Here is a 234,423-nt window from a genome sequence, read left to right as displayed (position 1 = left end):
GGCCAGCAGGAGCAGGGAGGTGATTGTTCCCCTGTACTCGACACTGGTGAGGCCGTACCTCGAGTCCTGTGTTCAGTTTTGGGCCCCTCACTACAGGAAAGACACCGAGGTGCTGGAGTGTGTCCAGAGAAGGGCAACCAAGTTGGTGAGGGGGCTGGAGCACAAGTCTTATGAGGAGCAGCTGAGGGAGCTGGGGCTGTTTAGTCTAGAAAAGAGGAGGCTGAGGGGAGACCTTATCGCTCTCTACAACTACCTGAAGGGGGGTTGTAGTGGGGTGGCTGGAAACAGGATGAGAGGAAATGGCCTCAAGTTACAGCAGGGGAGGTTTAGGTTGGATATTAGGAAAACTTTCTTTACTGAAAGGGTTGTCACATATTGGAACAGGCTGCCCAGGGAAGTGGTTGACTCACCATCCCTGGAGGTATTCAAAAAGCATGTACACAAGGCACTCCAGAACATGGTTTAATGGGCATGGTTGATGGTAGGACTTGATGATCTTGAAGGCCTTTCCCAACCTAAATGATTCTATGATTCCAAATCAAAAAGAATGGGAGAAAAAAAAAGGATATAGGGTAACAGAATAGATTTAGGATTGTATGTGGGAAACAATTATCAACAGGGTTGCAGATAACCTTGACAATAAGGGGAGGTAGAGCCATATAAAATTGCTGGATAGTAAAGATGGAGGCAATTCCTTCTGAACAGTCTAAAGGATGCATTTTTTCATATCCATCATGGAAGGAAAATATTTGCGATGATGCTCTTATTCAACAAAGAAAGAAAAATAAAAAGTGCAGAGTTCTATTTGAAAGGCTGAGCATTTTCCAGCAAATCTTTTGATACCAGAAGTTCAAAATACTATTTTTTAGCAGTAAGCAGGAAGCAGATTACATGGATCAAGCGGCATATAGAAAGACATGAAGTATCTCACTATGAAATGAGAAGCAGAGTTACAATTATGCCAACAGGCAGTTGGTAGGTAGGTGGTGGCAGGCAGAGGGCATTGGCCACATAGATGTGATATAGAGAATGAACTACTAATTGCTCAATGATTGTCTCTCTATAACTTTACATATGAGACAAAGACTGTTGTTTGTAAGAAGGAACCATGAACAATCACAAAATCTTGTCGAGAAGACACAAGTAGAGGCCTTGCTTGAATAGATAGGGCTAGCAAAGATACGAACTCCTGCCTTTGTTCTCGTAACCATATGATTCTTGTAACACTGCTTACCAAGGACTGGTGTCTGTCAGGGATTAAGCTTGTCAGGGACCAGTACTCGTCAAGGACGGATGCGTCAACCAAGGAAGTGATAATAAGAACTGAAACATAGGTCTAAGATAAGGTGTATGAGAAGCAACCATAAAACTGTTATAATTGCCTAGTAAGAAGAGAGCATGCGTGAATGACTAAAGTTCATCTAAAGGACAGAAGAGGAAGAAGAAGATAGAACCCCTGAAGAAGTAAACGACCACCAGAGACAAATCTGAGCATGCGCAATGATGACATATACATTTTAGAATTGCTGACACAAGCCTTTTTAATTACTCCACCTCACTTATGCATATGTATGTTTTTGTATTGAATAACCTTATGAATATGTATATTTACATTGTATAAATTTCTGGTAGATTGCGCAGCGGTGTGCACGATAGGTGGAGCGATCCCCCGTGCAACCAGCGCTGTCAATAAAGAATACCTACTTAATAGTTAATCAAACTATTGAGTTAATTTCTTTGAATCAGATGAACAAAACTTGTGGAAGACAACCAGGAAAACTTGCAGATGGCTGTGAGGGGGGTGAAGCTGTCATCCCAGGGTGCTGGAGACACCAAATTTCTGCCATCAGCCTTCAGATCAGTTCTGGGAGGTCAGACTGGACTACAACATCTGGCCTCTTATCTTTAATACTGCCCATCATGATGACGGCAGCTCCTGCACCCACCAGCCAGAGGGCCGTTTCTCATTGTTCATATGGTCTTGCCAGCTGGCCTTCCACGAGAAGCACTTGCTGGAAAAATACTTTTGGGGGGTGGAGGAGGGCGAAGGCGCGGGGTTGAAAGTAGTGAATTTCCCGGGGCTGCCTTTTGTCGTGGCGTTCAAGTACCGTACCGACCCGGTACACCGATAACCCACAGGTCTCACAGCGTAAATAGCACAGGGCACTAGCAAAGGGGCCTGTTCAGGAGCCGGCAACCGGTGGGGATTGATCTCTGGGCTGCAGCCCCAAACCCCAGCCCAGCACCGCATCTGTGCGCCGCCAAAAAGGGCCTCCGCGCGGGCGGCCCGGGGACGGATGGCAACGCGGAGCGGACCCAGCACAGGCGGGCAGCCCCTGAAGGGCGGGGGGTAAGGACGACGACGCAGGAGCCGAGGCCAGCCCTCAGCGGGGTGCGCAGACGGACCCAGCCACAGCTCCCCCCGCCAGCCAGGTCGTGGCTCGTCCAATCAGGAGGAACTTTATATCGGAGCCGAAGTGACCTCACTCCTCGAGACAGAGCCGGGGAGCCAGTCAGCCGTGGCCTTGCGGCGGCCAATCACGGCGCGCCTTGCGAGCAGCCAATCGGAGGGGCGGTGTCGCTTGTTGTTGCCCTGCGAGGCGGCTGTGCTGTGGGTGCCGGCCGCGATCCGGGGAGGATCCAGGCCTCGGTGCCCGCTCGCCTTTCGCTGCCCCCATCGGTCCCGCAGCCCCCGCGGAGGGCGGGGAGATGCAGCCCCCGGGCCCTCAGCAGCCGCCGCTCTATGCGCCCAGCAACGGGGACTTCACCTTTGTCTCCTCGGCAGACGCCGAAGGTGAGCGCGGGGCCGCGGTTGGGGCCGCTCCCGCCTTCCCGAGAGAAGGGCTCAGCGAGGCCCGCGGGGAGCGGGCGGCTGCCGTGCCGCTGAGGCAAGAGGTGCCTGCCTCGCCCTCCTCCTCCTCCTCCTCCCCCCCCGCCCCCGAGGTTGGTGGCGTGGCTGGAGGCGGAGCGGGGTGGCCGCTGCCCTCGGGCCGCTGCCCCGGGACTGCGGCGGGGTGCCGGGAGCGGCGCTTACGGCGGGTGCGAGCAGCCGCGTTACCCGCGCGGCAGAAGCACCGGCGTGGCAGGGCCGGCTGCGGTGCGCCGTTTCTCGGGTTCTCCGAAAGCCGTGTTCGAGTTTGTGCCCGGCGACCTGCCATAACCGTGGCAAGCGCTTCTCTTTCGCCACGTTGCTGGAGGCGCAGTTTGGTGTCTGCCGAGGGTTGTACCGTACGTTCACATTCGCTGTAATGCTGTGCCAAAGTCTCTGTACCGTGTCTCGTTTCAGCGCAGTAATGGAGGGGAGGGGGGGGGGGGGAGAAGCCCTGCGTGTAGTTTAGGGGGTGAAGTGTGGCCTGCTGCCTAACTGCTGCACAAAGAGCAGTAGTGTACCAGCATGCCGTGAAGATCTGCCTCGAGACTGTGAAAATGAACATACAGGAGTCAACGTTGTGCTAACTTTTGGTGCAGAATGGTCTTTTGGGCTCTACCCATTTAAACAACAAGCACTCTACTTTATGTATGTATTTAGTTACTGTTGTAATTGTGGACAGGGGTAGGGAATCGTGTAAATCCTGACTCGTGTGCCCCACCCTGGAAAAGAATTACTGAATTGGAACAACTACTGTAGAATACCTGTTCTTTGGTGAACTTCCCTGTCCTTCTGACAAGGAATACTAATCAACAGGTACAGTCTTGGCTGTGGCTTTTTGTTGGGTTGGGGGTTTTTTTTCCCCCTGTTTTGTTTTTCTTCTCTACCTTGGTCTGAAAAAGGATCCATGTACCTCTGAGTGGAAACTCTCTGGATTCCCTCTGGAAGCATTTGTTGAGCAATGCTGAACCTAATCCAATACAGCCACCTGTCTAGTAGGAGGTGTGGTATTGGACTCAGCTCTGTGTTCTTTATGAACACAAGCAAGGCAAGATCTCCTGCCTGTTCAAGTGTAGTCCTGTCTGCAGAGTGCTGCATAGAGGTACCCTAACAAACAAAAACATAAGCAAAGTTAAACAGCTTGATATTTTTAAATTAAAATACTACGTGTTGCACTCTAATTTCTATTTGTTTTCCAAATCTTAATCCGTATGAAATATAAAAGTACAAGCTGTTTTATTTTCCCATGTTATTTCCATGAGAGGAAGGAGTGCTGGAGAGGTGTTCTCAATTAGCTGGACAGATATGGTAGAAAGAACAGACTGTTTGGGATTATTTTTTTTTTTTGCCTCCTGTACTGCTTTTTCAAAATTGAGAGCAAAGACTGCCTTGAAAGCTGGTTTTCCACAATGCCTGGCTGAAATGAGGCATGTGAGGTACCTCAGTTTTGCTTCCGTGGTGTTCTGCCTGAGGCAGTAGCAGTGAAGGCACCCTAATTCTCACTAGCCAGCATCAGAACCATCAATTCTGGGCAGACTATTCAGTGCTTGGCTTACTGTTAACCATCTCATTCAAAGCAGTATATAGAAGATGAGGTGGCAGATTTTTTTCCTCGGTTTCTGCACCTTTATGTCCTCCTACCTGAGATGTCTTGCAAAATAGACTTTAAGATCATGTTAATAGGTTTCATGATTAAAAAGTGTGCTTGTAGGTATTCACCAATTGCCAACTGCTAAAAGGAGTCTTGCTAAGTAAGACTTGTGTAGAAGTTTCCCTGCTGCAGGATGGATTTTCAGTGGTCACTGAGAAGGGAGAAATAAATGACTGGTTGGACTGTTATATTTGCTTGTTTTGACAGCCACATTTGTGCACAAAGAGTAGCAAGAACCTCTCCTTGCAAAGAAGTGTTATTTTGTAGCATAAACAAATATGATAAAAGGGTCCCACTGACAATACAAAACTTCTGAGGCTTTCTCTACCTTGATGTCCAGGCATCAAGAATAGTTTTCTTTTTTCCTCCCTCTGTAAACAACAGAGGAAGGTTTTGCTTGTGCCTGTTGAGAACAGGGTATGTGTGCTGATACTGACACGAGCAAGGGAAATTTCTTCTTTAAGTTACAGTGATCTTTATAAGGATTCTGTGCAGATGGTGTTCCGTGAATCAAAGCAATGGATCATTAACTCTTGTGGTAATGAAATGGTTGAAAAGCGTTTATGGAGGAGCTTAAATTTGAGTGGCCTAGCAAGCTGATTTGGAAGCAGAATTCTGTTAAATTAATTGTAATACTGAGTGATCAGTGATCACTTCACTTATGCTGGCTAAAGACTGTGTGAGATTCTGTCACTGTACAAATTTTGTTTCTATAAAACTACATTGTGTTTTGATAGAAGATGTCACAAATGTAATCTACAAATATTGCCTGACTTGCCTCTGTGAGTATGTGTTTCAGAAATACTTGCTATAGCTAGGTGTTTTAGGAAATCTGTGCCTAGGAACTTTTTTGTATGAGGAACACACAACAATGGAAAGGCAAAATAAGATTTTCTTTGGTGAAGTGAAAAGTTGCTGGATGAGAAGATTTTTTTTTTTTTTTTTTGTCTCTCAATGTATTTGTAATAAGGTCTGTAGAAAAAATGTACATGTTCCTGTTTGCATTTTTCCTTTTTAGAAAACAATGGAAATCCATGATTCCCTAATGGAATAATTATTTCCCTCTTCTATATTTTTTTCTTTCTTCAAGTTGCTTCATATATTTTCAGTTACTATTTTGTATTTTCCACCTGTATATAACTGAATACAATGAGAGAATGAAATTAATATTTATTGCTGACTTTGACACAGCCAGAACATACATAAGTTGCTCTTTGTTTTGTTTAGTACTGTGGCAGAGCAAGATCCTAGTATATTGATGAGAACTCCTTGTGTCTCCTCTTATTGGCTGGAGCCTAAGGATCTCTGATAATATTTTTTTTTCTAACATTTTCACCTGTATTAAAGGCAGGCTACAAATGAAAACTTCTACAAATGTTTTCCTTTCATGAAAAATTGGACATAAAAGCAGAGAATGGTTTGGCTGAAACAATGCCACTGTGCAGAAATGGGCTCCAAAAGAGGTATAGTATGGCCAGCAAAAAAATGGTAAATAATCCACAACTTACAGTATGATGAGACTTTCATTAGTTAACTCCTTTTATGCCTTTAAATGCTTAATGATAAAGCACAAATTGAAGCCTTTCTGTCATACCATAACACTGTGTCATCCAAACAAGAGTTCCATCTAGAAGCTAAAACTTGGTAATTTGAGACCTAACCCAACATTGTTACTATTGCATTAAAACCAGACTATGTATTTGTTAAGGTGTAATTTTAACTTCGAGTATTTCATGGTGATGACCAGCACATGTAGCTTTGTATGTCTGTTATTTATCTTCCACTACTTTTGAAATCAAATGGCTTTTGACAAGACGTAAAAAGGTGTATTTTTATCTCCCTTTTTCTCTTAAGATCTTAGTGGCTCCATAACAACTCCAGATGTTAAGCTAAATCTTGGAGGAGAATTCATCAAAGAATCTACTGCTACTACATTCCTAAGACAGAGAGGGTATGGCTGGCTTCTAGAAGTGGAAGATGATGACCCAGAAGATAACAAGCCACTCCTGTATGTCCTAATTATTTTTGGTATCTATCTTTATTAGCTGTGTAGGACAAACAAACAAATTGTAGCCTCTCAAATTGTCCCACAGCCTTTTGCTCTGTGACTAGAATTCTGTTTGACAAATTACTTGACCAATGAGTGTTTTCTTTGGCAGGAATGAAAACATTTTTTGTCATTATGGGTTTTATTTTTAGCGTAAAAGAGAGGCTTGTTATTCACTGTAGGGGAGGAAGGAAGGAGGAGGTAAAATGCAATTTTATTAATCTCTATAAGTATAAAGCTTTTATGGCTTTTCTGCTCTTATCTGTTGATCTTGTAACGGTTTAAAAAATTAGATTGTATTCTTTCTATGTTTTGTGCTGATATTGTGAGTTTCTTAATGCTGTCAGAGAATTGGAGGCTAAGACAATCCTGTGGAAAGATTTGTTATGTAAATCTAAGTAAATTCTGTCAGTTACTTTGAAGTAAAAGCATTGTGAATCATGCTTATTACAGTAGGGATGCTAGAAGCAAGGTTGTACAAACTTTATTATTGTTGATGCTATCTTATATTATAAAGCTACATTAAAAGGGTGTTAGTGTTGAAAGACAAAAATGTCCTTAAAACTGAAAATCTCTACATACCTTGTTCTGTTCACAGAAACATAGTTGGCTGAAGAAGGTTTGTATCTTAAGGTTACTACACTGTGAGTCAGGCAGCCTGGGTTGTAGTCTTTGTTCTGCACCTAAGCAACTTCTCAGTGCCTCAGTGTTTTCAAGGGTGAATTAAAGATAAAGATGCTTTAAAAAAAATGGAGTGAGCAGGAGAGTACTCTGGAGAACTCAAATGAGAGTGTTGGGAGGGAACAGATGCCTGGAGAGCTTAATAATGAAACTGCTACTTGAAAAGTACTTTAAATTGACGTGTGCGGAAGTAGCTCCTTGTGGGAATATCTGTTCTGTAAACCTCTGACTTTTAATTAAGAAACAGAACGGTGTACTGAGGTGACAACATATAAATTCCCACTTCTGTGTAACTTTTTATACCACAAAACCCGTGTTTGTGATTCAAAGACAGCTAGGTGTTCTAAGCTGCTGATTGCTGGGAGCAAGGAGAACATGCCAGGAAAATTATCAGTTTGTGCAAACAGGATTAATATAATTGTCCTAACAGAGAAGACCTTGATCTGACTTTCATGTAGCAGTTTCTGTGCAGTTGTGATTATTCCCAGAACATGTGCTGTAATGCAGCCTTGTAGCCTGAATCCTACTAAGGATTTAAACAATAGCAGCCAGCTAAGGGAAGTTCACCAATGCAGTGCTACTGTGCAAGTGTTCAATAGAGTGAGATTTTTTTCTTTTTTTTTTTTCCCCTTTGTCATTGGGCAGCCTTACTCCAGACACTTCTTTCCCATTACAGCTACCATCACTTCTTAGGTGAGGTAGCTGTCAGCTTCATGCGAAAGACTGTTTATTCAAGTAAGAAACTGTCAGAAGCACTAGGTGGTGACAAAGAATTATTTCAAGACAGGAAATATTTGTGTTACACAGTTTTCAGAATAAAATGCAGGAATGCTACATCCTGTTTAGATAAACACAGGAAAATAGAGGCTTCTAATTTACTCCTTAGATTCAGGGATGTGTTAAAGAACAATTTTTGTTATTTAGTCACAGGTTAGTAATACCAGTTCTGAAATAGCTTCAGTAATAGCAATGCTGAAGTTGCCTTGAGAGACTCAAGGAGCAGTATTTAATTTTTTTTAAAAAGAGAAATTGCAGTGAATTAAGTCTTTGTGTTTATTTCTTGCTTCAACTTTTCTAAGGAAAAAAGCCATAAATCAAAGCCTTGTACAAAACTTTCATGAATGGACTTAGGATATAATTCTACATTTTTCTCCGTTGTGCTCTTAAATGTAGAGCAGAGGGGTATCTGCTGCGAAGTCTCTTGCAACTCTTCAGAGCTCCTCAGTCATGACTGCATAAGGAAAACATTAGTGTACAGTTCTGTCTTAAGGTTCCACGCTTAAACTTAAAGAAGTGGAATTGCCTGTTACTTGGGAAGTCCCTTCATGCTAGGATAATCAGGGCAAGATGTACCAGTGAAGAGTCAAGAGTCTCCTATCCAGAAGAGTCTTGTGGTCAATTTGTAGCTGCTTACAGATAGTTTGTAGCAGGGAGTAGAGAAGGCAATTGGAGAAGAGGAAGATCTGTTGACAGAATTTATCGCTAACTTAATTGATTTTTTTTTTTAACCCAGTAATTAAACAATTGGCATAAACTCGTCTGCAGAAGACTACTGTTGTTGAAGCAAGTTAAACCCCATTTTATTTTAAAAAATTGTTTTTACCTGATGTATTTTGAATGGTTTGGGATTAGTGAATGTAAGGGTATTCTTTCTTGCAGAATTTGAAGTAAAATGTTTCCATAATAAGTGTGCTCATGGCAAACTGCTCAGCACAGGAATACACAGACATCCTACTTCTGTGTATGCATGTCTTTGACTTTTAAGTAGTTACAAGGGTATGCATGTGTCATGTGTTCCTGCATGTCAGAAAATAGATCTACTGTTTTAATGTAAACTGCTAGGGTATGTTGTGTATGTTTTCTGTTCTCAGTCATGCAATTGATTTTTAAGTAACTAAATATATCTAACTGTGTCGCACCAGTTACTGAATGTGGGATGAAGGTATGGTGTTGCTTTGTTGTGGACGAACTGTTCTTTTGCTAGTTATGGCTCCAGAAAGCCTTACGGGTGACAGGAGACTTGCTCTATAAAACTACTGTTTGTCCCTGTGCTTATTTTTATGCTCCACTTCGTTACTGTGGTGTACAGTAATGCTCTCTTGCTTTACAATTTCAGGGAAGAACTTGACATTGATCTGAAGGATATTTACTACAAAATTCGATGTGTGTTGATGCCTATGCCATCCCTTGGGTTTAATAGGCAGGTAGTGAGAGACAATCCAGACTTTTGGGGTCCTCTGGCAGTTGTCCTCTTCTTCTCAATGATTTCATTATATGGACAATTTAAGGTAGGTGTAAGCCTTCTACCTAAAAAGAAATCTAAGCTAAATTTTGGGGCATGATTGCTATGTAATTTGCATTCCTACATAGGTAGAAAGTCTTTTCTTCACATACTAATGCAAAGCATTTCAAATGCTGTCTCTCAATTTAATATGTAGAAAGACAGCAGTAAGAAATGTAATAAATAGCCCACAGATATACATGTTAATCATGATGAAATGTCAGGTTTATTTTTATACAGTACAACAAAGGAAAGTTGTGGTTTCTAGAGGAAACAGATTGATACTAATGGGTTTGTAGTCATATTAGTGAATCTTTCCATTTTAATTGTGACCTTTTGTTAATGTGCTTTTTATTACTAAAAAATGTTACGGAATAACATTTGCTTGGATGCCATGAATTTTAATTTCCTGACAAATAAAGATACTTGTTTAATTCATACAATATCACTGCTGTTATCTGGTATATTAAATCTTCATTAGAGCCATTTGCTATTTTGTCTTCCCTGCTCAGTTACAATCAGATAATTTTCCTCTGGTCAATAGACTTTTTCCATAATTCCTTTTGAACTCTAGGGTGAATAGCTATTCGGAGGCATTGTGCAGATTTAATTGGCCTCCATAAACACCATTAGCTTTTTTTCTTTAAGTTCACATTGAAATAGAGAAGTGGTATTATTTATAGTCACAATTTGAATGTGAGCCTAGGTGTTCCTGCTTCAGAAATCTTTATGACTATATGTGTAGTTCCAGTTGTTTTAAATACAATGTAGTATAGCAATAAGCCATATGTAAAGTAGCAGAATGTGCTTATGCAAGGATTTTTGTGAATGGTGTGATAAAATCATTCCTTTTGCGACCTCTGGCTTCCATATGGTGTACCAAATGCTGACTGAGAACTCATTCTCAGTATCTTGTTTCTATAAGACTTGAAGTGAGTAGACTTAACCACTGTATTATTCAAGTCATCTTGGTGGACCACTTAGCTGTCTCCTAGGTAAAGCAAGGACCATTCCTTGATCCCATGACAGATAAACTACCTTCTGCAGTTCATCTATCTACTGTACCTGAAAAGTAGGCCTGATGTTTCTTAGGAACAGTGGATTTACTGTACCAATGCAACAGTGCTGTACATGTGTGAGAAGGGAAAGCTAGTAGCTAGCAACAGGATGACTGACAGCAGCTAGATGAACTGAATGGTGGGTTGTAAGCTGGAGAAAGATGAGCAGTCCAAGCTCTAAGACTTTAATCTGGTCCTCTTCTTTTAGACAGTGGAAGAAAGCAGGAAGTAAAAGGAGGCCATGTGCTATTTTCACAAATATCATAAAGCTCTTATATTTATGTATTCTTGTTAAGTTGTGCTGTGGTTTTTATCTGGTTTTCCCCTATTTGATTCTTCTGGGAATCTGGAACTTTTAATTAAGCAAAATATTATAGTGAGTACTAACTTCACTTCTAAGGTCAGCTATTGTACATTTGGAAATGCAGAGACTGGACTGATTCTTCTGTTTCCTTCTAAAAAGGTATTTCAAAAGGGAGAGCTTCACTTCTAATCCTCCCAGTGGCTCAACTCCAAGAATAGCTAAGTTGCTTTGAAGGTTCTGTTAAGCCAGAGAATGATTTTAAGATTTCTTCTTTAAGAAGAAGTTTAATAGCAGAGCAATGAAAGAAACAAGAAGAAAATAATGAAAGAAGCAAGAAAAAATGACAGACTTTTCTCCAGGAGTCTGGGGCTGTTCGTTAAGTTGTAATCATCAAGCTCTACTGAGAGTTAAAGTCCTACGTCATCTTCTGAGCATTCTCAGTTTGAGTAAAGAATAAAGTGGCGTCTTTATGAATGAAAGAAACAGAATTCCAACTCCTCATGTTGGTTGGCCTGACTTTTAAAAATTGTCTGAGCCCACATTTTGTAATAGGCAGGATGTGAAGACATTTAGCTAGGGTGGTCTTAGCCGTAGTTTTAACTAAATTCTTCCTACTCTGCTACAATATTACAATACTTTCATAAAACACTGCACATGCATTCCATGTTCACCAAACTTACCATTAATATGATTCTGTAAATGTAACCTCTGAATTGTATTCTCAAGTTGCATTGTGATACTAAGTAAAAACTATTCTTGCCGCAATTCAGAGTTCAGTTTTGCGTAATAAAATTGTTGACTGCAGTGAAAGTGATTAATACAAATGAGTTTTCCTTTCTCACAATGAAAATGATTAATATAAATGAATTGTTCTTTATCTCTTAAGGTTGTGTCTTGGATTATAACTATTTGGATATTTGGATCCTTGACAATTTTTTTATTGGCCAGGGTTCTTGGAGGAGAAGTAAGTACCCGTGTGCAAAAAGGACATGGGGGGAGGTAATATAAAGTCTCTTGGCTACTTTTTTCAGTAGTAGTTGGGTTTTCTTGGTGCTTGGCATTGGACCTTGTAGCCAGCTAAGAATGGATACAGTTGGTAAGTGTAATGTCTACATTTCAGGTTCCTGGCCTCCAAAATAAAATCTAAAATACAGACATGGTCAGCTAATCTTTCTGTGTGATGGATGGTGCACTGGATGTGATAAACAGTCTGGAAATTTGTACTATGAATCCCAGAAATTCTAACAGGTGCCTGTGATCCAGAACTGAAGTCCATTCTTGAGGGACAAGTGCTTTCAATTTTTCAGTCACTGAGCTAAATGGGACCCTTTCTCTTCCTTTGCACTGCTCTTGTGCTGCCCTTTATTTAAACTTTTTTTTTTTTTAATGGGGCTAGCTGCAGTTGTATAATGTCCTTGTGGGTAGAGCACCCACCAGTGTGTGTTTTCATCCTTGGCCTGATGCAGTTCAAACCCCTTAAAAGAGGAAAGTCAGCGCATGTTCTCTAACTGCAAAGCCAATTGGAAGTTCTGGCCTACATCGTTCCCTCCAGCTGCTTGCACCAGCAGGGTTGGAATAGCTGTTTGAGCTGTTTACAGATTGAGTCACTAAGTGATTCAAGGATAAACAACAAAAAATTACTTATAGCAAGGCCCACAGGCAGCTACAGTGGAACAGTCAGGAGGGTACAAACTTCTTAAAATGGATCTGCAGCATAAAATGCATTGAACTGTGTTCTGAAGAGCTAAATATTCAGTGATACTTGATTTTTGTATTTTTACTATGCATCTTGCATTAATGATGAACTGGTGTTGCAGACTTCCTATGTTATTTACATTTACTTTAATTTTTTTTAGATTTTCCTTTTAATCATAATTGCTAGCATCTTCTTGTGTGAACACTGTTTTGAAAGAAAAAGCTTTTATAAATGTGGTTGCATGGTATTTCTGCATAGCAGCATAATCCAGATGCCCTTAAATCAATCTGTTTTGTGGCTCAAAATGTGAAATTACCAGAATGTATAAACTGGGGAGAAAGTATAGGTCTTGCACAGTTCACTGTGAAGTATCAACAGCCACAAGAGATTGCTTGCAAGATGGTCACTTGTCTTGTCACTAGTTTTCCTGTTAAATCCAAGAAGCCTAGCTGGGCCCAGGAACATTTCAAACTGTAGTAGGGGAGAATCAGACATTTTAATCCCCATGAAGCTAAAACCAGCTATGGAAATACTTTGAATAAATCTGTTTAAGATAGTCATAATAAATTCAACTGGAAATGAGAAGATTTCTGTGCCTTAGAGGCATCAGGTTCTAGGTCTTCCACTGATGCTAAAAGCATTCATGTGCTTTATATATTTATTTATGTATCATGGATACGAGTATGTTAATGCAGAAAATTACATCTTTGCTGCTTATGACAGCCGGGACTACAGCTATTGACTGAGAGGTCTGTTCTAGTTCTCTGCTCCTGGGTATCATATGTACGTTCCATGGAGAGTGGCAGTTGAGAACCACTTAAGGCGGAACGTGAAAAATGTGAGGGGTGGGTGGAATTACATATTTTAACCTGTGTAAATACTTGCCTTGGAAGTGATAAAATTGTCATTTACAGTGTTTAAAAAAATGAAGGCAGCATTTCTAAGAGAACTGAATGATTAATTAAAAAATTCTAGGGGGTAGCATGCAAAAACAATTTTCATACTAGCAAGCTTCCTTTAGCTGAAATTTCATTAATACCTAACACATTATTATTGCTGTTAATACTGTTATAACAAGATAAAGTCTGTTTGGTCACAAAGATTGAGTACTAAAAACCTTGTTTTTATGTTCTTGAAAATTTCAGGTTGCTTATGGCCAGGTTCTTGGTGTGATAGGATATTCCCTACTTCCCCTCATTGTCATAGCACCTGTACTTCTGGTGGTTGGATCATTTGAAGTTGTTTCTACCCTAATAAAAGTAAGTTCAGTATTGTCTATTGAGAATTGTTTACAGTTACTTTTAGGTCACTTTCCTAACACTTCAAGTATTAATCTGTTCAGGACAATGTAACAATGTGTCAAAATATTCAGAACTACAATGCGAGATTTGTGATCCTTTTGATTAGCGTAGGGAACGTGACTGCTAAGTGAATTCTGTTTTACATGTTTCTTTTGAGTATTTGGGGATATACAGTGCTGTTGCTATAACAATACCTGTTGATATCAGGTTAGCTTCTATTTAATATTTTGCTGTGCTATAATAGCTGCATTAAAAATAAATAGGATTATCATTTTAAGAGGATGCATAAATAAACCTCAAAATGAAGAATCTGAAAATAAGCTGTTCTATCCCTTCCCCCATCATCCAGTTTATTTTTAGTTACTGCAGCATGAATATGACATTAGTCATTGTTCTGAGACCTTCCCATAGTGGTAGCAGTACAAAGCTCTCAATACGCTTTGCAGAGAAGGTAAGTATTGTTCTGATTTTACAGATGTGGAATGGAAGGCACAAAGCAAGAATAACTTGCCTGATACCACCTGTGGTTGGACACCTTTTATGAAACTAGTAATGTTCCCTGAAAGATCCCAGAAGTACATAACGTTCCTGAACACTTCCAGTACTTCTTAAAGCCCTTTTAGGTAGCCTTTGAAGTTATTGCTGAACTTTTGAAAAGGTTGACTGAGAAAATTCTGTTACTAGCTAAGCTGGATGCTTTTTGAGTTCTTGTTCTGTTGATTTGATGGATTTCTGTGCTTTTAACCTGCTGGTAAACAGTATAATTGAAGTACAACTGAGGTGTATAACAAAGAACAAAATTGCAAGTTAACAAATCACAAACATAGCAATTACTATTAAGTGGTACAGTGAGAAAGCAAATCATTAATTTGGCAGTTAACTAATAATATGACTTGAAAATAAATACATGTTAATGAAACCTTTGTTACTTGATTACTAGTAACAGTCTTACATTTACTTCAGGAGGATCTGTGCAAGGTTCTTACCTTTGCATCATTAGTGTGAAAATGCAGGACAAGCCCCATATGGCTAATACTACTTATGCTGTGACAAGTACTACTTCTTATGGCTTGAGAGCTCTGTGCTTGGGGAAGTATTTCTCAGTCCTAAAGTTGGGGAACTTACAGTGAAATAGTGAAATTCCAGTCAGTTCTTTTCCAGCTGCAATCAGCAAAGTAAACTACTCAAGTAATGCACCTCAATTGTTATAATTGCTGCAATTTTCCTAATGTATCTTAGGGAATTCAGTCATGATTTTGATTGTCCTTCTTGTCCATCTCTACTGTCCTGGGTTAGGCAGCAAGAACAGAAGTATGCAATCACATGCAAATTTTTTGTTGTTTTGTTTTGTGGTTTTTTTTTACAACAGCTGTTGAACTGGCCACATAATCCCTCAAGTGGCTTCAGCTACTCTGACAAAACTGTGGAAAAAGTTATTTGCTGGGGTCCTATTATGGCTGCCCTCTTTTGGTCTTCTGTTTTGCAGAAGATTACAGTGTTTTTGCATGCAAATCAGTTTTAAGTATTTTTCCATTTTTATTAATATTCAAGGTGCTGCTAAAGGATAATAATGTCTGATTACTTTTTGCTATAACCTTGTTAGCTTGAGGTTCGAGTCAAGTTCACTGACTTCAAGACTTTTTTTTTTTAAAAAGTATTCATGGTAACTTCATACAAAGTAGATCTTCATAGGTAATGTTACTTTCTACCAATCTTTTAAACTGGTTCTTTCTTAATTTAGTAAGCAATATAGTTTTTGGTACAGATTGTACTTCGGCAGTGTTCTCACTGCACCTGAAAGGAATAGGAATGTGAGGTTCAGTTACCTTGAAGGTGGAGGTACCATAATTAAAGAAAAGCTTATGAGCCAGATGAATCCTGAAATAAAAAATGGTAATTTAACCCTCTGGTATAAATTGTAGGAGGAACCGTCAAGTATAGTAACTCTTTTGCTTAAGAAAGAGAAGAGTTAATAGTTAGGGACAGTCAAGGTAGAAAGAAAAGTTATTAATCCAGTGAAGTTTCAAATTATCAGTATATGTAAGCTTACAGCTTGCTTTATGGTATCTATATGTCTTACATTAGAGAAAACTTACTGTAGATCCTTAGTTGCTCACTTGAATAAAAATGTCTCAAATGAAAATAACATGCCTCTCTTAAATATTTCTCTAAACTTAAATGAAAATGCTTAATGTATTTGTTTTATGTGTGTGTGGAGTTCTTCCCCCAAAAATTCTTTGAGGGGTTTCTTTTTAATTATATTGAGAGATGAACTGATATTTATCTTGGTATTTGGAGACATCTTCTTGTGGTCAGCTAAGACTGTTCATCTTCTTTTTCAGTTGTTTGGAGTCTTTTGGGCTGCATACAGTGCCGCATCATTATTAGTTGGAGAAGAATTCAAGACCAAGAAACCCCTTCTAATTTATCCAATCTTTTTATTATACATTTATTTTCTGTCCTTGTACACTGGGGTGTGATCTAGTGCAAGATGTGGCCAGAAACCATATTTTATTCATTTGCAGACTGATAATGCATAAAATTAAGGAGACTGGAGATAATACAAGTGACTGTTTTGTATCCAGTTGTCAAGATGTTTTAAGATCGAAGAGCATATTTGTGTATATTATTTAATGAAGCAATTGTAGCTATATAGATTTGTATCAAAGTTCTAAGTTTGTTTAAGACTCTTCAGATTTTAATGAACAAAATAAAAGAACCTTGTGTTTTATAAGAAAGTGTAGCAAAACCACAACTCAATACCTGTGCCAAAAGCACTAGGACCAGGTTACTATATTTGAGGAGAAAAATGAGAAGTTAACTGTAACAATCTCGAAGTGCAATTTTTCTTTTGAGCTTAAACACAGCTGGCTTTTTTTGGCACAGCAAATTCTGTAGATAATATATATTTATGAAACAGTCCTGATTGTTCACAGAATAGTCTGTATAATCAAGACATGAAGATACTACTTTTAATTTAGTGCCTCAATTACTTTGATTTGGCTATTGAGTTTTTATAAATCCCAATTTGTTTTCAGAACATGTATATACTGTGTATTTTGTATCTATGGCTTGTGTGTAGCGTAAATACTCCTTCGTTAAGGATGTATATTGGGTTTTTAAAAATTGAAGATAAAATTATTTGAAGTCTTCATTTACTATCTCTGACCAAAGGAGCAAGATATTTACTGTGTGACATAATTAATTAAAATGCATATTTAGAGAATCAAATTATTTTACTTAAAACTATGAATTTACAGAGAAATGGGTGAACACCTTTCTCAAATGTAGTACTGGCTTAATGTTGGAGAAAAAAAAGATGATTTATCAAATTTATGTGATCTTTAAACAATGTTATTTTATGATGACAAAATAAAAATAATGCTTCCCTAACTATGTTTTACAACATCTTCCTCTGTCTTGCTTTTAATAGCATGGTATTTAACATGCATCTATTTATTTTTTTTTTTCCCCAGTACTATTAATCCTTTTGTAAAGAGAAATAAAAAAGATTTGTAAGGCCAGATTCTCCCTCCACTAAATAAGGCAGAATTACAGCCTTAGTAACAATTACAGTCTTGCTAATTTTGGCTATCCAAGGATTATGTAATAACGTGATGACATGTTAAATATTTCCTGTGTACTGTGTTGATTGCTTATGTAATTGTCCTTATGGTAATGTTTCTTCACAAGGGAAGTCCGCTGAAGTTAATTTTGCATGGTACTAACTTAGGCATTTGCAATCTTCGGTATATAGTATTGCCAAATAGATCTCCAGTGGTTTTTTTGTTTGTTTGGTTTTTGGTAACAAAAAAAAAAGCATTCCCCATGCCTTTATTATTTGCAGCATTAAAAAAAATAAAATCAACCATGACAAGGTAATAGCAAGGGCTGTCTTTGATCCATGGTGGACATATTTCCTTATAAGAACTGTAGTTTTTCAGCTTTTTAGACTGTGTAACTTCCCATTTTGGTAATTTATTTTTACCACTCATTACTGATGCAAAATATGTATTTAAATTCCAACTCTACCACAAACCTTTAGCTTATTCAATCTGCTTTTCTGGTGGATGCTTGTGTTGGTTTTAAACAGAACTACTTACTGTTGATGCTGGACGTAAATTGTAATGTAATACTCTAGGTTGTAATACATTAAAGGAGAAAAACTGGTAGAGCAATTGACTTTTCACCTAATTTTTGACTTCTACAGAAGTTCTGGTGGAATTACTGCAGTTGTACTAAACCGATTATAACAGCAGCTTATTCTTATCTGCAAGTGTTTTGTGAGCATTCATTCTACATTCTAAAAAAAAAAAATATGCAAGTTACAGCGTATTAAAAAAAAGTGCATGTTAGCTTTGGAATCTTGCATGATAGTCTGGTCTTATCTCTTTTTTTTCATGACTTATATTTCTTTTTTCACAGGATTATCCAATTAGTATTAGAGGACTCAACCCAGACCCTGTGAATACATGTTTAACTAACTACCACAATCATGAAGGGCAAGGCCACTTTTAGGTTATGAGGCTGTCAGAGAGCTTTAAGCCTAGTTCATTTTTGCGTAGCTGGTCATTAGATGTCCATAATGGCTCCTGTGCATCTGGAGTGACTATGAATATTCAAAGGATGCAAGAATGTTCTATTTAATCTCCAAATAGCTTCATTTCCTCTATACTAATGTTCTGTGAAACTTATAGTTGCAGTTTTAACTTCCTTTCCACAGACTTGGCACATGTGTAATATGCAATGTAGATATGCACTTAACATAGTACATATTTTGTACACAATTGCAGATTTGCACCTTTTAATCTTAGTATCTCTAGGGTCACCTTTTGCATATGCTGTGCAAGAAATATGTACAGCAGCTCTCAAATGGTTCTGATAGTTTGTAATAACTTTGCATTCAACAAACTCATATTTCTAGATGAGGTATGTGTGTAAATACAAGATGTATTTTATAAAATTTTTGAATTAAACTTGTTTACAGATTGTATGAAGTTCATTTATATTTACTGAATTAAGACACATCTATATTCCTATACATCATCAATCAACCTTTGAGGCTGTGAGTTTTTGTGATTATATACTACTTCTGTCTGTCAAAACTGGAAACTTAGAGCACATCTGTCTAGCAAAAGTTCCCTTTCCAAGATGCAATGCCTCTTTTCATGGTAGACATGGGTATCGTACCTTAATGAGACATGCTCTTTGGATGATCTGTATAGAGCAGTTAGACATGTACACATGTACATGTCTTTCTCCCTCTCCTACTCATCAGATATACCCTGTTGTTTATCAGAAAAATTATACCTACTTGAAAAGTATATGAAATCAATTGCTTTGATATGGAGACAACATACAGCTTGAGATCTGCTTTAAGTTTTGTTGCTACCCTTATTGATCTTTGATGTTTTGCTTGAAGTAGTGAAGCAAGCTTAAAAGCTGCTTATTTTGCTCTCAGGACAATTTTTATTAGCCTGGGTGGCATATATACCCGTTTGGTTTTGTTCTTTTTTTTTTTTTCTTTTCTTTTTTTCTTCTTTTTCTTTACACAGACACTATTTCTTAGATCATTTCCCTGCTACAGCTGCCTAATAAAAATACTCTTCTGTATGAAACCACATTATATTTGAAACGTTATTATATTTAAGACTGTCACTAGCCTAAAAGCTTTCTCAAACATTTTAGAACATGTCACTTAAATAAAATAATGCCTACAGGTAGGCTTAGCTGTACAAACTGCATTGGTATTCCAGGGGGTGAAAAGGGAAAATATCAACAAAATACAAAAGGGTTTAGTGTGTCATTGTCGAAGCACAGTGAATACTGCTTCAGAACAAAATGCTTTCATGGGTACAATGACACCATCGCTACTTTTTTTTGGGGGGAGGGAGACCCCCGTTCTGGGACCATTGTATTTACACGCGGACACCCCCCTTCCCCCCCCCCGCAACAATCCCGCCCCCAGGAGTAGGCAGGAGCCTTCCCGCACCCCCCTCCGCCGCGGGCGGCCAGGGACCGCCTTCTCAAGGACCCAGTTTATTCTGAAAGGAAACTGGTAGACTCGCGCTTCGGCTTTTTCACATGGTACCAAAGCTGGAGGCAACTTAAACGGGGTCTCTCTCACATCGCTCTTCAAGTACAAAAAGAAAACCAGTCTCGGAGCCGGGGGACGAAAAATCCCCGCTCCGGTTTCCCCGAGGCGGAAGGCGGCAAACGCCCGCGCCCGCTTACGACCCAGTTTTTGTCTGAAGCGGCAACGGCACCGCAGCGACGAGGGCAGGGCCCGGGAAAGCCGACGGCCAGCTGACCGCGCTCAAGGCCTGGAGGAAACAGAGCCAGGACGGGGAATTTACGCCGACTCCTCACAAGAGAGCTACCCTCCACCCTGAGGCAGAAACCCTCCCCCCGCCGGCCCCGGGCCGGGGCTCGGCACCGACACCGGCCCCCTCCCGGCAGGGCCAAGGCCGCGCAGGCCAGCTCCAGCGCACCGCCGCACTCCTGGAGGCGGCCCGCTCAGGCCTCGCTTGCCGCCGCCGCCGCCGCCCGGGCCGGGCTGGGTTGGGCTGCCCGCCCGAAGCGAGGCGCCCAGGGCGGAAGAAAGGCTCCCCGCCCACCTGTCCGCCTCGCCCCGAGGCGCGCGCGCACGCGCACTATGCCCACGGCCACCGGGGAGGCGGGTGCTCTTTGCGCGGCCCCCATGGCGGCCGCGCGCGCCCGAAGGAGGGGCTGCGGCGGCGGAGGATGCGCAGGAGGATGCGCGCGCGCAGCGGAGCCCCGCCCCCTCGTTGCCCCTCCGTGACGAGCGGCTGCTAGCCCGCCCCCCCCCCCCCCTCAGTGTTAGGGCCGGCGGTCAGTTCCGCATCCGGCGCGGTTGTGTCACTTCCTGCTCACGCTGGCGCTCTCCCTTTCCCCCTCTCCCCGGACCCGGATGGTGACTGGCGGCGGCGGCAGCTCCTCCAGGGACTGTCAGTGAGCGGCTCCCCCCGGGCCTCTTGTCCTGAGGGCGGCGGCGGCAGCGGCCGGGAAGATGGCTGCGGCGGCCTCCTGCTCTTCGGCGGCGGCGGCGGTGCCGGCTGGGCCCGGCCCCGGGCCTGTGTCGGCCGGGCCGGGCTCCTGCGAGTGGCTGCTGCTGCGGGACGGCTGCCTGCGCTGCGACGCCGACGGTCTCTGCAGCCTCTGCTACCACCCGGCGCTCAACGCCATCCTGGCCGTGACCGCTCGCGGCGCCATCAAAGTCATCGACGGCACCTCGGGGGCCACGCTGCAGGCGTCGGCACTCAACGGTGAGCGCGGGGCCCCCGCGGCCTGCCGGGGCCCTGGGCCGCGGCCTGGGCGGGGGCGGGGGGTGGGGGGGCGGAGAGCGGGCCCTGGCAGCCCCCGGGGCAGCTGCGGGGCGCGATCGCGGTGCTGGGGAGTCGCGGGGGAGGCGGGCCCGAGGCTCGCCTGAAAACAGGTGTCGTGGCGGGCGAGGGGTTTCCGCGGGGGGAGAGGCCGGGCTGGGTTCAGGCCCTTGGTGCCGGGGTTTCCCCTGGCACTTTTTCACCCCTTCTTGTTTTTCAAACACGAACGGTTCCTACTCTTCGGGTCAGAGATACTCGTGTGGGCAGCACGCAGGCGTTTTTCTTCTGTAAAATGTATTGGCGTGGTTACTAAAGGATTAAACCGGGATGGAAGCCTGTGATATATAGGGCTGTATTTTTTATTTTAGTTTGTTAGGTGTGCTTGTGGATAACATAATGTCGAACCTTCCAAAGGTTAGGGGAAACATGTTATGTGGGATAGGTATACTTCTAGTTCTTATTGATAACTGATGCTGTAGTAATTTATTTCTTGAGCCTTAATCTGGGTTTGTTAAGAAGGCTTATTTCTTACAGGTGTCACTTGTTTCATAGCTCAGAATTATTTAAGATCAGAGCACTTCATAAAGTTATTTGAGGGTATGTTTTTATATATGTTTGCATAGTTCCTCAGGCTGCTGAGTATCTTGACTTTCTCTGGCACTAGTAACAGTATCTCTGGTATTGTGTCAAGGAGGCACGATTATGTACTGACTTCATGCAGACTAAGACTGTAGCATCTCCATAACCACAAAGCAACTTTATTCATTGTGCATTGATGTTTTTGTACTGTTTACAAGCTGGCTCTATAGCAAAAGATCTGTATGCCGTTAACAGCTTTTGTTCCTGGTTCATTAATGTCTCTGAAATTGTGGTACTTGTCAGAATATTGGCAGAGGCAGGGGGCTTATTTAGTGTGTTGTGAGACCAGCCCTAGAAAGATACAATTCTTCCTAGTTGTGTGTTTGCACATTCAGGCTCTCCTTAGAGTTGTATAGTTGGGCGCTACTAATAAGACCTAGCTTTGCTGAGTGGTGGTAGCCAAGGGTTGAAGTTTGCCACCTGAATGTGGCATAGTAATGTTAAGAATTGTATGGAGGTGCCATAGTCTAGGTAATGAGTGTAATTTCACCTTGAAAACCAGCACCTGTATTACAATGTAAAACGGAAGAGAACAGGACAAAAATCTGTGATTTCCTTTCATAAGTTAAAGATGGTCCATTGTAAAGTGTGAGGGTTAAGTGTTTGGGGCAATAAGAAAGTTTTGTGGAATTATTAAGAAGCTGTCAGTTGCTTTTGTTGTTGATTGCTTGTATTGAAAATGAGATTTTTGTGTGATGCTTCCTACTTTGTTCAGAATTCAGATCGCTCTGCTTCTGTAATTCTGTTTCTTGTACTGTGCTCTCTCCTAAAGTGCTTTTATTCTTAATAACTTCATTTTTTACTTTTCTTCAAGCTATTGCCAGAATTTGAGAATTGCTTTTAAGTTGTGGATGAAGAGGGCATAAATCAAGGACTTAAGCTGTAGTTGGTTGTCTATGTAGGAGATGTTCAATTCTCATGAACAGAAAAACAAGTGAACTGTAAATCAAAGCCTAAGCTGTTGTTTTACACTTCCCTGTGATAGAATCCTTGCAAGGCATTTGATTTAGTATTCAGAATGCTAATGGCAATTCTCCCCTAAATAGTGACTATTTAAAAAGAACTTACTGCTTTGCTTCTGTTACATACATTCAGTCTTGTATACTTCCTTTAGTGTCAGTCTTCTTTGTGACAGCATGACTGTAAAAGATGGATTCTACTCCACCTCACATGAAACAACAGATTTGCTTGCAATCTACCCAGATTTTATCTGTGCAGTATAGCTGATGATTACATTACTGGAAAAAAAAATTATAACCTTAGTTTAGTTTGAAGAAACTTTAAATGAATGTCCTTATAGATTCTGACCGGCATGCCTGTTGGAAATCTGGTTCATCTCAGCAGTTGGTGTCTGTTGGGGCTGTTAGCAACCGTGTTCACTCTTGTTCTCTCCCTCTTCAGCCCTTCTTTGGGAAGAGGAGGAAAATGGAATTCAACTGTTCTCTGATGTCTGTCACTCTGTACAGTGTGAGCTCTTTTCATGTAAGGTAGTAGTAGTTGGACACTCAGACCTGTGGACCAACTCTGTTGCTGCTCCCTCCCCTGCCAAAAATGACAGGTCAAAGGATATTGTTGCTTCAGGGACTTCTGTTGCTATAACTAAAAATAGAGTCCCTGGGAACTAAAACTGCTTCTCTTGGGAGACTGCTTGTCCTCCTTGGCAATTAGGGCTGCAGGTCTTTTGCCCGGCCAAAAGATTTATGTTGGATAGAAATGCTGTTGCTCATTACCTGAGGAAAACCAAAACATAGCAGGCCTTTCTTTCTAGAAAGCAGAGCAAGAAAAAGGATCCCCCATCAAGGGAGGGGCAGAGAAAAGGAACCACCACCAGGCCTCAGTGTTGCTTTTATTTGTAGTTGCAGCTCACTGCCGCAATACATTAAGGTTTGAGCTCATTCTCAGTGAAAAGACAGAACCTGTGGAATACTGAATCTGGTAGAGCAGTGGAGGTTGCCTTTGTTAGAACATAAATGCAGATTGCTCTCTTTTGTGTGTAAAAGAGCAAGACAGAAGATTCACAGCCAAAAGACAGTTCAGTTACAGATCAGGTCCAAGCATTAGGATGTAGTCTCTAGTCTGCATGCTTCAGTTTCTCATGTGAACATCATTGGTCTGATGTGTGTGATGATCCAGGGTTTGTTCTTCTCAGTCCAAACTGTAGGAATCCAATAAAGATTATGATTATTATTATACTACACTGAATCTTCATCAGATCTCTTAAAAGTGTGTGATCATCTTTAACTGTTTCTTGTACGGGCACTGGCCAGATGATCATTTGCAACAGTCCAGAGCATGGCAGTGAATAATAATACCATTGGTAAGGGGAAAATCAGGTGATCCTTTAACATTAATCTTTGTCTTAGCTGGTCACAAGGTTGTCCATTTTATTATACCAAGGCTGTTGCATGCACACTATGCATTTCAGAGAGTCAGACTGGGAGTGCAAGGACAATTCTTGTGATTACTGGATATTATGCATTTGCCTGTTTGCTAGTAGTGGTTAGTCAGGACTAGTTTTGAATCTGTGATGCAAGTCTATCAAGTACTTTATTTTCCCTCTTAGGCATTTAAATATTTGTGTGCTTTCAGTTTCACATTGAACACTAGTGGCCAAAGAGCATGGATGATCATTCTTCAAATACAGCACTAAGGATGAGCCTATTCCTCTGCCCCAAAAAACCAAACCAAAAAAGCCAGACAAACCCCCACTGAAGAATCAAAACAAACTTCCAGAATAATCTTGAGTGACTCTTTTAGTGTTCATAGAGATATTTGATATATCAGTTCCTTTTATTTACAAATAAAATTTGTAAATAAAATTTACAAATAAAATAAGAAAACTGCTTGAACTGGACAGTGCTGTAATTCCCAGAGAAGCTTGGCCAGGGACACAATAGAGTGTACTGTCAGATGGACAGTGACCATCTTGAATGTTTCTGTAGGTTTTTCTAGATTAATTTGACATAGCAATAGTTTCAGAGCCTTGTTCACTAAAATGCAGTGTTTCATAGCTAAAGCCTTCTAAATTACTATAGAGATCCTAACAGTAATCAAACTACAGACTTCTGAATCCATACAGGGAAAGGTCTGTTCATTGTACATATGTACCAGTTCCTTTAGGGGAAACTGAGTCTGCATTGTCACCAGAGGCCCTCAACCGCTGTTCCTCCAATAGAAGAATTTAGAATGAAATAGGTCCCAGCCCAGGAGGCTCACCTGTGGCAGCAAGTTCAACACCATTGTCTATCTGTCAGCATTCCCTTTTGGGAAGTCCTGTTTGTCTTCAGCTGGCTCACTTTGAATTATGGAGCCTAGGAAATCTATCAAGGGATACCCAGTTCTGTTTCTTTTTTGATTCCTTTCTATGTGATGCAGGAGGCAAAACAAGAAGAAAAGATTCTCTTTTGTGGCTTGGAAGTCATAGAGCGAATGTACGCTTCTTATAATCTCTAGGAAGAAACTGTTGGGATACTCTGCCATCCAGTTCTAGGCTTGAATTATTTGAAGACATCAGCAGCAGTTTCAACTGTTTCAAGCTCACTGTGGTAATACTGCTCAAGTTGTCTCCATCATTCCTCAAAATTGGGGCAAGTTTCTTCATCTTCTTGACTCTTATTTTCATTTGTTCAGTTATGAGGCAAATTAATAATGTGAAGGCTGTTGCAATTAATACAGAATTTTCTCCTTGTTTACTTTCTCATTGCATGGGGAGTGTTGTCAAATATCTAGTGATCTGCTACAGCCGACCTTGCGTTTGAGTATACTTGGATGACAATGCTAATCTGGGTAAAATGCTTCTCAAAGAGATCGTTCCATTGATTTATGTGATCTTAAGGTCATTCATGAAGAGCCTTAAGCACTTCAAAGAACAGAATAGGTGAATTGTTAGATTTCAGTTCAGTGTTTCATACCAGTAAAGATTCTAGACCGCTGTGGGCTCCATTTGTCTGCTAGCTTAATCAGAGTATGTCAGTTATCCCTTCTTACTTGCCATGCATCTTGCCAGACTGTCAAGATGCCATTAATTGATATCTCCAGGCTCTGTGGAAGCACATCTGTATTATCTTCTGCAGAACCTAAAATAGAGTAAAATTAGAGATCTCTTCTTTTCACATGCCTTTAAAGGGATGTTTGCATTACTATGTTTATTGCAGTGATCCAGAAGTAACAGCAGACAGCGATGCAGGCATATGTTATGTTGCCAGACAAGATAGCACAACATTTTTCATTTTATTGACAGATCATTCATATCTGGACTGATGGATTCGTGGCTGTCGTTGCAACAATGGCACTATATTATTAAGGGTGGCAGAATGCTTTGATGTCAGATAATCAGAAATTTCCTAGCCCTCTGCAAATGGACTTTAAAAAGGTCTTTTGCAGGAAGATGTATCTTGAAATACTTCTTACTGACCCAAAGAGGAAATACTGTGCTCTGTGTCAGGGATTTGAACTTTGACTTCCTGCCCCATTCCATCTCACAGATAGTTAAGGTATTTCTCATTGATATGAACAATCCTCGGAAAGATACTGATTTTCAGCCTCAGTGCTGATTGTGGCCCAGCTTTCGTCAAGACAGCTTTTAATATCAACTCAGCTCTCAGTCATATTGTATACTGTAATATACAAAATACAGAAAAAACTTGGCAGAAATATGTTCTGGCAGAGATAATTGATTAGTTCAAGTCCAGGACATTGTGAAAGGAAGCAGGAAAATCTCTATTGGACTGGAAGTAATGGGAATGTGGAGAAGGTTTTTGCTTTGGATTGCCCAGCCTAGTGATCTTTAGAAGCCCTGATCTTTTTACTATTCTGAACACCGTGGTGATCAGTGGTTTGGATCTAGTATACTCTCTTGTCCTGTAATTGGTCCTTTCTAGCAGCCCACCATAATGTTAGCTGGCTCAGTAGAACCCCTTTCTGAGTCTTTAGTTATATTGTTTATAACTATTTTTATGGTTACTATTGCATTGATATCCATAACTTGAGCTTGAGTGAAATGCAACACCTAGAGTTTTGTGAAACAGTATAAGAAAAGTCTGTCCTAGACTGAAGAATCACCTTAATTGTTTCTCTCAAGCTTTTAATAATGATTATGTCTGATTTTTTGGTATGGTGTTGATCTGTTATTTCAGGTTTTCTTTCCAAGTTACTTTCAAATCAGGAAACAAAGCTGTACATCCTTGCTGTTATGAGGATTCTTTAATTCTCCCTGAACAGTACGATGTCTTTAAAAAAATGCTTCTTAGGCTGTCTTGGAGATGGAGATAAGGCTTACAACCATGTGGACTCTAGGACAACTTTTGAGCATATCAGTCTGTCCTAGGTCATGCTATGAGATAGCTTGTTGCATGTTGTCTATTCCACTGGGATCAGTAGCTGCTCACCTTTTTTTATTTTTTTAAATAAAAAATTTACACATGGATCAGTTCACTTTCCTGATGGTTCTTAAGTGATGCCACAGTATCGTTTTCTGTTGTTAGAAAGCTGTCCTTTAAATAGTTAATGCTCTCTTAATTGCAATGACTGCTTACAGTCACCACATGAGTGCCTGTCACTGAGTGGACAGTTCAAGAAAGAACAGCTATTGCCCTCAGTTATTCTGTTTGTGAAGTACATGTGGATGCTAACACTTGGCAGCTTTTGGTTTCTGTGGAGTCAAATACTGGACTGTGTATTGGCCCAATTCCTTGCTGCCTTGTCTTTGGGAAGAGTATCAGGATTTGGTAAAGGACCCAGTACATACTGCTGGTCCAAAAATAGACAGGCAGTCTGGTATATGCAAAACATTAATTTGGAAGATTTGCATGTATGTTAGGGGAAAGAGCACTCCACAGATAAGGATGATGCACAAGAAGCAGGGGAGAAAGAACAGCTTTTGTTTTACAGCCTGGATTAAAAGTGTAAAATTGTGGAAATAACTCATCTGTCACATAAATACAAATGCTATTATGTTTAAAATTTTCTTGAGGTGTTTGCCAGGGCTGTTCAGTGAGTATTTTATTGTTAATTTTTTTGAATGTGTAACTTAAGTGAGGAGGGAATTTGCTTATCGTTTAAGTAGTCTTGAAAATTAGTAGCATTAGTGAAAACACATACCCAGTCTCAAGTGCTGGTTAGTGAAGGCTTGCACAGCATACAGTCTGTCGGCAGTTCTTCAGTCCCCTGTACAGTTCATGGAGGGAAAACTGTTTGATCCACTGCATGTCCTTGACCAGACTGAGTGTGAAGCAATCAGGATCTCGCCTAAGCATTTGGCAGCTATAGAAGAGTTTGATAAACTCTGTTTACTGGGCAGCAGGCTACCGAGACTATCATGCAAAACTCCTTATGGAAAGGAAGAGCTGGGAGGGTGAGGAATGGGACTGAGAACTGTAATGGAGTAGCTGGATTACAATGGGGAGAAGGTTAGAAAGGGTTAGAGAAGAAGGAAACTGGGCAGGTGGCAGTGAAGACTGGGAAGATACGGAGTGTTTTATTGGAGAGCAAGAAGGGGTTGTGGTTATTGTGGAGAAACACTGTGATAGACTTAGTTGACCTGTCTTCTATGGGATCCTAGATTCATATTGTGCTGTAAACGATGACATGCAACACTGCTCGATAGACTTTTTTAAATAATGGATTTTTTTTGTTCAGTTTCCTATAGCTTTTGTAAGTCAGAATTAACGAGATTAGTATTTTTCAACAAATAATCTTAGGTTGCCTCTCCATTCAGTACAGAGAAAGGAAAAGTCCTTACTCTGAACTTTTGGAGGAACCTGCTTCCTGTTACCTGTAGAAGGAACCTGGCAAGACCAGTCTTACAAGGCTTAACTTAGTTTTTTTGAATGTCCCCTTTTAGTGACAGAACTAAAGTTAAATTTACATAGTCACCATGTTCAAATATTCCTATGCTGCAAATAGGTGTCTTAAACATATAAGATCTTTCAATTTTGCCAGCTTATCTAAAGAATTTGAAAAGGCATCCTAAAGAATAGCTTCACTTTTAAATGTAACTTAAACATGAATGGATCTAGTCTGTTCTACTTCCCTATGTAGAAGCAGTTAGCGGGAGAATGTGAGAATGCGTTTAATTAATTTGAAGCACTCATAAGAATTTAGTGGAGTTGGAGCCTGGTATACTGGACTCTGAACTGACTCATAATACCAGAATGAGATCTTGGAGTTGTGCTAGAAATATGAAATAACAGCTAAATGCTCAGTAGTTACCATATAAGGAATTACTAGAGAAATTGTCAAGAACCCAACTGAGAATATAAGTCCATTTCAATGCCTTTATGTGTGCAATTTTGATATTTCTGTCTCAAAAAGAGTATAACAGAGCTAGAAACTTAAGGTGTGCGATGGCTTATGTATGTGAGACGGTATTTAACCTGAAAAAGGTGATGGTGGGGATGATTGGGAATGGGGAGGTAAGAGAGTGAGAGAGGTTTGCAAAATTCTGGATGTGTGAAAAATGTAAATTGGGAGTTGATTGTCTCTTCTAGTACAAGAGCTGAGGGCATCAAAAGGAGTAACTGAGAAATAGGAAAATATGGAGCTTCTGGCTACAGAGCATTGTGGATGCTGGATGTTTGTGGAATTACAACAGTGTTGGACAAACTGATAGAACGACTTATCGAAGGTCATTATATAAAAAAGAAACCACTTCTGGCTCAGAAGGTCCCTGAGTACAAATTAGCAGGGACTGCGAGTGTTACAGCAAAGTACCATTGTATACATACCCTTTCTTAAATTATTCACTAACCACTTGGTTTAGACCACTGTCTTGAACAAAATCTGAGGTTATTTGCATTTTCTTCTGATTCAGTATGGTTTCTTCTGTGTTCAGTGTTGTATTTCCTTAAAAGTAATGTCAAAAAGAGAAAGGTAGTAACTCAGCAGTCTAACAGAGCTGTTGAACTACTGATGTGGTAATGTTATATTTCCTCCTAAACCTTTTATCTGCAGACTAAACAAGCCCAATTATTTTAGTCTTTCTTCACGTGTTGTATGCTCCAGCCCTCTAACTGTCTTAGTACCCCTTCATGGGACTCTCACGTATGTGGTGATATCAACAATGGAGGACCGAAGCCGGACATGGTATTCTGGAAGTGGGCTCAGAATTGCTGAGTAGAGGAGACTAATCTTTTCCCTTGATCTACCTACCGCCTGTGTGATCCCCTGTGTGGTAACAGTTTGTTGCTGCAAGGATGCATTGGTGCCTCTTGTTCAGCCTGCCCATCAGGATCCCCAAGTTCCTTCTGTCGGGTTGCCACCTAGACAGTTGGTCCCCAGCTTCTGTTGATGTGTGGGGTTATAATCCATACCAGGTGTAAGACCTTGCATTTGTCTTTGTTGAACTTCAAGAGGTTTGTGTCAAGCCATTTCTGTGGCTTTTTGAGATCCTTTTAAAAGGCAGCCCTGCCATTTAATGCATCAGTTACCCTCAGTCGCCTCCCATTTGGTGTCATCCACAGTCTTGCTAAAGGTGCAGTCTGTCCCACCATCCAAGCCATTGATGAAGATAGTAAACCATACCAAGCTTTGCTGAATGCTACTCATAACTGGCTGCCAGGTAGGTGTTGAATCATTAACTACTAACTTTGCACATGACAGTCTAGCTGTTTTTTTCACTTGCCTTGTAGCCCACCCGTCTGCTTTTGAGAACTTGCTGCTTCTCTCAGTTTGGTATTTCGGCAGCCCCTTATAATGTTGGGGCTTGGGGGGTGGAATCTAAACCATTTCCTGCCAAGCAGTCTTGGGAGTTTAAAAAGTGCCGCAACTGGAGATGTTTTCTCCTGTTACGGAGGCTGCAGGATACATAAAGGGTGAACTCGGATGCTCTAGCCTCTTTAGTGACAAAAAGAAGAACTGGTGGTAAAATTTAATCTGGCAAAGGTTCTTTGTTATGAAATGCTGCAAAGGGAATTGCTCTTAAAGAATAGAAACTTGCTGTTACTGAGCGGTGAAGTCTTCCTTGCTTGTCTCTGGTTCTGGGTGTATGCTGTGTAATCTGTCTGTCTGTAGTTTGTGAAAGACAACTTTCCTGAAAATTTTTGATCATAGTTTTTCACTTTGAGAAAAATTTTGAAGAAGGCATTGTCTTCTGTGAGGTGTTTGCGGGAGAATTGCAGGGACTTAAATTTTCACAATTTACCTGAGTTTGCAGGAAGGATTGTAGAATACCTTGTGAAATCTTTCATAATTTGTTCTCGGAATAATGGTATAAAGCTTTGTGAGCAGTTGTTTCTGTATGGTGTATAAGGCAGCAGCCATGTTAGGTACATGGAGATCTGAAACAGCATAAAGAGCATGGGCACAAAGAGTTCACCAGTGTCTTCCTGCTGATTCAGTCTCGGTTTAAGTCTGCAGAGTGGAAGAGGACCCTATGCCTGCAAAGCTAGTGAAATATGAACTGCCTTGATCTCAGTGGGTTTTTGTTTATGTTCTGAAACCTTTAAAGTGTTAATGTTAGCAGCTGTTAGTAGTTTCTTGATTAGACACATCTAGTTAATATCCATGTGGCAGTCTCTAATGCTTTGGCCCAGATAACACATCTTCCTACTCTAATAAAGATTATTACAACCAGCTATCATATAATGAAACTGATACTGAAACAATTCTGTCCTGTTTGTTGCTAAAGAAAAAGATAAACTGTAGATCATGTGTCTTGTTCTTGATTAACTAAATCCAGTTTTGGCAAATAAGAGAGTTTGAAGGCACTTTGTGATTTTAAGCCGGGTATTTCTGCCTCCTTTGGCATTCTTGCTGTTCGGAGAACATTTTCAGAGTTGTTGTTTTTCCATGTTTCAGCTCTGAATGAGTTTTTGCTTTATTCAGTCATTTTGGACTGCTCTTCCAGCTGATGTGGCAGATGGAGGTGTGTGCATATAGTGAAATCTGAAAGAGAAAATGTTGCTTGTGTATAGCTGGTTTAAGCCCATCTACATCACTCGTCTAAAATAGCAACTTGAACTTGTTTTCATCCAATAGATTCCTTTCCATCCTTTGCTCAAGTCTGAGAATGCTTTTTTGGGGGGGGGAAGGAGGGACCCATGGAGTGTCTTTGCAGCAGAGTGCTTTGCTGAGGTGATGTTTAGAGCAAATAAGGGGCTAGGCCTGGACCTGGAAGATGAAACTGCACTGCTGAAGTTTCCACTGAAGATGTAGGTGAGGAGGAGAAGAGGAGGAACAAGAGAGAATCTATAACTGATAAATTCAGTAATGATGAGTAGTAATGGCCTGGTTTGGCCATGCCTTAGCCATCTTCTCATTACTGGGTTCCCAAATGTTCATAACCACCATGTCTTTGTTTTCTTTGGGAACCACTGATGTGAAACAATTTAGAGACAACTTTCTCCTTTTTAAACCAGACTTGCAGTGGTTTTCTTTTTGGGCTCTTTTTTTGTGTGAAAATGTTGCCCTTTGCAGCTAATCCTTAATTGTGATTTTACGTAGTATTAGTTCAAAATAGTTTCCTGCAAATATAGCGAGTTAAGACAGCAAGTTAAACTTTAAGACAGTTTTGGGTTTGGGTTTTATTTTTGTATGTAACTTCCTCAAACTGTAGGTGTTCTGATATGGTTATCTTGGCAAACTTGTTTTACATAGGTAGCGTACAATGAGATATTATACTTGCTAACTGGATTTTTCAGTTGGTTTTATGATTGTGTGACTTGGTAGCAATAGGAAAGGCACCTGCATCACAACATATGAGGATAACTGATACACATGGTTTTTTTAATTGCAGGTACATGTGAAAAATGTGTGAGAAGTAGCTGAGCAATGTTCTGGCATGAAGCATTTTGTCTCTAATGGAAAGGATAGTTTTGCTATCTGCTAACCTGGCTTCAGGAAGGAGAATTTCACACACCGTATTACTATGAGTGATATCTCGTAAACTTGAAGCTTTACACCCACACTTCACAATAGAAAGGGGAAAATTCAAATTTTATTTTTAATTCTAACAGTAAATTTTAAGGGCTTCTGCAGTTGTACCATTCTCTTCTCTTGAGTTTTTAGATTCTCTTGCCTTTAAATAGCTTGATGTTCAAAGCTAATGATACAAAGTTAAGAGGATAGATAGGGCTTTTGATCTCCTGAAACCTTATCCATTTAGCTTCCCCTGGTTTTGAAATGAGTACTGGGGTGTTGTTTGGATATTGTAGTTTAAATTAGAAGTGCAGAATCAGTGCACATAATGTGTGTGTTTTGCTGAGCTGATGGGATTTCTATTTCTGCAAAAATTTTCCTTCAATTCTTAATCTAAAGACCTAGCTGCATTCATAGATCAGTTATGGATGTTACTTCAGATATTTGATTGGTGTTGGATCTTAGCATTATGGAAGTAGTGCTATGATGCATATGTTTACCCCTCTGACTTTATAGCTGCAGATAAAAGTGTTAGTTTACTGTAATTTAGATACTATTTGGGTTTTTTGCATGCTGTTCATTGGGACCTTCTTGTCTAGTGAATTGCTGACTTCGTGGTATGCTTTACTGCCATTCCTGGCTAGCAGTTTTCAAGGTGAATTAACTTTTTTCAATATTAGATGAGATCAAAGATGTTACTATCAACATTAACCTACATCTGTTTATGATGGTGGCCTTGCATATTCAGGTGACAGACACTTTCTCTTAAGCTCTAAAGCTTTGAGGCTAAAGCTATCTGTAGCAGAGAAATGGAGACAAGTTTTTTCATTCTTCTACTTGAAACGCAAGGCCAATTCTCTGATTAGTTTGGTTCATCTTGATGCCTGCAGACAAGGGGGCATAACAGATGCTGCTTAGATTGTTATGTATTCTCCAAACAAGTCTTTTTTGTAATTTTTTTTGTAGGTCAGATTTTGATCACAGGAAATTGCTGATCTGAAACAAAGACGGCGGAGGGCGAATGTTCCTTTTCTCAAATTCTTCGTTTCTACAATCTGATGTTTATTTGCTTTTAAGTTTCAGGTTGCTAGATCTATAATGTAGTATGCTATTGGGCTTGCAGTTCTAGCATTCTAGCAGCCTGCCAGGTTTCCTTATAGGAACTGACAAAATGCTTAATGACTTCTTTGTGAGTTGTTTTGTTTTTAATCCTATACAGATAAGCAGGAGATCTTGGGAGAAGCTATGATCCACTTGTGCCAAGACTGAAAAGCAAAATTATTAAAAACTTTAAATGACTATTTCTCCTTCCACCACCCAAAATAAATTACAACTGAAAAAATTAGGGCTAAAATGAGAATAACAATTGGGTTTTAATGATCTGGCTTAAGACATTTAGTGAGTTTATGTGAAACTTTTGAACTGTGATTCATGAAGATGCAGATCACTACTTACTTCTAGTAAACTTAGCCAGGCTGGATGGGCAGGACATACTGTTGTAGTGCCACTAGTAGGTTTTTCAAAGGATATTGGTTGGAGGCCTTTGACACATTGTAAAATGTTGATCCTGAGTTAGAAAGGACCCTTCTGCTGATGCTTTGAGGGTGATTAAACTTTTCTAGGCATTTCTTCTACGGTGGTGACTTCTGAGTGGAGACTTCTAAATTCTTTAGTTTCCTGGTTCTCAACCTACTGTTTTAATCATATGGGCAGCCATATGTGAACTATGATATAGTTTGTGCCTAGTAGTAGAACCATCTTGAAATGTGTTTTCTGAACTTCAAAATTAAACTCCCAAGTTTTCAAAATAGTTTGTCAACAGTTCAGAGGCTATTCAAAGTGTAAACCAGTCAGTTGCAGAATGTGTTTCCCAGGGTGTTGGAAGGACACTAAATATCGAATCATTTACTTGAAGCTCCATTGACTTAGGCTAAGTGAGCTTGTTTAGGTTTTATGTGCTTTGAATAAAATACAACTGGCAATTGTAAATAACTTCCTAGAGATAGTTTGGTCGAAGTCTTTCTGTCAGTGTAACCAACCAAAATATTAACCAGCACAGTGAGAATCACAGTTGTTAGGCAATATATTTCTTGTGCTCTAGTCATAACTTTGTTTTGTTTCTTAACGGAGCAGAAATACTGTGTTGATTAGGCAAATTATCTACCTCATTAGTAATCTTCATTGACTTCTAAAATGGGGACTGCTTACACAGAGGATATTAGTTAGCTGTTTGGTGGTTTAGACATGAGATTTCATTAACTTCACTACAGAAATGATAAAATAAGAATGGTCTAGCCTGGAAAGCCACAAGGGCTGGGGCTCCTACAGACTGCTAAACTCATAGTCATAGGGCATGAGCGTACTCCTGTGCTTGACAGAAAATAAGAAAAGTGCAAGAGAAAGTGTTCATGGTGTTGGCACTGCCAGAAAAGGTGAGCTGCTTTCCCTGTTTTCTCTGGGAAGGAGGAGGAGAGAAGTGATGGGTTAAAGAGAGTGTCCTGTAGTGATCCATCACTTGGATCACACTGAATAGACTGCAAACACCATGTTAATCTGCTGAGGTTTCTAGTTTAGGGCATCAGATACCTTTTAGTGTATTTACATAATAGTTCCCAGTACATTGTTGAAACTAATACTTTTCAAGATGTTAAAACTTGTATTGGAATTTTTGTTGAAACCATTGTTTTTCTGTAGAATGATTTTCCTTCCTTCCTTGCCTGCAGCTGTGTTGTCTGTAGAAAGTCTTGTGTGAGGAGCTCCAGTGTATTGGCAAAAATACAGTTTGAAACTAATTGATTTGGCATTCAGAGGACCCTTTTTCGTTGAGCTAGGACTAACAACTTCACAACTATGAAGTGATTCCAGGGCTCTTGGAAGTGCTTCTGACTGTTACAGCAATGATTACAATTGTAGTATGCTTCATGCAGGCAAAGGCATATGTCCTACATTTTGAGAGTATATGAGTCATTGTTTCCAAAATTTTGGTGAGAAGGGCAGCTGACAACTGTTCTTGACCTGAGTTTTCAAGAGCGGATACCACAAATGCAACGTGATGGATTGATGTGCCCTATATTTGGAGAAGTTGTAATTTCCATTTAACTATATCAAATTGTGAAGAGGACGAAATTATGTAGCTGTCTTTATCTGTATTCTTTATCTGTATGCTAGCTACCTAAATGGTGATTTTTAATTGTACATAATAAAAAGAGCATCCACTGTCTGAGGAAAGAGGAGAACAGGGACAGGACTTGATTAATGCAAAATTTAATGAAACTCCTGTTACCGTGCAACAAGAAGAGATCTATGTTGACGATCCAGTAATTTCTGCTTTGCCCTTTGGATGATGTGTCCATATACTTATAACATACGTACAGTCTGCTTCTGTAGCAGCAGCAGCAGCTTACACTTTCTGTGAATTAAAGCAATTTGCCTTCTACACAGATAGTATATTACATGGGTTTAGTTTTATAATCCATCCAGTCTTAGACACGTAATAATGTCGAGTAACATTAAATGTTTCTGGGATAATTTCCATTGCTGCAGGCTTTCCTTATTTATCTGGTGACAGTCTTCGTCCACTCCCACCAAACTTCTCTAACCTGTTACTGACATCACTGCAGTGCTGAGCAGACATAAGCTACCTTAGTGTCTCAAGGAACACATGTAGCATTGGCACATGTTATATGCTGTACTTAGTTTTCAGAAGGTTGAGTGTTGTTTTGCTTGATGAAATGGTGTTAATCAGCCTTAATGGTAGTTTAGCAATTTTGACTTTCATGCTGATATGTACAATTTAATTCTTATTATTGATTGTCAGCTAACATCAAATACATCAGGCATCTACACTAGGCTTGAAAACACTAGTTTAGGCCTCCTGGTAGGGGGAAGACTTGAATGATGGCTTCTACTATAGGAATAAAATGGCTGTAGTTCTTGATGGGATGTATAGATTTCGGTTGTTTGTTTTTTAATGTAGGAAATATAAAAGTCTGCTGAAAGTTGTAGTAGCTAAAATGATCATTTCAAGAAGTAAAAGATTTTGCTGAAGTGTTACATTACTTTTGGGAACAGATATTAAAGGTCTTTTATAAAAGCTGTTTTCTAATTGGATCTTCCTTTTTGTCTTCCCCTTCATAGCTAAACCAGGTGGACGGGTGAAATGTCAGTATATTTCTGCTGTGGATAAAGTGATCTTTGTGGACGATTATGCAGTAGGATGTAGGAAAGATCTCAATGGCATCTTACTGTTAGACACAGCTCTGCAAACGCCTGTTTCAAAACAAGATGATGTGGTTCAGCTTGAATTGCCGGTTACGGAGGTAAGGGGGGGGTGGGGGTGGAGAGAGTATGTAAACAACTGTCAGAAATACTGAAACAAGGTGTTTGACCCTGAGTTTCTAGTATGATATTAACGACATGTAATGGAAAAGTTTCTTAGTTACTAGCTGTCATAGGGCAATAGCTTTTTGCAGTTATCTATATCTCAAGCAAACAAGAGCTTGCCTCATCAAGAGCACATTATTTCAAATGAAGGAACTTTTTAGTGACCAGAAGAAAGGACTCATTTACAGAGCTTTGTCAGTGCTTATGTATGGAATCTATATGCACTTCTAGAATTTAGTCTGGGCTGCTAGGCATTCTTGAATTTTTTTGTTTGGGCTTTCAGGGAAAAAAAGACAACTGAAATCAACTAATATGGTGTTGCTACATATGAAGAATTAGTGCTGGAATCTAACTTTTCTAGCTGGGTTAGCTCGCCTAACGAAGGGCTTTTCCCTGCCGACCTGGCTTCCCTTTTATGTTTGGACTATTGCAGCTGTAACAGGATTCCTCCTGGCTTGAGACAATATAACCAAACATTTAGTATCACTTTAAGGGAATCTAATGTATACATCTTTGCTTAAAGTGTAATGCTTAGGATCTTGTTGCATTGGTTTATCTTTAGCTAGCATAGCATTTATTAGGTGAGGTATCATGTACATTCTTATTTTTAAATATTGCCTAACACAAGATAGCTAACAATTGGCTCTATTTTAAGGCACTTGGTGGTGAGGAAAGTAGCTTTCACCTTTGTAGTGGTCATGAAGTAAGAGACCTGGGAAGTAAATCTGTACAGCAGTTTTGATTACAAGGGAGATTAGTTCTTTGGGAAAAGCATAAAGCATCTGCCAATGGTAATATTTAGAATAGTGCTTACAGTCAAAAAACCCCAAACTGGACTACTAGATCCAGATTCTGAATCCTTAAAGCACTCTGAGAAAAGAGCACTTCCCACTCATCTCTGTGGGACATAAATTTATACTGACTGATGCATCACCAACAAAAACTTATCCTGAGGATTGATTTAAAATATTCATGTGCTGTTGGAGTATTGAATAATAGGTGCTTGTTATGAATGAAGAATGTGTGTTATATGTGAGGTTTTTAACTACTTGAGTAGGAGTAAGAGCAATAAAATGTTGCTTCATAGAAGTCTCTGAAGAGAGCTTTCCAGGTTCCTCAGGCTTGCTGCCACTGGCATCATTTTTACACCCTTTGTGGGTAACTACAAAATCTTGGTATGTGTGGCTGAGTGTGAAGAGACCGACAGAGGTCATAATTTCCTTTCATAAGTTTTGCTGTCTCTGGTTTGCAGTCTCACATGGTTCAATACAACCTATAAGTTTGTGAAGAGTTTACAGACCCTTTCAAGGTTAAAATAGAGCACTTCTCTGTAAAGGTCCCTCCTGTAGAAAAAAAAATTGGAAAATATAGTTCAGTAGGAACAGATTTGGGGAATTCATGGCCAAGTCAGTGAGGTGGGAGCAAAAACATTAGCAGTCTTCAGTTCTTTTAATTTTAAAGAGGAGGTACTCAGACCTCAGAAAATTTTAGTAAATTTTAAGCAAATATCTTAGAAATGCATCAGTCCACCTCTTTCATCATAGGAAGGTCAAGAACCTTTATCCAAGCAAGAGCCTTGATGTTTTGTTATTTTCTAGAAGTTTTCTACAAATTTTTGCACTTAATTTAAGTAGTCTTTTTATATGATTGATCTACTGGCAATACAATGCATCTTCATGCATTTCTAATAGGCAGCATTGACAAGTTGTGATGCAGCTTCTATGCTGTTTTTACTTCCTTGATTTATGAACTTCCATAATCTATTGTTGTTCTTCTGTCACCTGCAAGAGAGTTGGGAAGTGTGAGATGCCACAAGAATTGTAATTGTCTTTTTATTGAAATCTGAGAAACAGATACAACCTTAGGTAGGGGACTGATTTGCCTCATTTCTGTCTGTCTTCCTCTGAACTTCCCAAGGTCGTAACAAAGTAGCCATGTGGCCCATTCTGTTTGGAGCAGTTTGTGGCTCTTTAAAGGACTGGCTGGCCCTTGCACTTGGGAAATATTTCCCTGTGTTTGTAACTTGAACAACACCACCTAACAACAGATAGAGAATTCTCTGTCCTTTGCACATAAAGCATACCTTTAAATCTTACCGGTCGACATGAAGTTAGCAGGCAGAGGGACAAGCTAGAAACAGATAGGACTTGGAAGAAAAAAAGTCTATAAATGGATGTTTATAGTGTTCTTTTCTAGATGCATTATTTCTGAGTTTTAAGAATTTCTAGATTCTAAACTAGCCTGGTTTTTTTCTGCCTCATTTTTCAGCTTCATTGTACTAGCACTGTAAGTAATTTATCTCTAGTTTTGTTGCAACGCTGTTTTCCTCATTTTTTAAGATACAAAGCTACTCAGGAAAATGTCAAGACTTTGTTCTTGGTCTTGCTTTTTGTCCCTAAAGCTGAATGAAGCCTTTTGAAGGGAAAGCTTTGGGTAATAGATGTCTCCTTTTTACTTGGCTTTGATATATGTACAGTTTTAAATGTTTATATGACTGACTTGTTTAACATTGCCCTTGAGGAAACTTGTAGTAATTACTGTCACAATTGCTGAAGTTTATCCATTGATTGGCCTACAAAGTAAAATTTGGAACTGCTTACTCAACTCTGGGTCTTTTATGGGAATTTTGCTGATATGATATATGATAAAATAGGATATGACAAATTACTTTTCCTGGAGTAATGAAACAGGTGTAATTCTTGTCTGTAGCTCTTTAACGTGGATGACAACTTTTCTTGCACATCTGCATTTTAGGCTCAGCAGCTGTTATCTGCTTGCATAGAAAAAGTAGATGTTTCTAGCACAGAGGGATATGACTTATTCATCACACAACTGAAGGATGGTTTAAAAAATACCTCACACGAAACAGCAGCAAATCATAAAGTTGCAAAGGTAAGAATTTGTATTGTCTAACATGGATTCCCAAGTCTAATTTGCTTGGCAGCAGTTATTGAAGCATACAAAATGCTTGACTTAGAGTGGTGGTTTTTGTTTGAAGAGGATGGAATATATTATGTGTTCCTTAATTCTTCTGTGTGAAGTTTCACTTATTAAGAGAACAAACAAGGTTAGTTTCTTGCTGATAAATCCAACTAATAAACCCCACTGAGCTTAAAATCTGAAGTTACTGACTTTCCTTGCATTATGTTCATGTTGCTTTTCTGTGTCTATTCTTGTATTATTTTTTGAAATCAAGAGAGGGTGCAAGATGTGCATTTGTTTCTGCTTTTGACACTTTTGTGATCTATTTGTTGTTTAGATGTTAAAATTTTAAAATATAAACTAGGCACTTTTTTCTTAATTTAGTGGGCAACGGTTACGTTCCACCTTCCTCATCATGTTTTGAAGTCTGTCGCCAGTGCCATTGTAAATGAACTCAAGAAGATAAATCAAAATATTGCTGCCTTACCTGTAGCATCCTCTGTGATGGATAGATTATCTTACCTCTTACCCAGCGCGCGACCAGAACTTGGTGTGGGACCTGGTCGATCTGTGGACAGGTATATTAAGACAAAATAAGTGATGAAGTTGACCCCTTAGTTATATCAGAATAAGCTTTTAGATGACTTTAATTTGCCAAAGGAATTAGTCCTATTCTATACTTTCTTGGTCTTATACATACTGTTAATTAAACTGTTTAATGCACTATGTGCAGTACATATTACTAAACTTAGAGAAACCTTTATGGGTGCCACAAGACTGTTTTTTTTGGATTCCGACTTTAATGCCAGGCAAATTGAATTCACTTTGCTCTTAATCCCAACATATACCTTCAGAAAGGTAACAATTGCAGCCTTAAATATAGGTCCCTAGGTGGTATTGTAACACATTAATATGATATGTTCACCTAGGCTTTACTCTTCATCATGTTTGCTTATGGGTTTTACCTGAACAGTCAGGTGTGTATGACTAGTTACTTAAGTTACTGGCTTTACTCAAACTATACTGAAACCTTACTGAGACTGCAGTGTTGAGATGTTCAGAAACTGCATAGCTCTAAGAGCATATGTATGCCTCTTCGGAATGCAAAGAGAGCACTCATTTGTCTACCAAAGTTAAAGTATACATACTCTGCTGCATCATGAAATCAATTCCTTTTCCTTCATACAAGAAAGAGTTAATGCCCATATTTTGTGTTTTAGGAGTTTAGGAAGTTGTTACGTTTGCAGAATGTATGCTGCTTCTGAACTCTCTAGTCATCTGCTATGTGTTTGGGATCAGAAAATTTTACCTGAGACTGTTGCTTCATCTCTTTCTGATCCAACCAATAATGTGTACACACGCGAGTAGCCCATTATTTTAGCCTTCATAAGCCCAGACTAGTTAGAATACTGGTAAATCTAAGTCTATAAATTCATTCCTTCTTGAAAGTTTCTATACAAATATCATTTTGCAAGCATATTATCATTTCTTGCAGCTCTAATGAAATTGATTTTGTCTCTTATTTCACCTGCCCAAGCCTCCAGGTCTATCTGTACCTCGCCATATTGTATTTTTGATTAGAGCTGTCCGAGATCTGTCTCTCAAGATTGTATAATGTCAAGTTAAGACAGCCCCTATATGGGTGTTGCAAGAATGTTTGCTTCCTTGGTAGGAAATGTTTAATATATGTTTTCTCTTTATAAGACAGCAAAAATCTCCTGAAACTCAGGGGCAGAAACAAGTGACGCACTTTTCTGTTTAGTAGCACTAGTTCTTGGGGTGATACTGGAGAAGAAAATTCTGTCAAGAAAAAAGAAAAGCTGATAGTTGTTTCTTATGTGCTATTTCAGATAAGGGACATGCACTGAATAAAGCTGGAAAAGAGAGGAGCTTCTTTTCTCTGTAGCTATTGAGTTGCAGAGGAGTTCATATTTTGTGACCTAGTAGCTTATAATTTTTAAGTATTATAGTATGCAGTGAGGGATGAATGTTGGGGGGTTTGTACCACATATTCAGTTATGCCTAAAATACTGCTTTGGAGTATTTTTAAATATGCATATTCATATCTGTTCAACTAATAAAGCCAATTTTTTGCAGTAGTCATGTTCAAAAAAATAATTCTCTAGCAGTTCTATTGGGCTAGATTCTGCATCTTCCTTAAATGCAGAGTGGTTTTGGATATCTGATGCTTTTCTGCAGTTAGACCAAATAGGCTACCTGGAAGCTTATTTTATTACTCTTGCTTTTAAGGCCTGTAGGTTGTTGTATTGCTTTTGGTCTTTTGCTGAGGATGTACTTCAGGCACCCAAGTGAGAGAACTTTGTAACTTTTCTGTAATTGTTAATGATGGTTATCTGTAACTTATACTTAAAACTATCTGTGGTATTTCTAATGGTTACTAAAGCATTGAAAATATCTCATGAATAGTTTACTTTTTTTATTCTAAGTGGCAGTTTTGATTAATGTAGAATTTTTCACCTTTGTAGGTCTTTGATGTATAGTGAAGCTAACAGACGGGAGACATTCACTTCATGGCCTCATGTGGGTTATAGGTGGGCACAGCCAGATCCTATGGCTCAAGCTGGGTTCTATCACCAGGTAAAAGGTTTACTTGTTCTTAGTATTTGTCCACTAGTTGAAGGTTTGGGGAGCAGGGGAAAAAAGTTTCATTATGTTTTTTGAATCATTGAAGGAATCCATTTAAAAAACTAAACTAAAACAAAAAAGTTTGTCATTCAGCTCTTTTCTTTCTTTTTTTTTTTTAAATTTTATGGTTTTTCCATGCCTTGAGGTTGCTTCTTTTTTTTGTACAGATCACAGAAAATACTGTTCTGAACTTCAGCATATAAAACACTTTTAAGTATCAAATTGATCCGAGTTAAACAGCAATAATAAAGATCAAGTTGGTTGTTACATAGAGTCTCTCTTTGTCCTTGTTAGATTGTTGAGTAAATATCCTTACTTTTTATATTATAAGTAAAGCAAAAGAAGCAATAAGCTTGACATTGATGTCTCTAACTATACTTTTCTTTAGTGGGACTTAAACTGTATTGTAACAAACAATGGTCCTAGATCACATTACTAAATTATTAAGCTTAGTGACTAAATACAACCTCAACATTTTATTCCCCTACTTTTGCTTATTTCCATTTTTCATTCTTTGAAATGATTTCTACCATAAAAAAATGATTTATGGTATGGATTTAGATAATGATGGCTAGGCAGTGCATGTCGTTTGACATCAATATTGTCCGTCTCATGTCACCTGCAAAGCCTGGCAGGTTCAAGTGAGTAAAGCTTTTGGAGGACTTAAGCTTGTTCAGGAGGAGAAATGCAGAGAATTCATATGTTAGAATTACATCTGCATATTCCCAAACATATCTTGGTGACTTGAAATGTGGTCATGAAAATGCAAAATTTTAAGAGAATGGAAATTTCCATTCTTTTTCCTCTGTCACTTCAGCTAGTAGTAAGTGTTCTTTGCAGAGGAGTGATATAGAATGCTTTATATTCCAGCAGACATAATTATATTCCTTCAGGCATAGTAAGAAATAGTTGTTTAACCTGTTTTTCCAAGCATGTACAGTTATTCTGCTGAGGTTCTAAATTTTTTGAACTTCATGAATGTTTTTTCTTTGGAAAAAGTCTTAGCAGAGATGCTGAGTTCTGTTCTGCGTCTATATGGTTTTTATCCAGTGACTTGCATAGGTGTTGGTTCTGAATCTCTTCTATAGTAATGTGGTGCATCCTTTTTTTTCAAATGTGAAATACTTCCACTTTATAGTATGTAATTTGTTGCCTTTTATACATTTGATGTGGTGCTTTGCTATGCCACTAGAAGCGGGAGAGGACTCGATCACCTAGTTAAAGTAGTGCATAGCTATATAAATTTCAAGTGTTTCTTATTTTTATAGCCTGCTTCATCAGGAGATGACAGAGCCATGTGCTTTACCTGTAGTGTGTGTTTGGTATGCTGGGAGCCTACAGATGAACCTTGGTAAGTGTAATGATGTTTGGAGTAGACTTAATTTTGTGCTAAAGAGGTTAGAAATCTTTGGAGGACAAAGATCAACATTATCTTGATGGGATTTCTGGTGAGTTTAGGGAGTGTCACTGACAAGAATGGATTTCCAGAATGATTCCATGGGACAAACCACAAAATAATTCCCTGTACTATGTCAAATTTCTGTATAATACTAAACCCAAGAAATTGTAGTCAGTTTTGTTTCTTAATTCTGATTTGCTATTTCATTGCAAATTGTTCCATGGCAAAGATGACAGCCAACATTTATTTGCAGGGATCTAAACTCAGTCTTCTGTATGATTGTGACCAGAACACATCTTTTTCTAAGTTCTTAAACTGCAATGGCCATGCAGTGCATATTTGTGTTTTTTTGTGAAGTTGCGAGATCCATTACTAGTTTCCTGGGTCAGCTAAAATTGTGCATAGTGACAGAAATGCAGGACCTTATATTGATTTTAAAAGAGTTCTTAATGTAATTTTTGTCTTGATTATTTGGTAACTTGTAATGTTATTAGAGCACATCAGATTCCTGGCTTGCTGGAAACTATACTTTGTAACATTATTTTCATAGTCCTTGTCTTCTCCTTTCCCTTGTTAGGTTCCAGACATTTTATAGTAGTGTAATTGCTCTTTGCCATGTCTCTGCCTTAGGTTTATATTGAAATTAGAAGGTTTTTTTCTTGGTCAATGTGTCATTCAGGACTCTCCAATTTTTATTTTTATAAGTGTGGGTGTAGAACTAAAGACAGGACATTGCTTCATCTTAAGGTTATTTATAATAATATATCTCATAACAGTGGAATCGTAATGTGCATTCTGTACAATTTAATCCGTACTTTTCTTCATGAGGACATGATGAGCTACTGCCTATAGGAGAATTATTTTTTTTAAATGGAGTAATTATATTAAGAGCACTGTGTAGATTCCTCCATTTGAATATGAATCTCCATTAAGTGATCAAAGGCTTTAATGCAGTCTGCTATTGAGAAACAGCAGGGAAGGCTGTGTTAGTAACTTCAGAACTCTCTTGCATGACTGACTGCAATGCAGTTCAAACAGTTCAGTTCCAGCTTTACTTCAAGGGCTGAGTTTGTATATGCTGTGTATGTTTTTCACAGTAAGAAATCAATGTTTCCTATGTTTGTTTTTAATATGAAAAGGTCTGAACATGAGAGACATTCCCCAAACTGCCCATTTGTCAAGGGTGAGCACACTCAGAATGTACCTCTTTCAGTCACACTGGCAACAAGTCCAGCACAATTTCCCTGCACAGATGGCACTGACAGAATAGCCTGCTTTGGATCTGGAAGTTGCCCTCATTTTCTAGCTGCTGCAACAAAACGAGGGAAGATCTGCATATGGGATGTTTCCAAACTTATGAAGGTATACAATATAAAAAATGAGTTTTTATTAACTAATTATTGATTAAGCCTATCTCGATTTAAATCAAAGGTATGTTCTGTTTTTTGTTATTTCTCAGGTCCACTTAAAATTTGAGATCAATGCATATGATCCAGCTATTGTGCAGCAACTTGTGTTATCAGGAGAACAGAGCTCAGGGGTTGACTCAAGGAGACCAACATTAGCATGGCTAGAAGATTCATCTAGTTGCTCAGATATACCAAAATTAGAAGGAGACAGGTATGTTGATCTATGAAATTAGAAATATGAAATGCTGCTGTGTAACTGGTAAATGCTGTTTAGTTAAGTCATGCTTTGTGAAACATAAGATTGGTAAGTTTTTTTTTCACAGAGATAATTTTTTTAATTAGTGTGTATCTGTACACAATTCAACACTTAAAAACCAATAATCTAGATTTCTATCTTTAAAGCCAGTTCCATTTTATTCCTGCTGTTTCAGTTTTTATACTCCACTAACAGAGAGATACCAGATCTCTTTGCTGCCCTGATGTCCCAGAGGCAGAGAAAAAAGAGAAAGGGATATAAGTTTTGGAACAGCTTTTCATTTTAGTTATGGATTATGCATTTCAGGTTTTGAAAGTAAAGGCTATTTGTGGACTTCTGGAACATGCTTTTCTCTGATTGCTTCTCCATAATTTCTGGTTATGTCATTCTGAAAATAAATGACGTGGATGTGCTAGGAATTGCTTTCATTTTGTACCTTTAATACATGCATACAGACTCTAAATAATCAGACAGTCCTGTCACAAGCTTTTAGATAAGCTAGAGGGTATGCCAGTGCTTAGAAAGTGTCGTGTGAGAAAAAGCAGTATTCTTTCATTTATGCTTCTTACAGTCTATACTGAAAACTCCTTTTTCATATTACCAAAACTCAAACAAAAGAGTGAATAATTGTTGGGAAACTTAGGACAAAAGGTGTTCAGGGAGTCTTGCTAGTTTTCTGATTGTTTATTCTTAAACTTCAGCATCATGGAAAGTAACAGCACTGCTACATGCACAGGAAAGTAAATCTTTGGTTTTAAGTTTGGTGTGATTCCTGTAGTACTGCATAGCAAATATGAAGCTTGCCCTCCTGAAGAGGGTATGTAGAAACATGGGCAACATCAGTGTGGGGCCTAACAACGGCTGGGGCCTAGACTTGTACTGTAGTTTAGGGCTGTAAACTCCTTGGGAGTCAAAGAAGTAAGCCAATTTTAAGAGCTGGTTAAAGGGTAATACAATCATACCGCTCAGAACTAAGCATCTTTCACTTAATCTCTATGACATTTACTATCACTTTCCCACTCAAGGGGAGGCTGGATGAGAATTGAAGTATTGAATTGTCACTGTCTTGTTATGAAGTGAAGGTTGATCAGGTTTGAGCCAAAAAAGATCTATTTCTTGGGCATGAGGAGGAAGCATCCAGTTTGTTGAAATTTGGGGATCCCTCTTGGTACTGTGAGTAGTTACACCTGAGGCTGCAAAGGCATTACTACTGTTCTTCTGTGTAAAGAGCCTGTAATAGGAAATTCTTTCTTCTATTGGAAAAGTGAGATGTGTAAAATCTTCCTGTATTCTTAGAACTACTGAAGGGCCTATTTCTCTTGAAGAGGTATCTTGAACAGAATCTGCTTTTATGAAAAAGAAAAAAAAAAAAAAGATTAATCTGTTAGTATTTTTAAAAAGCAACACATTGTTCATACACCCTTTCTGTACTAGCTACAGAATTGCTTTGGTAGAATTAAAGACCAGTCTGGCAGCTCCACCTTTCAGAGACTATTTTGAGGAACTTTGAAGAAGGTGCCATCAGTTCTTAGAGGTTTTGATTGTTTGGTTTTGTTTTTCTTGGAAAGATTCCTGAGAACAGGCTTTCATTTTAATTCCAGTTATGTCTGGATTGTTGGGAATACAATAATAGAATGAGGCAAATGGAAAGCTGGTCTACTGGTTTGATGACAGAGGGAAAAGAATCTTTATATTGTTAGTGTCAGTGACCAACTCATTAATGAATGTACGGTGCTGACCAAAAGAAGTGCCAGGTTATAATACACTTGTAATTTTTACTAAATTTTTAAAAAAATTTAATTAAAAATAAGAATGCAGCTACAGTGTACATGGTGTCACTCATACTTTTTTTTTCTCAGTGATGACCTACTGGAGGATTCAGATAGTGAAGAGCATTCCAGATCGGAATCTGTGACAGGTACGTTATGTCTGATCCATGTAATAGTTTAAAGGTCGGGAGGGAAATAGTTCTTCCCAGGCTTTTGAAAAAGCCCTGTCAAAACCAATGATATTATATTCACTGTATTAGAAAAAAAGAAAAAAGATTGACCTTGAAAGCAATGCTAATATTAAGTCACTGTTTGTATGGTAGAGAGATTACATACAGGAAAAAAGAAAAACCCTACTTTGTTGGTTAATAAATGTCTTATTTGACAGCAAGCATTGCTTATCTTTGGTGTCAATAAAACACAAAAACCAAGTTAAAAGAATTTACTTAGAACGGGAACAAGTTACAGCTCTACAAAACCCTTTAAATTCAGGGGATTGTCGGAGAGAGTTCCTGTATCTTTTTTGTTTCCCTGTGGGTATGCACTTTGATACAGTATTTCTCTTCCTGAATAAAGATTTCATATGGAAGCAGAACAGTGCTACACATGGTGTTCTTGTGTTATTTTCTTAGAGGTTGAATCAGAAATTTTGGTGGGAGGGAGGATTACATGCTTATTTTCCATAATCCAGTTTACATCTTTGAGTAAGGATTAGCAAGTGCGGAAAAAAAGAACGTGCATGTGCATACACACAAGGAAATAGACGTGAGATGTAAAAAGGATTTTTTTTCAACAAAAGTATTGGCAAAGGTGGTGCTCTGTCATTTATGCTTAAGTCACCTCTTAATCTGGGTTTATACAGTGTCCTTTATAATCTTTTAAATCTATACATTACTTAGTTGAACTCTTCTGATTAATTGTTATTCCTGTTTAATTTGATCAGGCTATCTCTCAAGTTTTTACTGGGTTTTGTTTTATAATAGCTTGGAGTTCTTTCTGCTAGGTGGTCTGCTACATGGTGGGAAGTGTCAAGTTTTAGTGTAAAATGACATGTTTTTCAACTAAAATTGGAGAATGAATCTGCAGAACTGTAGATTTTTGATGGTACTGGATTGTCTAGGAAGGAAGGAGAATAATAGGTGGCAGAACATGAATTGAGTTGATTACATTAGTTGGATTTCAGTATGGTTGTCTAGCCTAAGTAGAATAATAGGTAGAAAGATAATGCTGTTTACTGGGAGACTTGTTACAAAGGCTAATGTCCTGTTCTCTTTACTTTCACTCTTGTTGATAAAATTAGGAGAACCATTAGTTTATGTGGAAGGAATGTTTCTGGGCCTCTTCTGTTGTTTCTTGACTATGAAATCTTGAACATATGGAATGTTTTAACATTCTGAAACTGTAGAGCAGTGACTTTTTGTTGCTTAATTACAAGGATAAGTCCGTAATATATGCAATATGATTCCTTTTTTTGAACATATATTATGTTAAACATTTTTGTTTTAAAGGGCATACATCACAAAAAGAAACTATGGAAGTCAGCCTTGATATAACAGCTCTCAGCATTCTTCAGCAACCTGAAAAACTTCAGTGGGAAATTGTTGCAAATGTTCTGGAAGACACAGTTAAGGATCTAGAAGAACTTGGGGCAAATCCCTGTTTGGCCAACTGTAAGAGTGAAAAGATGAAGGAAAAACATCTAGAACAACACAACATTCCCTTTCCTTGTTTATTAGCTGGAGGTCTATTAATGTACAAATCACCTGCTACCTCTCCTGTTAGCAGTAACTCTCAGAGGTCGCTGGATGGCTTAAGTAGGACTCGAGGTGAGAGTGTCTCGGAACAGGGATCAACTGACAATGAATCCTGCACTAATTCAGAACTGAATTCCCCTCTGGTAAGGAGGACTTTACCTGTATTGCTGCTATACAGCATTAAGGAGTCTGATGAAAAAGCAGGAAAACTCTTTTCACAGATGAACAATATTATGAGTAAAAGCATACATGATGATGGTTTCACAGTTCCACAGATCATTGAAATGGAGCTGGACAGTCAGGAACAGTTGCTGTTACAGGATCCACCTGTGACTTACATTCAGCAGTTTGCAGATGCTGCAGCCAACCTAACTTCTCCAGACTCGGACAAGTGGAGCTCTATGGTTCCCAAGCCTGGGACTTTGGTTCAGTGCCTGCGTCTGCCAAAGTTTGCAGAGGAGGAGAACCTGTGTGTAGATTCAATCACTCCTTGTGCAGATGGAGTTCATTTGTTAGTAGGACTGCGGACTTGTCCTGTCGAATCTCTGAGTGCAATAAATCAAGTAGAGGCCTTGAATAATTTAAATAAATTAAACTCGGCACTATGTAATAGAAGGAAGGGGGAGCTAGAATCCAGTCTTGCTGTAGTGAATGGCACGACTATTGATGTAATCCAACATGAGTCACCAGCAGATGTACCAACTCCTTTAATAATTCAACCTGAACAGAGAAGTGTTAGTGGTGGATACCTAGTACTTTATAAGATGAATTATGCCACTAGAATAGTTACTCTAGAGGAGGAACCAGTAAAAATCCAGCATATCAAAGACCCCCAAGACACAATTACCTCAATGATTTTGCTCCCACCAGATATATTGGATAATCGAGACGATGACTGTGAGGAGCCTGTAGAGGAAATACAATTAACTTCTAAAAGTGGCAGTGGGAGAGAGAGAAGATCTGAGATCTCTACTCTTGGGCACCTGGTAATAACCACTCAGGGAGGATATGTAAAAATACTAGATCTTTCGAACTTTGAAATTCTGGCCAAAGTGGAGCCACCTAAAAAAGAGGGCACTGAGGAACCAGATATGTTTGTCTCTGTGATATACTGTTCGGGCACAGACAGATTATGTGCATGCACCAAAGGTAAGACTTTTCTTTAAAAATTTTTTTTTAATGCTTGATTTGACTGTATTTGGATAATATTATAGAATGTTAGAATCTAAGTTTCAAAACAGTAATAGGCAAATTCCATTGAATTTATGTACAGTTTAATTCTGTTCTAGGGACCATGGACTCTAGTTAATTCCTCGTCTTAAATATAGATATTAATCTCTTAAGAAATTTGTTCTTGTAGAGGCACAGATTTTCTTAAATCTAAAACAAATTCAAGTAATTCTTGTATGTAATTATTTCTGTGCTAGAGATCCACATTTCGGAAGAATGTCTCCTGTCCGTAACTGGCCATATTCAAGAGGGTAGAGAAGATAATGCTTTTACACCTTATTAGAGTGGTCAGTTTTATCTTCTTTCAGATAGGGCTGATGGTTCTGCTTCAGCCTTTTGCAATTGGTATTACACTTTCTTGAGCATGAGAACCAGACGATCCATGCAGGATTCTTAAATCTTTTTCAAAATGAACACAAGATATTTTGGGCGAAGGAGGCAGGTAGGAGGGGAGTGTAACTCAAGTCCAGGCAACTGCTACTTCACAGAAGTGCCTAGACCACCAGACACCTCCTCTGTTCCTTGCGTTACATTGGGGCAGTAGAAACAGCTCTGGCTGTCATCCAGCTGAGTTCCTCCATGCACCAATGTCTCAGTTCTCCTGCACTTGAATGCAGCTCTGGTGGAAACGCTTAGCCTCTCAGAGGGGCTAAGCTGTTGGGATGGTTCACACATTTCAGATGAACTTCCACCAATATCATGTTGAACTTTTATCTCTACTAGAAGAATTTAAATTGACACATTTGCTTCTTTCATGGTGGTGTCATGTTGATCACACAGTCCTCCTGTAAGGGGTTATTAAACTCATACCAGATTTACCACTTTATTTCCAACAGATGAAGTCAAGCTTATTGTAAAAATCTCCTGTCTGTTAAGGGCCCTGTGCTTATCACTTACCCACCAAGAGTTTTAGCAGTGGAGATCTTAGATTTGCTTTTTTAGTATGGGTGAAAACTTCACATTAGCCAGTAGTATTTATGTTTGCAGATTCCCAATGGAAACATTCATAGTTACTAAATTTTTCCGTTTTGGTAACTGGTTTTGAAGAAATGTCTGTTAAACTGTTTTTAGATTTATTTAATAATGCGTGGTTTTTCCTAGTTAAAATGGAGCTCTAACTGAAAGGTTAATTGCCTTTGAAAACTGTTAGTATATCATATCCATGTCATAATGTTTTTACCTACACTTTGCTGATCAAACTGCAATCTCATTTAAAAAAAACCAAACCTTGCTAAGGTTTCTTCTACAGAATTGTACTACTATTCATTTCTTTTTTACATCAAATCTATTCTGTCTTGTGTTTTAAGATTAATGATAAAAGTTAAAGGGCTTATTGTTACTGTGCATGGTACTTTCCCATCCAGTGTTAGTGTGTATGGTAATTATATTCTTGTAGCACTGGGTATTATCTAAACATGTTTTGGGACTTTTGAGTGTAAGATATGCAGGTCTGCTGAATTGGGAGCATTTATTCTGTGTGTGTAGGAGTATTTGTCTCTTCTGCCTAGATAACCACCACCTCCTTTACTGACTGGAGAATACTTCCTCTTCCTCATAATAGACAAGCACATCATTCTGCTTTTTCGTTAAATATCTCTGTATTTTTTCTCTCTGAGAGTGTTATACTATCAATCGAGTAATTTACAAATAGCTTTGCTGTGACTTCTTTTGTTCTTGCTGCCTTTAAGGTGACTGGGGTTTTGGTTTTTTCTTCTGCAGTCCTATATGTGACAGGTATCCCTCTGCCCTCAAGTTTCCTCTTTTGAATATAGTACTTTGCTACCTCTTCAGGTTTTTTTCTTCATTGATTATTCTTATCTTTCATTTACACCCACTGCACCTCTATTTGGAACTTGATTTTTCTGCTCTGCAACCAAATTAGAATGAACTTCAGAATTCATTATTTTCATTGTTTAAATGTCTTTAGAAGCTTTCAATTTTCATTCCTTTTTTAACGTTTCAGTCACTTCACCTGGTATAATTTTTCTTACTTTTGAGAAATTAAGTGAAAAGCCATCACAGCTATTTTGGCATCAATGTCCATTAGAAGTCTGGATTTCAGGGTCTGATACTAGATCTGTCTGAAGCCTTGCAGGCCTAATATTTATGCCAAAATATGAAGCTTTGTAACTTGATCTTAAATGTTTATAAATAACTACTGCATGAAGTTCAGGAATACTAAAAAGAAAAGCAAATCAGAAAGATCAGCTATTAATATACATTTTTTATCCTATATCTTACTGTACATTTGAATAACTTGATGCAAGGAATAGGTTTTACATAATTTTTGTTGTGCTGAATCATAATCATAATCATCCTTCAGTCTTTCTGCTGTAAGTGGGTAAAATTGCTTGCTTATCTGCTAGGTGGCTGAAGATACTTTTTTTTAATTATTATTTTTTTTTAAATGCAGTTTTCTTAGGCTTCTTCCAAAATCTATATATATGCTTGTCCATATTTACTGCCACATATGGGATGGTGCCTGCATTCTGACAGCATTAGGAAGATATGTGTTGAAAGTAGAATAGCTATATTCACTGATGTATTCAACATTAATACTTCTAGCAAGTGGCTTTTAGTGCAAAGATGTAAGTGAAAATGTTAAGTAGAAGATTTGGAACCTACATGCACTGGAAATGCTTGGATGTTGTTGGAAAACTATTCAAGAATGTAAGCTGAGCAGTATATTCTTTCCTGTTTACTTGCTTGGATGGTGGGAGTAGACAAAGAGGTACTTCAGTGTCTTAGTGTCTGAAAGTTTTGGATGCAGAAGAGCCTTTTTTTTCCTGCTGTTCCTGCTTGTTGACATATTATTTTCGTTGGTATATCATATAATTTTTCCCATAGCTGCCATTAAGTTATAACTGAAAAGAAACCTCTGTGTGACTGGGTGTTTCAGGTTTTGAGGGGTTTTATGTAAAGGTGTTCTAGACCTGTAGTTGACATCATCCATCTTTGAGTTTGGAATAATTTTTCTTATCCTGCTTCAAAATGTTATCTCTTGGTGTCAGTTTAGGGTGCTTCTCTGTTTCTGCAAGGATTACCTAGAGCTGACCTCTGGGGGGAAATGTGCGAGTATATTCTTGATTCCAGTTGTTATGCAAACATAGTGGACTTTAATCTCTGTATTCGGCTTTCTTCTCTTCCCCTTGGCCAAGATAGACTGTAGTTAATATCCCTCTTAGCAGTGCTTTGTGTGTTATCATATGGGGTTTTTAAATGTTTTGTCTTGTGTCATTAGTATAAAACAGCTTAAATTCTGCTTTTGTAGCATCCAAACCAAGTAAAATTCTTTATTATGAAACTATGCGGGCAGATAGTGTTTTTGAATAGGGTTACAGCTGTAGGGTGGTCTTTTGGTGATATTTGAAGCCTATTATCTGGTGTTTAAGAGGATCAGATATAGTTTGGTTTGGATGCATAAATTTCCAGAGCTACAGTTGTCACTGACTTCTCTACATCTCAGTTTTCATCTAATTATATTTCTTTTTTTAAGTTACAGTCCTACTAAAAATCACTTAAGAAAATGGTCCACAGTATACATTTAACTTTTTTCTTTTCTTGGGTTTGGTTTGGATTGTTTCCTTAGTTTAGCTGTTCAACTGTGTTTGCCATTCAGGCAATTTTGTTGAACTTTGCTTTAGAATATGGAATGAGGTGGAAAAATGAACATGTCTGAAGTGTTCCTTTTCTTATCTAACATAAAGGTGCAAATCTCTGCTTGTATTTTGTTTTGGCAGTTTTGAAAATTGTGCATATTTGTGTTTCTGGGAGTATTTTTTTAAAAGATCATTAAGAATTGTTTATTTTCTGTCTTTCACTGCTACTGATGTTCTGCCTTGTCAAGTTACGAACTTCAGTGTCTGAAGCTCTCTGAAGAAATACTATCAAATAGGAAAGTGAGGTGGCATTTCAAACAAATAATGCTACAAAAAGTGGAAATGTTCATTCTGTTGTGGTGAAGCAGGTACTTCCCTGCCAGACTGATTGAGTAGGTGTTAAAATCTGTATGATGTGTTTGAGTGCTTGAGTTCCTTCTAGTGAGTGAAGCATTCCTGGATTATGCTCACCTAAAATTTGCAGTCTTATTCTTTCACAAATGTAGTTTTTGAATGTCTGTGTTGAGTGAAGATTTTACAATAAATCATTTCCTTGTTGGGTCTTGTTGAAAATGCTAGTGTTTGTCTCTGCATTACATCTAGCAAAAAATTTCTCAACAGAAAGTCAATTTGACTTTTAAGAAGTGGTTCTTCAGTAGTTGCCTAAATTTAGTTATATTTTCATTTCAATTATTATTTGGAAGTAGTTTGGGGAAAAGCAGGGGGGGGAAAAGAAGTTTTTCTACTTGCTTACCATAAGAACTCCACTAATTTTTTTGTTCTAGCAGGTCTCTTTTATGTCTATATTGCTTCAGAGCTGACAGACAAAAAGACCCAGCTCCAGTTGAAGCTCCATAATCAGCCTCTCATGCATTATCAATTCCTAGATCACATTGGATCAGTTCTTTCAGATATGGTCTATTTCTGAATGAGTCAGAGTTGGAAGCTGTACAAGAAGACCATGAGCACTGAATGTAACTCATCATGTACATTTGTATCTTGCTGATTGTTTGTGGTGTCTGTTTTGTGATTATTCTTTTTTTATGTTCATTTCTATATACATAATTCTCCTAAATTCTTGTCTGCAGTGTTACATTATAACAAGAGTTTTTCTAGTTGTCCTGATTTAACCCCACCCATCAACTAAGCACCACACAGCCACTCGCTCACTTCCCCCCCACCCAGTGGGATGGGGGAGAAAATTGGGAAAAGAATTAAAACTCGTGGGTTGAGATAAGAATGGTTTAATAGAATAGAAAAAGAAGAAACTAATAATGATAACACTAATAAAGTGAGAGTAATGGATAAAAGGGTTGGAATATACAAATGATGCACAGTGTAATTGCTCACCACCTGCTGATTGACGCCCCGTTAATCACCAACTGGTGATCCCTCCTTGCCCCCCACACTCCCCAGTTTATATACTAGATGTGATGTCACATGGTATGGAATACCCTGTTGGCCAGTTTGAGTCAGCTGCCCTGGCTGTGTCCCCTCCTAACTTCTTGTGCCCCTCCAGCTTTCTCACTGGCTGGGCATGAGAGGCTGTGAAAAATCCTTGACTTTAGACTAAATGTTACTGGGCAACAACTGAAAACATCAGTGTTATCAACATTCTTCTCATACTGAACTCAAAACATAGCACTATACCAGCTACTAGGAAGACAGTTAACTCTATCCCAGCTGAAACCAGGACGCTAGTCACTCCCCTTTGTCGGAGAGAGTGTTTTTTCAAACTGGAGTTTGGTATGTCAGAAGTGATTTGTCTGTGCTAATATTTCTTGTTGCAAGCCTGGCAGAAGTGGATGGCCCCAAATCTTGTACCTTTCAGTTATAACATTTTTTGCTTGAGTTGTATATAGTGTATTAATTATTCTCTGTAGCTTTTTTCTGGTTTGGTTTGGATATCTTACTTGTCTCTACCATGTCATTAGGCTTTGTCAGCCTTGCGTGCTGGTGCATTTGAAGTTCAGGAATCAATTTAGTGTTTTCAGTTTTCTGCCTTCATAGGCAATGGGGTCTAATGGGACTGGGGAGAGGTCAAGTTTTTTCCACATCAGAATTACTATTGATAGTGATGCTAAGAGATCATCTTCAAGTCAGGATCAATTTCACTTACCCATTCAGAAGTCGAGTACTGATCAGCCTGTTTTCGAAGATCTTCAACATGGAGATTTAACAGCCTACTAGGAATTTCTTCTACTGCTTGCTTGATGATGATTTTTAATTTTTTTTTCTTCCCCTAGTGTTTAGCTGGTATCATCTTTGCTGATTGGAGTCATTACTATATTTTATGAACACGGCAAAGAGATTGCCTCAAAAAAGGAGGGGAAGACAGAGTTTCTTTGGGTACTGTCCTCCTCCTCCTATTTATTTTCTTAAGCTGAATATCTCCAATCCTTTTAAACTTTCCTCAGGGGCATTGAAAGAGAACAGCCCCTTACTCTCTCCTCCCAGAAGACCTGCTCAACTCAGTCCACATGTTTCTTGGCGAGATACCCAAAATCAGGCACAGTAATACTACAAATGTCTTAGAATGGAAGAGAAGAATTCCTTAGCAGCTCTGCAGTCTGTACATACCATGTGTGCATATACACAGTGGGATGTTTGCACTTTTGAGCAGGAAATTGAATCAGGTTTATCTTCTGACTCACGAGAGCATCTTTTACAGAACTGCTGGCTAGCTGATTTTTCTTCATCCCATAATAGTGTATTTAATTATTTCTTGCTAGGCATAGTAACTTTCACTTGTCCCTATTCAATTGCATTCTATTTTTTCATAAGCTGGCATGTAATTTTACAGCTGAAATCTCCAAGAATAGCATAAATTCTGTTGGAGTGAGGTTTTGGGGAAGCTTTCTTGAGGACATTTTTCAAGTGTTCTGAACTAGTAGGTTTAGAGCTACCCTTTCTCTACAGGCCAGTGGTAAGATGAGGAGGACTATAAGTTGTCTACTGGGTAGTTTCCTGTGGTATGGCTTTATTTTCTTAATTTCTTTAACTATTCAGGTATTGTTCAACTATGCTCTTGTGTTGTTATTTGCTATTGACAATTGTGTCACTCTTCCAGGCTCCTGCCAGAGTGCAGGATACGTTCAGGATACTGAACATGTCAGCAGATTGGCTTTGACTGTAGTGGCTTGGTCTCTGACATGTTCTCTAAATTGTGCCAATGCTGCATTCCTGGAACTGATAACTGTTTTGGCAGAAGGAAGGTTCGGATTTATTTGGATGGATTTATCATTCTTATGTTCTGTTGTATATAACCCACCAGGTTCTCATGTCCAAGCAAATTACGGATTTTAAATACAGTTCAGAATTAAGTTAACAATATTTTGGATGTGTTACCTGTTATTTTCAGGAAGTATATTGATGCTGGTTTCTAATTTATCCTCCTTTGTGATCACTGAGTAAGTCAGTGTCAGCTTTCATATTTTCTTGGTAGTGCAACAGAAGCATTTATTGCCTCTGTCAAAGTGATGCAAGCAGAGAAGTTTTCCGATAAACTATTACTTACAATGTTTGCTACCTGGCTGGCATTAGAAAGCACCAGACGAGTCAGTGTTTCAGCATAGTAGTGTGTGTACCGTAAGCAAAAAAAAAAAGAAAAAAAAAGAGGGGGCAGCATTGACTTTCGCACAGATTTTTTTTTTTGTGGCACTTTACTATAGTAACTATGGTGTCTTTGAAATTAATAATTAAGCGTGCATCATCAGAAGGTTGTCTTTGGATGTTCTAGGGGAACAAATGCCTCCTTTGTGATACAGACACAAAGCCACCTGCAGGGCTTTGGAAAGCATGCATAAGCGCTAAAAATTTTGTAGCTAATAGTGTATAACTGAAGTTCAGGATAAACTTCTTCCCAGAAGCTTTTTTAAAAACAAATATGAGGAAGTGAGATATCTCAATTTTAGCACAAAATTCTTGGAAAAGTGTTGGAGACTTTAGGAATGCAGGGATTGTGACTCTCTTCCTCTTGTAATATAGATAAAATGGTAAGGACAATTTTTGCTGCTGTTGATTAGTGACAGAAACTTGGAAACTTGGTTTGAGAACCAAGGTTTTGTTTCTTTAAGACCAAACCCTACTCAACCATCTACAGAATAAGTGAGACCTTGGCATAACTTTCCTTTAGAAAAACCCACAGTTTTCTGAAGTTCTTCAGTATTTCTCCTGCTGTGAGCCATAAAACTGGTAGATGGTGCAAGTCAGTATGTTGAACTTCCATTGCATGAGGGTGTACTTTATTTCCAGGACAGATTATCTGGTTTTGATCACTGAGATCATTCTGTTCATTGATCTTTGAGCAGTAAACAGAACGGGAAACAAACTGTCTGGCTTATTACCAAATGAAGCTGTCACGGTCTGTCTTTTAATGTGTCCCTAATTCTTTTTGAGGAAAATTGTTCATTTGTGAGCTGTTTAATTTCAAGGACATTCATTATAAGTGTTATTTGTAGAATTATTTTTTTTCCTCTCCACTATTGGGATCTACTTGGGATATACTGTTCCGCACCAGGGTGAGGTAGGTTGGGGCTGAGAGAGGGGCAGTACAGGCTTCTTACTGGATCTCAGTGGGAAAGGTCCCACCAGCAAATGGCTTAATGAAGTAGCTGTTTCAATAAGATAGAATAAAAAGAGAAATATAGACAGTGAGAAAATCTCATGTCCCTTCAGATGCTGGGAGTCCTGCTTTCATGCAGCATCACCCAGACCCTGGGTGGATTTTCCCATGGCACAGACCCTGTCCATGGAGAGGTTCTTCCTTTTTGGTCATTCGAGCTATTATTATCCTCTTATTATTATGTCTTGCTAAAACAGCTATTTTATTAAGCCATTTGTTGTTGTGCCTTTCTTATTGAGATCCAGAAAAACACCTGTACCAGCTCTCTCTGTGCCTCTCACATTCTTGCTTGCTCTCTGCCTCGCTGCGCCTTTCTATTGCTCTGTTTCACTCCTCTTACAGTTCAGAACATGTACCTGCTGATTATGCTTTTATCTTGGGTTTTTATTATGTATATTATCTTAGGTTGGTTTGTTTCAGGTTACCTTGATAATTTGCATAACAGTGTTTGTCATAACATTAGTCAGATGCTGAAGGACAGTCTGTAATCAATTTTCAGAACAACTAAGGAAGGCCTACCCTAGGATTTTCCTCTCTATTTAAATCCTGCTGTTTACTGTTTTTGTAAATTCTGAAACTGTTAACAGCCTTTCCCCTCTCCCCAGTCTTATGTAAAATTGAGCATTCCCTCTCAGTGACTTCTCTCTAAATGATGTGAATGATGGGCAACTTCCTTGAATGATTTCAAGCTTCCATCAAAACATTGTGTCCGTTGAAAATTTTGGACTTGCTGTTTTGACTGTTGACCTGATCAGTGCTGTAATTCCTGGTTTGATGAAATACTGTGAAGAGCCCCTTAGTTAGGAGAGTTCGGTGAGGAAGTGATTCTTCAATTCTCAAATATTGAACTTTAAAAGGGAATTTATGCAGCCTGTACAAATGAGGTAGTGTAGGCCTTCAGCTGACATGATGGAATATTTTGTGTTTAAAAACATAATTTGGATTATGGAAAGCGTCATAATGATTATGAATTTGGTTTTCTATTAAGGTTTCCTTAGTTAATTACCCTTTAACCCCCCTCCCCCCTAATATTTTTTATTTTCCTTTGATGCCATTCACAACTCTAGTCAGTTTTCTCGTAGTTCTGTTTTGCATTTACTCTGAAAAAATTTGTAGTAGTAAAGCAAAATGAGTATTCCTGTGTAATCTTACTGGTTTCAGGTCTTGCATAATTACTGTCATAATTGTGTAGCACTTTAATTGCAAACCTGTTTTGTGAGTTTAGCTGTATGCCTGTCTAAACTTTCTTCTTTTGTTGTCTGTGATGATTTTAGGTGGAGAACTTCATTTCCTTCAGATTGGAGGGACCTGCGATGACATAGATGAAGCTGATATACTTGTAGATGGATCCCTTTCCAAAAGTGTAGAACAGTCATCAGAAGGCACCAAGCCCTTATCTAACCCTTCTAGTCCAGGCATTACAGGTAAATTGCACGTGTTTAAATGTATCATAAGTAAAAATGCTTTTGTAATTTTTGGAAGTTGCATATTAAGATGATTTTAAGTTATTTAATAGCATACTACTTTATACATTTTTGCTGCCCGAAGCTGGAGTTATGTAGTTGCTATGTGTCTATCACTGGTTATGTACAAACATAACACTTGAGCAGTTCTTGATTTAAAAAAAACAAACACTTTTGTATAACTGATTGTTTTTCTGATGTCTGCGTTTTATTTAAGTGTGGCAGACAGGGAAAACCATGTAATTGTGCAAGCACTGAGCTTCCCTCATAGTTTAAAGAGGCTTGAGCACTTTATTTGGAATTAAGATCATATGTTTGTTATGTAAAATTGCCTTAAAGTTTCATGCAGAAGGGGTACAGCTCTACTTAAACTGTACAAAACATGTATTCAACAGGTATTGTTGCACACAGTGATATTGATGCTTTTTATACTTCAAGCAGTGCAGCTGCTGTTGATAAATCAAGATTTTGATGTGAATTCTTGGATTTATTATTTTTTTTTAGCAGTTTGACTGGATTGAGCTACGCTCAAATACTGCTGTCATTTACCTACTAGTTTCCTTCCTGAAAAGGTTGCCTGCCCTTGGACAGCAAGAAATAATTTTCTGATTGTCCAAATTCTATTTTTACCCTAAACATCATATTTAGGTCTTGTCTTTACTGTAGTTCTCATATACCAGTCGCACCACCAGTCTGCTGCCTTTTGTAGTATCCTGGCCCACTTATGTAAAATAAGATGTTGAGTGAGAGGGTTGTTCCTTTTGTAGTCAGGAAGAAGGGGAAAAATGTGAGGGGGCTCCTCCTGCGTGTAAGGGAGAACAGTGAGTATGCAGGTTGTGGGAGCTCCTTTGTGGGCCTCTCAATCTTTTCTCAGCCATCATTAAAGATGCTTCAGTGTAGATAACTTGCTAATAAAACTTAACAACAAATCTAATTTTGCTGGTTAAGCCTGAGGAAGATTTGAGTCATGCCGAGGTTTTAGAAGTGCACATATATATATAGTCTTGCTTTGGGTTTTAAAGTTTATGAGAAAGCTGTAAAACTATGGTGACTTTCATTTTGTTTTAACCTGCAATTGTTGAAGATAGAGACACAAAGCATAATTATTTTAGTTGGGTTGGTGTTTGGAGGTTTTGGTCATGTCTGTTGTGACAAAGAGGGATATACTAGGAATAAATGACCTAGAATACAAAATACAAGAATAAATAATATAAAGCATGAAGATAAAGCAATGATACAATGGAAATCATTCATGTAGCTATGGCTATTTCAGAGAAGTGATGTTAATTTTGTGTGTGCATGTGTGTGGTGGGGGGGGTGTCTTTGCCTGCAGCTGCAGAGGACAAAAAAAGCTGGGAGAGGACTGAGTTGGCAGTACAGGGACTGGTTTGGGTTATGGCATCTTTGTTGTTGACAGGCTACTTGCTGTCTTTCTTCCCAAACCCCTGCTTGCTGTCAGCCTTATAACACTCTAAGTTGTGTTGTGCTGTGTTTGAATGACCCCTGATTTGACTTCACAAGAAGCGATCGAGAGGGAAGGAAAAGATGCTGTTTGTCATATTATCTGTAAGCAGCAGTACAAAGCAATAAAGAAAACATGAATATCCAGGACATAGATCTGCTTCAATAGATGCATTCCCTGTAGTAGCTTAGCAGCAGATTTAAGTGACTTCCAATCAAATGGTAACTAATGATTAGATTGATCATTACTGTTTAAATTCTGACAGTACTTTAATGGGCAAATTTTTCTTGTTTTTTTCTTGTTCTCCCCATGCAGCCTTCAGTATAGGCTTGAATATGGCTTATTGGAATAAGAAAGGGATTTACTTACGTATAGACTTCAAAGTAGCTATATCTTTAGATTGTCCACAAGTGGCAGGTCCTCCTTTAAGTAGTCATATAATTCAGAGAGTAGTATTGCTTGATCTTGGTCTGTAATGGCTTCAAAGAGTTGTTGGATACACAGTAATGATCAGATAAATTGACTACTGTTCTGCTGTGGCATCAAACTGAGCCACTAAAAACTGTGAGAGAAGCTTAATAGTCACAGGAAGCCAGTGCTGAAATGAGGGGGCTGGGGCGAAGAGTTGAAACCAAATGGTAGTTGCAGAGCTCTTAGTCTGAACTATCCAGGTTAAGGATACTAAAGTCAAGAATACTGGATTCTTAGCATATAATGTGTGAGTGATTGCTAGGACTGTGTAAACATTTTCTAAGTAATGAAGCTGTCAGCGTGTGTATGGATCATGATCAGATATTGCCCCCAACATTTATAACATCAGCATTGCTTCTCTTTTAATCAAAGTACTAAACAGGAGAAAACCCCTTTTCTTCTCCTTTTGTCTTAGCATGTCTTTCAGACAGAGACATAACTCAACAGAAAGCTTTCTGTTTGGGGAAATGAACTCCTAGGTGGATCTGACTGAGCATGAAATCTTGATCTTTATATCTTGTTCACAGCTGATGACAGGCAGTGGCAGGGTGTTTTTATGAAATCACTTTAGTGTTTCTGAAACTGCAGCTAAATGATGCTGTAGTCAGCATAAAAACCACAGCAACAAGCACAAGCTTTTGTCCATATGTTGTTCATATGTGTTGTGGGTTTTGTGTGTTTATTTTTCTCTGTTAGCATTCTGGAATGTATTTTCTAAATTTTATTTTCTAGCTTGCATTTACTACTTGGATGCATTTTAAATTGTATTGTTTTAGAAGGAAATATGTTAACCTTACTGAGTTGTAAATCCTACATTAGGTTAAAATTGTTATTTCCTTTTAAGGAGTGGAGGTTTTTTTGTGGTAAAGTGATCTAAAATAATTTTTTCAGAAGTCAGTTGAAAAAGAATATTAGTTTTCCTGTCCAGTTTAAAACGTTTTTTTCTACTGAAAGTTTGCTATTAGAACTTCAGCTTGTCGTAACTCACTATTACAGTTTAACAAAAATAATGTAATTTTGCAAAAGAAGCCAAGTATACTTGACAGCACTGGAAAGCCAAGTCCTTCATTTTTCAATTTTAGGGGTTGATACCACATTACATCTGTTTACTCTGAATTTGTAATTGTTTTTATTGAAGGGGGAGGGAGAATGAAGCAGAAAAAATCCAGTCTACTCAAAGATAGAGTTCTTGCACAGTTTGAGCTATGATCTCACTTCTCTTTGCAGTGTCATCTAGCTAATGAGGTTCACATTTGTCAGTAAAAAAAATGGAGGTGTTTATTATTGAAATAAAATTTCTAAAGCATTTCTGATTTCTAATCTCTCCAGCATTTTCCTGCCTCCTAGGGTGAAAAGTAGAAAACTCTGGTGGTTGCAATTAGAGTGACTTTTTTGCCTGACTCTGGGTATCTCATCTTGAGCTTCTCCACTTGTCAGGAAGAATTGCATGTGCCTTTCTACTTTCAAGCTGAAGGATGAAATCTTGTTGTTATTCTGTTTTCAACCAGGCTTGCTTTGCAAGATAGTCTCTAGGTTCAGACTTTGCTGGGGGGGTAGTATTTGTGTTGGTGGGGGTTTGGGATTTTTTTTTTGTCTCCTGGGGTGGTGACAGTAGTTGTCAGGTAGCAAACTTTCTCCTTTTGAAAACCATCATTTATTTACAAGTAAAAGATTTTCTCAAAAATGCGTTTTTTTAAGAGAACGTGCTTGAAATAGAAGAAAATTGACATTGTGCATATCTTACTTTCCCTCAGTTTTTCAATTTTAATTTTTGTCTGAGGAAACCTGATTATTTTTAGAGTTCTTTTGTAATGTTTCTTTAGGTGTTTGTCTCCCTGGGATATTTTAATTTTCAGTACTACTTCAATTAATATCCTTGTTTCCTCAGAACAAGATTTAGTATGAAGGCAAGAAGCCAAAATACTTGTCTAGGCCCAGTGTCTTTTAAGTGCAGTATGTAAAGCACATTTGTTTTTCACTTACTCCTCTTTTAAGCTAAATTGGGAGCCTTCCAAAACATTCTAGTAATCCACCATAAAACAAGTCTATATTGATAAGCAAGTGCCAAACTAATGTTTTAAACAGTGATTAAAATGGTACAATTGCATAGTGATTCCATATGTCTGTTTTCATGAAATATAAAACTTCCCTATTTTTTTTAATCTGAGTCACCAATGGTATTAAAAAATCTTTTAATCAGCTTTACATCATCAAAGTATAGCTGGCTAGTTACTTTTCCCCAATGCTTCTGGTTGAATCCCAGACAGCATGCTCAGAGTGCTCAGTACTTAGAAAATTGATTCCAAATGAGCTGCCTTCAAAGGATTCTGTCTTCAAGGCTAGGGTTGTTTGCTTGTGTTTGTTTTTTATTTTTGTTGTGGTTGTTGTTTTATTTGTTTGAGGGTTTTTTTGTTTGGTTTTTTTTGGGGGGGGAGTGTTAGAAACTTCATATAACATGTAGTTAATTTTACCTATAGCAGTTTGGATATATTTCAAACTGTTTATAGGGTGTTCTGGAAAAAATATCTGTGTAGTAATTAATGTATGTTCTGTAATTATTCAGGAGTTGATCTTTTGGTGGACCAGCCATTTTCCCTTGAAACACTGACATCCCTTGTGGAACTGACCCGTTTTGAGACCTTGACACCACGGTTTTCAGCCACTGTCCCTCCCTGTTGGGTAGAAGTCCAGCAAGAGCAGCAGCAAAGGCGTCATCCTCAGCATTTGCACCAGCAGCACCATGGGGATGCAGCTCAGCACACTCGAACTTGGAAGCTACAGACAGACAGGTAGGTAGGGTAAAGGTGCAGAAAGAATCATGTGTGTTGCTTAACTAGTTCATATAGCTGGTGTAATCGCAAATTGCATGCAATTTAATTGTTTTATAAGTAGTGTGCCAGTTTAAGAACGTGTACTTTCAAAGATGATAATACCTATTTGGTAGTTTGCATTATAGGTCTTTGTGAGACTGCCAGAGTCGGTTTAGTACACCTTGAAACAAATTGAAAAATCAAGTTTTGAATTTGTGTATTTTTGTTGGCCAAATGTTGCCAATCACTATATAATTAGACAAGCATATTTACCAGAATTGCAGATATTCTTGATTGTTTCTGTAAAAGTCTCATTCACCCTTTTTATGCATACACACATTCATGGTACATTTTTTAAATTGGAAAATGCAAGCTGCTGGTGCCAGTATGACTAATTAGTTGTCCTAAATAGAATCATATTATTTTAAAATGTGAGGATAGAACCTGGATTTATGTCTGTTTATGTCAAGTTAAATCTTTGTGTGAGACATTTACTTAAGCCAGTATAGAGCCCTAGCTGTGCTAAAATTTAGGCAATATTTTCATTGAAATGAACAGCACCGACATGGTATGTGTAGTACTTCTTAGTTTTTTACATGTGGCATGAGACCTTGGAATACCTCTGGGATCCTAAAGACTAGAATAGCAGTGTTGCAGTCTCCTTGAAGAGTGGCTTAAAACCCACCTGCAGTAGCTTTGCATAGTTTTTTCTCAAAAATGCTTGGAGAAACAGAATACAGATATAAGTTGTTGTGTGTTTTATTAAGGGACGTGTGTAATAAGGCATTACAGGTTCTTTTGGGTCAGGCTGTTGCGCATCTGTCCTGCTGATGTATAAGATTTGGATAGCAATATAGAATCTAAATGCCCATCCAGTGGAAACAATGAAATAGCTGAAGGATGCTAGGGGAGCTAGAGATCATATGTGGGGGGAAAAAAGCTTGTCGTATAAATAACTGAAAGCTAGCATGTGATAATGAAGTATTCCAGGTAAGAAAACAGGTCTGGAAGGTAATAGTTGCAGGCATTTCTGGGGCTGACACCTAACGTGAGCAGAACTTGCTTTAATTAAATGTTCATAAGCTACAGATAAAAACTTGCAGTGTGTTACAGGCTTGAAAACCTTTATTTATCTTGTGGTTTTGCTTTGTGTAAGTAAAATATTCTGTATGTAACAAGTAGAAAGGAGGTGATTCCAAAATAACTTCCAGTTAACTATTTATTATCCAGTGTGTTCAGCAACAGTTGAAGAGTAAAAAGCTACCAATATGAAGATATAAGGAAGCAAACAGTGAAGGTAATAGCTGTTAATTGGAAGGTGATAGGTGGAACATTAGTTTATGAAACAGGAATATAAAGAGGTAAAGTTAAAAGTTTTGGTTTAGTACTAGAAATCTTTGACAGCTGCTAAATGATTCATGATGAAAATGATTAAATTACAGTCCCTTTTTTCGTAGGGAACAATATACAATCTTAAGATTGAGAGCAACATTAGCTCTTAATGAAAAGTTATCTGGGAAGAAACTTTGATTTCTGGATTATTTTGTTGGTCCTTAATATGAGGTTCCTTTTATCTCCTTTCTGAGTGTCTCATACTGATTCCTATGAAGAGGTGGGATTACAGGTTTAGATGGATGAGTAATGCAATTTGGTAAGGTAATTCTTTTGTTTCTCAAATAGAAGGAGATAATCCTATAAATGTATTTTAGGGAATGGCATTATATTACATTCCTGCTCTTTCAGTTCTACTTTGTTATTTTGAAAAAGTCTGTGTAACAAAGAAAACAGAAAAAGCAGACTCTGGTTTACCTAATGAATTATCTACATATCAGTATTTCCCCTTCAGTGGTAATTTAACTGAAATGTTAAATTGGGTTAATCCTTTGAAAAAAAGTACATGAATTCTTAATGTGCTTTGATAAAGCAGTGACATGTGAATTTCCTGGTTTTTTTCCTCAAATTTATATAGGAAATATTTTGGGTATTAGTCTTATGCAGACATATTTGAAAATATGTGAAAGAAGGAAGAGCTACATACTGATGTGCTTTCCAGTGTTTAAACTCTGGAAATAGGTCTGCAGCTCAAAGTTCAGTTGTAGCAGAAGATCAAACGTTGATGAGATGTTCTAGAAAAGGAGTGAAGAAGTATGCTGGAAAAATATTTCATAGCTGTGAGCATGACAATATATTTGCATTTAGAACAGTCTTGATTGTATATTCTTCTTTAAAAAGATGCTATAGATTTAGAAGGGTTTCAAAGGTGAGAAAAGCTGCTGAAAGAACTTGCATTAGATTATCAGAGAGAAGTGATATTTAGGATGTGTATGCCAAAATATTGAGAAAATAATAAGGAAGTAAATGAATTTTTTTGCTTCTTTAAAACTTTATACATGAGTAAAGAGGATGCATTTAAACAGATCTATGAGAAATTAAAAAAAAAAAACCAAAACATTTGAAGTGGAGTTTTTCAGTCATCACAGAATTAGTTTGTAAAGTTCATTGCCACAGGTATAAGATGATCTCTTCACTGTTGGATTAATGCGAGACCTTCATGGAGGGTCATTATTCCATACATGCCTATCGAGAGATACTTAAAACTTTCTTTGGGGCATCTGCTGCTGAATTCTGTCAAAAATAGATTTCTCGGGTAGACAAGTAACAGTCATAATTCAGTATGGCAGTCTGTGTCATATGCAACATATGGACTACAAAAGACTACTGCAGACTGGTTTATTATTAATTTCTGGTTTTGTACCAGATCTTTAACTAAAACTGGGTGAGCAGAATATTACTTAGTCTTTCAGAAGGTTTGCTCCTTTGAATGTCTCATTCGGACCATGCATTGCATGACACCTGTAGGAATACTCGGACATAAAAAAACACCTCCAAACCTCTCCTTGTTTTGCACTGGGCTACATATTCTCCAAGCCAGAGGAAAGGCATGAGTGATTTGAAGTTTTTAGTGTTACATTTGCTAACAGAGGGGTTTTTCCCCTGGAGTTGTAGGATAAATTTTCATTATATTTTAGTTACAGGAGATATTTGTACAGTTAGCTGAAAATTTTTTCACTATGGCTTCTTAAATCATAACTACAAGTTCTCTTCTGTCCATCTTTCACTTCTGACCACCTTTCCTCCCCAAATCACTGCTTTTCTATGTTGCTTGTTCTGGAAAGCTGGTGTCCAATTTCATGTGTACCTGGAATCTGTTATAATTGTATTATACTTGGCTGAGAGAGATATGGTCATCACAGATATTACTGAAAAAAATGCAAATAATTAAATATATTTGTACCAATCCTTAATCTATTTTAAAAACAGTTTTCTGCACAGTAGTTGATGTGTAGCATATTTGATTTAAAATACCTTTTTGTAATTTAGATGTTAGAAAAACATCTAACCAATTTTTATAGCAGCATACTCAGTTTCTTAATGTTCTCAGTTATACAATTAAATAATCACAGGCTATCAAAGTTACTACATTTTAAAAAATCATTTACTGATAAATTGAGAAGATCTGGAAGTACAGTTATTTTAAAAAGGTATACAAATGTGACAATTGACCCATGATTAGTTTTATTAGAATTGCTTTTTGGTTTGAACTATTTTTTGCAAACCTTAGTGTATCAAATTATGGAACTGGTCACTGAGAGATAGTTATTATGTCAAGTTTACACTTTCAGTGTAAACCAAAGTTGGCTTCAAAAGGAAAATATGACTCATTAAAAGAAAGCTGCACCCATTTTGCACAGCGCAGGCTTCTGAGTGTGCATCTGGTAAGCAGCACTTCTCATACTGTATAAATTATCAAATGTATTTAAAAAAATAATTTGAGGCTAGTACTTTGAGTCTCCTGCATGTGGCTGTTGTACCACTGGGAAGCGACAGTGTTTAACCCTTACAAATGGAGAAAGCCAACTTAAGAGATTGCAAGTAATTACTATCATGCTTTTATATACTTCACTGATCCTTTTTTAATGATTTCCCCCAGCCATTCCTTTTTTCCTAGAAATGAGTAACTGGTATTTGTAGTATTATCAAAACAGTACTGTAATGAAGGTAATAGGGAATCTTTCCACAGCTACTATTATCTGAACATTGATTTTCCCTCTCTTACCATTTGGCTTTTAATGTGTTTTTCACAAAATGAATGTTGTTAACTGCAACTTGAGACTTTTACTTCAGAAATTCATGTAGATAATGCAAAATAAGTTTTTCTTCTTGTTAAAGAAAGTGTGTGTAGATGGAAAATGCACTGGATAATGCTGCCTGCTTGATCTGAATTTTCTCTGAACACTGAGTCATTGTCGTCTTTTTTTCCTGACAGCAACAGCTGGGATGAGCATGTCTTTGAACTGGTTCTACCAAAAGCCTGTATGGTTGGACATGTGGACTTCAAATTTGTTTTGAATTCAAACATCACAAATATTCCCCAGATTCAAGTGACTTTACTGAAAAATAAAGCTCCAGGCTTGGGAAAAGTAAATGGTAAGAAAGAACTTAAGGTATCTTTCAGAATATTATTTCTTTTCTCAAACTCATTATTCTTTGTGATATATATTAGAAGTGCTTGAAAATGTGTAAATATTTAGGTTTTAATTATTTCTATTTTACTCTATTTCTCAGCATCGTGGTCTGTTTTCACTTACCATGTTTGAATGTAAATTGGGGAAACAAACTGGGTAAACAGTTTCAAAATCCTGAATTTTATACAAATAAAAGTGCATAGTTCAAAAAGGTTGAATTGAATTATTATGTACTGCTTGAATCCTACAGTCATTAAAAAAAAATATGCTGTCAATTGTAAATCATCCTAGAGATTGACTGGTGAAACAAATGGGGCTCTTTTAAGTTTGTGATATATTTTTAAAAAATTACAACAAATTATTCCAAGTCACAGAAGGAAATTATTTGCCAGTGCCTCTGGGATGCATAAGAGAAAATAGGAAGGCTTTTTTTCATGGCAGCAGATAAAACCTGGCTTCCTTGGGAATTCTCTCATCATCTGCCTCATTAACTAAACTATGTGAAAGCTGCAGTATGATTTCATCTTTTGTTCCTTGCTGCTTTGACAGGGTAGTCCAAAGTTGTGAATGCTTTTGCCTTGGGAAGACTCCTAGCTGGACTCTGCATCTTACTAGCTCTCGGGGAACCTGTGAGGGGGTAGCATAAATTGAAAAGTCACTTCTTTGATGTGGAATAGTTTGTGCCTCCATTGGGATTTTCCTGTGGTGACAGTGTTCATTGCATGTCCTTGCTGCCCTGTCTGCTAGGGATGGAAGGTATTGCATGTGGCGCTTCCTCTTATTGAGGTATTAATTGGTTATTTTCATCTGGCAACCTCTTTTTGAAAAGCTTCTAGGAACTCGGTATTTCAGAGAAATCTTGCTGTCGGATATTATTAAATTGGTTGCTGGATATAAAATGTGTTGGGGAGAATCGCAAGCATGATTATAAAAGCGCGCTTTTTTTTGGTCGTCTTCTATCTTTTTTAAATGTTAAGTAAGAACACCCCAGTTAAATAAGGGTAATAGAGCTGTAAATTTTAAAAAGGAATGCAGGCATCCAAAGATCATTGACATGCTTTCATGCAACTTCTCACTCTGTAGCATCCCTCAGTGTTTAACAAGAAAAAAGTGTGCTGGAGATGCTCTTTAAAGAAATCCTATAAACTGGTGGTTATCCAAGAATAAAATATTCTAGCATACTAATATTCTTGGAGAAAAGTGTATTCTTTTAGGACACAAGATGGTTTAAGAGTTTTAACAGAAGTGCTAGTGGTGACTGCAGGACAGCAGTCAACAGGTGTTCTTGCAGGTTCTTCCTTTCTTTAATGCTTGAAGTAAAACCTTAATTTTAACACGTAGCAGAATTTTGTTTTATCAAAGCAAAAAATAAGACAGACAGTGCTTGTTGCTTTTCTGAATGGAACCTGCTTTGTTTTCAGCATGAATTTTAGAACTCAGTCCATTTGCAGATCTGGATGTCAGAATTAATCTGAAAATCTTTACCTGTGAAACAAAACAGTAGAAGAAAAGCTAAACTTTTTTCCATAATGTTTCTGTTTTAAATACTTCTGAGCAAACAGTTCCATGAGTTGGTAATTCTTTGAAGACATTTGATTTGGCTGTGAAATAGATTGCCAGAGCTTTCTGTGGATGCTTCACAGTACACCATACTGCTCATAAAACATTACAGAGCTCTTCCAGAAAGTGACATTTCACTTGCTCCACAGTACACCATAGCGCTCATAAAACATTACAGAGCTCTTCCAGAAAGTGACATTTTATTTCCTTAAATGCAATATAGTGGAATTTGCTTTTTTCTGTTATGGATAGGGTGGAGAAAGCATGGAGTGGAGGGCCAGGGTATACATAGGCAGTTTAGAAAGGGCTGGGGGTTGTGAGAGCACCTGTGAGGCAATGTTGGCAAGGTCTTTGTTTCTTTTTGATTCAGTAGGATTAGGGAGCCTCAACTAGCCAACATGCTCTCAAGTGTTATTGCATTGTGGTTGTTTCCTACCCTTTTTCATTTTCTTTGGTTTTGCAAAAGGACCTTAGTGACATTTGCTTTTTTTGTATGCACTCTTGAATGAAGTAATAGAGTACTAGTGATTTCACTATAAGGGAAGACAAACCTAGATAATTTATATCTGTGCTGGATATTAACCAAAATGTTACAATCCCAGGGAGAAGTAATATTCAGAATTGTTTGGTGGCTCTTGAAAATGTATAAAATCTTCAGATTGAAATACAGTTATGACTCCCTGCTTCCCTTCTCCCCTTCCGTAAGGGGGAGAAAGGAACTAAAACTTTAAGATAATGAGACCCGAGGAAGATGTGTAGGGGAGAATTTATTCAGTCATTTTTTGTATGACAGGAACCCTGGAATCAGTTAAATATGTAGTGCGTAATAACAGGAAGCCCAGAGGCAAAATTCTTCTGGTTTGGAACTAAGATTTTTGATCTGGCAGTTAATTCACTGTATATGCTTCTTGTTCATTTGCTTGCATGTCCTCTCCATCTATCATTCATGACAATCATTTAATTGAAAAAAGAGCTGTACTTAGGTATTATCAAAATAACGTCTGATGTTCACCAGGAGCAATCCAGTTATTTTCAGTTTAAATAATCAAACTTTCAATACCGGAATCTAATTACTTAGGAGTAATCTGCAATTGATTATTAGGAAAAAATAATTTGGATGGAGTTAAAGCAAAGTAGGCTGTTTACAGGTCATTCAAAGAATTTTTTTTAACTGTTTGCTGCAACTTCAATTGCAATCCTAATATCAAAAACATGCCTCTGTATATTTGTGGTTCTTATATTAAAAATAGTGGTTTGGGCAGAAAGCTGATGAATTTGCTATGAAAACTACTGCTTCTTTTTTCTGTGAGCCTTAAGCGATGTTTATGAAATCTTGCTAATATTTTTATTTCTAGAAGCAGCAGTAGATAGACAGATCACATTTCCTTTATCTCCAGCTCATAATATTGAAGTGGAGAGAAATGGAAAACCAGGACTGGTTGAATTCAATGAAGAAATGCAGTATATGGATGTAGAGGAACCACAATGTAAGTTTTATTTATCTTGTTTAAAATATGAGCTTGCTTTTTGCTTTTTTTAATAATACACGGGCATTTCTGTGCAAAAATTTCTCAGCCATTTAAAATAGACTAATTTCTCAGCCCTTTTCAATGTTGCCACTCTCACTGGTATGTTTACTGTACGAGTTGAAAGTTTAACACAAGCACATCAAAAAAACCCCCCCAAAACCTACTGCAGAGATTTGGTGCTTAAAAGCAGATTAGTATTTATTTGAATTTAGAAATAAAGTAGATTGATGTGGCACCTTTCTAACTTAAACTCTTAGCCTGTTTCAGCAGTATTTTGCTTGGTTTCCTTATGTAGTTTTAATAGAATTTTTCCTTGCGTATATACCTGTTTTTTGTAGAGATTGCTGCTGTAAACCAAGAAAAATAATAAACAGCTAGTAAAGAATTCATAACTATTCATGTTGACTTTCAGCCACATCAGAGTTGCTGTGCCTGTTTTTATAACCTTTTTTATTAAGCACTACTCTTTCACAAAATCTGTTAGAGATACTCTGAAAGGCAGTCAGATTGGATCTGAGTGAGGAGAGCTACAGACTAAAAATTGGTAGTTGGAGTGAATCAGTTCCAGATCTATGATTCTTTCTCGTGGTCCTTTCAACAGTCTTACTTTACACCTTTTCTTTCATGTGATCAGGCTTATCTAGAGCATGACTCTAAAGGTCCTTTCCAACCCATTCTATGACTCCAAGAAAGGTGTTGGAAAGGTTGAGGGGAGGGATCAAAGGCATAATAAAAGAAAAAGGCTGGAAGGAGGTGTTTCATGCTGAGAAAGAAGCAGCAGATGAGCAAATGATAATTTCAATAATTTCAATATACCACAGGAGAAACAAATAGTCTTTTTTTTTTTTTTTTTAAAACAGTTCTGTCCTGCTTCAGAAAAGACCCAGTGAGAGTTGTGGATCAAAATGTATTGGTTCATCATTTTATCAGTCGTGTATATTGTGGCTCTGATGAGAGCCAGTCAACCTACATATTATCCATATAATATAACTGAAAATACTTTGAAAACTGTTATTTATATTTATTGATTTCATTGGAAAATGGCTAGAACTCAACCTCAAGTAATTGTTAATTTTTTGATATAGCGTTTATATATATTTAGTTGATAAGAGTTTGACGTGGTGTATTTTTAACCCATGCAAATGATCAGAATTTGTGACTTAATTATGAGTAATTCAGGTCCATATTACTCACGTTTTTTAAGGTCTTAGATTGTGTCCGTTTCTGGAGGAACACAAGGAAGATATACTTTGTGGTCCAGTATGGCTGGCTACTGGACTTGATCTATCAGGACATGCCGGAATGTTGACACTAACAAGTCCAAAGCTTGTTAAAGGTAAACCAGTTTATTATGCTATTCACATGAAGTATGTGTGACTGAAGTGCATCTCATACTTCTGTAGTCAGACTTTGGTTTGTATTTATTTTCACATTCACAAATTTTGCTGTATAACAATAGTGTGTTACCTTTTCAAACTGATGCTAAAGTACTGTAATTACTGTAGTTGAGCTCTGCTTGTACACTATGTGAAGTTGAAATCCGTTTACAACTTGCCCTAGTAAACTATGCAAATTCCTCCCCCCCCCCCCCCTCCTTTTTTTTCCCTACTTTTAGGCATGGCTGGTGGCAAGTACCGCTCATTTTTAATTCATGTTAAAGCAGTGAGTGACAGAGGAACAGAAGAAATCTGCAATGGTGGCCTTAGACCAGTTGTTAGAATACCATCTCTAAAACCTCAGACTAACAAGGGCCATTCCCTTGCTTCGTTGTTGGCAAAAGTTGCAGCAGGCAAGGTAATGAAGAGCCAAGAAAGACATCTGTGTTAAAGTTGTAGAATTGGTATGATTTATGTAATCTGAAAACAGAACAGGTGTTAGGACAATTAAGATCCATTAAAAATTACTTTTTTAAGAGCTGACACTGTGTTAACACCTTCAAGAATCAGTGTTCAACATCTCTAAGTAGTTTCTTCTGTGCAAGTTTAGTTGAAAAGGTCTGTTCTGCCACTTTCCCGTTCTGAGCACTTGTTTTCAAAACTTCTGTTTCCATGAATGTTTTTAGTAGCTGATAAGCCTCATCCTTTTACAAAGATTTTTTTGTGTGTGTGACTGTGTGTATTTTAATCTTGATTGTTGTAGTTGTAAGATTGGATGATACGATGTGCATCTTGTGGCATTATTAGAATGGTTAGAACATAATAAATTATAGAACCTTATTAAATTTTATGTTCTGTATTAAAGAAATCAATGAATAAAAGTAGTCTGGTTTTAGTATAATGCTCAGAGTGAGAGATTTTACTGAACTGCGTGCATTTCACTGAACAAGCTTTACAAAATGGAGCAGTTAAAACCAATCTGATGCATGAATTATTTTTTCCCCTAAAAAAATCAGGAAAAGCCATCTACCAAAATTGAAGCCACTAATTCTTCAAGAAAATCAGATAATCTGAGAGGCTGTGACTTACTTCAAGAAGTCTCTGTAACGATTCGAAGATTTAAAAAAACTTCCATTTCAAAGGAAAGGTTAGTAGGTGTTTTTTAATTTTTAAAAATGCTAGCTTTAGTAACACTTCTCATAAAATACTTAGTTCTCAGAATTGCTCAGGTCAAACTACTGTTTCAAGTTGTCAGTTTATAAACATATTTTATATGGAAAATCCTGTAAATTTTGAGTTTGAGGGCACTATGCTGTGCAAGTTGTAGAATAACACCATGCATGGAATTGTATGTGGAGTGATTATTTGCCTGACTTGAAAAGGCAAATGTAAATTTTTGAAGGAAGCATCACCAACTGCCACCCCACAATGGTGGCGCTGGCTGCAGTAGGCTTAAAGAGGTCAAAGAGGCATGGCAAATGGTTGCCAACGAGTGTTGTAGATGATGAAAGTTTGTTTAGGTTTAGAAGTTACTGGACAAGTTAATAGGAAAAAAAATAACTCCCTGAAGGTTACTGAATATACAGTAATGTTGGAATTTCTGTGAGCAGAAAATAGAAGTATTGAGCATGTGTGCACAGTAAGTATCATACATGCTTGTGTGCTAGTTTTACCTTCATGTGGGCATCTTTTTTTCGCTGCTCTGAAGACAGGATACAAAGCTGGAGGGACAGTTTAATGGGAGAATGGCTATATTGGATAATTCTTTTTTTATTTATTCATTTCCTTCCCCCTCTCCCTAGAGTTCAACGGTGTGCCATGTTACAGTTTTCAGAGTTCCATGAGAAGCTGCTCACCACTCTTTGCAAGAAGACAGATGATGGTCTGACTACAGAACATGCTCAGAGTCTTGTACTAGACACGCTTTGTTGGCTGGCTGGAGTGTATTCAAATGGACCTGGCAGGTAAGAGAGAAATTGTGTGTAAGTTAGCATGGCTATTTCTCAGTATCAACTCTGTTAAAAAAAAAATAAAGTTTTACATGATTCTGTAAAGTATGCCACCTGTTTTTACAGTGCAAAGGAAGGAAATGACAGCTTGCTTTCTAAAACACGTAAATGTGTCTCTGATATAATACGTGTTTGCTTCTTTGAAGCTGGGCGGAGCATAGCTCACAAATGTGCACGATTTCTTGCACTATGCATCAGGTCAGTGCTAATTATTTATAAATATTTTTATATATTTTGTATATATTTTTGGGTTTTGCATGCAGTCTGAATTGTATATACATGTTTGTTACTGTTTTAACATTGAATTTATAAAGCAAAAGGATCTGGAAGATCTATTGAGTTAAGGTATGTTGTGTTAGGGTATGAATGGAAAGAATGTAAGTCTTTCAACTTCATCTTCTGGAAGAGATTTCATGTTTTGTTATTACTTCATTAAATGTTTAAGTGTCTGTGTTTCTTTATAGCAATGGGAGGTGTGACCCCAGTCAGCAGGGGTTTGGATCAGTTCTTCTAAAAGCTTTACTTGACAATATGCCTCTTTTGCCTGCTGCTGCAACAGGTGGTATGTATAAGATGTTTGTTGTCATAAAAATACACAGTACATTTGTTGTTTGGCATGTTTTGTTGGACTCTCTTGTGAAATAAGAATTAGGTAATTGTTTAGTTGGTATAAACTGCTTATTGGAGTGATCTGGTCAGGTGGTATCCAAGTATGAAGTATACATTTGTGGATGATGGAAGTTTAAGCAAATAACAGTGCTTAAAACTGAGTGCTAAGGCACTGACATTTTTTGGAGAGCCTAAGTAAGTTTTGCAAGGATTTTCAAAGATGTTCAGCAACAACAGATTCTGTTGATGTGAGAGTCAGGATTGTCTATTATTTCTGAAAATTAGGAGATTTATTCCAAGGAGCCTGACTATACAAATGACGTCCAACTAGCAATCCACTTCGGTTACTTCTGCACCAAAAGGAAATTTTTAACAAGATTAAATTCCTTCCTCATCTACTTTAGCACTTGTATTTGGGGTGGCAAGATCTGCTTCGTGTTTTTCACAGTATGATGTTGAATTGCATCTAGCTTGGCAGCACAAAGGGGTCTTACAGGAAAATTAGTTTGGAGTCCGAAATGCTTGTTGTGCTATCACCCAGGTAGAAACATTTAACATGCTGCTATTGAGATTATGGAATGCAGAGGAGGAGGAGGAAGCTGAGGTTTGTATTTCTGTACAAAACCACTGCACTGTGCTCCCAGAACTATCTGTAAGTAAACAGTTCCTCCAGCAAATACAGAATAAGGAGACAGCAGCCAAAACCAGAGGGTGAGAGGAGAGGAAGAGTTGAATCTAGAGTAAGGCTTGGCTCTGAAGGGATTGGAACCCCTAGCCTAGCACCTTAGTGTATCAAGAGCATTTTGATTATTGTGCTTAGTAGAAGCAATGGGCAGAAACGATGCAAGACATGTGTGAAGCTGTGTCTTGGGAACCTTTTTTTTCAGTTATGAGTTAGTTGATTACAGAATTTGAAGTACTTGTGGAAACTAATGATTACAGAATGATTCTTAATTGAAGTCTCTCAAGAAAAGGGGAGGGGGAGAATGCTTCCTAATCTGTATTCAGTAACCATTAGATACTTCATTTATCACTTCCATTGATTATGCTTCAAAGTATGTTTTCCAAGTGGAAAATACACATCATGTTTCACCTGAAATGAATTTTTTTTTAATGCAGGATCTGTGTATTGGTATTTTGTATTGCTGAATTATGTAAAGGATGAAGATTTGGCAGGATGTAGTACAGCTTGTGCATCACTGCTAACTGCTGTGTCCCGACAGTTGCAGGATCGCCTAACACCTATGGAAGCATTACTTCAAACAAGGTACTAAGAAATGTGGTGGTTGTAAAATTAATAAAAACAAACATACAAACTGTCTAATGCCATCCTCTGGTGTTCTGAAAAAGGTTGGCTGCTTAAAAACAGATGTATTTTGTCATATTATAAGCAAGGGTCAGTTTGATGCAGCTCTGGAAAATAATTTTGACTCGTGCAAAGTAAAAGGTGAATTTAATTGGTATCTTGCAATTTACAGTGCACTTAAAATCAGCAAACGTGTATGTAATGTTTGAAGTCTGCAATTGTTAAGTTAGTATTTATGACTCTTAGTGTAAGGATTAACAAAGCACGTCTTATTTTGAGTATGGGCGGGAATCAAATACACTGAATAATTTCAGTTCTGCATAATGCTACACAAAATTGTAGTCTCTCTGTAAGCTAATCATACATTTAACGTAGTGCAACTAAAGGCCAGATTCTAGGTGTAGAGACCTAGAGTAATTTACTGGGAATGCAGGTTCTTATTATAAATTATATGTCAATGTCATTTCAGACTGTGATGTTGCATCTTTTACAAATTGAACTGATTGGCCATTTAACTTTGGATTTATGTGATACCTAAAGGAAATAAATCTCTAGTGGTTCAGTTTTACAGCAGTTTGCAAAGCCTTATTACGATGGTGGGAACATGCTGCTGATAGACAGATCTTTCAGTTGTGATTTGTTGGCAAGAGTTTCCCTCCAAGTCAAGCAAGATCAAGATAGAAGAGGTTTGATAGAGGTTTGTTCAGGATCTTCAGATCCAATTGAAAATTTAGTAAGCTAAGTTGGGGGGGAGGTGTTTGTTTATTTTTGGTGGGTTTTGGGTTGTTTCTATTTATTTTTTTTTTAAAGGACTATAATCCCAAAATACTTGATAAAAACTTCTCAGGTGTTATACTTGGATCCTTATCATATTCTCTACTACATTCTCTTCTCAATTGTTACTTTATTTCACTATCTGCAATCCTTGCAGCTGATTAGAAGATTTATCCCAACAATAGAAATGGTGACTGGATAATGGAGAATTTTGAAAATATATACAAAATGAACTGGAAAGATAAAAGGTTTTGTATTTTCATGTTGAATTTTCTTTAGAAACCAAGTGGAGGAGAAAAATGTGAAAATTCTAGTTGATATGAGAATGGCACCTTTCTGTAGAATTGACTTGTTCCTTCATAGAGATTGTTTCCAAGTACCTCCCTTAAACAGCATATGTGAAATAGAAGTTTCTTTCATTTCCGGTTGCCCACTTCTGAGTTTGGCACATGTGACATTTCAGATCACTTAGTGGAGAACACAGCTGTCTGCGTCTCAAGGGAGGCTTTCTGAAGCAAGCCCCTGTTCTTGGGATCCTTCAAGCTTAGGTTTTCTGAATATTTCTAGATAGTGTTTTACTGATTTTATTCTTGGAACTAAATTTGCTTTCTCTTTTAACTCGGTGTCCGCATAATTAGGATAAGAATAGCAGCAGACACATCTGTCTCATCCCGTATTTGATTACTATAGCTCTCTCTCTAGCAAGGACTGACGATTTCTTGACTTAGTTTACTGATTTAGACAGAATTTACTGTCCTTCCCTTTGTAAGTGTACAGATCAAGAGAATACTGTAATTTCTCTCTTTGTTTTTTTATGTAGAAGGTAAGTATTAATATATATTTTTTAAAAAAATATTAGTAGGCAGCCATTGCTTTACTCTTTTTCCCTTCTCTCTCCGTGAGTTGTTTTTTAATCTATTTGTGTGCATTTGTGTTGCAGAGTTTCTAGTATTGGTTTTTTTTCTTTTTTGACATTGTTCCCAGGTATAATAGCCTGACATTTGGTAATCAAATAAAAACAAATATCTACTTAAAAGATCTGCACATTCATGTTGTCTTAAGGCAGAGTTGTACTCATTTTACTATCATGTGCCAAAATAAAGCAAGTAAAACTTGCAAGAATAAGGCCAGATGGGTGTGTTACATGACTTGCAGTTCAGGGAACAACAAAAAGGGGATTTCAGACAGTATTTTAGGCTGTCCTACAACAAAGCAGGTTGGTTTGTCTCTAGCAAATCTGACTAATTTCTCCAGCCTGTTCTTGAAAGCACCTGATTGTTGTGGAATTTAATTATTGTAAATATTGTAAGCTATTACATGGCTTAATTATTCTTACCATTTACACTTGAACTGTCTCCTTCTGCCTGTGTCTAATCTGAAAACTCCCTTGCTGCAACTGAAGACTTTTAATGTTTGTGTCCTCTCCACCTTGGTGATAAAGAGCAGATTATTTCATTCCTAAAAAATCTTGGATGCCTAGAGGATGTATGCATCTTGATCACATTCTCTAGATCTGTAGTCGTTCTTAAAGCATTTCCTTGAGCTGTTTTCTTTGGTCCTCATCTGCCTTGAACTGTGGTACACAATATTGTAAACATTCCAGTTGAGATCTCTGAGTGAAGCAGAACAGTTACTTCTCATAGTTTATATTCATTACTGCGTAGATGAATAGGGTGATGGGTTTTTATGTGGCATCGTTGATTCATTCTTTGTTTTTTCTTGATCTATCTTCTATATCCTTTTCTGAAAAGTGTTGCCAATACAGCTGAAAACTGTGAACCTGATCATTCCTGCTGAAGGATCAGTAAAAGGCACTATGCTTATTGAAACAACTCTGGGTTGGACAGAATATATTTAACTCTCTACAATACATTCAAATTCTGATCCTGTTCTACAAAGCTCTCGCAACCCCTTTTTAGGTTTTATCACCTGCTTACTTAATAAATCGAACTCCTCACTTAAATCATGCAAGTAATCAGTGTTAATGCTGAGCTAACCTAATTTAGTGAGTTAGTAAATCTGACGTCTAAAACACGCTGTGAAGGTACCTTACTGAATTTTGAGCATTTCTGTGTGTTTTAGTAGCCACTTGACAGTAGCACATTGTCTTGCTTTGCTTATGAAGAAAGGTCATGCAGCAAACACGTCAGTCTTGCTAAATGTGCAGTATTGCACTGTTTCTGTGTAGTACATGCTTGTAGAGAGCAACCTAGATTCAACCAATATGTATTTTCCTTAGTATAAAGTTGTCATCTTAAATTTGCTACCTTGTACATGCTTGTAAGTAACTTCATTGGGGAATGTATAGGGTTTGGGGTTGTTTTTTTTTTTGAAGATCAGTAGCAATTATTGCCCTTTTGTATAACGTCATTTTCTGACTAGTTAAAATCTTAGTATTGTGTGGCAAAAATCATTGAGCCCAGCCAACATTGAGGCATTTTAATATTCAGAGAAGTCTAGAACCTGTTCTACCTTGTTGCTGGTGTTGTAGTATTTGTGTAGATGTTTATCCTTCTGTGACTACTTGATCAAAAAAGATATTTAAACACTAGCCTTCTCATCATTACCTGTTGGGGGCTTTCCTTGCCTGCTAAAGAACAGAGAAGCTGCTCAGAGAGAGAAGGAAAAGGGGGTGGAGGAACTTCCTGTTGCTGGTGGTGTGTTTGTTCATGGTAATACTTAATATTTGTTCTGGCTTATGCCAGTCAAAGTGTGAAGTTTCTCACTTTTCTAGCTGCACAGATGCATTTTTTCTTTCTACTCCTGCTTAATAATTTGGCCTGATTCCTCCCCCCCCCCCCCCCCCCCCCCCCCCCCCCCGTCAGTTGCTGGTAATAGGTATTGGTACACAAAAAACCCAACACTGATTTGGAATTACTTTGGATTTTCCTTTTTCTTGTCTTATAAAACCTTAATTGTTTTGAGACCACTTTGCCACCTGAGTGATTGTATTATTTCTTCCCCTTGTGGTACTGCCAGAGTAGGATTGAGATTTTCTTCTGTTGAGATATTTAAAGTACTCATAAGTGTTGATTCATAATCCCTAGGAACATCTCCTCTTTTCTTCTTACTTCAGCTGGAAGAACAAGCTGAGGTGGAATTTGTTTTCCTGTTTTGGAAAACAGTACTGTGCTTTTATTGACTTCAGATAAATGTCTGATTTACCATGTGCAGGCATGCATGTGGCTGTGGCTAATTGTCTAAGGTTTGTAGTTCTAGTTTCCATGTCAGAATGTGATTATGTGTTATGTTTTCAGGACAGCATTACATCTTCAAAACTAGTAACAAAGAGTTACTTATTTAGCACAATAAGCTGTTTGAAAAGGTCACCTAATAAGTTACTTTAATGAAATATAAGTAAATGGTAATTTCTAAGATATGTCAATTGAATGAAAATAATAGTTTGGAATATAATAAATCCTGATGATGAAATACTTGGCTTTTTTCTGTAAATAATTTTATATAGATTCTTATTGTTTGAATAGTGCTGTTTGTCTTATTCCATTTGTAGATATGGATTATATAGTTCGCCTTTTGATCCAGTTCTGTTTGATTTGGAAATAAGTGGCTCTTCTTGTAAAAATGTATACAACAGCAGCATTGGAGTACAGTCAGATGAAATTGATTTGTCTGATGTTCTGTCAGGTATGTATGTTTAACAGTAATCTATTGTGGAAGAATTAGTAATTCTATTATACTTTCTTCATTTAGTGAAGATGTGGTTTTATACTTTCCATCTGTTTTATAGCTGTACATAATGAAGTTCAAGATACACTCTTGCTTCAAGAGATCTCTTACATTGCCCTTAGGGCAAGAAAAAAGCCTCTTTCTGGAATCGGTTGTTTTCTTATGCTGCAGACGATCTAACAAAAGGCTAGACATTAAACAGTAAGGCTGCTATCATTCCCTGGGTCAGAGTCATCTAGGAAGCATCTGTCACTTCTATTGAGCAGCTTCCTTGAGATAAGTTATTACTCATTTAGACTAGTAACCTTCTCATAGGCAGAGAAACCTAAATGGATTTTTCTGAAGTTGGGAAGCTGCCACATGGTGCACTCTAATATTACAGATTTAGTGAGGGTTTTTTTCTGTTTCAGAGGCATTAAAATACCTTAAAAGCATATTTGTATGTATTCTCTCAGGTTAGTTTGTAAGTGAATCTTTAGGCCATGGAATGTCCTAACAATGAGACAATTTTTACCTGTCAGTAAATTCTTTTTGTAGCAATCATATTCATCAGTCATAGTGACTCCTATCCTTTTCTCGTACGCTCTTGTCCATCTCCTTCCCACCCCTCCCTCCATACAACACTGAATTTGTTAGTATATTGAATAATAGTCTAGTTTTTATAGTAACTTGTGATAAGATCTTAGTAAGTCTGTTATTTTTTCTCTTCCTTTCAGTAACATCAATGTATTTTTGCAAGCTAATTTTCTCACAGTGTAGAAAGAATAGAGCATCCATATATAGTTTATTTCTGGATTAAAAAGGTTACAGTATGCTTCTGTTGTCACATTTGATAGTTTGACCTATTAAGATAACTGTTCAAATTTGGCAGCATTATCCATTTTAAAATAGACTTCCATTTATATTGTGGATGTGACAGTGTTATGGTGTTTATTCCACAATGCAAAGTAATAAAATGTGGATTATATTTAGTTGTCCCTTTTGACTCTTCATGACTTGAAATGTTGCTATCAAGAAAACATTAGCTGATTGTGCAGATTATTTATTTCTTTTTCAGGAAATGGGAAAATAAGTAGCTGTGCAGCTGCTGAAGGTAGTTTTACTTCCCTTACTGGACTTCTGGAAGTTGAACCTCTGCACTTTACCTGTGTTTCAACAAGTGATGGAACTAGAATAGAAAGGGACGATGCAAGTACGTTTACTGGTATATACAATTTTTCATTTTTTCTACTCGGTATAGTTCAACAACATTATATTTTTAATTGGACATAATGAGCACTGTTTGACAGATTGCTTGTAGTTTCATAATTGTTGAAAAGTTTGTGTTTTTTTTAAAATAGTTCTATATATAAAGTTAAACTTCTTAGAACTTAACAAACTGGATTCCAAATTTATTAATTTGAATCAATTTGTTTCTATTGGAGAGTATAACATACAAGCTTGCATCTTTACCTTGCCGCCTTATGTGGCAACAGAATTTCAGGGCATTAGGTGGCTCTTCTGCAATGAAAATGTTGCTTGTATGATGAGTGTGCATAGTCTATAAACCATATACTTTGTAATTCAAGATGATGTTACTTTGTAGCAAGAACTGGATAAAAAGGAGGTATCTCTCTTGGTTTTACCTTGCTCTTAACAATTAGTAAGGAATGAAATTAGAGGTTTGTTTTATAATTACATTTCTACATACGTGTTTTTGTTTTGTTTGTTTTTTTGTTTGTTTGTTTCATGCCAGTGAGTACCTTTGGGGTTACCCCAGCAGTTGGTGGCCTCTCTTCTGGAACGGTTGGGGAAGCCTCGACAGCACTGAGTTCAGCAGCCCAGGTAGCTTTGCAGTCTCTCTCTCATGCAATGGCCTCAGCTGAGCAACAGCTCCAGGTGCTGCAAGAGAAACAGCAGCAGCTTTTGAAGCTTCAGCAACAGGTTGGAGGCTATTTGACTATTTTTTAATGCTGTCTCTAAACTTCAAAAGCTGAGAAAGTAGTTGCAGAGCTAGTCCCCCCCGTCCGTTCCCTCCCTCCCCCACCCCTCCTGCCTTTTTTCTCCATAGTGTATTTGAGGAAGGAGTGGCTCTGCACTGAGGGGTCACTCTTATTAAGCAAAATGCTGAGAGTGTCTCCCATGCTGCGTTGGTTTTTCAGACTTTGTTTTTGTGTATTTTGAGGGTGGGTTGGGAGTTCGTGATCAAAACTAAGTCTTAATACATACGTATACCAGTCTGAAGTTGGAAAAGCCCGCTGAAATGAAAAGCACAATTGCTGACACAGGGAAGTACCAGTCATAGAGCCCTTGTCAGTATGAAACTTGCCTGTGTTGACTCTACTTTGCTGTTCAGTTTTAGGGTTTTTTATTATTTTTTGATTACTCCAATTAATTACTCATGTTCCTCAGCAAGATCAAATTGAATAGAGTTTCATTTTTCAACTTACAGTTGGACATCTAACATGCCTACGTTGAAGGTGGTTTGGATTTATTCAATCTAGTTTTATAATAAAAATTGAACTTGTAGTTCCTACTGTGTTCACAAGCAGTATTATCTGCTACATACACTGCTTTCATTTTCCCCGCAGAAAGCCAAGCTGGAAGCAAAATTGCATCAGACAACAGCAGCAGCGGCAGCAGCAGCATCAGCAGTTGGTCCTGTTCACAATTCTGTGCCTTCTAATCCAGTAGCAGCCCCAGGGTTCTTCATCCATCCTTCAGATGTCATTCCGCCCACACCAAAAACAACTCCTCTCTTCATGACTCCACCTTTGACTCCACCTAATGAGGCAGTTTCTGCTGTTATTAATGCAGAGCTTGCTCAGCTTTTCCCTGGTTCAGTCATTGATCCCCCAACAGTTAACCTTGCAGCACATAACAAAAATACAAGCAAGTCTAGAACGGTAATTATTTTTGTTTGTTTTTCTTATAGAAACAAGATGCTGTCAGCCTTATCAGGATCTAATTTGTACTTGAGTGCTAGTAAATACCTGTTAATCTGTACGAGATGTGAAAACTATATCACTAAATTCAAACTATTTGAAAAGGAAGGCATATGAAAGCAAGATAGAGTTGTTATAGTACCTCGGATGTTTTCTTTTAATTGGAGCTAGCTTAACTGTATAAGGAGTAATTAATCCTTTGAACTTAGTAGTTGATATATTTTGATGGTTCATGCTCAAATCTAAATGTAGTGAGGTGTTGTCAAAATCATGCATCTTTAAATCACAAGAGGTTTTCTTACACTATTTTTTAAAGAACAGCTTATTATAAATGCATAGATTTTAATGACTTAATTTTACTGATGTTTTCCCACTCCTCAGAATCCACTTGGATCTGGTCTTGCTCTTGCAATATCTCACGCTTCACATTTTCTTCAACCTCCACCTCATCAGTCAATTATTATAGAGCGAATGCACTCAGGTAAAACCAGAATTCCTAATAATAATTTTGACACATTTTCTAATAAGAAGTGGAATATTTTCCAGGGTCTTAAGTAAGTTGCTTAGCTGCAGTCTCACTTGGCTTTCTAAAGAAAATATATTTCTCAGTTTGCATTTCTGGTGTATCTGGAAGTTTAAGACTCGACATTCAGTGATGTTTGTCAAGTTGAAAAATCCTGGGCTGGAGGAATATGTTGGGTCTCTGCACAGAGCATCTGTTCTGAAATAATGTGTAAAAACCATAACAAATTTGAAGCCACAATTTTGTTTTCAAAGGGTGCAAGCTGTAGTGAGAGCTTCTGAGATTGTGCAGCTATGTTTAACCTGAAATGTACAACTTTTGAGCAATATATAAACAATGGCTTTATTGTTTGAGAAGTAACATCTCTTCACTGGTTAGCACACTGGTATTTTAGGCAATTCTGTGTTTTTTCCCCTAGGAGCAAGAAGATTTGTGACTTTAGATTTTGGAAGACCTATATTGCTGACAGATGTATTGATTCCCACTTGTGGAGATTTGGCTTCTTTGTCAATTGACATCTGGACTTTAGGAGAAGAAGTGGATGGAAGGCGACTGGTAGTGGCTACTGATATTAGCACACATTCACTTATTTTACATGACTTGTTGCCACCCCCAGTTTGCAGGTTTATGAAGGTAAAAGGAAATAGACTGCATACTCTATCTTTTAAACTCTTGATCTTTGTTAGTATGTGAACTTTCTCTTAAGTTGTCTTCAGATCAAACTTTAGTTGGCTATAAATTTTTTATGAATTTTTGACTTTGTGTTTATTTTGCCTCTCTGACACAATTGTGTTACAGTATAGTTCTGTTCTCTTTCAGATCACTGTTATCGGTCGATATGGTAGCACAAATGCCAGAGCAAAAATCCCATTAGGATTTTATTATGGTCATACCTATATCTTACCCTTTGAAAATGAGCTGAAACTAATGCACGATCCCCTCAGAGGAGAAGGTGAAGCTGCAAATCAGCCAGAAATTGACCAACATTTGGCAATGATGATTGCATTGCAAGAAGACATACAGTGCAGGTTAGAAGAAAAAAATATGTGTACTTGCTAGTTATTTTGAATTAAAACACTGGGATATTGTAATGTTAGAGTTTTGGGGTTTTTCTTCCTATTACATTCTTCAGACCAAAAAACTCTGCCTTTATTGTAGAGTTGCTACAGTGACTATCTTTATAGCGGTAACAAAGACTGCACTGTATTATTTTTTTTTTTTCAATATCTCTTTTAACAGTGCATTCAAAATAGATCAAAAGTCGTATTCTGGCAGAGTAACTGTCAAATGTATTGCTATTGCTAATGTCTATTTGAATTGTCTGTTGGAATGTTTCCCTTTAGGTACAATTTGGCCTGTCATCGGTTAGAAATCCTGCTGCAGAGTATTGACCTGCCACCACTCAATAGTGCTAACAATGCCCAGTACTTTTTACGAAAGCCAGACAAGGCAGTAGAAGAAGATAGCAGAGTATTTTCTGCTTACCAGGACTGCATTCAGCTACAGCTTCAACTCAACTTGGCTCACCATGCTGTTCAGAGGCTCAAAGTAGCTTTAGGTGCAAGCAGGAAAACACTGAAAGAGCAATCTGATCCAAAAGAATTGATTCAGATGTCATCCACAGAACAGTTACGCACCATCATTAGATACTTACTGGATACCTTGCTTAGTTTGCTTCATTCTTCCAATGGTTAGTATTTTTTGAGGTTTTGGTATTTTTGTCATGTTAGTAGAAACAATTTGCAAGTGTTTCTATTTCTTGATCTATACTTCCCTGCTATAAAGCTTTTAATCTATGTTCAGATATGTTTTACTATGATTTTAGTAGCTGGTAACATACAGTGTAAAGTTTCACCAGTGGCACCGAGCTGATCTAAGCACTTCCAGCTCCCAAAAAGGATAGGAGAGGGTGTTGAGGTCCTTCTCCCTTTACCATAGTCCTGGCTGCATATTCCTTTGTTCAGAGAGTCATCTGGTCCTTCTGTGGTCTGATTCAGTTTGCTGACGTAACAAAAGATTGTCCAGGCAGAATACTGATGTTGTTTTCATAGGTAGAATCAGCTTGTGGAAGGATCTGTAAGCATCGAAGCTTGTGCAACACTGGGGGTAGATTAGGTAGTTAAAGTGGGGAAGGGAAGCAGAAATTGCTTCTTTAGGGGGCAGGAAGTCATAAAACCAGTATCTCTACTTGGTTCATGATTTTTAATATCCATTAAGGATTTTTATTTCCTAAACTTGCTATTGAAAGAGTTCTTGGAGAATTGAAATTGAAAATTCTGAGTAGGAGTGGTGGGTTGTTTTTGTTTTTGTTTTTTTTTTTTTTAAAAAAGGCAGAACATTGTTCTGTTGATAGGTATATCGATAGATAGGTGTGTCTGTCTCGTAATTTTGTAATTTTCTGTGCCAATTTGTTCTTAAGCATAATGATGGTTTGTTTTTTGCTTTGTGTAGATTCCATGGGGGTATTTGCACTGACATGAAATTGATATGGTTTTGACCAAATGGCCTGGTTTTTATAGGTTACCTGCTGCAAATTTCCATCTCCCGATGTGTTCCCTCCTCCTTCCCCCTTGTGCCAATTAGTCTAGTCCATAATAGTTTTAAAAACATCCTGCAAACTTTTTCCTCCTATGTTTTCAAACCATTGTCTCCTTAAACATAGTTGCTTGTTCTCCTTTCTTAAAAGGGCACTCTGTTCCTGTGGTTCTGCAAAGTACTTTTCATGCTCAAGCTTGTGAAGAATTATTTAAACACCTATGTATCAGTGGAACCCCAAAGATAAGATTGCATACTGGCCTTCTGCTTGTTCAGCTCTGTGGAGGAGAAAGATGGTGGGGTCAGTTTCTCTCAAACGTACTGCAGGAATTATACAATTCAGAGCAGCTTCTCATATTCCCGCAAGACAGGTAAGGTGTAAGTCTATATTGATATATTACATGTGAATCGCTTAAGTAATTCCATTGTTCATAACTTAACAGTGGAATTGACAAAATGTGACTGAAGGATACTTATCCATCTGTTCCATTGATTTAAGAAACAGTTCTAAAAAAGCACTGTAAATGGTAAATGTCTGATTGCAGTTATTTATTGCACCTATTTGGTGCTTACACCACAATAAGTTGATGGTTTTCTTTACTTGGAGATCTTCACATACCTAGCAGGATTGTTCCCCAGTGTCAAAAATTGCCTTTTCCTTTAACAGGCTTAAATACACTGTCATCATAGAGCTGCTTTTCTAATACATTTGGAATTAGGATTGAGGCTGGAAGGCACACTATTAGCATTTAATACAAAAGATTTCTCTGAGATAAGAGCAAGCAAGCATAGAGTTGAGCATTGAATGTTAGGTGTGTTGATTATTTCACATTATTGATAGAGATCTTTGATATTCTAAACATTAGCATTTTATTTTAATCAAACGTATTTGCTGTTCTGTGGCTTTCTGCCTTCTTTGGACAGCAACATTTACATTTCATGATTTTTTAAAAATTAATTAATTCAAGGATATAAGAACACATGGATTTAATTCTCTATGCCTGTTATTCAGTATATTGTAGGTAATAGGAAATAAAATGGATGAGATCTTGTTTCAGATGTACAAAGTAGAATGCTCTGCTGACCTCTTGAGCATGAAAGAGAAAGCATTCACCCTAAAATACTGCATTATCCTTACAACAATAGAACATGAAATCCAGTTCACTTGCTGGGCCACGGTACTGCTTTCTGTAGCAATCTGCTTGTGTCTCAGATGAAAGCCTAGGGGAATATTGTTCTATAAGGGGTGTTTCAGAATATTACCACATCTGAAAAAGAAATAAAATCTTAAATATGTAAATTTTATTTTTAGGGTCTTCATGTTGCTTTCTTGCATTGGCCAAAGATCGCTTAGCAACAGTGGTGTTTTAGAAAGTTTACTTAATCTCCTGGATAACCTGCTGTCACCACTGCAACCTCATTTACCTGTGCACAGAAGAACTGAAGGTAGCCCTCTAATTTGAGAAACTCTATTTTCATATTCATTATAAGCTAGAAAATTGAGAGACTAGCTCACAATTTTTGGTGTATTAAAGGAAGAAATTGCTTGTTTACTATATTTCCAAAATACAGTTGTCTTAAAATGTGCTGAAACTTCTTGTTCTTTTGGTGCTAAAAGAAATTCCTCCCCCTAGCCCCCTGTTTAAACCTGAGCAAAATCTATTTGGTTGCTTTTAATTCACCTAGGAAGCTTTAAAGTTTTAACAAAGTGGGGGGGGACATCCAATATGTAGACAGCTCTAGTGAATGACTTTGGAATTTAGCATTTTGGAAAGAAGTGACCCTTTTTGCTCATGAGATTCTTTCTAAGTTTCAAGCTTTTGAGGTGAAACACAGTTAGGAAAACAAGTTTGTTAGGTGTATCTGCAAGGTTTCTGCAAACTACCTGGGGTTTTTTTGTAATCACAAGGAATTTACTTTTTTTACCCTAAAAAAATTACTGAAATTATATTCTCCAAACTTGATTTTCTATGAGTGTTTTCTTAACTACCCTAAGGTTGAAGAAAATGCTTACTTTTGAACACATCAAGCTCTAGGCTACTTCATTTGTTATGTACATGTAGCAGAGCATTGTAGAAGATACGCTGTTTAAAATTCTTAGTGTTGTGAAGTTGGTAAATGTCAGCTGAGACTGTCCTTACTTTTTACCTTGTTTCCTGATGGAAACAAGTCTACAGCTGGGGTCAGAAGCTGTCCTATTGCTTCCCATTGGTCTGCTGTGTACTTTCTCTATCTTGGCCATATCCTGCTGTAGTCTCTAACTAGTTTGAGGCAAACCCAAGCTTACATCTCCTCTACCTCTGTTTGCACTCTCCCCACAGCTGCCAATTCCTTTCATAGCTCTTGCCTTACTAGTTGTCCTCACGGAGGACTTTAGGAAGCAGAAGTAACTGATACTTCAGAGCTTTATTTGCTGGTCTTCCAGCTTCCTTCCTCCTGGACAGTACAGGTGAGTACTAGGGCATTATTACGTGTGGTGGAAGATCAAGTATGGCAGAAGAAATTCCTATTTGAGAACTATCACACATAACTAAGGGTCAAAGGGTTGAAAACTTACTGGGGAAAAAGTCAGAAAACGAAGGACAATCAAAGTGAGAGGTGAGTGTTGTGGGTAGAGAGAAGTTGTAAACTTTGAGGCAGGGGGGGGAAAAAAAGGAATAATCAAAAGACACTTGGAGGGAGGGAGAGAAGCTGAAAACTTTAATTCTTTTAGGAGATGAAAGGAAAAGAAATGCACTTGTTTAAACAGAAGTATGAGAAGGTATATACTTCACTCTGCAGCAGGCTCCTTTCTTTTTAGTGTGCCAGCCAAAAAGGTGTGTAATGGTCACCAGTGCTACTCATTTCTATTCTTCCAATTTAGTCTGCGGTTCCTGTTCAGGTCCTGTTATGGGGAGGCCTCATGTTCCTCTGCCTGCTTGGGGTGGGCTGCTTTCCGCCTGTGTGGACAGGAAACTGGAGTTAATAGTCAGGGCCTGCATCCTATTGCTTGGGCTGCCAGCAGCTACTTGTGATTTTGCACAAGTGGTTTCTGTCCCTTAGTTTTCTTGTTTGATCTGGAATTAATATAGTTTGAGTTAATGAAAGCTTTTTTGAGGTCAGTGCATGAAAAGTGTAGTGTAGTTAAATGTGGCTTAGCACAGTGTGCAGATACGAAAATGTATGTGTAACCTGTATTACTAATGATTTTGTTGTATTGATATTATGTAAAAGTATGCCATTTGCATAATGACTGTAATTAAGTGGTCATTAATTGTAGGTTTCTGGTCTTTATTGAGCACTCATGAGTTCACTTTAGAACTGTTAATTTAGATTTGCTCATGCACAGAAAGATTTTTCTTGCATGATGTGCAAGATGTGTGGTTTTTTCTCCCTTCTGCCTGCACAAAAATACTGCATTTAATGTGTGAGACTGAAATAAGCAATAGCCAGTCATTACTGCCACCACCATGGTTCATCTAGTCTGAGCTCAGTCTTGGCTTTCCTGCATCTTATTCAAATGGGTATGTGAAAATACACTAAAAAAGGAGTAAAAATTGAAGGTATTCAGGTGCATGGTTATAACTGTCTTGTTGGAGCCCTGGTTGATGGAGGAATTTCACACTATGGAATTCGAGACTTCTAATTTATGTGCTTTAATGTAAGCAGCTGTCATTCTGCATTTGGTATTTAGGAAATTTAGACATAGAATTTCTGACCTTTTTTTTTTTTAAAATGCTGCTTAATTTTTAGCTTCAATGGTAGAGGTGAAGCTTTTGACTTCCGACTTCATCAGACTAAGAGAACTGTGGCATTTTCTCTTGCACCTGAACTCCATAGTGAATGTTTGATGTCTTCCCTCATTTATGAGTGCTCAGATTCTTATTCTCATTTTTTTAAAAAAGAGCAGAATCTTTGTGACCTAGTGAAATGTGTGCTACCTAATGGTTTTTATGATTTCTTTAAAACTAATTTGTTATGGCTTCAAAACTTTATTAATGCTCTCAAATCTATTTGTTTTGAAGGAGTTTTAGACATTCCCATGATCAGCTGGGTTGTAATGCTGGTGTCCAGACTACTGGATTACGTAGCTACTGTTGAAGATGAAGCAGCCACGGCCAAGAAACCTCTGAATGGAAAAGAGAGGGAACGATTTTTGACAGGTTTGTAACACTTATTATCAAAACTTGCTTCTGTGTATTGGTTTGTTAAGTATTTGTTCAAATACTTAAAATGTATTTTCAATTCACTTGAAAAATAAGATTTTAAAAACAGATGTTGTGATCTTTTTATTTGCATTGTTGTCTGCTTCTTTACATCGCCTTCTCCTTAGAAATATGATCTCTTTCATTTTTTTTTAAAGTGAAAATTACAGGATTTATTTTAGTTTGTAAAATGTCTGTGTATTATTCTGTGACTCTGGGACCTGGTAATTGAGAGTATACCATGTTGAAACAGTTTTGTGTTGTGAGAAAGGGCAACAGTATGACTTTGTAACTGCTTTGGTATTTGCCATGGTATTTTTATCCAGCATTTTTAAATGCATTTTTTGTCTGTTTATTTTTTTTATTATTTAAGTGGATTAGCTATGGTTTTCTTTGAACATCTTTTCTAAAAGTGAAAACTCTAAAGCTTTTGTGTTATGGAAGCTGTTCAGGTATTTTTAGTTAGGACAGTCTTGCTTACCTCCTTATATGTTTTAAAAATAATGAAAACAAGATGGTACTGCTGCATTTTAAAATTACACAGAAATAGTACCATCACTGGTGATAGCTGCATAACACTAAGAGAGATTTTGCTTGTTTGTTTAGTATGTAGTGTATGGAGATGATAACCATTGCTGCAATGTAAATGCTTTTCTCTGGAGTTAAGTGAGGTTTACTAAGATGTATTATTATCTCCTTTTTTTTTTTCCTATTTCCATTAGGAAACCAGTGGAGTTTTATAAATAATAGCCTTCACACTCAGAGTCTGAGCAGATCAACTAAAGGCAACAGTAGCCTAGATAGACTGTATTCCCGAAAGATCAGAAAACAGCTTGTGCATCATAAACAGGTGACTTCCAGAATGGTAGTGGCTATTTTCACACAAGTATGTCTTGTTTATAGTATATCTCATTTGTTGTAAGGACAACTTTGGCCTTCGGACTCATTCAGCCTTGCTTTTGCTTAGGTCTGGTTCTGTAGCTAAAGGCTGCCTAACTTCTTCGACATTCGTCTCAAACCATGGGGCATGGGATCTGCTGGAAGAACAGATGTTGGAGTGTGCTGTTGCACTCTGTGGCCCATATTGGATAATAAATATAATTTACTTTCTAGAGAAATCTGGGTACGCCTGAGTGCAAGCACCTAAGCTGTGATTTAAAAGTTGGTAATTCTTAAGAAACAAACTTTTCATTTCTAAATGCAACCATGCAGGTTTTATGACCCTGAGCACATATGTCTTGAGCTCCTTTAAAAATACTGTTTCTTCTTGAACTTCATCTGTTCTGGGTCTGCTAGTAGCCCCTTATGGTGTCTTCGTTAAAATTGTATATAAACTGCATTTTAAAAGCTCAATTTGAACTGAAGATTACTATCATATGAACATACAGATCCTTTTAACATCTTACTGCTTAAATTTTCATTTTTTCCTATTAACATTTTCTTTTAGCAACTTAACTTATTAAAAGCAAAACAGAAGGCTTTGGTGGAACAGATGGAAAAAGAGAAAATACAAAGCAACAAAGGATCATCATACAAACTTTTAGTAGAACAGGCAAAACTAAAGCAGGCTACTTCAAAGGTATGATGCTCTGAAACTGTGACTGACTTCTTATCCTTTGTGTGGAAAGACCTGTTCCTGCAAAGTCATTTTTGTCCTATGTTGACCTTATTTTAAAATGTTGTTTCATCGTGGCTGCTATCAAGCATATTCTGATGCTGAAAACAGCAGCCATCTGGAAATCTCTTGCACTGTGAAAAATAGTTTATACTTCTGCAGGGGTTTTTTAGGTAGTCGTGGCCAAAATCACTAATAATCTTGTAGCTTTGGGAATGCCAGTCATATCTTTAAACTTTGGATAACATATACCAGTAGAAACGTAAAGTAATGTTTTATATGGCTAACTTTTATGCATGATACTCTTCTGGATGCTCTCCTGGTTGAGTAATCAGAAAATAATCATGCCAATGGCTGTCTCAAACTAGTAAATACAACTTCTGAGAATGTTTTCTGAGCTTTCTCAGAAGCTTCTTAAAAGTACTTCTCATGTAAGTTGAGGCATCTTGCAGTCAGCCCCAGATACTGAGAGTGGATGTGGTAGTTAATTATTTTGATTATGGATGAGGTGCTGAAATTTAGGGATTTCTGGAGATGGCAACATGGACTTTGCAGAGAATACACAAAAAAGTGTAAATTTTTCTAGCTACCAAACTTAGGTATCTAAATATTTACTCTAGTTCCAGAAGTACTACTGTCTGTTAGGATGACTGAAAGTAGGCCTGTGGGAAGACCTTACAGGCAATGTAAAGGGAAATCTTACAACAACTTCCAGTAATTATGAGAAAAAAATACCAAAACAAAACAAAAAAACAACGAAAAAAACCCCCAACCAAACCCCACACCAAAATTTAAACACCAGCATAAAAATAAAGCCCTAAGTTTTCACTAACTCTGCTTGTCATGAGCTGTTCTTTCCTGCACTATCTTCTGCTTTATTGCTGCAGGTTATAGCAAGGGGGCTACTGCACTGGTAGGCCCCTTGAGACATCTTTAAATGAGTCACTGGCTGAAATATACTATCCAGCTATTTAAGTTTCACTTTATAGCAGCCATGTTGCATCAAAAAAGCATGTTGAACTAAAGACTTTCCCCCTTGCAGTATCTTAACATTTAGTTATGGTATTACTGTGCACTTGATAGTTGCATTTCATGTAGTTTTTACTACTTCGCCTACTAATCACTTTCAGTTATGACAAGCTGTGAGTAACTTAAAACATTTATTGCATTTAGGAGAAAGCTGAAACCTTTGTGTTAGTAAATAGTTCTTTCTGTGGTCTACTTGAGTAGCTGCTACTTCAGTGAGATTATAAGAGGCTTTTGTGTTACCTAATTTTAGACTGCTTGTGTAGCTGATACAATGAACTGAGCTGGTAAATGTGTGCTGTGGTGGATGGGAGGATTAATAAAAGCACTTTTTTTCCTCCGTTGAATTTGTAGACTCTCTGTCAAAAAGGTTGTAGTTTAGACCTCTGATCAAGTATCAGGCTAGTTCAATTTATGGTGGTTAATGGACACTTTGTACACTGGAAGTATTAAGAAAGTTAGAAATTACTGATGATTTATCTAATGTGAAGAACTTAGAAGTCAGCGTTCTTGCAAAGGTAAATTTCCAAATTAGCTCTTGTATACAGTTTGCTTCAAGGTAGCCGTAGCTTTATATGCAGGTGTGGAAATATGAAATAAACTTCTAAAACACATATTCTCAATAAGTTTTATGGCAAACATAAAGGCTTAATTGACACTTGCGTGGAACTGGATAATTTGCTTATGAGTGTCACCTGAGATAAAATGCTGTCAAAATGAATTTCTGCCAATAAAGCCTTAATTCCATTCCAGATTCTTATGCATTCTTAGACCCTGTCTTGTTTTTGGTTTTTTTTCTTTTTTTTTTTTTTTTAAGTTTTACAGTTACTGTTATTGCTGCCTCAGATTTTCACTGGGAAAAGATTTAGAGGTTTATTTTAAAATTTAACTGTTGTTTCAAATTTAATTTCTGCAGCACTTCAAGGACTTAATACGCTTACGTCGAACTGCAGAATGGCCTCGTTCTAGTTTAGATACAGAAGTATCAACAACAAAGGAAACTCCGGAAATTGAACCACTTCCATTTACACTGGCACATGAACGTTGTATTTCTGTAGTGCAGAAGCTGGCACTCTTTCTCTTGTCCATGGACTTTACTTGTCATGCAGACTTACTTCTCTTTGTTTGTAAGGTAAACAGAATATGGAACATCACTCTGTAGCTGCAGTGGAGACCACGCTAAATTAGCTTTCTGGTACTGCTTTTTTTGCTGGCTTGATGGTAAAAATTAGCTGCAGCATTAAAATTTCTAGTAATTTCTTGTGAGGTAGTTTTTCTGATCTGTCACCTTTTGTGTAACTTACAATATGATGGCTTCAAAATTGCATAGAAAAAGTAACTTTAAAAAAATATTTTCATGTAATTACACTTGTAAAATCATAAATTTAAGCTTGTAAAAATAGGTATTTTACTAGTAAGCAAAATCTAATAATCATAGAAATGAAAGCTATTACATATTTTCATAGTGTTAAATATGAATAGGCATGTATTTCTTTTTTCTTTTTTTTTTTTTTTTTAGGTTCTTGCTAGAATTGCAAATGCTACAAGACCAACAATTCATTTATGTGAGATTGTAAATGAGACACAGTTGGAAAGATTATTGCTGCTTCTTGTTGGAACTGACTTTAACAGAGGAGACATCTCTTGGGGTGGAGCATGGGCTCAGTATTCTCTGACTTGTATGCTGCAGGATATTCTAGCAGGTTTGTTTTAAGTTCATATTTTTCAGAATGTACATTACACTTGAAACTTTCTATCTTGAATGTTTTAGCGATTATTTTTTTTTTAATTATGTTAGAATCTGCTGACACTATTTTAAGATCATGAGATTAGTGTGTAAAAAATGCAATTTGAAGTTGCAATTACAGTCAATCCTGAATTAGTGACTTGGGCATTGAAAAGTTAATATTTATATGACCCTGATTATTTGAAAATTATTCAGAACTCCTCCCCTTGAAGAAGCAGCCCTTGGAGAATTTAGAGTTAGATGAAGAACAGACAGTTGGCATAGACACTGGGATGATAATTTGTAAGTAGAATAAAGCTTGAAATTCAGTTGTCTGCTTAATCTAATACGTAGGAGAGTTGTTGGCACCTATAGCAGCTGAAGTTATGGAAGAAAGTGCTTTGGGAGAAGATGCTGGAGCTTCAGCTGGGGATTCTGATGACTCTCTCCAGCAGTCCACAGTTCAGTTAGTGGAAACAATAGATGAGCCTTTGACACATGACATCACAGGTAAATTATTCCATAATCTTGATGTATACATGTATACTCAAAAAAGTAAAAAAACCTTTACTATTACTCATCTATCAAAGTATCAGTAAAGGAGTTTTGGTGATAGGATAATTAGTTTCTGAAAATACAGGCAGAATATGAGCAATTCTTCAACTTATTTTTACATCTGATCAGTATGAAATGGTTATTTTTCTGATTATTTTAAAAAGGCAACTTGGTTGCATTCATTATCTTTTTGCACTAAGAGCTGTAATATTAAAAGCCTTAAAATCATTCATGAATTGGATTATATATCCATTTTTTATGGGTTGTACTTAGTAGTATTAATATTCTTTTAATCATTCAAAGGTGCTCCACCTTTGTCATCTTTGGAAAAAGATAAGGACATTGACCTTGAATTACTGCAAGACCTGATGGAAGTTGATATTGATCCTTTGGATATTGATTTGGAGAAAGATCCCCTTGCAGCCAAAGTCTTCAAGGTATGACACACCTGAGTTTTCAGGATAACATTTACATGTGGAATAATAAAATCCTTTTTCTCTTACAATTCTTCATTAGTTGTATTTGATGTCTTCAGACCTGCTTTTAGCCTTTTATAAAGGTTTAATGTAGAATGATGGGAAAGAGTGTAAAGATTGTGTTCATATCTCAGATGTATTTATATCTCAGTTGACCACAAAATATTTTTCTTTTGTATTAAGATAATCTGTATAAACAAGAGGTTCTGAGTTTACTCATACTGTAGCATGTTAAAGACAACAAAAGCATAGTATAAAAGAAAAATAAGATCAAGTCTTGTCCTTTTTTATTAAGAATAGCATGCCATTTGCTTCTGTGATTGATCTTAAGGGTTAATACTGATTGTATTGTGTTCAAAAAAACCCAAGGCAGCAGTAGCTAGTACTCAGACCAGCTTCAGACTATGAAGACAAGCAACTAACTTCAAAAATTATTTCACTGTGGAACAAGAAAATTATTAAATTCTTTCATACTCAAAATGGAAGCTAAACATATCAGAGGTGGCAAAATTACATTTAGATCTAATAGTATATTGTCAAGGTATATTAAAAAAAAACAAAAATATTTTGGTTTTAAAGAAACAAAACTGTTTGTAATAAAATGTTGAATCTCTTTTCTCTGTCCATAAGGATGATGCTCTCATTTGGAGTTTTCCTGCTTCTCTCACTATTGACTTAAACCTTCAGCCTCATTTGAATTAACCTCAATTATCTTTCTCACCACTTGCTCAGACAACACTAAATTTTCTTTTTTTTTCCCCCTATATTGCCTGATATGTCCTTCCACCGATTACCTATCATGTAAAGATTTTTTTTTTCTCTAAGTCTCACCCTACCAAAAATTCCACTTACTGCTTAATTTTTGTTTTACTGATGTTTCCCTCCTCCTTTATTCTGCTATCATTTCATGTAGCAGTATGCCTTAGTCCACTTCATCCACAGGTATCTTCATGATCTTATTGACTGATTGGATGTCCTCTAAAAAACAGCCAGAAAAACACTTCTTCATTCTTAATCCTTCTTACGATTTGCTTCTGTATCTGTAAAATGACAGTTGATACTGGATCTTGCCATTAAAAATACAGGCATACACAAATTGCCTTCATACAGTCTTACGTTACTATTTTTTTCCTTGTGATTCATATGCTTTCTTAGTGTCTTAAATTATGACACTTCAGTAGAGATTATTCAACTCTTTCTTTTGCAGAGCCCAGTATAAATAATCCCTGAGCCTCGCTGAGGCTTCAAGGTACTTTCATAGTACAGTTAATAATATAGTATTCTGTCTTGATAAATAACTTCTCAAAACATCTGTGTGATACTCCGCTTCGAAATTTACAATATAGTACAAATGTGTGAATAAAAACTGATGATAACATTTTCAAATTGGCTTCTTGAATCTTTGAGACAGCTAACTACATTGCTGGATTTTGACAATCACTAAAGGATTCAGTAACTTACACAGCAATAAAAATTGAAACAAAAATTTTCTAAAGCTGTTGGATCCAATCTTCTGGTTTTAATCTTTTGTAACTTCAGTGTTTGTTGTTAGTCATTACAAATTTTATTTTTGTACTTGGGCAGTCTAAAGAGTTGCTGTTTATTTTTTCTTGTTGTTTTGTTTGTTTTTTAAGCCTATAAGCAGCACCTGGTATGATTACTGGGGTGCTGATTATGGTACCTACAATTACAACCCTTACATTGGAGGCGTTGGAATTCCAGTTGCAAAACCACCGGTAACTACAGAGAAAAATGGATCGCAAACCGTGAGCGTATCGGTCTCTCAAGGTAAGCAATGAACTGAAAGTTCTGTTTAGGGTCTCTTTTCTGTGATACTGTATTTGACACTTTTGCATATCAAATTATGTTAACGATCTCTACATGTATTAAGTGGAAATAATTAAATTTTCTATATGCCATGGGGTTTTTTTGTGGTAACTGAGAGAATATTATGTGAAGTTTATATGTAAAACAGCCTAACAGCAGAAAATCTTATTTTCTAACATTTTTGAGTACACACTTATAGGCAGTTTTAAATTATTCCTGTTTTCTCAGGAAATTTTGGAAGCTCTTTTCTAGTTGGCTGATATTTTGGATAGTTGGATCTACCCTAAGGAATAAGGTGGCACACTTGTTGAGTTTGGAGGAATAACTACTGAACTGGGGTGATAGATCTTTCCCCTGCCACACTGGGGATATACAGTTTTTTGGTTCTTGTTTGAGAGCTATTACCTTAGGAAAAACAAGCTTAAACATATGCAGAATTAGTCATGTGTGATATTAAAAAGAAATATGTGTTTGTTTCACATAAATTTAGTAATTAATTTCACATCTATAACAACCTTATATTCAGTTCAGAGTATAAGTGTCTATATTCTGCTTCTGTCATATATAAAACTGAATCTTTCTGTTAGTGATACTGAGATATTTTTTTTCAGTTTAATGTGTACCGTATATCTATATTGCTTTCACAGGAAGTTAGAGTAACTAATTATATAAGTCTGATACAATTCAGTTTCACCCTGTTTGTTGCCTTGTGTAGCTTTAGATGCACGTCTAGAAGTTGGACTTGAACAGCAGGCTGAGCTGATGCTGAAAATGATGTCCACACTGGAGGCTGATTCCATTCTACAAGCATTAACAAACACATCTCCTACATGTAACTACGTGTTGTCAAATCATTCTCTTCACATAATGACCATGATGCTTTGAAATTTGTACTAATTTTTCTGCAGTCATTTAGCAGCTTAGAAAAAGTTATATTTTGCTTGAATTTTCTTGTTAGGCCAAGCTATAGAGATATTTCTTTATTCAGATTTTTGAATTATGTGTATACATATATTTAAGATATTTTGGGAAAATAGTCAGATATACAGGATTTCTTTTACAGTGCATTATACTAGGAGGAATTATTTTCATTTTCCGATGGAGGTGCAAGTGAATGTTAAGTTTCCTGGTTTTGTGAAGCTTCATTCTTACATTCATTGTGAAATTTCAGCTGTTTGAAAGCTGCTTTGCACTTGACAGTTTCACCTGTTCAGTCATGAAAGTGAAAATATTTGAATAAAATTTTGAACGCAGCTGTTCAATAAGCTTTATGTTATAAAAACACTCATGATGCCAATTTACTTTTGAAGCTTTTTGTAGCTCTCTGGGTACGTTCATGTGCATGCGGTCATTAGTTGAATGATGATGGAGTAGGTTTAGTGATATCCTCAGCCTTTAATCTCTGGAAGTTTATTATTGACTGCAATAGTTTTACCATAATGCACGGAAGAGATGTTCCAAATGTTTGTCTTACCATTGTGTTATCAGGACACTCCTATAATACGTGTTTAGCAAGAACTGTGTAAATGTATTTGTGTGCGCTCACTTTCCAAACAGTTTTGTGAAGGTGGAGATGTCTGATACTCAAGTATGCCTTTCACAGTATGGTAGTCAGTAGTTCAACTCAGCTGAACACTACATTGGAGATGTTCCTGTAAATTATAAAATAAGTGTATTTCCCTTAAGTATAGAATGCAAGGAAATAAATATGAAATTACTTTTAGCAACTTTCACAAAATAATTCATGAAGGTATGATACTTTTTGTTTTTTAGTAACCCAGTCTCCTAGCGGAACAGATGATTCATTGCTGAGAGGATTACATACTGCAAACCAAAATGCCCAGTTAATTGTACAGTTGTCATCTCTACCTATGCTGAGTGCATGCTTCAACAAACTCTTTTCCATGCTACAAGTCCACCATGTTCAGGTATAGAATTATGAACTTTGAAATGTTTTGATAGCATTTCTCTCTAAATTTGAAAGTTGTTTTCCTATACTTCTTACTACTTAGGATGCAAGTAACCTGTTTATGTGCTTTATTGCTTATGAAACTGTCATGGACAACAGTACCAATAATGTAATTGACAAGCTGCTGAAGGCTTTTATCAAAAACGACATTTCTTGTTACAGTGAAAAAGTGGGTATACATTTTCATATTTAAAAACAAGTTTGTAGATTCACTGAAAGATAATTGTCAACTTATTAGTGAAGAGTGCCACTAAGTGTGAAGTCTCCATCTGTGGAGATCTTCAAAACCCAGCTGGATAAACCCCAGAGCAACCCATTCTGATGTCGTCTTTGGCCCTTCTTTGAGCAGAAGATTGGATTGGATAACCTCCAGAGGTCCCTTGCAACCGGAGTTATCCAATGATTGTAAATGTTAAAATTAAGTGTGCTTTTTGAAAAGTCATTCGTTTAGCAATGCTTTTCTTGATACATACAAAGGAAGACCATGCATGCTATATAAGAGCAATTAGGTGCCTGCCTGTTTATATTTTAACTGGGTGGCAGACTCCATCCCTCAATTGTTCTTTAAATATCTCATCCAAAATACAGTTTGTGGTCTAAAGAACTTTGATACTTCCCCGGAATATCTAAATAGTTGTTTTCCTCAAGGGAGTTATTCAGAGTAAGCATCAGTGTCTCTGATAGTAGAGGAAGTTTCTCAGTAAATAAATTGGCCTTTTCAATAATTTTGGTTGACTGGTAAATGTCATTTGACTATATTGAGACATTCCAAAAGCTTACATGCAAACCAGTGTTACAGGTGTAAGGTTATGATACAGATGTTTCTGAGCAGTGTGTAAAGCTGCTTTCTTTTAACCTAAGTTTGAAGAAACTTCTTCAGAGAAACCTAACTGTATTTAGAAGAATCAATTACAAAAACATAGCAGAAGCATTTGCTAGTTATGCTGAATTTGCCTTGAATATTATGTTTATCAGAATCTTCAAATCCAGTAAAGGGCGGGGGGAGTGAGAATGTGTGTGTGTGTATCAGTGAAACAGTAACAGCTGAGAATGTAGATAAGGCTTTTAAAATCTAAGCAAATAACCTTTTATGCTCTAGAGTTCTGGAAAAACACTTGAGTTTGGTCTGATAGTGTTCTTCTCTCCCTCTTTTTCAGCTTGAATCCCTTTTACAGTTATGGCTCACATTAAGCCTGAATTCCAGCTCCTCTGGAAGTAAAGATAGTGGCGCTGATATTTTCCTTTATAACGCTAACCGAATTCCTGTCATTTCCTTGAACCAAGGTAAAATACATTAAATATGGGAAATTTTAATTTTCAGGAAGTGTAAGATAAGATTTTTTAACTACTCAATTTTTGCTAATAAGCAAAAAGTATTACAGTAAGTATTCTTGATAAGATCAATGTTGGGATATTTTCTGTGTTCTTATTCAGGAGCTCTTGGGCTCGTTATCATCTTAATATGAAAAATGTGTAACTAGTATGTAACTGAGAGATGATTCCTTGAATTTACATGATCTCCTCAGAAATGAAATTGTAAAATTTGTGGTTCTTAACTCATCAATGCCAAGAGGACTTTTTAAAATACACTACTTGGTCTAAGGTGAACTGTGCACCTGTGTGCACTTCTCTGACAAATTTCTTCTCCTTGTATACCATCCTATGATCTTTTTATTATCAAAGGGGTTGGCGGAGAGGGAAGCCCTATTACCTTTTGTCATCAAACTACTAATCTAGTACAAAGACATGTTGAATTTTTTTTTCTATAATATGTTATACTGTATAGTTTAAAAAATCTTGTGGTGATAGTCCAAAACATTAATGCCTGCTATAATGAACCCGTTATGCTGGCTTCCGTGAGAACATTCTGAAACCAGTTTCTTTGCATCATTTTCTCTGAGATGTCAGGGTCTGGGCACTGTAGAAAGTTCTGTGGGCCAGTTCCTGTGAAGTGTTGGTGAGGCTTCTTTTCTTAATTTCCTGGAACAATAGTTGTCAAAACAAAGTAAATACCACAAACAGTAATATTAATAACAATAATAAATATAGCACATTACAGTAAACCCAAGAAATTTATAGTAATAGCCTGAAGATTAAAGCTTGGAAAAACATTTTTCTTGACAGCTTCAGTAACTAGCTTCCTGTCAGTTCTGGCGTGGTATCCCAATACCTTACTCCGGACATGGTGCCTTGTGCTTCATAGCCTAACTCTCATGACAAATATGCAGCTTAATGGTAAGTTTGGGGGTTTTTTATGTTGCCTGTTTTAGTGACGTGCAAATGAATGTTGATTCCCATCCAAATATCAGAACTTTCCTTTTGTCTTATGAGTACTTTTGTTGGTTCTCCCATAGCTTCAGGCTTTTCAAGAGTGGGCTCCTTGAATTCCTTGTACCATGGGAAACTGAAACCCTAGTGGTAAAAGAAAATGTCATTATAAGTAGGTTGATAATGTCTTCTAAAAATGATTTTTAGGATTAGCTAATGATTCTTGGGAATTAGCTTTGTACTATGGGAAGAGGTAGCAGAGAGGAAGAATTAAAGTGCTGTGAGAGAGATTAATGTTTTTCTGACGCAGTAAGAATATTTTTGTAAATATGCCGGCACTAGTCATTGCTTATGTTAAGCTATCTGAAAATAAGCCCTCAGAAGCTGAATCTATTAAAAAAGAAATCCAACCCTTTAATTTCATTTCATTTCCCTATGCACACCAGGTTATCTCACATTGTGTATATTGCTCCATAACACAGGAGAAATAATCTCGCATTGAGAATGAGATTTTGCCACAAGACTGGTAGAAATTAAAGGATGTAATTTTTTATATGAAGAAATGAGGCTTCTAAATGGCTTGCTATCTTAGGGCAGCTGTCCTGAGGAATGCTTTGGTGGCCATATCCTCAGGGCTAAAGAAGACATCAAATAATAAGAACTTGGAGACTAGAATCTTTTAAAACCTACATGTTAGACCAAGTCAGAGCTCTTTTAAATTCTGTTTTCACTCCAAGCATATGACTAAAGACAGTAATTACAGAAGAAGGAAACCCAGAGCCACCTGAAGATCACACTTCTATGAAGCAATTTGCCATCCTGTGATGATACAGCTATTCTCCACAGTTTTCCTCAAAGATGCTTATGAATCTTTTTTTCATAGATGCCATTTCAAATCATTATCTTTGGGATGCACTTTTTTCTTCAGGTTTTCACTTTCTGTCCCTTTTCTTTAATGTTATTTAGAGATCAGTCTCACAAAAATCTGTTGAAATTTTTGCTATTAGGTAGAACTGTGAATAATCTAATGGAAGAGACTTAATCGATATTCACAAACTGAGACCTCTGTCTTATTCTTGATGTTGAATAGAACATGGCCTGATTTGTAGGATATCAGTGCCTGCATTTAACACCCATGTGTATTTTCAGCACTCCAATATTTAACTGTAGACTAGAAATTTCCAAAAATTACACTGTGTGTACTACTGAGACCATATGTGAATCTCTTCCAAGTGGCACGAGGCTGAGTGTTTGTGCTTTGATACTGACAGACAAGCAGCCACATGTTTGCGGAGTTTCTTGGGCAATTGCATGAGATCAGTAATTAATGATGTGAATGAGAAGCTGCTCGGAAGCAAACACTGTGCCTGATTACAGGCTTACATAAGCATATGAAATGTGGTTGTGGATTTTTTTGTATATAGGATTGTGAGCCTAAGGTTGGAGTTGAGTTGGAAAAGGTTGGAGATACAAGCTTGCTGGAGGGTAAAGAAAAGGGTTAAAGGTGTGTCTCCTTTTATACATCTGTGTGGATTAATACAGATATATATCCCTTAACTGCCTCTTTTCCTGTACTCACTGATAGAACCAGGAGCTAAGTATGTTTAAGTGCCCATCAGATAAATTCTGTGCCAGGATACCTCAGCAGCTAATAATTCAAGATAATATTCTGTCTCAATGACACTGAGTTGTCACATTTAAGAGTTGAAATGGTCTTTGTTCACTTCTTGACAATTGACGGTGGTATCCATTAGAGCACTTTTCCAACCAATGATTTTGGTTTCCATGTGCATTAGTTCAGAACTGGGACTAATAATAGTATCTTAAGCCATTGCAGGCAGTGTCTCACAGGAGTTCTCATCAACTTAAAATTTTCAAGATCATGCTTTCCAGGAAAGATAGGGTTTTGGTTTGGTTTGTTTTTGTTTTTTTTAATATATACACTAGAGAGTGAACAATTTAAAGACAAGTTGTTCCTGAGACTGGTGAAATATAATTGACATGTCAGCTTTCTTTTGGAGTCAAGTTTCTCTTGTATCCTCTTTAATTCTGTAATGTTTTAAGCTACTAAGTACAAATTGTTCACATATCTTTGCTGTATTGACACGTTATGGTCAGGGTTTTTTGTTGGGTTTTGGTGGTGTTTTTTTTAAACCACTAAGATGTCAATTACAGTTCATTGGGAGTAATTTAGGTTAGTCTTGCTAGATATGTGTGGCTATAAAATGAGGTTCTTTCCCCTTTTAATACACAAAATGCAACAAGCCCCCAAATGTGTTCATTTGCAGAATATCTTCACTGATGAAAAAAACACCACCACCACCACCAAAAATATTTATTCAGATGATTTCAGGTATAATAAACCTCTTCAGATGCAATAAGACTTTTAAATAAGCAAGAGGGCATCTCTTTCTGACGTAATTCTCATTAGATAATCATATTTGCTGTTTCAGAAACTGAAAAACAGCTTAGAGGTGTAGCCACTCATAGATGATTCACTAAACTCTTTTTGCAGGTAGGCATTTTAGCACTGAGGAAATCCCACTATTGCTATTTTTCTAAACCATTGGATCTCAAAGCCTTCTCAGAGAACCTCCTTCTTAAGTTTGCATTATTTAGTTGAAATTCATTATTGCCATTTAATACATATATTCACATTTAGCCATTTTGTTTTCTCCAGTCTTTCTCTTAAAAAGAAGAAAGGAAAGGGGAAAAAAAAGGGGAGGGGGGGCAGGGAGGAAGGGCAGTGCTTTTTCATACTTTTCCATCCATTCTAGATAAGGGTCCTGCCTTATTTGCATTTTATGAGTAGTCTCTTTGAACCCACTTCTGAACTATTGTACTCTGAAGATTACAATTTTGGTCACCATTTCTTCAGGAGATCAATTAATTAGAAGATCTTGTCTTGAGAAATGAGGTCGTTCTAGAGATCTCATCCTGATGGTTTTTTTAAAGCTGCTTGTTAGTTATTTTTCCAAAACCCCAGGTCTCTCCAGTAGCAATCAAAGCTTTTTAGTTGTTTTTTTAGTAGGTTTTTTCCCCCACCTGAGTATAGGGCAGATTCTTTTTGGGAACTGTCCTATGTTGGGACTTTATGAGCAACCACTGTCTAGGGCAGCTCAGTTCATGATCAGAAAATCTTATTTCATTATGCCATTATGTGCTGATAAATGTCTTCATAATGAGAGCTCAAGCTGTATAACTTCTGTGCTTCAGAAGCTCTTATCTGAGGAGTGCAAGATATTTTTCAGGGATAAACCCAATAACCCTGCCATTTGTTTTGAGAACAATGCCCTTAATTGGTTACAAGATCCAGGGACAAATTTTGCAAGGATGGTGTTTACAATCAGTATTTGATGGGTGACATCTAGAAATATTTAATGCCATGTAAAGGAAGGTAGGTAGAAGCAAATCTACAATGACACCTGGCAAAGAAAAATTTCTCAGAGCTACAGTTGCTCTAAACAGCTGTCATTTGTCAGATTGTTCTCATAGTGCATTTACTCATCAGTTCTTTTAGCAAGAACTATTTGTGCTCTCCTCACATGCCCTTTTTCTTATCTGTTATTGTCACCAGAAATACTGTTTGAGAGCAGTGTTTTGAGCACAAACACTTCATGACAGAGCAGATAATGTAGATGCATCCTGAAATCTGAGTTAGAATGTCAAACAAAACATGTCAGAATATGAATATAATGTAGAAAAAAAGTGGGTTGTTATATTGTAGTGATATTTTCAGCTGTTAAATAGAAAATATAAAAATAAAATAACATAGGAAGTGATGAAGATGTATTTATTCAGTTATGGCATCAACCCTTTCATGAAACAGTAGAAAAACTACGGAGCCTTCTAATCCTGGAAGGAGATGAATTGAGGGTTAGCATGTGGCTAACTTGGCTGCTGCTTGTCAAGAGGAGATGGACTGGAACAGTCATTTCTGTGGAAGTTTTAACGTAACATCTGCTTGTATTAAGATGTAAAGTCTTCACAAATAGCCAGATTTAATTAAGTAGTTACAGTACAGACCTAACAAGTGAAGGTGAACAAAGCAGGAAAAAGCTGGAGGTTTTTAAATGGTATTACCTTCAAAGAAATACCAAATGAACAAATTTAAATGACTTGAAGCTGCACCCCAAATGTGCCCTGTTGAGAAGAATGCAAGCATACATATTCTAAAAGCTGTAGTTTCAATGGAGAGGTTGTTTTGGTTTGGTTTTGTTTTGTTTCATTTTGTTTTTTAAAAAAGAACATTGAATAGCAGTTTGCTTGTCTTGGTGATCATTATAGACTTCATAGGTGATTCAAGGTCTGAAGAAAATGAAATACCTTCTGTCTGTGAAGGTATCATTCAGAAATGCAGGAAAGCACAAAAGTATGTCCCCTTTTCAAATAAAAATATAAACATTTTGTGCACTTTGTACACTTATTTTAAAATTAATTTGGATACTTGGTACTTTTGGACAAACTCAGGTGACATCTAGCTCAAAACTGAAGTCATACACAAAATTTGAATGATGCAGTTACATTGAAACAAAGAAAAGTTACAGAAAACTATGAAAAACAGAATAACCAAATTCAGATTCACTTCTCATTTTGATTAATTATGTCAGCTGCAGTTGAATGTAGTTTTAGTGATAATGATTTGTCTTAAATTTCAAAATACTTTATAAGGGGAACTTTTTAAAAAAAAAACCCAAAAAGCAGTAATATAACAGGTCTAAGTATACATGCAAGAGCTATGAGCTCTACTTTCAGGAGCACTGCCTTAGCAAGCTTGGAACACTGATGGAACAGTTTTGGGGGTTTGTATCTGTACTTAATGGAAAACTACACTCAAAATTGTAGTCCTGACTAAGCAGCTTTCAGTAGCTGATTTTGCTGGGAATATTTACACATCATGAAATAAGTATAAGGGTTATGCAGTATAAATGTTTGACTTATTCTTAATGGTTAAGATTACAGTTTTAATTTTTATGTCTTTATTTTTAAGCTGGTCCAAGCAGTGCCATTGGAGCTCAGGAAAGTACTGCCCAGTTGTTGGTGTCAGATCCAAACCTCATTCATGTGTTAGTGAAATTTCTTTCCGGTACTAATCCTCATGGAACAAATCAACACAGTCCACAGGTAACTAGCAATTAAAATAATAATTGAAAAAAAAAAAAAATCTTCATAAGAGGATTTCAGCACATTTGACATGAATATGTGTTATAATGTATTATATACTTGACTTGTTTCTTTTTTTTGATTATGGTCTTAGTTGGTTCTGATGAGCAACCGTAGGGAAGTTCATGTTGGTCATACACTCTGAGTGGTGATCATGTGTTTTTACAACTATCTGGAGACTTGCCACAGGGGGAGAATGCCATGTGATATATCAGTGAATGTGTTCCAAATTAGGATTCCTTAGTTGCATGCATGAAAAAAGTAATGGAGTTCAGTTAGTTTCCTGAAATCTTGTTGGGTTGGGATAAAAATGCCAATGCAGATTAAGTTTAAATATCTAATAATTCCAGAATTTAAGATTATGCTTTTATTTTCTGCCTGTTTCTGAATTCATGTGGTGTCTACTGTTTTTCCTAATTTCAATTAATGTTTTTTTGCTTTTTGCAGTCTTTTGAAACATCTGTGAATAGTGATTAAAAAAGCCTGTTAACTTAATTGTATGTAATATTTGACAGGAGTCTCAGAAACACTTAGTTTAGGAGACAGCAAACACCTGGTATTTCCACTATTTTCCAGAAAACACATAAGTCTTTTCCAGAAATTAAACATTGTGCAGTGCTGTTAATTTAAAGTACTTATATGTAAATGTGTGGTTTGTGGGGAAAAAAACCCATTCAGATTAGCACAGAAATATATTCTGTGTGAAGCAGAGTTTGCATTGCTGAAAAGATAAAGTGTCAAGCTGCAAAATGAGTTTTAAGCAAAGAACTGAATTATTTGCTTTTTACTCATGGTTAGTTAGTAGAAAAACACATAATATAAATTGATACAGAGTAGTTTTCCTGTGAAAACCCAGTAAAATTTTTTAGCAGGCAAGTTAAGCTACGTAATACTTTTCTGTTCTTAGAAAATGTTCATGTTAGATACTGCTTAATGTATTTGAAGACATTTCAGGTTTATATAATACTTATTAAAATGCCTTTCCCTCTAGGTTGGGCCAACAGCTACGCAAGCTATGCAAGAATTTCTTACTCGCTTACAAGTGCACCTTTCTTCAACTTGTCCTCAGATGTTCAGTGAATTTTTGTTGAAATTAATACATATACTTTCAACAGAAAGGTAAATCTTAACTATTTTTTTTTTTCTTTCATACCCTCTTTGTCTATAAAATCTGAATCACAGCTAAGATGTTATGTCCTGCCTTGTCACACTGTCAAGTTATATATGGATGGAGATCTTAGGTGTTGCTGCAGCACTACCAGCAGGATCTGGGCTGCTTCTGGCACATGGAAGAGTGCAACTGGAATCCACACACAGCCCTCCATGTGTGAAGGACAGTGAATAGAGGCACTAAACATTTGTTTGGACTGATTTTATCTAGAGCTAAAATACAGGCCTCGTTAAAGTAATCCCTAAAATAAGGGCATTATTGATGAGCTTACCTATTAAAAAGAGAAAAAAGTGTTTTGAGGCCTGAATTAAAGATTTGAGAAATTATTCATAGATTGTGAAAATAATATGGATGGCTTTTATAATATGGTAGGATGAAATATGAGATTGCATAATCCTATTTATGCAATATGCATATTTATTGTTTTGTCTTTTTTTCTCTTCTCCTCACCCAACAGTGGAAAACCTCCTCTGCCCCACTCTCCTTCTGGAGCCTATTGATGTCTTGTCTCCCCCCTAGTGTAGAGAAGTGCCGCTGGCCGGAGGACAGATAAGAGCTTATGGCTTGTCTCTTACAGCTCTGCTTCTTCAAGGCCAGGTCGATGGGCACAAGACTGTTGTGTATACAGCAGTACACCGGAAATGTGGCAGTTTTTTGGTCTGAAGTTCATTAGGAATTATCATTTATTTCTGGTATTGATGTTCTGCTCATCCCCCATATACAGGCTTCGTATAATTAGGGATGAGCTTCCTCATTTTCTGGCTTCCCAGTAGGTGGCACTTTTGTGTTATCTATTCTTTAATCTTACAGAAAACAGTTTCGGCCTTCTCTAAGAGATTTTTACCTCAGTGACTTAAATTGCATGGGAGGTGTTTACCAGGCTACATTGGTGATCAATCACTATGCAAGAAATGTCGTAATATGGTAAATTTAGTAATTCACAGTGAATTTTGGAATGTGTGTTAGCATGCCATAATTTATTTAAAATATCCTTGCAGTGGTCTCATTTGAAATGTGTTAGATATTTTGAGACAAACCAAAGGAGACCCTGAAATGTCAAACAATGGGAGCAAAGCACCAGAAAACGGTTTAGATGGTTATTTCTAAAACCTCAGGTAATTATTGAAGTATACCATGTCTGATTAAAGCATAGGATTGTTTGTGAAGAAAAGCAGTACTTTGCTGTTAGAACTAATTAAATGCCAATTATTTTCTTCAGGGCTGTTTCTATAAACTGTTTTGGTCTGTATTTAATTTCAAAAGTTATAGTAAGATCAATCAATGTCAAAAGATACAGAGAAATATATCAAAAATCAGTAACTAAATCACACTTCAAGAATTAGCACCAATTTTATTTTAAATGTACTGATTCAAAAGGTTCATATTGTACTCTACCAGTATACATGTAAAAGCAACTGGGAAAATAAACTTATCCCTAAAAGGGATCCTTCAGGCAATCAACCTACAAACACCAACCTATGATAGGTTGAGTACCTTCTCATGGTTTTATGTATAGTTACTATTTAGACACCTAAAACCTGACCATTCTTCTTACTACCTCAGCAGGGGAGGGGAACTACTGGAAGAAAAAACCCATCATAATTTCCTGTTAAAAAACAAATAATCCTAGTGATATTGAAGTATTGGATGACTCTTCCCATGAAGCTTCCCTGCAAACATACAAAACTTTTCACCCACTAGGACTATATTCCAAGCCTATACCTGCAAAATTAACTTATTTAAAAAAAAAAAAAAAAAAGATGGATCCTAGACTTTTTCAAAGGAAACTTTAATCCGTAGTGGTATCAGGAAAGTCATAGCATGAGCAGGTTGTACAGGCTGTGCAATGACCAGTATATTAAAAAGTTATGAATGCTTGACTTACGTGAAAGATCAGATTGTGCTTCAACATGGCTGAAGATGTGCTTCTGAAAATGGCTGGATTTTTAAGTTTGGTGTGCTTTTTGATTCTTAAAAATAACGCTAAAAAACCCCAAACAACAAACCTGTTTAACTTGTTAATATTGAACAATGAAATATCCTTTTTTTTTTTTTTTTTTTTCTTTCAGGGGTGCTTTCCAGACGGGCCAGGGACCCTTGGATGCACAAGTGAAACTCTTGGAATTCACCCTGGAACAGAATTTTGAAGTTGTATCAGTTAGCACTATTTCTGCAGTAATTGAGTCTATAACCTTCCTTGTGCATCATTACATTACATGTTCAGACAAAGTGATGTCTCGCAGCGGCTCAGACAGCTCTGTGGGTGCTCGAGCATGTTTTGGAGGGCTTTTTGCCAATATTATCCGTCCAGGTGATGCCAAAGCAGTTTGTGGAGAAATGACAAGGGATCAACTTATGTTTGATTTATTAAAGCTGGTCAACATTTTAGTTCAACTGCCGCTTTCCAGTAACCGAGAATATAGTGCCCGTGTTCCAGTACCTAGCAGTACTACAGACAGTGTGTCTGATGAAGAAAAGGTTTCAGGAGGCAAAGATGGCAATGGAAGCAACCCTAATACTCAAGGATCAACTGCATATGTGGCAGACTTGGTGTTAGCCAACCAACAAATTATGAGCCAGATTTTGTCTGCACTTGGCCAGTGTAATAGCAGCGCTATGGCAATGATTATTGGTAGGTATTTTGTAAATAAAGTGGAAAATCTTTTGGGGTGGTGTGAAACACCTGAAACTTCTACAACCTCATAAATTGGGTGCAGACATGAAAAAATGTGTCACAGAAATGACAGGAAAACAGAGACTGATAGGAAGTGAAAGTGGGGGACAGGTATGTGAAAAAACTAACATAAGGTGGGAGACAGTAATTAAAACCAAACAAGAGTGTGTTTGCCATTTGAATTTGCTGAATCTCAGAATGGTCAGTGTTGAAAGGGATCTCTAGAGATTGTCTAGTCCAACCTTCCTGTGCAAAGCAGGGTCAACTCAAGAGCCTGCCTCAGAGAGCAGGTTGCCCAGTATCTTATCCAGTTGGGTTTTTAATTCCCCAAGGGCAGAAACTCCACAACTGCCATGGGCAACCTGTTACAATGTTCAATCATTCTTAAAGTAGAAAGGCCTTTTTCTTCTGTTTAAATGGAATTTCTTGTATTTCAATGTGCCTATCGCATGTCTCTATGCATGGATTAGGATTAGTCTTCAGTTTGTACTATAGACACGTTACCTCAATTGTTCTCTATGTATCACATTGTTTTCCCTTTTCTTAATCGTTTCTGAAAAAGACAACTTACAATTGTGGCCCTTGCACAGAATACATAAACTTTTCTATTACTCTGTTTCACCAGAAATCTCATTAACATCATGTTCTGGGAGTTCCAGTCATATATTTGTGGGTGGGATATTCGTGCTATGAATAAGTGAGGAAGTTGATGATACTTTGAACAGCAAAGTTGCTGTTTGTCAGGCATGTACCTAAGGTGCATTTTCTCAGAGAGACTATATGACTTGTGAGCTGTGATGATAGCATCGAGGTTTTTTGCACAAATTAAACCACTGGCTGAAATACCATGAATGTTTCTGCATGTGCAAAACTGAAAGAACATTTTGCAGGAGGATAGGCAAAGAGCTTGCACTCCATTTCAGGTGTAATAGTTGTAAAACTTTGTTCTCTTTATAGTGTTCTCTTGTTTCAAAGAAAGTATCTCTGGCCTTTTCTGTGCTAGTCTCTTTTAAGCAGATGTGAAACTGTTAACCAATGCTATTACCAGAAAACAGTATACTTTTTGGATGAGAGCATGTGGATGTTAGACCAGTAGTTCATTTTGGCATGAAAACAATTGAGGAAAAAGTAGTAATCTCCATTAGTCAAATTAAACAGCAGTCAAGATTTGAAAAGCCTGGAATGTGCTGTTGGAACCTTCCCGAAGTTAATTCCAGAATGTCTCCTACTTTACTCTGGATAGTTCATGTCATATTACAAATACACTATGAACAGTGGAAGTAGTTTGTTCTGGGAATGATGGTTTGTTTTGAGTATGTTTTTCTTTGGAGTGGAATTCAAATATTCTTCTCCTCAACTTTGATGTCTTTCTAAACCACCGATTTCTGTCCAGCAGTTTTTTTGCATTTTTAAAAAGGCAATTTGGAAAGATAGTGTTGTTTCAAAATGTTTTTCATTGAGTTCAGGATACTGGGCCAGCTGATCCTTTCAGTGGATTGTTCCTCCCAAAGTCTTTTAATACAGGTTATTGAAACTAATTTGTATATGTATTTTGGGAAGATGTAACACAGCTATTTGTGGTTTTAGTTCCTTCATGAAAAGCTGTATTAAGATCTCTCCAGACAATTTTTATGAACAAATCATTTGTCCAAGACTGCAGCCAAGGTTATATATGATCCAAAAATCAGTTATCAGCACATAATAGTAAACATGTAATAGCTAGTGCAGCATGCTAGCAACCCAGTAAAGATAAACAAGAAGATGTCTGCAGATGTGTACCCATAAGCAGTGGCTCTGGTGTCAACACTTATGCTAATAATGTTAGTTTACTGCACCTGGTGGGCCAGCTGGTCAGGAACCAGGATGGCTTTGAGTAATTCATGTCACATGAAGTTAAAACAGTTGTTGGATTTTCTTTTTTGGCCATTTTGTCTATTTCATTAGGTTTTTATGCTTTGTCATTGACAGACTATGAAAACCATACAAGTAACAGTGTTCCCCTCCTGTCCTACCTTCTTTTCGCCTCAAAGTCTTCACAGCAAACCCACCTTAGTTGGCTTCAGCTCCATCATTCATTCCATTTAACTTTTCTAGACTGTTCAGAGGCTGTCTTAAGACTTTTCTCTCTCTGTCTCAGTGCATCCAGTGCTTATCAATATTTTCTTTCTTGGCAGCTTGAAGGTGATTAAAGTACTACAGCTGTCAATTCTCTTGCCAAAATGTTTCTCTAAGGCATGTTCCAAAGATGACTTGAACGTGTTACTTTTTATTATTTGTTAGTATAAGTCCAGTTTCTCTAAATGGTGTGGGATTATTCCATTGATTTCCCCCCACTCTCAAATCTAAAACTACTTTTGAAAGCTCTTCCAGATTGATATCATATGCTTTGTAAGACAATCATATTTACGGAGGTAATCTCGTCCTTGGGAAGACTATTCTTTTGCCTTCCATCCTCAGTTTCAGCAACATGTAATCAATATTGCTGAATATTAATATTCAGCAAATCCTCATGAATAAATCCTGAGCTGTAGCACTGAGAAGGAGAATTCTGGGAGAGGTATTTCTGATAGAAATATGTATGTTAAATGTTTGGGAGTTTTTGGTTACAAAAGTGCACTTCTATTATTATCTGAAAAAAAATCTTAAATACTTGTTAGTTGCTTCTGGCTATGAGTGATTCCAATCCTTGTAGTTCTTATTCTGTTTCCTTTGCTAATTACACTCATTTTTATGGTCTTGTCTAAAATTGAATTTAAATTCCCTGACTTCCTGGGTCAAGTCTTCCTATTTATACTGTAAAGAAGGTAGCATGTATCTGGGAACACTAATAGTAATTTATATGATCCTGAAAACTGGCCCATTTGTAGTTTATGAAATACATGTGAACATTTAACTGTAAAGAAATTAAAATATCCTTGAGTTCTCTCGTGGGCTGTTATGGTTTGCTAGGTCTTGGTTTCTGACCTTTGAACTGTTTCTGTTTTCACTAAGGTGCAAGTGGCTTACATCTCACTAAACATGAAAACTTTCATGGTGGCTTAGATGCAATATCAGTTGGAGATGGGTTGTTCACTATCCTAACGACGCTTAGTAAAAAAGCAACAACAGTGCAAGTGATGCTTCAGCCAATTCTTACCTACATGGCCTGTGGGTACATGGGAAGACAGGTAAGTTTCCTTAGGTCTGCTGTGCTTCAAGGGAATTATAGGCTAGTTGATACTGTAACCTGTAATAAGCTCAGAAAACTGAACTACTGCCATGTAAAAGAAACGTTAACGCTTTTCCAATCTCAGTTCACTTTGGTGCTGAAGTTAGAAAGCCTCCCTCCATTGCCCCGGTAGAGGGAGAGAGAGAGTTTTTGTAAGGACATTTTGACGTTCCCATAAAAGTTCCTGGCTAAAGGCCTGAAGATGGATTGAATATTTTATTGTGTGCAGGTGGGAAACACATTTTTTTGTATTGGATATTTTACACACTCAATATTCTTCTTTCCCTTCAGCTGCTTGCCCTGGTAGTTTGATCTTTTCCTTACTGTAAAAACTTTGCCTATGTAAGGAGTGAACCACGTGGAACATGGTATTGCGATTTTGTGGCAGAGAGGTCAACTGTGGTGGCATTTCCTCTCTGGGATTTCTGCCTACTAAAAGGGGGGGCTAAGAGCAGTCATGCATATTTCTGTCATATTAATTTTGTATGAAACCATGTATTTCTTAACTGTTTTTCTTCTAGGGTTCTCTCGCCACTTGTCAGTTATCTGAGCCACTGCTCTGGTTCATTTTACGAGTGTTGGATACAAGTGAGGCACTGAAGGCTTTCCATGATATGGGTAAGAATGTCTTTTCTTTAGCTGCATCAAGTAAAAGGTTTATTGCAGATTTTTTTGGCACTTAAAGAAGGAATACAGCTATATCTGGAGGAGAAAATTTACTAAATAGGCCTTTGCTAGCTTAGAATCTATTGCATGCTTCTGAACAGTGTTGGTTTTCTCCGCCCCCCCCCCCCCCCCCCCCCCCCCCCCCCGCCTGCATTATACACAGGTGGTGTTCAGCTTATTTGTAACAACATGGTAACAAGCACAAGAGCTATTGTTAACACAGCAAGAAGTATGGTTTCGACTATTATGAAATTTCTTGATTCTGGTCCCACCAAAGCAACAGAGAGCAGTTTGAAAGCTAGAGTGCTAGCTTCTGAGCCTGATAATGCAGAAGGAATTCACAATTTTGCACCTTTGGGTAAGTAATACTTCTTTCTCTTACATTAATATCCACTGGTCAATTGAATCTTTATCAAGTTCTTAACAAACAGTATTGTGATAGTGTCAAATGTTGCAATACTATTAAATCTTCTAAACAAGAGGGGCTGCTGGTGTTTCAAGACATTGCGGGAGGAGGTTAGCCCCTCCTCCATGGGTAATAAGACCTTGTGTGGATAGGGGAAAGAAGGAAAGGGAGTGATCTGTATCTGATGTAGTCATGCATCAAGGTGGGCCCCTTACTCCTCCCCGAGGTCAGGGGATACCCAGTTCCAGCCCACCATCTGCCATAGACACACCAAGACTTACTGACTTCACTTAAGGCATATCAGGTTTGAGGGAGCTGTTACAGAAGCATAGCAAAGTCGGATGACACAGAATGAGCCCTAGCTGGGTCAAACAGAGCAGAAGCAGCTGGACCATAGGCCTGATGCTGCTGCTGCTCTCACACCTGCACCTAACTGCTCCCATGTTGCCTGCATGAACATTTGTTAGAATTGCAGTGCTGTTTTGGTATCAATACAACGGTTTCCAGTTAACTAAAATGCATGTGTTTTAAGATGTAGATGTACTCTAATGTCTTACAAAGGCTCCTTTTCACTACTAGTGTCTTAATGTTTCCTGTTGCTGCCCACTAGCCCAGTGTAGCCCAGGGATGTATTCATACAGTGTGTCTCAGTGTCAAGAGGGGAGAAAGAAAGGATTATTTTCAAAATTTCTGGAAAAGTTATTGGACAAGAGAAAAATCCATTAAGTCCTGTCATTCAAATTTAAGAGTGTAAAAAATAATGAAATTTTTTTAAAAAAGATGTTTATTTGGCAGAATAGGGACCATTAGAAATCTTCTACCTTGCTCTTCACAAATTCCTAAAAGGTAAATTTAAGAATCCTGCAATGTTGGTACTTGATTACTTTAAGTAGTAAAAATCCTAAGCTTATATGGTGGTGGCTTCTTGCATGCCTTATCTCCCAACTTGCAAAGTGCTGCAGTTCTTGATGTTCTGCTATGAGTGCATCTACCTTAATGTTTTACTTTCAGTCAGGATTGTGCTTTGGAAAATAACTTTCTGTTTGTCCTCACTTACTACACTCTGATTCTCATCATATAGTGTTCTCTAAGAGATGAACTCAATTCATTTGGGGTGAGAGTCTATCAAAATGTGTCCAGGAATTCACCTCCAGCTGCTACTAGGCATTCAGTCAAGGGGCCAGGCTAGAGCTACTTTAAAGTAAAACACCCCAAATACTTCTAGTTTGAACAGCACAAATCTGGTCATCTTGTGCTGTACTACTTGCTAAGGAAGACATAGCCTTAGATCTTCCTACTTCATTCTTAACTCATGCTAAGATTAGAAGAATAAGCAGCCACTGTGGTCAGGTTTTTTTGATTCTGGTGTCTTTTTTAGAAGAAGGTTTTCATGTGAAACAAACCCTTTTAAAGAAAAAGGTTTGCAGACTTCGGTTATAAAGTTGTTTAGGTTATCATTGTAAAATTTAAAACTTTAAAGCCTTCATTATGTTAACTATGAATAAACTGAGTTCAAGTTCTAAGCACACTGTTCAACCTGCACGTTTTTGATTGCTTTGTTTTGGTAATGAGCTCTTGATAGAAAGTTCAGGATTTTGATAGCAAATTTCCCCTAGCAAATTCTGAAGCATGTGCATAATGCATGTGCATATGTAAGCTGCCTATGTGCAACAGTCTAAGAGTAAAAGAAACATATCTTAGTAGTTGTAATTATTATACATGGGATGTAATCAATAAATTGAAACAGGTGAGATAGAAAAACAAGTGTTTTCCACAGTTCAGGTTGTAAATTACTCTCAGTTTTATTAATAAACAATAATCAATGTTAACGGTGCTGGTTTTGAAGGTTCAATCACCTCAAGCAGTCCCACTGCCCAGCCTGCTGAAGTGCTGTTGCAAGCTACTCCTCCCCACAGACGAGCTCGGTCTGCTGCATGGTCATACATATTTTTACCTGAGGAAGCTTGGTGTGACCTCACGATTCACCTTCCTGCGGCCGTGCTGCTCAAGGAGATCCACATCCAGCCTCACTTGGCCTCTCTAGCAAGTAAGTAGGTTCACTGACATTGATGCTGGTTTGAAATTTGAATGGTAGGATTTAGAAATGATACAAAGAGTATAATCAGAGGAACTAAAGCTGGCAGGTCGTTTGAAGAATAAATAAATAAAATAAGTTGAAAAGCTTGCTAATTTGGCTTTCCTTGAGAATGGAAGGCCCTGCCTCTGCTTGATTTTTTTCAAGCTTAGTACACGTCTTGTGGCATTAATGTCAAATGACAAAAAACCTCGTCAAACTTCTCAAAACTTTGCCTGGTGAGAATGCGATATTGGTCAGGGGTCTTCAGGCAAAATGGTTTTGTATGGTAGTTGAAATAAAGCATGAGATTTTCAGCTCTTACTGTTGTGGCCCTGCTAGGGAAACATGGCATTTACACTGACAAGACATTTCTTCACCTTAAGTCTTTGAAATAAACTATATACACCATGTATCAAAAATACTTACGTGTTTTAATATATATCATTGCACAGGTCAAATACTCCAGCTGCAGTTCTGTAGTAGTGTTTGCCTAAGATAGTTTCAATCATCTTGTTCTGTATCTGTAACAGGGATACGTATTTAACACTTAAAATTCAAACCAGTACAGATTTTTAAATAGTATTAAACCTTCTTGTCTTACTCTGTAGCTTGCCCTTCATCAGTGTCTGTTGAAATAAGTGCAGATGGTGTCAATATGTTACCTTTGTCAACTCCTGTTATCACAAGTGGTCTCACCTATATAAAAATCCAGCTGGTAAAAGCTGAAGTTGCCTCAGCTGTCTGCCTTCGTCTCCATCGTCCTCGGGATGCCAGTACACTAGGCCTCTCTCAGATCAAACTATTAGGCCTCACAGCTTTTGGAAACACCTCGTCTGCAACTGTCAACAATCCGTTCCTTCCCTCTGAGGATCAGGTCTCTAAGACAAGGTAAACTTCTAGTATCAATGGACAGAGGCATGTTTGTGCCAGTTCATGGTTTGGGGTTTTTTTAATGATGTTTTCTGCTTTCAGTCAGATCTTTCAGTAGCAAACTGTATTCGTGAGTACCTGTTTTTGCAGTTGAATTTTAAAATTTACAGCATCTGTTTCAAATATCTTAGGAAACTTGCTGCTTTTTTTTTTTTTTTAACAGAAGGCAAATACAAGCAGTACTTCTCACTTTTGGTAGTATGCTTAATCTGCATACATAAAAGGGGATGTTTCATCTCTGCAATGGTGAAACAATACAAAGCACAGCAAAGCATTTAGAGTTGCATTCTGTGTTTTTAATCGGTAGGCAGTTGTCAAAAAAACTGAAGTAGCAACATATTTCTTATCCATACTGAAGTCAATGGAGTTACATAATTATTGGAGCAGGAATAGAAATAGGACAATGGGATGTTTTGCTGAAGTCGTATCTAATATTGCTGTTTGCAAACATTTGAGAAATAGGAACTGAATGTTATGATTCTGGCATATCAGCAAGATTTCTTTTCAAAAGCTTTTATTTGGTTAGGTGGTGCCTTGAGTTTCTTACTAATTTTTAAAATAAAAATAAATAAACCCTTAAGGATTTAAAGAAAATAAGTGTTAAAGTTTTACAACTAGAATTTAATTTGATGGGTGAATTTTTGAGATTTCCTGGTTCTGAAATTTAGCGTACTAAATTGTAAGAGAGCATGGGAAAGCTTTAAAAGCATTTCTTCTTTTGGTGGAAAAAATTTTGAGAGTAAGTAGATTTTAGAGAATATGAATACTGTCCAGTGTGTGTATTTGATAAAAGCTGTATAACTGAAATTAGTCTTTGATCTTGAATAGCAGTGAAGGACATTTTCATAGCTAAATTACTCTGTTGCTGTATTTGTACTTCAGAAAAGGTTATCTTAGTCACACAAAAATAATCAGTATCTAAAGAAAGAAGCTGAGTGAATGTTCCTCATGTTTCCTCTGAAAGGAACATTACTTTCAGCTTAGTTTTATAAGTATCTCAATAAAGTAATGGTAGTAAAATGATAGATATATTCAATAAATTTGGATATGATTTTTTTAGATATTACAGAAAACTTGCTCTTTTCTAAAATGATAAATACTTAGGAGTGAATAATTCCTAAAATAAATTGTAAACTTAATTTAAGATCTATATGCAAGTTTGCCTTTTTTTTTTTAATTATGGGAGATAAGGTTAGCTGTGAAGACAAGTTAACCTGTTAGTTTAGAACTTGTCAGTGAAATGAAGCCATTTACTTCACATGCAACTTAGATTGCCATCTCATTCATAATGCTAGTTTATACAGCATTGTAGTATATTTTAATAAATAAGGTCTAGTTAATGTGTTTACAAACTGTTTCAATTACAATTGGTTTACTTTTCAAGATTTTTTATTAAAAGCAATACTGAACAATATTGTTAAAGAATGAGAGAGATATGGGGAAAATGCAGTGGCTGACACATTTTTAATTTCTGCGTGTGTTTTTAATTTCTCTGTGTGCTTTTTAAATCAAGTTCACTAGGGTTCACTGTAATTTATTGTAGATGCGTATGACCCTAGAAGTTTGTAATGTCCGGGAAGTTGTGCAAGTATATAATTTTAATGCCAACCAGTGTTGCAGAATCTTGACCTTAAATATGAATAAATCCAATGGTGCCTAAGTGAGGCAGTGTGCTGTTTCATGTTTCACATTTACGTTTTGGCTAGCTCCTTTTAATGTAAAAAAATGTAAAAACCCACCCAACAAATAAAAAGATCTCCAACAAAACAAAAAAAAATCCCCAACAACAAACAACCCCCCCCACCACCACCACCCTGTACCTTCCCCCCATATAAACACCTTATCCCCCCTCAGTAGCTTCGCCTTATTGGAAGAAACATATATGTGAATCAAGAAATCTTGAGAAACTTTAGGAACAAAATTTGCAGGCTCTTAACTCTTCCTACCCACCTTAAACCAATGATTACAACAGCATTACTAGCGTATATTACATTGTGGTGTTAAATTCAATAATTTTAATTTGCTCTTCTCAGACGATGTTTGATTATGTCACAGCAGTTTTCTGCAGTACTTGTCCTAGAATCTAATACAGGTAGTTATGTTATAGATGAAAAATAAAATTATAAGAAAATGATACATTAGCTCATTTTTATGTTTTCCTTTTCAGTATTGGATGGTTAAGATTATTACACCACTGCCTCACTCACATAAGTGATTTAGAAGGAATGATGGCTAGTGCTGCAGCACCCACTGCTAATCTGTTGCAGACATGTGCTGCTTTACTAATGTCACCTTACTGTGGTATGCATTCTCCAAACATTGAAGCTGTGCTTGTAAAAATTGGGCTTCAGTCCACCAGAATAGGCCTAAAATTGATTGACATTCTTCTAAGAAACTGTTCAGCATCAGGGAGCGATCCTGCAGGTAAGTGCAATTTTTTTCTTTTCAGTTGTTGCTTAAAAACATTGCCTGTATAAATGTACAAATATAGTATATTTACATGTTACTTTCTGATTCTGGATTTGGGTTGCCAGAACTTGCCATTGTGCTTTGTTATGCTTCTAAATGTCGCAGTCTCTGTATGTGGGTAGTTCTACAACAGTAAAGAAGTGCAACCAGGGTTGTTTTGATTTTTGTGTAGAATAGATAATTAGATGAATGTTTGAAGACATGAGAGTAGGACATGCAATATATCGTAAGTGCCTCTTACTATAGATACTATGTCTAGATGTTTCAAAATAAAGAGCATCCACAAGTAGTTGTTAAGGAAAACAAATGCAGCAATATTTGGGCAGTAATAGCCTGTAGGACAGTATAAATTCTGAATAGCGCTAAGCATTGAAAGTATTTACAGGTGGAGGTACATAATCAAGACACTTTAACAACTAATCTACGTCCCACAGCAAAATTTTACAGTAGTTCTTCTGTTAATGCACTGGGGTTTTTGTATTTATGATTCCGTACCACTTTGCTGTTTTGTGTCTTTTAAATGAAGGAAAACTGAATTCATATTTTACCTGTTTTGAAGTTACTGGTACTGCTAGAAAACATGCTTTTCAAAATGGCTTCCATGACTTATTTTGCCATGAGTTAATGTTGCAGTGTAACCTACTGTCTTTTGCTGGAATGCTGTTAGACTAGTTTCCTACGGGGCGGGAGATGAACATAGTGAGGAGAAGATGAATAGGAAATGATCTGAGGAAATCTTCAGTCTTAGTCCCATTGATGGAAATTGGAGTTAATAAGCTTCCATTTTGAAATAAGTTTGCTTCTGTGAAGCATGAGGTTTGACAGCTCTGTTGGAATTATTCATGTCTCTTTGGAATATGTTGAAGAAAATCCTAGTAGTTAAACCTTTAAGTCCTGTATCTGATGAATGTTGCAATGATTTTTCATTTCATAGTAAGGCTGCACATTGCATTGACATATAAAATGCACAGTTTTGAGACAGTGGTGTGTTGTAAGAATTGCATCCTTATGTTAATGGCAAAACTCAATTCAATGTTAATATTGCAATTCTATAATAATTTCATCAGTACTTTTAAAAAATACATATGTAAGTACTTCTATTATCCCCCCCCACCCCCTTTTTTTTTTTTCTATGCGGCAAGATCTGAATAGCCCTTTACTGTTTGGAAGATTAAATGGTCTCTCTTCTGACTCCACAATAGACATTCTTTATCAGCTTGGAACAACTCAAGACCCTGGAACAAAAGATAGGTAATGTTATTTGGATTGTCATGTGGAAGCGTATACAGAAGTAATCTGCTAAATAGTGGCTTGATGTTATTGCACAAAAGCAGACTTTTTGAAATCTGATTGTTAAGAGATAGCGTGAAAGTGCAGAAATCTAAAGAAGCATTCCAGCTTTTCCTCCTAACTCTTTGCATCCTTTGCAGAGAATGCTGTCACTCTTTTTTTTCTCTTATAAATGTGATAAAACCTTTGTTGCAAAACTGTCTTTTCTCTCAAATACTTAGAACTCGGATACCTGCTATGTTTTCTTTCTCTGTAGAAGTCAGCGGCTGTCCAAGATAAGTGTTTTTAATTAATTTTTTCCCTGTTAGTGATCTAAGTCTTGAAAAAATAGTTTGAACTCACTCTTGAACTTTGCTTCAAAGGAATAGATAAATATGTAAAACAGATTACAAAAAGATAGCAAGCTGTTTTGGTTTTGAGTCTGTCTTTGACACTTTATAAAGTACTACATCATCTTGCTTTCCAGAATTCAAGCATTGCTGAAATGGGTCAGCGATTCTGCAAGAGTTGCGGCTATGAAAAAAAGTGGCCGGGTCAGCTACATTTGTCCAAGTAGCTCAACAAGAGAGTATGGTCTTTTGATGCCATCTCCTTCCCATTTGCATTGCGTAGCAGCAATTTTGTGGCATAGTTATGAATTGCTTGTTGAATATGATTTACCAGCGTTGCTGGACAGAGAGCTCTTCGAGTAAGTAAAGCAAAGTTTTGCGCCACATACTTCTTATAACTGAATTAGTTTGTTCACTGAAATGATATGAGTTGGAGTGCATTCGTTGTGAAATAGTAGTAGAAATTGTCATCCCTGAAGCTAATTGATAAAGTGAATACTTAAAGATATCTAAACAGGTAGTTTTGTAGTTCTAAACACAAAACTGCACTTCACATATTCCAGGTATAATTGTGTTTAAAAACAAAAAAGGCAGATCCATGTATATAATTGCAGATATGTGTAAGGTAAACTGCTGCATGTTTTTGTGGTTGTTTTGTTTTGGTTTCTTAAGGATAACTTTGGGCTGCTCTTGTTGAAATTGTTTGCAGTAATTTTCACTGTACCTATAAATCATGATCTTCATTAGTCTCCTGTTCTATAAGGTTCTATTATTTTATTACTCATGGTATCCATTATCTATAACTGATAGCTGAGAGCCAGGGGAGGAGGGGGATTGTTTCTTCGGAGGTGCCAGTTTTGTTCCAGCCAGTCTTATTTGAAAGAAAAAAAGCACAAAATCTTGAGTGAATCTTGAACTATGAATTTGCTGGATGTTGCTGAATTCTAAAGACAAGTTCATCCTAAACACCAAATGTATACTTTTAGTGACTCCAGACTGAAAATATGAGCTAACATTCCTAATTTATGTTGCTTAACCATGTCTTCTGTTTAAACAAAACAAAAAAGCCACATAGTTTTGTTTTATGTGTATTCTAGAAAAATAGCTGTTAAATTTGTGTATCTAGTGAAGTGTCTTTCATCTGTACCATCGAATAAAATTCCAGTTAATGAAAGGAACTTTGATAGACTGTAATTTTTTTGTTGCCCTTAGGAAATATTCGTATTTTTCTGCTACTTTACTGTCTCTTTTAGGCACAGTCAAACATACAAACACTGGGAAATGTACAAGTTACGGTTATTGGTACAAGCATGTGGAGCTCTCGTATATGTGCAATGTGATGGTCTTTAGATACATGACTACAAGCTAAACCTTTTCCAAAGACTTCAGTGATACTATCATATAAATAATTGTTAATTCAAAATGAGCTTGTTCATTTTGGGAATCAACTTAAGGATTTTAAATTGCTGGTCAATTAGCCCTTTCAGTAATAAATTTTAACAGAAATACATTTTCAGCATACATTCCAATGATTTTAGCTTTCGAAAAGGAAGAACTCCTAATAAAAATAGACTTCCTAAAATGGATAGCGCATTTAGATTTATACTAATATAAAAGTGGGTTTCACAACTGAATTCCTGTCTTTTGGAGGAGAGTATGCTGTTTTCATCACAGGACAAAATGAAGGAATACTGATAAACTGTTGTACCTAGTTTGAACATGTATGTTGCAATATAGCCTGTTCCTCTATATCCTGCTAAATAAAACTATAATTCATATCAGCCAGCATCTGGAGCAAATTATAAAATATATTTTTAATAAATATAGATGAATTGTTGTCATACCCAAATATATGGGTAAATAATTCTTCTAGTAAAAATAACTTCTCGTGTATTCTTCATCCTCTTTGATATTAACTTTTGAAACATTTTCATTGATTCTAGCTATAACTCCCAATTTCTCCTTCATGTGATATTTCATTTTTTTTCTTGGATCTATTTTCCCATCATCCCCATTTTCCATGTCAATATTTCTGCATTGTCCAATGGATACTAATTTATTCCTTAGTTATTTTTTAATATCTACTTGGAAAAGAATCTTATTTTTCATAGAGCATGAACTTACCCAGAAAATTTTGGCGGAAGGATTGTGTGAATATACAGTTGGCAAAGAGTTTAAGTGTACCTTTATTATATGTGGACTTCGGGAAATTGTGACTATCTCCCCAAAGATATGGGTCATTTGGTCACTGAGATGACTTTTTCATGTCTTCCTTGGGGAGTTTTTTTTATCAGCTGTTCACTAGACTGGTGATAAAGCTAACTTTTGGTTAGACCCATGTTCTGTTCTAAACTCTTAGACTAAACATAGAATAACACTTCCATCCAGAAAAGGGAAGAACAATCCTTGTCTTCAAATGGGAATGTGATATATAATGATACATACAAACTTATTTAAAAACTTAATATTGAAGTGGCACGAAGTGTGTGATCACCTCTGTATGTAAAGGTTAAAATAATGTAACTTGCTATGTATGGTGTCAGTTCAGAAAACTGTGGGTTGTTTTTTTAATACTTCACCTACTCTGAACAAGTCTGTATGAAGAAATTATGATTTCACTATTTTAGAAATACTACTTATGAATTTTAAGCTGTATAATAGGAGCTAAATTAGTTTTTTGCATTCATGTGCCTTGGATTAGCTTTCAAGCAAATAGTATTTGGATGGAAGTGAGTTCAAAGGTAGGTGGGATTTTTAGTATCTCTGAGGAACAATTCTGTTGTTAACTTGTGTCCTAAGTTCAGGTTCAGGAAGAGTAGTGAGGGTAACGTCATTCAGCCAACAACGTTATTGCTGCTTTCATTTTTTTGCAACATCTTGAGGTAGAACTCTAATAAAGCGAATTTTAAAATTTTTTTGAAACATGTTAAAATTCTTTCAGTTCTTACAAAGGATTAAAAGACCTTTATGTAAATGAGTGTGTGTCTGCATGTGTGTGTGATCCTTGTAGCTGCGGCTTGGAGAGTTGAAAGCACAAAGAGGTTGCAGTTGGCTCAAAAATGCATAAATTATGTGACAACTGTCAAAAGACTGAAACCCTGTCTTTCATCTGCAGCATGCCAGAAAAGTCAGCTTACATCTATTTTAAATACAGTATGATGAAATTTAAACATAGAGTTGAGAAATGCCTGTTGTGTGATGAATGTCCTGCTGATACTGTGATCCAAAAGAGGCTTTCAAGCTCAGCACAGTGTGTTTTACAACAGCTTCTGCAATAGTTAAAACATAAATTTGGAAAGGTGTTTTATGAACCAGTGAAGAAAAGGGAATACGAGTGGCAAACTATGTGTTGACATGATTTTCTGTCTTCTACAGGTCACTGTTTAACTGGTCCATGTCTCTTCCCTGCAACATGGTGTTGAAGAAAGCTGTTGATAGTTTGCTTTGCTCCATGTGCCACATCCACCCAAATTATTTTTCCTTACTCATGGGATGGATGGGTATCGCTCCTCCTCCAATGCAGTGTCAACACAGACTGTCCATGACTGATGACAGCAAAAAGCAGGACCTTAGTTCGTCTTTAACAGATGACTCTAAAAACGCACAAGCCCCTCTTGCACTAACAGAGTCTCACCTGGCTACTCTTGCTGCCTCATCTCAGTCTCCTGAAGCTATCAAGCAATTATTGGACTCAGGTTTGCCTTCACTGCTTGTAAGAAGTCTTGCTAGTTTTTGCTTTAACCATACTTCTAGCTCTGACTGCACTGCACAATCAATGGATATCACCCAGGACAGGCTCAGGAGGCATCATGCTCCACAGCACTTTAATAAAATGCCTATCACGGCAGACCTGGTTGCTCCTGTTCTCAGGTTTTTGACAGAAGTTGGCAATAGCCACATGATGAAGGATTGGTTGGGTGGCTCTGAAGTCAATCCGTTGTGGACAGCACTTTTATTTCTGTTGTGCCACTCTGGTGCTACTTCTGGAGGACACAATGTGACTGCACAACAGGCCAGTGCAAGATGTAGCTTGCTTTCTTCAACTGTAACAACAGGGTTGACCACTCAGCAGCGGACAGCAATTGAAAATGCAACAGTTGCTTTCTTCTTACAGTGCATCTCTTGCCATCCTAATAACCAGAGACTTATGGCACAGGTAAGAAAGAAAAACAAATAAAGTTTTAATTTCTTTATTAATAACTACATCCAACTTTCAAAAATTATACTTTTTTTTTAAGCTTTCTTTAAAATAAATTCTTCTGTAAGCTGCTACTGACGGGAAAAGTTTTGTATTAAAATTGTTGGCTTGTTGGTCTGACTCTGAAGAGTATAAAAATGTTTTGGCATGGCCGTCCAGTCCTATGTATGGATTTGTATACCTCTTGATTTGGAGGAATAAACTTTAGACCATAATCCAAAATACTGTATTTAATTGGACAGGTCTAAACTCTTCTGAAATGGAATTTGAAAATCAAGCTTCATACACATCTTTAATATTAGTAACTTAAGGAGATTTCCTGGTAAATTTCTTTGTGCAACCATATACCCTGTGCAATCTGTGACCAGGGAAATACGGGCTATTACAGAATATGGCTTTGCATTTGGCATTCTAGTGCAAATTCAGCTATTCCTCACATTTGTTAACCTTGTAGACCTAGTTGAATAAAAGTATAAATAAAAAAAGATTTTTCAACATTAAGAATGACCATGGCCTGGGAACAGGTAGACTTCAGTAAAAAATTCAGCACTGTTCTCTATTAATGGCTACTAGTAATACTGCATTATGCAATGGATAATTTTTGCTTTAGGAATTTGAAAGCTATTTTTCTAAATACTCTATCTTCAGTTTTTTATCTTTTTGAGTAGTCTGTGTATTTACAATTACTTTCATGCTGTAGTCAGTGTTTTGAACTTTTTTTGAAAAAAAACCTTACTTGCTGCTGCTGTTTTCTTCAGTCATGCTCATTTCTGATCTGGTTTGAATGATAACTGGAAGGTAGATATTAGGCACTGCCTATTATGGCTGTTTAGAGCTATATTTTAGAGACCTAAATATAGAAATACTTGAAGTCTGATGTCATTTTGCATTCCCAGGTTCTCTGTGAATTGTTCCAGTCCTCTCCTCAGCGTGGGAACCTCCCAAACTCTGGAAATATTTCTGGATTTATTAGGAGGCTTTTTTTGCAGCTGATGCTAGAGGATGAGAAAGTGACTTTGTTTCTTCAGTCCCCATGTCCAGTAAGAATTTTTGATATCCATATCATGAACATGGAATAAATAAAGTATATTAAACTTTGAAATGTCAGACAGCAGCTTTTCCTACTGTACACATTGCAGAATTTTGGAAAGGAGTGTGTTGGTGAATTGTAACTCCGCATTTTAAAAGAAAATTTAAGGCACTGTTGTAAGACAAAGCCATCTTCTTGAAAACTTATTTTCTTCTGAAAGAATTGACAACTGAAATTTATCTTACGGAAGACTTTTTAATAGTATCCTTATGCATTAGCAGCAAATATAGATACAAGTTCTAGTCCTTCCAGCAGTTCTTTGTTATCAGTTTTGTTAAAGAATAGTCTTAGTTCTGATGCTTCATAATTGGCAGAGATCCTTCAGCATTAGCAAAAACACCACGAATAAATTTGAGTGACAAATACTTGAATTAATTTATAAAGCAGATGTATGCTTTTATGCTTCCACATGCTTCACCAGAACACAGAATTATAATTGACTGAATGAAGTGCTATGCTCTCAGTTGAAGGCTGTGAATAAAGAAATACAGGAAAAACAGAAGTTATTAAAAGATCTGGTACTCCCATACAAAGACAAATTATTTTCTGCTTTGGCTTCTGCCGTTCTTACTACATCTCAGAAGTACTACATGAGATATATGACAGGGGAATTGCATCAGATGGTATAAAATGGAAAAGAAGGAACAAATATAAAGTTTTAGCACAAACATTTCAATGCTTTGTTTTAACCTGGCTGAGATTAATTGTTAACATGGCCATCGGTAATGTGAAGGTAAAATCAATTTTCTAATAATTTGTTTTACATACAACAGATTTTTACAGAATATTACTAGATATGTAAAAGAAGAAAAATTATCTTGAAAAGAAGTTGTGATAATTCAGTTTATCCTATTCAAAACACCAGGAAACGGTCTGTCTGTTCTTACTGAGATCATTCCTCCTCTAACATCCAAAGAGAAACCTTAAAAATAATGTGGATGTGCACCATCTACTTCTAGTATATCCAACAACATAACCTTTCAAAGATTTGATCCCCATTTTTTATCCCTTAAGTTCCCAAAACTGAATTTGAGAAGCTAAATTCTGATTATCATCAAGTATTATTTTTTTTTTATAATACTGGAGAACAATAAATTGGTCCTGTGTGTGAATATTAGTAAACAGTTCTGATGATAGGAGGAAGGGGATAAGTGGCACTCTTATTGCAGAAAGGTATGTAAAAAGTTAGTGCAAGCAAAGAATGATACAAAATGTGAACAGAGCTCAGGCTAAAATATGTTAAAATATTTGAGATGTTTTAACTAGTAATGACTTAGTTATCCGTCATAATAGCAAAAAGTAGATATTAAATCTAGAATAAACTTCATCCTCAAGTCAGCAATAGAGAAATGACATCTTTCTCTAGTCCCAAGTACATTGTGATTTCCTAATTTAATTTCAAAATTAAATTTTAATTTCATAAATAATTGCAAGTCTTGGGCATTCAAATTTTATCTTATACACAGCTATGTAAAATAATTGGGTTTTTAAAAATAAATATGATATCGTACTTTTTCTGCTGCTAAAAATATTCTAGGCTTTCAAAGCAAAAGAATTAAAAAATTAAACCTGTCCTAATTTGATGAATTTTTACCATATACCTTCAAAGTTGAAGGATATGTCAGTGTTCTTTTAGCACACAAAGCATTTAGCTTTATTTTGCTGAGGTGAGTTTATAAGAATTTAGTGTTTTAACTTATTTCTGAATGTTAAAGTCATGTTAAATGTTGACTTTTTTTTTCCTTTCAGCTGTACAAAGGAAGAATTAATGCTACTAGTCATGTAATTCAACACCCAATGTATGGAGCTGGACACAAATTTCGTACTCTTCACTTGCCTGTGTCAACAACTCTAGCAGAGGTTCTTGATCGTGTGTCAGGCAAGTTTGCAATAGTTCATGTTTTAAAGATACAGTTTCAAAAAAACAAAAAAAACCCAAAACCAAACCCCAGAACCAAAAAACCTGCATAAACCAAGTATGTCGAACATACATATTTGCAGTGTTCATTGGTAATTGCCGAATATGAAACAGTGATTTAAGTTGTAAGCTTTTGCATATGCCTTACATGTGGCATGTAAAATGCACTTTTACTGGTCAAATACTATTTTTTCCTTCTGTAAACTTGAGGTGGGGAAGGTGGGATTTTTGGTTTGTTCTTTTTTTGCTTGGCTGGAGGTTTTTCGGTTAGTTGCTTGATTGAGGTTTTTATGTTTGCTTTTTAGTGTTAATGTGTTCTCAATTCTCTCATGGGGTATTTGCAAGACCACAAAAATGGTACTGCAGGTATCAGTCTTTAAAATGACCTGTCTTTCATCCAGTCACTTAAATATTCCCAAATTATGTCAGTTAAATATCCCAAAACTTAGAAGTTTATCTCAAGATAGAGATGAAACCATGTTGCTATAAAAAGGACAATAATGAAGGCTACATCTAATTTCTGTGGATGTATATCTACCTATTATATAAACATTTGAGTTTGCATACTGAACGGAGATTGAAAGCCATAATTTACTTTTAGAGATTAATTTTTAAATTATATACAATGAGAGGATAATCTTAAGACATGAATTTGTTTGGTTTTTAAAGTTCAGTACTTTCAGTTACACTATTTGAATATATATGGAGAGATGAACCCCCTTGTAGGAAACTCTGTTGACCAGGCTTCCACAGACCTTTTGACACCTGAATGGTAGATGTCTTAATCTTAAAATTAATCCCACCTTGAATTTTAGTATTCATTTAGTAATTTAGAAAATAGAACTATATGTTAAATATTAGGGTTAGTGATCTTTTTTTAAATTTAGTGAAAGAGTAGAATTCATACTAAAGGTGTCATGTCCATGCCAGAGCTCCCTAGGTAAAACCATGCAAGATGCAAGTTGATTCTCCTTGGGTAAGAAATAGAGCAAAATTTGTTAGGTCAAGTTACGTCAAAAATCAGTTTTAAGCATGTCTAATTTTAAAAAGGAAAACCACCCAGCACTTCCTCTTTATTCTTAAGAGGAGGTTCTCAAGTAATAGCAAAGAAAAGTCAAATATGATTTTGCCATATTGCAGATGTGCACTGGTGTGTGGCTTAGCTGCACACTCATCTGACTCTAGGTATTTGTGTTCTTATATGTAGATATATTTGTACGTGTAATTTTTTGGAACTCAGTGTAGATCAACTTTTAATTTCTGAAGCAGATCTTCATGGAGTTCAGAGGAACTATTGCTTTTTCATATCTACTTAAAATACACTGCCTAACAAGGTGATAGAAGTACTGTAATGGCATTTGGCAGAATACTAGACAGAACAAGATGTGCTTTGGAATTTTAATTAAAACATAGTGAATCCTAGAAAAATGCTTGAAGCTTATTTGCCAGGGAATAGTTCACTATTTCTGACAGAATTCTGTATTCACTTACTGTTCAGAGTCATGTGTGGAATGTGACTGAGGTCTTTAGATCCTTGTGCAATTTATGGTCAGAATTACTGTAATGGGTGGGATAGTCACTGCATATGAAGTAGGGATCAGTTGTTGAGCAGTGACATAAACTGTACTGAATAGCTGCCTCAGTGGTGTATTGCGGTCAACTTGATGGCCAGTGCTAATAGAGACTCGGGAGGGGAATGTGATGATGTCATATACTGTAACTCTCTAATTGAAATTGATCAAATGCTGACTTTGTAGGGCACCATAAGTTTGGGTTCTGCTACAGAATAGTTACTCCTCAGCTTAACTCTTATTTTAAATGGGTAGAATTAATTCTGGAGAAGTTTAGGTTCTCTTATGTTTCCATCTCTCATCTAGTGTGATTTCTGATTGTATTAAAAGCTTTGTGATACTTGTATATCATTCCATGAAGTCCCTGGTTAGGACATTGTAAAGAAGACTTGAAATTGAAGAGTAAACTCTGTGTTTGGGGTGAAAGGGAGAGAGAAGGGATGGACTGGGGGGCAGAAGGGAAGAAAGGACTGCCACCACTGCAACAACAGGAAGTTGCGAAGGTCATGTGTCAAGAGTCTGTCCCTTGGATTAACTTCCTTTTTCTTAACTATGCTGTTAATTTCTCAAATCGATCATGTCATACTTTCTGCAAAAATAAATCACAACAAACATGTTCATTCCATGCTTTTTCTCCCAGTCTTTAAAAAAAATAAGAAGGGGGGGGGGGGGGGACGGGACTGTCAAAAATCACTGCTAAATCTGCTTCTCACATCCCTTCACCATAGGAAGAAAATGTGCAGTATCACTGCAGGCAGGATTGTCTAGGATGGGTACCAGTTGTTTTGTATTTCACCTGGTGGGGGGGCGGGTGCAGTTTCACACTCTGTATCTTTTGTGTGTGTGCAGTTTCACACTCTGTATCTACTTTTGGTCTGCACTACTGTCTAACACAGACATAACCAATGTCTTCAGGCACAAATCATAATTTATTTCCAAGCAGTCAAACCATATCACTTTCAGCACCTTAGCCACCAGTGAAAGTTAAAGGTAGCTGGTACCGTTAAAGGTAGTTGGGTGGTACCTCTAGGTCTTGAGTCTGTGGTTGTAGCTTAGGGCTGCTGTGGCTATGTGGAAACAAGTTACTACTCAGAAGCAATTAGAGAATTATTTGGCCATTTTGGTGCCAGTGTTATGTATTACAAGGTGTGAAATGATCCATTGTCACCAGTCATCAATAATGTAATAGTTGCTTGCTGATATTTGTGATCTACACTAACTGTTGAACCAAAACGGTTGAACTGCAGTAATCTAATGTTCAGCAAACAACAGGAGTTTTGGAGGTGTGATGTACTTCAGGCATCCTCCAATTTCAAAGGAACAGTCAAACTTGCCAGTTCTGAAATCGGGTCAGTATATAAGACTAGATACCTAGGCCTAAATACAACAATTTATTTAAATAAGTCTGCAGGTGTCCTTAAAAAGAGTTTTGGAATTTTTTTTTGTTTCTTTGTTGTTTTGTTGGGGTTTTTTGGTGTTTTAGTTTCTGGTTTTTGGGGATTTGGGTGGGGTTTCATGAGTACACTTGACTCATCAGGTAATGGTTTTAAACTGTTATGGTTTTAAATTGTCAGAAGACAGAGGGGACTAGAATTATTGTAGTAACTTAATTCATAGATATTTACAAGACTATTGCTGCTTGGGATGAAACTCTAAGCCACTAAAATAGCTGAGAATAGCCCCTTGTTAACAGCCTAGAAACTGTAATAAAATCAACTTGGTATCTTGAAATGCTTTTCTCTCCGCATTTTTTTTTTCTTCTCCCCTGAATAGATACACCCAGTATTACAGCTAAGCTAATTAATGAACAGAAGGAAGACAAAGAAAAAAAGAACTATGAAGAGAAAGAAAAAGTTAAAGCAGAAAATGGATTTCAGGACAATTATAGTGTTGTTGTTGCTTCTGGTATGTCTTTTTCTTCCACCTTCTGAAAAAAGGATCTTACTGATGTTAAAAGGTGGGGGGGGAGGGGAGGGGATATCTACCAACGACTCTTTTTATTATTAATTAGGTTAGAAAAATTGTAGTGCCCAGTTAATCTAACTGGCTGTTAGGCAGCAGAGGTTGGTTCCTGGTAGAACTGCTCTCTCTAGCGGATTATATACTTTCACAGATTTGTACCTATACGTGTGTGTCAGTGATATGTTGTGGATGCTGTTGCTAGTGCATTTTGCAGGATTTTATAGAGACACACCTGGAGCTTGGATTTCATGGCAATATATTAGTATTTGTGTACTATTACTGTGGTATGGGTATTACTACCTCTACCTTTTTGCAGTGGCTGGTGCATCAGAGTTTTGCTTATGCAATATGCTTTGGAAATAAAAGAATCTATATACTTTGCGTAACAACTGGTGGTACTCTACTAAAAACTGTCAGATGGAAATGTAAGCATAAAACCATGTTGTTCCACTTGGCATCCAAAAATACAGGATTTTCTTACAAAGCATTCACCTAAAAACTAATGTGAAGATCATTCTGAAATCATTCATGTAAACCCTTTTCCTCCAAAACTACTATGGAGGTTATAGATTGAACACAGTAATTTTGCAGTAACATGAGAAGGTTACAGTTCAGATGATGGCTGTAGAGATCATTACTCTTCTGGTTTGAAGTTCTAGTGCGTGTGAGAGAGAGATTAATGAACTTCAAACTACTCTTTTCCTATCTAGTTTTCTGCCTTCATTGAGGTACCTCAATTTCATTTACACTTCATGAAGCATGAAGAAGAGATGCTGATTTCCTTTCACTTCTGGCACCAATATTTCCTAAGCTTTTTACTTCAGGTTTTTAGATGTAGATATAACTCTAAACTCAAGTGTTGAATAGGGCAGCAGTTTCATGGATCTTGGTATATATTTAAGGCAACACAGCTGGTGTTAATTACAGCATCGTTATCTCGAAAGATATTTGCAGTGGATGCCACTTGAACAGGATAAATGTGTTTTGGTAATATGTAAAATATTAATAGGTCCAAGTGAAGGGTTAAAACATGAGTAAAGAATCTAGGAAGAAAGAAAAAAAAATATGCCAGGCTTGAAGATAGGGCACAGCATAGTCAGCCATGTCTCATCCCAGTTGCATCTCTGATCATCCAGCCTGATACAGCCCATTCCTTGTTTAGAAAGAAGCAGACTTAAGTTTTTGTTTCTTTTTGTTTGTATTTTTTCCACTTAAGTAAAAGAGTTTAAATGTAAACTTACTTCATTTGCATTTGTTTTTACTACCTGCTTGTGAAATCTTTTCTTCTTTTGTCTTTATCTTTTCATATATTCTGGGGGTTTGTTTAGTGTTGTCAGAGCTTCATGCAGCCAGTATTTAACTTGTTTGCTATTGGTAAAATTAATAGAGAGTAGAGATGGTATTTGGAACCTGATCTTACTGAGACAAGCTAGTTTAATGTACTGAGGTTATTGGAGAATGTGTTGTGTATTATAGCTGCTCCTGCTGATCAGCTGAAACCAGAGTGTAATAACAGCATTTCAGGTGTGGATGTTGTTAGTTTTGCAGCTGCTCTTGGCTAAGCTAAGGCAGTCATTGTATGTGTCTTTCTATCTTTACCTGCTGGCTTTTTCACTTGGTCTGTCACCTGCATAGAAGACTACATGACAGTAGTATAATTTCGCTGTACCTTAAGTCAACTTAAGCTCTCCCCAAAAATGGCAGTCTTGCTTTATAAGCTCAGTAAGCTTTTATGTACCTATTCTGTCTTTTAATTTTCATCTGGTGCTTACTTTAAATGTTTTGACCTAGGCAACTTAAAAGCATGTTTAAAGACTCCTTTCATCACGTGTGGTACTGTCAGTACTGCAGCTGAAGTCACCTATGTAGGCCAAACAAGTGGTCGTCATCTATAGTCTGTGCTGAAATGTCTGTCAATTCAGAAATTTTTGCCTTTCTTGCTCTCAGTTGAAAAAAACTAAAAAAGCTTTACTGCAGGGCCCATTGCTAGACAGGATCTTTAAACAAGTTTAAGAGCAGAATCGGAATAGCTTTTGCTTTTTTTATGGATGATATGATCTAATATAGTTATGGTTTAGTTTATGTTTGGAGTTCAGGAGGGTGCACAGCCTTGTAACTGTAAAAATACTGGGATTATATCCAAATACATTTTATACATGAATGTTATTCTGATATTTAATTAGCCAGTGCTGAAAATTTCTACTTTTTTTGCTATCATACTTTTTTGCTATCATTGAAGGTATTGAGTACATTGCATCTTGGCTATAGTAGAATGACTTTGCATGTCTGTACTAGGTTTGAAATCTCAATCAAAAAGAGCTGTTTCATCCACCCCTCCACGTCCACCATCAAGGCGAGGAAGAGTGATGGCGGATAAAGTAGGTACTTCTGCCTCAGGAGGAGAATCTGCCAGCAAGACCATTAGTGTTCCAGTCTTTCATCTATACCATAAGCTTCTACCAGGTAACTTTAACTGGTTTTAAACTTCACAATTTTGGGCTTTTTCAGTGGCTGATACATCTTCAGAAAATAGATGTAATGCTAATGGACATCTTTACCTTTCGATTGAGCATTTTGAACTGTAGAGCCCTTCTGGGTTGGTAAGAGCTTTCAAGTGGAAGTGGAGCATTATAATGTCATAGTGGCTTGACAAAAGTAACAATTATGCTGATCTTCCTTGAAGTTTAGTTCCTTGTTCCTAAACAAAATCTCAAAAACTTTTCCACTTTCACTCAGAAATAAAAGGGCAGTAGGTTTGTAGGGTGACTCACATTTTCGTTCACCTGCAAGGCAGAACGGAACTGGTATTCACGCTCTGTTATTTCATGTTCTGAGTGGGCAGCCAGCTTGCATTGTTCTCTGGAAGGTTGATTTGCCATTTCAGGAATATTCTTGAATTCCATAATATTTGTGTTTTCAAAACCAGCATATCCTGAGCAGTTAGTCCTGTTTTACATATAGCAGGTACGTATTCGCATTTTATCAGCTATCTGGACAAAGCTGGTGGCAGTGTTGTAGCCGGGGCATAGAGAAAGATCTCTCTGCTATAGAGAGAGATTGGTGTGACTGAAATTCTTTACTTTAGATAAAGGACAGGAACATAGGTGAAACACTTTAATATTATGCAGAAGAGCTTCTTATCTGTTTTATAGTATAAAAACAAGGAACCAGCTAATGGAATTAAGTGGCAAACTGAAGTAACTTTCACCCAATAAAAAACTAAATTTTCAACTTAGTACAGAATTATTGGCTTTGAGGCTGTCCTCTGGCAATTATTAGAGGGATCATATACTTGGATTAAAATATCTAAAATTGATACAGTTAATGTTGCTATTTTGGAGAGAAGATCAAAACTCTGTGCCTGTTTTCGTTATCTACGTGGTAAAGTTTGCCTACTAATAGTAACGTAGACCATTCTGTATTTGTGATCTCCTCGATTGCGTCTTGCGCAACAGCCAGTTGTTACAAAAAAAGAAGCCATGGAAAGCAGAATTAGTGATTAAAAAAAGGGCAGAAAACTTACTTGCAAAATGGCAAGACATTTTTAATTTTCATTTCTTAAGACAACATCTTCCACTGAAGAAACAGGTTGCTACTAAAGACCTTAATGGAACTTGTATTAAGTACAGTCAAGATGAAATGGGCATGCTAAGTGTATCATATGATGCAGATGTATAACATTTCACTTCATGCGTAAGTCTACTTCTTATCAAGAAACATTGTTCTGCCTTGAGAGTAACTTGTAATTTCACGGAAGAACATATTCTTCGTAAACAACAGAGTGGCTAAAATCTTGATTTGAGTAATCCGTTTGGGCTGTATTGCATGTGCATTTCAAGTATGCATTTCTGCTGAGAAAAGTTTTCCTGGCAGCACCATTCATTTTTTCTTGCTGAGTTGTGTGCCAACACAAGAGTAGTGAGATAATAGGACTGAAAAAGAATTGCAGGTTTCTTTGTTTCCCACTTTTTTCTGTTTCAGCCATTTTAGTTTATGGTCACACACCTTTATGCCACCACAATTCAAGGGTGACGCAGGGGTGGGGTTTAATAGCAGGGGACAGGCATTACCTGCTTAAAATGCACATCAAATTACAGCCTTAACCATTTGTTAAATATGCCAAGTGCTTGGGCTCTCAGCGCAGAGCTGCCTTCGGGAATGTTGGCATAGTTCTTTGATGGTTGGTTCCAAATTGATAGGGCCCCTTTTCCCAAGAGAACAAATGGTAAAATTAAGGCCTTGGTTTGGAGCCAGATAATATTTAGTCTACTTGGCATCTGTGGTTACAAGTAATGAACAGCACCTGGACATGTATGTTAAAATAACCCAGTCATAATTTTCCTCTCTGACTCAATGCCATTGTTGTTTAGGCCAACCATTACCAGCTGAAATGACACTTGCCCAACTTCTGACTTTGCTGTATGACCGTAAACTCCCTCAAGGATACCGATCAATAGATTTGACAGTTAAGCTTGGTTCCAAAGTCATCTCAGATCCAAGCTTATCAAAAACAGACTCATTTAAACGTCTTCACACAGAAAAAGGTGAGTATTCTTACTTTTTTGGTATCTTCCTTTTTAAAATGCTTTTATTTTGGACAAAAAAATGGTTTTGATTTTCTTGGTAAGAAAAAGCAGTTTTCTGTATTTTCTTGGATGATGTTCCTGAGCCATCCTCTACAAGGCAAGTACTAAACTTTGTGAAAAAGAACAAATTTATTGCCTGTCTTTAGGTTGTATCTATAAGATGCACCAATATGGTTGTTCTGGTTTTACTTTTCTTTCTTCATCATAGTGTCGTGTATGATATGATTATATGATTGTATAGATATCGTGTATTTTATTTCTTGATATGTATACCGGTTCTCTGTAGTAAGTGTGCTGATAACCAGGGCAGAATAAGTAATGCAGGAACTGTTTGAAACCATGTGAGTTATAGAAGTCTGTGAAATTTTTTATTGCAGCAACCTGGGTATTTAAATGCTTCTTAGAAAATGGGAGGTTTTCTCCAGGCCATCTAAGCTGGTCTTGTAACTCTAGCTTTTAAAACCATTATTTTTAACATTTTCTAATATGGTCTGGTTTTTGCTAATGTTTTTTCTAATTGCTTGCTATCTACTTACTTGTAGTGCTGGGGATGGGGGAAGAAGGAGCTGTATCCCAGGGATCTGTTTTGAAATATTTTGAATTGAAATATTTGAATATCTTTCCTTCAGGGAAGGACTTAGAAGAATGGGACCTTGAAATTAAGCTAAGGGGATCTGCTGACACAGCATGGAATTACAAAGTTAATCATTCTGCTGTTTTAAGACAGGGGCTTCATTTAAAAACTGTTCACTTGATAGATCAGTCTCTTTCTAGAAAAGATGAGAAACAGAAGAGTTGGAAAAAAAATCTATTTTCTTGCTATCTGGTCTGAGCTAAGTATTTAATGGCTGGATATACAGATCTCTCACACTCTTGAAAGGCCTTTCTCTTTCAAATAATTTTCTTTTGTTTTGCTGTTTATTTAAATTCTCAAGCTACAATAAATATTTTTCAATTTGAATAAATCTCAAAAATCATTAGAGGAGATTCAGTTTAGTAGTAGAGTTGCATATGAAAACATGAAGGTCCTCTTTCAGCTTTTATTAAGTTCCTAGGCTTTTTTTTTAAACTTCAGACTAATACTTTTGAAAATTTGACTTTGTCATTACAAATCCATTGATCTGTGGTTCTATACAGCAAAATATTAGTTACATTCAGATGTCTCTCAGTCACCACTCATCAGTTACGAAGGTTGATGCTACTGCTTTTTCATGACTAGTTTTTTATATCCATAGAAATCTTTCTTACCTATCAATATTTCCTTGCTTGCCACTTAAAGCAGACTTTTTCTTGACACCATCTGTACTGGATAGATTTAATAATTTCACATGTTGTCTCCAGTGCTGCATTTACTACTACTATACTTGAGGAAAAGTGTCATTGTCGTGGTTTAACCCCAGCCAGCAACTAAGCACCATGCAGCTGCTCAATCCCCCCCCCCCCATCCAGTGGGATGGGGGAGAAAATTGGGAAAAAGAAGTAAAACTTGTGGGTTGAGATAAGAACGGTTTAACAGAACAGAATAGAAGAAACTGATAATGATAACACTAATACAGTGACACAGTAGTAATAAAAGGATTGGAATGTACAAATGATGTGCAGTTCAATTGCTCACCAACTGCCAACCAACACCCAGCCAGTCCCCAAGCGGTGATTCCCTGCCCCCACTTCCCAGTTCCTATGCTGGATGGGACGTCCCATGGTATGGAATACACCGTTGGCCAGTTTGGGTCAGGTGCCCTGGTTGTGTCCTGTGCCAACTTCTTGTGCCCCTCCAGCTTTCTCACTGGCTGGGCATGAGAAGCTGAGAAATCCATGACTTTAGTCTAAACACTACTTAGCAACAACTGAAAACATCAGTGTTATCAACATTCTTCGAATACTGAACTCAAAAAATAGCACTGTACCAGCTACTAGGAAGACAACTGTATCCCAACTGAAACCAGGACAGTCATTTATTTGTATTTTCTTCTGTGTGTTTCAATGCCTTTGTTTGAGATCAGCAGTTTTCCACAGCTGAAGTGCATGACTTCACTGAAAACTTGTAGAACATTCATGGAGTTGAAATGGTTTAAATTGGGTTATAAGAAGATTAACTAAAGCCAGTACTGGAGAAGTATACTTAAGTGTAACTCCTTGCAACAATATTTAAGATGTGGAAGGAATAGCATTATATTTGCACTCATAATAAAAGATCTGCCTATACCCTTACTCACTGATGACGTATTTTTCAAGTGTCTTTTGCAGAGAAGCACTTGGCCTTAGTGATCTTTCTCTGCATTGTGAATATCTGTGTGTGTCTATTTTCTTGTTTTCCTTCTTTGGGAAGGCTTACAGCTTTTTACACTGCAAAACAGTGTAAAACAAAGGGGTGAGTCTTCCTTAAAAATCTTTATTTTAAAATTTTCCTTATCAAGGAGATCTAACCTTTCTTGTGGTCTGATCAATTCATGTTATTGCAAGCAATGGAACTGTAAATCATGTTCAGCCTAGTGTGGTGGAATCCTCCATGTGTCTGACAGAAGATGGTCCCTTGTGGAGACCAGCATGTTTGCAGACATACTCACCTACTATCTGTTGTGATAGGGAAGACTTCCACAGAGGTGTTTTCTGCCTGTATCCTTAAGAACAGTAGGCATCAAAGCTGCGTGTACGAAAAGTGCTATATTTGGTCTCTTTCTTACAAAGATTATCCTGCTTTGGAAGTGTATGTGACCTTTTCTGTTTCTCATAGTCCATCAGGTTGAACTAGGGTGAACTGATGTACATACTCCTGTTATATCCCTGATTTAATTTCTCTTACCTCTGTGTTTTTTGTAGAGCATGCAGATTTACTGGGACCTTGCCCTGAAGATGAAGCCATCAGTCCTGGGGAGGAGTGTATGGATGCAGTTCTAGATGAATCGCTTCTTGAAACCTGTCCAATTCAGTCTCCGCTGCAAGTTTTTGCAGGAATGGGTGGACTGGCCCTTATTGCAGAGAGACTCCCTATGCTTTATCCTGATGTAATTCAGCAAGTGAGTGAAAAAATCAGTGTAGAAAAACATGCTATGAGTGTTTTGTTTGTTTGTATAAGGACAGTATTTTCCTCATATTTCTCTGTTTGGTTTGACATCTCAGTTATGTGAGGAAGCTGCTTTAAAATAGGCGAGTGCATAACTCCACAGCCCAGTCCAGCTATGCATGCTGCTTCCCTACACATGTTACAATCTGCTTGAGTAGCCATATCCTTGTGGAACAAATGTACGAATTCAGTGTTCCTGCTTGCCTCGCTTCCATTAATTCATAAAATATCTTGGAGGGTGCAGTAACATAAAGTTGCTGATGTACTATAAAGCCATACGTGTTTATCATTTAATTGCTCGTGTAAATGTACCCTCAGCGATTTTTTTTTTTTTATGGTTAAGTGAAATTCAGTTCTCAAAGCAGATTATGTAATTTTATTTTAGATTTATTATTATAAATAATAAATAACTGTGTAATCTTAATTATCTTTATATTAATAAATATATCTAAAATAAAATCCTAATAAATAATAATATGTATGTTATTTATATACTTATTATAATTATGTATAGAATTTCTCTGGAGGCACTGATAGGCACATCAAAAGTTTCAGTAGAAGCATTAGTGTGAAATTACACCTTTGGCTGCTGTTCTAGGTACACAGCCTTTATTAAAAAGGAAAAAAATAACCTGTGAATTATTCAAATTCTATTTGGCTGTATTTTTGAAATTTTTGGCTGATACTCCTAACAGGAAATATTGTGAATATTTATTCCCTTTGAAATTAAGGTAATAATAAATTAAGGGTGCTGTTCAGTATCCTGACTGTAAAACTATGGCAGGAGTAGGAGCTCTGTAGTGAGACCAGATATTTAGTATGAATCCTTTGTAAATAGTTCTGCAAAGATGTTTGAGGTCTAGTATCAAGCTGGTTCAAAAATTAAAAGTTAAGGAAATGTGTTCACATAAATAATTGCTGTATTTTGAAATCCAAGAGAGATAATGCATACTCTGTATTGAAGACTACTGATTCATGGATTTCTGCAGCAGCTGAAAGGCAACTTAAGACCATGAGAAATTTCATCCCTTTTTTTCCTTCTTTTTCTATAGTTCTGGGAAGTTATTTTCTTTTCAGAATTTTTTAGCTTGAGATATAAGTTTGAATTCAAATACTGGATGAGAATTCTGTGGTCCATAAAAACAAATTAAATACAATAATACCAAATAGAGGATTCTGAGTGAAGACTGATGAATTCTCTAGACTCTTCATTCTTTAATTTTACTTTTATATTTCTCCAAGTGACAGATACTTCTGATGCTCTTAATGTGTAGATGATTGGAATAAATGCAGCTAAACGTGGCTTTGATTTTTAATTGGGAATTCTGAATAAATTCTGCAAGGTCTTTTCAGATTTATCTTTTCCAGTTAAGATCAGTCTGGTGATAAATAGTAAAATTTTAAATATGATTGCATCAGTTCATATGAATAGCATAAAAGCCTGAAACTTCTGTGATGTTTAATTATGAGAGGGACCTGGATGTCACACCTTCATTTTAACTGAGTGTATGACTGTTTCCTGGGGAATTGTATAGCTGTTATCCCCTTAAACTCTGATTCCCATCATAGTCTGCATAGTCCTCTGTGCTGTCTTAGTTCATAAAACAGAACTACAGACTGTTGTGTTAGAGCATAATAGTAAGAAAGCTGGCCAAATCAGTCGAAAGCCCAAAAAGAGCACATGAGTTGCTACAAGGCTGCTAAGATACCCAAATTTCTTCTTGGTTTTTAAAGGTATTACGAACAGTTATTCACCTTTTTGCAATTTGTAATTAAAAATTAAACACTTGAGTTCACACTCAATGTTTAATGATGTTAAAGATAAAAGGGCCATTTCTTATTTAACAGTCTGATACATAAACTAATTTTTGTATTGATTATTTCAGTGTAATTTGTCTCATGCCTCTAGATTTTAAACAACATGTTTTAATGGAGGCTTTTAGGTTGGCAAAATACAGTTGCTTGCTTGTGTAGGCGGGACTTTCTAGAACTGTATTGAAAATGCAGCAAGTATGCCCTTTTTAGCCATTTAGCCTGGTCCTCGTATCTGTAAATGGTAGTGTATTTCATGTGACTTTTTAATGGTGTCTTATATTAAGATTGTATGTCCTTTAGAGCCTAACTTTAATAAAATTTTTGCCTAGCTGATTAACTGAATGACTACCAAATTTTTTTGTTGTTTTTGTTGGTTAAGGTGAGCACTCCAGTGGTTACATCAACCACACAGGAAAAGCAGAAGGACAGTGATCAGTTTGAATGGGTTACCATTGAACAATCAGGGGAATTGGTATATGAAGCACCAGAAACAATTGCTGCAGAACCTCCACCGATCAAGTCAACAGTTCAGACTATGTCTCCCATACCCGCGCATTCTTTGGCTGCCTTTGGTTTATTTCTTCGTCTCCCGGGCTATGCTGAGGTGCTGCTAAAAGAACGGAAACATGCTCAGTGTCTGTTGAGATTGGTGTTGGGAGTTACAGATGATGGTGAAGGAAGTATGTGCTGCAATTATTATGTTTCTTTGTAGACAACAGCTAGATCATTTTACTTAAATTTATTTACATTGTAATGCTTTTAGCAGGAAGTTAGAATTGGTTTGAGCAGAACTGTATTGCTGGCATCTTTGATAGTCTGTTGTCTCTAAATGCTAAATTCTGTCTGGCAAAGTTTTGTCACAGTCATCAGTATTCAAGTGCTTTCATCTAGATATCAGAGTAATTGTAAAATAACTGCTGATAAAACTCACGACAACACTGTCAAGATGATGGTGCGTTCACACAGGAAGGCAAACATTGTATAATTCTGCAACCAAATGCAGAATAACATGGATAGGAGCATAGGTACAGCAGATATAGAATAAACTGTTGAATAATAATGTTTTAGAAAAAGAGAGAAATATATAAAGATCATAGTGATCAAATTAGCTGAGCAGAAGCTCTACCTTAACAGTGTGAGTTCAGAAGGAGAAATGAGGTATTTTTCAATAAGTGAACAGATGAGCCAAGAGACAATTTGTGGTCAGAGTCTTTGCAACTGAACTTGGAATTCTGCATATAGTTCTAATGTTTGTATTTCTTAGTGTTTTGAAACACTGGAAGATTGTATGTGAAAGGTGTTTTATTACTTTTAAGACATTTCTTTTCATTATGACTTTGAAAAGAATGCTGGTTTTTCTATGCAGCAATCAGCTGAAGTTAGTCTCTGTCCAGCAGCCTGTAGGGTGGTGGACAATGCATACCTCATAAGACCAACTGAGAAACTAAGAGTCTTGTTATCCTCCCTTCTATTTATCTTTTTATTTCTTTTGTATTTAGGTACAGTGCAGTGGACAACAATAAACTGGGTAACAAAAATTCAGTCTGGCTGCTTACTCCCTCCTCATTTGAGTAGTAATTAACTGAAGGACTACAGTCCCTCAGATTTTATGTCCTTGAGTGGCTCCAGTCACTTGCTATTGCAAAGAATTTTTATATTCTTTTCTTTCTTTCTTTTTTTTCTTTTAAATAGAGACCAACTCAAACAGTCAAAATTTGAGTTGCTTTCTTTTTTGTCTGTGTGCATCCACTGTTGCTATTGGAATACAGTTCTAGAACATAATTTTCATGATAAGTAGGGACAGCTTTAATTTTCAGCCTAAATTTGTTCAGATCCAGTTTGTGCCCAGCATTGTTCCTCATCATAAATAGCTCTTCTTTTTCCAATGCATTTGTTGACAGGAGTCGTATTCCCTCTTAGCCTTTGTTTTTGCTGGACTAAACAGTCAATTTCTCCATTTCCTAAGCCAAACATCTGAATTCAACTCTATGAAATGTGGGATCCGTTTTACACAGTAGTCCACATTAGTTCTCTGTATAAAGCATAAATATTTTCCTTTTGTGTTGGAAATATGTCTTGTCATACACCTAGAATCTCTTTACTTTCTCGCATAATATGAAGAGCTGCACTTAAAAATCCATGGCTTATAGATTAAACATGGATTCAGTTGTATGCAAAGATAAATCATGGGCAAATGTTTAGATTTCCTTTTTTATTTGTCTCCTCATTTGGCTACATCTGCAGTTCTGGAAGTCTATCAGATGGGCTTTTTTCCAGTTTTATTTATGAAGATCCCAGTCATAGGACTTTTTGCTTCTTCCTTGTTACTGTCTTTACAAAGAGTATCAGATAAATATGAATTAACTCGTGTGTGTATGCATATGTGTGTCTAGATACATATACATACAAATACAGATATACATACTTGTAATGTATTTCAGTTTAGACATCTGATGATGATATAGCTGGTAAACTCTAAGAATGAGGGAGAAAATAATATAAACAAGAAGCAAAACTTCTGAACAGTTGGCTATTTTGAATTATTTTCAGTATTTGAAGTGTTTTCAGTTATCAAATATCTCTATTTACATATGCACTGGGGAAGGAATGTGAAATGCATTGTTAAACACAGAAAAAATTGAGACAGTTTCCCCAATCTGAGTATGTTACATTAATAGGTCACTCTTATTTAAAATGTGGCTTTTGAAAGAAGTAATTTTTGCTCAGAAAGGGTTAGAATTTTAGAACAGGGTTAATTTTTGCAAAAGGGTTAAAAATTTAAAATAATTCTGCTACAAAATTCAAACATGCAGCTCATCTAATTAAAATTATGCTAGTATTTCATCATGTATTCAACTTGAATACCATCACAGCTTGGATTGTGTCAGTGACTTAATTCGAATATGAAAAAAAATCCTACATCATGATAAACTACAGCTCCTTGTCAGCTGAGCTGACCATGTGCATTCTTCAATTTGCTGTCGCTGGAATGTTTTTAAAAATAAAAAAAAAATTAGTCCAAACCACCTTCGTTTCCTTCATTCAGAAATAGGACCTGAGGTGTAGTCCAATACAGAAGTATACTCACTGTTATTCACTAAGTTTTCTGCCTGGAAATGGTGAATCAGATTTTGTAACTTTGGTTCTTAACCAAATCCATAGAGGAAATAAAAAAACAGTCTTTCTTCTACACTGTTCTCCTGCTGAGTTTTTTTTGTGAAGAGAAACCTAATATTAGATAGCTTACTATATGCAAATGCTTAAGGCCTTAGTAGGTTTCTGTATGGGTTGTTCATAAATTATTGCAGAGATTAACAGGCTGTATTGAACTACTGAAAGAGAATGTGGCTTTGATATTTTTCTTCTTCAATCCAGGTCATATTCTGCAGTCTCCTTCAGCAAACGTGCTTCCAACTCTGCCCTTCCATGTGTTGCGCAGTTTGTTCAGCACTACACCATTGACTACTGATGATGGAGTACTGCTTAGGCGGATGGCACTGGAGATTGGGGCTCTACATCTTATCCTTGCTTGTCTGTCTGCTCTAAGCCACCATGCACCAAGAGTGCCCAGCTCTAGTCCCAACCAGGCAGAGGTAAGTTTAGCAGCAGAATAATTGCCATTGAGAAGTAGTTAAGTTTTAACTATAAGGAAGAAAATAAGCTCATTGCTTTCATTATAGTCTAATTTCTGCAAAGTTGGCATTTGAATGAAGAACAAAAATAATTAGAAAGTACCTGATTAAGCAATTGTCCTTGCATGTTGCAAAGAAACATAGTAACATGAAATTTCACCAACAAAGGCTTGTCATGAGTCATTAAGGTATAATCAGTTTCTTTCACAGGATCTTCTTTTTCAGTGCATGAGAGGCATACTGCTCAATGGATGGTGGTTCTTTAATTCTCATTAGATAGCATGACCTCATTACCTTATTTAGCATTCATAATCTAAACTCTACTGGCTGCAAATTATTTCCTCTTAAACGCTTCACAAACATAAATGAGTTGTGAAAATTAATGAATTAATGCAGTGATTTTTTTTATACCCTTTTTACTGATGGAGAAATGAGATCTAAAGACAAAAATTTTCCATAGTGTTCAAGATCCTGAGTGAATCTTCAAAACTTTTTCAAGGTACTTCCCATATCATACCACCCTCTATTCAGAACATGTATCCCCTGATTTTTTTTTAGGATCATGAGTTGCCATTTCTGCATAACATACTATAAACATAATTGTCTATAAAAGTGTTTAAAAAAAAAAAAATTAGTGACTTACCCTCTTTAGCATTGCTGTGGCAGAGGCTTGCATGAAAAAGTTTCCGGTGGCTAAATATGGCTAAAGTAGCTGCAAAATATAGGGCTGTCCCTATTTTAGCAGCTCTGATAGTAATAAGATGTTGAGCAAGGAAGAGGTGAAGCTGTGCCTGAGAATAATTCACTTTAATGGCTAGTCAAATTTAAGGGGAAGCTGAGATATTCTGCTTCTAATGGGGTATCAGGCTGCTGACACATGAACACCTTAGCATTTTTGTGCTTTTGGAGGGAAAGGGCAACCATTAATTCTTATCTCTGCTTTAGTTCTACCATGACCTCTTAAACAGCTTGCTTTCTCGATGGTAACTTGAAACTAGATATCCATCAGGCTTGCACTGAGGCTTGTATTCTGGGGCCAGGCTTTCCCTTAAGTGCTTTAAGTCAGTGTTCATGAGAGTCCTCTTGAGTGTTAAAGGCACAGCATGTTCATGAGTGATGTAATGAGTAATGCCTACATGAGAGTAACCACACAGCTGTTTCATCACTGAGATGCATTACATTCCCAATGTAAAAGTTAAATGGTGATTCCAGACTACTGTCAGTATGGTACTTCATAGGTGATAACTTTTTTTTTTACCATTGCTGTCTGTTCATACATCACTTCTTTTCCTTCAAGTATAATCTTTAACAAAGTCACTGAAGGAAGATCTGAACAGAAAATGAAAATTTTCAGAGCCGTAAATCAACTATTACAACTTGAAGTTGGGCACCTACTCACATAACCTGGTTTCCAGTAAGGCTAATTGTCACTGAGTAGCTAATGAAAGCAGGAAGTGTTCATTGCTTTGGAAAACAGAGGTTACTTGTTTAGCATGCTAAATATATATTTAGGAAAGCATTAGTTAAAAAATGCTTAGCAGAGTTTTTTTCTGCATCCTTTTCACCAAGGGTCTGGTAAACTTTAAAAATTAACATAAGTGCTTGAATAGTTTCATAAGGGCTAAGCAATATAATATTGGAGTTGTATTAGTAAAATGCAGTGAGATAGAGCGTTGGAAAAAGCTGTACAAATACCTTTGGAAAAATGTGCTCTTTCAGAACATTTTAAGGGCAAGGTATTTCCCTACTCTTCTCTGGACAGGAAATAGTGTGTGTTTCACTGACCCAGAGGTCATGTGTTAGAGCTATACATGTAAGTTACACCTCTTGCTATTTTGGAGCATTTATTCAAAATCAGCACATGCTTGAGCATCTTAACATTTCAGTTGTGTACTTTTGACAACATTTCTACTCCCGTCTCCTTCCTCTAATTATGTTATTAAGCTTGACTAGGTGTTAAACAGTAATAATTACAGAGCTGTGATGTTTAGCATGATATTGATTAAGTAGCATTTTAATACCTTTCATCATTTAAGCAGTGATAGTATCTTAAAAGAGAACAAAAAGGGGCTTACAGTCCTAGTCAAATTGAAGAATCACTTGCAACGATTTAGCACTGACATGTACTAGAACTCCATGGATGTGGCAGTCTTTCCTATCTAAAGCTTTGAATTTCACTGGATCCTGATGGTATCTTTATAAAGTTAATAAATTGGGATTACACTCTTTTGCAGAACAAAGGCTTTCCAAAGACAACGTTCATAAGATGAAAAATATGAAATTGTGTCTTTTTTTTAAAAAAAACCTTAGCCACAGGTGTCAAGTACACACAACAGTGCATCAACAGAAGAACAGCAGTTGTACTGGGCTAAGGGTACAGGCTTTGGAACAGGCTCCACAGCTTCAGGATGGGATGTTGAACAAGCTTTGACTAAGCAAAGGCTAGAAGAAGAGCACGTGACCTGCCTTCTACAGGTATGTAATAATGAAATTTTGATTAATGATAAGCACTTGAAACATTAGGACTGGATAGTAAAAATGGAACTTGTATTTTTACAGTCATGTAGCAGAGTAATTATGATATTTTGGGAAAAAAATAATTTACAATTGCCTGTCTACATGAAAAATGGTATAGGTAGTATTTTGAGTGAGGCTGTTTTCAAACATCATTAGGCTGCTGCATAAAAAAGACCTCTGTAGGTAAGCCTGGGTGACAGTTCTGAATAGACAATGAACCAAGAAGCATTCCAATGTATTTCCCTGGAGCTGTTGCATATCACTGTCAACATTGCTGCATTCAGTCAAAAGTAAAGACTGTCCATTAAATGAGGAGGATGTGGGAACAGGCATTTTGTTTTGTGTGCCAAATAATCTTACCTATTCCTTTCTAGAATATTTTTGCTCTGCTTTAAGGAAATGCCCATTGTTGTTACTGGGTGTCCATGAATATATTATGCCAATATATCAAAATACCACTCAGACATATAAATTTTTGAGTATGTCAATTAAATGACAATAGTAAATCACCAGTAAACATCCAGATCTTAGTAAAACTCCGATGCTTTCTAAATGCCTCATGCTAAGGACAAGAAAATTCTACATAATTAGACTTTTCAGTCCATTGTGAAATGCAGCTAACCCCTGTTATCTTGGGTCAGTGTAGGGAAAATGAGATTCTATCTGGTCATCAAAAATTTCATTCACAGAACTGTCACCTCAAATGCATTAGCTAATCTCACTGCTGGGGTAGAGCACAGAGGAGATGAAATTCTGAAAATGCCCATGCCTTGACTGATGAAGATATCATTTTGATGTTATCAGTTATTTCAGTTACTGTAGAGTACAAGACACAGGTATCATGTCCCTTGCAAAAGCAAAACAAATAAAATCTGAAACAATTTTCCTAAGCACAAAAGAGGAAAATCACCTGAATTACTCTTGGCAAAGCTTCTAGGCAGTATTCTGTGTTATGCCATGCAGAGGTTTAGCTATAACTGTGATAAGTCATGAGGTAAGGAGGCATTTGCTTTGGGCAGTCAGCAAGTGGAGGAAGAAGTAGAAAACCATTCAGCATTTTGCTGATGGTGTCAGTCAGTTGTACAGCAGATATTCCTTCTGTAGAAAGGTTGTTTAGAAAAAATCTGTTGTACAGAATGCTGATAAGATGCTGCAGCAAAATACCATGGTAAAGGGGTTAGAGGAAAGAGGGAGACTGAAAGAAAGGAGAAGAGGCTAAAAAGGTGAATAGAGCCCCTGAGACTTCAAATAATACAGCCTTTGAAGCCTTGAAGTTACTTAATTTGAGAGTACAACTGCACAAATCAGACCCGTGGCAGTGCATTAGGTTGTACATCTACAACACATGGTAGGGGCCTGTGAACTCAGCCAGAACTACCCTTGGGAAGAGCAGGTGTGCAGTCCTGAGGTGACTGCCCCGCCATCACTGAGAGGAAGGCTGCTCTTTGTTTACTGAAGCAAGAGCCGTGCGTACAAGTGGTTGTTCCCAGTAACTGTCATGCTCACTGTAAGTTGTTTCATCTGTAAACCCTGAAGTCCCATCCAAAAGGAAGTTACAAAGGTTTTTGAAGCATTTGCAGTTCAAAACAAAACAAAAAAATCTTTTGTTGCTAGTTGGTGTTCTAAAGTAAATGGGACTGATCAGCTGTATGTCTCAGTGGCGTGATCTGGCAAACATCTGCTTCGAGTTACTCCAACGTATTTGTCAAAATTCATATTAATTGATCTCTTAAAGTAATTCAGAATTATAACAGTTATTTAACTTTATCCTTAGCCAAAGTTGGAATCATGATCTAATAACTGCATAGAATTTCCTCTAAGACATCTTCAGGACTGCTGAAATAAATACTGTACTGAATTAGCAAAATAGCTAGTGAAGTATGAGGGTGTCTTCCTTAAGGGAGGAAAGTCAAAGTTCTTTTGCCTAGAATAAATCAGCTTTGATTAAATATTTTTGTGTATTTCAGGTTCTTGCCAGTTACATAAATCCTGCAGGGAGTACCTCAAATGGAGACACCCAAACTAGCCATGAGGGGAGAGGACAAAACAGCAGTGCTCTTCCATCCGTTCTCTTAGAGCTACTCAGTCAATCTTGCCTCATCCCAGCAATGTCATCATATCTTCGCAATGATTCAGGTAATGTACCATTGTCTCCTTCTAAATCAAAGTTCTGTCAGATAAGTTTTTATAAAAACAATAGGTGGTTCTGGCTAGTTTCAGTACACTTGCCAATTTAGAATTGTACTAAGGGAACATTCACTTGAGCCTTAGAAAACAAAATGATAGTGTTTGTTGAAATACTTATTTGTTGTAAGAGTTTAAACTTTGTTGTTTTAATGGTTTTTTTAAAATTTGAAATTTAATTCTTAAACTATTGAAACTACGAGGAAAATAGTATTTCTATCTGAAAAGTTTACATTTTAGTTCTTCTATAGAAGATACACGGAGAGAGTACTTTATACAAGATTGTGAATCTTACTGTGAAGAAAAATGATTATTTTGTAAGAAAATTGAGCAAGTATATGTGTGAAGTTGGTAAATGTTGCACGTACTAGGGTGATTCTCTTTTACCTTGATAAGAGCTTTTTCTGCTTTATTTAGGAAATAGGAAACCAAGCCTCTTATCAAAAGTGCAAAATATTTCAAATATATGGGAACAATGAAATTGTTGGGGTTTTTTTAAAAACAAAACAAATGAGTTGTATGTTGTCATGACATTTCTACTCATAATTCTGAAACAAAGATGTTTTGACTGTTTTTATCCGGTATGTTGTACCTTGCTGTGGAAACCTGTTCAGTTATACAAGGTATTGTCAAGCAGTATGAGTTAAGTGAATGCCTGTGTGGAACTAATGGCAAAACCAGCAGACTGGGTTTGTGATTTATGTTCAGTCTCACTAGATGACAGGCTTTAGTATGAAGATATTGATAAGCATTTTTTCTTCAGATAACTGTCAGTCTGAAGTTTTTAAACACTCCTGAGCCTTAGGTTGGATTTTTGTTCAGTTACTTTGTGAAGATGGATTTAATCCTTAAGTAGCAGAAACAGTTGTTCCAAATATGAATAATTTGGTTTTGGACCTTATTTTGCCTGCCCTATTTTTGGAGTAACTGATAAACGTCTTGTCACATTACTGCAGTTCTGTTGGATGCCGGTTGTAGGGTGTGGTGATGTGAATTTCTTGAAACAATGTCATAGCTTCTTGTTGAATTACACAATATATTTTATCTCTGAGGTAAAAGAGAAATCATCTATGTCTTAAGCATTTACAAAGCTACATAGGACTAAAACAAGAATGTGGGTCTCAATCTATAGTAACTAGGGCATTACGTAATCTTGTGTGATGGAATGGAAGTAGTTCAAAAAATCTGCTGGGGCCTTACAGTAAAGATAAAAATATGAAGATATTTCACTTGCTGGTCTGCAGTTTGACACCTCTCTCTAGTTTTGCAATGAATTTGTTGGTTCTGTTTTGCACATATTACAGTGAGGAAAATGAACTGTGTGGCCTATACACCAGGCTCGTTATTCCAAATGAAAATATAATGTAAAACAATGAACTAAACGATGGAAGTAAAACAATAAAGTAATCTTTCTAACAGATACTCATAAATTATTCTTTGTTGAGGCAGAAAGGAAAAGTCATTCAAAGACCTGGCAAAAATGCTATGTTATCTAAAGGATGAAGCTGTTGGTTCTGAGTTATAGATGAATTGCAGCAGTTAAAATTGCTTTTTGCTGTTTTCAATAGAAAAACATATCTGTGTAAGTCACCTTTAACTGGGGAAGAACAGTCAGATATTGATAGAAGAGATGAGATATGTGGCTGGTGATGAGAAGTTCAGACTAGTTTGGCTTTCAGGGACCATTAGTTTTTCCCAAAGTACAAAGAAATGGCAAAGTTTCAGTAGGAAATGTTCCTTTTAGGTATATTTTCCACTGCTGGACTACTGTTATTTGTGGTTGACAGGGGATGTTGAAATGTTGTGCTTATGAATTAACAATTAGGAAAGAGTGAACAAAGCAGGTCCTTTCTGCTTTTTCATAAATGGATGTGTAGCTCTTAATGTGGCAGCTAAATTATATTAAAGCAAAGCAAAACCTTGCTTGTCAGAGAAAAGCTGTTACCTACTCTTCTGATTACAAATTCACAAAGGAGGTTATTTCGGTTGGAATTTAGAACTGTAAAGTCTGAAGGTTGTTATGCTGTGTTTGATGCAAGCAGTGGTCTTGAATGTTTCCTGCTGTACTTGTTCAAAAGTCTATACATAAAACTATAATTAGCGATGTTCTTCTGGATTTAGAAAAAAGAAAACACAACTTTGCAGGCTTTTATCAGTCAAGCTTGTCTTTGAAAATGTGATAGGTTATCAGTATGAGGGTGAAATGTGCAAAAAGGGTGACTTCTGGGAAGAATGTCCTCTCTTCATGAGTATTTGAGTCAGATATATTTAGTTTGAAAGGAGACCCTGAAAACAGTTTGTCTTGGTGATAGCCAGGCATAATTCCAATGCAGTAATTACTGTTTAGTTCAAAAGCAGACAGATAATTCTCACATTAATGAGTGGGAGTTGCAGGTGTTGCTGGGGCTCTCAGTGTCAGTAACAGAGTGTCAGGAGACACAGCTAACAGAGAGCCTGGCTGTTGCAAGAGAGACAGAGGTGGAGAAGCTCTGGAGTTATGTTAAGCTGTTGTGCAATGCTCGTAAGACTGTAAAATTCAACTAAACAATGTGTTTATAGTTGAAAAATTTCAAATATGGAAGCAACTTTCTAAAATTATTTTTATTTTTTAAAACCTCAAAGACCAATGCAATATAGTAGAACAGATTTGAGTCTTTCCTGTTAGACCTCATCTAATTTCAGGCTTCCCTATCTTGAATACTTATCTCTTCTCCTGTAGGGCTGAATGCCTACCCAGGGGGAGTAGGAAAGGCAACAGCGTTAGTGGTAACGCTCATGTACATTCTAATTTTCAGATCACTGTACCTTCTGCTGTCAAAAGGTACTTTGATGTGGAAGAGGTATTATTCTTCCTGTAACATGCTGGACTGGGAAATTAGGACACTGCATACAGAATGCTAATAGGGTGTTCCCAGGTTCTGGCACCCCAGCAGGAACAAGCTGTGCCCAGCATAATGCTGACACAAAATAGCACTTTTCAGCAACTTTGTAACTTTCTCGGACTTGAATGGATGCTGGTGGGACCAGTTAAAGGTTACCCTTATGCTAGACGTATTCTTCTACTAGATTTAAGTTTTTGCTGTCAAGGGTTGCAATAACAGTGATCTTCACATATCTGTATTTATCTATATAGATATAGATACGTGATCTGCCATATGCATAAAATTGTGTGTGAAAAATTTTCTATAAACATATGTGCAATGAAGCTGTAGATGTGCTGCTTCCCTTTATTGCACAGTAGGTTGATATCACTGTGGTGATAAAAGATAGTAAGTATTTTGGTATCGATGAGAATTTTATATTTTGTTTACATGTGTTAAGTTAGCTACAGGTATGATAGATACATCCTGCTTGCAAAGTTGTTTTGGCAAAGTTCTTGAGTAGTTCCAGTATCAGAATGTAAAATCGACCTATGTCACAGTCAGAAATTTATCTAGGGTTTTTTGTTGCTTAAATATGTTTTGCCATTCCTGCTTAATTTGCCCAAAACATACATGGACTAGATTGTTATCTAGATTGTTCTACATAAAAGGAATATTGATCAGATAAGGAGTGCTCGCATATCATTTAATCTTTTAGAAACCTAACCTTGAAGCAGATCATTATAAACCAGATTGCTCTGACACATTCTGCAGCTTCATCTGCATCAGAGCAAGGTGATTGTGAAGTCCTTGAAAATTGTGAACTGATCACTTTCATTAATTTCCATAATTGCTTTTTTCTTATAGAGGTGGAATGTTTATCTGTCTATGAAGGACTTTATTATGCAAGAGAGATCATAGCTCTAGTCACAAGGAGCAATAGCTGCTGTAATCCTCACCCTGTTTCTTGATTATTTTTTTTCCTGTGTTTGTTTGATATCTTGTTATGGCATTACTGTGGCTTTTATTATCTTTCATTTTATAAAAGAAAAAAGTTTATCTTTGAAACATGGTGAGATTTTTTTATTACACTTGTGTATATTCCTAAGGACTTAATTTATGTTTACATTTGCAAATTTCTTAACTTCTGTATCATGGAACATCTAGCATGTATTCATTACCGGGCAGTTATGTACATTTCACGCCAAAAGCTGTCATGTAAAACCTTTTCACTGTTGTGTTGTATACAGCACATTTCAATTGAAAGAATCACTGCTGTAGGAACTCTTTCAAATATGTGAACACTTCTCTCCTTGAACAAAATGCACAAGAATAAAATTTGCACTGTGCAACAAGAGGTTCCCAGCAAATGTGTGACCATCAGATTCTAACTGGCTATCTTGAAGGTCTAGATTTTGCTGATAAAAGTAAGAGTTATTTCACTGATGGACTTAGGTTTATGAAGACTAATACAAGCTAGTATTTACAAATGGGAGAGAATAAAGAATTAGTAATAGTAGTCTTTGTAGCTAAAAATACTTAGAGAGAAGGCAGTGGAAGGGAATCATGAAACAGAAGGAAAATCAAGTGACTTTTAGGACAGGGACTGTCTATTTTGTTATGGGCTTGGACAGTAAAAAGCCCAGTCAAGTTGGGATTTATCAGTGATACCACAATATTAGGTTAGACTCTTCTTGCTTAAAAATACAGTTGTACTGGTTTGTCCCTAAACTAGTACGTAGCTAACCTTGAGATGTCTTAATCTTGTTTAAAGCCAAAGAGTGAGAGAGGTTTGGTACCACCTCTTCCTTGGAAGACAGACCTCATAGCAAGTTGCAGAATTCTGCCTGAAATCTCTTTGCTTGAATTCCTAGGCTTACAGGAAGCAGGTGATACTGTGATTTTAGCTGGGATTTTCTTGCATGCTGCTCTCTTAGCTCTCTTAGCCACCTTCTGTCTTTGGTGGACAAAGATTCCACATGATGTGGTCATCATAGCTTGTGGTGTTAGATTAGCTCAGTCTTCCTTGCATTTGACTGCTGAGATGATGCATTTCTATGTGAGGGCTTTAATAAAAGTATTGTATTTACTGACCAGCATGTTCTACTTCTTAAGAGTCCCATATTTGGTTTTAATGCACTTTTCATAGTTTACCAAGTACTGTCACACCCTGGACTTGTGGATTCATTAACAGTTGTGCTGTTTTATCCTGCTGCCAAATACCTCATTGTGAACTTTATTTAGTAAGTATTATGGACAAATTTGTTGAAGGTGAATGTACTGAATAATTTTTTCTGCCTCTCTTGATATACCTTTGTTAGTTGAGTTCATTAAAGTCATTCTTTTCAGGCCTTGCCTCCTTACCTCAGAGCTTGAACTACACTAGATTGCCTGCTGAAGTTAGAGTATTTCTTTTCTATTAATCATACTTATTCTCAAGGTACTATATGGTGTTGCTTTACTTTGTGCGAAGTAGTCCAGTTCCACTGGACTGAATAGGCGGAGTACTTTAGGAAGCTAGTGTTCCCTTATGGGAAGTTGATATGCTGAGCTTATTCAGCCAAGAGTATTGCATTTTTTTTTAATCCGTTACTGAACGTGTGAAGGTACTACTGCAGTGTAAATGTTGAATCATCGTGAAATTCTCCTTTTCCCTAGACTATTGACTTTTTACTGTGTCTAATAAGAGGTAGTTGCTCTTAAGATTATTTTTGTTGTTGAGATTCTTATGCATATATTGGATTAAATGTATAAGCACCAGAGCTGTATATTGGAGCTCATTTAACTAAAGTTAGACTTAGGTCTGCATGAGTATAGAGCATAAGTATTACCTGTTAAGAGACGATATTAGACTTCTGTTTTAAAACTAAATGTAACTCGTATGCTGGGGCAATCTCTACTGGTAATATTATCCTGTGACTTCCTTCAAAGGGTCAAAGCCTTTTGCTGTGAGTGAAATTAGAAGTACAATGGCAATTTAGATAGACAGTATATAATTACCGAAATTAAAAATTCCACTAGTTATCATTAATGTTAGTGAACTCATTCATTGGTAGAACAATGCTGAACCTTTGCCACATTTGGTTATAACTTTGGGATTGCTTTTTATCTGGTTTGCTGTTGAAGTGTTTACAAAAAAAGGTGCAGTATCGCACTCCAGTGCTGGAGTACTAGTTGATTCACAACTTCGAGAAGAGAGCTATGCACTGAAATGACATGAAATAAAACTGTTTATTTATTTCACAGAATTGACAAGTTTTATATAACTTCAGGATCAAAATAAACAGTATTTTCTACCCGAATTTCATATTTCTGTTCACTTTTCAGGTTCTTGTAGCTTCTCATTTTAAGACCCATCTCAAATATCATTGTATCATGAGATTAATGCAATAATATCTATAAGTATGTAGATATAAGAAGTACATTGAAAAATTTAACAATGTATTGACTCTATTCTATAGTCTTAAGTAAACATGAATAACCTGCGCAATTCCTCTAGAATGTAGTTTAGTTTTACAGAATGCTTTGGTGCTTCATATACTGAAAATGAGTATACAATACTAGAGACTTGCTAAAGACTATAGATAGTGAATAAATTTTCTTATCTGCACATGTTTCCTTCCAGTGTGGCTTCAGCTCTATTTATAACTTCTTCTGGTTCAGCCAGTATTGACTCAGAGTCACAAAACCAGAATATACCATCTTCCACCTCATTCATCCATAAATCAGTGTTACAGAGTAGTTTCTACAACTGACTGAAATATCATTACCGAATTCATGCTGTTCTAGATCCCTGACCTTATTTTATGCATGTGCTTGTTTCGAAGTGACTTCCAAAGGCTCAGTTGGTTTAGCAGTTATGAAGCTCTATACAGTAATAAGCTATCACCTATACAAGGGATGTATTTCTTTTGCTTCTCATTTTATGGAAAGACTGGATATAGCTTTACAGCCTAGAAGAAGGAACCACGCTGATTTTCAGAAATGCAGCTCCTCTGTTGTTCTTCTGTGGCACATGTAAGATTAAGAACAGTATTTATTAAAATCAGTGTTTCTTTTTTTGTGTTGTTTTCTACTGTGTTTTTAATCCTAAGCTTTCAAAAGCAGCTTTTCTATTAGAAGATATGTGTGAGATACATTCATGTATACAAAAACTCCTATGATCTCAGACTGTCTGCAGCTTTGGATCTAATTCAAAGACATGCATAGGTTTAATTTAAAACGTGTAAACAGTTTCATTAATTTCAATAGTCTAATTGGATATTCCATGAAGTATGCATAAGAGTTGCAATTCTGGGCCTCAATCATAAACAATACAAAAAGGGAAAATCTCTTCAGGACCTGGTCCAGAAAGAGAGAGTATACTCTTCTGGGCGAAGGTTATTAAACCTGTTTTCCATGCAACATCATGAATCTGTGTGATGTGTTTTATTTTACTTAAAAATAAGCATCAGGATGACAACATGAAAGTTATATTTGACTAATGTTTAAACACATTCTAAAAATGGGGATATAGAAAATGTAACAATTTTTTTTCATGTGGAGAATATGTATTAGTATGTCATCTTAATTATTAATATTTCTTGAAAGAAGTACTGAAACTATTCCTTATTTTTTCACACCACTTTAAAGGATTTTTAATTAGAAAAGCACATTGTCAGTATAGCATGATAATTTCAAATACAGATTCAGTAAAGGCAAGAAAATCTAACCTTTTCAGCTTTCCACAAGACTAACAAAAATGCTGCAGAATGTAGTCAATAGTTAAAATTTTATTTATAATATTACAATTTTTAGTATAACAGTGTTCCTGTTCCCACACTTATTATACATTAGCGTAAGTTATAAGCTTAAATTATGGTGGTCTAAAAATAAAACCCTTTTGTTGGTTTTCTGGTCTCGGCTATGAAGAGACATACTGCACAAAACCATAGAAAGCATCATGGGGTTTGCTTTATAGGTATTTGTATATTTAATTAATCTTTTCCTATGTTCTGATTGTTTTAAGTGTTTGCTTACATTTCTGGTGTCTCGCGCATTTGCTGGCAATAAAACAGTGCCATCTCTGTTTCTGTTATTTGGTTTTCATCTGTTATCAATGAGAAGTTGAATATTGTCTGCCTTCATTTATGTAATTTAGCACCCTAGCTGGGCTCACAGATACATTTAGCAGTCATTGATGCAGTGCCCTTAGCCACACACTTTGCTCTGGAATGTTTTTGATAATCTTTTCAGACAGTGGGGGTTTTTTTGCTTTAAATTTAGAAATCATTCTTACCATTGCTGGTCTTTGCACTGTGTGCTGTGCAATTGATGTTCAAAAATGTCATCAAAGTGTAGTGTAGATGTACACAAATACAATAACAAATAAATTAAGCACAGTTCCAATAATCCCAAGCAGTGCTAAAATAGATTCTTCTTTTTCCTCTTTCTCCTCTTGCCTTTTTACATCTTCTAGTGTTGTGATGGCAGAGGTCCCCATTTTTCCTGCAAATATCTTCACCAGTATTCTGGCAGCTAGCTAGAAGAAAGAAAACAAATGGTAAATCTGGTCTGACAAACATGCAAGCTTTGATCTTTTTAAAAACAATTCTGTAATTCTTTACACAATATTTTTTAATTCTATGTTTATTGATTTGTATTCATCCTTTGTTTTCTTTTTATATGAACATGTCCATTTTAAAAGTAATTGTTCTCTAGATACAGATTTGATAGTGAAAAATAGCTTGATGCTTCAAGCCAATTAATATGCTTTATTATAAAAGAAAATTAAAATTTGTCTTTAGCGAGCTAATTCGTTTACTTGTGAAACATCAAATTGATGAAAGCACGTTTGTGGGCACTGTCAAATACTCTGAAATGCCTGGGGAGATTATGTGAATTTTCAGCTGTTGTTAAATATTTAACTGTCACAGTACAAAAACAGTTGAAAATATTCATGTCTACTGGGTTTGAACATGCAAAATATGCCTCCTTAATACAGTATCACAGTCTTTTTTGACCAGTGAGCCCTAAGTAGGGAATTACAAATGAGATCTTATCCTTTTGCTTGTTTAATAGATCAGCTTTTGAACATCCATGCACCAGTAAACATTTAACAGAAAATGTCTGTCTCTTCAAATATAAAGGTTGTTGTTGTTATTATATATGCTTATTACTGCAGTATGCCAAAGGACACTAGTACTTTTATAGTAACAAAATTCTATGCAATATAAGGACTTGAAATAGATATTTACAGATGCATATATGATTTATTACATTTTTTTGTTGCAAAAGTGAGGTTGACAGGTCATCTCTATTACTTAGCTGCTCTTGTACTCTTAATTTAGTCACATATCCTCTAGAAACATATTCCCTGTAAAATTGTTAATTGGTGGCAGAGATGTTGATTTTATACGTAATCTGCTATGCTGTTTTAGTCTTATTGATCAGAAATTTCTAACCTTAAACCAAAATTTGATTGGGATTTCTACTAGTTCAGATAACCCCAATTTACTGAAGATTTGCAATCATGTTTTATAGTGCAATAGCATTTTTCTTTCCTGGCAAACATCTTTAATCATTGGAGATAAACATATTTCTGCTGTGAGTCTAATTAAAGCCATCAGCTCGGAGCATAGCTCATAGAAAGGTAAAAAAAAAAAAAAAAAAAAAAAAAAAAAAAATGTTTCTTACCCTACATTGCATCAGGAATAAAATGTCATCAGACATGCTTCTTACTTGTCGATTCAGTGGCAAACCAGGCTTTTATCTTCATGAAGGGGCTGCTCTCCTCACTCAGACAGACCAGATAGGAGCATGAACAGTTCCTTGATGAAGTTTGTCGGTGAGGATAATAACGTTACAGAATCTTCCAAATGACTGGCCTTCTCTCTTAGTAATCCACTAAAGCAAGTGTAGTCGAAAAACAGTAAAACCCTTACTGGTAATGATCCTCACTGTTGACTAATTCGCATTAAAATTGAGGATTTTTTTCCTTAGATGATGCAGAGCAACGAAATACATGCTGTTCGGTTTTGTCTTAAAAAAAAAAAAAGGAAAATACTAACAGCTCCTGGTGTTATTCAGTTATACTTAGTTATTTATTAAGACTTCAGAAAAACCCAGCCTTTGATTTACTCTTTGTGGCAGCCGTCTGAAGAGGCTTTCTCACGTTGACATGCTGTAATTCCAAATGCAGCGAACTACGTGCAGTCACACTATGTAATTTTAGTCCAGCCTGAAAAAGGATGAAAAGAAGTCTGCTTTACTGGCAATAGTGTGAACGCTGTCACACACCTGCATTCAGAGCCTCTGGAAAGAATTCCAAGGTATTCTTCGGAGCATTGCATAACTTAGCCAGGCAAATCTGAAGAGGGGAATGACAGTGGCTTTAGTTGCACACTGTGGTGAGCTGTGACATTGATTAAACATGCACTTGGCACTTGCTGAATAAAGAAGGAGCTACGAGCCACCCTTGCAGACAGTGAGTTGCATAACAATGTGCGATGGCTCTGCTGTTTCATTGTCAGGCCCGGCACATTTTAATTCTGTACCAAAGGGGAAAGCATGCGGTGTAAAGAGGAGTAGAGTTAACTGTACTTCAGGGTTTTCTGAGGAAGTGCTGCATGACAAATGGTGACATTAAGGCATTCAAGCTGAAACAGTGTTTCTGCCTTTTGTCTTTTTATGCTTTGTTTGACAGACAATTGTTTCTATGGGAAATACTACTTATAACGCTTTTCTTCCTCTTTTTCTTCACCACCCAAAGAATGCAGGTTAGTGTGTAATTAATGAAAACACAGACTTAAAGAAAAATATTCCCGTTCTGATTTCATAGGAAGCAGTAACTCAGTTTTTTCATAGGTAAATCAGAGAGGTATTTTTTGCCTGCCCTGTTGGAAAGCGGGGGGGGAGCTCTGCGAAGTCTTCTTTTCTTCCCAGTCTCTTCAGATAAAAAGCCACAATTTTAATAACCTCTGCAAGTAGCTATGTTTCAAATAATTTTATTCAGTCACTTTGATCTATGAAGACTACCCAAAGGAATGTGTTTCATTGGTATAGCATAGCTTCTTGATATGAAGGCAACTATATTTTACATACATTGGAAAACTTATTTTTTAAAAAAATACTTGCAATATCAAGCAATCCAGAAGTACAAAAAGCTTATGCTTAAGAAAAATCAAAAGATAATTAATTACATTTAATTCAAACAGTAGGAATGTAACCGAAAACCTTGATCACTTTCTAGAACAGCATATTTTTTAGAAGTTACAAAGCGGTGTTTGAAATTCAGTTTTCAATAATCTTTTTGTGAGCAAGCAAAAGAGGGTAAAATCACTGCTTTAAATACTTCAATTTTCAGATTAATTAACTTACACATTGAAATTTTTTCTCATTTTTCTAAAGTGTCTAAGTACATTCTTAGTAATGGACAAAACTGCTTATTTTACATGTGCGTTATTTTAATGGTAAATACCATGTTTGAAGTGCCATGAGTTGTATGGTACTTGTATGTGATTTGCCCTTTATCCTGAAAGTAATGTTGCCTCAGTGAAATTGTTTTACTCTAGAATTAAGTAATTAGGTTAAATCTCTCCAGCATGGCCTCTGTAAAATATGGATATATGGTCTTTCCTTTTAAGCTCTTCCTTTATTCTGAAAAGGCTGCTGCAACTTCACTTGTTCCTGGAATTGTTTTCTGTTTATGTATCTTGAACGTATTTCTGTATTCATTTAGATCCATCCAGAGATACAAAGATGGGGAAATGTTCACCTGTGTATTCTGATCGTTCACGTTGCTGAGAGCACCTAGCCATAACCAAATTTTCAAGCCATTGTACTATATTAACCTTCACATATTAAAAATCAAACACTTTCCTTTGTGAAAGGGGGGAAATTGTGCAATGTGCATCTTTTATTTAAAGATTAATGATGTGTTTGGAGGGTAGGAATCTGTCACCTTGTCAACACAAGCAGGTATACTGATTCAAGGTCAGCAGAAGAATTTCATGCACTATTATCAAGTATAAATAGTGACAATGAAGTACATTCAGCAGCTCCACTGCAAATAACCAGCTAATTAAGATGTATCCACAGAGAGCAGCAAAAGGTTCCCAAAGTATTTCTTGGCCTTGTTATTGCCATAGTTGAGGTCTCATAGTGGTTTGCTGTTTTCATAGTTGTGATGCAACTGCCGCTTTAGTGGCTAAGGTGAACCCCAGGAAACAAATCTCTCTGGGATCCTCCTGCATGCAGTCAAGGGGGAGTGACACCACCTGCACACCATGATTCAGATCTAATGTTTGCTGTGGACCTTGGTTTGATGGCATTTCTCCCCTCCCGTCCTTCCATTGTATTGATACACATGTCTGTGCGGACGTGCCATGGACTGGTTTGGAAAACAAACCCAGCCAAAAATAAATACCTAGCACAGCATAATAAGAGCGATGGGGCAGTAGCTGCTTAAGCTGTCAGTGCTGACAAGGAGTTGCTGTTTGGGAAGAAAAAAAGAAAGGTTGAGAGGCGTAACATTTCTTATTATAGGAAACTTGAGGAATCCATCCTTTTGACATTGTCCCGCATAACATCTGTGTCTCTAAATTGGAGAGATGTGGATTTGACGGATGGACCACTCAGTGGATAATGAATGAGCTGGATGGTCACACTCAATGAGTTGCGGTCAATGGCTCAATGTCCAAGTAGAGACTAGTGATGAGTAGAGTTCTGCAGGGGTGGGTATCAGGACTGGCACTGTTTAACATCTTTGTTGGCGACATGGACAGTGGGATTGAGTGCACCCTCAGCAAGTTTGCCAACAACACTGAGCTGTGCAGTGCGGTTGCCATGCTGGAAGGAAGGGATGCCATCCAGAGGGACCTTGATAGTCTTGAGAGGTGGGCCCGTGCAAACCTCATGAAGTTCAAGAAGGCCAAGTGCAAGGTTGGGGCAATCCCAAGCACAAATACAGGCTGGGCAATGAGTGGATTGAGAGCAGCCCTGCAGAGAAAGGACTTGGGGCTGTTGGTTGACGAGCAGCTCAACATGACCCAGTGATGTGCACTCGCAGCCCAGAAAGCCAACCGTATCCTGGACTGCATCAAAAGAAGTGTGACCAGCAGGTCGAGGGAGGTGATTCTGCCCCTCTACTCTGCTCTCATGAGACCCCAGCTGGAGTGCTGCATTCAGCTCTGGGGCCCCCGAATAAGAAGGACATGGACCTGTTGGGGCAGGTCCAGAGGAGGGCCGTGAAGACAGTCAGAGGGCTGGAGCACCTCCCCTGTGAAGACAGGCTGAGAGAGTTGGGGTTGTTGAGCCTGGAGAAGAGAAGAATCCAAGGAGTCTTTACAGCGGCCTTCCAGTACCTAAAGGGGGGGGCTACAGGAAAGGCAGAGAGGGGCTTTCTTCTAGAAAGGAGAAGGACAAGGGCATGTAGTGACAGGACAAGGGGTAGTGGTTTTAAACTGAAAGAGGGTGGATTCAGATTAGATATTTGGAAGAATTTCTTCACTGTGAGGGTGGTGAGACACTGGAACAGGTTGCCCAGAGAAGTTGTGGATGCCTCATCCCTGGGAGTGTTCAAGGATGTTACAACACATCTCCAGTGTGAAGAGAAAATTTCATGTGAAATTTCTCACATGAGTGAAGCAAGTAATATAGGTTGATTTCAAAGGACTAGATTTATCCATACTATTTGATAATATTTGGAAAGATATGGAGATATTTCACATTTTGTGTAAAATAACATTAGAGTCTGGGAGTATATTTTATACAATTCAGTAATAAAACCACCTGTTTTGGGTTGAACATTACATGGTTACACAGCATTTGGGTTTGGACTCTGGTATCCAAAAATGTCATAAATTTAATTCTGTTCTTCTGTCTAGGCAGAGTTTTCAAGTAAGACTTTGGCAACACCACGGTAACTGATTTATGTAGCATCCCAAGAGCAGAACAAATTCTGTTGATTAGATGTCATTCTGTTCATTACTGCTGATGTTTGAGCATTTGTATTGCATGGGAATAGACCTTAGGCAATACAAATGTATGTCATATTTTAAAGATATTCATACTTGAAGAGGAAGTTGCCAGGCTGTCTTGTAAAAACTCAGTGGTATAAATTCAGTTTACGGTCTTGATCCTTAGATGATCGTTATCTTGCTATATGGTACTGCTATGAGTAATGTGGAACACCCATAACACCACATTTACAAAAGGAACAAGTACTCTTAACTAAAGTGTGTTTTCTTTTTCCTCATGTATTTTTATGGATTTATGTAATTTTGGTTTTCCTGTACTCTGATATTATTCCATATGCTGTATTTTTTCATTGAAATATCATGTTTTGACTAAGATACTGTTTGCCCTTACAGAGAGCAAATGCTCTGAAGAAGATTGCAAGTTAAAGCAGAATGTAAAGAAAGATTTGGAGGCTAAAATGGAAAGAAAAATGTAAAGAGCTGACTGCACTTAAAAGGTTAAAATAATTCATACATCAGTTGTCCATGAAGACTTTTGTAGTTGTTCTGCATTTTCCTTAAGATGCAGGAAACTACTTGAAATGTGGTAACACATGCATCCTGTAGGTGATACATTCTAGTTTTCTTCTCTGACAACCTCCACAAACTTCTCTTTATGAGATCTGACACTTTTTCAGTTAATTTGCAGAACAATAGAGCAAAGCTCTGTCTGTTCAGAGATGCAATGGCATGCACAAATTAAGATCAACTGGTTTTGTTTAGCTTAAGTGAGAAGTGGATATCCATGCTCCTTCCTACTTCCTCAGTTTTTGGGGTTTTGTTTTGTTTTTTCTTTCTCTCTCCTGAGAACTAAACACAGCTACTGTTTTCTTTGTGGGAGCTGTTAGTCTGATTTTTATGATACAGGTTGATGTGTGATGCCCTTGAGTCAGCAGTGATAGGCATGGCCAGTTTGAGCCAGGTTTCAAAGTGGTTTTTTACTCTGTTGAAAACAGAGGAAGAACTCAGATCCTTCATCTGTAGCAACACAAGTTACTTCTAGCTTTTTTACTATTCTTACTCACACCTCTTTCATGTGTTTCATCTCAGCATTGACTTGATGATTTTGATACCTCAGCTATGTGTCTACATCTTGTTTTCCTTCTGATTGAGGAACTTCAATGCCTTTTGGCTATTGTCTGGGTTTTTTTCCTGATCCTTAGTTGCTGACCCAGAATATCCTTGGAATAATTCAGAAATCTCTCATACCTAACTACAAAAGTTCCTCTAGTTTGTTCCCATGTGTCAGTATTCACTTACCAGAAATTTACTTGTTCCATTCTCTCACACTTGCTTTAAAATAGTTCTGGGTTAAGAAATCAATTAAATGGGCACGGAGTGGTACCGTTTCTTCTGCCACATACCTTTTAACACCAGCTTCTCTTAGCACTGGTCAAGCTCAACTGCTGCTTTATTGTTGAATATGGTCAGAATGCACACAGAATGCACTAGTATTTTGTCAAGAAAAGTGGTAAGTTTGACAGTTGAGTAATAGTTTATGAAAAACTGAGCCAATCTACCTTTGGAGGGTGTTGAGTGATATGTCACATACTTGTTTTGAGGGAGCTATTTAAATCACTCTCTTGATGAACTGAAGCAACTCAGAAGTTGGTGACTGATGAACGTTCCAGAGTTAGAGGTGAGGGTTTCAGCCCAAACTGTGTGTGGTGACCTTCTGGATATGGTGGAAGGGAATGATGGAAAAAAGGCGAGAGGCTTTTTTCTCTTTTTCAGTCTCTAGTCTCACATGAGACTTCAGGCAATCTTCATTTTTCTCTTCTTCACTGGTGTGTTGGGTTTGTGTGGCAGGGTTTTGGTAGCGGGGGAAGGGGCTACAGGGGTGGCTCCTGTGAGAAGCTGCCAGAAGCTTCCCCATCTCCAAGTCAGACCCGCTGCTGGCTGAGGCCAACCCAATCAGCACCTCTGGGATAACATATTTAAGAAGGGAAACCTGCAGTGGAGTTAGGGAAGTGGAATGTGAGAGGAACCCCTCTGCAGATACCAAGGTCAATGAGGAAGGAGGGGCAATGGAGGAGGTTTTGATGCCCCTGCAGCCTGTGGTGAGACAGCAGGCTGTCCCCCTGCCCAGGCCATGGAGGTGAGTCGGGGAGAAGATGGTCCACCTGCAGCCCGTGGAGGAGCCCATGCTGGAGCAGGGGGATGTCCCTGAAGATGGCCATGACTCCGTGGGAGAACCTGTGCTGAAGCAGTGAGTGCCTGAAGGACTGCACCCCATGGAAGGGACCCACACTGGAGCAGTTTGTGAAGAACTATAGCCCATAGGGAGGACTCACATTGGAGAAGTTTGTGGAGGACTGTCTCCCGTGGGAGGGACCCCACGCTGGAGCAGGGGAATAGTGAAGAGTCCTCCCCCTGAGGAGGAAGGAGCAGCAGAGACAACGTGTGGCAAACTGGCCCCAAACCCCTTTCCGCGTCCCCCTGCGCTGCTAGGGGTAGGAGGTAGAGAAAACTGGGACTGGAGTTGAGTCTGGGAAGGAGGGAGGGCTGGGGGGGGAAGGTGTTTTTAAGATTTGGTTTTATTTCTCATTATCCTTGTTTTGATTTGATTGGTAACAAACTGATTTTGGTTTTTTGCCCATGTTGAATCTGGCTTTTGCCCGCTGACCATAACTGGTGAGTGATTCCTCCCTGTCCTTGTCTCAACCCATGAGCTTTTTGTTTTATCTTCTCCTCCCTGTCTGACCAAGGGGGAGGAGTGAGCAAGTGACCTTGTGGTACTTCGTTGCTGGCTGGGCTTAAACCAGGACAACTGGTGTCAAGAAGAATCTCTTGTATGGGTATTGTACCTTTGAAAAGCAGTAACTTTTAAAATTCTTCAGTCATGATTCAGTGCTGTTCTCTGCAGCTCAAGAGGTTTATTTTGTCAAAGACAGCAGGTATCCAGGACTATTTTTTCACACTGGTTTGAGTGTAGGCTGCATGCTTCTGGAGGAGTATTAGGGCTTTCAAGTATCAAGTTTTTGAGCTGTTAGAGGAGTCCATTAAGTGAATATCAGGTCCTCACTGGGCAAGCAAAGGGAAGCAGTGTAGTGAGAACTGATCCTAGTCCAGGAGGGTGGCTCTCAGAGAACAATAATACTAGACTAGAACAAGTTCCTTTTTCTCCAAAGCCCTTAAAGCATCTTACCTTGTGACAAAGAACAAATCTTGTCCATATGAGTTTCCAGATGACTGATCTTAAAAAAACAAAAGAAACAAACCTAGACTATACCACCATTCCAGCACCTTTTGCCACATTTCTTTCTTCTGATTTGTCATCTTTACTTGGAAATGGTGTTGGAATAAGGATGAAATTATTATCTCATTAAATCTTTTGTTTTCTATTACAGAAGAATATGAATATATGCTTATTATAATTTCAAAACATTTAAAGTAGCAGACTGTTCCTAGTAGTGTTTTTGGAGTAGAACTTTAATAAGAGAATTTTTTTAAAATGTTAAACCTGATTATTCATTTGAGTGGTTAGTAATATAAAACATTTATGAAAGAACAAATTGTAAATTTGTGCTTTTAGCTCTACTGTGTTGCAGAAATTTGTTGTAATTTATAGGGAGTAATTATGACATATGTATTAAAACATCATGGCATTGAGAGATTTGAGAATTAAAAACCTAGTTGTTATGAGGAACAAAGCCGCTTAGATTTGGTTTGTATTTGGGTGCTGGATTGAATGTCAGGTAAAGAACTTAGTCCTTTAAAGACTGAAGTTTACTTCAAAGAGCTAATGGAAATTATTCCCTTGAGAATTAAAAGCTAGGGGCCGTTGTCTTCAAAAGTGTTCAGTTTTGGCCATAAGTGTTCCATGAAATTCTCTCTGCCACTAGACTGTCACCATCTTGTGATAGCTGTTTAATTTACAGACAACAGCACAGGTCACAGATGTGACTGTTCAAGGCACAAGACAGTAAAGGTTCTGCCTTCTTTAAAGTGGAGGGAGCCTATCCTTAATCTTTCCTGGTCCATTTATCTCATTGTTGAGGCCCATGAGTGTCTCATCCAGGAGTTCCTTTCTTCCCTTCATTAATTGGAAGCCAACACTGGTAGCTATATCCGTGCTTGTAGGACAAGATTGGGAGTCTGTAAGTACTAGACTGGTTTTCCCTCTGAGGGTAATTGGTAAAGACATTCAGCAGGCCCTTTCAAACTTGAGATACCACACTGCAGCTTTCAGAATTTCCAGAGTAAATATTACTGGGCCTCCCATTTTTTCTTATTTTACTTTAGTCTGACAGTACATCTCAAGTGTTTTTATTTAGACTTGGTAATCGTGGTTGGGAATATGAGTGCAGGGTATCTGGAATAGATTGCTGTGCAGCACCATGTGCTACAAACATTCACAGATTTTACTGGAGGCATTAAGAATTAATTTTAAAAATTACGCCTCTCATTACCAACAGACTCAGTCCTTTTTGAGAAGAGAATATGACATCAGAGGAGAATGTGACACCATACTAGATGTCCTGCAGGTCCATATTGTATTGCAGAAATGTACTATCTGCTTCTTTCTTTCTTTTATTTTTTTTTAACTCTCATGCCTTCCTGGTCCTTGTTTTATCAGTACACACCAGAGGTTCCTGAAAGAATTTTAAGTAATGCATTTTCAATTTTTTTGTCTTTTTCCATATAAGTGGCTTTGTCAATTAGTGGCAGCACAATTGGATAAGCTGCTACAAAATTTTTGACCAAACTAGCAAGCCCTTTCTTTCTGTTCATGTACAGAGCAGATTGCCAGGGTTAGTTCTAGACATTTTTACTTTGCCTTTCCTAAGAGCAAGCTCACTTTCAGGGAAGCATGGGAAGAGTTTGTCAGCTGAGGTGTGTAGCTCAGCATGCATTTGAAGAGGAGCTTACTGGAACATTGAGGTGAGGGCTGGCTTTCGTTTTCAGCAGTTGAAAGTCTCATTTCTTTGGTCAAGTAATAGTTCTTCATTATTCTGGGCAGTACTGTCTCACTCGTCTTTTATTTCGTCTGTATTCTTGTTTTCTTTCCTGTTTCTGAAACTAAAATATTATAAATGTATCTGGCATTTCCCCTACTCTTATGCAGACACTTCCCATTGATAGTATTTCCTTTCTTACTGTTCTCTGAGGGTATTTATAGTATTGAGTACAAGTCAAAGGAAACGGTTCTCTGTGGCTGAAGGAGTTAGTCTAGAAAAAGAGTTAATCTATGGTAGATTATTCAAACACACAAACTCTAGCTTTTTCTAATAGTAGTTGTATCTTCTTGTCCGCTCTAGAGGATGACTTCAAGATAGTACCGCTCATTAACAAAAGAATATTTTCTTTCCTTTTGAGTTAGTCTTTATTGTTATATTGTAACATAATGGAGGATGATCCATTTTAATAAGTGATGCAGGAACTTGCATGAGGTTGCACAGAAGGTGCAAATTCTCCTGTTACACAAGTCTGAGGCACAGAGATGATTCTTCCCATCATATGTGGTGCTCAGTTAAACTGGTTGATAGATTTGCCATGTAGCTATTTGCACTCTAAGGCACTTTCAGTATGCAGTGAGGGCAACCAGGTACCTTTCATTTAATTTCGACTCGGGGAGGCTGTTAGGCTTGAATTTTTCTCCTCAGCCTGCACTTTGCGTGTTTGCCAAAACCCCATCTTGGTATTTAAACAAGCAACTATTCTCTAGAAAATGTGCTGAAGTGATAAAGGTTCTGTGTTGCATATGCACAGGGGCTCTGCCATCTTGAGCAAGCGAAATAATTGGATATTTAAGGCAGAATGAGATTCCTAAGTAATCTCCTTTCTGTCCCCTGAGGACATGATCTTGTAGGTGTGCTCACACATACGGAAAGTTTGCTGTAAAGCACAGGAACCACACATTCTTTCATTCCAGTAACAATGTTGGTATCCTCTGCTGACAGAACAGACGACCCCAGTCTTGGCCTTTTTCCATCTGCTGAAGTAATGGTTTAAAAACACCCCACAACTTCATTATTTAATTTTGAATTTCCATATTGATTTCTGCAGCATGTGCAATGAAATGGCAGGTTTCCATCTTATTTTCAATTCCCATATTATTGTGAAGTAGTAGTGACTGTTTTATGGGCTGGAAGGGGTAATGCTCAGACTGAGGACCATTTCAAGGTGGCTGCTTGCCCACTCCTCTGCCAAAAATAGTGAATCACTATTCCTTCCTCCAGTGCAGGGATGATAAAAGCCAGATTAACTTCCTTAAAAATCTTGCTTTGTGTTCTTAGAGTAGCGATACCTTTCCTTCCATCTCTGTGGAGTGCCTGCACTTGAGACACTTAACATGAGGTGGTAGGCAAGCTTGCACCTGATTTGGTTTGGGTTTATTTTTGCTTTTTCAAGAAAGGTTTTTTCTGCAGGCTATTTAAATCTTGTATTCTTTTCTGGGCAGAAAGTATTTTTCTTATTTTCTTGGCTAAGTGTAACATTAATTTGAGACGTTTAGCTTACCTTTAATATTAGATTTATTTGATTACATCTACCTCAAATAGAAATTATTGGTCCTTTTTATCTTACTGAATGCTGTAGTAAAGGGTTGTGTTAATAATGAAGTTGGGGTTTTTTATCCCCTGACCAGGCAAAAAACTTTATTCTCATGCATTTTCTGAATGCCTTTCTTATATATATATATTTTTATTTTTCTTCATATCTTTTTTTGTATCTTTCTTTTATCTATTTATTGGATAATATAGAGCAATCCTGTAGCTTTACATTGATGCTTCCTTACACTTGTTTTCTAGATTTGGATACAAGCATGATTTCATTATAGCTTTATGTTTCCATTGTGTTTCTTCATATTTTGTTGTTTTAAAGAACTGATGTTGGGTAAAACCAGAGATCTTTCAGAGGAGAGATTCTTAAAAGTTGCAGTGGGGTTGGATCCTGTGGCAGTACAGACTTCCTCTGCAGCGCTCTGTTCTCGTACTTTCTACACTGATACTTACTGGATCATTTTTTCAAACAAAACCAATGAATATAGAATTTTGCACTTTTAGTCTTCATTAATTTTTCTTACCTGATGATGTATTCCCCACCCCCCATGTTAGATGGCTCTGTAGCCCCCAAGAAGCATCCCTTCTTTACCTGACTAGCTTTTCAAGATTATTTGGAGCATTATTTAATGGTGGAGAGTGATCTCTGTAATGGATTCCATTATCAGGGACTAGAGTGTGGCATGGAAATAGTAATATCTCCAAAACTGAGGACCACACATAGTTTTAGTAGTCACTTATGCTTTAAAAGCTTGGTTTGGTTTTTATGTCTTTTACATCATTTGGGTTTCTTTTTCCTATCCTTTCAAAATACAGGAAATTGTGTCTGTTTACTCAACTGTACACACCAGCCTAATGAAGTAACGCCTCATGCTTTTTCTGGCAAAGGTTTTTTCTGGATTCATGGGTACATTTGTGACAGGTTTTTAAGTGTTGTTTGACTTCACTTGTAAACAAAACTTTCCTGAAAATACTTAACTTCACCAAAATCAAATATTCTTTCAAAATAACAAAACCAGAAATAGTTAAGAGCAATGGTCTGCTCCCTAGAGCCACATTACTACACTAACTCCAGATGACTGACCAACTAACTTGAGCAATGCATTTTGCTTCTATAATTGAACACAGTTTTCCTTTTACATTGCAGTTAAAATGCCATTTTTTTTCCAGGTTTCCTAGAAGACTCATATAAGACTAGCAATGCCAAGACAGACCAAGGTTGTTAGCCTGTTACTTTATCACCAATAGTGGACAATAACAGATGCCTATGGGAGAATATAGCGATGGGGCTGACATACAGATGCTACCTTGGTATTGCTGGTATGTGGCCAAGGGTGGTGTCTCCTCACTTACGAGCCCTTGATGGCCTGTTCTTACATGAATTTACCCAATTACTTTTGAACCTGTAACAATATTTACTGCCCCAGCATTTAGTGCTAAGCTTTTCCAAAGTTTAACAGCAACGTGTTGTGTAGTGTATGTTCTTTTACAAGTGGTGGTATTTCTTCTAATGGTACGCCTATTCCTCTGAATATATTGATCAGTCCAACTCTATTCACTGATTTTTACCCCTCATAATTTAAAAAAAAAACTTTGACACACATTATTAGTCACTGAGGCTGCAAAGTCTTAGTTTATTTCATTTTAGAGAGTACAGCGGCTCGTTCCATACCTTGGGTTGTTTAGTAGTCTTTCTCTTGTCCCTTTTCCAGTTCTGTCTTGTCCCTTTGAGAAAGGGGAGAAATGCACATGGTGTTGAAGCATGGAGTACAAATGATTGAATGCAGTCCCATTAAGTAATTTCTAACTTCTCTTCATCTTTTCTAGCACTTGATCTGATTTTTTTTTTTTGACTGCTAATGGGCTCAGTGCTGGCATCAGAAAAGCAAAATTATAAGGCTGTATCTGAACAGTAACAATAACTTGGAGCCTGACACTGCATGCCTTGAATTCAGAGGCCCACCCTTCTTGCATTGTTTTACTGCTCTGACACAGGATTTGTAACTCGTAACCTGTAAGGGGGCTTAACCCTTCCTTCTCCTGCTTCATTATGCAAGGGGACTAGTCTTTTCTGATGCCGTTTTTCTGATACTCGAAATAGTAATGTGAAAATGCTTGTGTTATTCCTATAAAGAAAACTGGAGAAAAAGTCAAGCCAATTAAATTATTACAAGATGACAATATTTGGAAAGCTTTTGTTTTATTTTTACCCAAAGGCTAATGTTTTCTTAAAGAGATCTGATTTTGAAATACTCTGTAGGCAATCTTTTTTTTTTTCCTATCAAAATGGAGCAGAACACAGGGTGTTAATTAGGCCTATTATAAAAGAGGCTTGCCCTGGGTTGATTCTGAAACAGAAAATCAAGAGGCAGCAGAGCATGATGTGTTTGGAACTGACACTATTGCCTGCAGCGTGGACTGCATTCATAGATCATATGTTTGCAAAGATGCAGTAAAGGGGGGCTGAGGAATGGCTCTGGTTTTGAAATACTTAGCAAAAGGACATGTAGCCCTATTGGAAAGACAGTGTCTCTCACTCATGCTTGGCAATATCTGTGGCCGCAAGACTCTGAAGGTTTTAATTAAAAATACAAAATGAGTGTTTCCTTTGTGTGACTTTTTTGAACAGTGGTGTTTGTAGCTACTGAGAGTCTTTAATATGATAATGAGATCATGAAGTCTTTAATCATGGCTATGGGTTTTAGGTTTGTGAATAATATACTGAGGCATCGAAAATATGTCCTCAGTAATTACTAAGCATACTTTAGAAATGGTGTAAAATTGACAGAACTTTAAGATCTACTTTTAAATTATTCAGAGGTAAAAAAAAGGTAAAATAAAAAAGAAAAATGTAGTGGCAGGTGTGTGTGGTACTGCAGTCATGATCTTAGCATTGGACTTAAGCTTTTTAGTAAGTAGCATGGTAATGAGGATGTCTTATTTTACTTTTAGCATCTTAAATTGTTGAGACCATCGTTCTTTAAGCTTTAATACTATCAAAGGAAAAATAGGAGTCTTGGAATACAAAGGTATTTTCTTGGGGTTTTTGCAGGGGAGGTTTGGATACACTGTAGTAAATTTTGAGCATTTGTGCATGTTATGAATAGTTTTATAATATCGCTGCTCTACATAACTGTCATTGGTTTTCTTTCACATTACTTAACAGAGGCAGGATTAGATGGCTACTTCTGGACTAATATTTAACAAAATACAATCATGCATCTTTCCAGGAAGATATAAAGTCTCACTGAAATGGGTGAAAAATAGATCCAAAACAAATAAGAAATGAGACTTGAAGGCATCTCTTGGGTCACTGCAACCTCTACTCCATGCAAGAGGGAGGCCTCTTGGAATGGGAGATGAAAGCGTAATTATAAAATCAGAAATCAGCTTCATCTTTGATTATAGAGGTTTACTTGTTCATTTCAAGTTTTAACTTGTTTTTTTCCCCTCTTCTGATCTGTTAAATGTAAGCCACACTTGTAGCCATTTGCAAGAATTTTTTGGGTTAGATTTGTGTTTTCTGTTTTTAGATATGCATTCTCTCTAGAATGCCTTTTTTCTTTCCAGTTATTTCCTTTTAATTGTCCATTCATGACCATCCCTCTCGTGTTTGCAGTGGCAGCTCTCTGAGAAAACAAATAAAAGGGCTGTAATTTGGAAAGAGTTTCCAGTGGTGCCTTCTGCTGTGGCTGCCAGCACACCCTTCTTTCTTTCAGCAAAGGCAGAAAGTCAGTCATGTATATTGGTCAGAAGTAAAAAGAAATTGCACATAAGAAAAAATAGTCATACTTTTGTGGGCCTCTCAAATAACTGAAATACCAGAAGTCCTTAAATGATGCGAGTCTAGTAAATGAGAAATTATGTACAGAAGATAGATTGAGAGCATATATATATGCAGCTTTTCTTGTAGCACAGAAGCAAGGAGGGTATGTATCTGGCAATGTGATATATTTAAAACTGGTAAATGTTTTTGTTTTTTTTCCCTCAAGTGTCTGTTCTGTTTTATTTTACATCAAGTTTGTAGGCTCCTTTAGGGTAGTTTGGTCACAGTGAGAATCACGGTGGGAAGGCCTTCACGTTAGATGCAAGTAAAGCAGACCTTTTCATAATTTTCTTACAAATTATTCTTCTCTATTTGTTTCTTTAATCTGCTGTAATGTGTGAAGACTTTTGGATGTAATGGATAAGCTATATTAATAGTTTCCTTTATTTTAAAATAAATGTGCATATTCTTTGTGATATGTTTTAAATATCCTTTGCAATGGAAATAAGTTTTATAATCTTATTCATAGCCAGTTAAGTTGTACTGAGGATGTTAAACGAATTGCAAAAAAAATTTATTGCTGTTCAGTACTATCCATTTAATGGGCTGTTAGGCCTGGCTATTCTTTGTTTGAATATTGTATAATATTAAAAGAAAGCAAAGGAATATTAGACTCAGTTGGGCCATTATCTTGTTACAGATATATACGCAATTTAAGTTGATACCTTGATCCTGTGAAACTACCTGCCCTCATATGCCTTTTCATTAAATTAAGGTTGTAATTGCATATGGGTAGTCTTAGGTCTTTGTAAGAAATAGATCTGTATTGGTGATGAATAAATAGATGTGTGGAAAGCAGTTGAAATTTTTTGAGATCACGCACACAGTCTTTGAATGTTAATCAGTTGTTTCCCAGGAATAAGTAGGCTGTATCCAGAAGTTTGCAAAAATGTGATCAGTGCCTTAATATCTCATGATCTTCAGGCATTTCTGAAAGACTGCAGTTTTCAAAAGATGGGATGCTCAGCAGTTTCTGAAAGTCAAGACTTGTTAAAACAGCTCCCTTCACCATCACCCCAAATCAGACTGCTTATTATTGGCATATAAGGGAGATCTGGTTTTATGAAATATCTATTTTTTACCTATTTAGCCGTCAGTATCTTTCTAAATTGCAAATATTGTGGCAAGAGGCTAACTGAATTGTAGTGATTCCAGTAAAACTTGACCTTTATTACCCAAAGGAATGGGAAGGAGGGATAACACTATCCCGCTAAACCATGAGATGTTGTCCAGATGTTTGCCATCCCTACCTATTTTAGTAAATGGCAGTGACCTTGCTGAGATTTCTGCTTTTCACAAATGCAACAGATAAATTTGGACCCGAGATGCTTTCTTGATGTGAATTATGAGTATATATGCATGCTGCCTATTGTCCAGAAAGGCTACAGTGAACTTCCTTGCTAATTATCAAGGACAATAAGACATTGGCCTGTTTTTGGGACAGATCCACCCATCCTTCTAGAACTTAATTCCTGCAATTAATAAAACAAAGGTGGTAATAAAGATGCTGCTGTTACTATCCTTTAAATCTTAAATCAGCTGTCTGTGGTAGCACTGGGATTCCAACCTTCAAGAGCACTGCTGTCATCTTGCCGCCCACCCCGTGGTGGTGTTGCCCTGCTGCTCTCTGTCACCTCCTGGCCCTGCTCCCTCACCGTGGGCTGTCCCAGCTGCCTCCCAGCCACCGATGAGGGGACATTTTACAGGTCTGCAGCTTGGTTGCTCATGCTCCAGGTTCAGCAGCAGTTTTTAGCTCATGCTCTGCTTCATGCTCCACTGTTTGAACTGGTTAACCACTGGTATAGCCAAAAGGTGAGACTTTGTGTATTTACTGAATGCAAGTTGAGAAGCACATAGGAAGCTTGCAGGGGAAGCAGAGTGGGTCAGGCAGTGCAAAAGCCACATTCCAGGCACTGGTTTTCTCCAAGACAATACCATTGTTGCCAGGCAGCCCTGTCCCGCCAGCCCTGTTTAAGGCAGACAAGGAAGCAGGATAAAAACTGAGGGCAAACCCCTGCTCTGAGTCTACCAATAAAATAATTTAACCTTTACCTCTCTTCTGATATAAGTATGTGGCATATAGTAGTCATCTGAAGAAATGCTCAGGAAACCTAGGAAAAGTTCAGATAGGCTCTCTCGGGCAGCAGTTCTGTTTGAGAGTCAACAAGGGGGAGTTTCTGAAGTGGTCCCTGGTACTGGGGGTTGGTTGGACTTTCCTCAGCAATTCACTGCCCACACAATCGGGGAGCACCAACAGCACAAAAATGGACAGATGTGAAAGACTGCGCAGTTTGTGTGTGCCTAATGGCCAGGACAGTCCAGGCGCACTCAATACAGGAGTCTAAGAGGAGCACCAAACTAAGCTTTTTGGAAAAGATACTTGTCATTATTTAATAACATTTTTGAATTTGGGATAACAGAGAATCCTGGATAATATATTCATCTGTCATTTTTACAAAGCCAAGAATTTTAATCTCCCATTTTCATTTTCTTAGGAATGTGGTCTATTTGCAGTTTGGTGTGCTTACATGGATGCCCATATAAATCCAATGTATAAGGCGGCACTAAAACCAACTGAAGTACCCATATAAAAAAATTCTGACGTATTTAAGATGTGCTAATGCTATTCCAATTATAGCTCTGCTGTAAGCAAAAGTATTTTGTTCTATTTTGCGATGTGTTGGAGTTTTTCCTACACAAGAACCTACCTTATTTGAGTAAATTCATATGTTCCACCTCCATTGCCCCATTCAGTCAGGCAAAAAAAAGTTGGGTATGTTCTCAAGGAATAGCATACTTTGAAGAAAACAGTGGATTAGTTTTAACACTTGCTCTTCACTGAAGTTTATATTTGCTTAAAATCCAAATTGCTGACGTCTGAGTTGGTAAGATACCTGTACGTGAGAATGATAGTCCAAAGGTTCTATTCCTTCTGTTTGATGGAAATAGGATTTGTTAATTTGCAGATTTATATTTTATATTTGTATTCATTTTTTTAGTATTTTAATTCAGTTCCTTTAAAGGACTTAGTTACAGGATCTAAATTTATTTTTTTTACGAAGCTGTATCATTTCTATTTCTGAAATATTTTCCCCAAACATATACATAATGATATCTAAAGGGAAGACATCTGTCATAAATCCCAACTAACTAAAATATGCTGCAAACACTAAAATCAGTAAAGATGATGGAGTCTGAGTGGTACAGCCTGAGCACTGAGGTTCTAGTTTGAACGCTGCTGGACTTGCTAAGCTTCTGTCAGTCCAGTAACGTGCTGTTAGGACATCTGTAGATACAGCCCGCCACACCAGGAGGAAATGGACAGGTTCGCAAACAGTAGGTCTGGGCCAGAGGCATATTTTACAAAGGAGTGTCTTGTAGTCCAAGTGGCTTAAACACAGTGCCTTAAAAACTGAGCGTTATCCAGTTTGGAACATCTAATTACATGTAAATATAGAGATTAAAAAAATGCTCAAGTCTTCTTAACCTATTTCAGAAAACAGAGCTGTATCTGCAGAAAACATACTGTAGTCAGTTTGGCATTCTCTTTCAGTTGAAAGCAAAGCAGGCACAAGGAGTAGATGAACTGCAAAATAAAGGTAATTAACAGTAATTTGCCAATTTTGAGTTCTTTACAGCAAGTTTTTCTGATACTTATCCAGATATCCCATCTTGATAAACATTTTTAGGATTTAGATTGGGGATGAGGGGAATTCTGGCATTTTGGACAAACACATTTGCATGAGTCATAATTGTTGGTAAGTATAGTAAAGGCCTTAGACAAAAATAGTATAAGACGCATAATGGTATCAAGAAATTGAGTTTAGAAGAGTCTAGCATTAAGGTAAAAGAAATTGTTAGTTGTTCCCTAAAAGATTGTTTAAATCAAAACCAAGTGAATGCATTTAATTTGTTTCACATGGGAACAATTGCAAAGCAGTGCAAGTGAGTTGAATCTGCTAAAACCAGAAATTCTCTCCTATCTTTCTGGAAAACATTCCCATTTTAAAGTTATGTCAGTTCAGTTTCCCTCATGACAGTAATTTTGAATTTTACTATCCACTTAGCAAAGGAGAGCGCAAGCAAGCATTGAAAGATTTGAAATTATGTATTCTGGCCTCATGAAAATTTCATTGTTAAAATAAATAAATAAAAGCTTTCCAGAAGTGAAATGCTGATGTTATCTAAGAGGTTGCATCTCTCCTTCACTCACTATCTTAATAATAAACAACTATTGAGGACCTGCTTGATCTTTAGCACTACAGGTGGGAGGTCATTGCTGGTGAGGGCTACACTATGGGGTTTTATGGTCTCCCTTTCACCCTTTCTTTTGCCCTGCCTTCACCACCACCACCCTCCCCCTTTTATTTTAATTCACACATCAGATCTATTTGTGTTTATTTTAAGGCCATTTTACACATTGCGGGCATTTTTCTGTGGGCACTCGTTCACTAGAGACTAGAGATTAAACATAAGGAATGAAGATATATATAAAAATATATATATAAAAGGTAAGAAACGTCAGATAATTGAAACTGGTTTTCTCAATGCCAATGTTAAAATTCAATGGAGCTTGCATTAAATAGATGGAATATTTTGACACAGGATATTTTTAGAACCATAATACCAGGGCTGACAGATTAATGCTTTGTTTCAGTAAATTTTCTTCCTGTTTAACACAACAGAACTTCACACAGTTAAGAGTTTATGCCATTGTAATAGTTTCAAAATACAAATAGCAAGCTGTTGATCAAAGAACTCTTGGTAGAGATAAATCCAGCTTTAAACCTGGATAAACCAGCTTGCTGAATTTTGCTTGGCTATTTATACTGTCCCATTGAGCTGTATTTAGAGCTAAGAGTTTGGTGACACAAGATGAAACTTTGTGGTCTGCTTTAGCTTGGAGGGTGAGATGTGCTAAATGAAACATTAGAGAGTTCTATGCTTTGTTCTGTCCTAATGCGAGTTGTCAGGGGCTTTTTGTTTGTTGGGGTTTTTTTTGCTGGAAAAAGCATAAATTTATTTTATCATAAACTCAGTCATTTGTAAATACTTTGAACTAGAGCAATTTTTTTCTCCAGTTAGGTTAAAAACAGCATGTCCTAGGGACAGAGGAAGCAGCTGTGTTAAAGTGTCTGCGTATTGCTATGCTTTCAGGATTTCTATTAATGATACAAAGTCAGTTGAAATGACATCCATTACATATTTGTCCAAGCAAGTGGAAAAGGAAAATAAACAATGTGGTGCTAGAGAATTGTGTGTCTCTGTCTTTCCCAGTCAGAGGAGCTGATATCTATATTCTGCTCACAGTTACTTCTATAATACATATACATCACACTGAGCTGCACTAAGGCAATGAGGTTTGGCTACCTAATATATATTCTCATTCATCTTTACTGTTTTGTGGTTCATATGTATGCAGATAAAATTTGCGTCTTCTTCAGAGCCTTCACATGCTCTGAAGAATGCATAATGGTTTTTAAAATTATACTTTCTCCATGAAAAGAAGCAAAGCTAGACTTCTTGGTAGATATAACTTCATTTATTTCATGACCATAAATATTCTTGCAATAATGCAGACAAATTTTCCCAGAGGAGAGGATAACTATAAATAAAGTAGGCAATATGAAAGTCTGTCTTTATGAATGCTTACGCTATTAGAATCAGCAAATGCTACCCTGCTACACCACAGGTTACAATTTTTCCTCCATACATACCTTTTTTCGATTACTGTCGGCATACAACTTGAGCCTGGATTCTATATTAAGCTACTAGAAATGAACACAGCATGTGGTAATCCTGTTCCATGCCTTGTTAGCACTTTTGTTGTCTTGTGTCTTTTGCTAACCTTTGTTTTCCAGGTATCTTATCCATTTTTTTTCTGGACAAGTCCATTAAAACACAAATTATAAATGGCTATTACAAAATACTGTATTTTGTCATTAAATGTCATTAGTATTTTAATAATTATTTAAAGTAGCTTTTCTATTTTAAACATCTGTATTAAGAGTGTAAGGGTCTTCAATTTTAGTAATTTTTGTAAACTGTTTTTCTCTATTAGTTTTGGATATGGCCCGACACGTTCCCCTTTACCGAGCTCTGCTAGAATTACTCCGTGCTATTGCATCCTGCACATCGATGGTACCATTACTGCTTCCTCTGTCAGGAGAAAGCAGTGAAGAGGAGGAAGAACAGTTGGAGTCACAGGCTTCTGTTGGGACTTTGTTGGCTAAAATGAAGACCTGTGTAGATACTTATACCAACCGACTGAGGTAATCGCTTTTATTGTCCCTAACCTTCATTTAAACTGTATTTTGTACTTGCATATTATGTATACAGAAGTGAAATAAGATTCAGTTCTGTGTATTTATCTGAATGGGTGCTGCAGTCTAGAGTGACAACATACCATCTCTTTGATCTAGATTTATGTTTATATGTATATATTCTGTCTTACTGTATTATTTACAAGGAAATTTTTTTTTGGTATGACACGAAGCTGGTAGGTTGCATACTTTTGCCACTTCGTCAGTAACTGCCCACTGATCAGAAAGAGGATTTGCTGCTCAAGAATCTAGGAGCTTCAAATCTTTCTTAAATTTCTTTCCCTCTTTAAAGAGATAAATCTTTATTTTGCAGGACTGCGCATTTCCTGCGGTCAGTCTGAAGGCAGGAGCATTCCTTGGGAGCTGTTTGAAGAAGCCCATTCTGTAAAGAATGGGATCGGGAAGGGCCAAAACAAATGCTAGTTTTTACAAGAAATGTCCCAAATGTCTTCTATATGTTTCTGTGCTGCTTTACTCATTGAGTAAGGACCAGCTCCTTTGGAGGCTAACTGGTTAGGAGAGAAGCCTTTGGCTTCTGTCAGGAAGAGTAAGTTTCAGGAGGCAAAAGATTTGGGAGTTATTTGTGGTGAGAACCCTAACTATATAGAGATGGTTGAAAACTTTTGGCTAGTAGCATCTGCTGGTGCTACCTATGAAAAGCATGCTTCTATATGTTGATGATTTTATGACAGCTAGCTTGTCCTTTAGCGCAGGTGTCACAGGTGAGCTGGTATGCTGAAGATGATGCGAAATTACAAGTGAATGCCTTGGAGCCATCCATGCCAGATTTTGGAGTCTTCTAGCCTCCTCTGAGAAACTGTGTTTGACAGTTCTTGTCAAACACTTGCAGTCCAGCAGAGCAATGAGCAAACAAATGGAAAAGCATCTGAATATCCTATCTCAGCTGTGATGCCATGGGGCTGTGTTGTAAGCATTGCAGTATAATGCTGTATGAGCTGGTTCTGCACACCTTCCAGAGTTCAGGCGACTTTTTAAGGAAACACATACGGACAAACCATGAGTGACAGTTTCTTTCAGTAACCATAGACCAGCCTTTAGGTAACTCCCTTTGTAAAATGGTTATAAAGCTAATAATAAATACAGATTCTCTTCCAGGCTCAGACTAATTGTTAGCTGGTTTTCTTCCTTGATGACTTTGGTGTGCTCCGCAGTTACACGACAGTTTTGGTTCAAACCTGGTAGTATTGTCCTATTATACCCCCAGCTGGTTGGGCCATAGATGTTGGGGCAGAATAACATGTTAGACTATCAGTCTCTTTCCTGTTCTACTCAGTAACAACCAATACCTATACTGCTAAATCAATTTTCCTTCTAAATATTCTCCTTTGACAAAGAAGAACTGCACGTTCTGGATAAATACAATGGAGCTTTTTATTATTTTAACAGTCAAAACTACTTACTTCTACGCTCCTGATGTTTCTTTTGCCATTTCTGACTGTTCCAAAGGTCAAATCATCTTCTCGGAGCACTTCTGAGTGATTCAAGCAGTGTTACTTTAAGGTTGCTTTTATCATCAATTCTCACACTGCAAAACCATGGCTTCTTGTCTTCAGAAATGCTGCCATCACTGAGGTCTGACCGTCACCTTCTGTGAAACGTTGCTCTTTTGTTATGGCTCACAGGGCAGGGCACGAGTCTGAGAGGGCCTGGGTTTTTTAGTCATTTGACCCATTAAGTCGGTGCTGCACATGGTTGCTGTTTTAAGGGACAGTCACCAGACTAGCGCACGCAGGAGGAGCTCCTGCATGCCTCCCAATACCTCCTGCCTCTGGGAGGTGCTGTAGCTGGTACAGATTTCACAACCAACTTTCTATCTCTGTTTCTGTATGTCTTAAACCATTCTAGTTTCCAGAACCAAGGATTTGGGGGTTTTTAATGGCTGAATCGTCTTTTTCTGCCCTGACTGAGGGAGTTGGAAAAGCAAATGCTGCAACACAGATTTTCCTTTCTTTCTTTTAATAATTTTCTGCTTCCAGCTATTAATTTTTTTTTATTCTGTTTACTTGTTTCCAATTTAAAGATGGCTTGTTGGGAAATAATACCTGTCCTTCCCTCCGAAATTTAGTACTGTCCCTAAGCATACACTGAAACATCATGAAAAGAAGGTAAATATAATGTCAGGGAAAGGTGTATATAGAATGTTCTTCCTCCCACTATAAACTGAGAATATTTACCAACCAATACCCAAGAGATTTTCTGAGCAGGAATCCCATTATTGGGAACTCCTTCTAGTAACTCCTGATGGACTGGACTTTACCCATGAATCTTTCTAATCCTTCTTGATTGAGATTGCTAGTCTCGTGTATCAAGCATGTAATGTAGGGGGGGGGGGGGGGCAGTGTTGCTGACTTAGTGCAAAAGAAACAGAATTAGGAAGGACAAATAACAGTTCTTTGTTGGATACCCATCTAAAAGTGTCTAGCTTGTGCTTGCTGGCAATATTATGTAGAACACAGTATATGTAATCTTCTTAAAAGAGAAAATAAAATATATTTGGCTTCTGTGTAATCCATTTCCAGTATAGATGTATGTATAAAATTCTCCACCACAATCAATTTTTTTTTGCTAATCTGGTTAACTGTTAGCCTCAGATTCAATGTGCATGTAAACCTGTATCTTCTCATATCACTTCCCCAAGTTGAAGTCTAAAAAGCTTCTTTGTGAGAATGGCATGTGACTCCTACTCATAAGCTCTTTTTAATTTGGTAAAATAAAATATGGTATGAATAGTTCTTCAGTGTCAGCTTAGGATCTGAAAACAAAGAAGAATTCTATAAGCACAATCAGTGTTATTTTAATAATTGATAAATTTGATAAAAATTCTATGGTTGGTTCAGTTACATTATCTGTACAATTTTCTTATATTACTTTGATATATCAGCACAAAAAGAAATCTTGCCTTTCATTGGTTAGTTTAAGCATAATGCTGTTTGTCTTTAAAGGAGTATATAGACAAGGATGAAAACACCAACAGCCTGAACTGCCTGGAATCATTGGGGTGGCAAGTTTTCATTCTCAGCATATTAGTTAAAGGTGTGACAGCAATATAAGCAAGTGTTGGCATGAATTTCTTAAATGGGACAATCTGCTGCCCCTTTCAGGTCAAATGCCAGAACAACAACAAATTATGAGATCTACTTTCAAAGACAAAACTTTCCTGTATCTGAACAGCCATTCCACTTGCATGTCTACCAAATGTCATCTCCATGTTGGAGCGAGAGCGTCCACTTGGATCCAGAATTTAAGGGGAACAGTTTTGGTTTTGGACTCCAGTTAGCATTTGATTTCATTTATTTCCAGAGGCCATAATACTCTGTTAGAAAACTGGGAAATTTCTGGATAATGGAGAAGACATTTAGGTATGAGATGATTTCTCATGACTGTTGGACTGCAAGGGAGTCAAAAGCCATCACTAATTTAGAGTGTGGTCAGCCTTGTGTAATGGGTTGCCACTAGGGTGGAGTGTGAGACATTTGCTTGCTGTGATGGCTGAGCCCTCTGCTGCAGAGAACCGCTGCCATGTAGCAAAGCAGGCTCATCTAAACCACCATCTGCTAGGAGAGCTTCATGGCAAATTGTTAATTTGGCAAAATAATCTGATGGCTTATCGGTGTAATGTGGAGTATAGCAAGCCTATGTTTAAATTCCTAACTATGCTCTCCCTTTCCACATCACCCCAGCCACCCCCATGATAACTGCTTGAGGGAGATCTGAATTCTGTCATCTTCACATTTCTGTCACTTGTCACACTGCTACTAAGGGTTAATCCTGCACAGTTCCAACGTTGTCTGATTGTATCAGGCCCCAAATTGTTGTTATGGCCTGGATGTTTTTCTGTTGCATGGGGATGCTAGAATACCAGGTAGGCCTGAGGTATTTTCCCTGCTACAGCTTTTAATTGTCTTCATTTTTTGGAGAACTTCTATGTGAAATGGTACATTTTGCAAACAAAAATTTTTCCTTAGAATTAGGTCCCAAGAATTGAGGCCTAATCTGTTTTAATTTATTTTTCTTTAAAAGACTGTCAATTTCTTTTGCTGTACTCTCAAGCTTATGCTCAGAGATGATGGTTGGCTGCAGGGAGCATTCACAGAGCCTTTGCTGGTTTGGAATGCTTCAGCTTAGTGCTCGAAGCCCAAAGGAGGAGCATATGGACCCATTTCAGAGGAGGTTACTAGCTTTCACCAGTGTTTATTTGCAAAGGCACAGTCCCTTACTTGTTTTGCCTGATTTCAGGAGATTGGTTTAAGAATCTGTAAATTACTGGAAGGAAGGAGCTTCTCTTTGGTCCCTGTGGAAACCTACAGAAGGTGGGGGACCATGAGGGCTGAGTGATACCACAGTTGCAAACCTATGGCAATTTTATCCTAAGACAGTGAGCGTCAGTATAAAACGGAGCAGAATTCTGCTATAAGCACTGTCCCTGTACTACACAGAGGCTGAATGGTTCATTGGCTTTATTTTGTGAATACTTTGATAAAGGTATCATTCCGTATCATCACATTTACCTCTAAGTATCAGGCACGGGTGAGTAAGTATTAGTATTGGCTTTAAAAATTAAAGTTGCCTTGAGAGTGTATCATTCATTATTCATTTAGCACAGCGTGAAGAGAAGGCTGTCATCTTCTAGCACAAGCTAAATTAATGGCTTAAATTATTAGCATGTACACTGCTGTCTCTTCTAGCAAATATATTAGTGACTGTCATCCCTTTAAATATGAGTTGACATGATTTTGTCTGCTTTTTCTTCAATGGTTGAAAAACTGTATGAGGAAGTTTCTAAGTCTAAATTAAATATTTGGCTCCTCTTCCACTCTGAAAATTGTAACATTTGGATAAAGGTTTGGCGTGTATTAAAGAACTGCACTAAATTTTACTTCACAAGCAGAATCTTGGTGGAAAGAAATGTACAGTATAATGCAGATATTTCAAGGTTTTCTAAAAATAGAGAAAATGTACAGCAAAATATTCATATGGTTACATATTTGACCATAGTTTATTATTTATGACTATTGTTGGTTCTCATGTTTCTTTGGAATACCATTGAAAAACATACAGTTAGAGCTCAGGAGTTTGATAACACTGTTAGTTTATCTGCATACATAAATTTATATGCAGGTTGCTAGAGTGCAGTGAAGGAGCTGAAGGATCTTACTGGCTTTATCACTTTAATTTTGGTATTTCGTCTCCTCATTCATGTATTTTTGGGAGAGCCTTGTAATTCCCAGCAACTCCCTCTCTTGAGCTGGGACTCTGTCCCTCTAAAACACTTGCGTATCACACGCAGCTCGCTGCAGCTCGTTGGAAAGAGCTCACTGTGGCTCTGAATCCAGGCAGGCAGGAGTGCAGCAGCAATATAAAAGTGGAGATTATGTCAAGAAGGGAGGATGGTAAAAATTTGTTTTGCCCATGTTATACATGCTCACAAATGGTAGAATGGTCACCAGGTTGCTTTTTCATGTGTACACAAAGTAATACCACGTGTTTCAGACTACACTAAGAAATAGATTTATGGAGCAAAAAGTAGTTGTTATTCTTACTGCAAAAGATTTGAATCAAGTAAAGGTAGGAAGTCAAAATGAGGGAAGAAAAAATGGAGGTCATTGTTAATAGAAGTCTTGTAAGTTACGGCAATACCACTTGGGTTTTTCCCTGAAAGAGGGGGAAGAAAATTATCTTTACCCTAACCATTAGAATATACAAGCATGACTTGTGTGGGAAAACTAAATGTTAATAAGGCAGTATGTCTGATTTGGGGGTTTTGTGATGCCAGCTAGCTTATACTCCCTAAGAAACGGACTGAAATCCCTGATTAGGCAGAATCAAGGTCAAATATGAGACCTGGGGCGGGGGGGTGTCTGAGGTAAAATCATTCTTGCACTTTACTTCTTGAACGGCTTTCACACAGTTATGGCCTGGCTCAGGAGTTAGGCAACTTAGTAATGTAGATGATCACACAAGCTCCAGGTATCTACAGGTGACAGGGTAGAGCTGTTCTGGTTCTGCAAACACTTGATTTAAAAAGTGTATTTTGAGGAGAGGGGGGTTTTGTCTATTTTGCTCATGGTAACAGTGGACAGAATCGTCATATTGGTGATAATGGAGACATTAAGAAAATACATTTTCTTTCGATAGTTCAAAAGTGCTGAAGTGTTAACTGTTCTGGACAACCAGGAGAACAAGGGGAAATTTTACTATTGGTACTGAGAATCTGCATTTGAAGTAGATGTCTCCTTTTCCTACTGCTTCAACTAGATACGTATTCCTTGTCTGCTTAGGCACGTGACTGTCAGTAACTCAGTATATCTGTAGGAGGTTTTAAGCATGTAGTTAAGGGTTTTGTCTAATGAGGCCAACACTTGAATTTTTTTGATTCTAAGACCAAGTAGAAGGAAAAAAAAACTAGTAGTCTAAATTGCAAAACCGTCTGGAAGATGAAAGACCTACAAGACAACTGTCTAGAAAATAAAATTGTAAGAATTAATTTCATTTTCAGTACCTCCACCAATTTTTATTGCTTTTCACGCATCTTTTTCTTGGATAAGCCCATTGACATTTCATTTTAGCCAAAATTTCTCCAAGGGTTTTGTAGTAAATAGCTTAAGCATTCTACGTCAGCAGCAAGCAGTTCTAAATGTGTACACCTTCCTTGAGACTGGTGGCTGCTAGCATGTCTGTGATATTAAAACAGGTTATCCCTGAGGTTTAGTGGGCTTAAATACATATTTCTGAACCTGTTTAATAGGTTATTTAAAAAATATTGGCCTAGATTTCCACAAGAAAAAAGGCAGTAATGAGGATTTTTGAAAGTATGAACAGGAGAGGCCGATGCTGCTTCTTTGTCTTAAATTGTTCTGCAAATGCTGAACGACACTGTTTGCCTTTGATGCTTTCCTCCTAACTTTGAGCACCTGAAAGCTCAGTATTGCTTGAAGTCAACAACAGGCTGACATTCTTTTGGATTAAATCTGGAACATGGAAAATGTACCATGCTGCAGTAATGAATTTTGTTATTAATGCACTCTAGGGATATTCTCATTTGATTAGGTACAGTACAAAGACTTTCAGTATTACTGTAATCACCTCTACTGAATAGTTTAGAGACTCACTCCTTAGGTATGATTTCAGTTTAGATTAAAATACAGAAACGATATAGCGTGTGGTAGTTCCTGAAATATGTTTGGGACATCAAAGCATTAAATTGCTAATTTTTCTTGTGCAGATAGCTTTCTGGTTTGCTTCTAGGTATGGTAGTGGGAAAGAGAAAACCTATGCTTCTTGGCTATTGAACTTGTTTGGGTCTTAAAATGAACAAGTGCTATTAAAAAAATTTACAGATATTGCAGTAAAACAATTTGGAGGCTGTTAGCATTAAAATCTCCTAAGTTTTGCAGGATGACAATGTAAATTTATGCTAGCTCTTAAAACACAGAAGCTTTTAAATATGCACATTTAGGTTACAATGTTATCAAATACCATGTCTTCATTTCAACAGTTGAATATATATGCTAGTAAAGACTGAGTTGTTACAATCTAAATATTTAAATATATCTTAAATTACTAGGCAACAAGCTTCTATCAGACAACAGTGTTAATATATACTGTATTTTCAAATTATTTCATTATAAAAATCTGAGGTGTTTAAATTGACAATTTGCAATACATTGATTATAAACATCCAATATAATAGACACCTTCTGTATTTGTAAGATTTATAAAATTACATTACATTAAACTGTTCATTGAAATAAAAGGTCTTAACTTCTATAGCCCAGAAGAGAACTGCAGAGAGACAAACTTCATTTTTGACCCACTTTCTTGTGATGCCTAGGTTGCAGTTCATAGACATGCTGTGAATTTTTACTAGAGGTTTCCTACTGTTTTAGCATTAGTGTATTTTAAATAATTGCTAGTGTATTGTGTAGTAGGAAAGAGTACTTTTATTACCTATTTCGGACTTAATTTTGCATGTGGATCTGCATGGGTGGATGAAATGCACATTCACAACATGATCTTTGTTACATTGATTTTGTAAGCTTTTCTAATACTTTTTGACAACGTGCAAAGATAAGGTCAGCATGCAGCCTAACAATCAAAAGTACTAAATGGTTGAAGCAGAAACTCATGTACTAGTATCACTGGCTTTGTGCATATTTTTACTCTTCATATCAGATGTACTTCTGTTTGTCAAATCAAGACTGTATGTTTGGTATTGTCACAGTTCATTGCTACATTCAGTGATTAACCTGGAGATACATAGAGACATTCCATTTCAGAAGACTTATTTTAAACTTGATCCTTTAATCTTTGGTATTTTTCCCTGTTCACAATATGCTGAGTACTGTATGACTGGTTGAAAAGTATTCCCTCATACTACATCCTATTTCTTTGCACAAAACAGGTCTAAAAAAGACAAAGCTAAAGCAGGAGTAAAACCAGATACTTCTGATCAAGAACCAGAGGGACTGACACTTTTGGTACCAGACATCCAAAAGACTGCGGAGATAGTTTATGCTGCTACCACCAGTTTGCGCCAAGCAAACCAAGGTGACATAGAAATACTTTTATAGATACTGTATAGTGTTTATTTTTAATACTTTGTTAACAGCTAACTTACAAATTAGCTTAAAAGCAAGAAAAAGTACTTCCCTGCAGCTGCCAACCACTGACTATATTTTCAGAGGTGGCTGGAACCTCGTGGTAGTCTTAAATGTTTTGATTGGGAAACAGAATAATTCAAGCAAGTTACAGTACACCTCACGACTTTTAGCACAATTATGTAGCAACTTTTTTTTTCTCGGCAGAATACAACATACATGACCTTTAATAGTAAAGCCTTTGCTGTTAAAACTAAATCTTATGAATTAGATTAACTCTTAACTAGATGAACGCAGAACAAAAATCGTAAATCATGGATTGAACCTGTAGATGTTCAAAGGACCATCTCTCATTGTCTAGTAAAGAAAACTAAAGTAGTTCAATAAGGAGAGTGGATTGTAGAGACATGTATAATCCGCTTCTGATTTTGGAGAGTACACCAAGAATACATGTGTGTATGTCTCTCCACATAAGTGTATGTCATACTTCCTATTTTAAATTAAAAAAAAAAAAAAAAAAAATTAGAAGAAACAATACAAGAGTATTCATAGCAGCAGCAGTCATGAATTATTTCTGAGCTGAGATTACGACCTTTATTTACTTTGAGCTGTTCAGATAATTAAATATATGGTAGTGAGAAGAACAGATTTGTATATTGTGAGTGAACCCCAGTTTTGAGACTTCTCTGCAAACAAAGTGACCATAAGATGTCATTTCAAGTTAAACAATCCCCAAATGCTTGCTGTACTTGTCTCAAAATTATATGGTTAACTACAAATAATCATCACATTTTATATAACAGAAAAGAAGATGGCTGAATACTCCAAAAAGGCTGCTGTGAGGCCCAAGCCTTTGTCTGTTTTACGGTCTCTTGAAGAAAAGTATGTGGCTGTCATGAAAAAACTCCAGTTCGGTAGGTTGAAAAGTGTGAATATACTGAAGAAATATGTAATCTGTTGGACAGAATCCCTAATTATTTTTTAGAGTTACCAACTTTTTTACATATGCAACCAGTAATACTTTTCACATACGGAAAATTATGTAAGTCTGTATTTTCCGGTTACCAACAAATATACTCTTTGAACTAATAAGAAGTGTTTTAAGCATGCACTCAATTAATTCAAGGGGCCAGAAGAATTCAATGATGGTGTTCATGTTTCCATTCCTGTAATGATTTGTGAGTTTCAGTTCTCAAATTATATTGAAAGTTAGTAGATTTTTTTTAAAGCTCATATATGACTGTATATGTATGTTTGTTAATGTAGCTTTAATTTTTTTAAATGGAATAGAATTCAGATCAGAACGTGTTTTTTAAAATGAAACTGCAGTAAACTTCGTTGTGTCCTATCACGGAGTGCAATATGTTGCATGTGCAAAATGTGATGGGAATCAGCGCTTTTTTTGGCCATAAGGGGAACATGTTCAAAAAAAATTCATGAAGAACAAATAGTATCTCATCCAAAAAGAGCTATAAGATTATTGCAAAAACATGTTCTATGAGTATTTTTTGAGTTGCAGTGACAGCATTTGCAATCACATTTCTTTGCTGTTGTATTTGTAAGGGATTTTACTCACAAATATTTGTGGAGTGTATGCCAAGAATAGGAGGTAGGGAAGTTTGTATGGTAGCTTTTCACTATGGCAGCCATGCTGCAGATTTTGCATAGTAAATGTTTAAAGAAAACCAGCTTCACTGTAATTTTTTATGATTCTCTAATAACACTGCAACCACCACACAAGTAAATACTGCTGGCAGTCTGCTTCATGCTGATTCCTTTATTAGCATTATTATATAGTCAAAAGTATCATTATATTCCTGGTCTGGAGTAGCTGGTAGCTTTCCAAATCAGAAATGGTATACACTCAAGTTGCATGGGAAAGCTTGTAAATTTACTGCAGAAATTAATTCAGCCCAGGACCATTACTGTTTTGTTTTCTGTGATCACTGTTAACTCACAAAATACGTATTTTTTTGCATTAGTATAATGCAAATTAAAGTTTCCTGATTTTAATACTCAGAATCTGTATCCAAGACTAATCCATTATTAATTTCACTGTTTTCCTGATGCATTAAAATCTTCTTCTCTTCTAGATACATTCGAAATGGTTTCTGAAGATGATGACGGAAAATTGGTTTTTAAAGTAAATTACCACTACATGTCTCAGGTAAAAAATGCAAGTGATGCCAACAGTGCTGCCAGAGCCCGACGTCTTGCTCAAGAAGCTGTGACTCTTTCAACCTCACTGCCTCTCTCATCTTCATCCAGTGTTTTTGTACGTTGTGATGAGGAACGGCTTGACATTATGAAGGTAAAGAAACAAAGTTATTTTTATTTCCCTCTTTCAGCTTGGCATATAAATGTTTAAGAAGATGCCTTAAATATTTAAAAAAAAAAAACTACCAGAAGTATTTCATGTGTACTTTAATTGCTGTCCAAACTACAACTTAAGTGGTAGTATTTTAGAGTCTGATCTTGACTTCTTAGTAACTTGGCAGGGGGTTGAGAGAGTCCATCTACCCCAGGAGTGCTCCTTTAGCCAAGGAGTCTTCACAGAACAAGGTTCCTTGTCCTTCAGCTATTTTGAAGGGAAAAGTTTGATTTTTGTTACTCCATTATGGTCAATATACATCTTTGCATATGACCATTTAAGTTGATTAAAACCAGTAGGTATGGAGAAGTATCTCTGGACCTGGAGTTTGAAGAAAAATTCTATTAATAGCATCCAGTAGAGGGTAGAGTTTTAGCTCCTTCTGTTTTGTTTTCCATTTGTAATCTGGAGACACGAATGTTAGCAGAGGGCTTTACTTACCCAGAGTATCAAAATGAACAGATTGACAGCCTGCATATGATTATGATGTCTAATGGTATTTTCTGATAAGTAGCATGTGGAAATAAAATGCTTCATAAAACTTACAAAAATCTCTCAACTGTATGACAAATATAAGGGTTCTTTTGAAAACTGTCATCTTGTTTTTTTACAATGGTAGGTTCTCATTACTGGTCCTGCAGACACCCCTTATGCAAATGGTTGCTTTGAATTTGATGTGTATTTTCCACAAGACTATCCTAATTCCCCTCCCCTTGTGAATCTGGAAACAACTGGAGGCCACAGCGTGAGATTTAATCCAAACCTCTACAATGATGGTAAGGTAGGTCAACTTTGTTCTTGTGTATGGATGTAACAAGGAAGTGAAACGGATTAAACTTTTATTCCATTCGCAATGAAATGATCAGCCACTCCTAACATACTGGAGGAAGCCGTTTGGTTAAAACTGGTCTTCAAACTGAAATGAAGAGTGATTTAACAGTTTCAAATGGGAATGATCTCCTTTCTGAATACTCTTGGAGAATTTTAAAGCCTTTATGAGCTGGATTGGACCAAAAAGCAAGTAATTTTGAATTCTTTTCCACCTTTGCTAAATTAACCAGGCAGTAATCTATTGGCTAGCTGAAATACCCTTTCCATGGGCAAAGTATGCTTCATGTCAGCTACAAGTGAGTGTGATTGCCAAGTGCCTTGTCTCTCTTCTTCCATGTGAAAGTGCTTTTACTTGAGGGAAGATAAAGACTTTCCTTAACCTCAGTATCCTTTATAAAAGAAAATGTAACTCTAAAATATGGACTTAATGACAGTTTTCTCAAAAAATAGTAAAGCTTTTAGAAATAATATTTAAAGTTAAAATAAACAAGCTTTCCCCCTTCCTTCCCGTATCTCCTTGGTATGTTGTGGCTCATTCTAAAGGCTCCAAAAAGCTGAGAGTAAGTCAAGCGCATATCAGGCAGATGCAACTAATATTTATATTAAAAATCAGCACATGTGAAGTTCTCTACAGAGCTACAGAGATGGCTGTGTGTACGTCTCCACTGAAGCACAGACCCACAAAATAGCTTTGGCTGTAGCACTATGGCATTCCTTCAGCTTTTTTGTGGTGTAAACATTTAATCCATAGGCTAACGTTTTTCCCTTATTCCACTGTCATTCATGGGTTCCCCATGCTCCCTGTTTTCACAAGCTATAATATTCCTTTAAAGTACTAGACATTGGGTTTTCTCTTAACATGGAGAATGTAATTCATACTGGAGATATTATCTCCTTTTTTCTTTGCCTAGAATTAAGTCTTGGCAAATACTTCCCTCTACATTTCTTCTGTTTATTTTGTCTCTTTGTGTTCCCTACCGTTGATTGTTCCATTTCGTGATAAGGTTCAAGAACTCCATAGGCTTCCCTAAAGTCCAAATCAGTCATAAAAGTTAAGGAGTATTTTCAATTCCTTGATAGTCTGTTTGACAGAAACCACCTTTCACATCCTTAAGCAGAATTATTGTCTCTAAAAACCAGAACAGTAAATATTAGAACAGTATTTAAAGAGGAAACTAAAGAATCAGATACTATTCATGATTCATTTATTTTTGGAGCCACTAGAATCCATATGTTTTCCTTGAAGAAAATTAATCTATCTTGCCTTGTTCATTTATTAACATGCTGTTCTTGCTTATCCACATTATTTTTGTCTGCTTTTATTTTAAGTTAGTTTCATAGGAAACAGATTTGTCTTTTAGAATGCATTTATACAAAAGTTTGTCAAAAATGTTAACATTCTGTTTTGCCCAAGCAGAACAATTTTATCATAATATTTGTCTGTGGTATTAATAATGTCACCTTTTCAGGTGTGTTTAAGCATACTTAACACATGGCATGGGAGGCCAGAAGAGAAATGGAATCCCCAAACATCAAGTTTTTTGCAGGTGAGCATTTCTTCTTTCTTTTCAGTAGATGTCATTTAGGAGTAGTAAGTGGTCTGTCAGTCCTAAGGATTCTTTTTCTAATGCGTTTAAACCAGAATTTTCTTCCTCGAATAAGGATAAATAAGTCCAGAAAACGTCCTTGGAATACTAAAAAAGAAACACTGTAGAGTAGACAAGTTCTTCAAAGTGCTCTTTCCAACCAATATTTCTATTGGTCTTGTCTTGAAGAGCGGCTGTTCATGTGTGCAGCTTATTCCTGCACTGCTTGGACTTTGCTTAGATGATTTCACATACTTTAAAAAAAAAAAAGAGAGAAAAAAAAGACTGGAAGGTATACAGAAGATGGAGCCAGACACCTCTTAAAGTTGCAGAGCACTAGGACAAGTACCAATTGACACAAGATGGGACATGGGAAATTTTGATTAAATATTAGGAAAAATGTTTTCACTATGAGGGTGATCAAACACTAAGACAGGTGTCCAAGAGAGATTGTGGAATTTCTATCCCTAGAGATATTAATGTTCCCTCTTCCTTCACAGGTCAGTTAGGATTTGGAGATCTAAATTGTGGTTCCTTACATAGTGTAACTCTCCCAAGATACACTTCTTAATCAAGAGATGAACTGAAATTTTGGACTGTAACTATAAAATCAGTGTAGAAAGGTGCAAGTATTATGAAGTCTTATTTTCACTGAAGTCCTTTTTCTTAAATTAAAATGTTAAATTTGATTGTTAGAAATCTCATGCAGCATTTGAGTTTCAAATTTAGAAGCTCTTTTAGGGTTTTATTTGGAAAAAAAAAAGCTGTTGGAAAAAGTCTCCCCCTATACTGGGAGGAAAACACTTTATAGCTATTAAATGGAAAACAGCTGTAGGACTAAATAAATTGCTTGGAAAGAATTAAGCACTACATGGGGTTTTTTGGCTCAGAGATTAAACCATTGTCAGACCACCCAAAATACTTCAGAAATTAACTTTTATAACCCCAATGAAACTGGAAGATCAGTTTAGAGTTTCTCATTCATTACAATTATAATTCAAAGTAACAACTGGTTATAGAGACCAAGAAAGTACAATGCTGCATAGTGTCAAATTTCTTTACCATAGCTATTTAAAAATATGTATGTATCTAAAATACCAAATTTAAAAAAGCAAAACCCAACTACTTCCAGACACCATAGGTACCTGCAGCCTTGGACCCAAAGTACTCTACTTGGGCTTAGCACATTTGCATTAATATTCTGCCTTTTTTTGGTGTCGTAAGTGGCCATTTTCTTGCTGGAACCTGATGTGCGAGGCACATTCTGTATATTTTAATGCATTTATCCATATTTTGATTTTCAAGGGTAACACAAAATAGCCATGGCTGCTTCTTGTTGAATGCATGGCAGCCAGGGGAGACAATGTGATGATGTGCACAATACCATGTAACAGCAGCTAGCTGGAGCACCTGCCTGAGAAACAGAAAAACTTGTTTAATTTTTCTTCCCAGCCCAATGGGGGATGCTAGCTCACATTTCCCATTGCACAGCCATGTGCCCTATCCATCAGGATAAAGACTTAGCTGCCCTAGATTGCCCTTCTGTGATATAGTTAAAGCGCAGCAACTACACAACTACAAACAGAAAGTGTCATGGCACCAAAGGGGTAAGGGTGTGTTTCCGTGAGGTGATGGTGGGGCTGAGATTAACCTGCGTCATTCCACTGATTGTTGGGCTGTTGCTTTGATACAAGTTACTGGTTTGGCATTGTGTCTATGGAGTGAGTACACTTCACAGAGTATGGAAAGCTGGAATGCTTTTGTGCTGGCTTTGCTAAAAGAGAAGCTCTGAGAGAATGCCACGCTTAAGCACAGAGCACAACTAGTTGTTGGGACACTGCCCTGTGAGAGAACCAAAGTCCTGAATTGTTGCTGACACGGTGTTTGTCGGATGTAAGCTGTATGTTCTGCAAGTTCCAAGAAAAAGAAGGACTGTTGTCTTCCATATACAAATTCACAAACTGGGCTGCTAAATTAGGGAATGGCTTCAAGCTTTAAATTGTATCTAGTCTAGGAAGAGAGTCAGTTCCAGAAAAAACTGCCCTGACATTTTTAATCTACTGCAGTGGATGTCTTGCGCCTAAGTATGCCAGGTACTGGAAATGCCATTCTTTGGCATGAAACATATCATCAGTTTTTCAATATTTCAGGAGATGAAAGTGTTCATATCACTTTTTTGAATTCTTTGCAGTTCTGGAACTAGGTTTGTGTCTCAGAATTGTGATCCCTAAAATTCTTGCTGGACTTCGTCCTAAGTACATAAGAAAAACCTATCCTTCATTTTAAAAAAAAAAAAAAGTCAATTATATCTTTCTACCTACATAACAACATTTTTTGTAGTAACATAATTCTTATGAAGTACAAGTTGAGAGGAACGAACATTGTAATACTGGAAAAATTAGCAAGCCATCAAATCATGAATATGCAGTGCATACACATCTGGATTCTTAAGTGCCCTATGTATCTAATTCTTTGTTTTATATTAGGAGTATTTGGGTATATAGTTAAATGCCTTGTATGTATGTTAGCATCTATTCCCACATGTACTTGATAATAAAACTGAAAGGGGGAAAATAGTTATTTCCTTATCACTGAATATTTGGTGCTTTGTTGATATAGTACTGAAAACATTTTTTTCTTAATAGAAATACTGAGGTTTTGTTTTAATGGCACATGACACACAGTGTTGTATGTAAAATCTGAAACTAAAGGGCTAAAAATATAAGTACATCAATTGAATGCGTTTGAAAGAAAAAAATTGGAGAGCATATATACCAAGATGAATTTCAGTGGTTTGCATTTCACCTCCCTTGTTCCTTTTCCATCTAGTTCAGAATTAGAATTAGTAAGCTCAGCCACAGGAAAAGTTCAAGAATTGTTGACTGAGAACTTGACAAATACTTTCTTTCACAAAAGGATGCAATCAGACATCACTTCCTTTAAACATTTTATTTATATTCGTATTTTTGTTAATTTTTAACATATATTTGTCATTTTCTCAGTTGTAGAACACAGTCATAGGACTTATGTATTTAATGTGTAGTAACAGTTTTGGTTTGAAAGCACAGATGTTCCCTACTTGCATGTAGCCTGTATTACAATGACAGTACTTTGCCATAGAAGTGGTTTTGAAGTGGGATTGAGTGCACCTTCAGCAAGTTTGCCGACAACACCGAGCTGTGCGGTGCGGTCACCACGCTGGAAGGAAGGGATGCCATCCAGAGGGACCCTGATAGTCTTGAGAGGTGGGCCCGTGCAAACCTCATGAAGTTCAAGAAGGCCAAGTGCAAGGTTGGGGCAATCCCAAGCACAAATACAGGCTGGGCTATGAGTGGATTGAGAGCAGCCCTGCAGAGAAGGACTTGGGACTGTTGGTTGACGAGCAGCTCAACATGACCCAGTGATGTGCACTCGCAGCCCAGAAAGCCAACCGTATCCTGGACTGCATCAAAAGAAGTGTGACCAGCAGGTCGAGGGAGGTGATTCTGCCCCTCTACTCTGCTCTCATGAGACCCCAGCTGGAGTGCTGCATTCAGCTCTGGGGCCCCCGAATAAGAAGGACATGGACCTGTTGGGGCAGGTCCAGAGGAGGGCTGTGAAGACAGTCAGAGGGCTGGAGCACCTCCCCTGTGAAGACAGGCTGAGAGAGTTGGGGTTGTTGAGCCTGGAGAAGAGAAGAATCCAAGGAGTCTTTACAGCGGCCTTCCAGTACCTAAAGGGGGGGGCTACAGGAAAGGCAGAGAGGGGTTTTCTTGTAGAAAGGAGAAGGACAAGGGCATGTAGTGACAGGACAAGGGGTAGTGGTTTTAAACTGAAAGAGGGTGGATTCAGATTAGATATTTGGAAGAATTTCTTCACTGTGAGGGTGGTGAGACACTGGAACAGGTTGCCCAGAGAAGTTGTGGATGCCTCATCCCTGGGAGTGTTCAAGGCCAGGTTGGATGGGGCTTTGAGCAACCTGGTTTAGTGGAAGGTGTCCCTGCCCATGGCAGGGGGGTTGGAACTAGATGATTTTTAAGGTTCTTTCCAACCCAAACTATTCTATGATTATCTATATAAGGTAAGCAAAACTATGTATATTTGTAAAAACAAGTGGGTGGCACATTTTTAATATTTATTTTCTTTGCTTAACAGGTGTTAGTGTCTGTCCAATCCCTCATACTGGTAGCAGAACCATATTTTAATGAACCAGGTTATGAACGATCAAGAGGTACTCCAAGTGGTACCCAGAGCTCCAGAGAATATGATGGAAATATACGACAGGCAACAGTCAAGTGGGCAATGCTTGAACAAATCAGAAATCCATCACCGTGTTTTAAGGAGGTAGGTTTTGTGAAATGCAGTAAATATCTTGTTTGTTTATTTTTCTTGTTTGAGTGTTAAGATTAATGCAAGTATTTGGAAACATCATGCATGAGATGTCCATTTTAGCCTCCTTTTTATTCCTTGGGGCAACTGACTCTAGAGACTGAAGTGAATAAGGATGCACCTGACTTCACAGATTCTTTTCTGGGAAAGGGGAATATACACAAATTGGGACTGACCTGTAGGGAGGCTGGTGCACAGTTTGATAAAACATGGTTCATACGGACAGGCTCATTCTTCATGCCAGGTGGTACCTTTTACATTTCATGTGAAAGCTGTTGATCAGCCTTACAAATGGGCACTCAGTGTTTTGTCAGTCAGCATATCTAACAGGAGGTATTTTTCCAAGAAACACGAATTTGGCACAAGTATTAGAAGCACTTTGGATATACCAAAACAATGCAAATTGGAAAAATACTTTAAAACAAATACCAGCCTGAATGTAATTTATGGAAGGATCCACAAAGTATCTGTGCTAAACTAGAAACCTATGCCTTTGAAAACAACTGTCTTGATGCTGGTAGAATACTAACCTTCATGCATTCACACTATCTTAAAAAAACTTACTTGAAAGAAATCAAATTTGTTTACATTCCTGAAAATAGACTAATTCACCTATAGTATCATAGAATAATTTAGTTGTTAGGGACTTCTCTCAGCATCTCTAGGCAAACTCCTTTCTCAAAGCAGGTCAGTTAGATCTCAGGGACTTGAACATATATGAGAAAGGATTCAAGGAAAAAAGAGTTGAAGATACACTAAGTAAGAGAATCTGTATGAATATTAATGCAAAATGGTTGATCAAACATGAGTCATCTCACAGTAGTACCAGCAAATACTTAGAGAAAAACACATTTTACTCTGAACTACTAAAACTGTTGCCTCTTCTAAATTGAGGTGTGGAATCATTTCGTAGCATCACTTATGTTTTCAATTGTCTGCATACTAAAATTCTGAAAAAGCATAATTATTTTAGGATTATGCATATTGCTAAGTATGGCATCTGAGTGAAAAGGTAGTCTCCCATCCCTTCCTTGCTGTCCATAAAAACATTGAATGCAAAAACCTTTTTCCATTACAATTACTGTGTCTTGTGGAACAAGAAACCATAGACACTTCACCTGCATGACAGGAGTTAAATATTTTATCCACATGCAGGTGGAAAATGATGTGCAGTGTACTCTGGTGTCTTGAATTAATGAAGAAAAACACGTTGGTTATTCTAAATTACCTCTTGATGTTTTACTCAATAAGTTGAAGACCATGGTAAAAATAATATCATAACACATAATCAAATAACCTCTGCTAATAGGTCCTTTTTCCTAACTAAATGTAACAGTTTCACTTTAGCAAAAGAAGTTCTCAAATTACAGTAAGTTGAAATTAATTGAAGATACCAGGAGGTGGTGGGCTCCCTGACAATAATGCTCCATCTTTCTTTTCACATATACAGTAGTGAAGGATATGCAATTATTACAGTATTTGGTAAATTAATCCCAGTTTGCTGTTACTGCACTTTTCAAAAGAATCTCAGCAGTACTGTGCTTACTCTGCAGCTTAGCTTTTTTACTACTCGTATGAAAAAGGTAGCTTGTAAGCTGACATCCTGCCCCTCTTCAGGAAGGTAAAGTAATAAGGTGTATCCAAATGGTGGTGGTTCAATGGAAAACCAATCATCCCCTGAGAACAGATGATTTATGCACAGCACATGTTACCAAAGGCAGTTGTTGAAAACCATACAACTACTAGTGTTTCTAAAGGTGGTGTGCAGCTAGGACTGAGTTAAGCTAAGCCACACACATGTAAAGGAAAAGTAGCATTAAGAGGTAGATATCAGTTTGCAGAGGTATCCTGAACATTTGAAACCACCTTCTGTTACCTGTGTACCATCAAGAGTTTTGCTGCATGGAAGAGAACTGGCCAATACTTAAAAGCTTGCATCCAAATTGTTTTGTTCTGGTTTAGGTAACACAGTTTTCCTCATTTCTGAAGATACAGTTTTCTATTTTACCCTGTGTTGAGGTCTTTAGGACAGTATGATGAAATCCTCAAGATTCTGAGAAGAAATTTGAAGCTATGATAGCCTGCTTCGGTAAGAAGTTTGAGGCTAAGACAGCTTGCTTTTGTGTTAAAAACACAATCATACTAGCTTAAGCTTGGGGTCCTACCAACTGCCTATCAACTTGTGCAACATGAGAACTCCCTTTCTACTTCTCTGAATACATATTCCCCATCATTATGTGAAGTGGCATGTATCTTTCTTTACATATCAAAAAATGGAAATTATGAACTGGAGAGCATTAGATTTTTCTCTGATGCAGTAGCTGAATTTTGGAAGAATGTTAAATTCCATCTGCAGCCCCATCCAAATGAAAATGCATCTCTTGTATAGATTATCTGAGCACTTCTCTGAGAGACTAGCTTGTTGTTCAGTTCTCTAGGTTTTCTGTAGAGCTGTGTTAGTAACCTTAGCAATGATGATCATTCAGTAACATAAATGCAAAGGCTGAAAGTGCCTGAAAACTGAGGTCTAAGAAATAACGTACATCCCTCTCAGCTCCTAAGATCTTTTGCCTTCACGAATCTGAGTTGTCTCCCCCTTCAGTGTTTCAAATGACAGGTAGGCTCAGGAAATCTAAACTGCCAGTCTTTGGGACTTCTTCCAAGCTCCATTATGGATATAAGGAGTGCATCCAGAACTGGAGTCAATTATGCTTTCAATATGCAGTTCTTCTTTAGATAGATAGTTAATATTCTCTAACCTCTAGATGGAAAGATGATTTTGTCAATTATGTTGCAGTGTTGCCAAGAACTCTGTCCTCAAAATTTCTTTGATTTTATCGTTTCTTTTACCAGGCAGAGTTTTAGAAAACTGTTTAAGACAAAGCCAACACTAAGTAGAGTTTCACAACTTTGGGGTTTGATTGGTTGTTTTTTTTAAACTCAAATGTGTACAGAAATACCAAAATTACTATGCAATCAAATACTGGTTCCCATGCGAACTGTAAGCAGCTCAACTACTATTGCCTGGGAATTGTAGTGTCCCCAGAGGGGTGCTGCCTCTGCCTAGGGACTGTAACTGTAACAACTTCCATAGCAGCTAGTATGATCCCTCTTCTCTATGCAGAAGCATGTTATTTTCCTATGCTCATACTGTTGACAGTGTTTCTGCTTACCTGTTTTCTGTTCAGGCAGCAAGTGGTTAATGATAGGGGAAGACATGGTGCTTATACTTCCTGCCTATGCTTCTTTAATAAGGACTGTGAAAGCAACAATAAAAGCCTTAATATTGCATCTGAGTAACCCTGCCCCTATGCAAACATAAATGTCCATACCTAGTGGCTGCATAGTAAGATAATCTTTGAACTGAAGAATGCATCTAATGTACTGCCATCACTTTTTCTTTTCCCTGCTGTGAAACTGTATTTCTGGCACTCATTTACCCTTCACCCAGATAACACAGGTGAACGCTGAAATGGCAGGCTGCACATAAATTGTAGATTCATACAGACTGGAGAAGATGTCCAGGCCAACCATCTCCTCAAAACAGTATCAGCTGAATTCAGACCAGGTTCCTCAGGTCTTTTTCCAGTTGGGTCTTGGAAAACTCCAAGGACAGAAATTCCACAATGTATCTGCAACCTGGTTCAATACTGAATTATCCTCATACTGATTTGCCCCTCCCCCCCCCCCCCCCCCCCCCCCCATATCCAGTTAGACTCATAGAGGTCTTGCAGATTTTGTATTGTTGAAGTATATGGTTCTTAGAACACAATGAACACTCTGTTCTTTCATTCTGAATGTTTTCTTCCAGGTCATCCACAAACATTTTTACTTGAAAAGAGTGGAGATCATGGCTCAGTGTGAAGAGTGGATAGCAGACATACAGCAGTACAGCAGTGACAAACGGGTGGGCAGGACTATGTCACATCATGCAGCAGCTCTAAAGGTGAGAATCGCTTTTGTAATTTTATGTTCTTCAACCAAAAGATGACAAATGGCAATGAAATTGCGCAGTAACTTTAAAACATGTAAACAAACATCAGTTTCCCAACTCTCAAGAGGGAAAGTGTATGTGCATGCCACTTTCTCAGTATCTTTTCTACAAGTTAAATTTTCCTTTAGCGCCTATCTTGCCTATTTTTATATAAACAGTTGTATAAGATAGAGTTTATTTTGTTAAGATAAAGTTGTACTACAACCAATTCCTTGCCAGAAAATAAGCTTTTTGAATAGACAAGCACAGGTACTAAACTGTGATCCATTACAATTAATTTTACCCTCTGTTAACTTTTAACAGTTATAACCATTATAAATGTTTTCTTCCTTCCTAGCCAAGTACTATCATTTGTGTATTTTGTGTCCACATAGACAACAGACTTATATTTTTTTATTTTTCTTCCCCAGAGGAGCAAAAGAAATTTTTTAAAGGCTTTTATTGCTAGACTTGCATTCTTTCAATGTGCCTGGTCTTCAAAATGAAGTTACTGTTAGTTACTATGATCAGTGTACAAATCTCTGTATATCTGTCTCTAACAGATCTCATCACGAACTCTTTACAAATTTACATTTTTACTGTATGACCTACCTAATAGAAGCCAGTTTCTGCTGTGATCACAGAACACAGATATGACTCAAGTGCAAGCCAAATAGCATAGTATTTATATTGATGCACTTGTTTGCGGCAGTTCTGTTTACTGCCTTTAATTTGTCCCTAGCAGCACTTGCTAATTACTGTTACTGCAAGGACAGTACCAATCCTTAAATACAGGGAAAAAGTTTATCCAGTCATTGAAACAGTACATTTAAACCTTTTCTACTTACTCCTTTTTTTGCCTTATTTTGTCCAACATTGTGAAAAGTATTGTTTTAACTATGGTCTTCCACGCTGACTTCTTTTTGTATATTCAGCGTCATACAGCTCAGTTGCGGGAAGAACTTCTAAAACTTCCCTGTCCTGAAGGATTAGATCCAGACACTGACGACACCACAGAAAAATGCGGTGCCACAACAAGCTCAGAAGAGACTATGTTGCACGAACAGGTTAAACCCAGCAGTAGTAAAGATATCCCCACTGATTTCAAGTTATGAGGTTGCATTGACATGGACTTTCTAGACACAAAGGCTTTGAAGCACAAGCCAAATATGTCAATATTTGTATGTAAGAAGCTAATTATGTAATAGGTAATGAAATTGAAACTATACTATGCCCTTAAGGTTATACAGTTTAATTCAAGATGATCTTTTATTTACCTGTACAAGAGTGTAAACTTTTTTGTGCTTTTATTTTTCAATTGTGCGAACCACTGACTGGTATGTTTAAAAAGTTATGTATACAAGAAATGGATAAATCACTGATATATAAGGGAAACTACCTTAGGAAAGAATGTTTACTGAATGTTTATTTTTTTTTTTACTTGTAGAGTGAGGGCAGTTGTAACAAAGAATATATATTGGTCATTCTTACAGCTACTATTTAAAGTCAGAAAATTTTCACTGAATTTGATAGATTTTACGTTTGGCCATATATTCATGCTCATATTTGATTCTAAAGAAAACCTCCTGTATACTTCAATAAACGTTAAATGGACATGATCCCTCTTTTATGATTTACTGGTACATTTTTTAAATAAACTGCCATAAAAGACGTTCTAGCTGAAGACTTGCACTTGTATGACTGATTTCATTACAGTCAACGTATTTAATTTTATGCTTACTAATTCTAAAATGCGGATGAAATAAATGCACATGGTTTTACCTCATGCCAAAATTTGGACTTCTGAATTAATCTTTTGTTTGGCTATTTTATGCAAACTAACAGTATTCTAAATTTCTTAAGGGCTATTCTGAAACAAAGTCTTTTCTCTGTTAATGTCTGATTTTTACATAATCAACTGTATTCTTAAGTACTGACAGGGGCTAATGACGTGCCACACAGGACTCTCAACGTTCTGTAGTTCCTACTGTATAGATTTATTTCCAATTTTATACTTGCAACCACACATCCCTAACTAAAAAGGGTAAGGGATTTGCTTGATTTAATAATCAAGTCTCGCTTTCAACATAACATACATTACTATCACTGTTCTTAATTTTTGAGCGGTCCTTGAAGGACTGAAAAATTATTACTGGTAATTACCTCAGACTAATAATCTGTTGTATTATAAATACTATAAATCAGGCAAAACCGAAGCTTTTTTGTTTTCTATTTGTTCTTTGTTTATAAGTATCACGCTGGAATTTTTTCACTTTTTGTTTTACAATGTATTATTGCTAATCATTAAAAATGGCACCAACTGAGGTTGTGTTTTTATGCTGATGGTTAACAGACTTTGATAGTTATGACCAAAGTACAATTTTTCTGTTACATTGATATGTTGTGTTAATCCAAGGCCTGTCCTGATTGTACATACCTCTCAGAAGAACAACTTAGGCACATCTGTGTTACTTCAGGGGATCATTAATCAAAAAGCAAAACAAGCAGCTCCTCTGCCAGAGCTGCTGGTAAATACATGAAACAGAGTTTATGCTACATAGTCAAAGCGTTAGAACTTCATCAGTGTTAGAACAGCACTGCGTTTTTCTAGATGGCTATTTACTTCCCTTCTATTACTGTACAAAATGACTGTGATGCTCTTTTAAAGGCTCCAAAAGCAAAATTACCTGCTGACTTCCAACTATATTTCAGTTAGTGGTTTCCATTAAATCTCTTCATTTAGTGCTTAAACTGTCTAGCTACAGGAGCACAGTCTTTTTATAAAATTCTGTCACTTGCAGCAAAACGAAATGTATCAGACCTGAAGATCCTCCTTAAACCTGAAGACTTTTTTTACCATTAAAAAACAACACTGAAATAAAAAGTACCTAACTTGCATTGATTTGACATTAAGAGGGTGGCTAACATGATTGTACCATTTTCTCTAGTGTGTATTTATGGTATCATAGCAATGCTAATGTGAAGTTACTGCTGCTTAATTAAGCAGATGTAAACAGCTACATGGGATATTAAACTCTAATTTGTATCCACATACCAATTAGCATTTTTTTTGCTCTAACCTGAGCTAGAATGGTATTGTACCAAATTAATGCAGAGATTCAATCCTTAATAACATGCAACTATGTTACAGTGTAGCAAGTAAACTGTGAACTTGGCAACAGACACAAAATTACATTATTTTCAGGGTTTTTAGATTTAACACACAAGGTAGCTATGTTACTTTGCAGTAAAACCACAGTAAAACCTACGATGTATGTTGACAACTGAGTATTTTTTAACCAGTTCCCTCATCTTCTACGATTTTATGAACCTGAATAGAAACCTGTATAGATAGATGTTGTGGTTTAACTTCAGCCAGCAACTAAGCACCATGCAGCTGCTCACTCACTCTGCTCCCCGTCCCCGTTCCCCCCCCCCCCCCAAGTCGAGTGGGATGGGGGAGAAAATTGGGGAAAAAGAAGTAAAACTAGTTGGTTGAGATAAGAACGGTTTAACAGAATAGAAGAAACTGATAATGATAACATTAATACAATGACACAGTAGTAATAAAAGGATTGGAATGTACAAGTGATGTGCAGTTCAATTGCTCACCAACTGCCAACCAACACCCTGCCAGTCCCCAAGCGGTGATTCCCTGCCCCCACTTCCCAGTTCCTATACTAGATGGGATGTCCCATGGTATGGAATACACCGTTGGCCAATTTGCGTCAGCTGCCCTGGCTGTGTCCTGTGCCAACTTCTTGTGTCCCTCCAGCTTTCTCGCTGGCTGGGTGTGAGAAGCTGAAGAATCCTTGACTTTAGTCTAAACACTACTTAGCAACTGAAAACATCAGTGTTATCAACATTCTTTGCATACTGAACTCAAAACATAGCACTGTACCAGCTGCTAGGAAGACAACTCTATCCCAGCTGAAACCAGGACAATAGATCACAGTTTCTAACCCATCACATTAAAGTCCTGTGTTTTAACTGTTAAGCTGTTTTTGTAGAAAATATTTTTAAAATCAAGAGAAATTACTTTCAAAAGTGCAAAGGGCATCAAACTGCTCATTAGATTGTCCCAGAATTTTACCCCTTTTTTTTGGTCCTGCCTTTGGCCCAAGATTCACCAGTGCCACCTTGCCATGCAGTGTAGAGTGAGATGTTACCAGCCGTTAGAATCACTGTAGCCACTCTGCCGAAGGAAGAGTGCACCACGTAGTAAGTCACAGACAATAATGCCAAGCTTTTATGACTGACTGAATCTACACTACCTGCTGAAGAGGGAACAGCTCAGCAATCTATGAGATCTTGTGCTCCGCAAGAGCAAACCACTCATTACACTGATTGCTGTGCATAAACAACTGTTCTGTTTTGCAGTTGTAGACAGTACTCTTCATATACAGATATGAGTAATACCTTTGCAAGATTTAGTGGTTTCTTCTGGAACTTCCTTCGGGTAAAAGATGTGTATATCTGTATGGATTAATGCTCTTCTGTAATCCTACCGCTGCTATACAGGAAAAACCAAAAATGACAATCTAGAAGAAAACCAAGAAAATTTGAAACATAAGAATGCTGTAAACGACTTCTAAGTCCACGCCAGTAATTATGTTTGTTAGATGTTTAGCTACTAACAGAATAAAGTATGTGTGACTATAGATGGACTAGGTCTACAGCAGCCTGTTGGGCTTTGTTTGTTGGGCTTTGTTGCTGTTTTTCTTCTCTAAATCTTTGACATAAATTCAAGGTAGAGATTGTGTGTGTCTGCTAGTCTACTCTCCTTTGCAGCAGGTAAAATCATGCCAACACAGGTAAGGCACTGGACTACTGATAGCTTCTAGGGAGCTTCAGTGTGAGTGCATCATCAGAGTGTGGTTGGATGATGATCTGTTAAGCAGCAAAAAACACACAATGCAGATAATAAATGTACTACACTATTATGATGGTTTTAACATGTTTGCTGTATCAAATAGGGCATTCAGTTTCTGGCAGGAATCACATTGTTAAGAAAACATTACTACAAAACAATCTTTTGTTCCATGCAACTATGTAAAACTGTACATAGGATGTTTATTAGCGCAGCTTTTCTTCCCCAAAATGTTTCTGGTGTTACATAAACAAATGTTCTATTTTACATCCTATAACAAACAACTTGATAAGCACATAACCATATTATTAATTTACCTTGTTTACCCTTAAATATCTGAACACAAATCCAGCTGACCTACATTTAAGCCAGGACTATGCTATGTTACTCTGATTCCTGTGAAGGAGAATTATTTAGGCTTAGGTTTTTAGTTGGAGTTTCTCAGGCATGTCATCTTCATTTCTTACGTCTATGCTACCTTTGTATTAGTGTGGATTAGAAGTGTTCATGGACTTGCCTCCCTGGACTGTCAACTCTCTGTAGTTAGAAACAGAAATTATAAGTATTTTTTCAATGGAAAGGAGACACAGATTTACCTTTATCTGACCAGAAGGAACAAGTGTATGTTATAGACGCTATTTCAGATATATGCTCTTTTTTTTTTTTTTACCATGTATATACAGACATACATATTTACGTGTGTATAAATGCATCAGGTCTGGCAGTTATTAGTCTTCAGAAAACAGTTTTCTGAGCTTTATTTTCCCTTTCCTTTTCCACAGATAGTGACATTAGGTGGAATGTGCAGGCATTTATATCAGTCTGAGCTTTCTGAAATACAGTAAGCTGAATGGGGACAAAAGCAAGTTCTATAATTACTAAACCAAATCACAAGTAAAAACATTTCAATCCACGGAGATTTTGTTGTTACTGTTATTTTATTCTCATAGAACATGAATGCAGAAAATACAATATATACCCAGTGAGTTACTATAGTAGAACTCTAAAATAATCTCATCACTGCCTCTATTTTTAATAAAGGCTGTGAGAAAACAAATCCCAAACCACAATGCTCCATCTTGATTGAAACAGTTCTGCATATTGTGACCTGTCATCTCTGCAGGCTGCAATCTCTTCTGTGCGTCTTGCCTCAGAAGCAACTTTTTGGCTCTTGAAAAGTGATAACATGGTCCACTTAGTTCTCCAGCTGTATTAATGCTATTTATCCTTTACATTAAGAGTGCCTGTAACCGTATCATTTAATAACACAACATCATCCTCAAATGTCTAGATAATATTAATGCTAGAGTTGGTAATATTTCTGCAATTCAGGTAGATAGCAAAATTTTGCTTTTAAGGTTGTTTAGTTAAAAGTCCAGAAAGGAAAGAAGCAGGCTTTTAATCAGTCAGAGACCATGCAGGGCATCTTGCAGCCCTGCTTCTGATGGGAAGATAGGCGAGTTAATCTTGGGAGCCAGTGCAAGCACTGCCCTAAGAAAATCTCCTGGGACTAAGAAAATAAATGTTACTGTCCCCCTCAAAGACATTTAGAAATGAGGTGACTGTGGTGAGACTTGCACACAACAGAAGTTGTTAAACCTTGAACGTAATGCCCAAAATCATACTTAAATCAAATATAATTGTATATTTGCAAAAATAACAAGCAGGCTGATCTACTGTGGTTGCTAGAGCAACAAGGCAGATGTGGTTTTACATGAGGAACATCTCAAACATGCCATATCTCACCCCATTTAAAAATTTGCAGACACTTTCCTGTTGCCATTGTTGTGCTCCATACTTCCAGTTTAACCACTTACTGCATTTTTTTAAAATTTGTTTGTCCTGCACCTCCATTCATTGTTCTCTTCCTCACCTACCCACCCACATCCACAGCCATGCATGAAGCCTTCAGTTATAAACTCTTTGCCTAAAGTTCTATGGGTAGAAAGCAACCACACACCAGTCCCCTGATAGCAAATATAAGACATCTTAAAAATCCACCACAAAAACACAACCCTCTCCCACCAGAAAATTAAAGCAAACTAAAATGTCATAATAAAAAAAATCAGTTTGCCATTATTAAAGACTGCCTCTGTTGCTTCATTAAGCATTTTCTCCTTTACCAGAACAAATGGGTAAAGCAAAATTGGACACACACACACACCCCGTCTTTTCTGTTTTCTGTCAGGCATTTAAACAAGTACATGATTCAGAAAAAGAATACCAACAGAAAATGTCTTGCAACCTACTCCTAAACAATGGTTTGGATGTCTCCAGAAGTCCTGTTCTCTCACCTTGAAACTCTTTAAAGTTTTCAGCCACAGAAAACCTTTGCCCATACCTAAATTAGCAATATCCACATCGGTGCAAACTTCCACGACTTTTGTCAGTCAAAATTCCTTTGTTTGAAACCTCTGGTTAATAATGATAAGCTTATTTCTACAATTATTTTAAGCAGCTTGTAAGAAGGTGACAATGAGTTGGATGCCACACAGCTGTACAGCAGTCTTAGCTGAAGCCCAGCACAGCACAATTCTAAGCCTAGAGTATGACAGCAACTCTTAACACTGCACAAGGAGTACCAGTATGGTTAACTTAGGATGTAAAGCGGCCATCATCATTACATAGGCTGTGCAACCAGCCTAGGCAAGCACCAGCATTCTCACATTAGGGAAGCCAGGGTGCCAGATCCCTGTGCACGCTAGCTGGGAATGGTCCTGCAGGATACGAGTCCCAGCCTCCATCCTGGCTATAGCTAGAGTTCAGGCTGTCCTGAAAATCTTGCAAATGTTTGCTGGCAATGTACTGTGGCAATGATTCAAGAGGAAACAGAGGTGACATGGCAGATGAAAAACTACTAAGAGCCAACAACAGGATTGCTGGAAAGAAAATTATATGCCTGCCAACAGGACCCATCCTCTCAACTACCAAGTTGTCACTGTGCAAATCTCAACTGGATTTTGAGGCTGTTTCAACCAGTGAAAGTTGGTGATATAAGAAATTCACAGGGGCTAGCCTCCAGCTCAACAGCAGTCACAAGAGAAATCATGCAACCATCTGGCTGGCTGAATGAATGCTGCCATATCATGTGGGATTCTGGACAAGTCCCAGAGCGTTACAGAAGCCCCAAACTAGGGGGAAAAAATTTCTTCCAGATTCAATTCAATACATCTCCTATCTGCCTCATCATCACTAAAGGCAATAGAGTGTGCTGGCAGGCCACACAGACACTGAAACACCTGCTGTCAAATAGCTCCCTGGGAGACTTTAAACATTATCAACATGAAGGGTCTAATAGAGACCACCTGATCCATATGACAGAATAGGGAAGACAAGGTGGAAATTACATCCAAGAGACAATTTAGCTTGATGCAGATTTTACTCTAGTTTAAAAAAAAAAAAAAACACCACACCAACACTACAAATATACACTCAGACACAAACAATTGTTGTTGATGACAGCAAATGGAGACCAAAGCAGAGGTACTCCAGAGAACAAAATATCCTTTTGTATCTGCACTTCCTACAGATGTGTTAAACCTCCTTCTGCTCTTTTCTAGCTGTTCCTCCAAGGAAATCATTCATGTTAGAAAACAAATAGCCAGATGAACAAATGGCACACAGCAGGGAACTGAACATCAATAACCTGTATCAGAGGAGAAGCCAAGCCATTTAAACAAAGAATAGGAGAACAACAGTACATGGCTCCTGATAAACAACTGTGTAATGCAGGAAAGATGGTTCTATCTTGAAGAGCTCTCAAGAGTCTGGACTGCTAGCAGAAATCAATGAAGGACAGTGCTGAAATTTCAAGATTGCATATAGAGAACTGCAGTAGAACACTAAATTCAGTGTATGCCTAATGGAAGACATGGATTCATCATATGAATAAAAATAACACAGTTAAAATGCTTGTTGTGATACTGCTGTCTTCCCAAAAATGTTAGTATGACTTGCATAAGTGTATTTTTAATTAGTACTTTAAATACACTTGTGTTTTTACTTGCAAATGCATTTTCAGGCACAGAATCCAACAGCAAGTGATTTTCCATTGCCAAGTGTGCACTCAAAGACAGTTGTCCAGTCAATGTCACCAAGGACAAATCATGACTGTAAATTCATCCAGTTTTAATAGTTCATTTTCCACATTTCAACACACTGACCTATGCATCAAAGCTCTACTGAGGCAACAGAACAGTGCTCAGTGCCCCAGCATTCATCACAGGCTGCGATTAAGCATCCTACTGGTCAAAATCTGGGGTCCCGCAGCAAAGCATGCTTGATCTGTCATACAGAGAATATTTGCTGCTCATTCCCAAATATTACATCCTGCAACTGATGCAAAGTTTCCATGCAGATTAAATTGCCAGCAGTGTTCAACTCAACTTCTGCCTTCTTTTTATCAGACTGAATTTGTTCTATAAGCCCTCTGGAAAAAATGCCACTATTTACATTTTTCCTAAATTTAAGTACTGCTATAGTTGAACAGCTTTTGCCTTAATGGTGTTTGGGTTTTAGTTCAGTTAGAATACGTAAAGAAAATATTTCAGAGTTCTTATTCAGCATCACCTTCTCATTTTAGGCCTTTGTGTATTACTTGTTATTTATATAACATCTAAGGAAAAAAGAGAGCTCTGCATGAAGCTAAAGGAAATGTTTCAAGTGTCATTTTAAGGCATGTATCAGAGAAGATTATTTGCTCTGTGCTTTCTTGTTAAAATACTATTTCACCATTCCTGTGACCATTCTGTATACTAAGTTCTCTGCCCAAAGTCAATTGTATCATAGAATCATAGAAATGCTGACCAGGAGGGACAGCTGGAGGTGATCACCCTTTAGCCTGCTCTTCCCTAAACTAAACATCTAGCTCCCTCAGTGACTACGACTACTCATGGAATATATGATCTAGGTCCCCTACCACCACAATAGTTTAGACTCTGCTTCAAGCTAATTGCTTTCTCCCTTTTGTCTCTAGTTCCAGTTATGTAGAGATGTTACCATGGATACCCTGCATTTATAGCTTACTTCAGTTACAAGACATAATTTGTACATTTTCATTTACTCAAAACCAAAACCATTTTACAATAGGTGAAGAAAATAAGGAGGAAAACTGAGCATAGGCCATGTTTCACTTTAAAAAGGCCGGCCATTTCCAGTTTCTCTCATACTTGGCAGTAAAACCATTAATCATCATAAACTCATTTTGTCTAAAAGCAGAGGTAATACTTTTTTCCATGTAAATCACTTCATTGCCATGACAGAATGATGTCAGAGAATCTAAATAGGTGATCTAATAAATTTTCCTTTTGGAACATTGTTTAGCATTAAAGGTTACTGAGGGGGGCAGGGCATGATCGATGTCAGCTGCTGGTAAGAAAAAATTTGTTTAATTTTCATAAAATAGACCAAATACTACATTGACACAGAAACTCTTTTACAAAGTGAGAAAATATACACCTGACTTAATACTGGAGCAGTAAGAACCCAAGACCTTTCTAGAATAAAAATCCAGCTCCAGCTAATATTAAGATTTTCTGAAATTTGTAAAAGATTATTAAAATAAAAATTAACCTTGCAAGTTATATAATTTCATTCCTCTTTTGAAGGACAATTTTTGAGTAATAATTCAGCACTTCATGTTTACCATCTGTACATGTACATATAGTTGAACACAAATTCTTTTAACTGAAATTAGCTTTGCATCTAATTTGACTATGTGCATAAGAATTCTCGAACAATGAAACAGTAGTACAGGAGAGAAACAGAATTCTATTTCTCCCCCCAAAAGCAACCAACCTTGCCTGAATTGCAGTCTATACCTTATCCAAAATGCAGCTATTTACTGAAATCCTACAGCAGCATGGTAGGACAAATATATATATATGGCATCATGGAAAATGGAAAGACTGTGACAAAACCTAGAAGTCAAAGCTGTTAGTCCCTGTTTCTCTGTACAAGATCTCTCCAAGTCAAGCTTTGGAAGAAATTACTGACTTTAGTTTGATTCAAACCTTTTTTTTTCTATTTGCTCTTTTTTTCCTTTGGGGAAAACAGATGAAAAACTATGTTTCACATAGCTTTAATCCCTACTCCTTAATGCAGCAGTGGGCATACTCAGAAACCACTGCCCTGCTAGGTAAGGCATAGCAATTCTTTTTCCACACAGTTGATCTAATCAGAGGTATTCTACAGCCCACACAGACCAGCTGCAATGAAAGAAGCAAGTCCCCTTTAAAACACTATTTCCTATACAAATAAAACAGAAAGCTGGATATCTCCTCAGCATTTATCCAGCTCTTAAAATGGGTTTCACAGCCTCCAATGGTTGCAGGGCTGTAGCTCTATCAGCTTCCTGATCAGCTCCTTTAAAGCCAGCTTTTTGCACATAAGACTTTTACATCTTCACTTACATATTAGACACCCCCAAAGAAACAAATACCATCTTGCACAACACCTAGTCTGGACAAAAGAGAACTAACACTTAAAATATGGATTGGTTCATTATTTGTTTCTTTTCATGTTGAAATTATATTTCAACACCTGACTCCAAAGGAGAAGCAATTTTGTCAGGGCAGTTTATTTCTGTAAAAAGGTTAAGCAGGTTTGATATCTAACACAAATGTTTTAATTATCCCTTTCTTCCTGAAGCACAGTACACAGCCACATGAGATGGCGTGACTTGATCTAACAGATCACTGCTGTGGGAATGAGGATGATCTCCTTTTCCTCACTTCAGAGCTGCACTCTTACACCTGAGCTGCCAGATGAGCTCCGGTGCTGATCTGACCACCACTAACGCTGTGACAGTGTCATCCTCAACTTGACAAAAAGCTGCCTATACAGAGGAACCTGTCAAGAGCTGCAGCCTGCCAAGGGAAGGGTGTCCTGGGTATCAGAGCAACCTCCAGGGAAGGGACAGGACAGTGTGGATGGAAGCAAGGCGGGAAGGCAGGATGGCAAGACCTCTCATTTTCAGAGGCAGCAAGCTGTTTGGCCAGCTCAGCTGCCTCTGCAAGTACAGCCTTAGCATTTCTACCTTGCTAATTTTTAAACTTGCCCTGTAACTGTCAGGTTCCTTCTCTGTTAAAAAAAAATAAATTGAAAAAAATAATCTATTTATAGATTTTAATAGGTCCTTAAAGCAATTTGATTCATTACAACAGGACAGTTTCCTGGTGAATTCAACCTAATCCTTTCACCAGTGATGTTTATTCATTTTTATTCAGCTTGATTAGCTCACCAATTTTAAATTCCTCTAGATGTGCTCTGAAATATATTCTTGGGGTAAGACATATTATTAACTTGCCCTTGCATCAGGAAAATCTTAGTTTGTTACAGAAAAAACAAACAAACAAACAAAAAACAACCAAAAAATCAAACAATACATCACCAGTGGATCATCCTCCTGAATACACACAGAAACAAACAGAAATCTTTCTTTTTCCATATGTCTGCATACTGTCCGGGAATCCTTCTGCCTCTCACATGACATCAAAATAAAAGCCAATCACCCTCAAGGACAACAAATCTTTTTTTACCCCCTCCTGCTCTTATACTTCATAAAGACATAGATTATATTTCTGTAGTTTTATGTGTGTAAGCCCACTGATCATGACAGAAAAGCAAAATCAAATAAAATAATTCTGCCTTGTTCTGACAGGGATGACATGGTCTCTTATCTTCTGATGAGCTTTGGTAAGCTTCAGTAATTTCTCAATACTGATACAGGAGAAGGATAAGGAAATAGATTAATGTGCAATATCAATTGGATTATATATAGCTGCATATTGGTTCAATGGCCACTTGGAGGATGCCACCTTAAATGAGAACAACCCTTGGTGGCAGTCAGGATCTGGGTGGTAAAACTCCCCAAAACAGAATCTTTACTGCTGACTCTGCAGAATCAGATCCAAAAAAACATTGATTCAAACGAGTATAAAATGTTTTAATGAAAGGAATTTAAACTCAAACACTGTGTTCTCAAGTGCTGTTCTCCTGTGTGACTCCCTTTATCATAGATTTTTCCATTCACTTACCTCATTCTCACTGCAAAAACTATTATCAACTTTTCCAATGTTTGCATTGTTCTTTCCCTTCTCTATTCTTGCTCATGCGAAGCTTGACTTCTTTCTTTAAAAAATGGTCTGTTCTGGTAATGTGAGGCCCTTTGCTTCAGACTATTTAAGTAGTGTTTAGTACTTACCTCATACTTGGATGCCCAATTCTCTTAACTCCTGTAGTATTTTCTAGGTTAACAGTAAAAACTTCACCATTTTTTTCCTAAAGTGCCACCCTAAATAATTGTGTTACACCTAAATTATTTTTCAAGCTCTTCACCTTTCCACCCCTTTTAAGAAGAAAATATAAAATGGAATTCACTAATTGAAATGATTCACTTGAGCAATATGTTAATGCAATGTTTAAATGATAATGAAAATAGTAACACAAATGAAAAGGGAAATGTATGCACACATCCTCCATATTGTGTTCAATTTAGGAACAGACTGCAGCTGACAACCTTGTATTTACTTTAAGAAAACTGAGTATTCATACTTTTGTACTCCTTGGTATTGATAAAGGTAGTATGTTTTTTAAATTCATACTGGGGTCCATTATCATCTAAAGGCATGCTACAAGCTGACAAATTAAACCTGCCAGCTATGGATATTTTAAATTCCCTCTAATTCCCTCAACCTACTACATGCAGAAACCATTTACATATTTTTTTTAAAGTCACAGTACTTTTGTGTGCATGTGTCTCACTCCAATACTTTTCTGCCAGGTGCACTGCAGCAAGCCAAAATATAGCTTTAAGCAATTCACAAAACTGTTATACACAGCATTTGCTGAAGTAAAATCTCTTTCCTCTGTTTTTGACATCCCTGTGACTGCACTGCAGAACTACTCTAACCACTGTACTTACAGGTGACAACATGCTGATATCTTATTTAAATTCTGCAAGGGTACCATCTGCCCTGTATTTGAGCTATGAGGCTGAAATGCTCTTTATTCCAAGGCAACCAAGAGGTCTTTTGGAGAAAAAGATGTAAATTGTGTGTGGGAGGAAAGAACATGGACTAGGTTTCATTTGCTTGGAAAATTCTATTGCACTCCAAGGAAACAAAGCAGACTTCAAAATTGTCTTGGTCAACCATTGAACCTCTTGTCCAGATGGTTCACCTCTACCAGCAGTGCTGCCACAACTTACCAGGCAGTTCTTCCAGAACATGACTCTCAACATTAAATGCTACCATTAATAATTATTTTCCTTGTCAGTAACAATAATGTATCAGACCTCTTAAATGTCCACCCCCTCCCCTTATTCATGACCCCCTGACCAAGATACTAGAGCTCTTAATATAGATGTATGTAAATTGGTACAGCCTGATCCTTCACTCAGCTAGCAACATCCATTTCCATTGCCTATTTACCCTTTCCTCCACAAACACATTAATGCTATCTTTTACACTGAATTATGGACAACCTAAACCAAAACCCTTCCAGGCTTGTCTGCAGTGCCGCTTCTTGACAGTCTTTTTCTCATCCTTTTTCAGCATCTACCATGACAGCTCCTGCAAAGTACTGATTGTATATACAGGGGGTTTGCAGCAATTTCCGTTATTTAAGTAGCATTCAGATCTTTTCATTAAAAAGATAAAATCAGACAAGATGCAGCTGTTCACACAGCTGGTTTATGAAAACATTATTTTCTCTGCCTTTTACACATTAGCTCTCCACAGCATCTCCAAGTATATCTTATAGCAACTCTTCCTGTCTTAAACACTGAAAGAGTTCTTGCCAGGGCCTCTAGTGCACTAATAGGCCTTAACAGCGCTGACCAGCCTCACCTGGGGCCTCCACACACACCTCTGCCCATGGGCCCAGGAGCACTATTTATCCCAGCCCAGGGCCATCAGTCTCTGCCTGAGCTAGGCTGTCACAGTGTAGGTCTCTAGCTCTGCCACAGCCATGGATCCTTTTTATCCCAACCCCTGGGCTGGCTTGACCTTGGACCTGCCTCATCACTGTGAATTTGCATGATGATGTAGACTGGGTTGAACCTGACCACAGGCTATGGGCCTGCCTTGCTCAGGCGCAGTGGGCCCTGGCTGGCAGGGACCCTGCCCTGCCAGCTGTGTGCCCCCTCCTCAGCTCACTGGCCTTAAGGAGCAGCCAGCACTCACTGTGCCCTGCCAGTCCTGTAGCAAGGACTGTTACCCAATTCTTCTGCTGTGATTAAGATTTCTAGGCCCTATTTTAATATGGTTCATTTAAAAAAAAGAAAATTACTTCCCAGGCAATGAGTAAGAAAAGCAGATCTATTGCAGTACTGAATTTAGACAATTATTTCTCTGGAAACTGACAAACCTCTTATGCTGAGTTTGTATAGTGACTGGCACAGCAGGGTCTATGAGAGGTGCTGCCCTAATATGAATAAATAACAATGCAACTATGGAAATTCAAAAAGAAAGGACCTCTTCCTTCACTTCTGTGAGCTTGAAAACCATTATTGAAATGTTCTCTATTCAAAAAACTATATCTACAAATAGGAAAAATTGCAAGTGCTCTATTATGTGAGCACTCTGTAAGCAAAGCTCTAGCTGATGGCACTGAACTGCACTGTCAACAGCAGAGAAAAAGCTGTCACTGTTTTCTTACATTCTGTGAATGTAAATGAATCACTTTTAAGAGAAGTCATTCTTGGTTTTATTTCATCCTATGGCTTCATCCAAGCTACTCACAGCTTGAAGATTATCCTGTGCTGAACTTGCCAAGTTTCTCACATTTGAAATCTACCAGCTGCCAGAATTATACATAAAACCAATGCCTCACACCACACAGCAATATTTATCAACAAGATATCTCTTTCACTTTTCAACTAGTCATTTGAATAATAGGTATGATGTTCACTTACAAAAACTATAAGAAAATTTAAAGGTAGGTATTCTACCTGAGAAATCGATAAAATATTCCAAGGGCAGATAGCCGACTACAGTAGCACTGAAGCATGTGCTGCAAAAAAAAAAAAAAGCAGACTGCTGCTGCATTAGCACACAAAGCAGTAAGCTTTGGCATTGGCTTTATATAAATTTCAAATATATTTTACTTCATCTTCAAAAAGTCACACATTACAGAAGCTGTGAATTCACACTCATGCCTAGGGAACTTAGGAAGACTGTAGAAGTACTAGGACATCATTATTTCTGGGAACGTCCTTTTTCTGTGTCTCAGACTACTCTTCCATCTTGAATTGCATTCAGACACATGTGAGCAAGGAATCTATCTCACTTTTAGTTCTAGTGTATAGATAAACATCATTAGGATGGAAAAAAACATCAGAACAGGGATAGCAGGTTTTTTTAAAAAGAACCAACAAGACAGCTAACTAGTCATCTTCTAGTCATATTCAGGAAACAATTGTTCTATGAATCCTCAAGAGCTTGGAGATTTCCACAGTATAACCTTTTCAGCATTTACTTTTGGTCATGGCTACTGCTTTTTGCTGTATGAAGGACAAGGAGGAGAAAAGGTTGGCTGGCCCCAAGCTCTTGATGGGTTCCTTCAGAAGAGACGTTCTGAATGTCACCTACAAATGCTTCTTGCCATGAAAGCTGAATTTTACATTCTCTTGGGTTAAAATGTGAAGCCAGCTACAAACTGATTGAGTCCTGCAAGTTATGCAAATGAATAAACTAGTAATAACATCTTACTTATGTTTATTAATTTGCTTTAGGTTTCTTTACAGAAAAGCAACAAGACAGAAGGTTATATACTTGACTTGCACTATCAGCATAGCTTTGATGCCCAAGAGGAAGTTTTGTAAAGAAATGTTCAAAGGAAATTCCTTTAAAACTGGTTATTTCTAATCTGTTACCACTGCTGCAAAATACTGGCTGTTTTTTTGGTTTGGGATTTTTGTTGTTAGTGGTGGTGGTTTTGGTTTGGTTTTTTTTGAATCAAAGTGTGATTTGAAAATAACTTAGCTTCAAAAAAGAAAATTCTGGCCTCAAACATTCATCCAGAGACTGAAGCCCTACCCTCCCTGTCAGCATTTTTAAAATTGTAACTTAGAACTGCAACCTCTTACATAGCAAGGAACAGGAATTCCTTCCTCAAAGAAACTCTGTTCCAGAAATTCACGGGTGTTTTCCTGGGTCCACACAAAGCATTAAATGTGAAAAGGAAGTAGCCAGTGCTGCTGCAGCTGGGAACTACCATGAAGATGCCCCTGTGGCAGCAGCAACTTTTAATTTCATTGACATATATAGAACCTAATGTCAACATTCAGCAGTTCTTTGCAAGGGCAGGTGCAGTGAGGGTATTTTATGGGACTACTTCATTTTTTCCCAATGTTTTTAGCTTAAATGATAAACTTTGCAAGTCCATGGATGATAATACATATCCTAGTCCTAAACCCCTCTTAGGCCCTGCTACCAATCAAAGATATTTCAGTAGGATTATATATTGCATCCCCAGAGAAATTAAGATGATACGAAAAGAAAATAATTGTAAACTTTGCAATCCAAGGATTTTGGCAGACCTGACTCAACAGAGAAAATGCAGTCTTTTCCCTTTCATCTCTCCCTCTCACACTTTATCTTTAGCTAGTATTTTTCTTAGAAATTTTTTTCAAAACTCTGCTAGTAACCTGAAGCAAAGCAACACATCCTCCATGTTAGAAAGTCCGGAACACATTGACAACAAGAAGCATTACAATGACAGACACAGAAAAACTTTACAAAGAAAATCACTGTACATCAGAATCCAATCTTCCTCTTCCTTCCCCAGAAGACATCAGCATGAGTTATAGTCACAAATTCTGTTACAGAACTGAAATCTTGAGATTTTAAGCTACACATTTTTATTGATGAAAAGATGACTTGAATGTAAGCTTGTTGTATAATGAAAGAAAATCATAACACTAATTGCAATATGGGACAAAAGTGAACTATGACAGTGGCTTGCATTGCCAATGGCAGCAGAATTTAGCCTAGAGGTACATCGATACAACAACACTGGAAAAGCAGTAATAGGTATAAGTACGAAAAACTACATTATACGAAGAGAAATTAAGAGATCAAAAAATTTACTGGGAAAAGTAAACAATTTCCAAATTTGTGTGCCATAAGCAGAAATTTTAAGGATCATGGTGATAGAACTAAATCAGGAGTTTTGCATACACAAGAGTTAGTGAAGCCTGGCTTCCAACTGATTCGCGTCTCAGTTGACTGCAAGCTGCAATTGAACCTTTTTCTGCTCTCAGGGCATTTAATGGTTCCCCACTCCCACCGCCCTGCCCCCCAAAGTTGAGTTCTCCGTTACATAATAACACAAAAGTTTTCATGCAGGAGACACAAACTGGGGCTGTTACATTTCTCTCCTCCTTATCTACCCAGCTTTTTCACAAACCTAGAAAAAACTTAATCTTAGAGACAAGTTATGCCTCTGTTTAAGTTTGGCTGAGTGTGGCCCATGGGTTCTGAATGTACTAAATGAGGACAGTCAGCAAGACAAGACTGCATAGATGTGTTTTCCCTAAGAAATCAGGCTAGGAAGAACAGTAATACAGGGGCTAGATAGTTTCTTTCTGTTCCCTTGTGTTAAGTGCTCTGTTCATTTTCAGTCATATGTAGGACTAAGATGTTGGTATTATCCCATTATTGGGATTTGTTAATATATTTTTATGTATCATCATCATCCAGTAGACTGTAAAATCCATTTATTTAGGCAGTGAGTCTGAACACTGTTATTAGTCCAAGCTTCTGGCAGGATCTTTTCCTGGAGGTTAAATGGCATCTTTCCAAACTGCACCTTGGCAGAGATTTTGGCTGTGCTTAGACCCATGGGATTTCCCTTTTTTTTTATTTCTAAGTCATTAAGCAACAATGAAATCTTCGTGATATCTAATGTCTTGAATTTTACAAAAATTATTCTATTACTATGATCCTAACATAGTTTATAATGTCTTTTAAATTTTGCTCCCACATGCTGCATTACCTTCCAGCTTCTGTGTCAACATTCTCAAGGCTTTACATGGTGACAACAGGTATTCCTACAGCAGGACAGTGTGTGTATTTTGATACCTGTCCTTACCATAAATAACACCAGAGAATACAGTAACTACTATAGATTCTTTTAAGCTTATTTGCAAATGTTGGAGTAATGCAATAGTATCTAAGACTAACTGAAATATCTGTATACACGCTAAGGCAAGACAGTTTTGATTTATAGCAACTTTATAGCAAATTCCAAAAATAATTCTAGGTAACACAGGTGAAAAAGAATTACATTTTCAGCTCTAGGGTTCAAAAGCCAGCTACTGAAATAAGCTTCTCTTCCTCCTCCCCCAAGTGCCCACTGTGCAAATCTGAAGCAGTTAAAAGATTCTATGTTTGGAGTTCAAGTCTGAAGATACTTACAAATGTTTTAAATCAACTATTTCTGATGGCACTAAAACAGAAATGTATTATATACTAAACTAATAAATATGAAGCTTCCCTGCTATTTAGGCCTATGCACTTCAATGCAGAGAAAGAACATGGGGTTTGGAATACCTGAACACTCAGCCATTAAAGTAAACAGGGGACACATTCGAAACTCAGTTCATTTGTCAACCTGACAGCAGCTGGAAGATTTCTGCATGCAAAATGTACCAGCATCTGGCTATCAAGAATATTTAAGATCTTACCTATTGATCTCCTTCATCTGCTTAAATTAATTCAAGATGTTAAGATGCCAAAAAGTGGTGATTAAAGATCCCATGCATATAAAACTCAAATCCCAATAAGGAGTAAGGAGAAGATGATATGAATACTACTAAATAAAACAAGCAGCAGAATTCCCAAATAACTGATTGAAAACTTGGAAAGACCAGAAACTTGACTGCCAGAAATGGAGGACGGTATGGCTTATTAAAAAAAAGAGAGACAGAATACATTTTGTGACTTTGTCATGAAGGACTTTAAGGAGAAAATTGTTGCAAGGAAAGATAAGGAAATAGAAGAAGGGAATATGTGTTTGTGACTGTACTATATGTTTAAAAAATGTAAGACCAAGACACAATATTACTTACAGGTATAAGCTAGGTGAAACTTCTCTAACATGGATCTATAATCTCTGCAAAACTCAGCCTTCACATATTAAATTCCTGCAGCAGATTCATTTAAGTTAGAAACTGGAGGGCTTCACAACATAAACGAGCATATATTGCTACACTAACTAGGCAACTTAAAGATGCAAGCCTTATCTTACTTTTATTCATTTTTAAAAGAGCAGGATGAAAATCAAGTGCCCAACCTACTTCTATTCTTCCAGAAACAATTCAACTATAGCGAGGACACCATATCCTGTACCATTCTTCCCTTTTTAGTACTAGCATAGAAATTTTATGGCTTGAAAATTAGATGTAAATAGAAATAGCTATTACTCTATGCCAGGAGCAAAGAGATGACATTAGAGGAGAATCTGTTCACACTAGAAGCCAGACTAAATTAAGTCTTGACCTATACCACACTGTGATGCTGTCAGAATCTGGCTCCATGCCAGTTAGTCTCAATGTCGCCTCTGCAATCTGAATTTGGCTATTAAAAAAATATACTTATCTATAGAAAAGATGGAAAGCAACACACAATTGTTGATAACCTTTCTAAGTTTATAGAAAAGTAATAATGCATTATTTTATAAGATGAAACGCCTAATGCCATTACGACTAATAATACCTAACTTTAAAAAACACCAATAAAAGAGCAGCAGCAATTTCCAATTAAAGCTGTAATTCTACCTAGTCTTGCTAAGGTCACACAAGTGTCATTCCCACAACGAGACTTATTATTCATTTTGGGGCTCTGCCTGGGTGCAGAGTGGGGACTAGATAACAAGCTAAAAGAGGAGAGCAGAAGAGGAAGAGGAGAGAAAGTTCTTTTCTGTTGTTGTTTGGGCTTTTTTTGAGAAGCATTTGAGTAAATGCTTTGAAACATTTGTCTAAAATCCTTAGACTAAAAAGTATTAAAGTATGGCAGAGCAGCAAAACAAATTGAGTAGACAGTTTTAAACAACACACATGCTTATTGATCAGATCACAACCATCTGTGGAAAGATCTCATCTCCCTTTTCCTGACTGCACCTTCAACAGAGCAGACCAGTAAAGCTCTACACTGATGAAAGTTGTTTCTATTCCAGTACAGCTGCAAAGAGTATTTCATAGTCACCAAATGTGAATGTAACTTTCTCCCATCAAGGTGATTCAAGGTTCAGAAAAAACTTAAGAAGAGACAAAATCACACACACAAAAAAAAAAGCTTCATCAGGGAGGTCAGGAGGTCATTTAGGCAAAATTCCTACCCTCAGAAACCACAGAAGTCCAAACTTGCATGCTGAACATCCTGTACATCCTCTTTATAGCAACTATTACAAATGGGAAGACTATCATGAACTCTCCTAAGGGTTCTCTGTTTTTGACTAAATACCATCCTAGCTCTTTTCTCATGGGCTAGTTCATATAGAAAAGAGCAAAATTTGAGAAAGAAACCAGGGAGAAGTTGAGAATTACTGATTAACAGAAAAAATAAAGCTAAGAAATAGAAGTGAAAACTTCTGGTTCCCTAACTCTTTAGCCATTGTCAGAAAACAAAACGAAATAAAACTACCTGTCCCTGAGGTTCAAGAAAACTTAATGAATTTGCCTCTGATCATTCAGAGACTCTGTGATGACACATTTACTTCATTTCGCTGAGGAAATTTTAAGTTATCATACTTGATTTCTGTAATTAAAAAAATACTCATTAAAATGTAAGCATAAACGTATAAATCCATTTTCAGCACTCCAAAGAGCTCTTGCTGACAAAAATAATTTGTAAATAGGTTCTAAGAAGGATTATTTGACAATAAGGGAAAAACCTAGCTAAACAGTTTTACAAAGTTTAACTGCATTAAAGGTTGAAATGGCATGTGAGCATCCAGCACGGGAACAATGAGTTCGCCCTCAGCCTTCAAATTACTGCCAACTCCAAAGGAAAACTTGAGTAATAACCTAAGCTTCAGTTTCCTGGATAAGAAAAGGTAAGGCATGGGTTCATAAAGTTTAAAAAAAAACAAACCTCTGGACAAGAAGGTCTGAGAATATTATCAAGACACAGGTGGCAGCAGAGACCTAAAACCTATTCCTTGGAAGTTATAAGAAGATGTTTTTTTCGGGACGGCACTATCACTATGCCTTTTTGGCCTATCTCTCCTCATCTTGTGCAGGCTTATCAATTTTAGAAGCAAATCCTGTAGGACTTTTGCCAGATATCAGCAGTCATATGCTCTTAGCCCAAGTGTGCTAACAAGAATTTGGCGGTAATACTAACATATACCTGAAAAGTCCTTGTGAACACTGCAGTGAGTAACAATTCTATTGACCTTGTGGAAGGACAGATCACCAGCTGTGTCATCAAAGTTATAGAAGATGACAAACATGGGGGGGGTGGGGGGGGGGATAAAAAAATCACAATTTCCGGAAAAAGGATGTTTTGTGTTTTGCCCCCCCCCAGCCCCCACCCCAGCATAAATTTGGAAATCTGCCCTGAAAACACAGTGTCTCATCTACATCCAGAGAGATTAGAAGAACATATGGTTAGTGAAGCACCTACTCTGTGTGTGCCATTCCTGGTTCACTAGTTCTAGGACTGATATATGGTGGTGAAAAACACAGGATATGTACTGCTTCATCCCAGGCAGGATAGTTCTGAGCCAAGTGGAACTGAATACAAAGAACTCATGGCACTGGTTGATCATCTTATTTTAGAAAGGCTCTTCTTTCAGTGGCCACTTGCTTGTTTTATAAGGATTAGCATCTTTATTCTAAAGGGTTTAGATGTTACGTATATAAAGGTGTACACGAACAATACAAATCTGCAACTGGTGCTTGTGTTACTATCCTCTTGTGCGTTGACATGGGAGGACTTCGGTTACAGCAAAGCCCCTAGAGACACTAGGTAGGATTTTATACTCCTTTTCCATTTGGTGGAGTGAATACTTGCTTCTAATACAGAAATAAAGGACCTACCACACCTGCAAAACAGCACCTGTCTTCTTGAAGAAGGCAATCTCAACTGTAGATGTCTGTAAGAACACAAACTTCAGTAGGAGGAGAAAACAAAAATGTGCAAACTGAAATTACTACAAGGGAGAGACAGCAGTTCTTTCCCAGCAGGGATGTCAATATGCAATGAGAATGAGTCATGATGATGCAGCTCTGTGATTCAGACAATTCAAAGCCACTCTGGGACGTCAGACCACCGACATATTTTTGCTCTGTGTGAATCCATACAAAGACAAAAAGTATTCTCCAGCTTTTAATAGACTCCCACATCTCTAACAACTTTCTGATAAGCTTTTTTTCTTTCCCAAATTTGTTACTGCAAATCTGGTTTTAGTCAACTTTTGATCCGTAGTAAAGTGACTCTATTTGTTTCAGGCCATGCTTTATCAGTAAAGCTAGAGATACTACATAGCCAAATAGAACCTTAGGCAATTCAAATATCCTAAAACCAAGACTCAAGACTAGATAAGGACAAAAAAACCCCAACCCCCAAACTGTTTTGCCTTTAATAATTTTTTATTCATAAAGCTGAACAAGAAAATGTGTTTCTCTGAGGCACAACCTAAGTCTAAAGCAACTGCTTTTCTCTCAAGTGAACAGGTTGAAGACAGTATTTCCCTACTCTCATGTTCAAAGCATGGTCACAATGCCCTGTAATTTATTTTGTGGCAGTACATAAATTAACATGTAGACATGGACCAATCCCTTACTATTTCCTAATCTATTTTTATTAATAATTGCTACAATCAGCCTTTGAACAGAACAGATGTATAATAGATCAGCAGAGTTCAGGCAAGCAACAAGATACAAAAAGTGATTTCTCGTCATGCGCATTTCTAGTCTGCTCTCTAGTCATAACCCGTCTAGAATGTACCTTAATCTACAACAGCAGAAAGAAGAAAGAATTTCCCACAGCAACAAAAGTAAGGCATAATTCTGCTACTGAGAAGAACAGTTGGAAAGCCTATGGAAACTATTTTCATCTTACTAGCCACAGGAAACCTGGAAGGGGATTGAAATGTAACAGATACCATTCACTTTACCATAGGATGTGAAAGAATTTGCATAAGTTACACATGTCAATGAAAGTCAAAGCCTGTTCTTACCAATACCAAGAGTTTTGCCTGTGGAAAGTAAGAGATTGTGAATGACACCAACAGATTTCCTAATGCTTGTGGAGTCTAATAATTAAGAACTCTGCAAAATGAATGAAAAAAATCTCTTGAGTACATCATGGGTGCTGGCAATATACAGAAAATTTGTGAGATTTGAAGAATCCGTTGGTCACCTTCGAGGACTGTAAAAGAATGGGTCAGTTTCCTCCAACTCACTGGAAGCCTGCTCAGAACATGTCAGTTTCTCCTTTGGGCAGCCAGGAGAAGTAAAGAGCTCAGCAGAAGCAGTCATGAATGACAGCAAAATGAGTCATCCTAGTCCAACTGTTAATGATCTCACCAATCCTTCACTGTCAAATTCCAAATATATAGTAAATATTGACAGGCATTTTGAGGCAGGTTTTCAAAGAGAACATTTATCTTTTTTTTTGTTCTTCCCAGGACAGATAATCCTCAAAAAAGCTGGTAGTTTCAAAGGTTTAGGGAGAAACTCATTATGGAAAATACAAAAATTCATTTTAGTGCAGATTTTAGGTTGCTAAAGGACACTCAGACAGACCTACCAGTGTTTTAACTGTGAATATTCTCTCTCCATCCGCTTCACTCCACCATAATCTAGTCATTTTGCTAGAACCTTCTTCTTTGCCACTTCTAACATTTGCAGCCAGTTTTGCCAACCTCAAACTTTGGAAGACCAACAGTGATGCTCAGTGTTATTCAAAATCACATTTGAAAATACTGTAAAGCATTATTGCAAACATTATTGTAAAACATATTGCACAAGTGATTATCTAGATTCAATTTACTAGAACAATTTAATTTGTCATTTCCAGATGCTCCCAGAATTTGAGCCCTCCTGCCTTAACGCTTGGTCCTCTCATACTCTTTATTCCTCTGTTATTATAATTCTATCACACAGCAAAACTATGCTGAACTTTTACTTAAGCAAATTCAAATTGAGATGGCAAAAAAGTACTTCTCTGACATACAGGGCACCACACTCCCAAACACTAATTACCTCCTTATTCAAAACATCATACATTTCAGAGAAAAGAGTAGAAAACACAGGAAGAAACATTTTTGTGCCCTTGTTTAACAAAAAAAAGAGAAATGCACCTACTTTGCCTAGAAGTCCAAGCTAAGGGACATTCTCCAAACAGAAAACATCAAACTACGTATTTGTGCTATTTGGCAAAGCTGTAAGCAACTGGAAGTTTTGCAGGATGATACACTTCTTATCAGACAGGATGTTCCTGTCTCTCATTATAACTTAACACAGAGCATTTAAGCTAATACCACTATTAAAGTTAAATCCTTCACACTAATTAGTTGGAAGAACCATATTGAAGGTACATTGCAACATCTAAGAGTTTGGTGACCATTCTGTAGACCTAAAACAATTCTGGAACCCAATTTGTGTAAAAAACATTAATGCTTAATCACGTAAGAATCTAATTTCAGAATCCAAGATGGAAAGCTGAAGGGAATTGCTTATTATATTATTGTAAAAATAGTCACAAAAACATATCAGCTGGTTTTCTGTTTATTCACATGGAATATTCTGTAATTAACACCCCCCCATACACCTCTCCCTACCCCCTTTCATCCACAGTACTCACCAAATCTTAAATTATAAACCAGAGATGACCAATGGTCCTCACGCTCTAAGTCACACACCAAACCTTACAGAAGTCAAAAGTCACAAAGATACCTCAAGCTTTGGAGGACCAACAGATAAAGCAGCACTGTAAGTGATTTTCAAGCACAACTCGAATTGACTACCCAAGAGCTTCACTGTTCCCTGGTGAAAGATGATAGCCTAGGAATTCTACTAGGTTCTCAGAATATGAAACATAACGCCTTCATCATTTACTGCCTGTCATAATCAGTGCTTCTGATTAACCTACCAGGCTCACGCCAGCACAGTCTCACAGTGATGACACAGTAGAAGCATAATAGCCACCCTGAACTGGTTATGACACATACGCATACCAAGAACCAGAACTATCCATTCTTTTATTAAAATGTGAGGTAATCTTCAAAAACGCATTTCTGTTTACAGGTGACCCTGCACTTTTCACACTCCTTTGTTCAAAAATATAATCATGTTACTGAGTGCACAAAAGAGATGAAAGTCATCATGTAGCTTTAATACAAGATTCTATCTGTTCCAGCTAAAATTTCTGTTTGAAGTAGTGTGATTGGAACCAATGTTGTTCAGCTTGCTTTCTCCAGACCAAAGAGAATCCAAAGAATGAAAGCCCTTTAATATATATATTAAAAAAATATCTCATTTTAAATCCTTCTCTCTCTTTTTGAAGCTAGCAAAGAAAGACACATAATGTAGCTGTATAAAAAACTAAAATGTCATGATAATGATTCTATGTGAGCTCATTTGAGAAGGCATTAAACCTTCTCTAAACTCAGGCATGATATGACATGCTTATTTAATGAAAGAGTAATTTCTGAATTCTTCTTTTGTTGAACAGTAAACTGAATTATTTTCATGTAAGCTTTGGTTTCTTCATCTGAAAACTCACAGATTTTATGTAGTTGAGGCAGACCAAATTTCTGCTAACTAACCAGGCAAGAATTAGTTTATAAAAGTTCAGGTGAGGTATGTTCTGATGTAACAGAAGGGATAAAAAAAGAAGGAACCAAGAAAAATTTGCTAAATGAACAGCAAATATATATTCATGGACAGGAAAAACAATAGTAAACGAATGGCTGAAATTTAAGAAAAACTAACCTGTGAAGAGTGGGAAGACTGCACCTCAGACCTTACAATTTTGTTTTACAGAGTATATATTTAATGCAGCACTCCATATTTGTCTAGTTATTTACTCATCTTGGGTACCATACAAAAATAGATACAGTAATATTAGTATATAAAATTTTCTAAATGATCAATGAAGATTAATGTCAGCACTTTTAAGAGAGTCACCACAATATTAGAGAAGAGCTGTCCAGGGCTATTTGCAACTGGCCATGTTCTTTGTTGTACATTCTCAAAGAGTGCTTTGAATCACTCTTTCTCTTCTTGTGTTGTACAATGTCCTACTCTGCCTCTCCCTGCTATTGGTTTACAAAGCTGTTAGTAAGAGAAAAGAAAAATTTCCTAACCGCTATTATTTTAGCACATTAGAAGTGTAGCTTTTCTACCTCCACCTCACTGACTGAGCAGTGATTCTGTTATTCAGGGTCTGGAGGAAGCAAGAGCATAATTTGGTGAACTGGTCAGACCTGAGAGAACCAATGGATATGACACTAGCTGGTAAATGTAGCGAAGCAAATATAATATATGTCAAGTATCACATCAGTCCCTGTGATTGAGATATACTACTGGTAGGTCATAAGAGCTGTATAATAATTGTCACTCTTTTGCCTTTGTCACCTCAAGGCTTAAAGTCTACACTTATTTTTAAATTGCAAATGTAACTGCAAAAGCTGTAGGTATGCTGAAAGCTTTCCAAGGGACCACGTCTCTCCTTACAGTGAGGGCCTGTGCATTAACTCAGCAAAACTTAAGAATATAGTTTGAAGATTTACCTAATGTCTTTTGGGGGCCACTAAGCTTCCAACAAGCTTGAGGTATGTTTCTGATGCTGTAACTCAAGGTGATGTAACCTTAAATATGGTGAGTCACAAAGAATAACTGGTTACTGGGATATAGCTTGACTGAACTAACAGAGCCAAAGTAAGAAAACCTGATAGAATTCCCCAATACAAGCCTTGCAGCTCCCCTCCTCTCACCAGATACAGCAAATATTATCTTTAAATTGCAGAAGTTTGGTTACACAATCTTGCAATTTTTCATCCTGCTATACCAATGAGTAGGTTTTCTCCTCAACAACTTGTCCCCTTTCCCCAGTCCTCAAATAGCAAATAAACTATTATTAAAAAATGGCATACAACACAATTGTTTCTTTCTTCACCAGCACCAGAGACCTGGCACACAGAAATGAGAATTAATTTAAAATTCATGTAACGGCAGCTTTTACAAACAGCAGCTCATTGATAAAAATGTCATAATAAATGTCTACACTAATAATAATTACTTTAAACTTACCAAATTTTTTTTACAGGTAGCAGTTTTTTTGTAGTCCACAATGAGATGATCTGTTTCAAAAGGCTTTAGGAAAAAAACCCTGCAACAGAAGATAAATACTGCATCAAAACTGCAGCACAGGTTATCTTGCAAGGTGACATTAAATGTGCTAGTTCAGATACAACAGTAGCACAACACTTCATATGGGTAATTTTCTTACACTCTTGGGAAAAAAAGTAAAAGATTAAGGTTATTCTCTGAAAACTTAAAAGTTTGATTATCTACTTCCTGCTTAGAAATAGTAAGAAGCACTATGCTAAAATCTTGCATCCGCACTACACAATATTGTAAAAGGCTTGCTTCCCTTTGAGCCAACTGGCAGATGCAATACTTAAATGCAAACAAAACCTGTTGACTGTTCAGTAAGTCTGTGGCAAATAGGAACTGATAAATAATAAAAAACATCTTTTACATCAGCAGTAACAATCAGTCCCCTGTGAGTCAGGAGTGCACTAATTCCTGCTGGTGGTATACCTGCCCACATACCTGCTATAATTTCTAGATGCCTCCAGAACTGAATTGTAAGGGGGAAAAAACCCACACATCAAGGTGAACTGGCAGAGGTGAGAAAGACAGCAAAATATTCCTTGCTTTTATTAAGCGATTATATTTACCAACCATTTATTCCCAGAAAATTTTACTTTTTTCCCCTGAAAATAAAAAGCAGAAAATCTCACAACAGGAATTTTTATTTTAATATTATCATCAGACCATGCAAATGTATTTTGCATTTATATACTAAAATCTTAGTTCTATTCTGACAGATATTCTGAATTCCCTGCCAAAAAAACCCCAAACAACCAAAACAAAAAGGTTAGTGGTAAAAAGGAGTGTTACATTACATTTTAGTTAGAATTCACTTAAGAATTTATCCATTTAATTTTGGAAAAATCTATGTACATTTAATGCAGATTTATTACTTGGAAAGTAAAGAAATTTGTCACTGTGTAAGTTACATTTAAACACACAGAATTAACCTATTATAGTTTTCATACAGAATCACAGTTCTATGGCTACACACACAGAGAATAAGCAAGTAAAAATTGTTTTGATTTCAGAAATTGTACTTTTAAACAGTGAATTTAATAAAACAAACTTCATGAATTCCATTATTTTTCTAACACAGTACATGGAAACTGAATTATT

At 37.2% G+C, this 234,423-nt stretch overlaps 2 protein-coding genes across 6 annotated transcripts; both read left to right on the top strand.

The window, feature by feature from the left end:
- Positions 1–2,562: 2,562 nt before the first annotated feature.
- YIPF4 (Yip1 domain family member 4) lies at positions 2,563–18,879 on the top strand. Its single transcript, XM_049830978.1, has 6 exons — positions 2,563–2,794; positions 6,375–6,528; positions 9,365–9,536; positions 11,778–11,855; positions 13,733–13,846; positions 16,231–18,879. The coding sequence occupies exons 1-6, from the start codon at positions 2,710–2,712 to the stop codon at positions 16,366–16,368; spliced, it is 741 nt and encodes a 246-aa protein (XP_049686935.1). The 5' UTR covers positions 2,563–2,709; the 3' UTR covers positions 16,369–18,879.
- A 1,903-nt stretch (positions 18,880–20,782) lies between these two features.
- BIRC6 (baculoviral IAP repeat containing 6) lies at positions 20,783–206,788 on the top strand. Of its 5 annotated transcripts, none has more exons than XM_049830566.1 (74): positions 20,783–21,174; positions 36,862–37,043; positions 39,862–39,999; positions 40,414–40,607; positions 42,516–42,627; positions 43,944–44,026; positions 45,214–45,436; positions 45,534–45,694; positions 47,599–47,657; positions 49,017–50,411; positions 59,990–60,139; positions 64,675–64,900; positions 69,249–69,409; positions 72,363–72,494; positions 73,741–73,872; positions 74,152–74,330; positions 74,929–75,059; positions 75,715–75,876; positions 75,988–76,119; positions 76,386–76,483; positions 77,650–77,797; positions 82,122–82,255; positions 83,355–83,489; positions 84,033–84,220; positions 84,868–85,182; positions 85,603–85,702; positions 86,163–86,377; positions 86,564–86,772; positions 87,088–87,434; positions 88,431–88,650; positions 89,592–89,725; positions 92,284–92,421; positions 93,186–93,313; positions 93,911–94,042; positions 96,021–96,236; positions 96,624–96,807; positions 97,185–97,340; positions 97,689–97,822; positions 99,496–99,649; positions 100,404–100,520; positions 101,462–101,616; positions 102,815–102,941; positions 103,782–103,892; positions 108,916–109,049; positions 110,080–110,207; positions 112,329–112,891; positions 115,925–116,100; positions 116,663–116,759; positions 116,971–117,165; positions 119,060–119,260; positions 119,899–120,178; positions 122,388–122,644; positions 123,832–123,940; positions 124,446–124,667; positions 127,684–128,464; positions 129,403–129,546; positions 131,346–131,475; positions 134,859–134,990; positions 137,343–137,510; positions 139,418–139,591; positions 142,454–142,650; positions 144,892–145,192; positions 147,888–148,105; positions 150,455–150,619; positions 152,629–152,797; positions 183,094–183,304; positions 191,778–191,923; positions 192,777–192,887; positions 194,067–194,284; positions 194,964–195,125; positions 196,645–196,722; positions 200,896–201,084; positions 204,941–205,075; positions 206,038–206,788. In XM_049830566.1, exons 1-74 carry the CDS (start codon positions 20,919–20,921, stop codon positions 206,215–206,217), a joined length of 14,574 nt encoding a protein of 4,857 aa, XP_049686523.1. In that variant the 5' UTR covers positions 20,783–20,918; the 3' UTR covers positions 206,218–206,788. The 5 variants fall into 5 exon arrangements, with proteins under 5 accessions (XP_049686523.1, XP_049686521.1, XP_049686522.1 ...); XM_049830564.1 differs by having other exon boundaries at positions 93,186–93,349; XM_049830565.1 differs by having other exon boundaries at positions 83,355–83,501.
- The last annotated feature ends 27,635 nt before the right edge of the window (positions 206,789–234,423 follow it).

The sequence above is a fragment of the Accipiter gentilis genome, chromosome 28 (genome assembly GCF_929443795.1).
Source record: "Accipiter gentilis chromosome 28, bAccGen1.1, whole genome shotgun sequence".
Classification (NCBI taxonomy): domain Eukaryota; kingdom Metazoa; phylum Chordata; class Aves; order Accipitriformes; family Accipitridae; genus Astur; species Astur gentilis.
Note: the sequence above shows the minus strand (reverse complement) of the source record. Positions and strands in the feature narration are given on the sequence as shown.

What these genes read in the sequence shown, in the direction of transcription:
- BIRC6 (XM_049830563.1), top strand. Translation starts at nt 20,919, where the DNA reads ATGGCTGCGGCGGCCTCCTGCTCTTCGGCGGCGGCGGCGGTGCCGGCT. An exon ending in CAGATCGGAATCTGTGACAG is followed by an intron (nt 47,658 to 49,016) that starts GTACGTTATGTC and finishes TTTGTTTTAAAG; the next exon opens with GGCATACATCACAAAAAGAA. An exon ending in ACTTCCATTTCAAAGGAAAG is followed by an intron (nt 75,060 to 75,714) that starts GTTAGTAGGTGT and finishes CCCTCTCCCTAG; the next exon opens with AGTTCAACGGTGTGCCATGT.
- YIPF4 (XM_049830978.1), top strand. Translation starts at nt 2,710, where the DNA reads ATGCAGCCCCCGGGCCCTCAGCAGCCGCCGCTCTATGCGCCCAGCAAC. An exon ending in CTCCTCGGCAGACGCCGAAG is followed by an intron (nt 2,795 to 6,374) that starts GTGAGCGCGGGG and finishes TTTTCTCTTAAG; the next exon opens with ATCTTAGTGGCTCCATAACA. An exon ending in TTGTTTCTACCCTAATAAAA is followed by an intron (nt 13,847 to 16,230) that starts GTAAGTTCAGTA and finishes CTTCTTTTTCAG; the next exon opens with TTGTTTGGAGTCTTTTGGGC.